This window comes from Colossoma macropomum, unplaced genomic scaffold (genome assembly GCF_904425465.1).
Source record: "Colossoma macropomum unplaced genomic scaffold, Colossoma_macropomum, whole genome shotgun sequence".
In the NCBI taxonomy this organism is placed as follows: domain Eukaryota; kingdom Metazoa; phylum Chordata; class Actinopteri; order Characiformes; family Serrasalmidae; genus Colossoma; species Colossoma macropomum.
Window position 1 is genome coordinate 14,906,351 of NW_023494809.1, and position 288,358 is coordinate 15,194,708.

The 288,358-nt window shown below is 38.1% G+C and overlaps 4 protein-coding genes across 4 annotated transcripts; 1 reads left to right on the plus strand and 3 right to left on the minus strand.

Moving 5' to 3' along the window:
* Positions 1-30,669: 30,669 nt before the first annotated feature.
* On the minus strand, positions 30,670-36,244 carry prdm14 (PR domain containing 14). Its single transcript, XM_036557923.1, has 8 exons — positions 35,689-36,244; positions 34,572-34,619; positions 34,295-34,455; positions 33,480-33,750; positions 32,793-32,995; positions 32,403-32,504; positions 31,290-31,509; positions 30,670-30,734 (listed from the first exon to the last, which is right to left on the minus strand). The coding sequence occupies exons 1-8, from the start codon at positions 36,242-36,244 to the stop codon at positions 30,670-30,672; spliced, it is 1,626 nt and encodes a 541-aa protein (XP_036413816.1).
* Positions 36,245-41,092: 4,848 nt separating this feature from the next.
* ncoa2 (nuclear receptor coactivator 2) lies at positions 41,093-150,206 on the minus strand. The gene is given in 23 exon segments (XM_036558537.1): positions 41,093-43,936; positions 47,047-47,263; positions 49,117-49,294; positions 53,836-54,322; positions 54,783-54,860; positions 56,201-56,500; positions 57,443-57,599; positions 58,777-58,912; positions 59,872-60,099; positions 60,687-60,878; positions 62,189-62,372; positions 70,215-70,445; positions 70,447-71,443; positions 73,933-74,080; positions 74,602-74,742; positions 75,153-75,254; positions 76,628-76,813; positions 77,990-78,167; positions 83,264-83,367; positions 87,095-87,267; positions 88,985-89,092; positions 118,364-118,448; positions 150,076-150,206. Coding segments are annotated over 21 exon segments (4,518 nt in total). The 5' UTR covers positions 89,074-89,092; positions 118,364-118,448; positions 150,076-150,206; the 3' UTR covers positions 41,093-43,924.
* Positions 150,207-156,020: 5,814 nt separating this feature from the next.
* On the minus strand, positions 156,021-168,864 carry tram1 (translocation associated membrane protein 1). Its single transcript, XM_036558591.1, has 11 exons — positions 168,616-168,864; positions 167,280-167,343; positions 166,397-166,518; positions 164,921-165,037; positions 164,769-164,827; positions 162,425-162,509; positions 162,072-162,142; positions 161,634-161,738; positions 158,829-158,972; positions 157,980-158,125; positions 156,021-157,089 (listed from the first exon to the last, which is right to left on the minus strand). The coding sequence occupies exons 1-11, from the start codon at positions 168,850-168,852 to the stop codon at positions 157,016-157,018; spliced, it is 1,224 nt and encodes a 407-aa protein (XP_036414484.1). The 5' UTR covers positions 168,853-168,864; the 3' UTR covers positions 156,021-157,015.
* Positions 168,865-172,527: 3,663 nt separating this feature from the next.
* Positions 172,528-181,148, plus strand: xkr9 (XK, Kell blood group complex subunit-related family, member 9). Its single transcript, XM_036558366.1, has 4 exons — positions 172,528-172,629; positions 173,994-174,378; positions 179,115-179,314; positions 180,172-181,148. The coding sequence occupies exons 2-4, from the start codon at positions 174,098-174,100 to the stop codon at positions 180,804-180,806; spliced, it is 1,116 nt and encodes a 371-aa protein (XP_036414259.1). The 5' UTR covers positions 172,528-172,629; positions 173,994-174,097; the 3' UTR covers positions 180,807-181,148.
* The last annotated feature ends 107,210 nt before the right edge of the window (positions 181,149-288,358 follow it).

The window sequence follows — 288,358 nt, forward strand, 5'->3', positions numbered from 1 at the left end:
GATGTTTCTCATGCTCATGCGTAAAGAACAGGCCTCAGTACAAAGAGGAGAATTTAAATCTGTGTCCTTCAGTGAAAATGGCTTTGAATGATCACTATCCATCAGCAGGGCCTTAACTTAACTACATCTGCAGCTGAAAGAACCACAGAACCGCAGAATCTCAGAACCCCCCAGTGCTACTCTTACTGACCAGGGAAAACATGCGAGTTTAGCACTAATGTTTATGTAAGGAGGCATGTCTGGATCTTCTGGATCTGTATGAGTGTAGCACTGCTTTGAAAAGAAAACTGTTTTTTCAAGCCAGCTTTTTCCCCCTATTATTTCTTCTTCTTTTTTGACCTACTCCTCCTCCTTGTCCTCCTCCTCATGCTTCTTCTTCTTCTCATCATCATCATCGTCTTCTGCTTCTTTTTCTTCATATTTTCCTGGTCTTTTCCATGGTTTCCTGTACTGTCTCCTCTAGACTGCAGATATGATTCTATATTAAAGTATTAATGTCTCATACATATGATTGACAGGTCAGGCTCTTGTTTAATGCTTGTTTAATTAAGAGCAGAGTTATTGATGTGTTGGGGGAGGGTTAAGTGGGTGGAAGAGCATTCCAGCATTTCAGTGCCACTCAGCATGTTTCCCTAAAGTTTACAGTAAACACAGGTCTGTGAGCCACTTCCCAACATTTAGCAGATGGAAATGAGGAACATCTCAGATCTTTATCTGACCATCCTCATCCACACACCTCCATACTGTTTAAGGAGCTGCCTAACAGTTCATATTCATGGAGAGCAATTACTCACAGAAGAATAGCATTGCGGCTGCAGAGAGCAGCTTAAAGCAGCAGGTTCAGAAAGCCAGGTTAGTCCACAGGAGCCCTGAGGGCACAGTCATCAGGATCAGCCTTTAAGCATTTATCTTCACAGCAGAGGAACTTCAGGCTGATCTGATCTGATAGTGCACTTCACCACAGGCCCTGGTGGCACTGAATATTCCTTACGGCCCTCAATGAGGGATTTCCCCCGGATCTCTCTCAGGAAACATCTCAGAGCTCCAGAGGAGTGGAGATTAGGAAAATGAAAGTTAGTGTGAGATGAACAGCACTGTTGGAAGGGCATATGCCAATTAATTAAAGTTTACTCTTAATCATTCACTCTCTTGTACCAATTTAAGACTGCTTCAGAGAACTTTCACATTATGTGGCAGTTCTGTAAACTTTAAAAGTCACACATCTAATGTCTTTTAAGAACCATCCACTGAAAGGTTCTTTAGGGAACCAAAAGCAGTTCTTCTATGACATTGCACAAGGATCCCTTTTTGGAACCTTTATTTTATAAATGATTAAAATACATAAAAAGTAATGAGCTTGAATAGGAGCTTCATTCTGATTTGATGTTTGATTTTATTTATTTATTTATTGATGCGTCTACCAAAGAATTATACATCTGCAGTGTATTATTTAATCTTCATTTTAAGTACTGTTTTATTATTTTTGTATATATTTTTTTGTTTTAACTTTTATTTTGCTTTATGTTTTGTCTTATGTGGAAGTTTTTGAGACTTCTTTTAGTATTCTCTATTATTACTTTTATTTTAGTAAAATTTTACTGTACAAATAGTGTTCCTTTAGTAAAGGCAATGGCATTGTATAGAACTGTGATAAGTCAAAGAACCATTTGAGTGCATAAATGGTTAAATGGTACCTTTTCTATGATGAAAAACATGTATATGGGTATTTACATAGACTTTTAATAACAGAAGGGTGCTGCTATTGCTAAGTCATAGAACCTTTTTGGTATTGTATAGAACCCCTTTTGTTAAGAGGGTTAAATTAGAAGAGACTGTAACAGTGAGTAGAGAATGGTGAGTTCCTGTAACCCTGCTGCGTACCTCTGCTCCATTCCCCTGCGCCCTTCCCCTGCTTGATTTTCCTGCCTTGTACCCCTGCCCCGTATCCCTGTCCAATACCCCTGCCCCATATCCCTGCCCGCTGTTCCCCTGCTTCGTACCCCTGCTCCAGGCTCTTGCCCTGTTTCCCTGTTCCGTTCCTCTTCCCTGTTCTTCTGCCCCATTTCTCTGCTCCTTTCTCTTGCCCCAGTCCGCAGCTCTGTACCCCTGCTCTGTTCTCATGCCCTGTATTGCTAATTACCCCCCATACTGTAAAGCTGATAATGAGCTAAGGCTGATGTGAATGAATTTGAATAGCACCCCCCGTGCAGTGCTTCTGATTTAACTCCACTCTTTCTTTTCAGTTTATCTCCAAGCTCTTTTTTAATGCTATACATATCTAAATATAAATATAAATATAAATCTAGACACAAATATAAACATATAATAATAAATATACATGATCATTTTTGGCTACATAAGTTTGCAATTTCTTATCATAAACACAAAGCGGTTTACATTTATTAGCTATTTTTTTTCAGCTGACTGTAATTTAGCTATAAATAACATTGATTATTCTAATTAGACTGATGAGTAAGAGATACAGGACATTAGAATTGAGAATTGGATGGGATTATCAATCTAATCCTCTAAAAACATAGAATTAACCACGCAACACTTCCCTCGCAGTGACTTTCTGAGATTTAAAAAGTTGAACTTATCTGAGATTTTAATATTCACCTTGACCAACCACAGGACCCACTAAGTAAAGTATTTGTGTCTTAGACTTAGACCTTAGACTGTTGGTTTCACACAAAATAGAATCGGGTCCCCTCATTATTGCAACCGCATTCTTGACTTAATTTTGACCTTTTGTGTAAACATAGATCATTTAGCCTTTCACCTCCAGAGCACAGCAGTCTCAGATCATTACTTAATCTCATACAAAATCCACTGTAGTTGTGACAGATGTTCATCCTCACGCTGTTGTGTAAAGCATCCTATAACTTCATCCACAGCTAGTAGCTTTGTTAAAAACCTCCCAGATCTATCAACCTCTATCTGCTGTCCAACTGAACCTACCAAATTAGATGTTCTTACTGATTGCTCAGAGGAAACTTAGATAATGTGGCTCCAATAAAAAATAAAAGAATAAAGCAGGAAAAAGCTTGCCTATGGTACTATGGTCATAGGCTAATAATAAGAATAATAAGAATATTCCTAAATTATTATTTAGCACAATTTCTAAATCAAATAAGAACCAAACGGCTACTGAACTTAACCAACCATCAGCCTACAGCAGCAATGATTTCATTCATTTTTCAATAATAAATTTGGCCAAAGCAAATGATAAATTTGAACTTAGGAAGTTTGAGGATTGTGTAAATAAAAGACTGAATGTCAAGTAACTTCCTCATACTGCGCTTGGACATTTACCTTACGTCTTAATATCTTCTCAGTTGCATCAGATACATTTGTGGAAAACGTTGACTCATCCTTCTGGGGATACTCTTGCCTGCACAGACTCAAACTATGAAATCATAGGCAGTGTTTCACCTGCCTCACAATACACTGAGCTCTTCTCATATTCATACTAACAGATCATCATTACAGGCTTCTAACAGTAGTCATTACTGTTCACATTTAACTCTCATTTTCATTTTGATACACTCCTAACAGTAGTCATTGGTTTTCACTGGTAACAGTGACTGATTCTATTTCTCATTGCTACTCTGATAGGCCTCTAACAGTAGTTATCGGTTATCATCTCTATATTCAATATTATATATTAATTACAAAATTCTATTCTCTTATCATTATTGTGGTGGTGAGCCAGCGCATATTCTGGAAGGTACAAAAATGTTCATTCAAATGTTCAAAACATTCATGGCCTTGCTTACAAGAACTATTTGACCTGGTTGGTTCAAAAAACAATTCTTGATGTATGTAGTACAAAATTATTAAAATCTGTCATTTGTATGATTTTGCAAGTGATGCATGCAGGTCTACCATAAACCATTGTTTACCATTAATATCATAGTTGTGTACATATAATTTACACTCAGTAAAGAACACTGTGGTGCAAAAATTTAATTAGGACAGCTTTTTATCTAAATATTTTTTATCTTTTTACTGTAAGTACTTCTAGGACCATATATTTTTACACTTGACTAAAAAAAATCTGACCACATTTCAACTATTACCAAAGATTTTTTATCAGACTTTACTGTGCTTTTATTTGAATAAGAAACTTGTGTACTGCCTGATGTAGAGGAACTAATATTTAAAAGCAGCTATTTTTCATCCATGTTTGGCACTTGTTTAGCTCAGAGCTTGATAACTGTAAAAGCTCAACTATGCTAATAATATGCTAAAAAATCTAAGTGCTCAGTCTATTCAATTCAGACTAATGTATTGTTTACATGACTGTGTTGCAGTTTCTCTGTTTATCCAGCTTTGTGTAAGGGATCCTGCTTGTGCTCTCAAATCTCTGACCTCTGTATGTGTTTGCCCAGGGTTTTGGTGGACATATGGAGCGGTCAGTTGGCAGCGGTGTGGGTCCGTTCTCTGCTTACAGTAAAGCGGCTGTTCTCGGTCCAGCTGCCGTCAGAGCACCTTCAGCTCTTCCATTCATCCACAGAGCTAATTACAGTTTAGCCTGCTTTTGTTTACACTTTAATCTGGGGGGTCCATTGTGGTCTGCACGTGCCTGGCACTTGTTCGGGGGCTGAAACTTCTCTTCTAAAAACCCTCAATCCCCCCCAAAAGTACCTTTATATCCTCCCCCATCCTAGCAGAAGTGTGCTGAAGCACAAAAGGCCTGAAAGGGACACAATTAGTAATGTTAGCAGCAGTGAAGGAGACCCAGAGCACAATGGGTTTCCACTTTTATATCACCCCCCAAAAATCAACAGCAGCACACGCCGACCCGACACACACTGACCTCCTTCAGGAAGGACGCATTGTGATTCGCATGATAGAGGACACACTTTCTGTCAATGTTTTAAAGAGGCTGGAGTGTTATTAGCCAGAATGTGGCTCATCAAGTGGACGTAAAAGAAGTTAAACTGTCATTCAGTTGTGGTTAAGTGTGGGCAGCCTTTCTGTCAATGATTGCGAGAGACTGAATGCAGAGGGACAGTTGGTGGACCCGGCCACCAAAGTTAAACATGAATCTAAATGGACTGTGTAAGACAAATCCATCAGAGATATTAGAACAGCAGAGGGGAAATACCGTCTCTGATCAGAATGAGTGGTTTTCTGTCACTTTGGGTGATTAGATAGTTCGGTAGTTGTCATAGTGAAGCGGCTCACTGCTGAGACTCTGACTCTAAAACTGTTCTTATGGTGCGTAAAATCAGCAGGAGTTTTAACCAGAGCTGACAAAAACCCTCCTAAAATGAACAATGTAGACAAATACGTCTCAGACATTGCTTTAACTGAGTATCAATGATCCGTAGAACAGTACAAGATGGATTTGTCTCTGAACAAAAAGTGCTTTATGCTGATCTGGGTGATTAAATTAAATGAATGTGTTTTTTTTTGTTATTTTGGTGCCCCAAACCAGAAAACTTCTGTTTTGGTGTTTTTATCCTAAAAACTTTTTCATTCATAGTACATACCGGATAACTCATAGTAGATACTGAATAATTCAATAATTATATTGAGTTATATTGAATATAGAGATAATCAATAATTCATAGTAGTTACTTAATAATTCATAGTAGACACTAAATGATTCATAGTAGATACTGAATAATTCAATAATTATATTGAGTTATATTGAATATAGAGATAATCAATAATTCATAGTAGTTACTTAATAATTCATAGTAGACACTAAATGATTCATAGTAGATACTGAATAATTCATAGTAGACACAAAGATTCAGAGTAGAAACTGAGTCATTCATGGCAGATATTTACTGCTGAACCATCCTTGTAAAAATATGCTTTAAGGTTATAAAGCTTTAAGGAATAAAGTTTATCCAGTTATATTACTGGATATGTATTGAGACATTTTAATATACAATATGAGCGCATTAGTCTACACAAATAAATGCACAAACTGGCTCACGATTACAGATCATTCAAACTAATTATGTGATGTTGTAAGGTCATGAGGTTGTAGAGCTGAAACTGAAGGTGCTGTATTTGGATGTGAGCATGTAAAAAGACTAATTAATGTGTTCTGTTATTCAATATTACAGGAACTCAATGCGTTTCAGTCTGATTTTGTGTGCTGTGGACCGAACACTATTAACAGTTCCTAATGGTATCATTCCTCTTCTGCGTGTGACAGCTGAGCTCACTGTGATATTGATGTTTTCGTCCAGTATAAAGCTGTAAAAAGCTGTATTTACTGCAGCGCCATACGCTTTTCAAACAGTGGAAGAATTCACAGAGGCCAGAATTTGTGTATTTATTAAGAGCGTGTCTGTGTGACAGAGCTTATTGATCTGATCAGAGGTCAGGAGATCAGGAGAAAAAGCCCACGTGGGGATTCTCGATGGCACTGTGATTATCTACCATTAGCTAAAATAAAACAAATCAACAAGTTTCCGTCCGCCCCATGTTTATATAACGACTCCTCCCTAACGATCGGCTGCTGAGATAAATGCTTGGTGCTTATGTGCTATTGATCAGGCAATCGGATAAAGCAACAGATCCATACAGGCCGTGTGTCAGATTTCTGTCTGCAGATTAGTTCCTCTGCTTATGCACAGAGAGAAACAGCTCAGTGTATTTACACTTTAAACCACTGACAACTGACAGCTGTTCAGACCTACATTAAAGCGATAGTCCTGTAAAAGATCAAATGTATCCAGTTTCCTCCCTTTCTGCAAAGTTAACTGATCAGCCAAGACATGTTTGCAACTTTAGTTTTAGCATTGAAGCTACAACACCCTACAGCAGTACATTTAGTTGCAGTGTAGGGCTTAGCCCACATTTGTCCATTTTTTGGACATACCAGTAACATACAGTGTCAACAAAGCACTGATTCTCTCTCTGTCTCTTTCTTTCTCTCCCTCTCTCTCTCTCTCTCGCTCTCTCCCCTGAATGACAGAGGTGCAGGACCTTGATGCTGTCCCACTGGGAGAGCAGACAGGGCTCCTGTGGGTCAGTCTGTGATTAGTGGGTGGAGTCAGTTTAGGTTTAAACCTCAGCCTTCACACTGATCAATAACTGATCAGCAGCAGCACAGGGCCACTGGATGAAGCTGTTAAGTAGCACTATTTGGCAGGAAATATCTGTCAGCCACGGGAAAGCAAAACCTTAACAAATCAGCCACAGCTTTCAGCGTTTGACATTTAGAAGTCTAGAGTTATTGTCCTTTTGTTATCCATTCAGTTTCTGTAACACAATTACTTACATAAATAAATTGTTAATTAGATAGTTACATAATCAATTACATTTGCATTTGATTGCCATTCTGTATGGACAGGTTCGAGTTTATACTGTCAAAAGATGAAAAGACAAAAATATGGGAAAACTGTAAAATATGTTGTTATATCTGCATAACAATATCTATTTTTGACCTTTGAAAGCTTATCCCCTTAAAGGGGAACTCCACCAATTTTCCAAAATTTCTGCATAATCAAATGATTGTTATTAGAGTGTTTTGGTGTGAAATGCTTTGTTCTAGAGACACTTTTTGAGTCAGAATTATTTACACTGGAGGTGATAGGAACCAGACGTTCACCTCTAAAAGCACCCTCATAGATACATGAAATGGAATACAGCGTATTCATAGTGCCAGAGACATTGTTTTACGATAGCTTTAAGAAGATTTTGGTCTAAAACATATTTTATTGATTCATCATGGAGGGATACGTTTAGGGTGCTGCGAAGAAAAATAGTCCCCAAAGCAGTTTTGTTGGGAAGCAAGCACTATGTTAATCTCATATTTGCCAGCATAATAGCAGGAAAATAGACAATGGAGATGCTTATTGTCTATGTATATCAGAATTATAGCATCTGTAATAAACCCAACTTAATATCTGCTTCTTTATGAGTGGTTTACCATTTTTATTTTACCAATCATGTCACTGATGCTTGGATAAAAATGTTCAGAAGGCACATGTAGGTTCACTGGTGGTTTTGGATGGTAAATAAAATGGTTATATTTATGCTGTAGACATCACAACCCCTGATTCTTATCACCACCACTATATTATATCACACTGAATTACTTTGTTTACATCTCAACTACTGAATTATGCAAAAACTTTTGTGAAATTCCCTTTTAACCTGCAGGATTATTAAGCTGTTATTAAATTTGATTATTGTTCTGGAACTACTCTGAATCTAATATATAAATTGTGGAATTGCTTATAGTTTCTTGGAACTTATTAAAAATAAAGACAATGATGTCATTAATTTCAACTCATAATAAAAAAATCTCTATTTACAGACATAAATGTAATATGGATTGAAAGTTTGCAATCTGCACTTTTCACACAATTTCCCTACTTGCTTTAATAAACTATGTTTTACAAATAATTCACCAAATTGTAAGAAGAGTCATTTTAATGTGTAAACTTGGTGCAGGTCACCAAGTGTTAAAAGACCTTCTTCTACACACATGGTGATCTCTGCTGATGCTAATGCTCTCTGTCAGCTTTCACCACAGTGGATGCTCCGGCTACGTAAACTACTAACTAGCACTGACCAGAGGCCTCATTTAGCTGCTTGTGTTCCATCTGGACGAAAAGCTTCAAGAGCAACAACAGGTACAATTACTGTCCTTCATTAGGCCTGTTTTTGAGGTGGGAATCATGAACAGGCGCTTTAATGGACGACACATCATCTAATAGGTCACTGGGGTATATGACGAGTGGGATGCAGACAGTTTCACACGGAGCGCTGAAGAAATCACAGAGGTTCAAATGCAACACACCTAAACAGACAAAGACTCTTCAGTAATGACCCTCTGGTCATTCAGTGGAGATAGTTTCACCTGGGGGCCTCATTAATGCAATTATTGGTCAGGAACCGGAGAGTGATACACTAATTATGACGGAAGTGTTGAGAACTTCACATGGTCAACAGTGACCAGTGTCCACAGAGCAATAAAGCCATCTGCTAAGAGCCTGACCGAATGACAACTTTGACAATATGATGCAATACATTGAGATAAAATATGACAAGATACTATATATTAATATATTTGATACAATGAAGTATTATGAACAAAATATAAATACAAATAAATGATACATTGAGATACATTATGGTATGATATGATACTATGTGATAGGATAAGATTATCTGATATAGCACAATACAATATAAAACAGCACAATATATCGATACAGGACATTACAACGAAAACTATATGATATAATACAATACTTTAACATACTATACAATATGATACAATACTATGTGGTATTATACTATATGACCTAATACAGTATGGTACTATATGCTATACAATACTATACTATACTGTACAATACAATACTGACTATGCTGTATGATATAATACACTACACGATGTAATGCAATACAATACTATTCAGTACAATAAGATATGATACAATACATCATACAATGAGATGCATCATGATATGATATACAATATGATACAACTTGATACAGTACAATACTATATGATGCGATATAATACTACATTAAATGGTAGAACATACGTTACATAATACAGCATTCAATATATGATACAGCATGACACTATATGATAAAATAAGATGCAATATGGTGTGATATGATACAATACAATATAAAATGGCACAATACAGTGATACATTATAACACAATACTATGCAATACTTCAACATACATTATTTATATGATATAATATGATACACTATGAAATGACAATACAGTATAAATTGACACAATACATGATTTGTTTACATGTTTTGAAAATTGATGGTGTTCCCCTTTTACGTACTATTAGGTCAATGGTAATAATGCAGCCAGGTATTTTACATTTTAAAGTCACGTCTTTTTTTTTACAGTCAACAATGACTGCTGGAATATTAGTGTAAGTCAGTAGGAGCCGCTGTACTGAATTACAGTGTAATGGAGTTCAGCTCCTGTTGAAAATGAAAATATAATGAAATCATTTCTCATTGGGTCCCATTACATTTCTCCACTTCTTTACTCTTTCACTGTTAGGAGAGGAATTATAGTGGTGGGAAAGCTTCCATCACGTCTGTTTTTTCCACGCGGTTGTAAATCCCACCCTGTTCAGCCCAAAATGAGGTCATCACTCTCCGCCAGTGCGGTGGAGCGTGAGAGAGAGAGAGGGTCATTATTGGTGATTTTCCTGTCGGCTGTATCTGTCATTAAATAAGGGTGCATCATCTCCTAACCACCAACAGTTAAGGCAATAGTTTGGTTTCTGAAGTTTAGCACTGGAGCTACGAGGCTAATGTAGCTATCAAGTAATGGAAGTAATGGTGAGAAATGCATACCCCACCAATTAACATGGTGATAACTGCATGTCTAATGCTGAGTTGTGCGGGAAATATCAATTTTCCTACTTGTAAATTTTCTACTTTTTCACTAAAGCAGTGGTGTACACTTACAAAAAATATATATAAAAATACAAATCTGCACTTGTCCAGCTCACATGGTCAACAAATAAATGTATATATGGACCCCTAACCCCTAAAAGATCTTCATTTCCCATGAGTTTAAAAGAACAAAAAAACTTGCTGTCACACGTTTTCATGTCACTATCGAAATATGAGATTTAATATAGCATGATACGTATGTACATATACACAGATATTTTTGGTAGGTGAGCAGTCCAGCTAACATGACTTCATCACGTCGGTGTCACTGCAGTGCTGAGTATGATCCATCATCCTAATAATACTTGATTTAAAGTGCACGCAGTAAGTGGAGCTGATAAAATGACAATGAATGTAGAAACAAGGTGGTTTTAATGTTATGGCTGAAGCATGTATAGCTATAAAACAGTTTAATATAGAATCCTTTGCTTTAAAGATTTGCTTTCCACATAATAACAAATGATAATGCTAATTCCTGCTCGTTTGCACTGTTGTGTTAGCATCAAGCTAACAGTGCCACACATTCAATTTTCCACTTTTGATTTAAAAACTTCCAACTAATGACAAAACTACAAACAACATGAACTTTTGAAGTGTGTTAGACATTCAGGGAACACATTTTTCTACTTTGTATGTTACAGTTTTACAGAAAATACTTCAATTATAGCATAACACTGAATATATCTATAGCTCGTTAGCTATCCTTTAGCCTAGCCTGCTATCTTTCATCTGTTTAGCCTGCTATTGCCTAGTTGTAAAGAAAACAAGCAGTCAGCCCCTCAGTTTTAACAAAACTGGGTTCTTACTTCATCTATTAGTACAGTTCTTCATGTGAGCACCATAACAGTAATCATAGCACAATTTTTATTGTTTTTTAGTGACTTGGTGCAGGAGTATGGAATTCAGTTGTTGTGAGTTATAGCTGCGCATGTATGGAATATTTTTACTATGTTGTTGAACGTGGCTCAGCCAATCAGATTTTCGAATTAGAACATTCCTTTGTACAATAATTCATGATAATTATTTGAAAGCATTGTTTTCTGAAAAGCTTTTTCTTGAAAGCTTTTGAATGCTAGTGTACATTAGTGATGCGCAATTTCAGTTTTCTGGAGTCAATTCCATTTAACTGTAACCAGGACAGGGCCAAATCTTATGATAAAGTGACATAATTCTTTGTAAAGAAACAAAGTTTCTAAATTGTGCATAGATACCAGAATGTACCTGCAGCACCATTTAAGGTGGAACAGAAAATTAAAATTAAATGGGGTAGAACCCACCACACAGCTGAAAGGTAGTGAGCTAAGTTCACAAGAATGGCAGAAAAGTTACACAGGTACCTACCACAGCTTGCACTGCTAAAGAAAGAATGAAAAGAAAGACAGAAGTAGAATAAGCTTCGAACAAAAAGAGGTTGCATGAAGCAAGAGGCCAAACCACAGCGAACATCGATGTGGCTTTCCAATGGTGGCAAAACATAAGGGAGCTGAAATCCTGGAAAACAATACCAGGGTTGCTGTTTTACTGTTGCATAGGTAATTATCTGGTTTGTTGTATTTATGGGGGAATTTATTCATTTGAATTGTTATTCTGGATTATGTAGCCAATGTAGCTAGCTAATTATGTAGCTACATTATGTATGATCCAACACTAATGTTAGCTAAGCTGTAGCTAGCAATCCTTATCTTGTATGTAATCTGTGTGTATATGTTCGTATTCTGTGCGCATGTATGTATTTTGGGGAGTGGCTTTTGAACAAGGACTGAAAGCAGGGGGTGGGATTTTTTCAGTTGGATTATTTCCAAAACACTAATCAGCTTCCAGACACACAGCAGACTGAGACATATAAAAACAGTTTACAGTTCCCACCATCTCCATTGCTTATAGAGCCACCAAAAAGATTTAAACTTTCCACACTCTTCTTTCTTTCTCTTTTACACTTAATAAAGTTAATTTAATCCGCTGACCGACACACTTTAATGACCCTGCAGTTGATCCATCATGCCTCTCTGAGCATGCTGAGCTCAGTCAGTGAGAGAGAGAGGAGGCTGAAAGTTCTCTATCTTCCTCCCTGCTTCTATCTTTCTATCTATCTATCACTCTCTCTCTCTCAGCTTTAATTAGCCTCTTCATGCGCTGAAGGCTGCGATGATGAAGCCTGACCGGCCGTTCCGCTCCCTACAGGCTGATGAATAGGGCTCCAGCTTATTAACTGACTAATTCTGATCAATAAAGCGCTGATGCTGAACATTAGCAAGACAAAAGAAAAAGCGCTGTGTACCACACACAGCTCAGAGTAATCACAGCTACACAATAATTAACTAAACGCACTGACTGACTGAACTGAGCGCTCGTTCATTATAGCCAGAGGATGAGAGAAAACAGAGGAATTTACAAAGTAACTGTTTTTAAACTTTATACTGAAGAGATAACTTTACTGTCTATATATATATATATATATATATATATATATATATATATACACACACATGGATGATTCTAACAAATTAGTTCAAAGTCAGAGTTAAAACACAACAGACTAAAATCCTTCTGCTTTGAGTGACACTATACCTTAATTATTTTAATTAGTTTATTTCATTAAAAAAATTCTTGAACATTTTGTCACTACCAAAAGAATCATAACACTACCAAAATGTTACCAAATGTTCCAGCAGTGACTGTTGCAGTAGTGACAATTCTAGCTAATTTTGAGCAGAACTCAAAAACAAACACAGCTTTGAAACTTTTAAAGAAATCTAAAAACGTTTTTAAACAAATACAAAAAGTATTACTCTCACAAGCTGAAATTTTGGGGTTATTTTCTGTAAGTATTAATTAAATTTGATATATATGGAATGAACATGTACAACAAGTGATTTCTTGGATAGAAGAGGTTGAGAGTGGCTAACAAATGACAGGTAGCTACATATGGGTGGGTCTTAAATATATATAAATGTAAAAGGAATAAATATCAAAGGTAATTTTATAAATATGTCGTCTATCAGAGGTTAATGAACAACTCCACGTGGTTTGAGACACAAACCTAAGCTATGCTAATTGAGATTTAAAGTACCGCTCTAATTGCTGGGGTACAAGCTTCCATCATTTATTGGCTACATTAGCCTTGTAGTTCCAGTGCTAAAACTAATAAGCAAACTTTAGACACTAAACATGGTATCTTGGCTGATCAACTACATTTAGGGTAAGTGGTGGGGAGGTTTGGTTTTTCATCGAACTACTGCTTTAAACTTTGACCTTACCCACACTCACACTTCCACTTAATGCTATAAGTGCTTTTATTTTCTGTGGGTGGGCTCATATACCTCCCTGAGTGAGACAACCATGACTGGGACCATGCAGACCCCTAGAGACCATGTGCTGCCCCCCCAAAACAAAACTGATCTACACTAAACACCAGCCCTGAGGCTCTTAGTACAGGAGTCTCAAACTAAACAGTTTCATATGGCTCATCACATATTTACAAATTATTCTTAAATACAGCCCACAAATCTCTCGTTTTTCTGCGGCTGAATATTTCCATCTGATGGGTAGATCACAAGAGGAAGCATTGAAATGCAAACTTGATGCAGAATGCTGGAAATACAGAAAACAGAAATGTTTCTGGAAGACTCTCAAAGGAGATGGAATATCTGTGATGGAAAATCACTGACAGAAGTTGATAAGCCAGAGACTCACATACCAGTTATCTGTTGAAAAAACAATTCATTTACTTTTACTGGTGAATATTTATGCTTTACAGAATTTAAAAGTCTCAATGGCTTCGTCCTCTTTGAGTGTCTACCGGAAACCTTTCCATTGTGTTGTGATTGACTGCTGCGTTTCTGAAGTTGTGTTTTCTGTATTTGCAGTTTGTTTGTAAAATGCAGCACAGGTGTGTTTACAGCTGTATTTACACTACTACCACTTATTATTATTATTATTGTTATTATTAATAGTTTAGTTTGAGGTGAAAGAAAAATTGAAAAAAACATTGTTTACAGTGTAAGAATGCTAGCTTGAAAATACTGTGTTGTTAAAATTAATTCTAGGAAAAATGACCGGACCCATTTTCCCTGCACTTTATCACCCCCCCCCCTCCCCTCCCCGACCTGTAGAAGAACACCTGGCTAGTGTCCCCCAGATAATCTGAGTTTGAGACCCCTGCTCTAAGTGAAGTTTCTGCAACCCCAGAAACCGCAATTCTGTGCTGCAGGCGAGAGAACACGTTCTTCAGCACATTAAATATGTTCCTCTGTTTATTATTGATCATACCGCAGTGCTGATATCAATCTGAGCGGATATTTAGTGTCAGGAAGTACACAGTCGGATGTGGGGGGGTTGTAGTGAGCCTCACTGGGGGCCTCTTTGGTCAGGGGGATGGAATTTGCTTTTATGTGAATAATCTGTCTATTCTGGGCTTTTATATTCAACCTGCTGTTAATGAAGAGTGTGGATGTAATGGACACCACGGGCACCTTCAGGACAGACGGTATTGACCTCTGATTCTCTCTCTCTCTCTCTCTCTCTGTGTTTGTGCTCTGCTGATGGGAAGCAGGTTTTAAGATGATGTTCTGACCCATTAGCTCAACTGCAGTGAGAGTAAAAACATTCTCCATTTCAGCTGCATTGATCCACACACACACACACACACACACACACACACACACACACACTCACACAACAGCGGTCACTCTACAGCACTGCACTGGAATCCTTTCTAAACAAACACACATTATATTAAAGGGCTTTTACATTAGATGCTAAATAACCTTTCATAGTACATAGAAATAATATATATATATATATATATATATATATATATATATATATATATATATATATATATGTATATATATATATATATAGACAAGACAGTATTAGGCCTGAATTACTGAATGACACTGTTTATTTATATGTACTATTAAAGGTTATTTAGCGTCTAATGTAAAAGCCCTTTAATATATTGTGTGTTTGTTTTTGTATATATATATATATATATATATATATATATATATATATATATATATATATCGCTGCTGTCCGTAAAGTATGTTTTTTCCTTCTCTTGTAAATATATGATATGTATATATGGTGGAGATTAAAGGGTTAAAGTCATTCAGGCAGATTTTAAGATGAGACTCATGGAGTGAGTATCACAGTTCAGAGCCGTATTCACTAAACGTCTTACAGTAGCAGCACTGATTGAGGATCAGATTCATGTCTTATTTACGATGATGTTACTGACAGGAACAGACCCCAGATCAGCACTTCTGCTCTGACGGAGAATACGGTTCTGATCTGTTTCAGGTGTGAATACGTTCTGCAGTGGAATTCATGAATGATGAGAAGGTTAGAGTGATGACTGTGATGGTGTGTCTGAGGTGTGAACTGTTCCATCATCAGCATCAACAGTTCAATATGAGCTCAGTGACAGAGGAGCTCGGTGGGCTGGGGGGGCTGAGCGGTAACGTTAGCCCTTTAGCATCTGCCATTCTCAATGTGTGGATGTAAACATGGGGGGGTGGGGGGGTTAAAACAGGCTCATGGGGGTCCGTCCCAGGGGGGCTTGACTTTAAAACACAGACACACAGTAATGGAGGTCTCCTGATGTCCACTCAGAATCTATGACAGCACAATGACAACCCAAGGTCACTCTATCTCTATCTCTCTCTCTCTCTCTTTTTCCCTTCCCCCATCTCTCTCTTTTCTTTCTCTCTTTTTCCCACTCTTTCTCTGCCTCTCTCTCTCTTTTTCTCTTTCTCTCTCTACCTCCTATCTCTATCTCAGTTCCCTCTCTGTACCTCTTCTATCTCTCTACTCTTGAAGATTCTTCTATCTTAACCTCTTCTATCCTCCCCTCTCTCTCTCCCTCTCTCTTTTCTCATCCCCCCTCTCCGTCTTACTCTATCTATCCCTCCTCTCTTTCTCTCTGACAGAGTTTAATCATTAATGATTCTTAAGTGAGAAACAGTAAGAGGACAGTTCAGGTTCCACTTTGTGAGTGTGTAAGGTCAAAGTTCACCTATTACACTGATGTTCACACATGTAACTTTATTAATAGAACCTGAAGGTTCTGATTTAGGGCCGCTGATTTTTTCACTGTATCGTGACTGCACTAGGGGGTGGGGAGGCAAGATTAGCTGGGGCTGAAATACTTGAGGCAATCCATTGCAGATATAAGCATTAGATGAACGAATAACCACCAAATATGTACAAATGACTAAATAAATTGTTATGTATAAACTGTTATGTGTTCTGAGGCCCCTTAGGTTTATGTTATCATCATTTTGTTGCTGCCATTCAAATGGGATGTTTTACTCTTCAGTGTGTGCAGCACTACTTCTGTTTCTGCAGTACCACTCGGCTTGGCTTAAAGGAAAAAGAGAAGAAATCTTGATTCAAATTCATCTTGAGGTACACAAAAAGCATAAACTGTTACATTGTAGACATAATTGAACATTGCATATTAATCATTAATAAAGCCAGTTGTGTTAATTCTCAAAACAAATACAGATAAATATGTGTTGCCGATAGGGCACATACACACAAAGGGTAACTATTGCTTAATCTCACCTTTTGGGTATTTATTAATTAATTAATTTGATTTATTCAGTGTTATTGGTAGAGCTGGGGGGCTCTTAAAATGCTGGTGTATCTGCACTGTACATGCTATCTTATGTATTTTTGTCACAATTTGAGCATTTTTTTCTCTTTAAAGTGCAAAGGCACCAAATGTTTTAGTGCTACATGTTAGTGCGGCAGTAAAGCTTTAACTGCAGTAAAGTGACGTTTTAAAAATGCAGTGAGAGAGAGAGAGACAGACCCGGAGTGACCTGCAGAATTATAGGTGTTAAAGAGTTAGATGCCAGGAAGACTGGAGGTTAAACAGAGAGAGAGAGAGAGAGAGAGAGAGAGAGAGAGAGAGAGAGAGACTGAGAGAGACTGAGAGAGAGGGGGGTTATACGGGTCTGTTAGGGTACATTAGGCTGAGAGAGGGTCATAAGGCTTCATAAATGTTTCAGTAGCAGCAGTGTGTGTGTGTGTGTGTGTGTGTGTGTGTGTGTGGTCACTGTGGGGAAACACACACACTCTCAGCTCTTACAGTGTCTCTCTCCCAGTGTGTGTGTGTGGGCTGATAATTACTGCTGTTTTTGAAAATGTTGTTGTTCAAAAAGTTCAAAGAGTTTTGAAATTGATAAAACTGATCTCTGCTAACAGACATTAATAACGCAAGCAACAACTGCATTTAAGTTACTTTCATTACAGAAAAAAAAACAGTGAATATAAACAAGAAAGGCATTACAAAGTTCACTTATTTAGTTAGACTGGACCTTCGTGTACTAACCTTGACATAGTGACAGAGTAATTCACAGTATATACCAAATAATTCATAGTAGATACTGAATAATTCATAGCAGATATTGAATAATTCATAGTAGATACTAAGCAATAGGTACTGAATGATTTATAGTAGATACTGAATAATTCATAGCAGATGCTGAATGATTCATAGCTGATATTGAATAATTCATAGTAGATACTGAATAATTTTTAGTAGTTATTAGATAATACATAGTAGAGATTGAATAATTAGACTTAGTTACTGAATATTTAGTAGATACTGAATAATTTTTAGTAGTTATTAGATAATACATAGTAGAGATTGAATAATTAGACTTAGTTACTGAATATTTAGTAGATACTGAATAATTCATAGTAGGTAGTGAATAAATTAAAGTAGTTATGTAATTATTCTTAGTAGATACTGAATAAATCATAATAGATACTGCATACTTTATAGTAGGTACTGAATAATTCACAGTAGTTACTGAATAATTCATTGTATTTACAGCACTAAAAATATATAGAAACAAATAATACAATAAAAATAATAAATCAATAATAAGCAATTTTTAAAAGATTAAGTGATTAATTCATTAAATTATTCAATAACAAATATTATATTAAATTGGATGTACACCACTGATATTAAAATACTACAGCTACTAATAACAATTATAATAGAGACAATCAAAACACTTTACTCAGTTCTGTACTGCCCCAACACACACACACACACACACACACACACACACACACACACACACACACACACACACACTTCACTCCAAATCAATCAGTGTTGAGCAGCAGGAGTTCAGCTGTAGTCAGAAGGACACGCTTCTGCTATTCATATGAACACAGAGAGAGACAGAGCATCTCCCACAGTCTCTAACTATCACTCTGTCTCTGTCATTCATTCATTCTTTCATTCATTTATTCTCTCCCTCTCTCTGTCCTGCTGCTCTGTTTAACTGTGGGGGTGAGGGGATGGGGGTAACTGTGAAACAGAAACAAAAACAATACACACACACAGAGCTGATCTCAGTGTGTGTGGTGTTTGTGCAGGCAGAGGGCCTCTGCTGCTAACCAGAATGCATAAAGTCAGTGTAATAGTTCAACTTAGTTACTGAATAATTGGTAGATACTGAATAATTCATAGTACTTAGTAGTTCTGTAATAATTAATAGCAGATACTGAATAATTCTTAGTAGACACTAAATAAATCTACTTAATTACTGAAAAATTATGCAGTGGTTAGCTCTGTCTGGTTAAAAAGTATTTTATATGGGTTGTTTTTTTTCTGATAACAGCATCATATCTGAATCAGTCCACTCACTACATGTTGATAAGCAAGTCACTTCACTCTCTTTTTAAGTCAGAGAAACGTAAAGTGAAAAGGTAACCTAGCATGCATAAATTAGCATTAGTTTATGATGGAACTATGTTGTTTGGAGGTAGAAATTGAGAAATTGGCAATATTAAAAACACATTTTTGAAACACTGTGAAATGAATTTATAAAACTACATATCACTGCTGTCAGAACCAAACCTCATATCTCCAAAAAGGTAACTTTACAGGACAAGGGAAAACGTTCTTAACTTTTAATGGAAGTAAATGGAGAATTATTTGTTTCCAAGTAATTTTGGACCATTTCTTTTTGTCCATTCATCATAAAATTTGGACACAACATAAAGGGCAACTGCCTTTTTAAATTCTGTCAAAAAATTACAAAATTACAAAAATGGAGATATGAGATTTTGTCCCAACAGCAGTGATATTTTCATTCATTATATCCATAATACAATCCCCCAAAAACAGAGTCCCTGTTGGTGTCTGATTAAGATTTACAGTAATATGTAAGGCTTTTTGTGATGCAATTTTAGGGAAAGTAAACAGAAGAGTCCAATTAAAACAAGCACTGTCAGGTTTATAAGACATTGCTTTAATACAGAATATGAATCCTGAGATAGAATGGGTTCATTATTGATGCTAACCTTTAACTGTATTAATGATGACTTTTTAACTTTTTTATGCTATAAACTTTAAACTTTTTTACCTTAACATAATCTGATACTGTTACATTGTGACATATTGAAAAATATCATGCTATTGAATTCCATCAACAATGCCCAGCTCTGCTGTAACACTCAATTCTTATCAAAATATTTAAATTATTCACATTTGCCACTTGCAGTGTTTGATTAAAGTCACTAAAATGATGGATGAATGGACCATTAACTGAAAATAATAATTGATAAAAAATTGAGCTCAGTAGAGTTACTGTACAACACATTCCAGCAGTTCAACTTAGATATCAATAAGCGTATTTTTTCACATTCATCTAACAAAGACTATTGATCAAAGCTATTACCAAATACACCTTCATCATTAGCAGTAATGTAACTAATCCATTTATACAGGAGGGCCGTTTGGCAGGACAGTAGAAGATAAGACGAATGAGTGAGGAGTCTGTGCTGTCCCAAGAGACTGACCCTCAGTAAAGCTTACTGAAGCTTCTGTAAAGCATCTGTCCATCTGTCCCGCTGCTGCTGTCATCTGGACATGCACACATGGTCAGTATGGAGGGGTTTTAGTGTGTTTGATCCTTCATTCATCCAGATAGCGGCATTCAGAACGTTATTCTGGACTTTACTGAGGATCATCTACTGTCCCTGTGGAAATCTCCACCACCACCACCATCATCTCGACTCAACCTCCGCCTGCAAGCGAGCGGCTCAGAAATCCATATGAAGGGTGTGTAAGTTTAAAGTCTCAGGGAACACGGTGTACAATATTTAAAAATGTATGATATTACAGTTGAATTTTATATTAAACATCCAGCAAAGTTTACAAGAAAAAAAAAGATATAACTGTAATAAAACGCAGCTTATAAAATACTGATGAGATCTCTGTCTGGGTGTGGCCTAATATTCTAATGAATGCACATGACTGACAGCTCTCAGTCCAACACCCCCAGCATGCTACAGCACTGAAGCAGAACTAAACACAACAGCATGAGTGAAGTGGGGAAAATGAGTGAAATGGGAGCTACATATACAGGTAATGATGTAGACCTTGCTGTGTCCACTCCCTAAAAACATTATCCAGCTTTTATATGGAGATGCTTTAAAGAAGGTTCTTGTTCACTTAACTGCTGGATCTGCATCCAGGGAATGGATGAGTTCAATACAAACAGACAGACACATGAACAGACAGACAGATGAGCTAGCTCGGTCATTCTTGCCAGTTTAGCTTTCGCCTAGTGGTTAGCCTTTTCCACTGAAGTACGGGGTAGAGGGGGGCTGATAGGCTGTACAGAAACAGATGGGCTACAGTCTGTATCTGTACACCTTCAAAGTGCACTTATAAGGTGGGTGCCTCTGATGAAATGGCCAGTGAGGGTATCTACAAGGTAGGAGTTTCCAATAAAATGGACACTCAGTGTATTTTGGTGTCCAAAGAGCTATCAAAGCTTTGTGTTCTTCACAAGATCACAGTACCAAAATTTTAGTAGTCGATGCCAATGTTGGTGAATTCTGACTGTTCTCAGTACCAACTGATCAACATCTCTCAGCCAATCACAGCAATCTCTGAATGCGAATTCCTCCATCAAGTGAAGGAGAAACTGCTCAGAACAAACCTGCAAGGATGACGGTGGAAATAAAAGCTATTAAATATTCATCTATTAACTTTTATTTTATTAATGGCAGACCTATGCAGGCTCTAAGATAAGCTACATGTATGTCTGCACTGAATGTTATATTATTATACTCTTTTACTCTTTACTTTATAAGCACAAGTGCTATGGATGCTGAGCTAAAAGTTTGAAGGACTTAGCAACAGTAACTAAGGGAGGCAGGAAATTGGCAAACGGCCAATTCAATACCACCGCAAAAGCAGAACTGCCATTAGGCATCATCCTTTATTTATAAACTAACCCACAATGACTATCCCTTCAAATGCTAAAGCAGTGGGCTTAAGGCTAGAGCACATCAAGCAAACTTTCTACAGCTTTCACCAGCATACTGATGGCAGCTCTCTTTACAACATCTAGACAAACAACTGACCCAATGATCAACTGACCAACCAACACTCAGGTTTGGGTTGGTTTGGGTTTATACAACTCAGTGACATTGTATCATATACAATGTTAATACATATTTTTATTATTAGATAAAAACTCAAACGACATACATAACTAACTTTCCGTATTGGATGGCACCATTTGCAAAATGGGATTTTGAGGTCCACTACAGTTCCTCGCTCATCTGCCTCAAATTCAAAGTCCATATGTTCTTGTTGCCTTCTGAGATCTCTACAGAAAACATTCACTGTTATACTAAGAAAAATCTTTATGCTAAACCTGCTAAGGCTGCACTGAAAGTCGCTGTGGATTAGAGTGTCTGCTAAATAAGTAAATGTAAAGCCATTCGGAGGGCAAGGGTCTCTTTAAAGCTGTGTTTATGGACCACTCAGCTAACAGCCTGAGGCCGGTCTGTGACTCAACCTGTGCTGTCTGCTGACTGCTATTAGAGAATCAATAAGGCTAATTGATCAGGCCATGGCTTAGCTATGCTGTTGCTAGTGACTGGAGGAGCAGCTGAAATAGGAACTGACAGGTGACCACTTACAGACAGGACACCTCCTCCTCCTCCAGAGTCACTGCAGTAAGCCTTTCATTTATTTACATCACTTTTCCTCACATACAAACACCTAATATGATATGTGTTGCATATTCATGTACTCTGGGGTAGACATCAATAGACGACAGATCCCTTTGGCCACAACATTTCACATTTTTGCCACTAAAACTGTAGATTCTGTGGTGAACACTTGCCATGGAGATTTTTTAGGGTATTTGTCTTCTCTTCTAAAAATCTGTTTATTTGGCAGTGATGAACCTTCGCTATTAGACTAGGCTTTGGGCCATAAAGCTCAAAACTCAAGAGGAAATAACCTACTTCAAAGATAATGCTAACTTCTGTTAGCATCCCTATGGGATTCTAGTAGTTTGTTAGCACTAAGCTAACGGCAATTTGCATGAACTTTTTGATGATTTTGACACTTCAGTTAACTTCTTATTCAAATTTTCCATTCCTCCTTGAACAATGCAGCGGTTACATACTGATGCATTTAGGGGCCAGAATGTAACAGCATTCTAACAAATGATTGGCTGCCACTCATATTCAATCAGAGATGTATCTAGAGCTTTCAGAAGTCCTAGAGTGACCTTTTTTTCCTCATAAAATTGGTCCTACCCAAAAATAGCTTACACATATCAACCTAGATATCAGGAAGAAAAGCTTTTCCTGATTGGCCAGTTTTCCACTCGGCATATCAAAGATTTTACCTCATTAATTGTTTCCATTTAAAGCTTAACAGTGATACAAGAGTAGTACTGTAACACATGCAGAGTTTAAATACAAGAATGATTCAATAAAAAAAAAGTAAAGATTAAAGAAATGCATTTTTTTAGTTCTCAGAAATCATTAGGTCTTCTCTAAAGGCATTGAAGGCACTGAGGGTTCCCCTGTGTTGTCTGTGACTGTGGTGGTCCCCCTGCTGAGCTGGCCCTCCTGGAATCTTATGATAAACATTTCTATTATTCTGCCAGCATGTTCTCAATTTTGTCCTTAAGTAACTTGGTGGCCTGAATGGTCAGTGCAGATTAATATATACACACAGTACTGTGTAAAGCACCTAAGCACATTTTTACCATTTATCTGGACATTAAGCGTTTTTGCTTGTAAATACAAACAGATATAGTAAAAAGTAATTATAACTATTTAGTTTATATTTAGTAACTATTTTGAAAAAGGCTTTTTTCCACAAACAGCTCTTTAGTTCTAATTTTGTCAGGTGCCTTTTTGCACATTTGTACAGTACTGTATATATATATATATATATATATATATATATATACTGTATACCCTGCATATATTACAAAAATCTTTTAGAGGCTATGATAATAAGCACAGTTCTTGCATCAAATAAGGCTTATACAGCAGTTATTAAGTATTACATTCTTAGGTGTAAATGTTAAGAAGAAATCTTCTCTTCAGAACAGAGTGTCTGTCTGTCTTTATTTAGAGCTGTATTTAGAGCTAATTAGTGATTTGTTATTGAAATTGTGATAAAAATCAAGACCACAATTAACATTTTATACACTCAATGCTCAGGTATTGTGTAATACATAAATACAGTTGATCTGAAAAATGTTTTATTTACTCCAATAAAGTAGCAATGTGGAGCCAGTTAATTATCTTCTACTGTTTTGATGAGAGCTTAAAAAGAGTATTATAAGTACGTTATATTGTCCTCCTATACTGAGGTGCTATCAATTATTCTTCATTAATGAGGACTGCAGGTATAGTTAATTAATCAGCATTAAATAAGGGCATAATAATGGAACATTTGCAAAATATTATGATGTATAATAGATAAATATTGTTTATTTTACTAATCAATAAATAATATTTAGTGCTTAATAAAGAAGTAATTTTTAATAAAGTAGTTAATTATAAGCTACTGTCTTGATAAGGGCTTAAGAAGAGCATTATGTTGTTGCTATACTGAAGTGGTCACTTAACCACCCAGAGGTTATTAAGGTTCTTATGACGGCCGTATTCCTCAGAGACGACACTGTTAATATCACATTAATAAAGAGATCAAACTGAATTATGGATCTTGAGGGCTGAGAGGCCGCAGTTTAATAGCTGCAGAGTTTAAGTGTGAAATCAATGCCTATAAACAAGCATAGAAAAGATCTTGAGACAGAGATACTGAAATAACCATTAAACTAGCTAATCACATGTCACATCTATACTATAAATGTGATAATAACACTCATTATAACATCTATCAGATATCCCACAGCTACAACAGATGATGTAAGCGTATCTTTGGAGTAGAATAGCACAGAAGCCAAGCAGGAGCATGTTTAATGCACACAAGCCACTTAACCTTTTACATGATAGCATGCTGACTATCCTCAGGGTAGTTGATGTAAGCTAAAAGTAGATCTGGTTTATCTAGTTAGAAAGTAAAAGTGATTCCTGATGGTTTATGAGCAAATAAGGAGGAACTGTGATCAAAATGTTTATTTTGAGTTATGGACACAGTTAACATTAGCATCAGCAGTGGTAATATAGGTGCTAGGGGTTTTAGTTTAGCTTTTGTAAATTTTCTAACTTTGTTTTCTGAAGGGTTTGCTCACTATAATCCTCAGATTTAAGTTGTTGTTGTGTAATAAAACCCTTTAAACATTTCAATTTCAATTATTCATGTGGCTTAATTTCTTATTTTAATTTAGTTTTTTTTTTAATAAATATGCTCAGAAGGTGGTTAGCTATTATTTGACAAACTGCATTAAATAAGGATATGCAGTGATGAATAACTGAAATAAGACCAAATTATTGCATTATATCCCACCACATTCCATGAGATTCTTTGATAACTTGCAAATGCTGGTTTTCGCTAGAGTTCAAAAGACTGGAATCGATGCTTTCAATAAACTAAAACCTATTTCCCAGCTAAAGAAAACAGCTCAGACAACCAGCGCAGACTGGTCTAAGCTGGTCTAAGCTAGTCTGGTGCCGGTCTAGCTAGTCACCCAGCACGGTCACACTGGTTAACAGCATCCAAAACACAACATTTGCTGTTTTTTCTGGGGACCAGTGTATTAAATTCCATTGCTGCTGACCAGCTTACCAGCATCCAAAACACAATATGTGCTGCTTTTGCTGGTGACCAGCCATGCTGGTCTGCACGTTTTATTTAGTTCCAGCACAGTTGGTTGCAGATAAATGTATAAAATATTTGTCCTAGACAACGTTGCAGGTTTTAGATAATCCGTTGGACTCTAGGAAGCTGTAAATAAAAATAAAGAAATGTTAGATGTGTCCAGAATAATGAATAGAGCTGTAAAAGATTCTAAAATGACTAAGAAAGCTGTAGAATGAAATTAATGTCTAGAGCTGATCATATTTGAACAGTGGTTATCAAATATAAAGGCAGACAACTTGAAAAAATATATAATGCAAATAGATACTTACAGGATATTATTCATCATTTAATGACATCTAGTTCATAGACTTCCTGAAATATTGAATTAAATATCTAAAAATACATTTTGATGAATAGTTTGTAGTATTAACCTTACACTGTAGAAGTTATTATTGTACCTAAAACATAAAAAATTGTCAATATAACAAATGATTCTGAACGTTTGAACACTTCTACTTTCATTTTAAGACTTCAAGGGGAATTCCATCAATTTTTCATTAAGTGGTTTGATGCAAAATGGAGACTCTGATTCTGATCTTTACAGTGGTGGTGATATGAATCAGGGCTTGTGACATCTGCAACATAAATACAGCCACTTGATTTACTATCCAAAACCACCAGTGAACCCACACTAGTCTTCTGAGTAATATATGTAATGCTGATGATGTTAAAATAATGGTAAATCTGAAAGATTAGGGCTTATTTGGGTACTATGCTGTGGTGTCTAACTAAAATTTTCTCATAAACATCAGGCAGTGAATTCATAACCATTTTATTTAATAATGTTCTGTGAGGGAGCTTTTAGACACAGACGTCTGGTTTCACCCCTACTGTGAACAATTCACACTTAGTAAGTTTCTCTAAAATGGAGCTTTTTACACCAAACCCCTCTCAGTGACTTCTCCATCTGTAACATTTAATTACGCAGAAAATTATGAAAGTTGATGGATTTCCCTTTTAAGCACTAGACCACATGAGTCGTTTACCTTAAACTAACACACTGTTTGGGTTTTATTACAATGTTTTTATTATAAATAGTAGTATTAGTAAATATCTACAGATGAAAGAGACTCTCTGAACACTTGGGACAGGTGCTCAGGCATGCTCAGATAAACAATATGAAAATTGGGGTCATCTCATGTTAAAAAAGCACAATGGTTCCAATGAAAGGAAGCTGAAGTGTTTGAGCTGAAAGGTTACGGAGTCCCACCATGGGGTCTGTCCTACATATGTATGACCAGCAGCCTGGGGGACACTTCAAAGGCTGACCACCGTGCGTCCCTCTGAGGGTTGACTTACCCGTTAATAAAGGCCTGTATCTCTCTCAGCGCTGATATGAGGGTAATTGAATCATCCTCTGGGGCTCGGCCTGTTATCCGCCTGGTTTTGTGTGGAAGCAGTGAGGATGAAATGGCCATGGGGGGCTGTGGGGGTCTCTGAGTGAGGCTGAAGGCAGGAGGCTGCTGTAGCTCCCCAATCACACCAGAAAGCCGAGAGGGGAATCAGCTCTAACAATAGGAATGTATATGAGCCCAACAACTCTAAATGAACTGAAACTGTTCACATGCAAAAAAAAGCACAGCGGGAATGAAGAAAAAAGCTGAGAATGTCACCTCACTGGATAACTGTTTTTCTAACGGTGGGGGGAATTATAGCACAGAAACAGTTAACCAAACAGCCTCCCGCATATATCAGATTGACCTCTGTGTTACTGTATTTAAACTAAATTTGCATTTACTGAAAGAAAAACAGAGATTACAAGACAGAAAATACCATAAAATAATATTTGTAAGAAATCACAGAATTCAAATGTAATTAAATGAAAGAAAGAAAGAAAGAAAGAAAGAAAGAAAGAAAGAAAGAAAGAAAGAAAGAAAAAGAACAGGAAGGAGGAGAAAAAGAAAGAGAAAGGAAGGATGAGAAGAGAAGAGGGAAAAATAAAGAAAAAAGAAGAGACAGAATGTAAAGAAGGAAGGAAATAAGAAAAAGAGACAGAAATAGGAAAGAAAAGAAGGGAAGTAGATAGAAAGGATGGAAGAAGTAGAAGAAAGAAAGGAAGAAAGGAACAGAAGAAAGAAAACGAGAAAGAAAAGAAGGACAAATAAAAAAAATAAAAGAAAGAAGGAATTCATGACGAAAAAGAGAAAATAGAAGGAACAAAAAGAAAGAAAGAAAAAGAAAAAGATAAAAAGATACAAAAGAAACACAGAAGAAAAAGAAATGAAGGAAGGAAGGAAAGAAGGAAAGAAGAAAAAGAGAAAAAGAAAGAAAGAGCTCTTTAAATAAGCTTAGCCAATCAGGTGAGTGTTTTACTTTTTTGTAACTTAGGGGGAATAAGATGAAAGTCTGGAGGTCAGACAGGCTGCACTGATTCAATACATATTAAATATATAAGTCCCGGGGAATACATTGGAATTATGTTCTCTAACTCCAGGTCCTTTGAGGGTTCTACCACAGTGACAGTCTAGAGCCCATTTTTCTGAGAAAGTGTTCACCAGGAGTTGCAACCACGCACACACACACACACACACACACACACACACACACTCTATGCCGCTCATCCTCCTTGGTCACAGGGACGGCATAAATAAAGCAAGTAAATTCAACTTTTTCAGCATGACTTGTTTTGAGAGCAGAGAAGCTGAAGGTGTTTCATATGCGGAGAGAAGCACATGATGGAAATTCATTTTTATTTATTGTGAGTTAATGTCCTGTCAGGGTTTGGCCTTTGACCTCTGATTGCAGTGCTGTTTTGTTGTGTTTAGTGGTTACTGAGTACTGAGAGGTTAAAGGGCAGCGTAAGTACACACACTGATGAAGTAACGGGTCATTTATCAGAGTGCCTCTCTCCCTCTGTCTCTCTCTCTCTTTAAAACTGTCTCTCAGTGTCTCTTGACCACAGACAGTAGGCTGGACTGAGAGGAGCAGATGTGAGGAACACTGCCTCTCTCTCTCTCTCTCTCTCTCACTCTCTCTCCTCAACCTCATTGCAGTAGTCCATTGTCATTAATTTGTTGTTGGGGGAGGCTCAGGCCCCTCCCCCTCACACCACCCACCATTACTTAGTAAAACACATACATACATAGGATGTCTGGTATATAGTATATGGCCAAAAGTATCATTCTGTCATCATCCTAATCATTGAGTGCAGGTGTTTCAGCCACACCCATTGCTAACAGGTGTTTGAAATCAAGCACATATTCATGCAGACTCCTTAGACAAACACTGACCGTAGAATGGGTCATACTAAAGAGCTCAGTGACTTTTAATTTGCCACTGTCATAGAATACTCCCTTTGCCATAAGTTAGCTTGTGAAGCCTGTGCCTTGTTAGATCTTCCCCAGCCAACTGGGGGGAGCTGTCAGTAGTCTACAGGAGTAACTTTCTACAGACAGGTGACAAAGATAAAAACCAACATGAAGTGTCTTAAGCCCTAATGGAGCTGGATTAGCTGTGGAAGTGATATGATTTGAGTGATTACTGATTTCAATCCACTGTGAATCTGCAATGTCCTTTTTTACAAGTCTGCTAAATGATCATTGCAATGCGAATTACCTTCTTTCATTCACCCTGAGATCTTCCTTAATAACAGTAGACCTGTTTGAATCAAGCTTACAGTAATGTAATACACAGCATTCCTGGCAACCTGGAGACAAAACTAACCACTAAAAAAGGCAGAATCTTAATCTGAACAATCTAAACTACTCTTGGAATAATTATAATGTAACTTTTAAATCACACATTAATTATATTACAAGGAATATAGCAGGGGAGAGACCCCAGCAGACCATACTTTTGTGTTTAATTGTAATGCATTGCTCACAGAACATTCTACAAGCACAACAAACAAACTACAGCTGCAGCAGCAAGAATATTAAAAATTTACTAAAAAACAAGATCACATTAGAGCAGTTTTAGCCTCGCTCCACCAGCTGCCTCTTTGAGTGTAACATTCTATTACTAGTTTTTAAATCTCAGCACTTCCATACATCTCTGAATGCCAACAAACTCTGTTCTAAATCGTGCCTTAGAATCATCCAATGCTGCTTCTTTATATTCCACTCATGAAACCTAAACAGAGTACCGCGTAAGTACCTTCTTAAAGTTCTTCTTACAGTTCACTGAGATTTCTGTCCTGTTGGGTGGTATTTGTTAATTTGATCCCATGTTACTAGCCCAATGCTATCCAATCCGCCATTAACTGGAGGTTTTTGTTGTCTGTTTGGATGCCTTTATTTTTATTCTTAGCGCTGATGTAAAAGTCCAGGTTATGATGTGGGGTTATTTACACAGATACTTTACACTGTAGGAATTGACCAGTCAAATCCCAGCAAATGACATTACTAGACCACAGATAAAACCAATCCAGCTCCAGTTAGGATCATAAGATGTTGGGCCACCACATGTAATTTTTGACCATTTAAATAAACTCAGGCAAACTAAATCAACACTGAATCATGCTGTGTGTTTTATTGGTTAATTAACAGAGATAAAAATCTGATTATCACGCACACATGAGCGCACGTTCACATAAATATATACATAGAAAAGTAAAAACTAAATCAGACAATTATCACAGCACTGTAATAATAATAATAATAATAATAATAATAATAAAAATAAAGGTGAAAATAATATTGCAGCTCTCAGCACAGAAACCAATAAACACACACACACACACACACACACACACACACACACACACACACTCAGCTAAATAAATAATTACAATAAGTTACAGAAAAAACAATTTTTGTGAGCAGCCAGCATAATAATTAAAGACATCTTAATATGCAAATGTGCAAGATTGTAAATATGTAAATCCAAGATTGTAAATATTGTAAATCCTCACTGTCATAACAAAATGTTGAGATTTTTTTTGTTGAGTTTTTTTTCCAAAGTAATTTGTATCCATTTCTTTTGTAAAAGACAGCTGGAGGTTTACAATGATGTGGGGAAAAAAAAAAACAGAAAAAAGTGAAGAGATACGTTTTTTGTTCCGACAGCAGTAATATGTGAATATGTGAATATTGCTGCTGTTAAACAGGCAGACAGTGAGGACAGAGACTGACCCATCATCAGTGAGATTCCACAGTCACTACACTCACTGTGTGTGTGTTATGGTCGGTGTTTGTGGGCAAGTGTGTCTTCTGTTCCTGCTGGACTCTCCCACACTGACCACTCTGTACACAGAAACATACCATAAATCAGATAAATCACAAAAAAACTGTATCGACTGTATCAGGGAGAAAAAACACAAAGCACAAAAAGATGAACAATAAACAAACAAACATACACAAACAAACAAAAAGAAACAAACAACATACACAGCAAACGTATGTATAACTACATATATATTACTATATGTATAACTACTATATATATATATATATATATATATATATATATATATATATATATATAGTTAGTAACTGTGTTTTAAACCTTATATGATGTGTATGTTGTAGTTATGCTGTCTTACTCTCATGTTTCTTCATGTGATGCTGTATCAACCATGTTATTATCCAGGTTATTAACCTATTATCAATCCTGTAAAGATCCCTGTTTTTTTATTCTGTCATTATTAATCCTGTTATTAACTTTGTTCTAAAACTGTTATGCATGTGTTGTGTAGTTATGATGTCCTACTCTTGTGATTCTTCATATGCTGCTTATTAACCCTGTTATTAACTCTATTAAGACCCTGTTATGACCTGTATGTTTTAGTTATATCTTACTCTCATGGTTCTTCATGTGCTTCTGTAGCTCTTCTGCTCCAGAACACACGCAGCCACACACTGCGCAGGACAGCAGTTTGTCTTTGGCGTGTGTGCGGCGGACATGGCTGTCATGTGCAGCATGTGAGGCAAAGGCTTTGCCGCAGTGACTGCACTTAAACGGCCGCTCGCCCGAGTGCTGCCGGATGTGAGTGCGCAGGATACTGGACGCTGTGAATGCCTAAAACAACAAAAACCATAACAACATTAGTCAATATAATTACAGATTTTTGTCTTTTTGCTGTGAAATGAGCCAATCTTGAAAAAAATAGACTTTTTTGGGACAAAAATGAGCTAAAGAGACTGTAAACTGTAAGATTAAAATCTTCACTCTTATGCAGTACTGTGCAAATGTAAGAGATCCCCTTTATTTATGTAATTGCCAGTCAAAATGGCTAATAAGTACAACTTTTCCATTTTTTAGGAGATGATTCTGAGGAGATTATATATAATGTAACCCACATGCACAAGGAAGGAGAACGTCAAAGGAAACCAAGTGAAAAAACAGGAGAACTGTGGCTTTGTTGTTGCGGCATCTGTGTAATTTTCTGTTCAAACACTAAAAAATGTACTTGTACTTAATGGCTGTTTCAAGTGTATAAAAGAAGGGTGTTCGCCGACTTTTGCACGGTAATGTAACTGTACAGAACTTACATGAGTATCATATTTTATAATTACTGAGCAATAATAATCATGTAGTTTAAAGAGGTAAGAGGTCCATTGTTTACTCTAATGCTTTTCATACTAGTTTCATATTCAGTTTAAAATGTAGAATATATATCGGTATAAATGATTGTGCTTTCTGATCGCCATCTGTAACAGGCAGGCATCACTGCTACAGCCTAAAGTGTCTGACAGTTGAGTTTGAACTCCAGAGGAAACAGCAGAAAGTCACAGATTCTCTCTTTATGAGCAGGACAAAGCTCCAGCAGCACTTTTGTTCCTCCATGGGCCATAAATTAAAGACGTAATCCCCCCCGAACAAAGGGGCCGGAGGGGCATCTGCCATTAATTAGCATGTAAGTGCAGTGTGATGAGCTTTAGAGTGTTAAGGAACCGGAGCTCCTCCCTCACCTTACTGCAGTACACACACTTATACGGCCGCTCCCCCGAGTGGACACGCATGTGTTTGTTGAGACTGGACGACTGAGAGAAACTTTTACCGCACACCGAGCACTGAGGACCAGAGAAAAAGAAAAACATATCAACATCATCAACATCATCATCATCACCATCATTATTATTATTATTCTACAGTATAATAATAAATCACTATGTACCTACATTTAAATAAATATCAATGATATGTTTTTTTTTTTGTACAAGACACAATCTGTCTTAATGAGAAGAAGCATGTCACTTAATTTTCCTTAAAAGCAGCATTAACCTCAGCACACAGATTATAGTGCGTTATAGTGTATCATTATGTATTATAATGTTGATTTCACAGAGGTCAGTGTGTACCTTGTGCGGCCGGTGTTTCTCGTGGACATGGAGGATGTGAATTCTGAGACGGTCTCTCTTTTCGAATGACCGGCTGCAGAGGTTACAGGGGAAGCTGCGGTCACCGCGGTCCACACAGCGTGTGTACTTTAGGTGTTTATCTCTGTAATACCTGTATGCAAACACCTTCCCACAGCGGTCACACCTGTAGCCCTCTGCTGAGTCTGTAATCAGTAATAAGAATGGTCAGTTTAGCTTTAGACTGGTCAGTTTAGCTTCAGCTCAGTCAGTTTAGCTGTAGACTGTTCAATTTAGTTTTAGTTTTTCTAGTTAGTTTAGCTTTAAACTGGACTGGTCAGTTTACCTTTATAATGGTCAGTTTAGCTTTAAAATAGTCATTTTACCTTTATAATGGCCAATTTGGCTTTAGTTTGGTCATTTACCCTTAAACTGGTTGGTTAGGCTTAAACTGGTCAGTTTACCTTTATAATGGTCATTTTAGCTTTAGACTGGTCAATTTACCTTCAGAAGGGTCAGTTTAGCTTTAGTTTGCTCAGTTTAGCTTTACACTGGTCAGTTTAACTTAGACTAGCTTTAGTCAATTTACTTTTGGAAAGGTCAGATTAGCTTTAGATGGGCAGTTTTACAGCACTCAATTCAGCAAAGACTGTTTAATTAATAAAAACATTATGTGTTTCACATCCTTACCCTCTGCTGGCATTATCACTTCGGTGTCCTCTCCGAACTCTTTTAGAGTCAGTGGAATGCCAAGGAACTGGATGTAAGCGTCTCCGTACCAGACGAGCAGCTCCTGTCCAGGCATCACCTCCCTGCAGGCCTCATAATAGATCTGACCTTTGACCTGCAGGGCCACCAGGTTCTGCTCCTCAGGGAACCGAGCGCACTGGACCAAACGCATCCAGTGACCACGCGCCCCACGACCGTCCACAAAGTGACTCAGCCGGCCATGCTCGAAAATCTGAACACAAACATGTTTATACATAAATCTTAATCAGTGAAAAGAGCAACTGTACAGTTTTATAATACCATCATAATAACACATATTACTTTTATAGCACCTTTTAAACATGTGTACAAAATATAAAGAATCTTTATAGACATTTTAACACATATAAAGTGACCCTATCCAGCATTATTCACAAGCACACTATCCGGCAGTTCAGGTAAGATAATTTCACTTCAGAAAATTCCGTAAAACAATTAAAAATGTCTTTATTTTCCCACTCTGGTGAACACACCACACTGCATCCTTGGGCTAGACTCTCAACTCTACATTCACCTGCATTTGTAACATGATTAAAGTGTAAGACGGCCAAATACATAGATATAAATGTATAAATAGATTGAATAATCTTACGATATACTTATAACTGTGTTGTACTGAGAAACATTGGATGTATTAAATACATTTATGATGATTTCACATGACAGGAAAAAAGATAATATTTTACAGTATGTAAATGAAGTGAGTAATAAATAAGGTAATAAAACATAGTGCATACCTCCCACATGAGCGTGTTGTCATCGTGTGTTTTGATTTCACTGGTGTTGACGAGTTTCCCTTTGAAGGGTCCGAACCGCCGACCTTTAGGAACTGAACTTTTACTCACAAACACCCCCAAACGGGATGTGCTCCCACAGCTTGACTGCTGCACCAGCAAACCTGAACACAAAGACACGCATCAGCACTCAACTCTTATTATTATTATTATTATTATTATTGTTATTATTATTATTATTATTATTATTATTATTATAAAATAATCCTAAAATACAGACCTTCAGGAAGCTCCAGACCTTCAGTATCAACATCAGCGACATCACATACTGTAATAAAGCATTTAAAAATAATGTGGGAATGAATGACACATAATAAAGCTGTAATAAGACTAAACACTCCTCGCTATCATAACTCTATTAATACTCTCTATACTTACACTAAAAAGTGAACTTTGATTCAAATGTGTATATCATTTGCATGTGAATAGAACATACTGAAGGACAGTAGTAAACTGAAGGACAGTTGTTATGTTGATGTAGTTCATTTCTGTAGACATCTAGTCAATTCAATGGACTCTTGATTCAGTATTGGTGGTATAGTATTTATTTAATAATTAGATTAAAGCAGGGCTGCCGAAAGTGGGGTCTGTGAGACAAAGTTGACCCAGAATGACATTTGATTTGACCCCCATCACCCCAAGACAACCCCTCAGTTTAGGCACCCCTAGGTTAAAGGGTTAAACTAAGCCAGTTTTGTTCTAACATTTATATCAGCATAACACTGCTACATAATATGACATGTCATAACAGAATGTTCAGTAATATAACAGTCAGGTAACCATTACCATTAATTGTAATGACATGTTTGATGTTATAACAGCTTATGTCACAAGATAAGTGTACTCGAGTTAGCCATCATAACATTAAACATCATCATATCTGCCAAAACAATTAATAGTAATGATAGCACAACACTGTTATATCACAGCATATGACTTAACATATTTGTCATGACATTTTTACAGCATAGTTTTGTTCATGTTAAGCAGGGTTCAGGTAAGGGGTTACTCATATTAGTTACATAGTAATTACTGTATAATAAGTTGTCAAAATAATAATCTATATGAGAAAGAACAAGAAGCATAATAAAATATATATAGTACTTTGAAAAAGTTTTAGGCACCTGAGAAAATATATTTAAAGCTGTGTATCTGGTCATTAAGTGTTTGATTGCTCAGAAAAAAACAGCCTAATATTAGAACAAATATAAGCAAAACAAAGCAGTTCAATCTAACTGAGTCACTCATAAGAGTGAAGTACAGACTTCTGGACCTTTAATAGGGTTTAATGTTATGTACCATAATGCATGAAGCAGGTGCTGAAGGTGCTGGGTTACCTGAGTTGGACAAAGTCAGTGTGGAGATTCTTTTATTTTGGTGCTTGGAGTAGCCATAGAGCACAGTGAACAGGTCCTCCTGGGTGAAGCTGTAGGTATGTGAAGGTTCTGGAGTATGTTTAACTGGAGAAGATGAAGTAGAGGAGGAGGAGGAAGAAGATTTCTCTGCAGATAGACTGCTGAAAGGCCAGGCGGGGTCAGGTACGCTCTGTAATGACTCGTCAGGCTGAGTCTGGACTGTCTGTCTAATGTACGGCAGGCCGGACAGACCGAAGGCTGGCTCCTGGATGGCCGGACGTGAGGAGTTCTGGTTGAAGAATGGCGATACTCCACTGAAAGGGAACGGCATCAGCGGAGGGGCATCTGAGAGCAGCCGGCCGAGCGGGTGGAGAGGGGGATGCAGGGGAGCGTGGGTGTTCTTCAGGAGGCTCATGTAGTTTGGACCGGGCAGAGGGCAGTAAGAGGAGAGTCCAGAGGCAGAGCCCGCTTTAAACATCCCGCGGTCCCTCTCCATGGGGTCAGAACTGCAAACAGACAGCAGCATACCAGCAGGCATGGAGGAGGAACCCAAGAGGAACAGAGAACTTCAACAGACTGGAGAACGCTCTGGATTCTGAGGAAAATAAAAAAGTTAAGACTTTTGTTCTATTACAGCAGCTGTGATGAAACACAAATGATCATTATACACACACATACACACACACACACACACATAAATATATATATATATATATATTTGTACACATATAATGTAAATTAAAAATATAAATATATTATATTTAATGTAAATTATAGAAACTTTATAAGCTAATTAGAAGCCACATCTGCACCTAGGACTGTAGTTTTCTCTGAGAAGATAAATGTGCTAAAAAGGGTTTTCTACTGCTACTGTAAATGGGATGTTAGAGTGAAGAACCTGTTAAAGGTGTAAAGAACCTCCACACAATTTTCCTACAGTCTAGAGCCATTTAGGAACCTTTATTTTTCTTTCTAAAATTCATTTTTTTGTCTTAAAATGAAACTATCTATCTATCTATCTATCTATCTATCTATCTTGTATAAGTGCTGTGAAATGGTAAAAAAAAAACAAAAAACACCGCTGGTCAGTTTTCCTGTTCTGTTGATGTATTAAGTGATCTACATTTATATTAAACGACAGCGCGTGACCACCTGAACAGTAAACAGTAAACAGGAGTTGATGACGTTTCTGGTTTTGCTCTCTCTCTCCGCGTGATGATTAGCTCGCGCGCCGGGCTGGTCACTCTCAGCGCTGAGACGCTCAGATCAGAGTCCAGATTAACTCGTTGTTTAACGGCCGCTTTTAAACTTCAGCTCTGCTCTTAAACACACTATACAAGTATGGCATTTACTGTATATCTGCTGTATATTGTATGCGCGCTCCTGGTAAAATGATGTGCTCTGTTGATTTTGAAGTGAAAATAAATGAACACATCCTGTATAGAGAACACACTTCTGCACATTTCATACACTATTACTGTTTATTTACTGAATTTAACACATTGGGACAACATGTTTAGTATTTCTATCAACATTTATACTGTATTTACAAAGAGAGCTTAAGTTTAAAGCGGCCGTTGAGCAGCGAGTGACCGACAGAGCGCGCGCAGAATGACGGGGTGTCACCGGTCATTAAAGGTCATTAAAGGCCATTAATCTGATCTGATCTGAGGATATCAGCGCTGAGAGTGACCAGCACGGCGCGCGAGCTCATCATCACACATAATGTAGGTTTTCTTAATCATTTCAAAATCGTGCCATAAAGTTCTGAGAGATCAAATCATCTGAAACATTTCAGTTCAGAGCGGAACCGCAGTCTCTCTCTCCGCCCGCGACTCGGAGTCGCCGTCTGTACTTCAGTGTTTATTTCTGTGAAATTGTGTAATTTTATAGTAGCGGTCTTTATGGAGATCAGAGGGTCAGCTGGTCACTCTAAAGGTCATCATTAATGAAGCAGAACACACTCTTCAGCCTTTACTGACCGCCACACTCCATAAAACACATAACACACACAGGCTCACTCACACTCTGTGTGTTTTAATTATACAAATATACTGACTGAATTAATGTTAAGTTCGTTAAGCCTCCAACACGAAATTCATCATCTGAGTTTCACATTCTGTTCACTTACAATCATAAAATTAAAAATCTGTTTGTTTTTTGTTTTTGCTTCCTATCGAATTTAACAATATTGAATAATTTATCAGTCTTTACAGTGAAAACTGAATAATCGATCAGTTCCTCTTTAAAGATCCTTAAAAAACCTATTTTACATTCAGTTATGTGCATCACATTTAATTTAATGAAACCAAAACTTTAGAATAAACATTATATATCACATATAAATACTGATGCTGTTTGTAATATATTTTTATTTTTTTTAGATTTCAGCAAGAATAAAATCTTTCATCAATTCAATCACTGTCAGTTTACCTACTTTCAATATAAACAATTTATTTTATTTTTATTATTGTACAGATGACGCACAGGTTCCAGTCAAGTCACTTAAACACAATATTTAAATCTCTATAAAACATAGAGAGGAAATGACAGCCTGTATTTACTATACAATTAACAAAGAAATTAATTTTAAAAAAGTTTCTTTGTTAATTCAGTTCAGTTCAACCTAGAAACAAAGGGTAAACAAGCGGTTTACCTGGATCAACTTAAATACTGTAAATCAAAAAATTAAATGAAAAAACATTTTACATCAATAAAAACTCCGCTGTTTAAAGTAACTCCACACTTCATTACATATCTGTATCGTTTTAAACGGCTCAAATTACATACAAATACAGAGAACCCTGTACTATATACACTCTCAGTAAAGAGGGTTCTAGGTTCTTTGGCTTCTAACGCGATCAGAAAGGTCCTTCAAAAATATTGTAGAGAGCAGAGGCACTGAACGACAGAACCATTTATACAGTCAAAAGTGTTCGCCGTTCTATACAGAACCAGTGCCTTTAGAACCCGTGAAGAACCATTTTTGGGTGTGTATGACACCGTATGACACTTTACACATCTGTAAAGGTTTTTAGCCAAAACTCCAGATGAACAGACAGTTTACCTCCATTTATAAATGACTAATTGTATTGTATTGTTATTTATGTAGAAATGATGATTAAAGTAAAATAAATGCAGCAGTTGTTATAGTACATTTATAATATATGTGTATGTAATTAAAGAACTGAATATTTTTAAATTTCAAAAGCGTGAGTGTCATTTCTCTGAGAATTTAAAGAAGAGTGTGTTTAAACTCACCGGAGAGAATCAGCAGCTCCTCACACACACAGACACACACTCAGTCACAGATCTACTGCAGCCGGAGAGCGTGTGAGAGAAGTGTGTGCTGGACTGTGATGGGGCGGGGCTAACGCAGCCTGAGCTCCTATTGGCTCATCAGCACGTGCTCCACCATCAACACCAATACCACCTTCATCATCACCACCACCATCATCACAAAGTAAACCAACATACTCCGCCAATTAACATCTAAATATAAGTGCAATCTGTAATGTAAATAAAAACACGATAGTAATTTTCATTACAGATTTCATCATATATTCATCTAAATAAAGAACCGCGATTATAATAACAGTGTAATAAATACAGCATTTACATGTATACTGTTAATATTATTACAATCACTATTATAATAAGATGGTGTGCCATTTATTACATTTTTATTTATAACTTTTTTCTAATTTTTTATTTTGTGAATATTCCTAGAATATATTTACTGATTCAGTTGCTTAAAAACGAATTGATCTGAATAATAATTTGATATATTAACTTTTAAACGGCGTTAAAATAAACCCGTTACATATTTCGTTTCGTAGAAAATAACTAACACATTTATATTAAAAAAAGTTGTTTGTTCGTTTCAGTTTCATTTCATTCGTTTAACAAAACAATAATTAAACCTAAAAACAGATTTAAACTGATTTTTCACAGAAGAAACTTCAAATCTGTGAAAAAAAATAAGAGATCACGCACTCTCAGACTCACTATCATTAAAAGCCAGTTTAAAAAATTATAAAGAATAATTTAAGACCGCCACTACAATAAGTGATTACATATAATTATCTTCATTTTCAAAATTTTGATTACGTAAAAAATTGGGAAATAAACTAAATCATAAAACAAACATAACACAAATAGCGCTACAAAACCATTTACTGACCCATTTAAAGTTCGTAAAATAAATGTTTATGAAAATAGAACACACAAAATAGAGCTAAATAAAAAAAAGATTTATAAACAGCTGGGACAATATGTTTTATAAATCATATTTTTCAAAAATGATTAATTTTAGAGCAATAACATAAACCCTAATAAAACTTCGTAAAATAATTAATATTCAGAACAAATTGTGTAAAAAGGTGCAGCTGCCCAATCTACGCCACACCTAATTATTACTATTGCTTTTATCACTGCTACTATTATTACTATTATTTTTATTTCCATTATCATTCCTGTATTATTACAATCGCTAACTTCATCATTACTATCTTTCCTGTTACTTTTATTGCTAATTAATGCTATTATTATTATTATTATTACTACAATCTGAGTGAGTGCGCTCCTCTGAACGCTGTAATCATTCTTCAGCTTTTTAGTCTCTTAATGTCTCGAGACTGTGTGTATGCGTGTCCGATGGAGTGAAAGCAGGAAATGACAATTATACACAACCGTTAATTAAATACAGAACGATACACGCACGTGTCCACGCGCACTCACATTCTCTCTCTCACACACACACACACACACACAGTGCTGCAGGTGAACAGATGATATTTAATGTGAACAACACAACTGGAAAAATAATATTAATATTAATAATAGTAATAATAATAATAATACATCTCAAAGCGCAACACTGTAAGCTTCCTCCAGAAAATTCATATAAATTACAATATTGCTTCAGTTTCATCATTATCAATTAATACAATAAACACCTGTACAGACCAGAAAGATAGAGAGAAATGAAAGAGCAATACAGAGAGAGAGAGAGAGAGAGAGAGAGAGAGAGAGAGAGAGAGAGAGAGAGAGAGAGAAAAGAAACAAATGAGATACCAAAAGAGAGATCCAGAGAGATAGAGAGAGAGAAAGGAGAGAAACAAAGATACAGAGAATAAAAAGAGAAAGAGATGAAAAGAGAGGGGGAGATCCAGAGAGAGAGAGAGAGATTCAGAGAAAGAGAGAGACAAATGAGATACAGAAAGAGAGATGATACACAGACAAATACAGAGAGAAGGAGAGAGGAGAGAAATAAAAGATACAGAGAATAAAAGAGTAAGAGATGCAAAGAGAGGGAGAGATCCAGAGAGAGGGCGAGAGAGAGAAAGAGAGAGAATGAAATAGAAAAAAGCGAAAAAGGAAAGAGTCGCGGTGATGAAACTCGTTCATTTCTGTGATTCACTTTACAAATATAATACATACACGTTTTGTAGCTCATATACAGGACATTAGAACATTAGAACAGATCTAAGGCAGTTTGCTAAAATTCAGCATTTCAGGTTCTTGCATTTTTAGCTCTACGAAATCGGCAGACTACAAAAAGACAAAAGACAATAATCCTCAGAAAAAAAAAAAACAAATCTAAATTTTAGGTAAACTCAAACCCATTCTGTTCGTAAATTGAATCAGAGCCACTGTAATTCATTATCATTATTCCTGATAAAAACTCTTAGAAACACAAAAACAAAAAAACCCACACACCTTCACTTCATGGCTTATTTATTTAAAAACTGTGACAATCTTTGGGTTTTTGCCAAGGGTCCTGATGCACACTCGCACATAAGTCTCCTGACCGGCCGTTGGACTGGACACTGCTGCAGGAGGTTTGCGGCTAAAAGAAGTGACATTTTAAAAATAAATAATCATAAAATCAATAATCTGACTGTGTAAATGCTCTGGAGGAGTCACTGCAGCTTCACAGACAGATCAGTTTCTAATCCGTTCAACCCAAACAGTGAGTGTTCAGTGAGTAAGTGGTGATAAATGAAGGGCAGAGCCAAAAATTCACCCCAATTCAATCAGAATAATGGATTATAATAATTTACACAGTTTCACAATAAACAGCTGGAGATGTTGAGTCCATTCAGATTGACTTTACAGCACAGCTAGTTTATAACACTTAATTTAAAAGCTATTTACACAAGAGCTTTATAACACATGCGGAACTGTTAATGTATCTCACAAGAAACAGTATTTATGAACAGCACAAGAGACATATGAGGTTATGGACTTAATATCATGGGATTCACACTTAAACCAAAGTGACAGATATCTCTTCCATTTATAAACTGTTGTTAATTAGACCTCTGCTCATAATACACCATTACTTATTACTAATGATGCTTCATAACAGTGTTATAAATAGTACAAATGTGCCTCTGTGTCATGTATAAGGGTCTTTATGTCGGCATCTGATGTCATCTTGCGATTACAGTCATAAGCTGCTCATAAATATTCACTTTTTTTAATGTTATTCAATGCTTATGCATGTGTTATAAAGTACCCTGTGTAAATAGCCTGCAAAGAAAGTGTTACTGAAATCACCAAGGTGATATACTTACTGGAAAACCTTCTAGAAGCCCAATGCTGCCCCCTATCAGAAAGAATAAACAGTTTTTCATTTCAGCCTGGCCTGAACAACTCAATCAATCAATACATGATCAATCGATCAATGATCTGGGTGAGAAATACAGTTTGAGAGATAAAATCTGTAGTGATGGAATTAAACCAAATAAAATCAGAAAAACAGCCGTCCAAACCTCCAAACTCCACCCATCGCTGAGGAACATACTGATTTGGACATCATGTTTTTTAATTTTTTTTTCCCCCAAAAATATAAACCACAATTAAAAAACTCTGTGTTTAATACTGGGTTTGAAATCTGGAGGGAAAAAATCTGCATCCGGAGAAAGCAAACTCTGTACAAAACTTACAAAACAAACAAAAAAGCAAAACTTTTGTCAAGTTATTAATAGTTATTGCTTGTCTTTTCTAAACACTGCGTCGGGCTCTGGATGTCACCGAAGCAGCCGGCATCAAAACACTCAGATTTATGGCTGTCGGGTTCGAGTTTTAAAGGCTGAGAAGCATTTAGCTGAACATTTACACGCTTTAGTACCGGAAAAAAAAAAAATCACTCAAAATTTTCAACAAAATTCACACCATTCTCGTTCAAGAAGCTGGAGGGGAAAATCAAAAATAAATATCATACGAAACATTGTTTTCTTTTTTTTGTTATTGGTATGTACAATCTACCTGCTAAGCACAAGAAAAAAAAAACCTAAAATAATTTCGGAATCTGAAACTACAAGACCAAAAACAAAAGAAAAGAACAAAATAAAACCCAAATCAGAGAGTGATACAGTTGAACGCAGTCACTCCACACTCATGTCACCTCAGAGTGATTACTTTCTCATCGCTAGCTCAGTAGAGACAAAAAATAAACTATACATAACAATAAAATTTTAATATAGCACACAATAAATCTCTTATCTAAATTAAGTCTAAATTTTACAAACCGTTTATCTGTCCTCAGATGCCATTTCATTTTTTTTGTTTGTTTGTTTATTCTTTATCTTTATTTTCACCCCGAAAATAAAACAAAAAGATTAAAAAAAAAAGGCAAAATGGCTAAACGTCGAGCGCCGTCTTCCTTCGCCTGTTTTGGAACGTCAGAAAGTGGACAGAGAAGAGAGGAGCGTCCAGGAACAGAGGAGGAGTCTGTGTGGCTTTTAAGTCCAGAGAGAGAGAAAGAGAGAGAGAGAGAAAGAGAGACAGAAGGAGAGAGATGGGAATACATTCATGGGATCGGATCCCGATTCCACCGTTTCAGTTCTGTGTTGGGGGAGATCTAAGTCACACTACGGTGAATGCGATACAGACTGATGGGGGAGTTCAGCGCACATCTGTGAGAGAATCAGGGGTCCGTGGCTTCGGGCAGGGAGGGGAGGGAGGTTGGGGAGCTCAAGGTCCTAAAGATCAGTGTGTGTGTACAAAGCCCCTCTCAGAGCTAAAGCACCCGCCCCCACTGTTCCTGTGTGTCCTGTGTTCTCCAGCAGGGAGCAGCAGAGCGTTTCCGGTGCCGGAGGGTCCCCTACAGGAGCATCTGAGAGGGCCAGGCAGGTTCGGGCCCCTGTGGGTCAGACCGCTGCTGGAAATCACTCGATCGCTGCAGGCCAAGTCATCTTCCACTTGTGAGTCAACAGTACTTCTGCAGACACACAGTGAGGTGCTGTTAGTCTGGTTCAAACTTAACACTTTAAGCACAGATCGCAACACCTAAATCTAATTATCCTTATCAAACTGCTAATTAACTGGCTGCCCATTATGACTTTATTAAAGAACCCATATATGACATTTTTAAATTAAGCCTGCAATTTTGTGCACATCATTTATTACTGATATAAAGACATGCAGCCAGTGCTTTACTATAGAAATCTGATGAGACTCAGGCTATCAGGTCCGCTACTGATCAAAAAGCACAGTTCATAGTCAAACAAAAGTTATGCTGCAGAAATGAACATATTTTAATTAGATATACATCTTCTCTTCAGAACAGTGGGCCAATGTATTGTTACTTAGAGCTAATTAGTGATTTATTATTGAGGTACCGATAAGAAAAAAGATAAGTACATTACAGCTGCAATGCTCAGGTAACCCTAGTTTATGTTTAAAACAGTAGCAATGAGAAGCCTGTTATTGGCTTGGTCAGTCTTAATATGGGCTTTACAAGAGCATTATAGTATTATCAATTAAATAAATCAATTAAATAACTGTTGACCATTAACAGTGATTTATAAAATGTTTTGAGAAGTTTCAGTTGCAAAAGACATTTCTGTGCCCCAACCTTTAATGAGTCACTTTTACTTGCCAGATCAGGTGAGCTATAATCTGCAAGGAACTAAAGTTCATCTGACCATCTCACAGTGACGATAAATTACATTCAGTATATTTTGAATGGCAGTATAACACTTATGTATATATTCAAGCAAGTAACCACTTCCTATTAATGAACAGATAGATTCTGTGATGCTTATTCAACAATATCTGTATTATTAAGCTTAACTACTCACTATTCAGCTCTAGAGCTCTGACTCATAGTGCCATTAAGGCCAATAAAGAGTTTAAAACGTATAGAAATACGCCATCAGAGGTAAAGTACGACTTTAAAAGCACTTTGAGTTCAATGTAAACCCACCCACAGTTAATTAAGTGGCGTAATGCCGAACTTCAGCCACCAAGAGACAATCAATCGCAACGGTAATAATTCCTTAAAACTACTCTAATGGCATGATGCTGAATTATTAAGAGCTGCTGGAGTTACTATAAACTCTGAGAGGGAATAAATCAGAGCACAGCTAACACAGCTGGAGACATCTAAACACCAAACCCACGCAATCCAGCCAGCAGCTCTGTTAAATATTCATACTGCTCAGCGAAGCTTAAAAGCTCCTGTAAAACAACAAAGCAAACATTTCAAAAGTTCACTGTGTTAGATGGACCAGAATGCAGCATTGAATAATACTTACTAATGAGATTAATCAGATTGAACTGTGTTCTGATGCCGCATTAATCAGCTACAGATCAGTAATATTTACCTTTAATTCTAAAACATATTCCAGAGTGATGATGGCTTTTATTCCCAATCTAATCTTAGGCTGATTGAATTTTTGTAGTAAAACAGAAAAAATGTGAAGAAGAAACTTTGTCTTTTATGGCACATGCTCAGATCAGATGCTTCTTCTGCCAACAATTTAGTAGTATTAATAAAATGCAATAAAATGCCGTTTAAGTCTGAGCGTTTAATGTGTAATGTGTCTTTGTTTATTAAAATACCACAATTATAATAATGCCAGTTCACATCTATAGTCTCTAGAATATGTGTGTCTGTATGTCTTGTGACATTCTAGAGCAATAAGCCACAAGAGGCTGTGTAAACACACCAGATGTCTTAAAGCTTTTATGCTGAAAATGCATTATAATATAATTGATGTGTTCGGTCATATAGCGTATTTTATAATGTTTCAAACCCTCATTTCAAAACTACTCATTTCAAAGCACTGTTACTGTGATAATATGGGTTTCTAAACATACTATGGATATCCTCATTACTTAAAGAACACTAATCCTGTTTAACTGTATTTTTATGGAATTATTCGGATGGCAAAAGTGTGACATTATTTTACTCGCTCTCTGTTCGATTACTGTGAACACTCACAGGAGACATGAACTCTCATCTCTAGCGTTGGCATTGGGACAACCAAGATGACTGTTTGTTTGTTTTCTTTTCCCACCACGGTGCGAACAACATGGTGAAATTTGTATCGTATCTGGTGTGTTTAGTTTTGATGCAAAAAAATCGTGTCAATATTTCACTTTTTCCATTCATGTCGGGCTCCGTTTGTAACAGCTTTCAGACTAAACCAAAGGCACTTTTCCAGCTCCATCACTCTGTCTGCACACACACTAATTACAGTGAATTATTAATGAGCTAGTTTTATAGAAAACTGACCAATCAAGGGCCCAGACACTTAGTAAAGGAAAACATTCAATAAATCTGAGAAGGACACCTCGGTAGAGTTTAAAAGTGCTTTGTTAGTGATGAGGTATCAGGGTGTGAGGTCACGTCTATGACTTACCCACAGGCTTTCAGTCCAAATAGAATTTTTAGCACTGTGATACTGTTTAACCTTTGACCTCTATGTTGCTTAAATATGCCCATTAGGGGCTGAGGTCAGAAGTATAGCATCTGCTTGGAGCAATCACGTTTGGGCAAAACACACAGCATTTTGGTCAAAGCGTACAACAATTTTGGTGTAAACTAAAGCTCTAATTGTTAGCACCATGCAAATTGGTGGGCATTAGCCTTGAAGCATCAGTGCTAAAACTAAAGAAGCAAATTTGAGATACCAAACATGTCCTAGCTGTTGGAGTACATTTGGTGTAAGGGGGGTAAACTAAGTTCCGAGACCAGATTTCTTTTTGCTTTAATAGGCCCACTTCGAGGAAAAGCGTATTTCTCTCACTTTTATACGGAGTTTATAAAGTATAAAGCAATATGTAAGCACTGTTAGCATTTCAAACATACCCTAGTCCATCCAGTTTAAACAGGGAAACTAAACAGCAAAAATCAGCCTGTCAAGAACCAACTTATTTACATACTGTATATTCAACTATTCAGCCTATAGCAGTTTAGCTCCACTTTCTAGGTGACTTTCTCGCTCAAAAGGAGTCTTTTTGCTTCTACATGTCTTTTCCATGTAAACCGAACAGTCGGTTTTAGCCTGGCTTATGTGTTCTGAGCGTAAGAGTGATGCTGACCTGTTCTGGCCCCATGTTGGCCATGCTGCCTGCGGGCCCTGAGCTCATCTGGCTGCTCATCTGACCCATACTGCTCATGCTGTTGGAGTTGGGGGCCATGTTGTTCATGCTGCTGGAGTTGGGAGCCATGGAGACGTTCAGGTTCATCCCGCTGCCGTTGTAGACTCCGCCGTTAGACTGCTGAGCAAACTGCGGTGGAGACTGCTGCGGGAACATGCTGAGGAGAGCAGCAGGGGAGAGAGAACAAAAATTAGCATTAAATAAAAGCATATTGTGGTGCTTTTCCTGCTAACAACACACCTGATCCAACTAATCAGATCATTAACGAGCCCTTCCTGAGTTAAGAGTGGAGTTTTTAACTTTTTGGGTCTGCAAGTCAGTGCGATATGTGCAGCACCCAGGTCCTAATCAGCACTTTTTTGGCTGATTGAGTGAGTTGAATTGGTGATCTGCCATGAGAGAGGGAGAACGAGGAAACAACCGCAAGATAGAGAGCAATATAAGAAAACAGCACTCTTAAGAGAATACACAAAGAACAGCCTCCTTTTTCAACACCAGTTAAAATTAGTTTTAGCATTAGGAGCATTTTATGTATTTTTGCTACTTGAATGTACATATATTTTAATTAATAATATATGATTAATATATATATATATATATATATATATATATATATATATATATATATATATATATATATGAGATCCCAATGAGAAAAAAAATGTGTATTGTTATGAATAAACATGGACATGTGAGAGCTCTGAAGGTGCTCTAATACCACACATAAAACAAAATAAAGCAGAAGCTTTAATTTTTTTTTTTACAATGTCAATGCGTATAAAATGATTAACCTTCCATTTTGTTCAGTTCTCATTGGTTAACGGACTTAATGCATGATGTCAGCACAGCGTTCAGCGTTTCATACGTGACAGACGGTCAATTGCACAAAAAACTGGCAGCACTGAACAGGCTGCTGCGCTGTTTAGACACGACGAGCGGTGCAAGACAGCATCTTTCTAAGCAGTGCTTTTAAAAAATAAAAACATTCTTATCTTTCGTCAGTGAGCAGCTGAGTGACTACATTTATACACAACAAAGGTTTATTAAGCTGCTGAAACAGCACTGTCTACCGAAGCACATGTTAAATTTAGTGCAACCTTTTTTTCCCTAAAAACCTGCTTTTAATCTGATTGGACGATCCTTACACAGTCTTTTCAGTGTTTGACTACTATCAGTTCTGCTGTCATTCATAAGTGGTCATTGCAGACTACGTGACCGCTTTCAACTGGATATTTTCGGTAGACTATTCTGGACAAATTTAATATAGAAAATGACTCAGTTTTTAACACTCTTTAGTCTTCAGGCCCCATATAACAGTTTCATTAAGAATGTTCCGATTCATTTCTTGCCCCCTACTTATTCCGAGTCCTTTAGTACAGAGTATCAGCTGATATAGTGTCTGAACCGCTTTTTGTGTTTTCGTAGATGATGTGGCTGCACAATTTAGGTACGATTACGGTAGCCCTTAATACCACAGAAAAATCAATTCATTTTAGTATGAGCATAATGTGACGTTCTGGACCGAAATGCTTAGTTTTAGCCTTCTTTTTTCAAAATGACAATTTTATAATGTGTTTAATATTATTATGACCAAATGTGATTGTTCGAACTGATGATTTGGCTGATAGTTATTTCAATATGTCATGACATCACTTTATTCTTCATTATGTGCACAGTGATATACACTCTGACCTAACTGTTTTATTTCATGGCAGAATACTTATTTGTGTCAATTAGTATTAATAATAACAAAATATTTTCTAAAGAATTGTGAACTTTGTGCAGACAGTGTGGGCAGCTGCTGGTCAGTGTTACCATCAGACTGATGAAACATGGAACTGCATGGTTTCATAAAAGTGGTAGTAGTATCATTTGTGTGAATGGCAAATTTCTGAATAGTTTAATTAGTGAATCTAACAGATTTTATTTAATACTTGATCCAGCCCTAGATTTTAGTAAACAAATGTAAGATAAAATAGCAGCAGCTGCTAATGTGCAGTGTCTTGGTACCTGTTGGTGTTCATATTGCCCTGTGTCCAGCCGTTCATATCTGGAGAAGACTGAAAGGTGGCGTTGCCTGGGGCCTGCTGCATCATGGGACTTTGGGCGTGGCCCATTCTGGGGGACATGAGGGGGCTCTGGGGGGTTGCAGCACCACCGAATCCTCCATCAGGCTGCTGACTCATTCCTGATACACAAACCCACAGAATAGACATTACACCTGTTCCTCACTGCACTGTCCTTGCTATTCAGTGGATTTTGAAGGGGAATTACATCAAATTTTCAAAATTCCTGCAAAACCCAGCAGTGGAGATGTAAACAAAGTCATTCAGAAGACAATCTGGGAAAAAACAAAACAAACAAACCAAAAACCTTCTTTGGGGACTATTTTTCAGCAAACGTTTTAAACCTTCTCAAAACTATCATAAAATTTTCACACATCAGGCAGTATACTCAATAACTATTTCATTTACTATGTTTCTGTGAGGGAGCTTTTAGAGATGGATGCCTGCTTCCTATCACCACCGCTGTGAACAATTCTTACTAGTTAGGTTTCTCTGAAATGGAGCATTTCACATCAAAACACTCTGTATGACACCTTAACCATTTAAAGCTGCACTATCTAATTTTTTTTTGTTAAAAATCCAAAGAAGTAGCACTACTGTGCCAGGAGAAAAAAGTCAGAAGTAAACCCATGTTACAAAAGTTCTGCCGTACCTTACATGCAGTTACACAGGTCCAAATCCCCATATCTTACATACTGCAACTTTAATTATGCAGGCATTTAAAAAAATAGGTGGAATTCCCCTTTGAAGTTATTCTTCTAGTTTTTGAAGCTCTAAGCAAACTACAGTGTGTTTGACAGACTTAATTCTAAATCTTCAACTCATCGAATGCTGGATATTGCTGCTATCAAACATTTAAAAAAATATTATTATTATTATTACTATTAATAGTATTATTATTATTGCTGTTGTTGAACTGGGCTCACTGGTCACAGTGCCACTTGACTGGTTTAGATCTCACAGACTGATCAGTGCAGAATTACTTATAAACTGACAGAACAACCACACCAAAAATAATCTAGTTCACGACATACAAACACTCACAAACACAGCGCACAATTAAAATTACAATTGTTTTAGATTACCCAATTATAATTGGACTAATTTTAGATTTAGAAATGATAAATTAGGAAGATTCCACGTCCCAACATGGAGCCGCATAATCACAGCTGAAGCACAGGAGTTATGAGGTGCTACTGAAAGAATACAGAAGAGTTAAGAAGGAGGACATGATACACGACAGAGGTTAGCATGCAGGTTAGCTTTAGCAGGGGGCGATCAGGGGGCAGGGCAGCGGGGGTGGGGGGTGGGTGGATGGGGGCTCTGTATGATTGGTTCAGCCTTTACTCAACACCATCAGCCAGTCAGCAGCTCACAAACACTGATAGAGCAACACAGAGCGGACATGAACACAGACTGAGCACACAAACTTTAAGTTTTAGTATGTTTAATTAGCCTTTTATTTTGAACTTTTTTCTAAACTGTATTGTTTACCCTTTATACTTATTTAGTCTTTTGATTCCCTCCTATGATATTCTTAACTAAATTCAGCAGTACCTAATTTGCAAATTTAAACATTTACTAGGAGAGAATCAAAAGACCAGATAAGAATGCAGGGTAACGAATAAAGCTTGCAAGAAACACAGTTATGTTCTGTTTTAATGATGTTTATCCTACATTTAACCATCTCACATGGGGACTGACTGCACTTAGAACACTGGAAATGACATTTATTATTCTTATTTAACTTTCCTTTATTTTCATTTACTACCTTGTTTTAATCTGCATGTACAGTACTTTTTGAACATCATTGAAAAAGATGCTATATAAATTGAAAGAATTGTCATTATTACTACTATCAGACTAACAGTAAACCTCCATCACTTGATCTGTAAGAGCAAAAGTGAATCTCTTGCTGCCAGCCATTTTTTTTAAACTACAGCATCTACATACAGCATCCACATATATCACATGCGTTTAATTATCTCTTAATATCTACTGTAATAATTATCAGTCAAATAACTATTATAAGTCTGCCTTCCCTTCATTTGGTTCAGGTATTTAAGGCACTGCTGCCCTCTAGTGGTCAAAAAATGCTTTAACACCTCTAGAGGAAGAACTCTACATTTAAATTGTTTATCTAAAGATGCACCAGCTATGCTAACTAAATTGATCCTTTAAACTCCCACACTTTAGCTTCTGACACTCATACACTATGTTTCTTTGTAGTTACTGAATTTTTTTTTTTTAGAAAAATTATACTTTATTATACTTATTTTATTCACACAAAATGTTTTAATTATATCTAGTCATAGTCACAAATCTGGTTTTTAAGACTAAAAAAACAATAAGGACCAGGGCCCAAAAGGTTAAATATAAAAATGGCATGCTTATAAAGGCAAAGACCATTTTAAAGATCTAAATCCATAACTGAAATTGACTTTGGATCTAACCACTTATCATAAAGCTGACTGATTCTGATACAGATTTGATTGTTTATTAACTAGATAACCACCTAAAAGTGGGCTTTTAGTTTGAACAGAAGGCAACTGAATTTAGTGCATCTCGATTTCTCTCTCAGTACCGATTACACCACGCTAATCAGCAGCGGCTATCAGTAATTAGCGGATAATTGTTTGTTCATTAGGGAGTCTGATCACACTGATGAGTCTGTAGTGCTGTAGGCAGGTGAGTGTTAGTGTGAGAGTGTTAAGAAACAGTTTAACTTTATTTTAAACAATGCGTACGTGTGCATAAATTGGCCACCCTGCATGTCCTGCAGATGGTGGTTGTACAAGTCCTCGAAATGAATTATTACACTGCTTTTACGGCGGTCCGGTGCGATAACAGAAACCTACACATTCATTTTCTTCTGTATCTCTGTATAATTTGTTAGCCCTTCTTTGCCCTGTACATCAATAAGGTCACCTTGTCCAATACCAAGTGTGGGCTAGAGGGGTATAAAGTGCCCCAGCATTGGGCTATGGAGCAGTGGGGCCGTGTTCTCTATAGTAATGGAACTCTATCCAATACCTTTGGGAAGAGCTGTGATCCAGAACAGATCATCCAACAGTAGCTGACTGCATTTATGCTCTTATGGCTGAATGCATTCAATTTCCTCACAGCAATGCTCCAGCATCTAGTGTAAAGCCTTCTCAGAAGAGTAGAAGTTGTTACTGCAGCAAAGGGGGACAAGCTTCCCTCCAACACCCCTCATTTCAAAAGAAATGCTGGTGTCCTTTCCACCAGCATTCAGCCGTAGAACTAACTACAAAACAAAACCTGCGAACAGCAGCTTCCATCTCCTTCAGCTTGTAAGCCTTATAAGCAAATTTCACACCAGAAGTGATGGTTGCAAGTTGTAAACACTCTGCGATGCCTGACATGACATGACACATGCAAGGTGAGAACTTACTGTTTGTGTTGCATTTTCCTGTAATACAAGATGAAAATGTCTTTAATTGCTTAAATAAACTTTATACTGATGACAACTAAGCACAGCGATTTAATTAGCTGTTAACTGAAAGAGAAACAATAAAAACTTGCTTCTGTGACTGGTGCTAGCTCTCTTGCATCATAAATTTATATACAGTGTGCTGGTATTTGGGGGTCCCATGTTGGCTTGCTAATCCAGTTTTGGCTGGCTGCTCACTCAGCATAGCAGCGCTGATGCAGGCTTCAATGGCAACACAATGTTTGGTATGACAAATCTTCTTGGACTGGGGGGGTCCATGTTATTTACAGGTATAAAATGTACATTTTTGGACAAAATCGAGTTCTACCTTAGACTTTTCTTACTGGATAAGCCGTAAACCCAGGTAGCTCGAATTCATAACATAACCGTACAATCTAGAACCGAGAGCCGCTTCACTCCAGTTTAAAACTGCAACCTGCCTGACGGAAATGGAGAAAATGGACCCAAAACTTATTTTTGCCTTTCACACATTGCTTTCCCCTATTCATTTATATAATAAATATAAATATAATTTCTTTGGTATTATTTTGTGTGGACCTCTGAAGTTGTGTCGTCATTCTGTAGTTGCAGTCATGCCCATATTAGGAACTGCGGGTCTAAGCTGTTTTTTCTCTATGGGCAAAAACAACGTTTACATGCCCTGCGGTAAACAAAAACATTCTGAAGCTCATACACTTTGTCGTATGTACATTTTTCCCCTCGTAATTGTAATCCTGTCAATTACAAAGTCAAAACAGGACTATTGCTACACGTAAGCTAACACTGTTGCACACTACATTATCAAATTGCCTGAATTCACGCTGACTGTAATGTGTGCTCAATTAGGAACAGAATAAGTCTGGTGTACGCTCACTTTGCTTGGAGATGTGGCTCTGAGGGACCCAGCAAAATGCCTTGAAACCTGACCACATCATTTGACGTAGTTAGCTAACAAAACATGCAGTTCTTCAGTTTTCTTTAAGTGCCAACGATTTACATGATATGCCAGAAACTGACTGTAGAGTCTGTAGCAATTTTAGCATTTTGGCTAAATGTATTCTAATATTCTACCCCTGGTAAAGAAAACTTTAAATCCTTCCGATAATAAGCAGCACACGTACGCTGTGTTTAAAATGAAGTAAATCATTAGCCTATGGTTGTGCGTGTGGATCAGCACGAACACACAGAGAAAGGTCAGGCAGTGAATACCTGGACTGGGAAACTGAAAGGCACTGTGCTGCATTTGGGGGCTCATAACAGGCCCAAACTGTCCACCCACGCTGCCCAGAATCCCCTGGTTAGCGAGAGTCATCTGGGAGCCATGCAGGGGGGCGTGGGGCACGAGTTGGGGGGCGGGCAGGTTGGGGGACGCGGGGGAGAAGGGGCTGGTGGAGGGCGGAGGAGAGGCCAGGCCGGTACCGTAGCTGGGCGTGTAGGGGAACTGTTGGCCGCTGGACTGCGGAATCCGGGGGTTACTTAGCGCCCCGGGCAGACCCCCGGCGCCAGCCGGCAGGTTGGGAGGCATGCTGAGACCGGGGGTACGCATTGCCATGCTCCGCTGCTGCTGTGGATGCTGCTGCTGCTGCGGATGCTGCTGCTGATGCTGCAGACGCTGTTGATCCAGCTGCCGCTGTCGCAGATGATTACTGAGCATCTCTCGTTGCCGCTGAGCCAACATCTGAGCGTTTATGGTCCCCTGAAAGAGGACAAGACAAACAAGTATGTAAATGTTAACAGAAATGCATATTTCACAAGAACAATAATAATAGTAATAATAGTAATAATAATAATAATAACCACAACAACAACAACAACAACAACAACAACAGCAACTGTACCAGCTAAGTTTATAAATAAAGTCATGCACTAATGTTTACTTTATTGTACTTTACTGAACTGTATTATTGTATTGTGCTATATTGTATTGTACTTGCTTAATAATTTACATTATTAAACAAGTTTAATAATGTAAATATGGTACAAACTCAAACTCTATTTTTTTATTCGTTTTTCATGATATAGGCCCTTTAACTGAAGCATGAGAGGGTTCTAGATCAGGATTTAATCTGAGATAAGTGCAAACATAGCAGAGCTAAATTATTATACTCATCCAGGGCTCCACATCTCTCTATTTACTGTTCTGCTTCAGTACGAACCTGATTTGGAGCATTAGGTCTTAGAGGTAGGTTCATGTTCGACACTGCACTCATCTGAGCTATCATCGGCTGACGATTCTGAAAAACAGAGCGAGAGAAAGAGTTAACAGACTCACTCAAAACATATTACTTGACTTATTTATCAATGTGTTGATAAAGTGGCCAACTCAGCCTAGTTTAATACACAGATTATAGTTGATTCAAATATTAATATAATAAATATATGGATAATGGAAATGAACAGAAGCATAGAAGGAAGAAACTGGCAAACAGGCAAACAACTTCTTAAAGGGAAAACCCACAAAGTTTTCAAACTTTCGGCATAATTAAAATTATTCAGATATAAACAAAGTCGTTCAGAGTAGTTTAGTTTGACACGCTCCATTCTAGAGAAACTTACCAAGTCATAATTGTTCACAGCGTTAGTGATAGGAACCAGACGTCCACCTCTAAAAGCTTCATCACAGAACGTTATTACATGAAATGTTTATGAATTCACTGCCTGATGTCTGGGACATTGTTTTACAATAGTTTTGAGGTTTTGGCCTGAAACATACACTTTTTAAAACTGGAGGGGTAAACTCAGAAAGCATGTAGATTCACTGGCCGTTTTGGATAGTAAACAAAACAGCAATATTTGTGTTGCAGACATTACCACCCTTTGTTCCTATCACCACCACTGTCAGGAAATATGAACGAACCATTTCACATTAAACCACTCTCAATGACTGTTGTTGGTGGAATTCCCCTTTATATGTTGATGCATCCTTTGGCCTTTTCTTATCTTAAACTCTCATTTTAAGCAATTTTGATTCCACAGAATGCAACTGAAGAGTGTCTGTTTTTATGCTGCTCTGCCAGAAATGGTGTTTGGTCTAAACTGAAATGATGTACTCAGTGCTATATTACTTTCATCAGAATGCTTGTCTTCTCCACTGAGAATAAAATAAGAAGTGTGGTTAACATCTGAATCATAAATCAGAGCTGGGAACAATAAAACTCAAAATAAGGTCAAGCAGCAGTTCCATAAAATGTCCAGCAGGGGGCATTAGCCCCAAAAGGGCTTGAGGTTTCCAAAGACCAGTAAAAACTGCACTAAAAGTAGAAGTACGTAACCTGAGATGAAATATAAAAGTAGTAGCTCAAAGAACGACTTAAGAACTGAGTCTTTTTAGCAATGCAGTGGAACAACTGAGAAAATTTAGCATTAAATAGCTAAGAACTTCAAGGCTGAAATCCACTACTTATTAGTATTTTCTGTTCCACCTTAAATGTGCAGCTGTTATGTACACATTTTGGATTATTTTGGCCCAAAACAAAACGCTAAAGCCCCATAGTGAGAGATGTGACCAATCACAAAGCTCTCCAGATGCTCTAACCAATGTCATGTGTGCTCCTGTTGCAGTTTGTGAGTATACCTGCTGTGCCTGTAGCCGGTGCTGTAGCTGCAGTCTGAGTGCATTTGGTTGGTTTGGCATGACCCCAGTGGGCCGTAAGCCCGGTCGGGACGGCATGCGCATCATGGGGAATCCAGGCCGCTGTCCGAGGGTTCCAGGTATGCTGTGGAATCCGGCAGGGTCCTGAAGAGGGGGGTAACCACCCTGAGCCATGTGGGGCTGCGGGGGGCCGTACTGCTGCTGGCTGAACATGGGGGGCTTCTGATCCATCAGCAGGCTCGGATCCTGACCGGGGAACTGATCAGGCTCTACAGGACCACCCTGAGAGAACATACACTACAATTAACTCATCAATTAAGTCAGTACAGCAATAGTGACTAAAACAGAGATGCAGGTCAATTAGCAGACAAATGTTTTACATTATGAACAGCCTTTTTACTCAAGGATTAAATGTTTGCCTAAGGCAACAAGTCAGGTGCTGCACTTTGGTTGTGCAGCACAGCATGTCATCTCGCCCCCATATTCAGTTGTATTTGACAATACGGTAATGTTCCAAATGATTAAGCAAGAGTTGTAGTTGCTGTGTACAGTCAAAACATGATATTGTCACTTAATTTACAGCTTTAAGTGAATTTAAAACTACCAAAATTCTCCCTATGAAGAAATACATGGAGACTAACAATGTTTAATGCAGACTGCACTGTTCTGCACTTTCAAAGCAAGCTAGCTATATAGCTGCATGGACAGACAGATAGATAAACAGAAAGACAGATATACAGACAGATATTAGCTAAAAAGATAGCTGGATAGACATTCAGACAGAAAGACAGTTAAACATATATACAGATAGGTCGACAGACAGACAGCCAAATGTCTGTCTACCTAAACTGTCTGAAAAGTCTAACAGATAGACCTAAAGCTAAATATACAGATAGACTGACAGACAAACAGACATACAGACATATAGCAAGAAAGATAAACTGATAGCTAGACGTTGAGTGAGATACGACATTAAAACAAACAGAGAGATGTATAATCTGGTTATGGGATGTGGGTTATTTTTGTAGAATAAGATGTGTTTGTATGTGTTTTGCATGTGAGGAGTGAGATGCTACAGTCAGACAGGAATGCAGTGATGGTCTGATGGTTCTGAAACAGGACAAATTCCTTGTATGTGTAACATACTTGGCAAATTAAAGTGATTCTGAAAACATGATCCCCTCAGTATCAGAGCTGAGTGGATGGAGCTGAATGACGCTGTACCTGTCCCACTAACGCAGGAATGCCTAAAGCTCGGTCAATCTCCTCAAGACCATCAAAGTCTTTCAGCGCCGTGTAGAGCTGATTGAGCAGCGTCCCTTCATCAGCCGGACCTTCAGCTGGACAAAGAATGTCCTCCTGAGGGGTACTGTACACAGGCCTAACACAAACAAAGAGGAATATGAGAAGATTAAGTATGCATTCTAAATTTGAAACTCTTAAGAATGGACATCTATTCAAAGAAAGAGTCAAAGAAAACCACAGATAAACATCAAACTCTCTACTCATTTAGATTTAATTACAGCTACAACAAATTTTCATTATGTTGGTCCATTATGACTTTGATTAATTGATTAAACCTGCAGGTATTAGTCTGGCAATAATGTCTCATTCAAATAAGTAAAAATACATAGACTGCTTTCCTTTATATAAAAAGAAGGGGATTTTATGAAAGGCACAGCAACTGAGTTTCTGCTTTTTCCGCTTCTGAAAACTATTTCTGAAAGGTGCAAAAAGGAAAAACGCAAACAAATCTTGCATGGCAGTCCAAGAGAGGCTGGTTTTCTGTATTTCACCTCTAACAATAAAGCAAAAATAAACAGCTTCTGCGTGGTCAAGCCGATGTGCACAGCCCTGGATTTAATGCATTAAAACTTTCAGCATCATATAATGAATTTGTCAGGCTTGGTATTACACAAACCTTTCACAAACTCACTGTTTCCCATCTAACCATGAGATCAAACATAATGTAGCTATGTTAGCAGAGTTAAAAAGATTAGCTTTGTCTGTTTTATGTTACTTTACACTGGCTGCCTTTTCTCAGCGTAAATTTTAAGCCTTATGTCCTTTACTATAGATCTGTGGTTCTGGGTTTTATACAGTACAAATAATAGATGTTGAATGGCACTATTGTCTCTGTGCACCGCCTTTTGACGTACCCGACAGTAGCCAGTAGACAGTAGATTCCTATACGTTTGTTTCTAGGGGTATTCAAATATTTTCCAAATATGCCAAAATCTGAAAGTACCGAAATGCCCACCCCTAGTTCTATCCTTTATTTTTCCTTTCTGAAAGCGATTCTTGCTTGCCTGCCATCACAGTACTATAATTAATTGTTGATGGCTAGAGAGCATGACTGGGACATAGTACATTGCATCTGTTAAGCCTATTTAGGTACACCACACACACATAGACAAAGCTCACAGAAAGACTGTGTTTTTAAGCACGTGTTTTGGATTTTGTCTAGCTGTAGTGTAGCGTAGACACTAAGTGTAAACGCTGGATAAATGTGTGTACAGCAGGGCAGCGGTGGCAGTGACAGTAATGAAGTTGTTTACCTGCTCTGGTTCCCAAAGGGCAGTTGCTCTATGGGCATCATGCTGTCCGGCCACGGAGCCGTCTGATTGGGCGGAGCCTGCTGCTGTTGCTGGGGAAACGGGGGGCCTGCCATGCTCATGTCCATGTCCGACTGGGCTGGAGAACAAACAGATACATGAAAACACATACAGGTATGTAAGATAGGATATACTATAAAAGAAAACACAATGAGGTTTGAAAAGTAGAAAAACCTAATATTACTGATTCATAGGAAATACAGGGACATTTGAGGAAACGCCGAGATATCAAATCTACATAACACTGAGATGGACATACACACGGAGATATTAAAGTGACAATTCAGCAAAAAAAACTGATTTATACTGGTTTCATCTCTGTGTGCCAGATAAAGACAATCAGCCAAGAGGTGTTCATTTTCTGAAGTCTGCTGGACAAAAACAGACAAAACTACATCATATAGTTGGATTCTAAATTTTGTCTGTACTTTAGTTCATATTTATAGATGAGTGTCAGAAACAGTGCCAGAAACCAGATAATTTACTCTATTAGACATTAGTGAACAGCTCCACACAATTGAGAGGAGTGTGTGATAATTTAGGCATGCAGTTAGCGCCATGCTAATAAGCTTTCACTACTTTTTGCTACATTAGCCTTGTAGCTTCAGTGCTAAAACTAAAGAAGCAAACTTCAGACACCACAGTGGTTGATTGACAACATGGAAACAGGAAAACTTGATATTTAACTAGCACTCTACATAGATACAGATGTATTTTTATTTTTTCATACAGATGTATTTTCATTGTTCCTAATAAAGTTCTCGATGAGGGTACATTTGATGCGTTTTATTTTATCAGATGGTTGAACAAATTATGAACAGTTAAACATTTAAAGGCAACTGTTGTCATCATTCTCTTATGTTAGTTTGTTTATCCAGTCTTTAACAAGGAACAAATGTTACGTAACCACAATTTTCGTACCCCTGATATACAGTCACAGACATGGTTATGTCTTTATGACTGGACTCGTGTGTGTGTGTGTGTGTGTGTGTGTGTGTGTGTGTGTGTGTGTGTGTGTGTGCGTGCGTGTCCACCTACCATTGGGCATCATCGGACCCTGCAGCATGGCTCTGGGCCCCGGCTGCCCACTGCCTCTCATGGCCATGTTGGGCCCAGTGTTCTGGCCCATGCAGCCTTGCACTGCCCCCTGCTGGAGTGGCTGAGTGGAGGGAACAGCAGGAGAAGCGGAACTGCTGACTGCTGCGGACCCCTGAGACACCCAAACATCCTGTTGAAGACCTGCTCGACCACCAGCACCGGCCATTACTGAGAGAGAGAGAGAGACAGAGAGAGAGAGCGAGAGAGAGAGAGAGATAGAGAAAGATGGGGGGAGTGAGCGAGAGAGAATGAGGCAGACAGACAGACAGAGAGAGAGAGAGAGAGAGAGAGAGAGAGAGAGAGAGAGAGAGAAAGCGAGAGAAAGCGAGAGAAAGCAAGAGAAAGAAAAGAGCAGAAATAGTAGAAAATAGTTTTCAGCAATTCCAAAAAATGAAATACAAAACTGTAAAAGGGAAAAAAGTTCAATGAACAAAGTATTTTAGAATAATGACATATCTATCTTACATTTGTGCAGTTTTAGGTACCAAAACCTCATAATTAATTTTTACATTGATTTTTCAAGCTTTCTTTATCCTTTAAACAGGTTCTTTTTTGTCATTGTGCCTTTAAGGCTGACATGTAAAATGAGCTCTGCTCTGACTGGCTGTCCTGTATTGAGCTTCCTTCAAAAAGCAGTCCTCCTGAACAGGTGGGACTAACCTGCTGAAGGCTGAACAGGCAGACATAGGTAAATACTGTATAAGGAAATTTCATTTTCCATGGTATGGGCACTTTAATTGTTAAAATTCTCTCACCTGCCATGTTGGTCTGATTTGGCATGACCCCCTGATTTCCCAGCATGCCCTGCTGCTGCTGCATCATCGAGTATGGGCTGGTGGTCCGCATCATAGGGTACTGACCTGGAGAACCTTTAGCGGGCATGTTCATTTCCAGAGAAACACTCCGCACAGGAGGGGTCCTACCGGGATGTCTTGGACCACTGAAATCTAAACACGTACAATGTAATGTCAATTTACGTCACCTGTATGACACTGTAACAGTGGAGTAAACTAACCTTAATAAAGATTTTAAAGTAGAATCAAGCTCAGAGCTCCAGACACTTTTCAGAACTGTCCTAAAAATATTGTTAGCCACCCCAGAGTCAAAGACTGACACTTAGTGGCATATGTGACAGTGATGTCTTTGGCATGACACAATTTGTAGTCCATGTTAGGGAAACACATAAAACTGTAATCTGTTTTTTTACAGTAAATAAAAAATCAGATGGAAAACTGATTTAGTGTCAAACATAACTGAACATGGAGGTAACAGGGCACATTCTGTAATGTGCAGCATCTCCAATTCATTGCTAACCAACACTTTCAATGCAAACAGAAGAGAGCGCTCTGACCACTTTCCTTTCCTATAACTAGAGGTGGGTAATCCAGCTCCAAAAAGTAAAAACCCTCCACAGGATTTTGTTCCAACTGCCTGAACACCTTTGCCGGTTTGAGCAAATTAGAGAAGTCAAGCAGTTGGAACAAAATCCTGGGGAGGGTTTTACTTTTTGGACCTGGATTACCCACCTCTACCTATAACTAACAGCTATCAGCTAGCAAGTACTCAGTAAATGGTGAATGCAATAAATGGCTGCAAATAAAAAACTAGTGCCTTTTTCTAGTGTTTCATGTAGGATTTTTCTTTGATTTTGTAAAGCAGAAAAATGTATCACATTACAAATCAATGAAAGTCTTTCAAACGTTTTTTGATTTTCTATAGCAAACTGTTTTTTGATGGTAGAAGCTAGCATGACTGCTACTGGGTGCTGACTGGCTGAGTACAGAGGTTAGTGCTCTCAGACATCATGAATGTAAATTAGACACTACTAGGAAGTCCTATAAATGAGTTCAGAAGCTTTAAAAATGTGACAGCAGTGTTAAAATATTAAAAATTCTATACTGTTTTGTGTTGAAACCAGCTCATTTGCATAAAAATAATTAACCATTAACAAACTCTGTTTGTCTCCCACCCTCTCAGCTTTGAATTAGGGGCTGTCCATCACATGTGCTCATTAGAATACTAGGCCACATCCAGACAGTTCTCAGATAGGTCTGATTAGCAGTTTTGAGCCGTATTTTTTTTGTTATATTTCTATCCTGTTTTTGTTATTTAAACTTTTCTGGACGTTTAACACTCAGTGTTAGAATCATGCAAACATTCTGAATATTTTAAACTGTGGGACTTCAGATCAGATCAAGACAACACTAGTATTCTCCGTGTCTCCTTCCTGTGGTTGAAGATTACGTGTGAGACTCACTTTGCTGTCCGATGGTCTGCATGACTCTCTGCTGTTGCTGGGCTCCGCCTTCCCCGGTGATCTGCAAGATGTCGTTGATAATGGACTGCTTGTCCACCGCAGCAGGCAGAGAGACGGGCCGGCTCTCAGAGAACAGGCCAGGCGGACCTTCCAGGTCATCCAGAATATCATCCAGCTCACTTGACTATGCACACACAAACAAACAGACCATTTTAGTACTTCTGAAAAACAGCATGTTTACCAATCAAACCACCCACTGTGCAGCTACAGCAATGCAACAGTACTGAATTCAGCCTAGTTGCAAGCAGTTTAAAGTGATAAAAAGTGCCCACCGCCTCACCAAGCAATGTCAATCATCCAAGACATATTTAGAGTCTGAAGTTTGTTTTTTACCTTTAGCGCAACAATCAGCATGGTGCTAACTGCATGCCTGAAAGATCATACATTGCTGGAAACAAAAAGGCTAAATTCTTCAATTGGCAATCTAATGAGGTCTGTTGTTCTCCATGGTATCTGGCAGGATATGTTGCTTCAATACGTATATATATCTTTCAGGGTAAAAGACTTTGAGATATGCCCAATAACTAATACATGCCCATACCATGACAGACTCTGGTTTCAGAACTTTACACTGGTAACCATTTCCTAGATTTCCTAGCTAGACTATCGCTTCAACAGACATGTCTGAGTGCTGGTTAAATGCACTAATGTAGATCACATTGACAGAACATTTTCCTTTCTATGGAATTTGCAGTCACTCGGTACAGGGGTCCAAAAAGCTCAGATTTATATCACACCATGCAGGCAGGAGAGGATACAGCTATCCTCCTGAAATGTCTCTCTTCTAAATGTAGGCCACTCTTCACGCTGAGTTAAAGGAGGCTGAATATCACTGCATTTTCTCTGGAACAGTTACCTTTCTAAAGCCCAACACACTACATTACCTTTTTCCACTTTGAAAACACACACACACACACACACACACACACACACACACACACACACACAAAGAGAGAGGTCAGAGAACAGCTTGACTTCACACATGCAGCATATATTTTTTTTTGTAATTCCTCCAAAGTATTCATATATGCGCATAACAGCTGTCAGATGGAAGAGCAAATGCGATCAGAATTCAAATGCCGGTTTTCAACTTACTTGTTTGTCAAATATCCAAATATATTCAAATTTTCTTGATTGAGATGGAAGGCAGTGTTCCCGGTACATAAATTATTGCCACTGCTGGTTCAGAATTTTATGACATGTCATGAGGTAGCAATTACAAAACTCTGCAAAGCGCTTTTAATTTAAAATGACGGTTACAGGAGGTGGATAAATGTTGTGTGAACAGTCAGAGCCGAGTTTAGCTGAAGTGCCGAACAAAACGCCAATGGAAAGCGCACCGTAAGGAGGTTGGGTTGACTTCATTTTGCAAGTTATTAAGTTTAATTTTACATTTTGTGGACTTTTGCGGACAGTGATTGTCTGAAACATGAATAAAGTGGGTCAAAAGGAGCTGTTTATCTGTTTTATTCTGTGCAAACCCGGCTACTTGCATTTTACACCAAACCATTCTGAATTACTTTGTTACATCTTAACCATTTAATTATGCAGAAAAAAAAATCAGTGGAATTCCCTTCAATGGATGGATTAGTTGTAAGATCTAACATTATAATGAAATCTCACACTAAGCTGCCCTGGCACATCCCCGACCCATCGACCTGCTGAATCCATCACTACTCAGTGTTGTGAGACCACATCATTTATGAATGAAGCCCTGCACATTTAAACAAATAAATAATCAGTGCCTACAGTAAGGGGGAGCCCTAAAAGGAACATGGATAATATCCAGGTTTTGCCACAGGAGGGCAGCACTCTTGACTTCTCTATCACACCACACAGTGAATTCACAAGGTCTCAGCAGCTCACACTCATTAACTATTAAAGCACATCACATGCACATTTCCTTGTTCTCCCTAATTCAACAGTCTGCTTCTATAATTCAATTACAGTCGGATCACACAGAGAGATATTTTACATGATCTTTATCTCAACTAATCATCTTCAAGCTCATTATGATAAATGAGCTTTAGTATTCAGTGTAAGAGTGAGATTCACTGATTCTGATTAAAATAAATGGCTTACATGAATTCATAGTGATTAACAATTATTAACTGTTGCCAAAGCAATGCAAGAAATGCTTAAAGCTGCAGTCACAGCAGATTTTTGCAGATTGCATTGCAATTTGAAATGGGTATGGCTGAGACTGGACTGGAAGATTCTTCAACGCTGGTGCAGTTAGCAAGCTAATTAACTCGCTAACCACAAACAGTTACGGCAAAACTGAACGTAATTATATCAGATAGTTATGTTCTCGCAAGGACAGAGTGTTGTAAAATGATCTGCAGTAATAAAGTGTAGTTATCTGGCATGGTTAACGACAATGGGATGAGTCCTGCGCAGGTGCAGTTAGCCATAGAGCTAAAAGCTGTTAGCAAGCTGGCTAATTTGTCTAAAACAAACCGTGAAACCATAAAAGTAAAGATGATAATACAGTCTCTTGACTAATTGCATATCATACAGTCTCTTTGTTTATAGTCAGTGGGGAAAAAATGTTTAAATGCTGCTAAAATTTGCATCTTGCGTTTTGCAGAACTGCTGGTAAAAGTCGCGAATTCACTTGTCAAAGTTCACAAGTTGAACTCACTCTAGACTTTCCTGAGCGGAACTGCTCTCCGCAGTGAAATGAAATTGAAATGAATGTCATTTCGCTTGTGAATTTAAAAAAAAAAAAGTGCCACTGTATAAATATCAGAACCGTTATCAATACCCAAATTCTCTAGTGAACAGATAATAATTATACTGAAGAAAACAACACACTAATCGTACGTGCTGCTCGCACACTCCTCACAAGCTCTTATTTCAAAACAGTTCTTAAATAGCAGCATTCTTTGATAACAGTTTTGCTTGATAAAACCAAAGTCTCAGCTACTGCAATGCCATTAATGTGTTTAGCACTGAATTATGTCACGTCTGAAGTATCATTTATGAATCACATGGCTGATGTTGGTCATATCAGTAATTCGGCAGACTATGCTGGACATTGCTCGTGGGAGAACTATGGATAAATCAACTACTACCAAATGAGCAAAAGCAGCAACAAAGTGGAGCTCCAGTTCCCCTCCAGAGTCTCCATTTGTAACAAGAATCCACAAGCTGTATGAACGAGAGTGAGAACGACTCAGATGGGGGTTCGATCCAAAAATCAACAAAAATGGAAATACAAGGTTTTGTCGCAACAGTGAAGATTATTAATACTACTAATCAGCATACTAATCTATATCAATAGTGTAGAGTATAATATCCAGTATACTGAGCCAATCAGACCATCTCAAAACCTGCTCCAAACAGAGTAAAGACCAGTGGAGGATGGGGTTTCAGCATTACACTGAGTGCAGCAGCTGGACAAATTATTTTATTTCAATTCATTTGTGGATTCAGAAAAGGCTGAATTGACAGTAAATGGTTCGGAGAAAACCAGGCAGTCAGCGGTTACGTCCTACTGAAATGACCAGTTGCTTTAAGCAGTATATAATGAAGACAGCTGGAATATTTAACATTACTGGAATATTTGTCCAGAGCAGTATATCATCCAGGCATCTTTGGCGTACTGGAAAATTCTTGTAGGTCCCACACTGCATAGTACTTCTACTTTTGGGCACAATCAGTACGTGTAGAAGGCTGTTTCAAACACTCTGGTATTGATCACTGAAAGTGGGTTTCATTAAAGATGGTAGATGTTTGTATATGTATTGAAACAGCTGCATTCTTCCTGAATGTTACCAGTATGTAAGAGTCTTGATAACACCACAGGTTCTCATTGTGAAAAGGGCTTCAGACTCACTGTGTGTGTGTGTGTGTGTGTGTGTGTGTTTGTGTGTTTGTGTGGAGGCGGAGGAACTGCTTAATGAGGTCACAAACACTCTGGTACAGTCTGTCTCTTCCACAGAAACCTGCTGCTGACTACCATCTCACTATACTACTCTCTCTCTCTCTCTCATTTATTTCTCTCCCTTTCTTTACTCTTCTAGCTCTCTCTCTATTCTCTCTATTCATCTCTCTCTTTCTTCCTCTGATCTCTCTCTCTCTCTCCCTCATCCCATTCACCCAGCACCTCTTCAACTGCCCTTCTCTCATGACTTTGCCATGCAGTTAGCACCATTCCATGTTAGCTACATTAGCCTCATAGCTCCAGTGCTAAAACTAAAGGACTTCAGACACCAAACATGTTGTGGCTGATCGACTACATGTGGATTGGGGAAGGGGGTGGAGTTATCTATGAGTAATAAAATAATCAAAATAACCTTTTTTACAGTTTCCACTGATCCATATTAACAGCACTCAAACCCTGCTCTGATTTCTTCGTCATCAATAATTCAGGTTCAGCGAGAGAGCGAGAGAGTGTGAGAGAGAAAGCGAGAGAAAGAGAGAGAAGCCAAAACTACCATTTATCAAGTTGAATGCTAACCTGTTTTTTTACTAGCTAAAGGCTAGCTACATTTCTGTTATGTGATGTTAGCTAAACACAAGCTAAACTTCCATTAGTTCCACAGCAACTAAATGCTAGCCAAAATTTGTTTACCATGCTAAAATGACATTTTTATCAAGCTAGAGGGCAGCCAAACATCTGTTTATCAAGCTTATCAATATTTGTTAATCAATCATGCTAGCCAAACCTTTATTCATACTTCTGTTTATGAAGGTAAATACTTGTTAAATATTTGTTTATGAAGCTAAATGTTAACCTAAACGCTGTTGTTTAGCTAACTACATACTAGCTAAATTTTTGTTTATAAAGCTAAATGCTAACTAAACATTTGGTTATAAAGCTAAAAATACTAGCTGAACATTTGTTTATGATGCAAATTGCTTGTCAAAGTTTTGTTTATAAAGGTAAATGCTAGCTGATCTGCTGTTGAAGCTAAATTTTTGTTTATGAAGCTAAATGCTGGCTAGTCACCAGTAGCAAGCAGCTACCTGCTCTGACAACAACAAGTCTTTTACAGAGAGATAACCGGTGTGTCTCATTTAAAGGAACTTTGCTAGGTAGATCGTGCCATTCGCAGCGTCCTTCACAGCAGCGGTCTACAGAGGAGCCTTCTCTGCTTCTACAGCACCAAATGTTTTCTCTGCTCCTAACTACAAAATCACAAATGAAGTTGAATGGTCACTGCACAGATTAGTCCATGTTAGTGACTTTCCCTGTCTGCTGCTGCTCCACAGTCAGCTGTGTAACTCAGTTCAAGTTCAGATTTAGCTTTGGCTAGTAACATTAGCCTGCTTTTGCCCGTTTTATTTTAATTACGAGCTCCATTTTGGGTTCAGATGTAGCTTTTTTGCATTTCTCACAATTCAAGGATCCTCCATGTTATTCCGAAATGGCACGGTGCTTACAAAGTATGCCAAGTAACGGACCTTCCAAGGTCGCAGGCCCACAAATGAGACACGGCGGATATCACAGAACAGCCTCCTGTTTTTGAAGGCTCAACAGTTTAGTCTGGAGGAAGTACTAGGTACACCCTGCTTTAGAATAACCATCAAGCCTTTAAGCTATAAGGCTATATACACTATATAAATTATTTTTTTTGTGTGTTAGAGGCTCTTTACAACAGCGCTGATGCTCCAAAATGTTCCACATTAATTGTTATACATATCAGTCAAACCACCCCTTACTGCTAAACTAGATGGTTCCCTGCCACACTGAGCGAAGAAACCCTCCTGACTCTCTGATGATGGTTAGGCGTTTAGCTCTGATGGAATCAAAAGCAGGACCATAAGCGGAAACAATGTATTTGACCTCTTGCACACATCTCTGCTTCGGCTCATCTACAGCACCACTACTGACCTCGACATACACCACAACACTGCCACGCAAAGCTCGCTAATCACTTTTATTGTATTTATTCTCTCCTTTTCTTTCCCACGGCTCTCTGTCTCTCTACAGGCACAGATGCATAAATAAAAAGCAGTATTTTAATTTGCTTTCATAGGCGGTGAGAAAAGACAACTGACCCTAATATTCGTTTTTACATCTAACAGCGGCTAGACCAGTTAAACAGCATGGCAGTAATGATCAGCGCGAACTGTGATTCATACTTAAAACACCTAATAAACAGCAAAAAGGTAATGACTGTGAGCCTGATTTGTCTTAACACTGGACTAAATTAAAATGTTGAGGAAAAGCACCCCAAGGTAGACTTCAGCTTAACTGCTGAATCAGGAATTGCACTGAAAAAATGACAGGTGTACACAGAGGGGCTAATAAGGGTGGTTTTTAAAGGCTGGACGAAACCAGAATATTCCACTTTTTGTAATCCAGTGCTCAACAAGTATGTGCACACAGGCAGTTTGGTGCCCACCATGTACACTTGCCAAATGTCTTGTTGCACAAGATGTCGCAGTTAATGGTCTGGTATAAATAGTGTGTGCATAACAACATTCGCTGGTGTCCCAGTCAGTACTACACTCTAACTATCTACATAAGACTTTTGCAGGATCTACCAAAAATCAGAATCAGTTACTCATATCAGATCATTCAAAAATCCTCATCTGCATCAAGGAGTAAAAGAAAGAATAATGTGTCATTCACACTTGCTGCACGGTATTTAATGTTTTGTAAACACTCGCTAGCAATGTTGCGCGGCATTGCGCGGTGTTGTGCCAAGTTCTGTGACGACGTCTAGATTATGGATGACAAAACCAAAATGTGAACAAACATTCAATTAATACTTTAAATTAAAAAAAATATATGGAAAAAAGTCTGAATAATACTTATTCTAACAAAGATGTAAATCACAAAGTGAAATAAAGTGCCAAAATATTGCATCAGCGCATGTTTGTGACTCAGCAGCATCTTCCTCCTCCTGCTGCATTTCTCCTCCTCTCCTCTAATCACTTTCTCTCTCTGGAGAGGGCCCTGTGGTGCAGTTCACTCAGGAGGCCCTTTCACAGGAACTCGCAAGGATTTTCTTGGGAACTACAGGGCAGTGAAGATGCTATGCTGACACACTAACAGTATCTACTCAGGAAACGAGACTCAGAGGGACTAACAAGTTACATACAGCCTAAATACAGAGTGGAGCAGCTACTACTACCAAACACAATTTAAAGCATAATAAAAAGAATACTAAAAACAAACATTATAAAATATATATTTTAAACATTATTAATAGTTGTTATTATTATTAATACTATTAATAATATAATAACATGTTGAACAGAGAGGAAGTGAGAGGGAGAGAGAGTAGAAAGAACAGAAGCAGAGTGAAATAGAGAATGGAAAGAGGGAAAGAGAGAGACAGAGAGGGAGAGTGTGAACAGGGAGAGAATAGAAAAAAATGAAAAAGAATAGAGAGAGGAGAGTGTGGAGAGAGAGAGAGAGAGAGAGAGAGAGAGAGAGAGAGAGAGAGAGAGAGAGAGAGAGAGAGAGAATTAGGAGAGTAGAATAAGGAACACCAACAGCTTTCAATCGAAAACAAATTCCTCTAAAATGGAACAACTCACAGAGTCACACTTTCTAAGCCACTTATCTTCCTGGGTCGCTGGGGAGCTGGAGTATGCAGCTCAGCAGCTTAAGCTAACAACAGTATGTCTATACACAAACATTTATAAAATGTAGAATTTTGGGCTAGCTGGATTAGCATTACAGAGTAATAACATTTATTTCTGTAGTGTGACAAATGCAGCAAAATGACTAAAATTCAGATATTTTAGTGCAGTAACCCAGTATCACTTAAACCTTCGGCAGTTCTTGAGGTGAATAAACATCAAATCTCTGTTTAAATATCTGCCAAACCTAAACATCTGTCCAATGCCAATTTTTTTAAAGAAATCATTCACAGATCATTACACATCCCTAGTTAAATCCCTGTATACAACACCTTCTAACTAGGTTGCTAAACAAGAAAATGACAACATTAAGTTTCTGCACTGGAAAACCCATTTCTGCAACAAACCCATCTCCACTCACCTGCTTATATCCTCCATCTGGTTTCTCCACCTGCACCATTTTAGCCCCCTCCGTCCTGGACTCGCCCGGCCCCAGCTTCACATTTTTATCCTTCAGCGTGTTATCATCTTTGTCCAGCAGGTAGCGCAGCAGGGCATTGTCCTTCTTCTTAGGACTGACTGGATCCTGTTTGGTAACATGTTCTGCCACGTTGCCTCCCCCTCCTGCGCCATCCTGGCACAGCTCCTTCCCCTGTAGCTTCGGCTGTGAGCTGGGCCAGATCCACTGGAGATGTGCTGTTCTGGAGGAGCCGGTGGAGTATCTTGTGCTTCTCCTTCAGGGAGGTGGCGTGGGTGCCTGAAGCTCCAGACTGTGCTCCTGGACCTCCAGGTGGTTCCTTGCATCCGGGTTCTTCTCTGGCGACTGGAGGTGGCGAGGCAGAATCTATGGGTTCTGTTCTAGTGGTCAGAAGCTGGAGGAGCTTAGTGTGGCCTTTACTGTCAGGTACCCTGTTCTGTGAATCCCCAGAATCAGAGTTGATTTTGTCGTCTCTTTGCTCTTCACTGCCGTCTCCCTGTACGTTCCCTCCGTGCTCTGCTTGAGCTTGCTCGCCGAACGACTCTGAGCTGCCTAGCTTGTGCAGAAGGTGAGGGTTGACCCCTCCTGGGTTAGCTGGCGAGGCCAACTTCCTGTCTGGTGAGCCGAGAGCCTGGCCCAGGCTGATGCTGTGGCATTCACTGAGTGCTTGGAGGGCATTGAGGGAGCTGCTAGTGTAACCATGGGTGCCACCCACATTGCCCACACTGCCGCCGCTGCTGCTGCTGGTGCACATGGGCACAGGCGAATGGAGGGCATTAGCGGGCGAAAACTGAGGGGGAGGCAATCGAGGAGATCCTGCCATGCCTGGACTTGCACGGTGCCTTGGAGAAAGCATACCAGGACTACCCTGAGATGGGCTGCTCATTTTCAGAGGGTACCCGCTGCCCTGAGGCGTGGAACCCTGCATGGGTGCAGTGTGGCCCATGGTGCCAGGGCAGCCGAAGCGGTAACCCTGCATAGCGTTCATGGCTGCTGGATCTTTAGGAGCTCCAGCAGAGGGGAAGGTGGAGGAGTTGCTGCTGATGGTGTTGTCCTGACCTTGCGAGGAGCCGGCTGGGTTAGGAGAGGTCATGGAGGTCACCGGATTCACAGGTTTGCCCATAGGCTGGGCAGTGCCAAGCTCAGGGTTTATGCCACACACGGTCTGCTCCCTGGGAAAAATACACAGAACCAATACAGAGATTCTTTAGGAAATTCAATGCTTCTCAAATTTGACCACAATCTGATTTGATAATTTTGGTACAATTTCAGAATCACTATGTAAAAAAAAAAATACTCTAAATATAAAAATGTATAGTGCAGTCCATTTAGGAGGCAGCTGTCTAAATAGGCAGCTTGAGAGACAAAGGCATTTTTATACGATGAGGTCTTACACCTTAACAGTTATTTTTGGTCAAAAAAAATTGTGTTTCATGAAATTTTATAATCTATTATAAATGATTACAACATTCTGAAATCAGTACAGCTGAACCACAACTGGAGTACCAGGGCATGAAGGTGAAATGATGCAGATATGACAGTATGTGATTTTTTTTTTTTATTAGTTTACCAGTTCTGCAATACTAAGCAGTCACAAAAAACTAAAATTCAACAGGAAAAAGCACTCTACAATACAGTTCATAAAAATGGGTTTAGCAAATCATCATGAACCAATAAAGCCGATGCTGTTCTTTTAATTAGCACCCAACTAATTCGTGGTGATGTTGAAGCAGAGCAAATTCTACTGAAACCACCTTATTATGGAGCTTTAATCCAGCAGTCATTAGTTAAATTAATCTCATATGGCAGAGAGGTTTCCTCCAGCATTTAGCACAGAAAAAAGATTACAGGAGAATTTCAGGAACAGATTAATGAAGTGAAATAGAGGAGGTAGAGCAGGAATAGAAAAACATATCAACTAGCAGAAAATGGCAGTAAAAGATTCACAGTGGAAAACAAAAACAAAAAACAAAAAAAAACAAATAAAAATCCTTATAATGTAGATTTGGTTCGAATAAGTAAAGAAGACAAATATGTAGTTGCGGAAATAAATTTAAATAAAGCTATTTATAAAGCATCTAAAACTGTTGAAATGAAATGTCAACACCAGAATAATTAAAATCACAGTACTAATTCTGAATTTTCACTGAGCTCAACACTGCATTTACAAGGGGGAAATTAAAATGCAAACATACAATTACATTGCCATTTTACATATTGCATTTTCATTTTAATTTTGATAATGATAGGCTTCCATACATTATGACTAATTTGATTCACAAACAAAAACAGACAGATTAGTCTGGCAATAATGTTTCATTCAGCCAATTAAAGTGCAAGAATTATTTTTCCCTTATTTACAAAAAAAGCAGCCCTAATAACCAAAGAGTATGGCAGAACAGTTCAGATCAACAGTTCCAAAAGTTCTACTCATTCTTTCTGCTAAACTAAAACAAGCTGCTGGACAGCAGACAGTAATAAACAATTCATACAGGATCATACAAGTACAGTCTTTCTAGATGCCATTAAAATGAAGTGTTTTCATTGTCTTTGATTTTTTTGTGTCGTACACAATGCTGTGCTACAGTTATTTACTCTTATATACATTAAAAAAAGTGTGTGTTTTTATAGTGTAGGGTTTCTGCTGGTGTAACTCAAACCTAGCCACGGATAGGTTTGAGTTACGATAAAGAAAGCGACTCATCTGGAATCCTCAGGATTTAATACTTATAGCTGCACATTCAGAACCTGCTGACAGAGACGGGTGCACAAATTAATACACAGAGAGGCCTTTGTTGGGAGAGTGTAGGGGTGAACCGAAGGGAAAAGTTACATGTTGGAAAATCTTTTTAAACCCTGAACGCCTCCTGAGAAACACTTTAATGTTGATCTGTACTGTGGACACTGCAGCTATTGTTTCATGCACTCTGGTCTGCTTCCTCACACTAACTCTTCATTGTAACCTGCAATCATACAAGGGAACCACCAATTTTCTCTTCTGATAATTAAATAAAACTTTTATTTAAAGGCTACGATGTATAACATTTTAACTATCGATTTATCGCAAAATCACCCAACAATTTAATTTTTTAGCCTACATAAGAACAGCCCTCCTGCCCAGGACTTTCAGACAATTTTCCTTCCTACAATGTGATTGTCCATAAGAAGATTTATTTAAATTGTTTTAGCTGATCTTATGATTAAGGTAGATTATTTAAGCCAGCTGCATTTATTTATTTATTTGTTTGTTTGTTTGTTGTTTATTGAACCCACTGCTAGACTGGCTAATAAAAAGTACTTCTCAATGCAGGCATTTGTCAACGATTTGTCTTTGTCAATTTGTCTACTTTATATTGTTTCATTCATGGGAAGCGCTACTCTTTCTGACTGACTGGTCAACTATATTTGTGGAAAAGAAAATGGGGATATTGTATTATTTAATACTTCTTCAGTCAGTACATTTACATTTACATTTACATCATTTAGCAGGCGCTCTTATCCAGAGCGACTTACAAAAAGTGCTTTGTCTATCCAGAGAAAGAATCTTCGCTAGCTACCAATAGGTTAGAGATAAAACCAGTCCTAAGCTTTAGTACGTAAGGACAGACTGGAAATGCCAAAGGCTGTGTACGCACATGCACTAAACTGAATAAAAGCGTACCTCTGGAGCATGTGCAGAGACATGTAAAGCTGCGGCTCGTTGGTGGCCGGCGATCGGACCAGTTTGCTCCGAGTGTGAGCGGAGACGATGGTTCCATCAGACAGAGAGAACCGATAAACTGGACTGAAGGCCTGACCGTGTCTCAGAACTGCACAGAACACAAAACACCGCAGTTAACACAATCTATACAAACATTTTAAATGCAAACATACATGTACTGCTCAAAAGTCTGAGGAAACTTTGCTTTCTATTGAAATTCCCTAACTAATGTTTGATTTCATTGCCATTTTTAAATTTAAATTTTTAAATAGGTTTAATTAACATAAAGTAGCTCTAACATTTTCAAAAGGTACTGGTGGGGCATTGTTACACTCTTTGTTACCCTTTATTGTAAGGGTGCAAAAAGATTCATTAATAGATTCAATGCGATACAGTGGTGCCTTGATTTGATACATTTTTCAGTACAGCAAAAATAAGAAGTGGTTGAAAATGTGCTTTATGTTAATGTTTTCATTTTCAGTTTATTAGAACATTCAAAGTAACAAAGAAAACATGACCACTTGCACCTTTTTTTTGGTATTAAAAATGCATTACTGATATTACTAGCTGTGCAGTCTCAGTGCAGTCCAGCATCTGTATGACTAACACTGTGATATTAAGTTGACTGACCTTCCTGCTGGTGCCGTTTGGCGTAGCTCACATCTCCTTCGTTCTGCAGGTGAAAGCGCTGAATACACCTTCTCACCAAGTCCTCCCAGCCTGGCTTCATTGACGCCCGCAGCTGACTGGTGTCCAGAGAGGTGATCTTCCCTACAGGCACGTGCAGAGAGAACACACTCAGGCACAGTAACGGTGGAAAATAAAACATGGCACTAATAATTTTATGAAAAGCCAGCAGTGCAGACTGGAACCTGCCTGTACAGAACATAAATCAGATGTAAATGTAATACATTATGGAATTAACCAGGTAATTAATTACTTTATTACAGGACTACCATTAAGAAACAGTACAAAACGGTTAAAACAGTACAGCAACAGAATTTGTTTATTTTAATGTGAATTTACAGAAATCATCTGAGGCTATGAGATGAATCCAGAGTGCCAAACCTGCTCTTTAAATTAAAAAATAAACAAAAAAAACCTTCCTTTTTCAACACAGAGTGGTGATGCGTGTGGCTGTGAAGTGACTCAGTTTGTGTATAGTGTGCTGTCATGGTTACCTTGGAGATCTTGCCGTGTGGTGAAGCTTTCGTGAGCGGGGAGCATCGGCCGCTCTTTCATAGGAACTCTCCGTGCTACACAGATCAGACAGGACTGCAGGTCTACAGGCAGAGTAAACAATAAACAGTAAACAGTATTGCAAAGGCCAACATCGCAATGAACAATATATCATGCAGCCCTGTAAACAATAAACAGTGATTTCTAGGAGCGACACTGTGGCATTGTTTCAGAAATCTGTGTTTCGTTTACGTAAACAAAACATTCAAACGCTGCTTTTACATGTTTGAGGTACACGGTCAATGGCAAACTGAGTAATCTGTTGATTTCAGTTGTAATGCAGTGGTGATGGTGAGGAACGTTTTGTTAAGAGTTCCCATGAACACATGCAGATGATTTATTTGGGAACTGTAGATACTAAATATCTCAGTGTTATCTTTTGCATAGTAACCATTCAAAGGGGAATTTTTCAAAATTTCTGGACAATTCAATCATTAAGGTGGAAACAAAGTTATTCAGAGCGGTTTGGTGTGAAATGGTTCATTCTAGACAAATCCACTAAGTTAGAACTGCTCACAGTGGTGGTAATATGAGCCAGATGTCCACCTCTAAAATTTTCCTCACAGGAAGTTATTATATGAAATGATTACACTGATAGCTTTGAGAAGATTTTGGTCTAAAACATGCAAGCTGCATAAACGTTTTGCCATATAAAGTTATATTACATGTCCACCATGGGTTTTAAGTTTGCTGCTTTTTTCCTGTTTTTATGAACATTTCAGCCGGCCAATTTTAATTTGTCGTCTTCATTAGAGTAAATGTTCTGCTTGTCAAGAGTGGACGGATGCTTTATAAGGAAAAGCTGCACTGCATTGCAAAACTTCACTAACCACCCAGAAAAGGGTGCCAGGTAGTAGCCCCAGACATAATTGTGCCAAGGGGTCAATAACGTGATAATCCAGGCCTGGCAATAACATGATTATAGACATCATTTTTCTTCATTCGAATTTGCTTTACAGTATTGTGAAAATAATGAACCATGAACCCAGTATGTGCAGAAAATGTGTTAAAATGTTCAAATATGTTAAAATGCAGATATTTTAGTGCAGTAACCCAGTGTTGGCTAAACATTCTGCTCTTCTAGAGATCAATAAACACACCACCAAATATCAGTCTGAAATAGGAGCCTAAACATATAAACATCAGTCCTAATGCCAATCATTTTTTAAAGCAATTATCTGCCAATACTGGTATGATTCAGATATTGTTCTGCATCTGGTCATTATTTTGGTTAAAATTAATGCAGGCTAATTTTAACCATGTCATATTATTAATTCAGCAAAGTGTTTTCAGTATACTGCAAGTGGCAACATGTAGCAATATAATCTCAGTACAGGTATTTGGTATTTTAGTATGTGAAATTTGGGCTAAATGGTGAAGGATTTGTTCTGAATGTGGAGAGATCTGTTTCTCTCACCCTCTCCCTCCTCTCTGATGGACTTTGGCTCAGAAACGGCGAAACACTGCATGGTTTCGTATTTCTGCTGCACCTCCTGTTCCTGCGCCTCCTCCTCCGGCTCACTGTGGGGGTTCACCAGCATGCGGCAGTTGAAAGTGTGGCTGTTCCTCCGCGGGTTCTCACTGGACCACGGCACACCATTCACTGCCAGAAATACAGAAACATATTTATTAATTTGTAAGGTCACAATCCAATCTGATCACAATCAGTCAGTCCGTGTCAGCTGTAATAAACCTGATCCAGTTCCTCTGTGGTATTATGCTACTGTTGCAGAGGTGACAAATGGACATTATCCATAACTTGCAGCAGTGAGGAGCGTTTTCAGAACACAACTAAGTTTTTTCCCCCACTGTGGTTAGACTAGCTGACTGTTGTTAAAACACAGGTAAACTAGCTGCACATGAAAAACATGAAGGGTTATTATATAAGCCTCTTATATATCACAGATCAATAAAAAATGAAGAGGAAGGAGTATTTCCACACATTAGGGCAATTTACAATGCTAAAACAATCATTTCGAGAGAAGGGAAAAGATGAAAAGAGAGGTATAGAGAAAAAGAGAAGACGGGAAAGAAAAGGAGACAAGAAATATTAGAAGAGGGGAAAAAGAGAAAAGAAAGAAAACAAAAGAAGAGAAGAGAAGAGGAATAGAGAAGGGAGAAAATGAGAAAAGCATAGAAGAAAGGAGAAGAGAAAAAGATGAAGATGAGATGAGAACTCGATTGTTCAAACAATATTTAAGCCTAGCGAGAAACTAGACTTAAATCTTCTGCTAATCTTCATATCTAGACCTTTTTCAATCCAGAACACTCTCAAATACTGCTGAGATCTTTTAGAAGATTTCTTACTCCTGTAGATAATTCACTGAACACAGGATGCTGCTCTGGCACCACTGTGGTTTAAGAAAATCCAGCTACCACTAAAACTTACAGAGAGAAGAGTTTAGTAAAGCGGCCCAGCGACCTACAGACTACTACTTTCAGTGTATACGTAGATGTATACTACATATTGAAATGTCTAGGAAGAGGAACAGAGCTATTATTATGAGACCTGAGGCCTCTTAGTAAGAAAGTTTTTCTTTGGAAATACGCAAGTTTAAAATAATATATATATATATATATATTATATACAAGGTGTAATACATATAATGTAATATAATATTATATGTATAATATAATATTTGACTGCGCCGATTATAGAACGTTGCTCTACACGGCAGGTGAATCACCGCCTTTAGATCAATGCATGCATCTTTATACTCCTATATGTTACTTCAAGATTATTATATAAATACTGAAAACGTCCAGCTGTGATCCTCACCCAGTGATTTGGGGAGCAGGTTTTTGATGAACTCGGCGTGGTCTCCTACATGCAGTATGCTGTAAACACTGGTGTTCATCAGCTCCTCCTGATTATAGCGCAGATACTGAGACACATTCTCAGACACAAACACAATATTACCCTCCATATTCACCACAAAGAAGAAGCCGTCCAAGGCCTGAAGGGGAGAGAGAGAGAAAGACTGTATAAGATTATATAAGAGATAAACATACTGAAATGACACGTTCTGTTTTATTGACTACAAAAACACACATCTACATATGAAATGCAAACAAACAAACAAATGCAGTAAAAAAAAAAAATAAATTAAAAAAAAACAAAAAAAAAACAACAAGAATTTCTAGTTTTCAAAAAAGTAGTTGATCTCTTGTGAGTCAGTGTGAAGATTTGGGTGGAGATTTCTCCTGGACACCTCCAGCTATCACAAGGATTTATTTATTTCTAACAGCAGCACCTGATCTAATTTAATGAAGGACTGATTAAATAAAGCAGGCATTATGTAGATAACTACAAGTTAATACTGGACTTCCTGAAGGAGATGTTTGGAAATAGTTAAACAAACACACTGACATACAGAAAATCACTACTTAGTGGATTAATGTTTCTATTTATTCTAAGATTTCTGTTTTTGGAAATTATTATTTTGCACAATCGTGCTTACTAAGGATGAACTAAATACAATTTTCTCAGGTGTCATACTTCTGCACAGCGTTTTTTATTGTCATTGGCATTGTCATTATCACACATACTCTTTAAACAAATTCCAATCCAACAAATGAGCAACAAGTGGATGATCATACACAGTGTGAATTAATCTAAACATAATTATCACAATGTACATAAACTTTGTTTATAAACAATATAAAATCTGAACATAATGACCATCCAGCTGTCTGTGAACATAACATTAGTAAAAATACACACAGACACAGTGACCTTGTTTCTGCACATAGAAGACAGAGCAAGGTGAAGGGGATGAAGGCGTGTAATATTGATGATACATTTGCTCAATGAACTAACCATCTGTGAAGGAGCTTCTTCAGTGAGCAGTCCATTTAAAACACTGGTATTAGTGTACACCTGGAGCAGCTGCTTGCCCTCATTCTCAACACAGATTATACACCACAGCTCCATCAGCATGAGTGTGTGGGTCGGTTTTATAGAGTGTGCTGATAGTTTTGTACAAGGGTAATGATATATATTTTGCGTTAAAGCCAGATAAATATTTAGTTACACATTTACACACCCAAATTCCAAAGTCGGAACAGTATGTGAAATGCAAATAAAAACATAAAGCAGTGATTAGTCAATCCATTTTGACCTGTATTTAAACAAGAAACAGTTCAAATATAAGATATTTAATGTTTATCTTATGTTTTCTGTAAATGTATGCTTACACTGAAATTGACATCTGCAACACCACCCAAAAAAGTCAGGAAAAGAGGAGTTCCTCAACGAATAACTGTAAGGATTTTAGTTGTTTCACCCTCTACAGTGCATAATATTATCAAACGATTCAGAGAATCTGGCAAAATCTGAGTGCAAAGTGCAAGAAAACTGCAACTGAATGACCTCTGATCCCTCAGAGAGAGCTGCATTAAAAAACAGCAAGTTGAGCTTGAGAATACTTTTGACAAGCCATGGTCACCAAACACCGTCACTGCATCCACAAATTCAAGTTAAGACTGTGCTCAGCACAGCGGAAGCTGTAAACAAAATGTACTAATCACTGCTTTCTGTTTTTATTTGTATTTCACATACTGTCTTAGCTTTTCTGGAACTGAAGTTTGTATAAGATGCCCCAAGTTTCCTGATGGGGCAGGGCGCATGAGTGTTAACTGAAGGAATGCGGCTTTAACTAACATATCTGTGTCAATTAGACTACTGAATACTTCTCACCATCCTGAGGACCTTCTGCAATCACCATAAAGTTCTGTAAAGTGTGTTTTAAAGCATCACTGCAGCAGGAAAAAAAAAACTCAATAGTTTAAAATCACACCCAGTTTTCACAAATGTAGTCTATCAGCCAAGATATGTTTTGTGTCTGAAATTTAGTTTTAGCACTGGAGCTACAAGGCTAATGTAGCTAACAAGTAATGGAAGATTATACCCCACCAATTAGCATGGTGCCTACTGTATGCCTAAATCATCTTACACTTCTATGACATACTGCTACATATTAACATGGATTACAGTACGTATTGCTCTGTTTAATAAATATGTACTGACTGATATTAGTTAAGGCAATTGGGGAACATTACACAAAATAGATTTTTTCTTTAAAGTTCTTTATGATTTTTCTTTGCCGGTTTTCTTTTTTAAAACCCATTCAAGGTGGAGGAGTACATGTACTGTGTTGAGAGGATATTTTTCAGATTAATCACTATTTTACCATTATCAACGTTACATATAAAAACTCAGAATAAGTGTAGGTTCACTTGTGGTTTTGAATAGTAAATAAAATGGCTATATATGTGTTGCAGATATTGTGAGCCCTGGTTCCCATCACCACCACTGTAAAGAAATCTGAGTCTCTAAAATGAACCGATTTTGCAACAAACCACTTTGAAAGACTTTCCATCTCCACCACTTGTTCAGAAATTCTGATCAAAGAAATCAAATTAAAAACAATGTGGAAGGCTGCATTTGTGTGGTTGGAGTCAAAGTTTGAGAAGGATGTGGAGTTCTAGACAATCTTTACCAATGATCTTTAGCAATGGAGGTGGGTCAGCAGGATTGAATGATAAAAGTCCTTGGTCAAGCTCACTATATTAGTAAAAAATGAGGACCCTTTCATGTTATTTTACGGGTTGACTGGAATAATGAAAAATAGAGGGCACATGAGTGAAACACAGCTGACTGTGCTTTTGGCATTGAAGCACGCTTCTTAACAGTAAATACAATGTATATAAATGTTGAAAATAAGTTAATACCTTTTCTACAGAGAACACACTAAAATAAAAACTGAAATTTAAACTTCACCATAGCTTTTGCACAGTTATTTTTTTTCTCCCAATATGTTACATTTAGCAAATAAACGGTAATTGTGCATTAAATGTGCAGAAGTGTGTTGTCTTTAAAGGATGTGTTCATTTATTTTCACTGAGAAAACAAAATTTGACCAGAGGTGTCCAAACATTGGCACACAACTGTATACAACTTTATAAGGCAAATTTTTCAACATTTTTTCAACAATCCAAGATTTTGTGCCAGTGCACATTTATATCTCTGTCGAGCCCAGCAGTAGAGCAGTAGTTGTGGACATCTGGTGAGCATATTAAGTAAACATCAGAGAGTAAATACTCCAGAATGCCAGATCCACCTTTATTAGCCAAACTTGCACAACTCTGTGAGAAAAGTGCTGATGGCCGCTGTGTGGCCGGCTTTGACCCACTTTACTCACACTGCCCACCACAGGACACTTACATAACTTCCTCTACGGAGGGAGCGTGAGCCACACACACTTTTTTAAACATGCTCCCACACACATACACATCGGGGCCAGACCGATACGTCACAGACTGACAGCAGAGAACCGTGACTTAGAGTCAGGCCTTCAGTTTGGGCCATATTTGTCAAAACTCGATCAAAACTGAGGGTAAAAAACACCTCTACGATAATGCTAATTTCGGATAGCCCCACTATGGAATTTCTAATGTGTGTTAGTGCTAAGCTAACTCTGTTGCCCTATTTTCTGGGCATTCTAGAAAAGCTTATACAATTAATTTCTTATATTAGATCTGAAGCTTGTAACAGACATTAACATAATGCTGTATTTGTCTTGTAGACATCGTAACCCCCTGGTTCCTATTACCACCACTGTAAAGAAATCTCTACACTGAACCATTTCAAATTGGTTCTAGCTGTTTCTGTCAATGCTACAGAAGCTTTAGCTTTCCCAGTTAAACAATAGTATTTTTCAGCAGGACTGTGCACTGCAGATACCTGCTTAAACATGATCGCAGAGCCTGCAAGTGTTTACGGGCCATGATGAGAGGTTTTGTGGCCGCTGGGTTTCCTTTCTGGCCTTTAGTCATGAGCTTTTTTTAATTAGCCATGAGAGAGTATGTGAAGTGTCCGTGCATTACGGAATCTCAGACAGCGAGAGAAAGCCTGCTGAGGATATTCCACTATTTTTAGCTTCAGCACAGTGACGTCAGACGTACAGCGCTATAAATATTCTCAACAAGACGGGATACAGTCTGAGTACTCTGCATTCAACAGCCTGGATAGGGAATCACATGACCATCTGATTTACTACACCTACACTCCACTTGGTCTACAGCCACACTTACACATCCTTAAAGGAGAATTCCACCAATTTTTCAAAATTTCTGAGATGTAAACAAAGCCATTCAGAGTGGTCTGAGGTCAAATGGTTCATTGTAGAGACTAATTTATTTACAATGGTGATAAAGTTTTCTTTGGGGAATCTATTGCCTTGTAAAGCCCTGCATGTATCCCTTCATATTAATGGATTTTAAGGCTAGAATCTTCTCAAAACTATCGTAAAACAATGTCTCTGATATCAGGCAGCATATTCATAACCATTTCATGTAATAACTTTCTATGAGGGAGCTTTTAAAGGTGGATGTCTGGTTCCTATCACCACCACTGTGAACAACTCTGACTTGGTAAGTTTCTCTAGAACGGAGCATTTCACACCAAACCACTCTTGACTTTGTTTAAATCTGCATTTAATTATGCAGAAAATTGTAACAATTTCTCTTGCTGCAAATATAGTTGATCGGCCAAGACATGTTTGGTCATGTTTGTCTGAAGTTCACTTCTTTAGTTTTAGCACTGGAGCTATGAGGCTAATGCAGCCAATAAGTACTGGAAGTTTATGTCTCACCAATTAGCATGGTGCTAACTTTGTCCCTAAATCATCACATACTTGCCTCAAACCATGTGGAACAGTTCAGTAATCTATATTAGAGTTGATTATGTAGTTTCTGACAGTGTATGACACACTTATCCATATGTGACAACATACATACATGACTAAAATGCTACCATTCTTTGCTAAGCTGGACTACTGTAGATGATGTTTATATATGACAGTATATCAGCAACCACATAAATCAACTCTATTAGAGATTTTTTTGAAGGTACATTCTGATCTTCAGTTATAGATGTTGGGTGTCCATAAGTAACCTGCTCTAAATGTATGTGTATGTTCATGTTTAAGGGTCAATCTAACCTAGAAAACCCACACACACACACACAGTAGACATAGGTGCAGCAACTGACCTCCAGCATCATTGGTCCGAGGGTATCTTTGTCAATAACACTTTGGCCTGTTGATGAAACATCTGCCTTCTGAACCTCCTCCTCATTGGCTGCAGCAGCTTTTTCTAGAGAGAGAGAGAGAGAGAGAGAGAGAGAGAGAGAGAGAGAGAGAGAGAGAGAGAGAGAGAGAGATTCATTTACAAGCTCCTGAACAATAAGTGAATCTGTAATCGATACGTTTGATATCTGAAGTTTGCTTCTTTAGTCTTAGCCATACAGCTCGGAATATAATGTAGCTAACAATAATGTGAATGAGCTCTGTTCTGTCTGGCGTTCCTGTAACGGCCAAATTCAAAAAAGACTGGGCTGACACACTCCTTATAACTTCAGTGTGCATGGGGGGCTAAACTGCTGTAGGCCGAAGAGGCCGGACCAGAGAAATAACACCATGCTTGTATTTAAACTCAGTATAAACTCTGTTGTAGTAACACTAGCATAGCAATACATGTAATATTTTTGTAATATTTCATTGTTATGTTTTAGATGGAAGAAGGTTAAAATCTTTCTCTGCGGCATCTATGCAGAAATAGACAAGTGAGCTTTAAGGGAGGTCATAAGCTGGCCCAATTCTACAGAGATGAATAAGTTGCACCTACTCCCTGCACACTTAACTCTGATTGGCTGCACCAGGATCTCTTGTTTTGATCACCAACAGTGGTTTCAATGAAACACGGTAAATGAGAGACACTCCATAGAGAGCCTCACATCTTTTCATTTACATGGGAGTGTGTGCATGATTGTGTGTGTGTGTGTGTGTGTGTGTGTGTGTGTGTGTATGGGTACACATTGATCAGTGCGATTGTGTTATATTTTGTGATGAATGGACCAATAGAAAAGATCCAAAGTACATGGAATAAAATCTTATACTGCATTAATATACATTAAAGTTAAAAATGTTTAAGCTGTGACTCTCTTGCAGTTGTTCACTCGTCCTCTTTACCAGCGTCGGGCTGCAGCTGTCCAGCCCCCAAAAATTGGGTCAATCCTATTGATTGGTAGAGTGTAAGAGCAAACAGAACACACTAAAGTTCAGCAGGAGATTCACAGCATTGGAACACTGACTAATTATACAGCATTTAAAATCATGGTAATCTAATGTAATATATCGTAGATATTTCTTGTGTGCATATCTGGTGATGTTGATGTATAAACATTTACAGAATGTAAAAACTGGGACTAAGCTGGATTAACTTTACAGAGAAATATAACAGTTACAAATGCAGTAGAATAAATAAAATGCAGATAATTTAGTGCAGTACATCCAATTATCTGTCTGATGCTCATATTTTTCTTCTTTGATTCTGATAAGGCATCTCTAAACAAACAAAAAAGCAAACAACCTCAGCTACAATTCCAAAATGTAATCAGCCTGTCTTTAGATACTATAACTTTTTCAGCTGCTGTATTGCAGTTTCCACCCATTTTTAGCAGACAGACAGTTTAATGTGAGATTCTGAGATTCAGTTTACTGTGAAATACATCACTAAGATCACAGATGAAAAAGTAGATCAGCTCACCACATTAATAAACGCAGTTTAATAAGCCATACGGCAATTTATGGCTTATTCGGAAAGCAGGTTTAAGAGGGAATATGTATTTCAGAGACTGTTTTTCTTTAGAAATGGAAATGAGACAGTTGTATCACTCGCAGCAGGGCAGATCTGATTTAAGATTCAGTGCTGACAGGCAGTAACAGGCTCCTCTTCATGAGAAATATTTGAACTAATTCCAGTCCTATCAAGTTTATTTTCTTATCCGCATATATATAAAATTCCTAGATGAAAAATAAAAGTTTGATCGCTTATATTTAACCAGAGGAAGTAAAGAAAAAAGAAAAGCGTACCACCTCCTACAGTCCTGGATAAAAACCAGTAGAGAGAGAATCAGAGTTGAAAGTATTTATCTGGACAGTACAACTACCAAAAAGCTTATTTTACAGCCAGAAACCAAACCACATCTCCTTTAGCAAAAATACTATGATATGGAGTACGTTCCTTATAGGAAAGTCTGCCCACTAGGCCTGTCAGGATCATGAAATTCAAGAGTCGTTTAGTAAAGAAAACGATTCCAAATATAGAACCATGAACACTCAAAGAATTCTTTGCATGAATAAAGGGCTCTTTCATCGTGTAGGGGGTTCTTCAGATTGATGGAGAGTGTGCTTAGAAGGTTATATACAGAACCTTTCAAAAAGGGTTCTATATAGCACCAAAAAGGGGTTTTCTATTGTTACGATGTCAAGCTTGTTATAACACAAGAGCCCATTTTGGTGCTATACAGAACGCTTTTCAAAAAGGTTCTATATAGAACAATCCACAGCACAATCAATCAATCTGAAGAACCATTTCACGATGCTAAAAAAACACAGCCTTGCAGAGTTGTTTGAGTGTTCATTATTATACATAGAACCATTTTCTTTATCGAAGAATCCTTGAAGAACCATCATTTTAAGTGTGTACAAGTCTAAAGCAGCTAGATTGGCTTAATAGCTGACATGCTTAGCCAGCTTTTAACTTTGCAGCTAACAAGAGAAGATGCACTGCACTGCATATACTGTGTACCGACAGTTACACAGTCAAGCAAAGTTCACATTTTTCTCGAGACTGTGAAAAACCCTAGTTCTGCAAGAATGCATGCCAAAATTACCATTAGCTATACTTGCTATTCCCACTATGCATAATGTTAAAACAAGAAGCTAGAAAAGTGATTTCTTATGTTTACATTTATTCAGCTCAAGCAGACTAATGAAAACGCATTAGGCTCATATTATGCTTGTTATAATAACATATGACTGAAATCTAATGACTGCAGAAAATACTTGCAGTCAGATTAAATAATTGGGACAGGCCTTTTGCCCACTCTTTGGCCATCTTGGCGAATGAAAAAAGTGCATCCAACAATAATGGAGCCTTCTGCATCTTTTATATGGTGATAGGAGCCCCCCCCCCTTTTTTTTTACACTCAGCATTTTGGCCTGCCATCCTGTTAATCCTGTTAATGTAGCAACAATACAAAATAAATTTAAAGTCCAAAATTCAAATGGGGCAAAAAGGACTGTGTGGACGTTCCCGAGGCGGTGGCATAGTCATGACGATGTAAACAACCCCACTACAGCAAGTGAGGCCTAAATGTACATTTTTAAAATAGTTAATTATTTCAATATGCCTTTGTCAAATACTGTAAGTAAATGTAATCAACAAAAAATACTGAGAGAGAGGGAAAGTGAGCGAGAGTCTGACAGACGGCAGCCGCTGCTGAGTGAGTTTGCATCACATTGTTCACCATTACATAACACTGAGCTCACTGAGTCACAAACAACCCCCGGAGTTTGCCTGACTCATCAGCCTGCGTCTGTACAGCAACACAAATGCACACCAGAGAGGCTGCCACCATTCACAACCATTCACAACATGCACTGCAGCTTCACTATCAGGGCAAAAAAACATATAATTAGATTTTTCTGACCAATATAGTGACATTATAGTGATTTAAACAGTGACTATATTTGACAAAACAAGGCTGTATTTTGGGCCAAAAACGACCAGAATATCAATGCAGTAAAAACCAGGGACAGGCTTTTGACAAATCAGAGACAGCCTTCTGACCAACAACAGCTGTGCTTCTGACCAATCACGGAAAGCCTACTGACCAATCAGAGGAGCTTTCTGACTGATCAAGGCTGAGATTCTGACCAATCAGGGGCAGGCTTATGAGTGATCAGACCAAACAACCTAACTAAAGTGTCCTACATGTAATACTAGTAAAAAGGAGGTAAAGGGGATAAAACCTCACCTTGCTCCTTTATCTGACGAATCTGCTTCACAGTTTCTTTCAGGATTGCACATTTATCAGGCTTAACATTGAAGTTGTCAATGTCGTTAATATTGGCGAAGATCAGCTCGGCGAGCTCCTCGATGTATTTATTTTCATGCTCCCGGTTTCGTTTCTCCGTGCTCCGCTTCGGGCTGAGGAGACAAAAACAATAAAATGAGAAAGGAGGAGATTCACAATAAAAACAGTTAACAAAAGTGTTTGGGAACAGTACTAAAGAGTTGATGTTTGCTTGTTCTTCAGGCATTTACTCTGACGGACGTGAAGGAAAGTGCAGGGTTAAACTGTGTTTGATTAAATTAAACCCTGGTCTGATCACCCTGTTAGTGCATTTTGTTACGACAAGATAGAACACCACCACTTAGCGGATGTGAGGACGGCGCTCTCGTCCCGCTTCCAAACTCTCACACAACAGTCTTACTATAGCTTGCGTTACATAAATTCATTAACATTTCGATCATACTGAGTATCTTTCCATGGTTACTCAGTTAACGCAGAGAGGAAATGGGCTGATGCAGGTAGAGGAACCTTGCTCATCCTATCCAGTGAAATCAGGGTCATTTGTGCTTTTATTCCAGCGCAAGTGTCAGGCGAGAATGCTAAAAATAGCTATTAAAGAGAACCCAACCACACACTGAGCCTTATCTAGCTCAACTACAGGTTCTGTTTGGAAGCTCCTGCCAGAGCTTCACAAACTAATACAGCTCCAGTCTGAAATCTATATCCACCTGACTGGCTGTTTCTCCATATACAGAAGAACAGCTGCACAATTTTGCAAAGTCACTGCTTTTCAAGACCTCAACAAATATGTACAGCATTGCACGAGACAAGCTCTAATATGGCACGTGTTTTACTTAAATACATTGCTAATCAAATGTTTGACATTTGTATTTGTGTGATACATAAAACTGTGCCTTTAAAAGGCCTGCAAAACTATTTATCTGTGTTTCTGCAGGTACAAAAACTTACCATTAGAATACACAAAAATAAACAAATATAGTAATCAGTAGTTAGAAGGTGTTTTTAGTACACTAAGAAGAACACAGGTTTGTTCAATACCATCAGCAGCACCTGACTTAATTTAATGAAGTATTGATTAGAAACCCAGGTATTAGACGGTAACTGTTAAACTAACACACAGAACAATCATAATGGATTACTAATGTGTTCATGGATCATTCTACCACACCGGTTCAAAGTCATTTCAGACTTTTATCTGACTTGGACTTTAGACTAAAACCCTTTTAGTTTTTGTTACTACCAAATCAATCATAACATTTTACCAAATGTTTCAGTGGGAATAAATTTTAGCTAAAACACTAACCAATACGTTACTAAGAAACACAGCTTTGAACATACAAAACCATAATATTTTAAAACATGTTTACTGACAATTGTTGTGACAATTTTTAATACAACAAACTGACTTTTAGACTTTTGGACACATTTACTAATGATTTAATAAATCATAGATCACAACGCTTACAAATATCTATGATCAGAATACTTAATATTTTTTCTAGAAAGTTTTATTATAACTTTTTTTTTTCTGTGGGACTGCAGTTTAAACTACTCTGTTGAACGGTCCTTATATTTTAACATACTGAAGAACTTTTGCTGAACTTTCTTTAGTCACTGTATTATTCCACCTGTGTTACTTCATGTTTTTGATACTACACTGTTAGTATAAAATGTGCAAAAAACATGAAATATAAAAGAAACCCGTCCTCAGTAGGTCTGTCCAAACTTTCTGCTACTGTAGACGCTGAAACTGATCATCATTAAAACAACTCAAGATGCTAGCTGATGATGATGCACTTGTCCTTATCATTTACCTAATCAGACACTTACCTGGGGCCCAGCAGATCCGAGGAGCATTCTTTGCGTTTCTGAGACTCCACCCTAGCAGGGTCTGACGAGTTCTCTCCTACACCGCTCATTTTCAACACATATCAGCAACTGCAGAGAAAATACAAACACCGATGTTAGGAAACATCTCAGATTAACGAAGATCTCCATATGACCACAGCTGTAAGAGAAGCTTGTTTTTCAGTAACAGTACATTTATTATATTTATATCTATTTTAAAAGGCATCTCACAGTGGAAACATGCATTGTGGTCTGACGGGTAAATCTTTCAGACTGTTGATGGAATTAATGGATGTTGTGTTCTCTGGGCTGAAGAAGAAAAGGACCATTCAGACTGTTACCAGCATAAAGTTAGGGTCTGTTATGGTATGAGATGTCAGCGTTTGTCACAGTAGGGGAGGCGGACTGGTGGGTAACCTGCACATCTGTGAAAGCACCACTAATGCTGCAAGATACATACACACGTTGGAGCAGCACATGCTGCCTTCTAGGCACCATCTTTTTCAGGGACGTCCATGCTTATGTCAACATGACGACAGAAAGAAATATTCTGCATGTATTACAACAGCTTGGCTGCGTAATCAGAAAGTGCGAAGACTTGTTTAACAGAAGAATGGCAAAAAATTCCACTTTCAAAATTCCTTCAACCCCCAAAATTTGTTAGGTGCTGTTAAAAGGAAAGGTAATGTAACACAGTGGTAAACATGCTCTTGTCCCAACTTTTTTTGGAAAATGTGGAAGGCATCATATTTGGAATGAGCATATCTATGCAAAAAAAATTATACTTAATTTTGTTTATATTTGGACAAGTGGGTTTTTTATGAAACTCGAGGACTCTTTTTGGAATTGTACGCACAAGAGCACAACTTGTTCTTTCTGGCTTTTCTGGAGTTGATTTGGACTCTCAACTCATCGGCTCCACTTAATTTTAACACATAGTGCTAGATCAGCTGACAAACAACTCGATTAGCTACAGCATACAAATGTGTTTGTTAGGCTACGTTCACATTACAAGCCTCATCGTTCAATTCAATCTTTTTTTTTTTTAATCCGATCTTTTTAATGTGATGGTTCACATGTGTATGAAAAAAAAGAAGAATTTCGATCTTAAAGTTCTTATTAAGGCCACAAATCAGACATGTATCTGATTTAGTAGCACATACGAAAGTGGTTCAGGTCGGATTTGAAAAGATCTAATTTGTGTTTCCACAAAGCATGCCACCTTTCTTTTTTCCCCCACTGCGCACGCATCACTGTTCAGCATTAACAAGGCAGCAGCGTGTAATCTGAAGTTAGCGGCAGTAACTGCTCCAAAAGCAATGCATCAGACCGTTTTGCTCACTTTCGTCTCGCTCTAATAACGTACAGCTGAGAGTTGCTCTGTGTGAATTATTTTTGTAACAAAGGCTTGTTCTGCTGGTTTGTTTGTTGTTCATGATGACAGTGATTCAGTTGTATGACATTATTGATTACTATGTGCACATGCGGGCTGTTTTAGGATACAGTTTCACTTTAATTGCAGATTTGAGTCACTTTCCTACACAAATGAGTTAAAAAGATTGTATCTAAGCAAAACTTTGAACTGAGCAAAGAGGCTTGAGGTCTGTAATTGCCTTACGTTTAAACTATGCATATGAAATTCAGGCTCAGGTAAGGAAATGTATGTTTGTTAACTTGGGCTAATAAGATGTGATAAATGTAAATAAGGGCAATTCATTACGTTACGGTCATATCTGTTACGTTAGGGTGCGTTGCTCCTTGTTTTTATAAAACGCAGTGCTGAGTCTGATGTTTTCATAGGTTGTGTCTGTGTTTTGAGGTTTGTCGGTTAACGATTAATCGCTGACTAATAACGATTGATTATCGGTCAAAAGAATTCTCCAAAATTTGAGTAATAACTACTTGTTTGCGATTAACCAGTCATTCACTCACAGTGCAAAGGGTAACAGGAGTGGTTTTAATATGACTGTGACAATTTGCAAATTAGTATTTTTTGTCATCACAACAGTAACTGAAATCATGTTCAGTGTTTACTTGCCAATGGAAGAGTGAAGATGAGTGTTAAAACTCTCCCACAGAGTGACTCACTGCACCGTGTAGTGTAAAACTCACATATTGTGAGTGGTCGTGCACTGAATGATTCACTGGATAGTCTCCAGTGACAGTGACTAAACCTCTAACTGAGTCATTTCAACTCCAGCAGAATGGCTCTTTACAGCCAACATTAAAGCCTGGACTAAAGGAACATCTCAGACCCTGTTTACACTTAAAAATGCAAGGCGAGTGTACTGGACACTTACATTCAGGAGCTTGTACAGAATGTAACTGCTGCTCCATTTAAGGTGGAACAAAAACAAAAAGCTGCAGAATAAGAAGTCAAATTCTGCATAAGAAATTCAGCCAATCAATCATCCAACAATTAGCACTGTTTTTGCAGAGGCTGCCGGACTAGTGTTAGAAAGCAACACTGACAGGTTTATTTATACAATGTTGAGCTTTGCCTTAACTATTTTAAGGAATAAAAATTATTTCAGAATTACGTCTATTGTTAAAGATCATTCTTCTTAAAAGGCAAAGGGACATTAAGCCACTCCACCTACAAAAATGAGCTTACTTCTAAAATATACATTTCACGTCACTAACGCTTTTACAATAATGACTACTGATTAATATTACATGCTTTGCTGTAACAACTTAACACTATTCAGTTAAAACACCTCACAAATAATAGGCTTTAATTAAAAGAGAAGAGTTCGGGGTCGTGCTCAGAGGTCACATGCTGATGGTGAAGATGTGGGTTTAAGGCTGGGAGGCAGAAACAGAGTTGAAGAACCAGAGAGGAATGAAAAAATAGAGCAAAGGAAAACACGATTCAATTATAATCTACAATAGGTCTGATCTCGAGAGAGAGAGAGAGAGAGAGAGAGAGAGAGAGAGAGAGAGAGAGAGAGAGAGAAATGAAAGTCACAGAGAAATCAAAAGCACAAGAGACAGAAAGCCAGAGAGAGAGAGGCAGAGAGAGAGAGAGGGAGATGAAAGTGAGAGAGAAAGCAAGAGAAAAAAAGGACAGAGAGAGAGAGAGAGAGAGAGAGAGAGAGAGAGAGAGATATTTGTATTGTACATCATGAAGTGTTTGTACAGACTGTTAAGTGAGCAGGTAATTTATTTGTTTATTTACTTAATTCAGGACACAGTGGGTCAAAAACTTAAAAACCAGCTAAAAAAATTAAAACTGGTTTACATAAATCATTTAAAATAATTTACTAATTACTTAAATGTTTACAGTTTGCATCTACAGAATCCAGCATCTTCGACAGAAGAGAACAGCTGATCAACCAACACAATGAATTCCATTATTCCTAGTTATTCATTGGTCTTTGTCTGTGGATCGTTAAAGTTTCTCATTTAATAAACTGAGTGTACACGTTCGCGGGGACTTTCTGCTTCTGTTGTTTTGCTGTATTAAGTGTTTTGACGTTTTCAGGTGCTGTCAAACCTGTAAAGGAGAAGCTCTTGGGCATCTTGATGCTTTACATGAACAGAGATTATAAATCCATGTCTAACGTTCCTCGTAGAAACCATGAAATAGTTCCACACGGCCAATATTTTCACTGTTGATGTGTTATGCTAACTGGTGCAAAAACAGTATTTTGAAATCACTTTCTTATTTCCATTAAAATTATTTGTAAAGTCTTAGATAATGATACTTTGTGTCATTCTGTTTAATCTTTTGGGTTTTATTGCGGCAGAAGTTTCAGCCGAGTACTGAAAGTGACCATTTTCAGTGGCCAAAATTTTGGCACATCTCTAGTTTCTCGTGAGAATGTTCAACTTTAAAGGCGCCCATATAACAGAAATCTGAGATTTCTTTGCTTTTTTTGTAAATAAGATGCAGTATGCTGTTAAAGTTTTAAAACATATCAATCCACTCAGCCTATAGCGGTTCAGCCCCACCCATTCACACTTATGTTATAAGGAGTGTTTCAGTCTGGACGCTTTTTGATTGAGACAAAATACAGGGCAGCTAATTAAAACAGAGCCGATTTACACAGAAGATAAAGAGAGGTTGGAAAATGGTCATGTAAAAATTAATTACAAGTGTTTTAGTACATAAAACCACACAAATTCTGTGAGAGGACAAATAAAAGTGCAAGAAAGATGAAGGATATGAACCTTTTAGCATTTACCATGATCTGGTGATGCTGTACTTGATACAGTAATGCCAATAAAGCTACTTTGAATATAATATTACAACTGCTCCAGCAAGCAGTGCCACCCTCCTCACTCCTCCAGGGCTAAATGAGTGATTATTAATAATTCAGGGAGAAATGCTCTTTAATAACTGAACGCTGGGTTAAAGCAGACGGTAATGGACTCGGAGCAGCAGAGACAGTCAAAAGAACTTCGCCTGCTTTATGGACGACAAATAGGTCACCAGAGAGAGAGAGAGAGACAGAGAGAGAGAGAGCACGAGAGAAAGAGAGCAAGTGAGAGAGCGCACAAGAGGGAGTGAGGAAGAGCAGGAGAGCAAAAGAGAGAGACAGTGACAGCAAGAAGGAAAAAGAGAGCAAGCGAGAGAGCACAACAGCGAGAGATAGAGAGAGAGAAGGTAAGCAAGGCGAGAGAGAGCAAGAGAGTGAGAGCACAATAGCAAGTGAGCTAGAGAGTGAGAGCAAGAGACAGCAACAGAGAGAGAGAGCAAGCAAGAGAGAGAGCGAGAGAGAGAGAGAGAGAGAGAGAGAGGGAGAGAGCGCAATAGCGAGTGAGCAAGCGAGAGAGTGAGCAAGGGTGAGTGAGAGCAAGAGAGAGTGAGAGGGAGGATACTGTATATGTATACACTTGGTCAAAAACACCTTCCAATACAGATTGGAACAAATTAATTACTTAAATATTTAACTGAGAAAAAATTAAAGATATCAGTATTTTGACCTATTTGTGGTGCATGTATGCCAACACCTTAAACCCTAAAGGCCTCATTCCTCACGCCCAGGACTACAGAATGCATTAGTTTCATATTAGAATCTGAATAATGTATAGTGGATACTAAAGTAAAGTATCTCAGACAAGAGACTGCCAATTTGTATCCATTTTATGTAGTAACTCTTTGTGAGGGAGCTTCTAGAGGTGGACATCTGGTTCCTGTCACCACCACTGTGAACAATTCTGACTCTTAAGTTTCTGTAGAACAGAGCATTTCACACCAAACCACTCTCAATGACTATTTTTATATCCATTTAATTAAGCAGAAATTTAGAAAACTGGGTGGAGTTCCCCTGCAAAGTGCTGAGTATGTGCTGTAACGTAGTGAGTGGTACAGCAGGTCTGATCTGCTCTCTGCTCTGAGCTGAGTTTTATCTGCAGTGTGAGCTAAGTAGGTGGAGACACAACACACACACACGCATTACGTAAGGCAGTGCAGCCTGGCTTTTGGCAGGGGGGTGGGGGTTGAGCTGAGCGTGTATGTGTGTCGCTATCGGATCCCCGCTGGATTGCTGTGTCCTACTTTGACCAAATGACAGAGAGGGAAACGAAAGCAGCACTGAGAGCAGAGCAGCGTCCACCGGCCCTTAACAAACACAAAGACCTGCACAAATAATTACCCAAAAAACAATCAATTACTTTCAGATACAGGAGTAATCTAAAGAGACAGTTCAGCCACAAACCAATTTATGGAAATCAACTGAAGGCTTCCCACTCTTTTTAGGAAATCATTTTCTAGAACTATTTCCCTGACTTACACACTGACCGGCCTCTTCATTAAGTACACCTCCTTGTATCTACACCCTTGTCTGTTTGATCAGCTCCACGTACCATACAGGTGCACTTCACAGTTCTACAATTACAGACAGTAGTCCATCTGTTTCTCTGCATACTCTCTTAGCCCCCTTTTGCCTTGTTCTTCAATGGTCAGAATTCCACACAGGACCACCACAGAGCAGGTATTATTAGGGTTGTGCTAGTGTGTGTTGCGCTGGTATGAGTGAGTCAGACACAGCAGTGTTGCTGGAGTTTTTAGGTACTGTGTCCACTTACTGTCCACTGTGTTAGACATATCTGCCGTGTTGGTCCACCTTGTAGATGTAAAGTCAGAGGTGATGGCTTATCTTCTATCTTCTGCTACACAGTTTGTGTTGGTCATCCCCTAGTCTTCTATCAGTGGTCACAAGATGCTGTCCAAAGGATACTGTTGGCTGGATATATTTTGGTGAACTTTTCTCAGTCCAGGAATGACACTGAGGTGTTTAAAAACTCCAGCAGCACTGCTATATCACTGCAGTGCTGAGAAAGATCCACTACCCAAATAATACCTGCTCTGTGGTGGTCCTATTGGGGTCCGGGCCATTGAAAAACAAGATAAAAGGTGGCTTAGCAAGTATGCAAATAAACAGATGGGCTGCAGTCCAGTTAAAGTAAATAATACGACCCCTTAATGATATCAGGGACGGGCATCGGTCAAATTTGATGTTCACATTTTTAAGGCTTTATTACAAAAATGTTTTAATAATACCTCCCACCCCAACCCAAAATAAACAAACACACACACACTCAGGAGACACTCAGCATTGCTATGCTGAGGCCTAGCAAGTTTATTTAAATAATACCTTTCATACACTGCAGTCATTCATAGCGCTTCACAAACAAGAAGATATGAAGAGAATACAAATTAAAATATAAAAAGATGGAGAATAAAAGAAATTCTAGCGCTCTTCTAATGCTCTGTCAATGGGTTCCATTTAAGAGCAGCACAGTAAGTAAAACCTAGACCACAAGTCCACAGTAAATGACAGAAGGCTTGAAATGTACACACAGAAAGATGTCAATCTAAAGTTATTAAAATAAACAGAGACGTTCTAATCATCTGTTGTCACCTCAGCTAATGTTACTGGCCTAGCCACATAGTAATTCATCTTGCATCTTTAGGGCCTTTTTACATGTCACATTAACAGGTATTTCGTGTCCTGATAGCATCTGGATAAGCTTTGGCTGGAGTCCATTTACACCTTTCACTAAAATGTGTCTCAGGTGCAACCAGACGAGATCCGGTTTTTACACAACAACACGTCATTTCTGTTTTACTTGCGTTAGCTTTTTTCCCCAGTTATATGAGTATGATATGAGTCGAAAAGCTCAGCTTAGACACTTTCCTTGGCCCAGAGTGAGAAAAGCCTGCTGATTTGGGGAACTCCAGCCTTGCGTGTCCTCTGTCTTCTAATTTATTGTTCTAACACAGATAGTCGTAACTATGATCAAAATTTTAGTGAGGCCCATCCTGACGAAAAGTGCCCTACATCTCATATAAACTAACAGTCGAATGTGTATTACACCATATACAATTTCTCTTTATTTTTTTCTTAACCAAGTCATTGTTCCTTTTTATCCATCCATAATTATCTTTCCATAAACAGATTTGCATTTCCATTCAAGTAACTGTGAACGGATATGAAAAATTCCGTTTACACTCCGTCTCTGATCTTCTGAATGCAGTTTGAGTGATATGATCGCAAACCGATCACAAGGTGTCCAGTGTTTACACCTAACTTTTTATGTGGTCAAGAGAAATCTGAACATGATCTGATCAGCGAAAACATGGTGTAAACAGGCCCTTATTCTGGAAAGCAGTTTTTTGGGACGAGTTAGTTATCTGATACCAAACCTGCTTTTTTTGAAAGTTTCATTCCATTAAATCTATATGAGTAGAGAGTAAAATAATGTTTAGTATGATGTTTATCGGAGCTATTCTATGTGCTAAAGCTGAGCTCTGTATTATCTGCTTTGTGGTGTAGAGCTTCTTGTCCAATGTGCAGCTTCTTGTCGTGTGCGCAGTAGCCTTTAGTCGGTTGCAGTAACCTTTGTTTCCTTCACTGTACTAGAGCCTCCGACCAAAACATAAGACACAGCTCTACACTGCCCTGGTGCAGACCAATGAAGACCATAATCAATGAAGCTGGTCTAGACAGCCTCATTGATTATAATGGAAGCATTTTGGTTTTGTCGTTGACGCTCGCTCGTGCTGCTTGTTAGGACACGCCGTAATGCAACTGCATTGTTTAAACATCAAAACTTGCAAATCTCCACCTATCAACACCTCACTCCAGCACTCTGCCTACCTTCCAGCCCAGTTAATAAGCTTTTCTTCCCTTTTCCTCTCTTTTCTTTGTTCAGTTTTTGTTCAAAATATTACAAAAATATCATGAATCAAACTGTGGGTCGTTACACTTCTATGATTTACTATTTCTTTTTAAACTTTCATGACTATTCGAATATTCAAACATTCTGACTCGCCCCTAAGTGATCTACTGACACACTCAATCACAAACCATTGCTCAGCCAATCATCACTTCAACTATGCAGCTGTACTACAATAATAGAAGTGAATGTCTCCCAGGAGTCCACATGCGATGCTGAAGCTTTTAAACTACAATACGTATGAATGGGGATTTAACAGCTAAAAATATGCTAAAATATGCTAAAATATTCAACCTTGACAGCTTAACAGCCCAACTATAAACTTTTCCAGGCCTACATTAACATTTCCAGAACATTCTCAGTTTTTTTTTTCATTTTCTGGGTGTTTTCCATGACTGGTCTATACATTTCTAGGTTTTCCAGTTTTCCCAGGACATATGGGAACCCTGAATTACACTGGCATGTTGGCCATATAGTTTTACATTTACATGAGCGGTTTATGCTCATTCTTTACTGTTTCACAATACTGAAAAGAACACCATCATTGTCCACTATTAATTTAAAGGGCATGTATTACTGAAAAAAAAATTGTAAAGAGCTGAATGTAGTATGTAAAAATTCTTGGTTTCAAAAAATATGGACATACAGTTCATATATGGAAACAAGTTCATTTTGAATTCATTGTTTGTGAGGTCACCTGCATATTCAGTCTACAGCAGATTTATCTCTGCACATTCACACTGACGTTACAAAGAGTTTGTCAATCTGGACTGATTTGTGATGGAAGCACAATACAGTAAATACAATATATATATAAAGGCACAGTAACAAAAACAGGATTAAGTGAGGCTGGAAAACGTTCATGTAAAAATGAATGGAGCATAAAATCACTAATGTTCTAAAGTGACTTTAAAGAAAAAAAATATATACAAGAAAAATGAAGGATATGGGCCCTTTAACCCTACCTTAGCTGTCTAAAAGAATGGGGTGGACGCGCAGAGTTGATTACAAGTGGCTTCACAGGGCTATTAGCTGCAATCTGATTCGCTGATGGAGCGTCAACACCGACAGAATGAGCCAAAGTGCAACAGATTCTGGACTCCAAACGCTGCAGTCAAGACTCACAGAGAGTTCAGGGGAGTAAAGTGAACACATTTTCTGAACGACACTCAACACTAAAACCCTGGAACTGGGCTGCTCCCACCCTGCGGGCATCTAAACACTTCAGATCAAGACTAAATACTAACCAGCTCCACACTGCTGCACTGCCAAAGTCATGTTTACTGTTGTAATAAAAAAAAAAAACAAAAAACAGGAGTTTTAATACTGCAGATAAGATCTAAATAACAGTGGGCGTGAGTACACTTACAGCAAACAAAGATCCTTTTTTCTCTCCTTAATGGAGCTCCATTCATTCACTTCCTTCTCTGTGGAAGGATGGCAGAGCAAAGCTAAAATATAGGAGTCCAAATCCTCCATCCAAACAGTCTCTGACAAGTTCTAACAGTTAGCAGATGTCCTGCAGGCAGCATGCTCCATTCACTTCAACAAAAATGTCCTCAGAGGTAAAGAAGCTCAGAATGGGCATACTAATGCTACTGCTACTGACATAAAAACCATTAAATAAACCAAAGACAAAAACAAAAAAAGTAGCAGCATGGCAGGATTAGAAATGGGACAATATGAAAACATCCCATAATAATATCAGTGATCAAAAACATCAGTTTATTCGTTTCTGTTGAAATAGACTGAAAATGTTCAGAAAGTACTGTTTAATTCTAAGGGATGAAGAGAGGTTGGAAAATGAAAATGTATAAAATGAATGATGACTGTTTTTGGTGCATAAAACCACATACATCTAAAAACAAAGGTTCATGACTTTTGGGCTTTAGTTTGCAAAATTGGCACCACAACAAAAACAAACAAAATTGACATGAAGCGCACCAAGGAAATGGTTCAATTTTACGAGCTTGCTGGTTGCACTAGTTGCTAGTTAAACTGCGTTGATTTCTGTATAAATCTGATTTTTGGTGAACTGCTCCTTTAAAGACCATGGTGGCTACAGAGCAACAGGCCAGAGGAAGCACTCATATGGAGCATTAATTATTTACAGAATTAGCAAGTGAGCAGCACAGCCAGGCCCAGACTGAGCACTGTTACTGCTGCGCTCTACTGTAACTCAGCCAAGCAGCACCGTGGAGGAGAAAATAACATACATGTACATCTGTCACTCCCTCAGAACATGAGCACCACATTAGGTCTCCAGCTCAAATACAGCTTTATTATACAGCTGGCTGTTAATGAGGACTGCAGGAAGAATGGACTGGAAACGTCCTCTGCAGGAAAGAAGGAGCCATCTGTAGTCACATGACTACATGACTGATAAATATAGTGCTGGGCGATTTTCACGATTAATTCGGTTCATTCGAATTAACGTTTTCACACGATGTTAGAAACGTGACAATCGAGTTTGTACATGTATACATTGCTTGTACTTTAATTAAAATACCAACAAAAGCTATTCAAATTTTCAAGACATACGAAAAACGCATATTAAATAAAAAAACTCCGCCTCTTACAGGTCTGCGCGGTAGGGGGGAAAAAAAAAAACAACAACAAAATAAACACCCCCAAGATGGAGGCCGGCAGCGCTTCGCAGGGGCGTGAGCTCGTACCAAAGAAAGGTGGAAACATCAGTTCAGTGGTGTGGAACTGGTTCGGATTTGAAAAGTCAGATGCTGAACAAATTCATGTAAAGTGTAAGTTGTGTCGAAAGACAGTTGCAACCAAATGTAGCAGTTTGACGAATCTGTTCCAGCACTTACGACACAAACACCCAGTGGAATGGGAGCAATGACTGAAAGAATGCGATGAAAATGAGCGAGTTTTCAGTGCGGCTGGGAACGTTAAGGCCTCAGTATATTTCTCGCGAAACGAAATTCTCGAAGGTTGTGTGAAGCCGAAAGCGCCTTCGCGAGCTTATAAGCTCGCATACTTTCTGTGGTTTCGTGTTGCTCCACGTGACACTATGACATTTTATGATGAATTTCATGACTGCTGGAAAACGATTCTTTCACTGTTCCAACTATGGCCACGTCTGTGTTCAGAATACTGCCACCATTTAAGGTGGAACGGGAAAACTCAAACAAGAAACTGGTGAATACAAAGCCAACTTCAGCCTCGTCCTCTTGTGAACCTGAATATAAGATAACCTGTATGTTTTGGTGCTCAGTACTAGTCAGTACTACCGAATAACAGACTTAGCATCGTACATTTAGGAGGTATTCATTGTTTATTTAACAAATGCGTGTTTCACAGTGAAATATTACTGTGTCTGCAGAAGCGTAAGCTGCTCAACGTTGTCCATCTTTGTTTATTGGCAAGCCTCTTTTTTACCGACCAATCACATGCTTTGTCGCGTATTGTCTTCGTCCGCGGAGTTCGCAAAGCTGCCATGTGCATGAGATGGCAAACGAAGCCCCCGTGCGACGGCTGGAGATGTTCGTTTTCTCTGCAGTTACGTCACATTGTTCGCTGAAGCCAGGCGAACGTCATCGCAAGAAGTCTGCTGAGGCCTTTACCTTTTAAATGGCGTCTCTCAGGGCTGAAACAGTAGACAGGCTTGTGTTCCTTTCAAGAAACCTGTAAAGAACTTTGTGGTTTGCACTTTTCTTAATGTAAGGAGGTCATGCTTGCACATTATTTAAAGTGAGAGTTGCTTGTGAGCTTTAAGGAAGCTGCTTGCTATTCTTAAAAGAATATTACTAATTAAAATGGTTCTTTTATATTTTAATTATTTTTTTGTTACAAATTTTGTTGTGCTTGCACAGTTTGAGTCCCTTGAAAGGATATTTAAAAGTAACCACTATTTGCACAATTTAATAATTACAGGTGGTGCTGTTACTACTTTTGCACTTCTGCAGTTTTTTAAATTAAAGTGCAAAAAAGAAATTGTCTTTTTTTCAATGGCATTATGCAAGAACCCAAAAAAAAAAAACTTCAACAATCAAGAATTGTTAGTAAATTTGAAAAAAAAATAAATAAATAAAACATAAAAAATCAAGATTTTACTTTTTTGCAATATCAACCAGCCCTAACACACACACAGATATTTACACCATCTTGTTTGTTGGTGTGTGTGTAATATATATCTATATATCTATATATATATATATATATATATATATATAACACATACATACATACATACATACACACACACACACACATATATATATATATATATATACACATATATATATATATATACACATATACATATACATACACACACACACACACAGAGAAAAAGCGTTTACAATTGAAATCCCACTGCAATCACACATGCAGTAACACGAGTCTCATGTTCTACTTTCAGCACCCCTAGCTCAAAGAAAAGAAAAAAAGCTCAAACTTACTGTAGTCATTAACACCAGAGAGGTGTTAGCACTAACCCTGACCTAACAATGACAGATATTCTTGAGCAACAGAGCACTGTGGCATTTTCCCATAACCACTCACCGCCACATTCCAGTTACAGCACAGGAGCCAAAAGCTGAAAGTTTATACGTCACTGAGCAGAAGGAAGAAAGCGTCTGTGTGTCAGTAAAAGTGCTGGAGGCTCTTCATTCTGTGCTCATTACACCACTATGCTACCGGGCTGCAGAAGCCAGACCCATCACATTAAATATTAGCTCTGTAAAACTAACAATGTATAATTTTGGTCAAGGCCGGGTCAGAGGGGTTCAAATCTAGGTTTCTGGTTATTTTTCAGACTTTTTTCTTTTTTTTTAAGCAACTTAGTTGACATGTCCACTCATCAGAGTCAGCAAACACTGTTCTTCTATCCTGAGGATACTACAGCGATTTCCCTTCATTTTAAACTATAAGACTGAGGCCATATATAATAAATCGGCACTCAGTTACAACAGCAACTCTTGCGAGTGCATAAAGCCATTAGCACCGCACTCAACAGGATTTTGTACTAATCCGGAGCATTATTAGAGAGCTATTTAAGAAAACACAACAAAGTTCTCAGTGATCTGGTGAAGAAAATACTCAATAATTGTGTGCATTTCCAAATACTCACAGTCTGACAAACTAAACGTTCCTAATGTAGTAGCTGGTGATATTAGCCAGACTGTAAGTACTAAAGCTGTTATGGTCCGTGTTGAAGATTAAATCCTATTTTTAAGCTGATTTTTCCAGGCTGATGATTAACAAAAATTAATTAAATTTAAAATTAACAAGATTTTATGAAGTTACTTTTTGCCACATAATCATGAACATGCAATAGCTATCCACCTTGTAAGGCTGTTCTTTCACTGCACATTCATAAACAAAAACTGACCAACAGAGGGGAGCCAACAGAGCCTACGGTTCTGGTGCTCCTTCATTTTCAGTTTTTGGTTATTTTATGCCACTGTTAATTGTCTAATTTGGCTAATTTACTTGCTTGTTTGTTTGCATAACTTATTAACTGCTATGAAACGATATTCTGCACTATTTTGCACTTGCATGAATGACTACAATTACACAGAATTGTGTGTGGAATCAAAGTTTATATTTTTCTCTGTTGAGTGTGAATATATGATCAACAACACTTGTTCTGCTACAATAAATAACAACAGCATTAGTGTTAGCCATCTAACTAGCATCTATTCATTCTGGACTCGCTCAAAAGCGCCCTCTAGTCTCAGCCCAAAAGATCTTAGCGAGTGGAAGTGCTCCTCGCTACCATGTACCCTGTTTACGTCATGCTTACTGTCTAAAAGTTGGTCCTATCATCATGAGATTGCGAGTTCTGAGCTCTAATGACGTTGCGCCGGCAGCAGTTTTAGAGCTTCATGAGTCTCAGAGGAAGCACATCTCTTTAGTCTGACCTGTGTCCACACATTCACACTTTCATTTGACTTTAACGCTCAGGTTCAGCTCTTAGAGTCCTTGTCCGGGTTTGGGTGTCGCCGTGGGAGACGGGTTGGCGGAGCAGGAGACTGACAGTCTGGGACCAATCAGGAGGCAAATACTTCACACCAAAAACATGCAGGTACAGAGCTTCAGAGTGAGAACTAAAACTCTAAACATCATAAAGCACAGAGACCAGCTGATAAGCACTGCCAATATTAGCAACCAAGTAATCTATGGATAACATTGAGTAGAGTTTTAAAAAAGGCCAAATGACAAAAACAACTAAAGTGAAACAATAAAACAGACTAAAAAGAATAATAAAATAATAATAAAAGATCCCAAACTTCTTCACTGGAAAACATAAACTAGGAAGTCTGCAAACGCTGTAAACTCTTGTTTTTTTGTGACATTACAAATACAAAACCATATATTCCAAAAGGAGTCATGGCTGCAGTATAGTTCCCAAATATCGACTGTATGAACAGTACATTGTGACACTTTTACAGTGTTTACGTATTACATAAAACAGTATTCTTTATTGCAGTATTATACTACTCAGGCGAATAGTTTTGATTGAATCCATAATTTTGTATTGTTTTTATTGTTTTCGTTCATTTTTCTTACTACAATAGCCAGAATGCATTATGAAAACACAACATACAGCCACTGGGAATCCCTGTGGTGTCACCCAAACCTGACTACAGGCCTAGTCACTGAGCTACAGGCTAATAAATGCAACCTAATACACCCAACCTTGTATTAGTGTAACTCATTAACATCATTCATTAAAGAATAAACAGTGATTCTATCTTTATTCAGCACAAATGATCACCAAAAATGAGTTCTTACCCTTTCAGAGAAAAGGAGCCAAACTGAGGTAAGATATCTAGCCAACCAGCTGTACTTTGGTCTGAGAACTATTACTAGTAAGACTAATACAGTTAAACAGCTGCAGATATTCAGCTTCCAAGCAGTAACATTGGCTATCTGCTTTACTTCTGTTATAGCCAGCTGACAAAAATAAATACATACATACCTACATCAAAACAGCTGCCCAATATCCACCCCAAAGCAGTTGGAGCTTTCCAGATACATGAAAAGAAGGTTTTAGTCAGTCTAAAACTGGACAGTCTCAATCTAAAGTCTACTGTAGCACTGCTGTAAGACAAGACCAGGTATGTTTACAACAGATGTAGAGATGGTTAAATCTTTAATTTTGGCCAGAACATCCCTTTAAAGAAATGTTCCACATAAGTACAGTCCATAGGTAACTGGGCAGTGACAGTTTTATGTGTTTTGGCTCTGTACTCCAGCACATTGGGCTTGAAATGCAAAATGTCAGAGTAAATTCAAGGATATTTACATCTACGCTGGATCTAAATGCGCATTTCCCCTTAGGTTACCCCCATAACGAAGACTGTTAGGACAAACATTTCCCAGTCATTCAGTCTCTGAGCAGAATGAGCTAGTGTAAACTGACAGCACAGAGGTGAATGTAGAAATGAGTTGTATATTCTTGCAGCGCTATCTATTTCGGTCTTGAGTTTAAATCTCTTTTTTTCCACTTTTTCTGGCAACTTTCACTTCCCTTTGCCAAAGTCAAGTGACCAGTAATTTCCTGCCAGCTTGTTTTATGCAGTTACAGAGTGCTAGGAAATTATAAGATGCATTACAGATTTATGCACAGCCCCGAGCCTCTGAAAGAGTGCACAAGTTTGAACGCTAAATGCTAGCGCACAACACAGCAATGCAGCGCAGCATGAGGTTAACCAGCAGAAAGAGAAGGAGGTTTAGAACATCTCATCGGGGTTGAGCTCCACTACCACCAGACTCTAACAGCTTCATCCCCACACTAATCTAGACCCGTGCCAACAGCAACCGTAGACTAATCTAGAATCATTACAATATTCACCACAGACTATTCTAGACCCTTTCCAACATTCACCGCAGACTAGTCTAGACCCTTTCCGGTGTCCACCGCAGACTAATCAGGACCCTTTCCAACGTCCGCTGCAGACTAGTCTAGACCCTTTCCAACATCCACCGCAGACTAGTCTAGACCCTTTCCAACGTCCACCGCAGACTAATCAAGACCCTTTCCAACATCCACTGCAGACTAGTCTAGACCCTTTCCAACATCCACTGCAGACTAGTCTAGACCCTTTTCAACATTCACCGCAGACGAGTCTAGACTCTTTACAACATTCACCACAGACTAAACCAAGACCCTATTCAACATCCACCGTAGACTAATCAAGATCCTTTCAAACATTCACCATAGATTAGACTAGACCAGGGGTGCACAACTCCAGTCCTGGAGGTCCAGTGTCCAGCACAGTTAGGTAGTTTCTTTACTTAAACACACCCACTTAACCTGGCACTTAACAGATAAATGTAATCAGGTATGTTGGAGCAGGTAAATCACCAAACTCTGCTGGACACTGGCCCTCCAGGACCGGAGTTGTGCACCCCTGGACTAGACCCTTTCCAACATCCACCATAGACTATTCAAGATTCCTTTCCAAAATCAAACCCTTCAAAACCAAATATCAACAGAAACATCAACACATCATTCTAGTTTCTGGTAGAACTCACTAAATAGTAATTCTGTAATTCTCATGGTTTCTCAATAAAGTTAGCAAAGACATGAGAGAATTTCCAAATGAAGACAAACACCTTGAGCTCAAGCAAACAAACATTCACCACCGCCTTCTAAAGGTGTCAAACATCACCCATCAACACCTTTCTAAAAGGTCTTTCTGCGCCCATTAGAGAAACTTTAAGAATGTTAAGATGTGGATTTCTTTCATTATTTACATATTTTAGTTATATATTAGGAGGACAAAGTCACTTCTCATTCCACCCTTACATCATGCCCCTGGTTACAGAAGCTGTGATAGTTGAAGTTTGTTAAGACAAATGTTCTCTCAGTGACCAAAGTGAACAGCTGCTCCTTCAGAAGAGTGGAGGAGGGTGAGAGGAGTGAGGGATGAAGGAAGAAAACAGTCGGTCATTTCTCTGGAGCTGACACAGACAAAGCTCCCACCACTGCTGCTCGAGGCAGGCCTGTAATCTTGTGGCCTGAAGGGCCTGCAGGGATTAGAGTGTGGAGACACCCTGTGCTTACAGGGCACCAGAGCACATCTCTACACTACCAGCACTGTGCAGATCAGCATGAGCAAAGTCCAAGGGTCTTTGAAGGGTTTATTTAATGACTGGCCTTGCAGAAACCCTGCAACAGTGACACCGAACAATGTCCCAGCCTGACCCCAACGGTTTGAACCCATACAGTACATGTACACATACACTATGCATGCAAGTTTGTAGGTTCCAGCATTTCATCTGAAATCAAGCATATTAATAGGGAGTTTGCCCCACCTATACTCTTCAGAAACAGCCTATACTCTTCTGAGAAGGCTTTTCATGAGATGTTAGAACATTGCTGTGCAGATTTGATTGTATTCAGCCAGAGGAGCATTAGTGACAGGGCTGGTTGTAAACATTTTGAGCAGGTAGTGCTGGTGCTATAAAAGTTGCAAGCACAAATTAAAATACAGAAATAAAATCTATATAATTCTTGTAAAAGGTATTAATGCCTATTACTGTGAAAAACTGTGATAACACAGAAGTAGCATGTATTTTTTAAGTTTAGTGTTATGTGAAATATACAGGATGTATTTTGTCCACAAGAATTCAGATGGGCATGTCTACACTGAGCATTGCAGGACACTGAGGGAAAACAAATGCGATTTTTTTTCATCATTGTTGAAGATCAATTTAATTTTGGGTTATTTGGTCAGAACCTTCACCCTTTTTTCCCCTCTTACAGCTAAAACCAAAACTGTCACTTTTGACCAATTTTTGGCCAAAATAAAAATTCATCTTCTTTGAGTGTTTCAAAAACACTGAAGTGACTTAAAGGCATTTAGTAAAGTGTCCTCAACCAAGCATTCTGCTTTCTCACTCAAAACCAGATACATGACCATTTACTGGCAACATTCAGGCTTTCCGTCCTTCGAACAGTACTTTACTGGGACGCAAGAGTTCACATTTGCCCCAATAGTGATACCACAAGGGGACGGCATTAGTACTCAAAATAGTTTTTTGTGCATCACTAAAAGAGACAGAACCCACAAATGAACCCACACCACCAGGATTTTGTGTATGGATACTGTCAGAGATGTCAAAATGAGAAAAACAATTTTATTTAGTTTATTTAAGGCTCAGTTTCAGTGAATTAAACATTAATTAACTGTTTATATATTGTACACAGCAGATATTGAAAATAGTTCACAAAATACATAACTTGTGGTACTGGATGAAACTCAAGCACTCCAGAGAACACAGCTGCACTGCTCCACAGCCCAGTGCTGGGAGGCTTTATACCCCTCTAGCCCACGCTTGGTATTGGGCATGGTGACCTTTAGGCTCATGTGCAGCTGCACCAGAGTGTCCCATTCATATCAATGCTTTTCCATGGAGATTAGAAACAATGGGTGACCATGAAGTAACCATATTCAGTCATCACAAGGACTGTCTGGATACTTTTGGACATACAGTGCATGCGTATATTCTGCACACAGTGGACTCCAGCTTTCTGCTCCTTTTCGTGACCTCAAACAGCAACATCTGAGCAACAACAAGCAACATGTGGTCGACACGTGCCTCAGACTTGGCTGATAAAATCAATGAAGAAAACCTGTTTTCCATCAGCAGCTCAATTAGTGGCTCAATTTTAGCCTCTCCTGAGCAGCAGAGCGGCCGAGGGTCAAGTGGAGCTGATCAGAAGAGAAGGAAACTGCAGATATGTTTAGTGACACCGCTGGACTTTCACACCACAGAAGGAGGTGTGCTAGCGGCGTCAGCAGCTAATTCTGAGAGACTGTATTGGCCGAGACTTCACAGAACTCACAGTAATCACTGATGATATCAGTTTTACCGTGAACAACATGATCAATTTATGTATAAAGCAAACTCTAATGTAAATTGAGTGTTTAGCAAAATATTTTTAGAGTTTAAAGTAAGAACAACTTAGTTTTTACAACTAAAGTAAAAACAGCAGAGTTTTGAGAGTGAGTCATAAGCAAAAGTACATTACAGACAGAGGAAGCAGCAGAAACGAAAGAGAAACAAAGAGAGAAAAGCGGGAGAGGTCGAGAAGGACAGAAGAGCCAAGAACAAGAAGAGGATATAAGAAAAAGAAAAATGTTTCTTTGCCTGTCGGTCTGTGAGTGTAGTTGTGCAGAGCGAATCACAGTCTAAAGGGTGATATGGGAGAGCGTTCAACACCTAATCAATGCTAATCAATAGGCCTCCACTTACAAACCTAGCGAGCAAGTTTAGAGTTAGAAAACTGAGCAATGTCTTGGGTTGTACATAAAGCATTACACACTTGCATCCATGGAACAATGATATGTCTGCTTGTTTAAACAACGTTTATTAGATGCCTTATACAGACCTTTTTTAGGTTTGTTCAACAACAAATCTAATTTATTAAAAAGCATCAAAACACTAAACTTCTATAAAATAATGCAACAATTTCTGTTCTGCTACTTCTGTTCACCTGCCATTAGGATGCCAACACTAGTGAAGGAAGCCTAGAGTGGTTTACGATATGGTCACCTGTCGCTGATTTACAGCTTTAAATCTCTTTAGACCACACAGAGCAACAAGTGGACTTTAGTAGGGAAGTTAAAGCTCCAGCACGGGTTACACAAGGCCAGGCAGTGAGAAAAATCAATAAGCTATTTTATGGTGAGCTCTTAACCTGAAGACATAGACAGATCGCCAAAAAACTGTAAAGCTCACACCAATCTAAGATATAGCTATCAGACAAGCACATTTTACAGCTCTGAGAAGTACCTCCATTACTATAACCATACAGCTACGTGTCTAGCTGCATGCATAGCTATCTAACTATTTAGCTGCTTATCTGCCTGTCTAACTATCAATCAAGCCAGCTATCTATCTATCTAGCCTGCTATCTAGCTGGCTGACCGTCTACCTGTCTAGCTAGTCAAACTGCTAGCCAGATAGCTGGCTAAATGGCTAGATGGCTAGCTAACCAGCTAGACAGGTTGACAGTCAGACAGTTAACCAGATAGCTGGCTAACCAGTTAGATGGCTAGATAAACAGCTAGACTGATATCTTGCTAACTAACAAAATCACTAGCTAAATAGCTAGATAGCCAGAGAGCTAGCCAGAGAACTATCTAACTAGACGGTTAGCTGAACAGACAACTATCTAACTATTTAGCTAGTTAGACAGCTAAACAGATGGCTGGACAGACAGAGGAACAAACATGATATGACAGTGGAGAAGAGAGTAGCATCAAACCTGCAATGTTTATGAATAGTAATAACAAGCAGTTAAAGGCACATAGATATAGACAGCACACTGGAAGTGTTGAACCAAAGATAGGGAGAGACTTAAACATAAACATACAGCTTCAAAAAAGATTATCAGATACATCCAAGACCCTATGACCAGAGGTGAGGCAGCAGAGGAGAAAGTATAGTGGCAGTAGAGTAGAGGTGTTAGAAACTAGCAGAGGGCAAAGAGGCAGTAGAGGCTGTGAAGTACAGTAGATGCAGTAGATCAGTGGCTGGAGAATAGTGTCAGTGAAGTAAAGCAGCAGACTAGTAAAGGGGTAGTAGAGCAGAGAGAGCAGAGGCAGAAGAGTATAGTTTTAGACAAAGTAGGATATGGTACATTAAAAACAGTAGAATATGGGCGGAGGAGTCAGGTAGAGGCTGCATCACTGGATTAATAGTTTTTAGAGTGCGCCACTTTGCAGATACAAGGAGAAATTGTGAGTTATTATTAGGAAAATTTATTGCGATCTTGCATTTATGCCATATCACTAAGCTCTAAGTGCAAGTATAGAATTTGTATTCTATTTTAGGCAGTAGTGTAGCAGCAGAGTACAGCAGGTGCAGCAGAGTAAAGGAGGCAGAATATAGCCGAGGCAGCAGAGAAAAGGCTGCAGAGAAGAGTCAGAAAAGCATACTACAGTAAATGTTTTTGAGTAAAGGCTGTAGAGTACAGTAGAGCAGGGGTTCCCAAACTGTGGTACCAAATGACATTGGGGGCACGGAAAAATGTTGGATATTTGATGTTTACACTTAATTTAATCTTCATTTCATTCCATCAGCTGGCTGCACAATTACACAGATACTTCCTTGATACAGACAACACAAACTCACCACAAACTCCACTCACCAACTCCTGAACAAGAAATCCTCACTGAAAGTGCTACGAGCTGATATTTGAATATTGAGCTTAATCTAAAGCCAATGACAGATTTCTGTATACCGCTGCACTGGTGTATATGCACGAATCATGAATAAGTGGGATATTTATAAAACGTAGCACACGACAAACCTGTGCTGTAACAGATATTTTGCTGTTACTTGTACAAAAGGCTGTATTGGAAGAAGGGGTTTCACTCCAGTTCCTTCTGCATGGTGTGCGTTTCCATCTGCATTGCTACTGGCATGAATGAAGTGAACATTATTTACTAACTGTTGTTAAGGCCTGCATTCTCTCCTTTCACATACATGGTTTACTTTGCAGATGTAGAAACGTATTGGCTCGTAGCTGCCATCATTAGCACTTTAGCACGTTAGCATTTTGACTGTGTTTCCTGAGTTGGTTCGAGCTGTAGGGCTGTCAAAACGTTACTGTGCTGAATGTGATTTGTGGCACGTTACTGAACATTTAGTTACTCACTGTTCGTTTTACAGCTGCAGACTCTCACACATGCATAACGTGTCCTCATATAGACCACTGTGCACTTGAACATTTTTATTCAGTGTATCTGGTGTAAAGTGTCACCACGTCATAAAAATGTTTGATCATTTAAGGGGAACTAATTTTATAAGGCTAAATGTCTAACATATGCATCATGGCAATATGTGCATGTGTCAGGAGTGAGCTGGGGTACGCAGCAGGAGGTTTAATGTCTGAAGGAGTACAGGACTGTAAAGATTGGGAACCGTTGCAGTAGAGTAAAGGCTGTAGAGTATATTAAAGGCTGCAGAATGCAGTAGAGTAAAAGCTGTAGAGTATAGTACAGTAAAGGCAGTAGAGTATTATAAAGGTTGTATAATACAATATAGTAAAGGCTGTAGATTACAGTAAGTAAGGGTTGTAGAGTATAATAAAGGTTGTATGGTATAGCAGAGTAAAGCCTGTAGAGTAAGGGTGTCCAACCTTATCCGCAAAGGTGTGTGGCTGCAGGCTTTCATTCCAACACAGCAGGAGCTCACATGATCAGCTGTTTAAAGGCTGAGACCAACTGATTAAACAAGTTGAATCAGGTGTGCTTCAGCTTGTTTGAAATGAGCAGCCACACCAGCCCTCTGCAGATAAGACTGGATACCACTGCGTATTTCACGATACATAAGTCGTCACGATATTTATTTTTCCTGATTGGAACAGTAAGTATTGTTACATTAAAAAAAATACTATCAAAAACTACAAATCCAGTGCTTCGTTTTCATCATTTCACACACTGCGCTGCACTAAACCTAATTAAAACATCAAATAAAAAAATTTAATTATGCTCTCTTTGTAATGAAACATGCAGTTGGGAAGTGTTTTTCACTACAGATGATATCGACGATAAGCTTAGAAGAGTATATTGTGACATACTGTTACTTAATTTATCACAATAACGACACACAGTTACATTGCCCAGCCCAACTTTAGAGTAAAGGCCGTAGAGCAGGTGTTCTCAGCCTTTTCAACCCCAAGGCCCACCTGTTTATAAATACTAAGCATAGCGGCCCACAGGAAAACTAAAATTAACTTTTTAAATACATTTTCCTTTTTCTTCTCTTACCGACACTGAAAACCTGAAAATCAGGGCCTGAAAAAGATCAAATCGTCCATTTTGGCTCAATCACATGTTCTAAAATTTGCAGTTATGTTAAAATATATTTGCAGAGATGTCAAAGGAGAAATAAGCAAAAAGAATAGAAATGTACAAAGTGGATGTGAACTGTGATTTGGAGCTGCAGTGCATTGCGTTTTTACTGAAAATACTCCACTGCCTTTGGTCTCGAGATTTCTCTTTCGTTTTGAGAGTATTGTGATGAATTTGAAATAAACCACAGTCCACTCACCATGCTTTTGGATTAATACAGTCACAATCAACAAAAATAGTAAACCTTACTTTATATCTGCTTCTTCGTCATTGGTTTATCAATTTAAGATCAAACACTCATGTCACTGATGCTCGGCCAAAAATACGTTCTGATCCATGAACATATATCTTCACTATTATTTTATTTTACAGCAGGTTGTGGTGCAGAAACGAGATCAAATGAGGGTCTGTAAAGAGTGAGACATTAGAACAGGCAGATTACGGTGACAGTACAGCGCTGACATGCTGCCAGAAGACGAATGCAAGGTCTGTTGATGACTTTGCTTGTTTTATCATGGACTGCTTCCCAACAGCAGCCAGGGTTCGTTTTGAAGCAGACCACAACCTGTGTTTTTTGCCTGACCACAGTTCAGCTGTCTGTTGCAGACCCTAATATGGGTGGAGTAGTCACAGATGTCAAAACGTCTGATAGATCCGCACCCAACAAAGCAGGTGTGATAGCGCCCTGAGAAACGTGTTTTTTCAATGGTTTTTTTATGACTTAAAGTGACATTACCGGCCCACCACAAATCACTGTCTCCCCAGAGTTCAGGCTCGCAGACAACTACAGGGTGCTTTGCGACCTACTGGTGGTCCGCAGACCACATGTTGACAAACCCTGCTGTAGAGTACAGTAGAGTTAAAGCAGTAGTGTATTAATAAAGGCTGCAGAATACAGTAGAGCAAAAGGGTGTAGAATGTAGTAGAGAAAGGCTGTAGAGTACAACACAGTAAAAGAAAGGCTGTAGCATATAGCAGCATAAAGGCTGTAGAGTCCGTGTGCAAACAGGCTTTATCCTCTCCCTCATCTGCTGCTAATGACGGCTGACAAACTACCCATGCAAATCTCATCTGAGCGGCTACAGCGGCACCTCCCCCACCACTCCCGCCCTGCACCCCCCACCCCCGCCCCCCCCACAAACAGCGCTCGAACATTCCTCCAGCTTCTGACGCTCCACTCAGAGAGAGCGCTCTCCTTTTGACCAAGATAATAGCCTGCTCTTCAGTCACATGACAGACACAATGGCAGAAAGGCAGAAAGAGGCAGAGCAGGTGGTGTGTACCCCCCAAAACAAAAGCACTCGGTGCTTTCTGCTGTTGTTGGCAACTGTCACAGGACACAATTACCACCAAGAAGCAAGTATGAAAATGCTCAATGTGGCTAAAGAAGAGTCTGAGAGAAGCACACAGCCTTGAGATGTAAACAAGAAACAGAGAGAAAAAAGTTCCTCTTTCTCTGAGCTGAACCTTGTCAGGAAACGACGTCAGACATCCCACAAAAACCACGTCAGCTCACACTTTCATTAATTTCTCTGCACAGCACGGGCGTCTTTTCCTGCTGCCGCCCGCAGGCTTTCTAAAACACGCTGGATTATTACCATGATAGCCAGAGAACTTCACTGATTCACACAGTGCGGCACAAAGCAGGAGAGTAGTTTACAAACACTGGTCATGTTGAAGGAGAAGCTCAGCAACAAAAAAGGTCAAAAGGACAGAGAAAAATCAGGGTTCAGCTCAGGCTACTACTGTTTATGCTATGCTTATGTATTTTAGTCCTTAACAGTTAACAGTGTGTCACACAGTGTCATAAACCACAGTCAAGTCTATTAGAGATTAGTGAACAACTCCACATGGTTTGAGGTACGAAGTTGAAGCTGGCAGGCGGGAAGGTGTTTTAAGTTGGGGGGAACTGGCATTTTAAGCTGCATATATGGGTGACATCACGCAAAATTATTTTCCATTTTTCAAATGATTTTTTTTGCTAATTTACATCAACAGAATGTGTCATAAAGTATAATAACAGAGCAAGAGACAACAATATATACATACATACTCTTTCTGGACAAACTGTGCGCAAATGAGCTCGGGACGACCTATCAGATGACTGATGTGTGGCGCAGTAAACATTTGTGTCACATGCAAGATACTCAAAACATGCAACATTATTATGTTAGATTATTTTTTTTTTCTCCAAAACTGTTTTTGGTTTTCACAAGGTTTCAAAATATGGAGCTTAACAATTTAGTTATAATTATGAGTAAAGCCTCTTAATGTGTATCTAATTAATGTGCAATTTGCAATTTATACATACTTTATATACTGAGAAATATCTTTAATTCAAGGTAAATTTTTTGTTTAAGTTTAAAAACAATATTAGACTGCTTTGGTGCTCAGAACTGGCATACACACCGTCAAGCTTGAACGCTTTTTGGTGCTATATAGAACCATTTGCAAAAAGGTTCATTTAAGCACAAAATGGTTCTATATAGAACTCACAGTTCTAAACAGAACCATTGCCTTTACTAAAGAACCCTTGAAGAACCAACTATTTAAATGTGTACAGCTCTAGCTCTTTTCACACTTTCTCTCTTTCCACATCCAACAGTTGGAGAGGGAAGCAATTTAGCTAACTTAAACAGTGCACAGCTACAGATTTTGAAAATATATGAAGAGAACATAAAAATATGTCAAACCCACTCTAAATGAAGCAGACATACGTCTTTATGTTCAAATTACGTTAAAGTTTTAGCAACTGCATAGCTCAGCACCGCCGCCCCCCATCCCACGTCCCAGGAATTTGGTTTCTTATTAGAATTTTCCAGCCCATCTTAAAAGGTACAGCAGTATGATTAACCGATGACTTTAGATCAGTTCACAATGAGGCCATGCTAAGCTATCACTTGTGTTTCATTGTCATGATAATCATTAAAATGAAAAGACTTTTCTGCCACTGCACTTTTTTATTGAGATCCCAGTATGTATATGTATATTTAACTGCTTTATTCATGCTTTTGAATACACACACTAAACATAACTAAATAAGGTACACTGCAAAAAAGGTATCTTATTGAGTAAAATTGTCTTAAATCTAGTTGATATATCTAACATCTCATTTTGAGAGTAGGTGTAGGAATATTAAGATTATTTTTCTTTATTCTGGATATTTTTTACTATATTTTTAGTCATCTCATCAAGTAAAATTATCTGTTTTAAGAAACAAGCAAAATTGTCTACCAATATAGTGATTTTACTTGAAAGTGACTTAAGAAAAAATATCTAAAAATAAGAAAAATCTTATAACAAGCTTTAAAAACATCAGCTTTAAAAATGTTAGATATATTATGTACGTTTAAGATATCTTCACTTGCCAAGATACCACTTTTTGCAGTGTAATAAAGAAAATATACTTTTGTTTTTTATAAAAATCTGCTTTCAATCTGACAAAACTGAGCAGACAATACATAAAAAGTTTACATAAAATAAACATACTAGAATGATTACAGTATGTAGAGACAGAATGAGCCATGAGATCCAGCGTCTGACAGCAAAGAACAGTTGATCATCCAACCCAAAGATGAATTCCATTTTCAGTTATGCTTTGCTCTTTGTCTGTGGTTTGTGAAGGTTTTTACCATTTCATAAACTGGGTGTACAGATGGCAGCACCGTGCTCGCAGGGACTTTCTGATTCTGCTGTTTTGCTGTATTCTGTGTAATGAGTTGTGTTTTCAGGTGCTATCAAACCTGTAGTGGAGAAGTTCTTGGGTGTCTTAATGCTGCACATGAACAGTAACTAGAATTTTTGCATTCAACATTCCTTGCAGAAACCGTGAAATAGTTCCACACGGCCAATGTTTTTTTTCACTATTGATTTGCTGGGCTGGGATATATGGCCAAAAATGTCATCACAACAAAAAAATTTACATCAGTCGATATCGATACACATCTCAATAAATGTCAAATCATTAATTCTTTCAAGTTTGAAGGCTGATTTTTGCTCCTGAGTGGTTAATTGCTGTTTTAATCCTTCATGGTCAGAACATGACAAATACTCGCCAAACAGTGGAACATTTCACAAATCTGTCATGGGACAGTGGGAGAAAGTTTCTGGTGAGCTGTTGTTACCAGTTGGAAAAGCACGGCCGCAATTTTTATAATATTCATAATTTAAGAAAGAAAACCGATTATTTTTAGCTGTCTGGTGACGAGTGCTCAGCTATCCCGTTAAAAATGCTAAACAAGTGGCCAACAACAGTGCTAAACTGTTTAGTTTCTCAACAACGTCAGCTTAATACAAACGTCAAACATTAGCTGGCTCGTAACGTCAGTGATGGATCACTCCGCGTTACTGCCATCACTCCTACCACATCCATGTCAGAGCATATCACAGTATTCAGACACCAGCTAGCGACGACTGGATTCCTCTGTTCTAGCTATCATGGTATTTGAGGGGTGAACCACAATATATCTGATGCTCACTGTGTAAAAGCATGAACTGCAGTGTGATTCTCTCAGACTAGACAAACAACACCCCCTTTTAGGTACGTTTAAACTGAAATCGGTGCTTTTTTTGTCTTGTTTGATCTACAGTAACATCAACTTGTCGTGCTGTGTGAGCGACAGAGCTCTGCTTCAAGTTAGCCAGCTGCTAAAAACAGTTAACCAGCTGCTAAAAACAGTTAGCCAGCGAAGCTAGCGTTCTCCCACCCTCCAATGCCTCACAGCTTCCTCAGTTTACTTTCAGTTTAAATCTGTGCTGTGCTCTTTCACTTTTGTTGCTTGGCAATGCACTAATACTAAATACGACTGTAACACAGCGCTTTAGTTGTGAGAAGATGTGATTTAACGGTGCTAAAGCTTGTTAGGATGTTAAGATAGCAACTCATTTCACTCCTTGAACCAAAAACAAAGATTTGTTGTAACCCTATTTCCACAGCCAAAATTTTCAGCTTTTTTTTTCTTTTGAAAAGGCCTTTTTTGACAATTTCTGGTGGAAATGTTTCAGAGCCTAAAATTTCACAAATCTTCGGCAGGAAGTCAGCGCAGCGTTTTCTATGTGAGAACATTTTTTCTGATGCAGGTGGAGTAAAGTCAAGCAGTGGCAGTGACTTTTGCAGGTACAGCAAAATAGTGGTAGCAGAGTATAGTTAGATAGATTAGATAGACAGATAGATAGATACTTTATTGATCAAGAAGGAAATTTACCAGCCAGTAGCAGTCACACAAGAATAAGGGTGATACAATATAAAAAGAAGAATATACACAAAAAACCTGTATTTACCTATATTTATATATACAAATAGAAATATACAAAAAGTATAGCAGTGGCAGTAGACTATTGCATATGCAGTAGAATAGTGGTAGCCGAATAAAGCAGTGGCAGTATACTTCTGCAGGTGCGGCTGATAGTGGCAGCAGAACAGGTAAGAGGCAGTAGATTACTGTAGGTACAGCACAACAGTGGCAGAGAAATAAACAGAGGCAAGAGATTCTTGCAGGTGCAGTAGAATAATGGCAGCAGAATAGATAGAGGCAGCAGACCACAGCAAGTGCAGTAGAATAGTGGGAGCAGAGCAGAGGCAGCAGATTATTGCAGGTGTAGTAGAATAGTGGCAGAAGAGTAGAGCAGAGGCAGTAGACTACTGCAGGTGTGGTAGAACAGTAGCAGCAGAATGAGACACTGCATAAACGCAACGGAACAAACCCTCGACAGAAACCAGGGTCAGGGCAGTGTAAATGTTCCAAAATTGTTTAGAATCAAATTACTTTACATTAACTTACACTGAAAGTAAAGAATATTTTTGTCCTCTCCTATAAAGTTACTATTTTGGAGATGCGTGCTTTTTTTTTGTTTTGTTTTTATGACAGTGACTGTATGCTTTGCGATGATTCAATCTGGTTAAAAACATCACCCATCTCTTCTGCTTTTTATTTTGTAGCAGTAACACAAAATAAAGGAACTCTCTATGATGACCAATAAACAAAAATCAAACCAGTGTTTCCATCTCTTTCCAACCAAAACCACTTAAACACAAATCACGAATTACAACCACTGAAATCGCCAATATGGGCAGGACAAGTAACAGAGTGCTTCCATCTCCCTCAAGTTCTTCACCAATCAAACAACATTCACATGTACAATCTGGTACATTTTAGGCGCTGCAGTGCGAAACTAAATGATCCAAATGAAAGATGTGTCACCAAATCCCCAAACTCTGCAGCAAACTTGAGCAAACAGACTAGGAGCCTAAGAGGAAGACAGCAACAGGGACGGAAAAACATCTCTACAATAACAAGTTGTTTAATTAACCCTCATTTAACCCTCATGTTGAGCTCACCTCTGCTTCAGTGGATATGCAGCCTCAGGCCATTCCTGTAGAAGAGCAACCAGCGAGAACCTTCAGGCATCATCAGCTTCACTGTCTGCAGAATAAACAAAGTCCAACACTGCCTGCTTTAGATCTTTAGATTGAGACTCAAACAAGACATTCATGAAATGCATGCATTTGCTCCTGGATCATTTTATTGAAGCTACATTACTCTGATAATTAATACTACAGTAAAATTATTACTACCCAAAAAAGTGAAATCATTGTTGATATGTGTACAGTGATATACACAGTCTGAAGTGATATGTTTTAAACTGTTTAAGCAAAATAATTATTTTTAACATTGGGTTGCCAGATTGGGCAGGATCCTCCTTTTTAATTCGGTATGAAAAATATTTTTCCATGATGTTTTTTTTTTTCATTATCTTCGAGTATTTCAATCAATTTTGACTAAAAAGAACAAAAAATAAATAGATGTAATGCAACATTTGCAGTCATATGCAAAGGTTTTGGCACACTGGTCATGTTTTATTGATTTTCTATGTGAAATAAGTTAGCACATCCTGTAAGGAGAACACACATCTGCACATTTTAATGTACAACTACAGTTTATATACTAAATGTAACATATTGGGAAAAACAACATTTAAAATGTGGCCTGTGAATATATATATATATATATATATATACACACACACACACACACACACACACACACACTGCCTCTACTACTACTACTACTACTACTACTACTACCACCACTACCACCAACAACAACAACAACAACAACAACAACAACAACAACAACAAGCAACAAGCAACAATACAAATTCCCCATTTAGTTACTATCATGAAACATGTCTTGAGCCTTTCTTGTTCGTATAGAATATTCAAACGTTCATAACTCTGTAGAGGATGTGGGGTAGAATATTGGAAACATGAAAAATAATCAGTTCCTTCAGGACTAGTTAAAATATGTCTTTAAAAGCCCTATATTTCATTTTCTTTTCACTAATATAAAGGAAACAAGTGTTTTTTTTGGCACAATATTACCACCCACTGCAATAAGAAAGTCCAATAGCAGTGCAAATTGGACTGTTATTTGTATGGGCCCAGAATGAGCGTCACAGCCTGAGTGTCAGCATGTAAACAGGAAAGAGCACAAAACTGAAACTAGAACCACATTCGAAAGCCATCTGTATGTTGAATGGGCACATATGGATCCAGACTGTGTTACATTATTGAAGTCCTGTGGGCTTCTGAATCTAAAGCCAGCTGTTTACAAACAGCTGTTCAACAAAGTCAGCAAAGCACAGTTCATTGAGGGCACATAAACAGTGAAATTCGAAAATCTGGAAAATTTCATTCGAGTTGCAAAATGTGGAGTGCTCTGTAACTCACTTGAAACTTAGCTGCAAGCGTCTCAACTGTGTGAAACAAATCTCTTTAAACAGCCCATCAAAACAATAACACCAAAATGCATCAGTAATTTGGCCAACTAGTGTAGCAATTAAATGTGTCACATGCAACTTTAATTTTGATAGTCAAGTTGCCCAGAAATTAAGTTGGATGCAACTCACACTGTGCATCAAAGTTTCACAGTGTAAAACCAGCCTAAAGCCCTATCAGGACATGATTAACTGTGCATGCTGTTCTGGGGTAATTTCCTCTTTTAAATGTGCTACTCTGTGATTTTATTTCCTTGTGGAACGGCCATGTCGCTCGTTTGTGAGCTGGTTGCTTGTCTGAGAAAATTACAGGCCAAATTACCTACTGTATTTCACTGAACTCTGTTCTGCTCTCATCATTTTAGTTACTTGAGGCAGCATTAGCAGGAGGTAGTCATAGAAAATAAAGACAAAACAGAAAAGCGAGATCTTGCAGGCAAGTGGCCTGTGGACAGCTACAGGTAAAAAGCATTACACATTATACTCAAAAAAATTAATACGCTTTATAGGTTTCTATGATTATTTGACCAGCCGAGTTAATGGAAGACACTGCAATAAATCTACAGCCGTGCAGATGCAACACTTATCACTGTAGAAAGTAGAAAAAAAAAAAAATTTCAGACACCCCCCTGATAAACTCATTCAGTCTGAATAGTGCTTAAGACTGACATATGAAAATGAGCTCTGTTCTGACTGGCTTCCTCAAAAAGTGTTTTTGCATAGAGAGAACCAAAGGAGAGTTGCTCCAATTCTACCCTGTAGGCCACCCCAAAAAAAAACAAAAAAAAAACACAACAACCATCAAGCTTTGAAGTGGAGCTGGAGCTGAACGGGCAAAGAGGATTCCACTACTTCACCATATAAGGATCTATAGGCTGCTCTATAGCATCACACTCTTTACTTTTCTCACGCAGACCTGTCAGCCTGAACCAGCTGGAGCTGTGTTATATCAGCAGACCACACGGAGAGACAGCTGAGTGTTCCCAGATCGGTCTGGAAATGCAGATATTCCAGCTAATCACACCTAGCCGGCTCCAAACCCAGAACTCCATTCAGTTACAATTATTTAGGAAACCATTAGTGTAGAGTCATAGGAACCAATATTATTATTGCACCATCAGGAAACAATATTATGTTCAGTGAAGGCCAAATACAAACAATAAATGCGAGTCATTTCATTTCACAGGTTCACATTAATGACAGATTTGAATCACTCACCTTCACGAACCACCAAGTTAGAAAGATCAGATCTGAGCAAAACACTAAAACTGAGCAATGAGGCTTGTAAAATAAACGTAGCTTTAGTAAGGTTTGTTAGAGCAAGTAAGAACCTTGTCATCCGAGCTCTGAAGTGCACCTAATAAGCGGGCTGAGACCCCTGTGCAGGTCTCGGGTGTGGATCATCTGAAGTATGAATACAATACAAAGGACAGAATGAACCACCTCTGAATAAGCTCTGAATCTGTTATTACAGACCAGATCATTTGGGTTTTAAAACAAGGCTGAACCTTGTTTGAAGAAGTCATTACAAAATACTTAGTATAGGCTGTGTTCACACAGCAGGTAAAAGTGGCCCAAATCTGATTCTCAACAAATTCAATTTTTTAGTTGGGCTGTTCAAAATATCTTTTAAATGTGACCTATTTGCAACATTAGTGTGAACAGATCTCTCCTAAACTGACCCACATACGCAAAACAACAATGCTTCACGTGGCGCGCTCATCCAGAAGTAAACAATCAACATGGAGTCAACAACAACCTCGTCTTGAGCTTTCAGTTCCATCTTCGCCAGCACCACAAGAAGCTAATAAGAAGTTCCGCGTTTAAGTTCGCTGTAAAAAGGGCACGTTACTTTGCCACGGCCACTTCTTTGGTTCGCATCCTTGCTTTCTTCAAACTTTTCTTTCAGACTTTCAGGTTTCTTTGACACTGCAGTCTCGTTCTCCTATGACTGCATTCTGCAATTTCTTTCAAAATCTCTGAACACAAAGGGGTTTGGATAAGTGTGATGTACGGATACATCACCCCAAATGTTTATGCCGTCTCAGCAGCCTGAAATGATGATGAATGTCGAGATGGATTGCCACAAGAGCTGCATGGATTCCGATCTGACTGTTCAGACGGAGTCACACTGCCGCATATCAGACACACATCGGATTGTATACTGATTTAACCCTGCTCTGTGTCATGCAAAACCAGGGTAACAAAGGGAATTCTCATGGCTTATTGCTCTAACACAGTGGTCACCAACCCGGTGCTGCAGATCTACCTTCCCTGCAGAGTCTGGTTCAACCAGAATCTGGCACACCTGTTCCAGCTAATTAACTTCCTCAGAAGTCCTTGGTTGGCTGGATCAAATGATTAGGGTTAGGTAAGGAGGAGGCAGCATTTTTGCAGGCTGGAACAAAACTCTGCAGGAAAGTAGATCTCCAGGAGGAGGGTTGGTGACCACTGCTTTAATATCACAAGACAGATGAAACAAGACATGAATAAAACTGACACGACCAGATAGAACACAGAACAGCATGATTTAGAAGGTTCAGTGGTTATCACAGTTAGAGTACACCATGAAGTCTGCCCAATCACTTGTAACCTTTGTTTGCATCCATTTGACATACATACATACATACATACATACATACATACACACATACATACATAATATTCTAGTTTTCTGCTTTGTTCTGGACCAAACTACAAGAATAAAGCACTCTGAGATATTACAGGGCCCATGTGCTACATTTCCAGCTTTCTTTTGTACTGGCTTAATAACTTGTGGTTAATAACTAAGGGTATAATTCATAATCCAGGCTGTATTTTTGGGGAAGGTAAGGAAGGAAACAAGCAGAATCTGACTTTTAGGCAAACTATTGCTTTTCATTGCTCAGTGGTCAATCCTGGACCTGGAGATCCACCCTGGTCCTTGGAGATTATCTGGAGCAGGTGTGGAAGACTGTGATGGAAACAGGTCTCAAGATGAAGGTGGTCACACGTTCATTTGATTAAGGGTGCTTCCACACCTATATTATTTGGTGTGGCATTTTTCTTTAGTTCAGTTTGTTTTCACAGGTGTGAACACTCCATCTGTACTCAGGTCCATACTAAACAAATAAATCATGGCCTGGGAAAAATCACGGGTCTCAGTCCACCAACAAGTGAACCCTGCTTCATTTTGCTGCTGGTGGGAACCTATTTCTGTGACTATCCACACTAAATGAGGAAATTGAACATCAGAAGGATACAGAATGCTTTCCTCTTCTCACAGCATGTCAGTGCTGTACTGTCTGCATAATCCACCCATTTTAAAGTGCGACTTCACAGACGCTCCTATTTTTCTTGCAGCACGAGCTGCGGCTAAGAACGACAGAGTGATAAAATAATAGCAAAAGCAATGCATTCGATTTGTGCACATGGATCACAGAATATACTGCATCAGTGCTCTGAAGCAGATATCAAGTATGGTTCATTATTATTGCTTTGGTTGTGTTCATATTCATATAGACATTAAGCATTTGGAGTTTTTGGCCCAAATGGTGGTGCATGTGAGAGTAACAGAGAGCTTTTATCGCTGCTAAATTTCTGACCAAGTAATTTGGTGCACTTTACCCAAAGCAGTTTGAAACTAACTGAAACAAATAAAAAAGATATAATATCACAGAAACTCTGGTTTGGACTAGGTATTAAAACAACCTTAGTCTCCAAAATGAATGCTGACCATCACTGCTGCACTTCTACTGCAAATCAAGACAGTGGCCTGAAATAGCTGACCGCTTCAGTTTTTAGCAGAAGTCAGTTTCAAATATAGTTCAGAACAGTTTCTACTTTTGAACCACAGCAGATATGACGTACAAACAGAAGCTAAAAACAGCAGCAATGCCTTTGAAAATACCAATCTGATTTGTTCATGGAGTACAATCGGGAATTACAGGAATTATACATTTACAGTGTTTTCAAATCTAAAACCAGCATAATGTTACTGGTAATATTCAGGCATTGCATCATTCAAACCAGCAGCCCTTCAAGGGTAATTTGACCCATTTTCCAAAAAACCTCCACAGCACAGTGGTTGAGATTTAAAACCAAGTCATTCAGAGTAGTCTGATGTAAAACAGTTCATTGTCAAGACTCTACAATAAGGATAGGAACCAGGGGTTGCGAGGTCTCCAACACAAATACAGCCATTTTATTTAATATCCAAAACCACCAGTGAACCTATGTGTCTTCTGAGTTGATGTAATGTTGTTGATGGTAAAATAGTGGAAAATCTGAAAAAATAAGTTTTCTTTGGGGACTGTTTTGCCTCACAACACCCTGCATGTATCCCTTTACCATGAAGGGAGTTTTAAAGATATGATTTAGACCAAAATCTTCTCAAAACCATTGCAAAACAAATGTCTTGTATTCATAATCATTTCACATAAAAACTCTCTGTGAGGGAGCCTTTACATGTGGAAGCCTTGTTCCCATCACCGCCACTGTGAACAATTCTGACTTGGTAAGTTTCAACAGAATGAGGCATTTCACACCAAACCACTCTGAATGATTGTTTGCATGTGTACATTTATAAATTTGTAAATGTATAAAAAAAAATAAATGTATAAACCCCAAACACCTCATTTCTCCTTTAAACTGTAGACATTCAAACTAGAACTGCAGGGAGAGGGGTTTCATAACGTTGGCCTGATTTTACACAGTTAATAATAAATGATAATAAAGAGACAAATGTAGTGTTACATGACATGTAAGGTGGCAAGAGATCAGTTAACCTGCTTTCCATCTTCCAAAAGAACCACAAAATCAATGTCATTAGAAAGAGAGAGCCAAAGGAAAACTGTGGAAAGAACTTGTGACGATTATTTGAAAAACAAATTTACTCCCAGCTAGTATGTGTTGTGTGTGTGTGTGTGTGTGTGTGTGTGTGTGTGTGTGTGTGTGTGTGTTGGGGGGTGAGGGGGGTTCTTTAAAATACTGAGAAGGGGGATCTCATTTCAATACATCTGCCTAAAAGAGTATTTTATGAAGATGTACTTCTCATGCAGGTAGATCGCTACCTCAGTCTTAGTGGGATGGACTCTAGCTCAAGTTCACACCAGAGTACGTGTGTCGAGCAGGGAGTGGAGTGTTGTGATTTCGCCTAAAGCAAAAAAAGCGGCTCCAAGTTGGAGTGTTGGTGTTCTCTCTCACTCTGAAAACGCTCCAACACCGCTCTATCCTGTAAGTCAGACAGGCCTCCTCCCCCCAAAACTGACTACCTCTGCGTGACATGAGTAATGCGGCAGTGTGACTACAGCTCTCACACAACGGCTGTTCATACACAGTGCTGCGCTACTGAACTGTTCAACAGACCTATACCGGAAATTCACTAATCGCAACAAAGTTCTACAGATATTACACAAAATGAGTCTCACGTCGTCCATTTTGATGTTTGAATTGAGAAGAAAGCATGTGCATTTGTTTAGCCTCAGCAGTTTTCTGGCTTGTGTGTTTGGGTCATTGTTTTAAGACTATACCTTCTGAGAGGCATTTTTTTATTTAACAGCACAACAGCAAAGAACTAACTCTGGGTGGATAAAGCAGGTAATGCGTCACTGAAAACAACAGGATTTTGTACTAATCCTAAAACTTTTTTAACATGTTAGAAAACCAGAAAGCTTTTTAAACTAACATTGTCCCAGGTCAATAACTTGGCGACCTTATGTGGTAAATTTTTGTCATACAATCTTGAATGTAGGGCTGGGCGATAAAACGATAACGATAATTATCGCAAAATAACTTTTCCTCGATAGAGCGATACGACATGTTCGATAAATGTTCGATATAATACACCACTCTCACACCTCCACGTTCAGCGAAAGCATTGGTGGCGTTTTCTACTACAAGGAAAGCGACATTACTGTGCTGTCGCCAGTAGAGGGCGCACTTCCGAGTTTTTCTACATGATTAGAGAGGGAGGGGCGACGAGTAAGATGAGTCTTTAGCAACGGCTGAAACGCAGAGTTATACATTCCCTGTTTGAGTGGAGCGACCGCCGATCTGTTCTCCTCAGACAGAGTGTGGGTGACGAGGTCAGTGGTGTAACTATACTGTGCTACAGCGAACTCACCTCTTTCTGTACATCCTAACAGCTTTAGCAGCGTTAAATCACAATCCTCACAACTCCAGCGCTGTTACAGCGCTCGGACAGTCATATTTAGTATTAGTGCGTTCCCAAGCAATGAAAGTGAAAGAAAAAAGTGGGTTCATGTAAATTACAGCCCTGATTTAAACAAAAGTAAACTGAGGAAGCTGTGAGGCATTGGAGAGCGGGAGAGCGCTAGCTTTCCAGGCTAGCTGTTTTTAGCAGCTGGCTAACTTGAAGCAGCGCACTGTCACTCACACAGCACGGAGAATTGATGATACTGTGGATCAAACAAGACACAAAAGCACCGCTTTCAGTTTAAACGTACCTAAAAGGAGGACTCCGTTTGTCTGGTGTTGATATTTTGCGGTTCACCCCTTAAACTACTACGATAGTATAGAGAAATCCAGTCGTCGCTGGCTGGTGTTTGAATACTGTGATGTCATTTGTAGCGGGGTAGCCGAGCGCTCGTCACCAGCTAAACATAATCTGTTTTCTTTCTTAAATTATGAATATTACAAAATAGCCGTGCTTTTCCAGCTGGTAAAAACAGCTCAGCACTTTCTCCCACTCTCCCATGACAGATTTGAGAAATGTTCCACTGTTTGGTGAGTGTTTGTTGTGTTCCGACCATAAAGGATAGTTTAAAACAGCAGTTAACCCCCAGGACCAAAAATTAGCCTTCAAACTTGAAAGAAATAATGATTTGACATTTATTGCAGTATGTATTGATATCGAACGATATGAATTTTGTTCATCGTGATAACATTTTTGGCCATATCGCCCAGCTCTACTTGAATGCATTTCATTTCTTTGTAGGGTTAATAAAGAAGCATTCAGGCTGTAAAGGTGTTTTCCCCCTGCATGATCAGAAACAAGAACTGACCAAAACATGAACCAAATGAAACTTGCGGTTCTAGCTCTAGCTCATTCCCCAGCTGCTAGAGAGACAGCTGCAACTGGTAAAATAACCATAATTAACGATTGAATAATCTTTGTTTTTGTTTATATTGTGCAAGTAAAAAGCATTTAGTTTGGCTAATTTTGAAGATTACCTTGTTTGCTAGTTAGCTTGCCCTATTTGCTGATATGAAATGCTATACTTTATCACTCTGCGTACGCACACAAATGTCTACGTTTCCACAGAATCAAGTGTAGAATCAAACAAAGCTTCAAAGCTTCACTGCCGAGTGTAATACTAGAAAAAACACTTGGTCTGTGGCTGCAAGCCTCACACGAGTGGATAAATCTGAGGTTTGCAAGCTCTTTGAAAGAGTATTCAAGGAGAACTCAGTGAAAAATTGGTAAAGGATGTGTCTTCCGAAGACATGAGCTACTCATCTACTATTGTCATCAGTATGAAAGCTGATTTTGCATTTGAGATCTAAACACTGAGACAGACCTTTTTTTTTGAGGCTGTGCGTGTGATGTTAATACATAAAGATGTGACATGGTCCGAAAAAACTCCCGACCTGACACCTCTGACTTTTAAATGATTATGAATGTGATAACTGAGAACTGAGTCATGTCATTCAGTAAAGTACTGTTTAACCAAAATCTAACAAATATATTATTAAAGCAGCTGATATCGCTTATTGGAATTTTTAGGCCCTTAATATCAGTATCGGCCTAAAAATGTTCATAACTTGCGTGGGTTTAACACCCACCAGAACAATTAGATATTTGGATGTTTGAGAATTTCAGGTTTTGTAAAATGTCTGTGTAAATTCATATACAACTTAACTTTTCACTGACATTTAAATGACTGTTGTCACAGTTCACATGCAGTATTTAGTGAGTGAGTTAGGCCTGTGCGATCTCATATGTTGATCATTACAGTGTTATTAGGCTTTGCAGTGCCAACATCGCAGAGGGCTGTGATATGCAAATGAGCTCCCTGACCAATCACTGCACTGATGAATCAGGATTTTCTTGTAATCAGGCCTGTCAAGTTCATGAAAGTTTAGCTGATGATTAAATGTCACGTTAATTAAATGCGATTTACAATTTAACTGTCTTTGCAATTATTAAAGTACAAGACTAAAGTGGCCAACTTGCCTGATTAACCATCTTGCTTCTTAGCAATAGTAGCCAAGACTGGTAGTACTGCTGAAATGATCAGTCTACAGTTACAGAGGACCATGTGCAGAGTAGAGCTAAGCTACATTTGTTTCAAAAACATTCTAGCACACCTGTTAAAAATATTAGAATTAGCTACATAGCTACCAAACAAACAAGTAAACATTACTGAGCGCCATCCTCTAAACATGTCACAGCACGTCCCCTGATGTGTCCTGGTGTGAATGCATTTACTGCTTTATTTTATTCACATTTATACCAATTCACGTTCTGTTTGTTGCAGCATAACATGACCGTGAAAATGAATAACTGTGGAAAATACTGCAGTCGGCTTAAATAACTGCGTTTAGGTAATTATGGAATAATTGTGACAGGCCTACTCGTAATTCAAAATTCAAAACAATTCAGAATTTAATTTACTTAAAATGTTTGTGAGGTACTATGTGCCACAATTGGTTCTAAAATCAATTAAAAAATATATAAATTTAATTTTTTTATTTTACTGTCTCTAAGATTAATATATGTAAATGAGCTCTGGGGCTAAACTGCTGTAGGCTGAATGGCTGAACGCATATAGGAGCTGGTTCTTGTGACATCACAAAAACACTAAAATCAAAAAGGACTGTTTTTGCAGCTTAGTTTCCATCTGTGGACTGAATGGACAGAGGAGTGAATGTTTTGAAACTTTGACAAATGTCACATGTGACCTTTTACTTTTCCATGACACGTTATTAATTCACTAATGTGGTTTTAACAGATAATAAGCCATACTGCAATACTGGCATTAAATTCATATCATGCAGGACAGGTGCCCTTTAACAGTCAATAACACTGACAGTTTCAGTGGAGCCATTCGCCAAAAGAAACACAACACACACAAGAAACAAGCCAGCGAAGTGAAACGCAAGTCGAAATGTCAACGCAAAACCACCTCAAATAGCTGCAGCAGGACACTCGTCCCTGAGCTATTAACGAAGAGAATTAGTTTGTCATTAAAACAGGAAAAAAAAGACTGGGGGAAAACAGAGCGGAGGAGAAGATGACAATCATTCTCAGGTTGGTAACGAATTTAATCGTGTCCTACACGTCTTCAGGGCCTGCTTGTGCACCAGGGAGTCAGATCAGGCTTATTAGACAGTAACATGAAGTACGCCTTTTTAATTACGTTCTGAAAGTAATTAGCAAAAAAAGGAGGCTTAAATCATCTCCCATTCCAGAATTAGCTCCGAAAAAAGCAGCAGTGGTAGCAGTATCTGCGATGGCCAACATGAGAGAAAAAGATCCAAACTCTCTATAATGAATAAAAAGGGCCCATACAGTTTATTCCTCTTTTATTATTCTTTTTACTTTGTAATACTTGTGCGATATCTTTATCCCTTAACTCATTAGATTTATGTTACTGTGCCTTTAAGACTGATATATGTAAATAGGCTGTGTTCTGATTAGCTGACTTGTGTTGTGCCTCATTTAGAAAGCAGTCTGGGCTAAAACACTCCTTATAACTTCAGCATGAGTGGGTGGGGCTAAGCTGCTGTACACTGAATAGTAACGAACATATGTAAATGTGTTTGTGATGTCACAAAACAACAAAGTCAAAAGAATCTATACAGAGTTATAATACTATATATGAAGTTATTATTATTATTATTATTATTGTTATTATTTTAAAATTAGTCACCAAATTGCATTGTTCTGTTCATCCATAAAATAGTGCTGAGAAATCATTGCTTTCTGCTTTCTGTTGAGAACAAGCTTCCTGTGTTTCTGTGGTGTCATTATTAGTAGTTGAACAGCATAATCTTTAAAAACCACAATAGAATCATATCATGGCTCATATGTTGTGGTATTGCATTGTGGGGCCTCACACAGTGACGCATACATATTAGTTTCCATATATGGACTGCATGTACTGGGGAGCAAACAGTGTATTTTGAAATTTTAACATGCTTCCGTTCATTAAACTTTGGTTTTACATGTTATCAGCCCTTTGAAAAGCCGCAGGAAGTCATAAGGCAGCCTGTGAAGGAAAGTAAAGGCTGAACAGCTCGAAAGACTCAGTCCTGCAATAAAAGCACTGTTCAGAATTACTCAGTGAGAACAGGCCTAAAACCGAAAGGACACTGAAAGGTCAGTGTTTATGATGACGAAGGGTTTTATGAGGTGAAGGGGGAAGAAGGTACGAAAATAAACAAGCTGCTCAATATAAATTTTGTAAGTTACATCCCAAACTGCAGGAAAACCAGAGATATTAGCACTTTGATTAAATAAACAATGAACAATTACTAATTACTAATGCTGCACGAAAGGAAAATCCATTTGTACACTATCAGAGCTGATCATTCACACACTGATAGAAACCTGTTCTGTATTTTTCTAAGATTCTAAGCTCTTTTCAAGGAAAAAATCAGGATATTCTCTCCAGCTGTCTCACCTGCTGCTTTACTTTTTCCTATTAATATATGAAAAATGAATCTTATTTTGGAGAATAATTTTTCAATCCACTGCTATAATACAGTTCCACCCCCTTTAAAGCTCTAAAAACTTCACACAGTTATACACTGAAATAAGGACAAGGCCACACAAACTCCAGCATTTCCCATCTACAAATTTTGGTCAAAAAATAAGTAACTAAGTAACTAATGTGTGTGTGTGTGTGTGTGTGTGTGTGTGTGTGTGTGTGTGTGTGTGTGTATTTATATATTTATTTTTTTATTAATATTAGTTAATGCTGTCCATGGAGAAGCCTTCGTCTAGCGCCATACAATCTGTTCTACCTAGGATTCATAACTGCAGCAGCTTCATATCTCCTGACCCCAGAGCGGCTGTGAGGCTGAGTTTGAGGTGTTTGAACAGTGAGCGAGAGGTGAGGAAGCAGCTATCAAGGTTAATAAAAAGAGAGGGGACTTTATGTACATTAAAAAAAAATAAATAAAAAAATAAATTTAAAAAACTCAAGCTAAAGTTAAACTAAATGAGACTCATCTTTGTCCACAGTAGAGATTAAACGATATTAAAATTTCATATCATGATTATCATGACCAAAATTATCACGATTATCGGTATTATCGCGATACTGTTCAAATGTGTTGAAAAGTAAAATAAATAAAAAAATAAATACTGATACACAAACTGAAACTCGTTTCACCAACTTTTATATTAACACAAATAGAATTGGCAGCAATATGCACTTTTTGTTTGCATAAACCTTAAAAAATAAGGTCAATACATTTTAGTATTACTTTTGTATAACTTACAATACTTGTAATACTCTGTAAACAAAAGAATAGCAAATGTATTATTATTACTGTTATTATTATTATTATTATTATTATTATTACTGTTATTATTCTTATTCTTATTATTACTGTTGTAATTATTTTATTATTATTATTATTATTATTATTATTATTATTATTATTATTATTATTAATTACAATAACTAGGGATTTCCCTGCATAGACAATTGAATCCCGACCAACTCTGAGGTGGATCTTAATGGAAAATGACTACTTCTAAGAAGTGCTGCACTCGGGGGATTTCTGTCTGAACTGCAACTGCAGCATTATTGTGCCGTTGTGGCGCTGTAGCCCTAATCAATACAGCGCACCAGGAAAAACTAAAAACAAAATCACAGAGGAACTGCGTGACCGTGCTGTGAGCTGCAGACAGTGTAGAACTCACACAGTGTGCCTTCACCTGTGGAGCTGCTTTTCTAAAAGCATTTTAAAACTAAAACATAGCTTAAAATTAACATGCATCTGAGCTGTGGCAGAAACACTCCTAAAGTTTAATCTCTGAAACTCTACTTTTCCTAAAAGCGGCACACAGCGTTTACTTGCGCGAGGTCCCGTCTCAAAGCACACTATCTTCCCTATGTAGTGCACTTCGTGGATCATGAAATAGCAAATCCTTCACCCAAAGAGTGCAGGAAATGTTCAACTAAGTCATCTATAATCAACATTAACAACAGGCTACAAATCCCCTATTTAAAACTCAACTGCTTGTTAAAGATGATCGTGTTTGTTTGAACAGTAGTGCTCTATGTAGGGGACACTGAGTGATTTGAGACAGTGTATTCTCTTCTCAGACAGTAAACACTGCAAGCGAGACGAGATAGGGGAGCTGCGCAGATTGAACTTCTGCAGCATCTCGTTCCAGAGCTTGTGTGACTGTTAACTCAGAGCTCATTTTGGAGACTCTGCTCCACAGAAATGTGTGTTAAAAGCTTTAGTTTCGATTCACAGTTGATTTACCAATTGTTTTTTTTTGTTTTTTTTTTACGCTAAAAGCTTCATTTTATATTATTAACGAACCATAAGCGCAAGTTAAACCACACAGACCATGACATCTCTTCTATTTCGAAGTCCCCACAGACTTCTACGTTAAAGTTAACCTTGCATTATCTAAAAAGTAGCGGGTGGTGGTCGCGACTCGTAAGGTTTGATGTGTTGCCCCCTTTCGCTGCTATGTTCTTTCGGCCTGTTCTGCAGACAGGGTGGTCATCTTCAATTAACTTTCCTTCTGCATCCTTATAAAACCCAAAATATGACCAAACATCAGACTTGGTCTTTTTAGAAGGCTGAAATATCTCAGAATCTCCGAGTTTTCACACCTCGGTAATCGACCGCGGTTTTAACGACACTTTAAAGTTCAAACGGTACTACTAACCGTCATTAACTTTACCGCGGTTTACCGTGAAACCTGTAACCGTTTCATCTCTAGTCCACAGCTTGCTGTATTTTTGCACCTGTGAAGAGATTCACCACAAAGCTGTTTCCTCTGCTCCTAGGAATAAATCGTAACTGAAGTTTACCTCCACACATCTTCACATGATCTTCCCCATCGAGTGCAAATAATCCACACTACAGGTTATACCAACTTCCTCAGGGGGGACTAGACGACATTAGGTGAAATAAAGTGTAACTTGCAGTAGTGTCTGTTAAAAATACATGAAAACAAACTTAGCGTTATGCATGACAGTTTGTTGCTTTTTCCCCCGCTGTACCGAGCAGTGCTATATGTCTCAATCGCGGTTTGTACCGAATTGCGACTTTTGTGTACCGTTATACCCCTAGAACATTAGTACTACAATCAGTACAGTACAACTGAACTACCATCAATACATTCGTACCACAATCGATACACAACAACAACAACAACAACAAACATTTACTACATCAATATTTAAAACATTTACTAAAACACTATCAATACAGTTCATTAGTACCACAATCGATACAAAAGCACCACAATCAGTGCAAATGTACCAAAATCTGTGCAGCACATTAGTACCAATCAGTGCCAAAGTTCCACAATCACTACAGTACATTAGCAGAACAATCCGTGCAAAAATATAACAGTAATTAGTACAACAATCAGTGCAAAAGTTCCACAATCATTATAGTGCATTAGTACAACAACCTGTGCAAAAGCACCAATCAGTACAGTGCGTTAGTACCAACGGTATACCAGAAATATGTTTTTCCACAGAAGAAATGTACATATTTGTACCTTTTCCTAACCTAATTTATTACATCAGAACAATAAAATAAAAATCCTAGAGGGTGTAAGGTAGGGTGTAATTAATAAGGTGTAATTAACACAACTTTTTAATTGCCTAACTAAAAGGTACTGAAGATGTACTATTCGTACTATGACAGTTTAGTACCTTTTCATTCAGTGTAAAAACGCAACACAATCTATACAATAGCAACACAATCAGTGCAATACAAAAGTACTGCAATCAGTACAAAAGTACTACAGCATAATTTACACTAAGTTTTGAAAGTTTAGCCTGTTTTTTACTATCTTTTTATAACAGCAGAAACATGTTCAAACCTTCTAAACATGCCACGAAAAGACGAAAAGCGCACTCAGGATAAATAAGAATATATGTGACATGTTCTTATTTTATATTGGGAGACAATTTTATTAATCGCCTCATATTGAGTTTGACAATCAACTGCCAATGCATGACTTACTCTTTCCCTGCATGGCGTTCATTCTCATTCAGTAAAGTTATATAAACTATCCTGTATAAACCAACACGTTTCACAGGTTTAGCAGCTTTCAGATCTTCAGATAAACTCACTTAACAGACCAGAGACAGGACACCATTAATCCCTCCATATCTCTCTCTCTCTCTCTCTCTGATTGCCACTGAAGGCTAACACCAGAGAGTTAATCACACCTCTGTGTGGCTGAAGATCAGACAGAGATTTCTTTTCTCCTTCCGTACTGCCCATAAAGAACCTGTCAGTGAAGTTCAACACCAGTTTGACCTTCTGTTTTTCACTGCTGACCTACTCACCTTTAGATTAAATTAGCAACTCCAAGCAGTACGGTCACAACTAGAGAGAAGCAGTGATATACAGGCAGTGTTTACACAACCAGACAAATTAATAAATATAAACAGATTCACTAGTTTTACTGAACTAATAACCTAATCAGGAGGCATCCAACTGATCAATTACACCTCAGTGTGGACACGTTATGTACTTACCCACCTGAGACAGTGGCATGATACCTAACAACATTGCAGCTCAACATGAACACTCAGCATAGTGTGTTTAAAATGATAGTTAGGAACGAGAGCTAATCCCAAATCCACTATACTCCAAATGTACTCAGTCAGACATGCTTGCTGTCTGAAGTGAGCTTCTTTAGTTTTAACACTGGAGCTGATGCAGCTAAGCAGTAATGCATAAGTAAAGGGCTAATCTAGAACCATAACATGGATGCATTTGTTTATCGATAATAAAAACTATTATTATTGTTGTTAATATTATTAAATGTAATAACTGAGATAAACCAGAGTATTAGCAGTAGTAACAACAACTGTAATGTCTATTAGCATAAGTGAGAGGTTTTGAAGCCGTGACTGATCTCCGTTAGCGAGTATGTGCCAGTTTACATTCTTGCATAACTCTGATCTTGTGACCGTACGTCCAAACAAGGAAACACTTTCTGCTGTATATACGCTGAAGAATAAGGGAAAAATGCAACACTTGAAGCTGCTGCAGTGCTACAAACAAACAAACAAACAAACAAACAAACATGAAGTAAGCCTAGACCCCACAAGCCTGTGAGGACCAATTAACAGAAATCAAGTAATTTAAACATACAGCACTTAAAGCAAAGCCAATTAACTACTTACTAGAACGTGTTCTGTTCAGAGAGGGACGTTGGTTCTCCAAGGTGTTAAGAAGAAGAAGAAGAAGAAGAAGAAGAAGAAGAAGAAGAAGATTCACTTTTTCACGTGTGTAACAGCTCAAAGGAATCACACAATTATTAATACAAAATGATTAATAATTACTTGATTACTAATATAATCAAGCGAAGGCCCAACAACAACCATTTGATATTACTACTAGAACTTTTATTATTACTTTTATTATTATTATTATTATTATTATTATTATACATAAAGCACTCCATACATGTAACCCCTCAATGTGCTTTACAATGAAATGCTGAGTTTAACAAATGAAGGCAAAAACGCACAAGAAATAAATGAAGTAAAATAAGAGTGTGAGATTTGTCTGTTTTTATAGATAAGGGAAGATCATACAAGAAAACTGTGCTCATCAAACTATCCCTTTATTAATACGTAATATAGACTGAACATTGGAAGATCTTTACAAAAACTCCTAAACACGGGTTTACAGTTACTCCGGACTCATTTCCTGCCTGATAAACCATGTATATCAGTATTTCGTCTCCACTCGTGCAGAAGAACTTCCACATGTCTCACTCTGCCCCCACCCCACCGTGTCCTTCCAGATGGAAGCCCAAGCCGACACTCTGGATCAGTGCCATGTCGGCCAAGCTAACTGAAGGAGCTTTGTGTTCTTCAGCCTCTTCGGTATTGCAGTATTTTTAGTATTTATGTCTAATATAGGGAGGAAATTCTGGCCTGGCATCCTGCTGGACAGGTCTTTGGGGACTGGACGAAAGGAAAAGGTTCCCCCCAGTTCCTCTCGGAAGCATTTTCCATGGTAGAGAACGGGCCTAGCACGTGGGCCACTGCCTGCAAATCCTGCATTACCTGATTAGGAGCACTGCTTATTCTCCAGTGGGCCACATAATTGGACGAGACAGCGAGAAGAGAAGGGTTTGAGGAGCCTCCGTAAGCATAGGGGCCTTACGTTAGCAAAAGACTTTGTCAGCGCCCTGCCAGCGGACATCATGGCCATGAAATTACATTACAGCATCCAGCTGTCAAACACCATGATTATCCAAAATTAGAGCTCTGGCCACTGCAGCTTATGCTTTTCAAAACAAACTGAACCGTTGTAACTATCTGAAGACCGTTTACTGTAAGATGACTCCAGAAATAAAAATAAATGTCACACAACATCAGGTGGGAAGGACTAAACTTACAGAGCCAGCGCTGACAGTTAGCAATAAAACAGATTTTCAGCTCAAAATTAGGATGAAACTTTACCATTTAAACAATTTCTTCAATAAAGATTTTAAAAGAACTCTACGAACTAGAGGCAGTAGTCAAGAAGATACAAAATAAACAGTACATTTAATAAACTAATTCACAGGAAGATATTATTAACTGAAAAAGTCTTGGTTTAACAGAATCCGACAGTACTTCTAACTGAGCATGTCATTATCCATCACATTATCATCAGTAGTTATATTTTCTTGATGAAAAGGTTAGGATTTTTGATTATATTGCTTCTTCAAAATGAACTGAAAATCTTAAAATAATCTAATACTATATAATACTACCTTTCCTCTCATTCTGAAAGGTGCAAACACATGCGCTTGCTCCTGCTGGTGTGGGCTCAAGACAGTTTCTTCTTTTTAAAAGACACACAGTAATCCATGTCCACATGCTTCACATAAAAGTGTGCTCTTTCATAACAGTGAAGTGGCTTATGAGATCAACTGTAGACGCCTGTTGGAACCCATGAAGTTTCATATTTTAATAATTTTATGACTCATCAGAAGCATCAAGACTTTTAAGCTACGCAGAAAATCAGAATTTTCTTCAGCTGTTACGTCGTGAGGGAAACCCTCAGCAGAAAAAGTCGAGAACTTACCATACCTACTGGCTTCTTAATGCTATGTAGTAATCCACTGTTTTAAGAAGTAAATGTACATATTATTTAACATTATTTAACAAGCTGTTTCAAAATTAAATTGGAGATCAATTCTTATGGCTGATTCCAGTTTCTTTGCAGCCAAACTGTGACATTTTTTTATTTTTTTTTTTTTATGAGACACACCGTGAACCAGCAGTTCTCAAACAAGTCCTTAGGAACCTCCAGAGGGTCCAAATATTTGCTCCAACCTACTATGCAACACATAGGGATATGGCAAAAATATGGACTGTTGGTGGGTCCCTGAGGACTGGTCTGAGAACCACTGATACAAACAATATTATTTACCCATTAACTGGGCAAACTGGCATTTAAAATTGTTCAATTTCTATTTAAATAACATGAATCTAATAAAAGAGCTCCACCATTTTAAACATAAATCTGCCAATTTCGATCATAGTCAGTTCCAATAGTGCATCCCTAGAAATCAGCCCTCTCTAGTTCTCTGACAGTTTTCCTTCACCTTTGAAGCACCGTCAATCATCACCAATATGCGATTACATCACCCCATCATCCAGGTCCACCACCAGTTGCAGGTTTCATTAAAGAGAGAGCATAATTAGTCCTGTTTAACTGAATAAATGCAGCACAGCGTGCTGTATATAAATCATTACAAAGTTTCTGATAGTATTGTTTTTTTGTTTGTTTTTTTTTTTTTAAATGCAGCACCGCTTCTTTTTTTGCCTGTTCCAGATTAAATACTGTGGTGCGTACTGTGAAAAAGTATCACGCTTGTATATATACTGCATTTTCTCTACTCTAATATTGCATATTTCTTTGCTGAGCATAACATAAAATGTGCTATAACTTATGTACAGGCCACATTTTATGTTTTTTTGTTAAATTCAACAGTTTACCAGTCATTGTGTGTTAAATTGTGTTTCCTCTGCAGAGGATTAACTCATGTTCACTTAGGAAATCTACAAAACATGGAATTTAACCAGGGGCACCCAAATTTTTGCATACCGCTGTATATCCCACAGCTGCACTGCTGATGTTCCCAGACGTTTTTGCAATAGTCATGTTTAAATCCTGAGAAATTCCACACTTTGATGCTCCTCAAGGGCTTGCTCGTGTTTGCTAAATTTGGAAATATATCACTTAAGTGTGCACTTAAGCAAGACCCACAAATCACAAGTGTGGACTTCAGGACAGAGCCTATCTTAATGCCTCTCTCCCACTTCCCTCTCTTTGCCTGGTGACTGCTGGTTCCTGTGGCTCTTTAACACAGCGCTCGTTCTGCATGCTGAAAACCAGCATTAACCCCCCGTCCGCCAACATGCACTGGGCAGAGGAGCAATCAGCCGTGCAGCCCAGTTTACAGTACAGGCTGGATGACAGAGCGGCAGTCTACAGGAACCACTTTGCTGACGAACGTCATCCAGAGAACCAGGTCTTAGCAGAAAAACTTCACGGAAAAACAAGAATTTAAGCTTTTAAAGGGGAATTCCACCAACTTTTCAAAATTGCTGCATAATTATAAGGTTAAGATCCAAACAAAGTTATTCAGGGTGTTACGGTGACTGATATGTGAGACAATAATTTGCGATAGTTTTGAGAATTTCAGTATTTTTAAATCCATTTATGGAAGAGGGGTACATGCAGTCCAAGTACAGTTTTTGCAGATTTATCACTATTTTACCATCAACAACACTATATACAAAAACTCAGAAGACACCTGTAGGTTCACTGGTGGTTTTGGACAGTAAATAAATACATCACAACCCCTGGTTTCTATCACCACCACTGTGAAGAAAACTGAGTCTCTACTACAGATGGACCAATCAGTGTTTTTGGGATCGCCTTTTATCACGACCGGCCAATAGCCGATACTGATTGAGGGCAGGGCTGGACAGTTAAGGCCTTTTCACACCAAGTACGATTTTTTTGAATGAAAAAAACGAATGTAATTTTAACGAGTGGGAGCTTCACACCAAGTCCAAAGCGTTTTTCTGTCTAAACAATCTGAAAACATTCTTCTTTTAAGCTTCTTTTACTGCAACTAAGTGGTGCATACACTGGGTACATCCCATTCTACAGAAAAAGACAACAACATGGGGAATCCCACTGCCTCTTACAAGAGCTAGCTGAAGCTGCATGATGAGCGATTCTGCAGGTATTTCCATATGTCAGCAGGGGAATTCAAGGTTCCGCTTGTTGCTCCTCTCGTTTAAAAAGAGCGAATGGACGAGTTACATACAGTTGCTGTAACATACTCACCGTCATTCCTTACTAACTCCTAACTCTCGTCCGCCATATATTGTTTTTAACCTCCACATTTTTTAGTCGGCGTTTGTTTGTCGTGTAATCTTTTGTGTTCTGCCACCATCCTGACTCACATTTGTTTGGGCTGCAGTCATAACAACGGAGCCTGAATGATCAGCCTGAATTTTCCAGGCACTACACAGACATATTTTAGCAAGTTGTTGTGTTCTAAAATGTGTCACGACACAATTCATAGTGTAATGTGTGGAGCTGCATTTTGAGTGTTACAGCAAGAGACGCAACAGCGACAGCCAAGCCTGACCAAGCTGTGTAGTTCGGATAGCGCGCCTTCTCCCAGTCAACTGTATACGAGCAGCACTATTTATATAATTTATAGTACACTATCACAATAACAATAAACAATGTTATCTTGTCCAGCCCCAGCTAAGCACACTATGTATAAACAATAAATAACAAAATATTAATAAATTAATTAACAAAATGTATAGCCTCTAATGTCAGTATTGATAACAGATGCAAAGTACTGTTCAGATCCTAGATATATGAACAGACAGATGGAGCATCTACCATCCTAGAATCCACCAACAGGAAGTAGATCCAATTTGGAAGGGAACATTCATACTGAACCAAATCAATCAATGAAGAAAGCTACCAAAATCAGTCGGTCATGCTAACGTAAAGTCATTTATTAGAAAAGTAAACAGAAACAGTACAAAACTAGAACATTTGGGTGCTGTGCTACGTCACACTGCTCCAACTGCCCAAAAATCTATACTTAATTATAACTTTCAGATGAAATACAGAATTATCACATATAGTAAACACAAAAAGAGCCACAAGTAACGCTTCATGCATGAGGAACTAAGGAACTGAGGAACATCAAACACAGGCTGTAAATCTGACTCACCACTACAACCAGGGATTCCGAAAGTGAAAGTTGCTGGGAGTCTTGGTGGTCTTTTTATGCAGATATATAAGCGTATATAGGCACTTGCCCACAGTTTGACCTTGTACTACCACGTGGCCTCACGTTCCACCTCCTTTATGAAGTGAAAGAGAAGAAATGTCGGGTCTAATGGCAGCTCAACCTCCAGTTCACCTCGGCTTCACCTGCCCTGCACTCGGCGTTCCGTATAACACGGAATTTCCTTCAGTTCCTCAGCCCCCAATCTGCCCACCACCCAGACAGAGAGGTTTCCTGAACTGGTGCCAATACTCACTCAATGCCAAAGAGATCACACGCTTGGTCGGCTGCCAAAAACAGACTCTGATTCGAGCAGAAAATCCACCACTGCAGTGAGGAACACCATCAGACACCAGTGCTGCAGACTCACAGCTCAGAGCAGCGCGTCCACGCTCAGCACACTGGACCCCATCACCACTGAGACTAAAATCACAAAGAACTGACCACTATAAAGGAAAAATCTCATTCATATAACTACCTCATTATTTTAAATACAGCCAATCAGCCAAGACATGTTTGTTAATCATAAAAGTGGGCAAAAGCCCCCAAAGAAGTGTAGAGTTATTCAGTAATCTCTAATAGACTTTATTATGTAGTTTCTGAGATTGTATGAAATACTGTTAACTGGAAATGTCAACTAAAATAGGGACAGGCAATATGACTACATTTATCGTTATTGAGACAAAATACATTACTACGCTTTTTTGAGTATATGATGAATATGGTCAGTACTTGAACATTAATCATTATACACAAAGAATAATTACTTCTGTTTAATTAAATTCAGTGCAGTGCAAAGTGTGAAACACTGCGATTTAGACATGCAATGAGCGCAGTGCTAGTTGGTGGGGTATAAGCTTCCACTGCTTGTTAGCTACATTAGCCTCATAGTTTCAGTGTTTAAACACATTAGGAAGAACAGAAATTTGTTTTCAACTCAATCGCCATCTGCAGCACCTTTACCCTCAAATCTATTTATATTAAAATTTTTATTAAAACCTAAAAGAGCAGAGTGAGAGCTGTCCATGAAACATGTTTACCCATATAGCGAGGTGTCTGCACAGTAGGTATGTGTATATAGTGAGAGATATTATACATTATATATAAAGAGAGGTTCATTCCACCAAGGTGGAGGCATGTGGAATAAACCTCTCTCTCACTCTCTTTCTCAGCTCATATGTCTCCACCACTCAGCACACTTGTCAGCACACTGCTACTGTCACCACTCACTGCCTAACCAGGTGCTCTACAGCAGGAACTCTAGGTTGATAAATTAAATTATTATACATAAAATATCAAATCACTAAAATTTTAGCTTTACAGCCCCTACAATGAACCATTTCACATCAAACCACTCTGAATGACTTTGGTTACAGCTCAACCATTGATTTATGCAGAAAGTTTGAAAAACAGGTGGAATTTCCCTTTAACCTTAATGCGCATGTAATGTAATGAGGTTTTATTTCTAAATTATTTCTGTTGGTCCATCCATCATGGAATGTCCAGATAGTGTAAAGGACATCAGGAGATTTCAATGGTATAAAAATAATGTAAAAACAGTAATAATGTAATAACAACTGTATATAAACAGAAAACAAAGCTGTACAGCTGATTAGTCTCCCAGTCTCAACAGAGTCTGATCTTTTATCAAAATCACTGCTCATGGTCAAAATTAGACAGCCTATCAGAGTAAAGTGAACAGGGGCAAGGCTTTATGCTACGGACATACCCACTCTCAAATGACTGGGTTTTTTCCTGAAGTGCTTATAAACTGAAGAGGTCGTGGAGAACTTTTATTTATCTCAGCCAAACCATCTGTATCTGATAAAATATCAGAAATGGACCTCAAACATCAAATTAAATCACATCAAGCCTGAAAATGTATCCTTTAATATATATTCACACGTATATTGCATATATGATTCATCATGAAATCAGGAAACAGAGCCGCTGAGGGACCTATTCACCATTTATAAAACACCCACACATCCACACCCAGAATCAGAGAACTGGGCTAGGGAGGGATGTGATTACTTTGGTTCAATATTCAAACTGATTATAGTTTTAGTTTACTTATCTGTGTCCAAGCATATTCATCATACACTTCTCAATGAAACAAAATAGAACTATAAATAGAACTATTAAATTATGTATTCGACTGTAACTGTAATATCAAATGCTTTTAAATGTTTTTAGAAATGAGTGGTAAATATTATTTTTGAACTGTCATTTAACATTTGCACACAACAGAGAAAGATAAAAACTGAGATAAAAACTAAAATTCTTCCAATTCTTTTGTTTCTTTTCAAAACTACTGAAAAATGGGGAAAGTGAAAAGGGGAAATTCCAATTACTTTTTTAAAAAAAATTCTACATAAGGAACTGTATTCAGATCCATTTCATGTGGTAACTTTCTCTGAGGGAGGTTTTAGAGGTGGACATCTGGTTCCTATCACCACCACTGTGAACAATGCTGATTCAGTAAGTTTCTATAAAACAGAGCATTTCACACCAAACCACAATGAATGAATGCATTGACATCAACCTCTTAATTATGCCAAAAGTTTTAAAATGTGGTGGTATTTCCCTTAGGAAGGGCAGCCCATCTGTTACAGAAGTAATGTACAGTGGTACCTCCTTATCTACTACAGTCAAGAGTAATTATTCTTGTGGATTCACTTTAATGCCAAACTTATAGATTAAAAATTTCTAAGAAAAGCTTTTTTGATTAGAAACCAGTTCACTAAAAGGGGAATTCCACCGAGCTTTCAAAATTGCAAAAGTGTAAATTCCATTCCGTAATTTTAAATCCATTTAGTGGAGGGGTACACGCAGGGTGCTGTGAGGCAAAATAGGTCGTAAAGAAAGCTCCCCTCCCAGATTTTACACTATTTTCCCCATCATGAACATTAAATATAAAACTCAGCAGACACATGTAGGTTCACTGGAGGTTTGGGATAACAAATAAAATGGTTCCGTTTGTGTTATAGACATCACGACCCCTGGTTCCTATCACCACTTTTTTAAAATGGACTTCCCCTTTAAGAGTGTTAGTTTGCAGAATCAGCCCAAAATAATTGGAATTGATTACTTGTTTAGTTGATCAGGTTTTAAGCCCTAAATCATTCGGCAGTCGTTAATCATGACAACCCCCTAAAGAGGCACCGAATGATTGGACTTTGGAAAAGTACATTGCAGTAGAGCAGCAGCAGCAGCAATGTGATTTATGTAGAGCTGGTTTACTCTTTGCCCTTTGCACCCGCCATAATCTGAGACATTAACAAAATTCTCAGCACACACAAACAGCAACAGGCATTTACAGAGAGAGAGAGAGAGAGAGAGAGAGAGAGAGAGAGAGAGAGAGAGAGAGAGAGAGAGAGAGAGAGAGAAAATTACATTCATTTCAGCTCAGAGCTAATCAAGGCGGACAAGAAGGTCATCATTTTCCTGCTTTCTTCTAATTAGGCCAATTCAGAATAATGTGGTTATGGCAATCCTCAGACTGAATGAAGAACATTACGGCTGGAAAGTTACTGGATTCCACAGAGACTTCATAAACCAGCTCTACAAATCTGGATCCTGAATCCAGTTTCTGGCCCAGGATTTTATAAACGTTACTAGTTAACTGAACTGCTGCATCATAACCTGCTTTTAGACGCTCAACCTAAAGGGGGGGATTCCACCAATTTTACCACATTTTCAGAATAATTAAATGGTTAAACATTGTTATCTTGTCCAATGGTAAATTAAATGGACTTCATTCAAAGTGCTTTAGTGTGAAATGCTCTGTTCTTAAACCTAAAGTCAGAATTGTTCACAGCAGGGGTGACAGGAACCAGATGTCCACCTCTAAAAGCTCCCTTAGAGAAAGTTATTACATGGCATGGTTATGAATATGTTGCTTGATGACTGAGAACTTGTTTTACAATAGTTTCAAGAAAGTCCTGGCATTTTTACTATCCATTCATGGTGGAGGTGACAGACAGGCTGTTGTGAGGCAAAACAGTCCCCTAAGAAAACTTATGTTTTCATATTTATCACCATTTTACCATCATTAAAGAGCAATGTGTAAATGACTTCTAAAAACTTTGCCCATCTTTTGTCTTTCACTGGCCCCATGATGATGCACAGTGAAAACACAGAGAATGGTAAGACTCTGGGAAGCCTTTAAATAGACTTTAAATACACATATACAGACTCTCTGTTTATAAAAAGTTCTCCAAAGCAGTAACTTTCTCAACTTACTAGGAGTGATTTTGTATTGAGTGAGTATTTCTATTGGCCTCTTTAAATTTTTACAATGCAATGGACACCTTCTGTGTTCAAATTACGTAGAAAATTAACTCCACAAATTTGGGGATATGTTTTATTTCTAAACAGTAATACTGTAAATTGGATTCTGAAAATTTCAAATATGTATTATCATGCTATCACTGCAGATTCCTCGAGAACAACAATTTTAATTTCTGTTTTTTAACAGTCAATTCAATTTATTAATTTTAACAGCCCAAATTGGCAGACTAATAATACCCCATTAAACACACCTTAAACTCATGCATTTTGTGCTTTCTTTTTCCTAAATGTCAAATCATGATTACCTAACACTGATTAGTTTTCTGATCCAAAGGCCAGAAAAGTAAAATCAAATTGGCTTCCTTTCAGAACTGTAACTGAGCATGCGTGTGAAGAAGTAATGTTGAGACTTCAGCATAAGCTGTTCTACTGGTTTTAAACAGCGAGGCCAAAGTTTAAATGGCTAACACCAACCACTGTGACGAAACGGCTCAATCAATGAAGAGAGGCAAAGGTCAGCAGCTCCAGGATGAAGTCATGGCTGCATGGTGGTGTTTGCACGTGAACTAGCACTTCCCTTCCTGCCCTCCACACAGCCTCCCGGAAGGTCATGTGACCAGGGAATCCACTGGAGAAATGGCCATATTTAGTTGTTCAATGCATGAATGAGCCTAAGCCACAGTGACAAGCCTGTAAAGCTGCACAATATATTGTTTAATAGTTATTGTGATATTAACCTACAGCATCTGAAGCAGCACAATAAATAGTTTTATTAATGGCTACCACATAATTAGCCTACAGCCTATAGCCTACACCACATAATACATTATTTATTAATTACTTTCATGATATTAGCCTACAGCCTCTAAGGTTGCAGAATATATCACTTATTAAATCACATCACAATATTAGCCTACAGCTCCTAAGGTTGCAAAACATTTGGTTTATTAATAATTATCATGATATAGCCTTTAGCCTCTATGGCTGCACAATGTATTGTTTATAATTGTTACTGTGATATTAACCTTCAGCCTCTAGAGCTGCACAATGTATAATTTATTAATCATTATCACAATATTAGCTATCATTCTCTAGGTTTTTGCAGAATATATAGCTTTTTAATAGTTATTATAATTACAGCATATAAGGTTGTACAATATATTGTTTAATTGTTATTGCAGAATTAGCCTACAGCTTCTAAGGTTGCAGAATATATAGGTTACTAATGGCTATGATGATATTTGCCTACAATCTCTAAGGTTGCACAATATATCACTTATTAATTGCCATCACAGTATTAGCCTATAGCCTCTTTGGCTGCACTATACATTGTTAATAAACACACATTGTTTATTAACTGTTATTATTATACTGCCCTTCAGCCTCTGAGACTACACAATATATTGCTTATGAATCGTTATTATGACAGTCTTCAGCCTCTAGGGCTGTACAACATATTGTTTATTAATTGTCATTGTGATATTTGCCTTTAGCCTTCAGGCCTGCACAATATATTGTTTATTAACCATTTTTGTGACATTAACCTTCAGCAGCATAATATGATATATTGCTGCTATCAGAAGAAAATCTCCATTTTTAACGTTTTTCAGTTTTTGACATAATTTGAAAATGCCTGTTACCCTTTACACAGTGTGTAAATTTCATGATTAATGGACTAAAAGAAATGACTTGGAAAAAAAGTCTGGTTTCATTGACTTACATTAAAAGGAAAGTAGGTTTTTTCCTTCTCCTGTAAAGTTACCATTTTGGAGATACAAGGTTCTCTTCCAACAACAGCGATATGCTCCTAATTGTGCATTTATCAAATATTTCACAATGGCTTTGAATGTAGCTTAGCCAATCAGATTTCAGGATTTTATCAATGATATTTTCATGGGTAACGTCATGGTTAATGATGATTTTTCGACCAACGTCAGTCGGTTATTGGTCAAAAGAATTTGCCACAATTCACATCCCTAAAGCCAATCATTACTGATCAACCAAAATATTGCAAAGCAAGTCAAAACTGAAATGTGCAGCAATTTAACAGGGCTGTGCGATACAGCTTAAAAAAAAAAAAATTACGATACTTCAAGACATTTTCATGATACACAATATGCATCAAGCTGATAAGCTAGTAAATAACAGCAGTGCCACATATGAAAAAATAACTCAAAAACTAAGAATACAATTATTTTTATTCAGCACGCAGCAGTAGATCCAATTAAACAATAGGATTAATTATGCACTCTTTATAATGAAGCATGTAATTGGGCAGTGTTCTTTAAGCACTGATATCCACAATACTCAGAAAAGCTTACTGTGACAATGTATCGTGATATTGATTTACACTGTCATACTGCTATGCAGATCAAAGCTAATTAGTGCCAATTAAAAGGAAAAAAGAGGTCTGTGGTGATGCTCTCCAATCACACACTGAGGAAAATGCTTTGATGTTGGTCTGAAAAAACAAAAAACACTAAATCTGGTATAAAACATCACCACAAATCACTGTGCACGTCCGCAGTACTGGAATAAATGACACGATTCCTTAAAATAGATGAGAGACCACTTTAGACCAAAAGAAACCAAGCACTACAAAAGGCCCGCGCCTGCCTTACAACTAAAATCAGCTGACCTCGGTCAGCAGAATCCTCTATTTTCCAACAACCAGCAACCTGCTCTGTTTACCAGCCTAACCAACATGACTAAGCATTCAAACAGCACAACTGACCGACACAGAGAAACAAAACAGTCCTGTTGTTTCTCATTTTCAAACTAACTCCAGAGAAAAATAGACAAAACAGTCAGGCCTGGGTTTGAATATGAATAAAAAAGAAAAAAAAACATGCAATAACAACAGCAATTAAAATTATAAGAAATTATACGAAGAATTTCAGATTTCTTTTCTGTGAGAACTTTGCATGTGATGGCCTCAATTCAAAACGTTCTGGCAAATCAGCAGTTTTGTTGTTCCAATGTTTGTATCCACTTCTAACAGAAATGCAACCATCAGATCTGCTCCTAAATTGAAGTTAAATGGAAATTCCACCCATTTCTTCAAAATTACTGCATAATTCAGTGGTCGAGATGTAAACAAACTCATGCTGAGTGGTGAAGTGGTTCACTGTAGAGACTCTGATTTCTTTACAGTGGTGTTGATAGGAACCAGGGGTCACCTTGTGTACAACACAGATATAGCTATTTTATTTTCTAACCAAAACCACCAGCAAACCTACATATATCTACATATATATGAGTTTTCATAAGTAATACTGATGATGGTAAAACGGTGATAAATCTAAACAAAATACATTCTCTTTACTTTACAATATCTCACACATTAGGAAGAATATATAACCATTTCATAATAATATAACTTACACACAAATAACTTTCTGTGAGGGAGCTTTTAGAGGTTCCTATCATCATCACTATGAACAATTCTGGCTTGGTAAAAATGGCACATTTCACAACAAACCACTCTGAAAGACTATACATCTTATTCCTACAAGCATATAGAAATTTTGAAAATCTGGTGGAATTGCCCTTCAAGTCAACAGCCTAACTCTAGCTGAAATGTCATCCAAACAAAAGCCACCACAAACCGAACTGATGCAAATCTAAGCTGAAGCTAAAGCTGTCCAGCATCCAAGCAGGAAAATTCTTAGAAAGAAGCCCTGACTCGCACTGCTGCCTGCAAAATAAAACAGACTTGAAAAATAAATAAAAACCATAAAATCTCCTGGGCAGACTGCATCAGCAGAACAGCAGGCACCACACTGTGCATCTCAGAGGCTGCTAGCATGTAGCGTTTTATAATAATGTGGGAAGAACACAGTTGTATAGTATTACAAGGTAGCACATCACCTCCAAATGCCTTATTTTGCTCCTTAAATCAAAAAATAAAAAAAAGAGACATTGCTTTACGTTCTCATGATCTAGAATCAAGATCTCACTGAGACTTCCTTTAAAGGGCAAACATGTTACATTTCATGTGTTATTTTTTTTCCTGACGTCCACTTTTCTGACATTTGTGTGGTTTTATATACCAAAATACTCATAATTCATTTTTACATAACCATTTGTCAATCTCTCTCTACCACTTAGAATGAAAAAGACTGTTTTTGTTAGTGTCTTAATTGTGACTGATTCTGCAGATTAACGGTTTCTGATTTGCTCTCCGCAGTTTTGTCTCATTCAGAAAGCAGTGCAAGATGAAACACTCCTTACAACTTAGCTATACGTCTGTAGGCTGAATAGGTGGATATACACAGCTATTTTAAATTGGACTGTTTTTGCAGCAGCTAATGTCCATATATGGGATGTTTTAAAACTTTACCAATGGCTACAAACCACATCAAACTCTTATTACCAAAAAGAAGAAAAATCAGTTTTCTATGATGTGCCCTTTAAATCACACTGAAGAAATCAGCATTCAGAAAAAAAAAGAATGTGAAGCCAAGTTATGACAGAAAGTTAAAGTCTGCTGAATTTTCCACGCTGTAGGATGAAAGAAATGTCAAATATTCTTGTTCACTGTAAGTGCTGAGGCTTCTTCTCATGATCCAAAGGTTAAAATCTCACTGGCTTCTCCTTTACACCAACACTAGCAAACCAATGGAGAACAAGCCAAGCAACCAAAACTAACAAGACTTTACATGGAAACTCCCGAACCAAAATAAATTCTAGCTTAAAGGTTAAGGAACCCAGTGCTGGAGAACTTCAAGACCACATCGACCAGCAAACCTGTCCATCCAAATCAAACTGTGTCCTGTCAGTCTGAAGGTCCTGAAGGCCTGAAGTCTTCATTAGAGTGAATGAAGCATTTAGAAGCATCCCTACAAAACTTTTCTAAAGCAGACCTTCCTGGATTAAACCAGCTCCAGTGATCATCTACAGAGAGTACTGTACTCCTAAAAGCTTCTACGTCTTCACGTTGCGCTTTCACCGGACTGCGATGTAACGCCGACGGACCGCCGACCGCTAGCCGAGCTTAGCTAGCTCAACTTTCAGCGCAAAAAGCAACTCCTCTAAGCGGCTGAATGTGCACCTTCCACAATTGGATTAGCCGTCACACCAGCGATGAAGTACAAACATAAACACAGAGATAAAGTCTTGTTTGGAAAAGGCTCCTAAAAGCAAAAGAAAAGCAGAAAAACTCATCCAACTCAGCACCGCCGCTTCAGCTAATGCACAAGCGGGACACGATCCCTTCGTGTTGAAGCTGAAAGTTAGCTTCTTCTTCGAATTCTCCGTTCCACCTTAAACGGTGCAGCAGCTACATTCTGGCGCCTGGAACGCCAGAATGTAGCTGCTGCACCATTTAAGGTGGAACGGAAAATGCGAATAGGAAGCCAACTTCAGCCTCGTCGTGTTTTGAGGGGGGAGGGAGGGACAAATAAAGAAATAAACAAAATAGCCTCGCAAAGCGCCTTAAACCACACATGAGGGAGAGACTGTGTAATATTACTTACAGCGCGGGGATTGGAGGGGTTTGTCCGCGGTTAGATGATGTGTTTTGGATCCGGCTCTGACCTTCGCGCTGGGAAATCAGCAGTGGAACTTAGCGCTGCCGCCATGTTGCCTTTGGCTGCTACTGATCTATTGCGTGTTGTTGATCTGCTCGTTCAGGCCACGCCCACTAAGCGAGAATTGGCTATTCACAAATAGTCACGACGTTCTGGAACACCAAAGCCTCGCCCCTCCTGAGCTGGGGTTGGCCAGCAGTTCTTTTATTTTTTCCATTTATTTTTATTTATCTTTATTTTATTTTTATTATGTTTTTTCCCGCCCCTATATGGCGTGAAAGTCCTGCCCTCCTGCGCTGGGATTGGGTAATAGTTCGATTTATTTTATTTCCATTTATTCTAGTGATTTTTGTCGTTTTTGTTTTTCCCACCTCCATATTGCGTCAAGTCCCACCCTCTTGCACTGGGATTGGCTAATAGTTCTTTTTATTGTATTTTATTTTATTTCAATTTATTTTAATACATTTTTATTTTATTTTTTGTTTATTTGCTGATTTCTAGATATTGGAACGCCCTACTCTTTTGGCACTGAGGTTAACTCATAGTTTTAATTTAATTACATTTATTTTTGTTTCAGTTTTATTTCTTTTCCCACCGCCATATTGCGCCATATTGAGTCAATAGCCTATCCCAGCGCAAGAGGGGCGGGGCTTGTCTGAATAAGGGTGGGAAAAGAAAAACAAACATATAAAACTTAAAAAAAATTGTTACAAGTTTTTATTGTACACAGCAGAATAAAGGTAAGGAATAAAATGACTAGACTGAAAACAAAACAAGTCTTTTTTGTGGACTAGTTGGAAGGTATTTGTGTCTGTGTTTAGTAAATAGTAAAATTAAAATGATTAAAGGGGAATTCCCCTGATTTTTCTACATTTCTGCGTTAGTAAATGGTTAAGATGTAAACAAAGTGATTCAGAGAGGTTTGTTCTGAAATGTTCCGTTCTACAGAAACGTACCAAGTCAGAACTGTTCACAGTGGTGGTGAAAGGAACTAGAAGTCCACATCTAAAAACTATAGCTCACAAAGTTAGTTCCCAAATAAGTCTTATTTTTTTCAGATTCATCACTTTTTTACCATCATCAACATTACACATAAAACCCAGAAAACAAGGTCACTGGTGGATTTGGATAGTAAACAAAATGGCTGTATTTATGTTGTAGACATCACAATCCCTGGTTCCTGTCACCACCACTGTAAAGATGTTCTACAATGACAGAAAAGTCTTTACAATTAACCATTTCACATCAAACCACTCTGAATGACTTTGTTTATATCGTGACCACTAAATTATTCAGACATTTTGAAAAATCTGTGGAGTTTCCCTTTAAAGTCTACAACACAAGTAAGAAGGAAGTGAAAGAAGGGATTATTACCACAGATAGTAATGGTCTATGCATATAGTTTTAAAACTGTATAGTATAATACTGTAAACATTCTGTATATCACCAAAAATATTGTGTTTTAAGTGATTATTCATACCTTTATTCTCACTGGTTCTATCAAATGCACAGTAGGTTTTTACCAACATCAATAATCAAAGCATTTGAACATTTTATACTGGCTTACCTACTGGAACGAATAGAAAGGCAAAATGTTTAAAAAAAGAAGGAATTATCATAAGTTGGATAACATTCACTCTGGATGGCTGTAACTGTATGCAATCACACATCTGGATGCGATTTTAGATTTCTCTTTTTTCTCTTGGAGGAATTGGGACCAGAAATAGGCCTTTCGTTTTTCCAAACCCCAAACCAAGTCCTTAAAGGGCCCATATCCTATGCTTTTCTTGCATTTTATTTTTTCCTCTGATGTCCACTTATAGCATTTATGTGGTTTTATGTATCAAAAACAGCTATAATTGAGCTTGTTTACTGTGCCTTTAAAACTGATATATATGTAAGATCTGTTCTGATTGGCTACTCTGTATTGTGTATATTCCTCATTTAAAAAGCAGAAGGAGTGATGAAACTCTCCTTATGCCATCAGTGTCAGTGAGTGTGGTTAAACTGCTGTAGATGAAATAGGTGGATATATGTAAATGTGTTTTTGTGACATCGCAGAAACAGTGAATTCAATTGGGTTGTTTTTGCAGTTTAGTTTCTATATATTTAATCTATGGACAGGGTGGTGAATGGTATGCTTTGAAACTTGTCGTTTATATACAACATTAAACCTTCTGTCTTCCATTATATGGGTCCTTTAAGCACATTACCTTTGAATTAAAATGATTTTTACCCTAATCAGCTAGTGTCTTGTAAACACTCTCTAGAACTATTATGACTGGCTCATTCAATAAACATGTTATCTTTAATACTTGTTTGCATGACATTTGAATATCAGGACATGCTAAGGTCTGTGACAAATGGTCCTAAATGTTCTGTGTGTTCATAAATGATGCTCAGATGAGCCTCTAATGCAATAATTAACAATTTTTTTCTGTTTATCTCATACAGTACAGTATTCAGCATGCGAACTGCATGCTTAGATCAAACTGAACTTGGCACGTCATCTATTTTCCACATTTTTGGCCGTGGAAGCTGCTGGGTTGTCATGGCAGTGTGTTTCCGGCTGTTCTCCTCCTGCATGATGATGAAGAGTTTGGTCATATCTGAGCAGAAACAGTTTTAGTGGCCAATACACAGTCAAATACAAACTCACTCTCCACTGTGTTTCACAGAATAAGTGGGTTTTATGATGTTTTCCATCCTTTTAAACTACACAGCAAAATCTTTAGTGCTCATCTGGACTTAATTGAATTTTTTGGGTTTTAATGTGTTAAAGGGCCCATGTCATGAAAACGTTCCCCTGGCCTTTAATGAGTATGAAGTTTTAAAATGTACTGTTCATTCCCTGGCTCATACATGGCAACTAAGCTGCAAAAACATCTTCTTGTAAATCTACTGAATTTATGTCACAAAAACCATTTTACATATATCCACTTATTCTGCCTACAGCAGCTTAGCCCCATCCTCTCACACTGAAGTTATAAGAAGCGTTTCACCCCCTCGCCCCTACCACTTAGCCCTTAGCCCTCTGTTTTGCGCGTTCACGTCTAGGGTTAGGGTGTCCTAATTTTTGTCGAGATAGAAGGGTAACTTAGGGGGAAGTGTTACGGCTACATGGCCCCTCCAATCGGAGTGTCATGAGAAAAAAAAAGAAAACCCGGCAAGATGGCTGTGCGAGCGACCAAAGAAACCCACAAATGTAAGTATTTTGTCTATTTTATTACGACAATCATTGTATTATCTTAGTTTAATGTCGTTTCAATGTATTACGGTCGTTTTCTTCATAACAAGCATAAAAATTCGCTAATAGCATGCTAATGCCTCAGTAGCTAGCTAGCTAACTTCCTCGTTCCACCTTAAATAGTCCAGCAGTATTGACGCCTGAAGCGCCAGAATGTAACTTTTGCTCCATTTAAGGTGGAACGGGAAAATTCGCACAAGAAGCTGGTGAATAGCTGACTTCAGCTTCGTATCACCAATGAATTAGCGGAGGGCGATAGTAAATAATCCACTCTTTGAAAGCATATGATGCCCTAAATATAACTAAAGCCCAGCAGCGAGGTTGCTGAACTTTTCCCTTCTCTGCGATCACTAAGGACGGGCTGGGTTACTTACAGAGCACCGCTAGTAGCCTGTTAATCAAGCAATGTTTTTTTTGGAGGGTTTTTTTTTGAGGGTTGTCCCATTTCGTAGGGCAAGATTTCAAGCACTACCCTCTGTAAGTCAGTTCCAAGGGGTTAGGGTGACACTCGAAAACAAGGGGTAAGGGTAAAAAGAGGAAATGGGATTGGGCCTAAGTGTTTTTAAATGAGGCCCAATACAGGACAGCCAATGAGAACAGAGCTCATTAACATATATCAATGTAACAACAACAGCCTGGTTAACTGTATGGAATAAGGAGAGATTTGACTGGAATGGATTTTTAAAAATGTATTTGATGTAAAATCTGCTTTTACTCTGTTTTTATTCTTATTTATTTTGAATGTTACTCTTTAATACCATGTGAATAACGTTGAACTGCTCTCTTGTATGAAACTGTTATTGTTGTTATTTTGTATATTTTAATGATCCTTTTATTACTTTTAATGACTCACCCAAAGCATGCCAAATGTTTTACTTGCAGGGTTGTTTCCCATTTCCCATTTTGGTCCTCATTCTATCATGAAAACAGGTGTTTAATATGTCATTTGAATATGTATGAAATGAGAGGTTTATATCAGCTAGAGGTTGTCACATCAGCTGCAAAAGTTCTGGTGTACAAAGTCAGTAGAACAAAGAAGCTTCAGCACAATCGTCCAAAGACTATAAAACCCTGTAAAACCTCAGTTTGTTCCTCATATTAGTCAAAATAAAGGTGATATCAGGTCAGTAACGTAACAGCTGAATCTCATGTTTCTCCACAAAGAGAACTTCACAGATTAAACCTTGAGTTTAAGACAAAATAAAACTTTATCTAAAGCTTCTGATAAGACCAGTAGTGACCTGTGGCCCAGTTGTCAAAAGAGCTGAATTTGAACAGTATAGAGAATTATATGGAATAGGCGTAAAACAGATACAATATCGGTTGGTATGCGACACACTGTTCAGTGCTTCTATTGAATATCCCAGGAAACACGTCCATGTTGGACCTTAGTGGGGCCATTATGGGCTGCTTGTAATTGGGCCCCTAGTCGGTGATGGCCAAATATTTAGCCCACAGTGGCCCCTTTTCTGGACCCACATAAACATGTCTGCTGGAATATTAGATAAACAAATCATTTATACACAACAAATATATTGTTAACCTATTTCTAGACTCCTTAACAGCAGAAAAAATGGGATAAATCATAGTATTGATCCCTTGGTAGAAAATTGCAGCTAGCAGTGCCCCCACATGGCCTCAATAATTACTGCATAGATGACCATCTCAGAAAATTAACTCTGTTGATGGTAATGAGATCATTCACCTTTTCACCATATGACTACAGAGTTTACTCAGTATAACAATGATCAGAAGCTAAGTAAAGTATTCAAAATACTCTTTACAGGAGTACAAAAATAGTATAAAGGAGTTTCCCCAAATTTCTGCATAATTGAATGGTTAAGATATAAACAGTCATTGAGTGGTTTGGTGTGAAATGGTCCATTCTAGAGAAGCTTACCGAGAGAGAATTGTTCACAGTGGTGGTGACAGGAAGCAGACGTGCAGCGTCCACCGTGGGTCACCATCAAAGCAATCACCACTACAGCTTTCGATGATCTTAAAAATCGCCATGGTTATACCTCCAGCAGGGTGGACTACTGTACTGGTCTCTTAGCTGGACTTCCCAAAAAGACCATTAAATAGCTGCAGCTTATTCAGAATGCTGCTGTATAAGATTTCACCAGGACTAAGAAAACAGAGCACATTACTCCAGTTCTAAAATCTTTACAGCGGCTTGACATTAGTTGCAGAAGTGCTGCTACTAGTCTATAAATCACTGAATGAATTAGGCTCAGAATGAATCTCTGACGTGTTTAAAGAATACAAAACAAGTAGATCTCCATGGATACAGGACAGATAGTGGAGCCTAGAGCCCAAACTAAACATGGTGAAGTGGCATTTAGCTGTTATGCTGCATGCAACTGGAACAAACTGCCAGAAGACCTTAGATGTGCTCCAAATGAAGCAATTTTTAAATCCAAGTTAAAATATTTTTCTTCTTATGTGCCCTTATGTGTTTTTTCAGATTTACCATTATTTAACTGACAACATTTCATATAAATAGTTTCTCTACAAATCAATCCACAGAAAGACTGGCATCTCCACCACTAAATAATGTCTGAAACCTGGGTGGAATTGCCCTTTACTGCAACGATTCGAATGTTATGAAGGGAATATATTTAAGTGAAGACAAGAAAACAGGTTCAGATTTGTATTTCATTCACCGTTTATTGTTTTTCTTAGAACAAAATAAATTCTTAAGAAAATTATGAGCTAGCTGTACCAAATACAAGCAGAATGTATTTGCCCACGTGGGAGGCAAAAGGCAAATTATTTTCTCTAAATTTATAACATGAATTCCTATGTATGGACAAAAGTGTTTTGGCAGTAGACTAGCAGAGCACTGCAGTGCAAAATTATAACCGAGTAAAAATAACAATAATGATAAATGTTTTCTAGTGGGCTACTTTAACACAGCACTTTACTACAATAATTACACAAATTTAGGCAAAAGGACTTTCGCTGGTGCTCCAAACGTAGAACATACACATATACGAACACGCACTCACACCTTGAAATCCTGATAGAGCACCTGAATCTTTTCCATGTTCCTATTTTATACCTGCTTAAAACACAGAAATATCAACGTTTTGGTATAGTTAGGCACTTTTAGGCAGTTTTTATTTGCCTTTCGTATTGGCACAGCTGAACCATGGTTTGAAATGCATGTTGGGACTTGTAGGATGAAGCTTCAAGCATACAAAAGCACGCAGCGCTTGGACCCCTTTTGGTCTGGGAGGAAATACGAAGCCCATTCCAAAACAAAATAAAAGACCACATGACCTCTTCTCTGACCACTTCTTGCAGCTGTAGATATGAAATGAGGTTTGTGTGATCTAGTAAGCTGAGCTAAGGGCAGTAACTGCCCCATAACATACATCTTTCACTTAGGCAAGAAGGGCACAAGGTCTGTCCCAGACTTATGGAGCCTGTGCAATGCACGTTTTCCACTTTTTCCTGCTGTGTCGCGTCATGAAGTGATCATCGATTAGACCAGGAGTTGAATCAGGGTCGGCTAGAGCAGGAAAAGTCAAACCTGCAGTGCAGGGGCTCTCCTGGACCAGCACTGAGGAGCGCTGCGCTGGGGAATGATCTGGAAATGGGCTGGAGAAGCGGGAATGGACAGTAGAGGGTCATTTATGATGATTTTTCCTTCTTCACTCGCGGAGAATCTGCTCCGTTAGTGCTGACAGATCCGTTCACACCATTGGCTGCAAAGACAGAGCAATTATTAATGAACTTACTTTCATTTAAAACTACTCTAATTTACATTAATGCTCTAAATGGCATTTGCGCTGAAGAGCTTATAAGTTCTACAGGTCGTGATTTGTGGAGATCAGAACAGAAAAATCACATAAAGCCTGAAAATATTTGTCTGAAAATGTCTGTCTTCTTCTTTTGCTTTATTTTCAGTTTTTTTTACTTTGTGATTTTATATTCCCCCTTCCTTGCTTTTCTTTTCTTCTTTCTCTCCTTTACTCTTTCCTTTTTCCCCTCATGTTCTTTTTGCTTTCTTTCTCCATTACTAACATTTTTCCTTCCTTCTCTTCTTTATTTTTCACCCTTGCTTCCTTTATTCTTTATTTCTTCTCTCATTCAGTTATTCCTTTCTTCCATCTGTTCTGTTTTTCTTTTTCCTTCAGTCCAATTCCCTTATTTAAACTTTTCCTTTCTTTCCTTCGCTCACTTTCTGCCTTCATGATCTTTTTCTTTCCTCCTCCATTTCTAAATTCTCCCCCCCCTCCATTCTTCATTTTTCTTCCCTCCTTTCTATTTTTTGTAATTAAAGTTTGAATTCTGCTACTAATTATTCTATGATATTTTCTTGCCTTCAGTGCACTTCAGGACATGCAAAGCTAGTTTGTATTTGAAACACACCCCCGTTCTGCGGTTTTGAAGTGATAAAATAAGTTAAACAAACAAACAAAAGCAAATATGACTAATGATTATGCTAGTAAGTGTGGTGTGTATTATGGTAAGTTTCTAGAGTGAGTTATTAAAGCACTTTAAATGTTATTAGTTTTCAGACTCGTCCTAATTTTACACTGCATACAGGCTTTTACTAAATGTGAATGTAAACAGATTGAACTTGCTCTCTGACCTTTCCTGGACTTGCCCTTGGCAGAGGATGATTTCTTCTTTAAGGCCGTGGTCTGAGCGTGCTCTCTCCACCGCCGCAGCTGGAAGTTGATGAATTTCCACATCATGAAGGCCTGAGAGGTGCAGATAGCAGCCAGCACCGTCACCCTGAGCAACAAACATCACAACATACAGAACAGGAAATAAAGCAAAACAACCATCACTTCTCTGTCCTCTCTAACTTTAGCCTGTAAACTGTAATGATCGTTACACTTAAAATAAGCCTCAGCAATGCAGTGATATGATTTTGCAGGTAAAATTTAAACTGTTTGAAATTTCAAATTTGTCACATTTAAAGAGCCCACACCCTACATTTTTCTTGCATTTAATTTTTCCCATGGGCTTCACTTAAAGTTTGCATGGTTTTATGCACCAGAAACAGGCATAACTCAATTTTATACAATCATTTTCAATTCTTTATACACCTTAATATATAGTATACTTAGTATATGTTTCTACTTGGATTTTAAGACTGATATATGTAAATGAGCTCTGTTCTGACTGTCTGTGCCTCAATCAAAAAACAGTCCAGACTTCAGCATGACTGGGTGGGGCTAAACTGCTGCAGGCTAAACAATGGATATATGAAATATCTTGTTTTTGTGACATCACAAAAACAGATTCAAAACAGGCTGATTTTTAAACTTTTACGTATATGGACGGCATGTACTGGGGAGTGTACAGTACATTTCAAAACTAAAACTGTACATATTTCATCAAACTTATTTTCTTTAAAAAGCGAGAAAAATTCAGGTTTTCATTGATTCTACTTTGTGCGCAGCTATTTCTTGAATGGTTCATGCTGTTCTACCTGATGAAGAGCACGTTAAAGTTCCCCTCGCTGAGGCTGAGCCCTTGCTGTTCAGCTCCAGCCAGGCCAAAGCCCACAGTCAGCACGGACAGAGAGAGAGTCAGCAAACGGGCCAGCACGAAGAGTACAGCCCAAACACTGAACCTGCAAAAACACACGATAAACAAAAGGTTTCAAAATGGGCATTTATTGTTAATTTTCAGAAGTTTGTAAATAACCATGCCATGTTTGTCAGTTTGCAGTAATATACTATATTAAAAATAGGGAACCAAACCTGAAGGAATCACTGACAAAAGCCCTAACTTAGGAATAACTGGGATTTTGGGTGACATGGGCCCCAGAAAAATTTGATTGGTCCGCATAGGTCCCCCTAACTTTTTAGAAATGAGGACAAAGTGTTTGTTTTATTAGAATCAGGGATGCATAAAAATTTCAGCTACTAAAACATTTCAGCCAAAGTTAGTTTACAAAACAACCCACACACACAACAACTTTGTCTTCAAATTTTTGGTCAAAATATATTATTATTATTATTATTATTATTATTAATAATAATAATAATAATAATAATAATTAAATAGGTCTACAACAAAGCATCAAAATCAAACTCTTAACAAATAATTTTAATGGTAATGGTAATGAAAATGAGGCACAGTGATTAAAATGCTATGTTTCTTTGGTCTCCTGCACCAGTCAGCACAGACCTGTTCAATCAGTTCGTGATCAGCAGATCTACAGTGAAAAGATTGGGCGTGTAGTTTTATTTGAAGCAGTTAATAGCTAGTAAGTTATCCTCACGTATTTGCTGACTTGTTTCCTGCAGGTCTGTATTGGTTGTAAATGAACAATAACCTGCTCCTACACATTATGCAAAAACAATGGCCTGTAAGTAGTACACGGGCCCAAAAAGGGTTCTTTGTGATATGCCATTTAAAATAAATAAAATAAAATGTACATATTTTTTATTTACATATTTTATTGTTCACTTTACGTAGTTTGGACGGAGAGCTTTTTGGCGGACCACTTTTATAAACGAGATGTTTCAAATATCTCTCTTAAGAGAGGAACCAAAAGTGCTTCTTCTAATGCAGGGGCTGTTGACATTTTCCACCTCAGGGTCCACCTGTTTATAAATGGAAAGCATAGAGGCCTACAGTAAATTAACTTTTTGAAAAATGTGTGTGTGTGTTTTTTTTTTTAAAAAAGCCAACACTGAAAACCAGAGAACTAGGGCCTAAAAAGTCCAGTGTCCATTTCAGTTCAGTCACAGAAACCCTAAAATAAAACCTTAAAATCTGTAATAATTAGACTGGTGTTGATCAAAAATTTGAGCTGACAATAACTGTTAAATATCTAATAGCAATTACTGATTTAATTGTTTTTTTGTTTTTTTTTTCAACTAATAAAGTAGAAGTAAAGAAGCTAAAATGGCTTATTAGCAATCCTGCTTTCTGGCTCTTTACTTTGCAGGTAAGAAGAGATAATACACTGCACTGTTTTGTACCTAAGTTTCTAGAGTTACACAGTCAACCAAACCTTACGCTGACCTCGAGACTGTGAAAATGTGAGGGAAAAACACCTGCTCTGCAAGCATACATGCTAAAATTAGTGTTAGCTATATTAGCTAGCAAACAAACAAATAAACAACAAAAACTATTTTTCCACAAATGTCTTAAAGCACATTTAGAACTAGAAGAGTTAGAAGAAACATCTGATTTCATTTATTTGGCTCAAGTCAACTAATGAAAACGCATCCAGCTCACATTATACTTATACTACAATTTGTCAAATCTAATAACTGTGGAAAACAGTTGCATCAGACTAAATAATTGTGATTCTCAAAAAACTGATCAAGCGATTTTGTAATAATTGTAAAAGGCTCGGTAATCACATTAAAGAGAGGGCACATTAGGACTGTAATGTTGTGGAAACAACTATTTGCAGTCCAGCCCATCCCTCTTGATCTCTGCTGCTTTATGACTGATTTATCAATTTGAATTTAAGGTCTTGACCTAAAAATACACTGTGATCCATGTGCCAAAATCAAATGCATATCTTCACTGTTATTTTATTGCTCTTCTGTTGTTTACATGGATGATAAGAGTGTCTCTCAAACGTCAGATTATGCAGACAGTTTAAAACACTGACATGCTGCTAGAAGAAGAGAAAAGCTGATGTTGGTGCAGAAAATCGTACAAATGTGCTTGTACCTGCGTCAAACTGGAGTAGGGTTCATTGGGAAAAAGAGCGAGACCCACAATTTCGACAGAGAATGGTTCAGTTGGTGCGGACCCCAGGGCGGGAAGAGTATTCACACAACCATTCAAAGCGGGCCAAACTAAAGAAGTTCAATAGGTTCACACCCAACAAGGTAGATGTGAAAGCGCCCATAGAACCTTTTTCGTCTCCGCCTTCATTAACTTCTGCAATGCTTTTACTTATACATCTCCATTAATATTTATATTGTTTTTCCATGTTAAGACTTAAATTGCAGGTAACAGCCCACTAGGAACTACTGCCTCGAGTACAAGCCTGCAGACCACTAGAGGGTGCGTCCTTGCCCACTTGTGGTCTGCAGCCCAGACCTTGAGAAATCCTGTCTGTGGCATCATATAAAGTACCGTTTGGGCAATGTTAAAAAATAACAGTGTAGGTGGTTCTCGGCCACATCGAGCAACGAAACCCATCTGACCCTCTGATGATAGACGTCTGGCTTATGAGAATAATGTATATTGAACTGCAATTAGTTTACTGCGTTAAGCTATTCAAAGCACCCAATGTGGATGCTGTAGTTCAGTAACTTACCCCGCCTGTCTCTCCTCATTGCTGAAGTAAATGATCCTTGACACGTGGAAGAGAAGCTCCACAAAGTAATGCAGCACCAGCAGCACCAGACCCAGACGGTTCAGACTGAAAAGACAGTCAACATGTAAACAGGCTATACGACAGATTCTGGCACTGACAGAAGACACTGATGCTTATTAAAGTTGCAATGTTTTGAAACGTTAATGATGCTTACTTCACACATAACTCATTTCAAAAAAGCATTTCCATGATCTGGGCCCTTCGAAGACTTTTACACAGAACTTTACATAAGGATCAACCATTTTGTGGTTCTATGTAACTTTGAATAAGAGTAAATTTATTAAGGAAAGAACAACTACTCTCCAGTTATATTTTGTGTCATAATAATAACAGAATTATTATTTATGGTGCAGAAACCAAGAAATCAGTTTTGCGTACTTGAGGATGTAAGCCCCTGCAATGTGGACGAGGTACAAACTGATATAAACCAGCTGACGGGGAATGTCCTCCTGGAAAACAAAACCAAAAACAATTTGCACATTCTGCATTGAAGTATCCGCTTAAATATAACATATATACACACAAAGCTCTACAGCCTTACTGTTACTGTACAAGAGACTAAAAGTATTTTTAACTATTTTATCGTCACTGTGCAGTATTTCCTTAAACTACAACCTCAGTAAACACTGAAATCTCTGGAGAGACAAACCTCTCCCCTGACAAAGACAGGAAGTGATGTTTCACATTCAAAACAAGGCCTTCTGGAAATGCCATGCTGAGTTCACACTCACTTTCTTGATCTTCTGGAAGTAGAGTTCAGGAAGAGCGTGGAGCCAGTAGCCGAGCTGACAGATGTAGTAAAACTTCATTTGGAACCTGCATGGTCCAATCAGAAAATTGGCAACAGGTCAGACATCAACATTAAAGCGATACTTTGACAAAATAACAAATGTACACCAAATAGAGTCAATCAGCCAAGACATGTATGGTGTCTAAAGTTCCCTTATTGAGATATAGCACTGGATTCGAAATCGAAGGGGGGAAAACTGTATATACCTACATTTTCATAAGTTTACAAAAAATTCTGACTACAGTATTTGTTTATTTATGCAATTTAAAAGCCTCAAATCCAGTATTTTACTTGCATTTTATTAGTCTTTTTTACTCCTAATGTCCAGTGTTTTTGTTGGGTTATATACCAAAACAGTCAACATTTTTACATGACTACTTTTAAACCTCTTTTCAAACATTATCACTTTCTGAGACTATACTGACCATAATACATTAGCATAACTAAAATTAGTAGCAGTCATCTTGAAGCCTGAATATTGTCCATACTTTTGTAGTCAGCACAATGCCAACTGGTGTACATAAGGTTCCATTACTTGTTAAGGCCACTGCGTACCGGACTCAGTAGTAAGAAGATCACACACAAAAAAAGGCACTTGCACATGTCCTCCCTCTCAGCCTACAGGCGTTTAGCCCAGTCTATCCATGTTGAAGCTATAAGGAGTGTTTCAGGCACGACTGATTGTTTTGGCCTGACTATATAATACACGGCAGAGCTCACATATATCAGTCTTAGAGGCAGAGTAACAAAAACAGCCTATTTAATTTTAAAGAATTTAAAGAGGTTTTAAGATAGTTATGTAAAAAAGAATTATAACTGTTTTGGTACATAAACCAACAAAAACATTTACTTTATGGGGGAAAAAAAAAGTTAAAAAAGAATGTAGAATTTGGGCCCTTTAAAACTATATCTCAGCAGTTAGTGTATATTTGCCGGTATAAAGACTAAAGAACGTTAGAATAAACACAAAAACCATAAGAACAGTCGCCAGTAGTCAAAACATGTTTTCAGGAAGGTTAGGAACATGCAGGTTTGTACACTGAACAAAAATATACATTTTTTACTGAAAATATTTCACAGATCTTACAGTAAAATCTTTTCAGTAAAAAAAAAAAAAGTTTTGTGTATATTTTTATTTACTGCACATTGAATGCGTTGTGGTGAAAGTGGTGATAAATATCAGGTTTAAGTACATTCCGCTAACTTTAACTGAATAGAACTCTCAACACTGTACTTTATAAACGCTTTAGAAATGCGTTGTTTTGGAGATAAAAGAAATTTCATTCTGAATCAAACTCTACAAGAAAAATGAGTTCTTTGAGTGGTTCCACAGAAGAACCACTTCTGGTTCCCTTGAGAAAGAAAGAAAAAAACTTGAAAAACAGATGCGTACATGAAGGTTTAAAGGGCCTTCACGTAAGTAAAAATTCTTGACCAATTTAATGGTTCTCAGCATTTTTACATGGAGGTTCTTTACATTTTAAACTTCTTCACACCCTCACATTCATGTTTCATTTATAAAAATGGTTCCCTGAGCAATGATTCACTGAATGGTTTTTAGGGAAACCAAAAGGGGTTCTTCTAGGGCACCACACAAAGAACCCTTTATGTCACCTTTATTTTTAACCATGCCCACATACAGTGCAGTACATGCAGCAAACCACAGGAAATTAACTGTGATTATGAGAGAGACAGAGTTTATTTATACTTATTTGTTTACAACTTGTACTCTGTATTGTCTTTTTCATAAGCTCCAGTTTCACCAAGATAAATGTGTTGTACATGCTGCTGATGTTGGATAGTTTAATAAGTGAAGCTGAATTAACTTGAACACTGAGTGAAGCGGGGAATCAAGTTTACACATTATAAATGTGATTAATGACTCAGAATGAATCAGAGGAACAGACAGTGATGAGTGATAGAAACACTGCCGAAAGAATCTCTTAATCTTCTCATCCTACATCCAGCAAATCATTCATCTTCACCCCCACCTTCATCGCACCACGTTAATCAATTATTTTTTAACAAACTCTTTGAAGTAAAGTATTTTGTATTTTTTAATGCATTATAAAAAGGTATAACTTCATTTAAACTAAAAAATCAAGTTCAATCGAGTAATGTAACTTACATTTTTAATGTTCTTAAACAGAACATTAAAAACCTCACAACTAAAAAACATTTAATTTATTTCACTTGAATAATCTGATAAATGGATGAGGTAAGCAGGAAATAAAGTCATTGGTTGCCTGATGCTTTGACACATCACCACGGTGAGAGCTACTTACGGCATTAGCGTGTGAGGGTAGCCTTCCCACAGACTGACAGGGTTGGACAGGATATTTTCCTGCAGTCAAACAGAGTAAAATTAATGGCGCATCAACGACAGCAACACTAACCTCTATAATAAAACCGATCTGTTTGATGAGAAATATCTTACGGAGAACAGAATGCTGGCACCCCATGCGCACGAGAACAGGTAGAAGGCACTCAGCTGGCCAGACTCATTAAACTTGCTGTGTTTGGTCTTGGAGAAATGCATCTTCCTGTTGATTTTCTGCATGGAAATGAAATAAACATGTAAGTAAGGACATAATTCACCACTATTAGAGCTTTATTCAAGCTTCAGTGGAACTGGAGCAGCACCACTGAGCAACATAGACCGATAAAGCCACACCAACATCAACTTTTCACCTACGATTTGACAGAATGCTCAACTAAGAGTGAACGATGCACATAAAAACAAAACATTACAATGTTTAAATGCATTTTTCATTCAGCTCGTGAGGTCTGTGAGCAACACTCTTAAAAGCACCAAAAATGGGTTCTTTGCCGTAGAAGAACCACCTAAAAACCTTTCAAAAGTTGGTTCTCTAGAGAGCTTTTTAATGAGAGATGTGAGTATGAAGAAATATGTACATAATGTAAAGATTACTGGAATAACTCAAATTGATACAGAACCTTTACATTATGTGGATGTCCTTCAAACCTTTAAAAGTCACTTCACACTCACAAGTCTCTTTTTCAAACAGGGTTCCTAAGGGAACCAAAAGTGGTTCGTCTATGGAATTGTTCAAAGAGCAAATTACAGCTGTTCTTTTTCAGTGAAATGGAACAGACAGAAAAACAGCAAAACAGTAGTGCTACTTTTAACTATTTAAAATAATAAGAAGTAAACTGTACACATTTATCAAAAAATGAATGAAAAAATAAGATGATGCCATCATGGGCCAATATTCAATCAGCTACAGTGTTACTATGCAGTTACTCTACACTGGCTGGTTGTTTACAGGCTCTCTATAATTAGCCCAAAATAGGGGTCAGGCCACGTGGCAAAAAAATCTCATCACAATTTCACGATACACAATACAGAGCACAATATTTACATTTTCCTGAGATTTCATAAGTTGTAAAAGACAAAACAGCATTTCACTCACTGCGCTACACTAAATCCAATTAAACAGGACTAATCTCTTAATAATAAAATGTGTGTTTAAGTACTAACCATGTCTATGATACATCCAGAAATACGATTTTCTGTTAAGTATTTTATCATAATAATAATAATAATAATAATAATAATAATAATTATTATAATAATAACAACAACAACAACAACAACAACAACAACAACAACAACAATAATACTAATAAAGTATCATCCTGTCAGGCACCCCCTCCACACCAGTGTGATGCTATTAAAGGCTACGGTGTCAGAATGTCCTACGATGTTTTAGGTACAGCAGCGTCAAGACAGGATTGATTTCATAGGACACATTAGCATATTAGCAAGTTGGCCCTCAATGCCCCATGTTCACAGCTAAATTTAATTAGAAACAAATTTTAAAAATTATAAAACTTGAAAAAAGCAAAAATACAGAAAAGCTGAAAAAAAAATCTGTCATCAAACACTTACATCAAGAACATACTCCTGGATTATGGCATGCATGATTATGGCCACGAGCATGTAGAAGAAGATGGTAGCCATGTCCTTCAGACCATGGTGGAAGTAATTTATAGCTGTTTCCTCTGAGCCTTCTGACAATCAGATAAACACAAACATCAGTGATGATGCCCAGACTCAACTCACACAAAATAAGCTGTAATATTCTAACAGAAAAAACAGTGAAATCACAGTGAAAGTCCCCTGGCTGTGCACTAGCTGTGTAAAGTGTGTATGCATGTACTATAAGTGGTTCTGATAATAATAATAATAATAATAATAATAATAATGATAATAATAATAAAGCACTTTTCATACATGTAGCAGCTCAAAGTGTTTCACCATGAAACAGTAAGTTAACAAAAGCACAAACACACAAGATGAAAATAGTAATAACATTAAAATGACAAAGAAGATAAAGTAAAGACACAACTGGCAAACATTATAAATTTCAATAAAAGCTAAACTAAAAAGATATGTTTACAGATTCCTCTTAAAAGTGTATAACAAATGTTATAGCCTAACTGTGAAAGGAAAGAAGTTATGAATAATGGTTCACTTAATAAGACAAACAATTTCTTAATGACCTTGAAATGATTTCAGCAACTTAGTTCTATACAGGCTTATCATGCTGACCAATCAGTCTGGGGTGCTGCAAAATCACAAATTTCCATTAAAATCCAGACATGACCTATTTTAATAGGTCATAGGACATATATGAATCTTAAAGGAATGGATTGTAAAAAATCTAATTTACAAAATATCCCCACTTATGACAGATGAAGGTCATGAGCTGAGACGTCTAGCTACAAACATAACAATGATAAACACTGGAAGTCAATAGGTTCTCACTTACCATTTGCTGTTACTGTGACATTGTATTGGACAGTTATAAACAAAACTGCAATTTTTGACGTGATCTGTAAAAACAAAAAAGGAGCACAGATTTGCTAAATTTGCTAGTCAAAATAATCCAAGACTACATTTTTTGCAAAAATCAAAAAGCCTCTGCTCACCTCCCCAACTTTAATTACTTGTACCTACACATTTTTGCTAACACACTTAACATACATTTACATGTATAGACAGTGCTACAGAATAAAGTTTATTTATTTTTACTGTAAATTGTGTAATTTCTTTTCAATATGAATTATTACTACTAGAGAGCATTTACATCAATACTATAACTCTAATAATAAACTAAGAATTTTGATTTACTGTTGTTATGGAGTACTTAGATTTCAAACTTTAAAGGGTAATGATGAGGATTATAATTATTTTTATATTATTAATCATTTATTATTACGCGACAACGTCCGTCACGTCAGCGTTCAAAAACTACAAGTCCCATGATGCACTCGGTCTGCTTAGGCTGGCGCTGCTTTTCGGAAAGAAAGCAGCTAAACTTGATTGTGGAATAAAACCGATGGCTGGAGGAGACAAAGCCACTAAAATTAACCACATTTCAGTAAATAAATGGGTTGAAATACTGAGTATATGATTAAATCGCTCTCCCGTGCCTGTGTACGTGAGAGAGTGTGTTCTGGGCTCTGAGCGCCCACTGACTGCCACGTAACACTAAAGCTGCACATACAGACTCAGCAGAATTTACCCTATAATAATCCAAATATTAGTAATAAGTCTTATTATTTGGCCAAAATGAGACGTCGAACCAGACTTAAACATCAATAAAATGCATTTAAACAGCTGTTTTATTTGCTGTAAGTTATTGGCTAGCTTGTAGCACCGCAGCTTTCAACACTGTCACATTTAACCACAGAAAAGGGAAGCAGGGCAGTTAGTTTAGATTTCAGAGAGATAAAAATAATTCAATACGTAGAAAGAATATAAAACGGCAACTAAAACCAAAGCTCAGCCAAAAAAAACGAAGCTGAAGTTGTCTTCTTTTTCGAATTTTCCGTTCCACCTTAAATGGCGCAGCAGCAGTTACATTCTGGCTCCTGAACCGGTAGAATGTAACTGCTGTGCCATTTAAGGTGGAACGGAAACTTCCAACAAGAAGCCAGTTTCAGCTTCGTCCATAAGGAAGGAAATAATAAGCGGGTGTATGAGTGAGAATGGATACTAAACTGTTCTACTTGAGCCCAAAAGAACTACAGAGACAGGCTCAGTTACCCTTTCGTAAACCTCTATGGTTGTGAAATGGTGCAAGATAAAGACTAAAATCCCACCTCAAACATGAGCCCCAGCAGGAACAGCATGGCCACACAGGAGACTATATCTGCGTGGTTCTGGATGATGAACTCGTGGCTCAGAACCGGAGGGTTTTTGTTAGTTTTCTTTCTGATGCCCATCCTGCTGGATTTCTGCTGGAAAAAGTCAAACTTTCGGAGTCGGAGCTGTTGAAGTGAAAGCGCACTGGCTGCTCTCTGCTCAACTCGCACTGCTTTCTCCGCCTTTAGCTCCATTCACTGGAGAACTGTGACGGTACACCAACGCTGTGGCGCACCCTGCTGGACTGGAGGCTCTTGGTGGCTCTTTCAAGGGCCAACGTTGTGGGAAAACTGACTTTCCCCCGTTTTTTTTAATAAAATAGTATGATGTAGTATATAAACATTGTTAAAGTTTCAAAACGTACAACAGTCTATAAAAGAAAACTAAGCTGCAGTTTTGAATTCATTGTTTTGTGATGTCATGTAAAAAAAAAATACATTTACGTATATCTGCCTGTTCGGCCTACAGCAGTTTAGCCCACCCTGTTCACACTGAGGCTATAAGGAGTGTTTCAGTTCAGACTGCTTTTTGAACTAGGCACAAAACTGGTCAGCCAACCAAAACATAGCTCATTTACATGTATTAGCTTTAAAGGCACAGTTCTGTAGGTTTTGTATATGTACAGTCATATGTATGCCAAAGTTTGGCCACCTCTTGTTGATTTTCTAAGTGAACTAATAATGAGGCTTTTATTTATTATTAAAGGTATTTATTTAAAGTTTCATACACGGAATATAAAGATGCAGCACTGGATGATTCTAAGGCACAATTTGGAACAGAGTTTGTCAGAAATTCAGAGATGTACAAAAGTGCTGAGATTTCAAAATAAATTGTAATAAATGTTATAGTCAAACAGAGAGCTGGAGGAGGGAAGCTAAAACTGCTCTAATATGATCTTGTTTTGTAGTACAAATTAATAGTCAGTTGTAGTTTGTTTGTTGTGCCTGTAGGAAGTCTTGCGAGCAATGCATTATAACAGTTGAGGCAAGAAAACACAAAAACATGGATTACTTTCTTGGCATCTTGTAACCAGAGGTAGGGTTTCACCCCTGCTATACTATAGGTCCAAAGGTTTGCGCATATCCCCTCTTATTAGTGAATTCAGCTGCGTTTAGCTGCATTCACTACTGATGCAGTAGTGCAGATAAACACACAGCCTTTATAATTGACATAGAAAAGCCCTGTTCTGGAGCAGCCCATATGAGCCTAAGATCAGCATGCCCAATGCCAAGCATTGGTTAGAGCCCTCCGGCCTTGGGCTGTGGAGCAGTGTTCTCTGGAGTGATGGAGTTCCATCCAATACCTTAGGGATGAGTTGTGATTCAGAACTAATCATTTAACATCAGTACCTGACCTCATTTATGCTCTTATGTCTGAATGCAATCAATCCTCACAGTAAAGTTCTAACATCTAGTGTAAAGCCTTCCCAGAAGAGGCTGTTTGTTTTAGTACTCTTGATTTTGGAAGAAACATTTTCACCAACTTTTGAGCATATTGAGCACACACACACACACACACACACACACACACACACACACACACACACACTTCCTAAGCTGCTTATCCTCCTGGGTCACATGGGTGCTGGAGCAAGCGCTCACTGGGTGACATGGAATAGGGAACATGGGCAGGGAACATCTTGGACAGGTCACCAGTCCATCATAGGGCAAACACACAGACATACACATTCACATACTTACACTTGGACTGCATGACTGACTGCATGTCTGTGGACTCTGAGAGGAAACCGGAGCACCCAGGGGGTTCTTTCCATGCAGCCATGGGGAGAACATGCAAGCTCCACTCAGAGAGGACACGGGTCACTCAGATGGCTGGGGAATCGAACCCAGGCCCCAGGCAGCGAGGCAACAGTGCTACTGCAAGGCAACAGTGCTACCAGCAACTGACTCCATGCTTTTGATAATCAAACCCAGACATCAATAGTGAGTTAACACATCCTCTACATACAACACACTTATGAACTTTTAAATGAATTATTACTGTTTATTTGCTGAGTTTGAAATATAGGAGGGAAAAAAATTAATAAAATGTTGCCTGTGCAAAAGTTATGACACATTTTATGTTTTATGTTTTGTTTTTTTTCTCCAAATATGTTAAACTCAGCAAACAAACAGTAATTGTATACTAAAAATAAGTATCTTTGTAGAGGATGTGTTAACTTCTCTTAGAAAATCAACAAAATGTCATTTGGGGGTGTTCAAATTTTCACATACAACTGATCTGATTCTGATATAGTGGCCAATGAGTATGAATATTTTATGTGATGTCCACCCTGTACTTGCGTCCTTCATGTCTTATTGCTTCTGTAAGTGTATGACCTCCTGAGTGTTTTCCTGCAGTATACCCTCACTCTGTATCTCTGCTCTCATTCTTGGTTAAGCTAAAAGATTTGATGTTCGTATTTTGTAATGGAGCACATTTTAGGACTGAGTCAATGTTGATAGTGAAGCAGGGGGTGCAGTCTGTAAGTCAGTCAGTCAGTAAATATGTCAGTCAGTGCTGTAATGCTGTACGTGTCTCTACTTATCTCTGCTTCTGAACGGCTTTCGGAGGAACAGCTGTGATAAGGAAGTCCTGAGTTTGCTGAAAACACTCAGTGAACTTTACGCACGCATTTAATTAGGTGTGCTCCCTCAGACAGGTCAAACTGCATTCACTCTGTAGAGCTTTTCCAGTGTAACTAAAGCAAACGCATATAAATGACCACTTACAGTACAGAGACACACAATTAGTGGATTTACAACATCGGATCAGGAATTCAAAACATGATCAGTATTTCTTCTGCAGAATTACTGCAAAAACTTCTTAGTTTAAAGCTGAGCTGTTAAGAGGAACCAGAGGCCTCTAGTATTCCATTCTAAATGGACTTCCATTTCTTTGGGGACTGTTTTGCCTCACAACACCCTGCATGTACCCTTCCACGATGAATGGATTTTAAAAGTATGTTTTAGACTGAAACCTTCTCAAAACAATTGTAAAACAATGTCTCAGACAACATGCATGTAATAACTATCTGTGAGGGAGCTTTTAGAGGTGGATGTCTGGTTCCTATCACCACCACTGTGAACAATTCTGACTTTATTGGCATTTCACACCAAACCACTCTGAATGATGTAGTTTTTATCTTGATTATGCAGACATTGTAGAAAATTGGCAAAATTCCCCTTTAAGATAAATTCTCAACATTTGCGTACAACTGATGAATGAACTTTTAATGAATCATTGCTTAAACATGAATCATTCAATCAAAAATGATCATTTTAAGATCAAATTGTGCACACAGTGTTTTATAAGGACTCAAAAGGAAAAACTCGGCAAGATTAAAACCTGCCCTGCATATTTTAGTGTTTTTATTTTTGTGTTCTTAGTCCACATATGGAAACTAAGCAGCAAAAACAGCCTGTTTTGAATTCGCAATAAACAACTCATATACTATTCAGCCTACAGCAGTCTAGCCCCACCCACCGAGGGAGTGTTCTCTGCCTTTGCTGCATTAATGAAAGAGTGCACTTGACTCACAAAATAAACCTTCACATGGTCAGTGTCACAGATTTGCTTAAATTTGAATAGTCATTGAAAAATTATGCAGAAACTTTAGTATTTCTTCATTTTTCTTCTCATAACTTTTTTGATTTTTTCAAACTTCTAAAACTTTCTGTTGTTTGTTTCCAGGTTTACATAAAAAATTCCCAAATTTTCAGCCTTTTGGAGCCTTATATGCTGTGTGCTGTATGAGTAGGCAGTTGGGGACTTTACAGGCTTTCCTGTGTAGATGTGAACATAGTGGAACTTTATGCCCACGTGTCAGTGCGTGTCTATTATGTCACACTGAGGCTATGGCTTTGTGACAGGAAGGGAGTGGTTTTCTTAGCTGAGTTAAGAAATCACATTCACAAACTGAAACTGAATGATAGCCACCTTTGATTGGAGCGACTGACAGAAGAGCCTTGGTGAGTACGTTTACATTCTTTATTAAAAACAATACACATTTTGCATTTAAAGCACACAATATCGGCATCAATTAAAGTTTATTGCCTGAGTTTTGTATTCAGACTCTTTATTAACACAATACTCTCTAGAAGTTAAATAAATGGATCTGTCTATTTCTATATCTGTAAATTGATATGTCTATAGATCCTTTAAAACATAGATTCTTCAGTGGTTCTTGCCTGGGACATTCAGTTCCATCAAATATCTTAAAGTTGTATAGTACATTTATTGTATGTTGATGTTTCTGGCTCTTGTACATCTCATTTACAAACGTTTTTCAAAGAAAACTTCTTTAGGGAGCCAAAAGTGGCTCTTCTATGGCATTCTATGGAAGGTGCCAAAAAACGTTTTTTAGCACCATCATTTTTAAGCATATACGTGAAATATATAGTGTCAAATAGCTTACTTAAATAAAAGTATGGAAAGTATTGACAGTAGTGACTGAGTATTGACTTGTGTGCCACATTGCAGTACTGAAAAAATACTGTGCAACTCTAATATATATTAACAGTTATATATTGCCTTCATTATTTTTTCACAAGCACTCATTTTGCATGGGACATAGTCTGAAATACGATACTGTATTAGTTGCACAGGGAAAAAATCATGTCTTAGCAAGTGAAAACATCCTTATTATAGTCAATACATTTAATATTTATTGTTATGAGACTTTTGTAAGAATACTGTGAGATTATTTGGCCTATTTTTAGTCATTATTTACTTGTTTTAATTAATGTTATCTACAGCAAGTGTCTTACACTATTGGCAGAACATTTTATTCATTTAGAGAAATAATGTAGATAATAGAAATAATGCTTGAAACAAGTAATTTGATCTGCCAATGGAATAAGACACTTTTATAATATAAAATCACTTAAAACAAGTAAAAATGTTTAGAAATAAGTTAAACAGTCTTGCAATATTCTTACCAAAATCGCATAGTGAGAAATGTTAGATACATTGATTACATTTAGGATGTTTTCACTTGCTAAGATATCAATTTTTGCAGTGTATGAAGTCAAACAGTAAGACTGCAGCTTCACTTCTGGTACTCACCAGATCTATCTGGCATTATTTACCTATTCTATACAGCCTTGTACAGCACATTCAGTACACTGAACTGTGTAACAAATCACTTTTTAATCACTGATCAGTAGCTACTGCTGGAGGGTTAAAGTCCACAACACTAACAGACACAGTCATAGATACTCATACAACACATGTATACGCAATGATGAACCACTTTTTTTTGCAGTCCACTAATTTTGTTTAAACTGTCTTAAATGAATGGCATGCTAATGTTTATGCAAATATTTATGCACAGATCATGGATTTGTGGACAACAAGATGAAAATGGACCACAAAACTGGATGTATCACAAAGACAAAGGAAAATAAAAAGGACTGTCTCTCATACTGAGTCTGAGTCATGGATAGCAATGGAGGATTTACCAAATTCCGGTGGATCTGCACTGTGATTGGACTGATATTCTCTGTGGCGGATATTGGATCAGATTTATTAGTGAGCCTGCAGTATTTTAAAGAAGGAAAATGCATCTGGTTTGCACTGACTCTTTCATTTATCATCATCGCATCTCTGTGCACACACGTTTTCAGCTACGTGTGGTTTAAGGATGATAGGGAAAATGAAGAGCTGCCTAAGGCTTGTCTGGTTGCGGTGCATCTGCTACAGCTGGGCTTCTTTACACGGTAATGTTCACTACATACTGATAATATATCAGATACAGGAGGATTTTTTCATTTTCTGCATACTTAAATTGAGAAAACTTCAACAATGTCATTCAGAGTGGTGTGATATTCTAGGGAAACTCACAAAGTCAGAACTGTTCACAGTGTTGGTGATAGGAGCCAGACATCCACTTCAAAAGGCACCCTTACAACTTGACATTTTGATGGAGGGGTACTATCAGGATGTTGTGATTTTACCATCATCAACACCACAATAAAAACTCAAAAGACATGTGTAGGTTCACTGGTGGTTTTGGGTAGTAAATAAAATGGCTATATTTGTGTTGTAGACATCACAACCCCTGGTTCCTATCACCACCACTGTAAAGAAATCTGAGTCTCTACAATGAACGATTTTACGTCAAACAACTCTGAATTACTTTTATATCCCAACCGCTATTGTTAACAGCATATGTTGAAACGCTTCAGGTGGTTTAAACACCTAAAAGGTTTGAGTGCTGATGAATGCAGTTATTGGGAAGCCAGCAAAAAAACATGATTATTTATAATAAATTAAAATTAAAATTAAGATTCTAAAAAGCTAGGTGTCCCCAGACTTTTGCCAGGCAGTCTACGTGCAGGTTTTTTAGAGACAGGAATGGTATGTGAATTATTTTCAAGTTCGCGCCCTGAACTGTCACACTGATTATCATCACGTTCACAAACCAGACACCAAAAAGGAGCATCCTAAATATTTACATACTGCAAAAAATACCATAATACAATATTAATAGGAACATGTTCAAATGCTAAGGCTAAAGCTGCAGGTTAGTAACAGTAATACCATGTGAAGCATATATACTGTGTAGTAGTGTAGTGCGTTCAAGAAATGTCATGTTAATCCCACGTTATGGGTTCTGCACAAGGTTATTTTGCTAAGGACTCTTATTGTGAAGGGCAGGGCTAGCCCTCTGTCTGTGTTTAAGTGTTGAGCTGAGCACTGACAGAGAGCAGATGTGAGCTGAGTGTAGAGCTTAAGCTTAGAGTAAACTGTTAGCGAACTCTATTTGTGTACAGCATAGCTGTGGCTGACTACAGCTCATTAATAAAGCACAACGACTTGTGCAAAAGCTGTGCAAAAATGCTGGCAGCCTTGTGGATGCAGTGCCTGCGGTAGGAGGTGTCGATGGTGGACAAAGATCTTCTCAGCTGTCCTCATAATCCGCTGTAGGGTTCTGTGGTCTGAGACGTTGCAGTTCCCATACCACACAGTGAGACAGCTGGTTAGGATGTAGTGGGAATGGAAGAGGATAGGTTTGCTCTCCTTCTTTGCAGGAATTGAAGCTGCTGCTTTTGACTCTCTCCGCAGTTGATGTGCAATGGAGAGTGATCATCAAGTCCTCCTGAAGTCAACAATCATCTCTTTTGTCTTATCAACATTAAGAGGTAGATTGTTGTATATGCACCAGTCTGCAAACCGCTCCACTTCCTCCCTGTACGCTAACTTGTTATTGTTGCTGATAAGACTCATCACTGTAATATCATCAGCAAACTTGAGGATGTGACTTAAGCTCAGCATTGTCAATAGCAGAGGACTGAGCACAAGGAGCGCCTGTGTTCAGTGTGGTGGTGCTGGAGGTGTTCTTGCTGATCCTGACAGACTGAGGTCTCACAGTCAGGATGTCCAGGATCCATTTGCGAAGAAAGCTATGGTCATTAGGTACATTAGGAATTTTCTTTCAAGTATTTCATATCTAAATACATTTTATGTGTATTTTTTTTTCTATATGAGGTGCCGCTGACTATGAGAGAGGAGGTAGCTAGCATTAACCTGTCTAGCAGGCTACAGATCCAAACACCACAGAAACTTATGTTACTTCAACACCAGGTGGTCCACTTCTCTCTCTCAGATTTGTGTTATTATCATCAAAGGCCAGCGCCTTTTATTGACCAATCAAACCTGTTCTGTGGTAAGCAGAGTATAAAGTATGCTATTGCTAACCAGCTCACCTCTCTTAGCTGGCAACAGTTTTTTTTAGTGCATCGCTTTCATTTATTTGGCGACCCTATAAGTGAACTGAACTTATTTGTTTTCTGTTCTGAAATAATGCAGGATGAGGTGGCACAAAGCCAATGTAAATGCACAACCAATCACCAAAGAGCTAAGTCATCTCACCAAATAGGTCTGCAGCTCTGAGCACAGTCAGCGGACTGTTTTGAAGAAAGTGTGCTGTAAGTGTTCAGCCCTATAGTGCAAAAGAGGCCTATATGTCCAAAAGTCACCAGCGTTTCTTCTGAAATCAAAGATATTAATATTGAGTTTATCCCACTTTGCTGCAGTAACAGCCTCTACTCTTCTAGGAAGGCTTCACACTAAATTGTGGAACACTGCTGTGAGGATTTGATTGCATTCATCCACAAGAGCTTTAGCAAGATCAGGTACTGATAATGGACCAGCTCTGGATCACACCAGCTCATCCCAAAAGTATTGGGTGGAGCTCCATCACTCCAGAGAACACAGTGCCACTGCTCAACAGCCCAGTGCTGGAGGGCTTTATATCCTTCTAGCCCACGCTTGGCATTGAGCATGGTGACCTTAGGCTCACATGCAGCTGCTCCAGATTGTCCCATTCTATTGGTCAGTGCTTTTCTATGGAGATTATTCAAGCTGTGCCAAAAGTAGCTGAAATTTTTGGAAAAACAGTGTCAAAATGAGCAGGAAAGTTTCAAGAGCACATTCAAGAAATCACAGAAAGACTTTACAACACAAAGTGTCATGGTCTTCAAAGGGCCCAAATCATTGCTTACGTTTTGATAGATAGATTTGATGTAAACACTGTTAACGTTTCAAAACATTCTTTTGGCTCCCCAGTCCATACAGTCCATATATAAAAACTAAGCTGCTAAAACAGCCCATTTTTGATTGTTTTTGTGATGTCATGAAAACCAACACATGTACATATGTCTATTTTTTCAGTCTACAGCAGTATAGGCCTGCTCATTTACAATGAAGTTATAGTCATATAATAACCTAATAATAATATCTTTATTTATAGAGCACTTTTATACGAGTGGCAGCACAAAGTGCTTTACAGACAGGTGATGAAACTGAGCTTGGCTGTCTAACAAAAGATGGAATTGAGCTCCACAGGTCATAAGGTGTGTTTCAGCCTGAACAGTTTTTTGAATGAGGAAAAATACAGGGCAGCCAATCAGAACAGAGCTCATTTACATATATCACTCTTAAAGGCAGAGTCTGGGGGTTTAAACAGAGATTGAAAATGGTCATGTACAAAATGAATTGTGACTGATTTTGGTACACTAAACCACACAAGCATTATAAGTGGTATTTAGAGGGAAACATAAAGTACAATATAACAATACAATATAAAAAAGAGGATATGGGCCTTTTATTGGTCTTATAGTTTGATGTCACGTAGACAGAAGCTGTGATTCATGAGTAAAAGCAGGTGATGTATACAGCATGACACACTGAGACACACTGATAGGCTAAGAGTCAAATTAAATGACTATAAACTTCCTAACAGTTTAATTCTTTTAAAGCTTGTGGTACTCTTAAAAATATAACAATAAAAGTGCAATATGGGTTACATGTCATAAAAGAATCACTTTTGTTTGCCTAAAGAACCTTTCAATAGCTGATTCCTTGAAGAACTATTTCTGTAAACGAGATTTGTGAGTGTGAAGAACCTATAAAGGTGCCAAATGGGTTCTTTGGAATGATGCCATAGAAAAATCACTAAAGGGATAGCTCCTTAAAAAAAACATTTCTGTAAATGAGTGAGGTGAACTTTTTAAAGGTTAAAGAACCTCCACATACAGGTTCTATACCAATTAAAGGTTTTAAAAATTAAAATGCCAAAAGTGTTCTTTGGAGCAATGCCATAGAAATACTACTTTTGGTTCCCTAAAGAACCTTTAAATGGATAGTTTCTTAAAGAAGCATGTAAGTAGATGATATGCATCAGTGTGCAGAACCTCTATAAAGGCTAAAGAACCTGCACAGAATGTAAAGATTTTTTTTAAAGTAAAAGTGCCAAAGTATTCTTTGGAGTGATGCCATAAAAGAACCACTTTTGTTTCCCTAACAAACCTTTAAATAGATGGTTTCTTAAAGAACCAGTTCTGTGAATGACTATGAAGAACCTTTTAAAGGGATTTTAAAAATAAAGGTGCCCAAAAGGTTCTTTGGAGCAATACCAGAGAAGAACCACTTTCAGTTCCCTGGGGAACCTTTAAATAGATGGTTCCTTAAAAAACAATTTCTGTAAATAAGATGTGTGAGTGTGCAGAACCTCTATAAAGGTTAAAGAACCTGCACATACTGTAAAGGTTCTATACCAATTAAAGATTTTAAAAATGAAGGAGCCAAAAGTGCTCTTTGGAGCGATGCCATGGAAGTACCACTTTTGGTTCCCTAAAAAACTTTTCAATTAAAGATTTCTTAAAGAACCACTTTTTGTAAATGAGACAAACCCTTAAAATTTGCATAGAACCTTTAAATGATGTGACCTTTAAAAGATTCTTCACACTTTTCAAGCATAGTTCTTTAGGGAACTTAGAATTCTTTCTTTTTAAAAGTGTATATTAATGCCACTTTTTATTATCCAAAAGCATATCAGATCATATATATATATATATATATATATATATATATATATATATAGAGAGAGAGAGAGAGAGAGAGAGAGAGAGAGAGAACTGATGTCTCTCATTCTCCTGATTTTTTTCTTCAGGTACTTCAAGCTGCTGAAGGCCAGCTTTAAGTCTGTTTGGGTTCAGGACTTTGAGCCAAACTCAAAGACTCTGCATCTTTTTGGTCTGGCAGCAGATCTGAGCATGTTACGCCTGTTTGAGACGTTTCTGGAGAGTGTTCCTCAGCTTATCCTGCAGCTCTACATTGTCCTGAAGCACCAACACGCATCTGTCATACAGTGTGAGTCTCGGTATACTCCTCATGTTCATATACAGGAATGTTCAGCAGCTTTAGCAGGTCAACATGTCTAGAGGATGATTAAAAGGAAATTCCACCAAATTTTCAACATTCAACAATTCTGTATAATGCAGTTGTTGAGATGTAAACAATCATTTCCTTTTCAGTAATTTCTGTACAGTGGTGGTGATAGGAACCAGGGTTTGAGGTGTCTACAGCAATAATACAACCATTTTGTTTACTATCCAAAACCACCAGTAAACCTACACACTTGCTTTTTATACGGAATGTTGATGATGGTAAAATAGCACTAATAGCTATGCTAGGCTACATTTGTTTACATTAGGCTGTGTTTATAGATTATATCATGTCCGTCACAAACCACATAAATAAGTCAATTTGAGATGTATTATGATTTGGGCCGCTGTTTGCACCGTGCTAATTGGTGTATGTAATTCAGATAGTAAGAGTATGGTGGCCCAATGACCATAAACATCGTCTTAGCTGCACGCCGAATTTCACCATCAAAACAATGTTGGTCTATGTTTGACTGTCTGGCTGTTGACTGTTGACACGTCTTGGTTGATCCACTACATTTGGGGTAACCAGAGGGAAAATGGATTCATTGAATTTTCAGTTTAAAGGCCGTTGAACACGACACAAATAAATGACACAATAATTTTAAATAATTCTTTAATAATAATTATTATTTTGGGGAATTTCGCCATGTGGTTTGTGCCACAAAAACAAACTGGAAGAATGTCTATCAAAAAGATCATGAAATGGGCAATCTGTGATACTGTGCTGAATTCTTTACATTCTGTAAAAGCTTAAGACTCATTAGCTCTTTTCTTTCTTAGATATTAGCATGGTCGTCTCCTTCCTCAACATTGCATGGACCACAGTGGATTACTGGCGCTGTTTACGCAGATCTCTGCCCAACACCATGGAGATGCCCAGTGGGTTCCCCACAGCCGTTTACTTGCTCTATAAAGTTTTAACCATATCAGCCCGTATACTAAGCCTGACTCTGCTCATCATGCTGCACATTTACAGTATCCTTGCAATGGTCTTGATCTGGCTGGTGGGCACTGTGTGGGCTCACATGATAAAGACTGATTTCTGCACTTCGCTGTGTCTGGAGTATTTCTACAGAGGAATTGTTGGGTTTATCCTCATTTTCACCTTTTTTAATTTACAAGGGAAAAAGTCTATACTACCAATGACTGTTTATTATATATTCAGCACACTCCTGAACCTCTCAGCTCCCATCCTTCTGTTTCTGTTCAAGCCAATGACTTTGGGGTCGGAGTTTTTTTTACCTGTCATGGCGTTCATTATGGTGGCTAACACAATGGGGCTGGTGTTTCTGGTTCTGTACTACACCGCCTTACACCCAAGAATCAACAGAATTCCGGATGAGGTGGATGCACCTGGATTCAGCCCGCGTGAAACATGCACAGTAACTCGTATGAACCGATTTTTAAACGTCTAACTCCTTCTAAGCTTATTAATTTAAAAAATGGGCAAAAATAATGTGCAATATGCAGTTTTTCAACATTTTTGATCAACATTTTTTTCTTGTTTCTTATTATTTTCTGAAGATTTGTATTTTGTACAAATCAGTTTGGTACATATTTATGTACCAAAACAATCATATTTATTTTTGAAATATATGAGCCTTGTCCCTTAGAATTAAACAGGCTGTTGTTGTTACTGTGCCTTTGTAAATGAGCTCTGTTCTGATTGGCTGTGCCTCATTCAAAAAGCAGTCCCTGCTGAAACACTCCTTATAACTTCAGAGGGAGTGGGCAGAGCCAAACAGCTGCAGAATGAATGTATGTAAATGTGTTGGTTTTAGAGACATCACAAAAGCACTGAATTAAAAATGATCTAGCTAAATTTTGCAGCTTAGTTAGGAGTGATTGGTACAGTTTAACAATATTTACGCACTACATCACAAAAGTACATTTTATTCTAAGAAATGTGAGGAAATGTTTCTGGATGGTATGACTACTTTAACAGACACGCAGAAATGTTTTGTATCCATAAACACATACTTCTGTTGTTTGTCATGCTGATACTGTTACAGTACATTAAATGTGCATTATTCAGGATTTTTAAAGCTTAAAGAATTAACTTCATAACTTAGAAGTCAGTTACAAACACTGTAGCATTAAAACAAACTAAAATTAAATCACTACCCTGTGTTATTGTTTATAAAGTGATTTTTTTATTTGTCTCAGCCTGGTTTGTGAACAATATGAAAGTTAATTTCATATTACTAAGTGTAACTGAGGATGTTACAAAATGACAAACCACTGCCTTGAATTTACCTGATTAAAATGTGTACATAATTTCCACATTAATAAAATATGTTATTTAACATAATTACTGCCAAAAATAAGGGAACTGAAATATAGTAAATGTGCAAAAATTTGCAGCAAGTTTGATGCATCACTGTTTCTTGTGTACATTTGACAAAATTTAGGATGTATTATACAGTTGTATGGAAAGGTTTAAACAGTCCCTGTTCACACCGCATGTTTTGTTGATTTTCCAAGTGAAGATATGTTAATAAATAGAGAACACACTTATATATGTAATTTTTTGCAAATTTTAGTGCACAAATATAAAACATAAATATAAAATTTGCCATAACTTTTGCACAGGCCACATTTTATCTTGTACTTTTCTCAATATGTTAAATTCAGCAAGTAAACAGAAAATATGCATTAAAATGCAAGTGTGCAAGTGTGCTCTAACACAACATGGAACTTCACCAGCGGTGCCTAAATTTTGCATACAACTGTATTTGCTGCTGAGATTTTCTACACAGGCCGCACTTCAGGAAAAACTTTGTCTGGACAGGCTTGACTTTGGGCTTAAATTATCTGGATAAATTGAGAAATCCTGATTTGTGAACTCACATTTACAAAAACTAACAGTGACTGGAGGAACCACTGGGTGGCGCTGTTGTTCAACCTGGAATTACGTTTACTGGGATCCATTTTTTTCTGAAGGTTGTTGATGTAGTTGTTTTTTAGTGGACAGGTTTTAACCCATTCAGAGAGACATTTAATGATTTGGACCATACATTGTTTATCTTATAACTTGTCTCTTTGTGTAATGAAAAATGAATCTCTGAAGGAACAGTGCTGCGCAACAGTCATGACAATTGTTTGAAACTATGAATCTGGGCAGTAAGTGTGTTTTTGACACTAAACACAACTTTAAAATAAATACATGTAAACATAAATACAGTAAAATGTAAAAAGAAAGTGTTGAAGTAATGCAAGCTATGAGAAAATTAAAACAGCTCCTGAAAATCATGACTGTGCTAAGAAAATCTGAATGTTCAAATGGAGGAGGAAAAATCTCTCTCTCTCTCTCTCTCTCTCTCTCTCTCTCTCTCTCTCTCTCTACATATACACACACATAAATATATATATATATATATATATATATATATATATATATATATATATATATATAATCACAATATATTAAAGGTATATTAAAGGTTCTAGAGTCTTTTTACTTGAAAAATAACAAAAAAAAACATTTACACACTATGCAATTTTGCACAGTTTATATATATATATATATATATATATATATATATATATATACACGCACACACCGTGGGAGCCAAAACTCTAGTGAAAATGCTTCTATTTTGCACCCCTTTAATAGAAAGATTTTCATCCAATTCTAGTATCAGCATAACAATATGATTGAGAAGTAAAGCCTTTGCAATTTTAATATGCTTTTCAGAATTTCTTAGTATTTGGTTTCCTTCTTTTGCCTTAATGACAGCATGTACTTGAGCTGGCATGGACGCAATAAGTTTGTGCAAAAGCCTCTGTTCAGTAGATCGAGTATTCATCTAGAAATATTGCAGATATTTCTTCTTTATTTTAATTTCTGTTTCATTAAAAAAATCCCAGATTTTTAATGTGGTATATAATCACATTGTTATTTGTTTAAATAATCCTTAATTCACATATGAATTAAATGTTGAGATGTACTTTTATCTCTCATATTAGAACCGTAAAACATAATCTAATAAAGTGAGCATTTTATTCTCTTTATTATTCTTTTTGGGAGATCTTTCTAAAGGTCCTGTGTTCAGGTCAGAGTGATGGCCTTTGGCTCTCCACTGTGTTATGATTTCATGACCGCAGTGCCTGTTCACCAGGGAGGACTAACACTATACATCTTCATTAAGGAGAAAATAAAAGACTCCATTCTCTTCATGATGAACACTCAGTGATTTCACTGCACTAATGCAGTATTAAAAGGGTTTTTATTGGCAGGAGAGGATGTGTGTTTGCAGGCTGTCTGTTTTATGGGCTTCAAATGCTTTTGTATCTTTTTTTTTCATTCAGACACGCAAACCAGAACGAATCACTCTGGATTCATCAGCACTGCGAAGTACACTTACTCCTCCTGTGTGCTGTGTTTTCTACTTCAAACACCAACCTTTCATTTTAAAACTGGTTTTCAACTGTCCTCTTTGCCTCACCCTTTTGATCAATTGCCAGTGCCATCTTAAAGACTGATTCTAATTTTACTATGACAACATAATGAACTATTTCCGCAAAACTTTGATTTGTTGTAGTGACATAATGACTTGTTTTTGACATAGTATGTTGAAATTTATTGAAACAATAAGTCATATAATAAGTGATTTCTTAGAAATAATTTAGATAAAATGAGTCATTATTGTGAGATACTAAGTGAAATTATTTTAGGATACCAAGTCACATAAAAAATAATTATTTATTTTTTATTTTATTATTATATAAACCACTAATCATTATTTCAAGATATTAAGTCAAATCAGAGAAGGAAAAAAACATTTTTCCTCTTCTGCTGTCAGAAATGGGCTTCTATACAATTCCTATGTCAAACAAAAAAAATATGACAGACAAAGCAGTTTGTAAGTCAGAACTTTAAATTGCTGTAAAATACTTCATAGTTGAAAACTGTATCATTCAATTCACAACATTCAAACTTGCATCAATGTATTCCTTTTTTATTTTACCTTTAACCAGGGTAATCACATTGAGATTAAAAATCTCTTTTACAAGGGAGCCCTGGCAAATAAGGCAGCACAGAAAACAATCAACAAAGAAACAACACGACCACAACTGACCAAATCAAATGACAGTCAAAAACAAATTAAAAACAAGAACAAACAGAATGATACAATTCTTTAACAATTATCTTAAATTCACTTAAGGAAATAAACTGCTCCAATTTCAAATGTTTCTGCAGATCATTCCACGCAGATGGAGTGCTGTAACTAAAAGCTGCCTTGCCATATTCAGACCGTACTATCAGAACGTCCAGCTGAATGTAACTCTAGAACATAAATTGTATTGAGACTTATTTGTTGATATGACAGCAGACAAATATGAAGGAAGCTGACCAATAATTGCTTTATAGACAAAAAATATCTAATGAATTTGTCTTTGCACTGAAAGTGAAGGCCAATTAACCATTTCATAAAGTTCACAGTCGTGAGTTGAATATCTAGTGCCTGTTATAAATCCAGAGTCCAGTGAGTGCAATGTTATCTTTAAAATATACCTACAAAAAAATATCACCATAATCTAAAATAGGCAAAAAAGGTAACTTCAACTAGTTTTTTTCATGCCTGTTGAGTAAAGCAAAAACTGTTCCTAACATGCAATTTAAATTTATGTACACTACACACAAATTTCTCAAAACCTGGTTTGCATGATAAAACCAGCTAAGCTAGCTAATTCCCTGCATGCTATCACATAGAACATCGAATACTTTTGGCTTCTATTCAAGTACATCAGTGAGTAATTTACTTTTTCCTCAGTTCCATTTTAGCCATTAACATTCTTCTGAATTTTTAATTCTCTTTTTTTGGGTTTAATTTTATTTTGTTGTGGTGGTCCAGCTCCTGAAGTGCTTTACTGTTGACCACACCTCTCACTTTGGAGCTTTAGCATTTTATTTTAGACCAAAAAGAAACAAAAAGAGAAGACGTCGCACTAACTTTAGCTTTTATGAAGATTCCTATTCAAATTTTTCATTATACCTTAAATGCTGCAGCTGTCTCAGGCACCAGTATGTAGGAGCTGCACCATTTAGTGGAACAGGAAATTTGAATAAAAGGCCAATTTCAGCTTTGCAGTTTCTGTGCCGATAGATTCTGGATTTTATAAGAAGGTCCACTGCAGTTCTATAAGTCACTCAATACTTATGAGGAAGTTTTTGGAACATTTGGAACATCGTTTAATGCTACTTTCTACATCTTGAGTCATTGCTTCACTGCTGTACCTCTGCTTGCTGCACTGAAAATGTCCAATACTAATCCCAAAAAACGGAGAAGCAGAGCTGGAGGATGATTCAGTGCCAGTGTGTCAGTGACCAGCAACTCCAGATTTTGTTTTGTCGGCAATGAAGAACCATGACAGTTCCCCCAAAACCCACACAGCCCCCTTCAACACCCCTCAAGGCCTTATCTCGGCCTCTTCCATCAGCGTTTCCTGTAAAAGCCGGTCAGCAGTGGGGCATAAGAGCGAAAAGTCTTGCCACAATTTGTCCAGACACAATAAACATGGCAAGCAGAGACGCACACGTGGCTGTTTTCAATTAGAGCTTCAAAGTCCATATAAAGCCTGATTAATGTGGGTTTGTAAGGCAGCGTGTCTTTAATTATTATGGCCTGACTGGAGCACAGATACATTAGCAGCGAGAGTAATCTGTAAACGTCTAAACCAGTTTGGCTCTGACGGCCCTGGGCTTTGCCTCATAGCTGGAGAATTCTGCAGGATGGGGAGGGTGAGGAAAACCTTCGGTGGGAAAAGGACCCTTTAATCATGAAACAAATGCTAAAATATGAACGCCAGCACTGACTGATTGGAAAACGGGGAAATTTTAATCAAATCAGTTTCTGATCGTGGACTGGCACAGGGTTCCTCCTGGACTTCTCCAAATAAATTCCACATGCAGTGGGTGATGCGTAATTGTATATTGTTGTTTTTTCATGTGTGCAGCTGGTACACTTTAATCTGAAGAGTTATAAAACAGGAGTGCAGGAGATAAAGAATAAAGTGAATAAATGCAACAGCAGAATGTGGGGATGCAGAATGCAGGACAGATTGGACGTTTTAATAGGAAGGCCGAGAGGGGAGTCCAGGTTAGTCCTGAAAAAAACAAGGTGAAAAGTGCTGGATTAAAATGTGTTTTCCACATCAATAAAATTTAAATATATTACATCAACACAGTTACTGTCTTTCAGTTGACTTAGTACAGCAACTGTGTCGACATACTTGTAATGTGAATGTGGGAGCGGAAGAGACATGATAGAAATTTTGGGGTGGCATCTGGGGTGGCCAATCAGATTTCAGGGGAGGCACTTGCCACTTTGGCTACCCCTCTGAAACCGTGCATGTGAGACACTAAATGCACTCAGTTAACCAGTGTATACTGTCTAGAAGTACAAACGCACAACTGAATTATGAAGCTCAGCTTTTGGAAAAAAGACTGTAACTGTGGACTGATTGTAGATGATGCCTGTGGCTATACAACAGTCAAATCAAAAATATGTCCATATTTCTGGGTTGGTTTATTTTACCAGTGCTTTATTTCTGGAATGATTAAGCTGTAACTACTGCGTTCATTAATGATTTCATGACCGTAGCTTTGGTCTGAAGGCCAATTTAAACTATTAATGTATTATTACAGGCTTGTTTTGTTTCCAGATCAGTGCCTAATGAATCTTAAATGTGAACAATGTGCATTTCAGCATACTCGTTTACAATAAAGATGATGAAAAATGAGTGAAGAAACAGATTAAAGAGTGATGCCGAGGTCAAAACCTGCTGTGGCACCAGAGAACAGTGTAAAAGTGCAGAAGGGCCGAACAGCCTCAAAACACCCATTACTATTAAAGTGTACATATTTATCGTAAAAGATGAACAACATTTATGTAATTTAGTAAAGTGGGGGCTCTGTATGAGACAGCAGAAAGTTACATTAATGCCTTAAACGGCAATTCCACAATTTTCTAAAAAAATCTACATAATTCACCATGCTAAGCACATGAGTGTTGAAACATGGCAAATTCTTGTGTAATGTATATTTTGTATTTTCTGCAAGGTATACATATTTAATTTTGTGATGTTGTACCTATGATCATTGTTGCTGTCCATGTCTCTTGGGTTTTTTTTGGCTGTCTGTTGCCCCCCATCCCCTTGTTGTTTTTTGTTTTGTGAAATAAAAATTCTGAATCACAAAACAAAAAGAAATCTGCATAGTTCTCAATGACTGGGAAGTAAAGAAAGTTACTCAGAGTGGTTTGGTGTGAAATGGTTCATTGTAGAGACTCAGTTTTCTTTAGTGGTGGTGATACGAACCAGGGGTCACGATGTCTACAACACAAATATAGCCATTTTATTTAATATCCAAACCACCAGTGAACCTACACGTCTTCTCCATTTTTTAAGCTGTAGCTTGCTAGGCTTAGCTAATGTAAGTGCATGGTACCTCCCACCGCAGTACAGGCTCGGTTCTAGCCAACCGATGTTTAAAAACACCCATTCAGAGAATAAAGACTCATATCTGAGAGCGCAGATTTTATAAGACTGGTGCTGAAGTGACAGAAAGATAAAAAATAGAGTTGTTCTGTGGTGCTTTGAGTTGTACCCTGCCAGGTGACACTAACGGTAATGTAGCTAGCTAGTTATCCGGCCACAGGTGAAACCCACCGCAGTACAGGCTGTTTCAGTAACAGATGCTCAAATAACACCCATTTAGAGGGTAAAGAAGATGAGAGCACACTGAGAGACCAGAGCTGGAGTGACAGACAGAATCAAATGTACTTTGTGGTGGATGGTGTGTGTGTGTGACTATTAGCCTGTTAGCTATTAGCCACTCATTTGTGTAGTTTTCTTGTATATTTCCTGGTTCTGATTGAGTGGTACAACAGATGGAAAAAGAAACCCTAACTGGTCTCGCAAGTCTGGACCACCACAGAACAGTCCAGCATGGCCCATTGGCTTGATAGTGGAAAAGCACCAATCAGCGAATAGCTACGTTATTACATAATCTCATCGAATGATTCTGTGGCCTCAAGTACGGTTAGCTAACTGTGCTGAAAAAAAAACAGGCTGAGCCCCGGTTTGTAAGTGTTCTGTGTTAAATCGTGTCTGTGTGGAAAAGCCACTAGAACCGTTACCCCCTGTGCTCAGAATCGTTCAGCCCTGCAGTGGAAAAGAGGCCAGAGATTCACTAAAGACACTTTTATTTGAAATTTCAGGAACTCTCTCAACAAACATACTCTCTCAGCTTATCTAAGAACATCAGACTGCTGGATTTAATCAGAGATTTGAATCATGAAGGAGGCTGATTAGGTCCTGCTGCATGAGCCAAACCTTCTGTCAGACCTGCAGATCAATATCATGTAAAAACTCAACAGCAGCTTCTTAACAATGTTAGAATATCTTAATTCATGTGATGCAAAGATTTTGCACTAAACACTTCTTGGGAACTGTCGAAGCCTTGTAACTTCATGCAGGTTGATAACCATTCACAGAGCACCAGGTAGGTGTTTCCAACAAAGTGGCCAGTGGGTGGAAACACAAAAACAGCAGCACTGCAACCAGTGGGGCCAGTGCTACTGCTATTGGTCTCTGCAGATCAGACCACAAAAGATTTTAAGCTGTGAAATGCTCATGAGCTCATGAATGGCTTGTAGACCAACAGTAAGACCAATCAGAAGCAACTAAACACCCATGTTTGTAACATCACAACCTCAACTATGCACTATGTTTAGTGATCAAGCCTCATGTGAGAAAAGGCAGATGTTCTTTATTCTTGGTTACAATAACAGAACACATTTTGCAGAATATAATTGCAATTTAAATCAATGTCACAATATTGGCCGCAAAATTGCAATAAGACATTCTTCCTACATTGTTCAATACTATAGTGCAGAATATTGCACAATCATTGAGAATTAATACATTTATTTGTGTACTGCCATTATTTCAGCACTGATAAAAACTCCATATTAATACCATGGTTTTAATGGGATGCCCAACAAGCTCAAACAGGTGTGCAGATCAAGATACAGCCCTGAGGGATGGGGGGGCTCCAAAGATGAAGACATGGGCCTTATGAGATATCAGTCTGTCCTCGATTACAATGCAAGGAGAGAGAAACGGCTGAGTTTGGGTCAGTAACTCAGCAGATACTATGAGAAGTACATTGTAACAGATACTTTCACCTACTGCACCACATAACACCTCCAAAACACAAATTCCACAGCAATCAGTGTGAACATCAGTGCTGATGGATATGAACTGCAGTTTCACAAAACCTGAAAGACTAGCAAAGCTAGCAAATAGTACTTGTCTTAAAGCTAATAATCTAATAAGCTAATAAGCTAATAATAGAACTTCATCCATCCATCATCAAAACCACTTATCCTTCTGGGTCGCGGTGGGTTGCTGGAGCCTATCCCAGCTGTCATTGGGCGGAAGGCAGGATACACCCTGGACAGGTCGCCAGTCCATCGCAGGGCAGACAGACAGACATAAACATTCACACCTAGGGGCAATTTAGCACGTCCAACTGGCCTGACTGCGTGTCTTTGGACTGTGGGAGGAAACCGGAGTACCCGGAGGAAACCCACGCAGACACAGGGAGAACATGCAAACTCCATACAGAAACGACCCTGGTCACCCGGCTTCAGTGAAACAGAAATAAATTATTTTGTGCAGACACAGAGATTTATATTAAGAAATATTTTTTTTAAATGAGGCACCCTGAACAAGTATTTAATATTCAACAATATTTTTCTAAGTCTAACTGATCACTGGAGATGTCATATTATCTCAGAATCACCCAGTTTTAAAAATAATAGTTTACTAATGAAGCTGGCTTTTATTCTGATGCATTATCATGCTTTGTTAATAGGGGCTTTTATTTTTGCACACTACAGTGTTTTACAGAGAAATTCATGGCACACTCCATGTTTGCAAAGAAACACTCCTTTTTATGTCAGTCAACATACAAATTTGCCCATGTGCTCATTCATTGTTATTATCTATGTGAATCGTTCAGTTCCATTCATAACAATACAAAGTTAGAATGTGTATTCATAATTTGGTCAGCTTATCTGTCCACAGCAGTCTATTTTTTGACATTTTTTGACGTATAAAATCCTCTAAATACATAGGAATTAATATAAAAAGACAGTACAAAAACACCCTGCCTATGATTTACACTAGTTAATCAATTGATCAACCTAGTGCAATTACAATTGGTTTACAATAAAGATGATGAAAAATGAGTGAAAAAACAGACCAAAGAGTGACGCAGAAGTCAAAACCTGCTGTGGCACCAGAGAAAAGTGTAAAAGTGCAGAAGAGCCAAACAGCTTTAAACCACCTATTAATATTAAAGTGTGCATGATTATCATAAAGATGAGCAACATTTATATAATTCAGTAAAGTGGGAGATCTGTATGAGGCAGCAGAAAGTTACATTATTCATTTTAATATTGTACACTGTTAGAAATAAAGGTGCTGTGCAGGTACATTTTACGTTCATCAAGGTACAAACAATGTAAATGTGCCCTCAAAGGTACAACAGTGGTTTTAAGGTCCAACTGTGCACCTTCAATAAGTTTTTCCCAGTGGAAAAGTACACGTTTGTATCTTTTCATAACTTAATATTTTAAAACAGAACAATAAAATAAAAAGTTTGGAGAGTAAACGGGTTATGTGGAGTCAATACAACATAGAAAATATAGTTTAAATGGATGGTACATGGTACAATTATGTTCCCTGACTAAATGTACTGAGATGTACCCTTGAGGGTACCACACCAGTGACAAGAGGGGTACCGCCCCAGTGACAGTTTCATACTTTTCTTCTGAGAGTCTAAAGTTTTTTAACTTTGATATTCATTACTGCAAGGTGTCCATATATCTGTTTCTCATTACAAATGTTTATTTTTTAAGCTTTTTTTTATATTTTGAAACTCTAAATTGAATGAAAACAACAAAATGTGTCACAAGTAAAAAGAAAAACCTCATTGGCTTTGAATGTGTTGTGGTTATATGCAAACAATAAATAGTGTATGTTGTGAAAGATATTTTGTGAAAGATATTTAAGAATTTAGTCCAACAATAGAGTACAGCTAATAAAAAGACAAATTGGGCAAACAATTATTTACAAATTTAACTTCAGCTCTTACTGTGTTGCAGTAATGAGAATCCAGTCACTTAAAACACTAAAACACAGTACAAAAACACTCATCCTGTATTTTACACTAGTTATTCAATCAAATAAACCTGGTGCAATATTTACATCAATTCATAGTGATCTTATGGTGGTGGGATGCCCTAAAGGGGATTTCCACCAGTTTTTTTAAATTTCTGCATAATTCAGTGATTGAGAAGTAAACAAAGATATTCAGAGTGGTTTGGTGTGAAATGGTTCATTGTAGAGACTCAGATTACTTTACAGTGGTGGTGACAGGAACCAGGGGTCACAATGTCTACAACACAATTATAGCCATTTTATTTACTATTCAAAAAAAAAACACTGAACTTACTAGTGTCTTCTGAGTTTTTATATGTAATCTTGGCTAAATAGTGGAAAATCTGAAAATATGTTTTCTTTGGAAACTGTTTTGACTTAGAGCACACTGTGTGTATTCCTCCACCATGAATTGAGTTTAAAAATAAGTTTTAAGCCAAAATCTTCTCAAAATGATCATAAAACAATGTCTCAGACATCAGGCAGTGTATTCATAACCATTTCATGTAATAATGTTCTGAAAGGGAGCTTTTAGAGGTGGACATCTGGTTCCTGTCACCACCACTGTGAATAAATCTGAATCAATAAGTTTCTCTAGAACTGAGCATTTCACACCAAACCACTCTGAATTACTTTATTTTCATCTTAACCTCTTAATTACATGTAAACTTTGAAAAAAGGGTGGGGTTCTCCTTTAATTTGAAAAATGTTACTAAAAATAGATTAAAACATTCAGGTTTATTTTCAATCATTCAATCAGGTGTCACTGCTTGTACATCCAAAAAAGAAAACATTAAGTTTTATTCATATTACTTTTTTTCAGGTTGGGTCCCAGTATTTGTCATGTTTTGTGAGAACTAATGGACTTACTTTAAATGTCTAATACACAGCTACAAATACTTTGAACTCTCTCAAACATACTTTCTCAGCTTATCTAAGAACATCAGACTTTTGGATTCAATCAGAGATTTGAATCGTGAAGGAGGCTGATTAGTTTCTGCTGCATGAGTCAAACCTTCTGCCAGACCTGCAGATCAATATCATTTAAAAACTCAACAGCAGCATCTTAACAATTTTAGAATTTCTTAATTCATGTCATGCAAAGATTTTGCATAAACATTTCTTGAGAACTGTCGAAGCCTTGTGATTTCATGCAGGTTGATAACTGTTTACAGATCACCAGATAGGTGTTTCCAGGGAATGGAAGCACAAAGTAGGTGTTTCCATTAAAGTGGCCAGTGAATGGAAGCACAGGGTAAGTGTTTCTAATAAAGTGGCCAGTGAGTGGAAGCACAAGGTGAGTGTTTCTAATAAAGTGGCCAGTGGGTGGAAACACAAAAACAACAGCATTGCAACCAGTGGGGCCAAGGCCACTGCTGCTGGTCTCCGCAGATCAGATCCAAAGATGCGGACATGGGCCTGACAACGATCTGTCCTTGACTACAACTTAAGCAGAGAGAAATGAGAGTTTGGGTCGTTAACTTAGCACTTACTATGAGATGTTCATTGTAACAGATACTTTCACCTGCTGCACCACATAACACCTCCAAACACGGATATAAATTCCACAGCTATCAGTGTGAACATCAGTGCTGATGGATGTGAACTGCAGTTTCACTAAACCTGAAAGACTAGCAAAGCTAGCAAATAGTACTTGGCTTAGAGCTAATAGCCTAGAATAACCTAGACTTATATTAACACAGGATTTTAAAAGGAAGCACCTTGGGCAAATATTTTTATATTCAACCATATTTTTCTAATTTATTTTAAGGCTACAAAGTCTAATTGATCACTGAAGACATCTTACTATCTCACAATCACCCAGTTTCAGCAACGCTAAAAGACCTGCCACCCATAGTGGAAAGCCTAAATCTAAGAACAATTAGAAGGCCAGAGTCAGAGGACCTTAGCTTACCTGATGGAGCATGAGAATGAGTAGGTGCAAGACCATGCAAGGCTTTAAAGGTTAACAGCAGGATTTTGTAGCGGATGTGTTCTGTGACTGGTAGCCAGTTTAACTGACGAAGGATTAAGGTAATATGGGTTTCTTAATGGATACTAAGACTTTGGATGCAGAATTTTGGATGTACTGAAGAAAACAAATAGTTTTAGATGGTAAACCATAAACCAGAGAACTGCAGTAGTCTAACCTGGATGTAATGAAAGCATGCACCAGGATTTCAGCATCGAAGTTAAGCGTAGGACAAAGTCTAGCAATATTGCAAAGTTGGGAGAATGCAGACTTAGTCAGAGATTTAATATGTGGAACAAAAGTGAGATGCGGGTCAAATAGGACACAAAGGTTTTGCGCAAGAATGCAGTCTAAATAGGCAGAGATGTCTGACTTGCTTACATCAAAAATTCTGTTTTTTTTAGGGTTTAGCTTAAGAAAATTGGAGCTCAACAAATGCGTTAACTCCTGAATATATGACAACAGCGTGAATGGTGGGAATGATTCCATGGGTTTGAGGCAAAAATAGATCTGTGTGTCATCAGCATAGCAACGGAGGTTGAGGCAATGGGAACGAACAATGTTTCCAAGGGACCGTATATAGATAATAAATAACAGGGGACCAAGAACAGAGCCTTGGGAAACTCCCTGAGTAACTGGAGCAGCAATTGATTTCTGCCTACCAATAATAACAAAATGAGACCTATCTGTTAAATAGGATGCAAAGCAAGATAACACAGTGCCAGAGAGGCCAATACTAGAAAGTTGTGAAATGAGTAAATTAGGATAAACTGTATCAAAGACTACAGTAAGATCAAGCAGAAGTAAGACAGATGCACAGCCTAAATCAGATAATAGGAGTAGACCATTAAGGACATGGATGAGAGCTGTTCAGTACTATGATGAGAGCAAAATGACTTTTGCTCTCAATCGATCTTGGAAATCAAATGACATTGATTACATCTTAGCCATTTAATTACGTAGAATTTTTGAAAAAAATGAATACTCATTGGGTTTCATTCCGGCGGCACGGTGGCGCAGTGGGTAGCGCTGTCGCCTCACAGCAAGAATGGCCTGGGTTTGATTCCCGGCCGGGCGACCGGGGTCATTTCTGTGTGGAGTTTGCCTGTTCTCCCCGTGTCTGCGTGGGTTTCCTCCCACAGTCCAAAAACATGCAGTCAGGCCAATTAGATGTGCTAAATTGCCCCTAGGTGTGAATGTTTATGTCTGTCTGTCTGTCTGCCCTGCGATGGACTGGTGACCTGTCCAGGGTGTATCCTGCCTTCCGCCCAATGACAGCTGGGATAGGCTCCAGCACCCCACCGCGACCCAGAAGGATAAGCAGTTTAGATGATGTGTGTGTGTGTGTGTGTGGGTTTCATTCAATCATCACCTGTTTTTAGAATAATTTTTGTATGGAGAAAAAGAAAACAGAATATAAGACACTGCCATCTGGTGGTGATCATGAAAAACTGCAAAAAAGTCAGACTGAATGGCGTAACTAACTCCTTAGCCTGCTAGCTTGTGGATACAGCTTGGATCAGTATACACCACACTGAACCACAAATAAAATAAAGAATATAACAAAATACAGTTTAACTTGCCTGCAGTGACAACCACAAAATACAGTTTTATTCATAATTTTGTCAGCTGTCTAAATTAAACAAGAGTACATTAGCACAGCTTCATGTGTAACCGAGCAGCGCATTCTGATCACCCCAACTTCAATATGCCTCTGACTACTATTATTTTTGAATATAGAAGCTAAAAGGGACTATTGCTGCACTTTACAGTGTTATTTAGATTTTCTTGGGTCACAGTCAGGAGCAGTGCTAACACAACCACCAAAATGCCTTCAGTGTTCCTTTATTAAGGCTGCATTATGCTGACCGGACAGTAGGTGGTGCCAAACCTATTTAACAGGAATTTCATAAAATATAACTACTAAATACAATTATTTAAGTGGCCTTCAATAGTCTCTCATGCCGGTCCTTGAGAGTTACCTTCCTGCAGAGCCTAGTTCCAACCACAATTTGCCACATTCCAGCTAATCAACCTCTTCCCGAGTCTGTAATTGGCTGGATCTGATGTTTTAGAGTTAAGTAAGGGGTGGGGCAGCTTATTGGATACGGGTTGGAACTAAACTCTGCAGGAGGATAGCTCTCCAGAACCAGTTTTGGAGACCACCGTTCTACATCTATCCATCTATCCATCCACCCATCCATCCATCCATCTATCTAAACACCATAACCCAGTCTCAAAGAGAATTTAATAGATATTACACCAAAGCTAGAGTGATTTATTTGGATTTCATATGAATGAAGTCAGAAGGAAAGCTTTGATTGTTAAACTACTCCAATCAAACAGAGAGTTTCTCATGAGTTGGCTCATGTGAATTCTTCTCAGACTGTCTTGCTATAAAGTTTGTGGCTTTACAGTATGCTACTTCTTTTTTCATTCATTTCATTTTCATTCAACTTATTTCTAGCCCTATGTTGAAAAACACAGTTTATGATCGGATGTTTTGCATGTCAGTCAAAAAGTCACTTTCTTTTTAAGGTGGTACTATGCAAGATTTGGTTGTTAAAACTGAAAGAATTTGCATTACCTAGTCAAGAGGGAAAAAAATCTGCAAGAATTGTATTCTTGCGCTGCTGTGAGTCTCTTTGTAAAGTCTGAAATATTCACTCAAAAGGTAAACCTGTCAGGTCAGATTTGGTGGGAGTTTTTCAGGCCATGTTAGGCGTCTTTACATATTGACGTCACATGCACAGACTGAAAAAGAAGGTCCAGCTCGGGCTGGTTACCTGAGAAACTGGTAGGGGCATTGCTGATAGTGCTAAAAGTTAGGAAAGGAAGGAGAGAGATGTCGCTAAAGACATCCAAACGGCAAACCCAGTTGTCCTCTGCTGCATCACCCATGGTCAAAACAAATAAATGAAGAACAGAAGAAAGCCAGGGTTTTCTAACAATTTATTATACCCATCGAGCGGTCCTACCGAGCCTGCACATATCATTAGCACAGTGTAATAACTCAGTATTTTAAACATTTTATTGTGTTTTTAATGTTAATTTAGTACAGACCCAGCTTAATATTACTACGTACCCCCTGATAAGGTCATTTAGGCAATCAAAATATCCTAATTACTCTTTTAATGCTGGTAACATCTTTTGAAAAGGACATTTGCCAGCTTCTTGTTAGAATTTTCCCATTCCATGTTAAATGGTGCAGCAGTTACACTCTTTGTCGCCAGCTTCATTTTAAGAAGCTGGCAAATTAGATGCAGACTTTAGTTTTGCATTCTACAAATATATATATATATATATATATATATATATATATATAACCCCATCTACAAAAAAGTTGTGCAAAATGTAAGTAAAAACAAAAAAAAATAATTCAATGATGTGCATATCATGTAAACCGTATATTTCATGGATGGCAGCATATGTTGCCAAAACATATATATATCATTCAGCATTAATGGTGCCTTCACAGATGTGCACATCACCCATGCCATGTGCACTAATGCACCCCTATACCATCATGAATACTGGCTTTTAAACTGTGCACTGATAAAAAGCTGAGTGGTCTTTAGCCCGGGGGACATAATGTTCATGATCTCCAAAAAGAATTTCAAATGTTGATTTGTCAAACCACAGGACACTTTTCTACTTCCCCTCTGTCCATTTTAAATGAGCTCGGATCCAGAGAAGGCGGCAGCGTTTCTGGATCCTTTTTATATATAATTTCTTCTTTGCATTTTAGAGTTTTAACTTGCATTTGTGGATGCAGTGATGAACTGTGTTCACAGACAATGGTTTTCAGAAGTGTTCCTGAGCCCATGAAGTGATTTCCACTACAGAACCATGCCTGTATTTAATGCAGTGCTGCCTGAGGGCCCAAAGATCATGGCCAGGGATGTGAGGGATGTTCAGTGATGGAACCCACCAGACTCTGACAATAAATTCTTGCTGGTGAGAATATTCTCACTTTTACAATTTTAAAACCTATTTTAGTATTAACTGCACAAATAGTCAAAGTTGTAGATTCAAAATTCATGAGTTTATTGTCATATGCATGGAGATATACATAAATATATACATAAAGTTATTTGTGCATGCATAATTACTATTACAGAATAAAAATTCAAATGACAGTTACAGAAGAAGGTGGGTGCCATCATACAAGTAATACAGCACTGTTCATCGGACATATACCAGATCAAAATAACTTAAGCAAAAATCCATGATTATTTTCATCACTAAACGTGGAATAAAACTTCTGGTGTCTTTTTTACATTTTTCTTAACTTGATTTTCGCTGCTGTGACTGCTCTGTGCTTTCCTGTCTCTTCCTATCTGTAAACTCTAATGTGTTTTGTTGTGTGGTCTCTTCTTCCTCGACTCCTTCCAGCTCCGTCTCACCCACAGACAGAAAACAGAAGCCATGTTTTTGTTGGGCTCGCTGCTCTAGCCCAGTCAGAGGAAGATGGATGATCGGAGTAAACGTGTTTATTTGTGCAGGGCTACAGTCCAGTATAAAGCTTTCTGCCATAAAACAGCCATACAATCAGCAGCCATACACGATTAGGAATTATGAATGAGGGGAGAGAGAGAGAGAGAGAGAGAGAGAGAGAGAGAGAGAGAGAGAGACAGAGAAAGAGAGAGAGAGACAGGAAAAGACAGAGACAGAGACAGGAGGAAAGAGAAAAAGAGAGGCAGCAAGAAAAAAGGAGGGGAGATAAGATTGAGAAAAGAGAGAAAGAAAAGAGTATGAGAGGAAGAAAAACAAGAGAGGGAGAGTGAAAGGAGAGATAGGGAGAAAAGAGAGAAAGAACAGAGAGAGAAGAAAAGGAAACAGCTTTGATTAACCTGGATTTTCAGGTGGTTTTGGTGTTTACACTCTGACATCATCGCCCCGTTTCCTAACAGCTGCGGCTGTGGAAGCCATCAGAGTGTTTTGTTTTGAATTTACAGTACAGCTCTGAGATTAATCACTGCTTTACGGCCATGATGAATGCTAACTATCATAGCTGGGCCTTTTACTGGGCGTAATGATGTTAAATTGAGAAATCCGGACGCATATATCTCTCTCTATGTAAAGACAGTCAGAGGTCTGCAGGAGAAGAGTGTAGATGTAGCGTTCTGCTAAAATAGAGCTGAGGGTGAAACATATGTTGCTCCATCTCCAACTTTTGGCCATTTCTTTCAAGTCATTCCTCTGGTTTTCCCTGTTACCTCAGATGTAGTCTATCAATTAAGACATGTTTGGTGTTGTAAGTTTGCTTCTTTAGTTTTAAGACTAGAGCTACAAGGCTAGCTAATGTAGCTAAAATGGACAAAAGTACAGACAGGCTTCTGTTTTTAGCTATGCTAATGTACTTTAGCTTATGTTTATAGATAACAGTGTGTCAGAAACCACATAATCAAGACTAGTAGAGATTACCTGGCAACTCCATTGGAAAGTAGTAATTAATGAGGCAGTGCAATTGTGGGGTTACAAGCTCCCCTTACTTGTTAGCTACATTAGCATTATAGCTAGCAGGAGCAGTGCTGTTTATGAACATTTAGGGGTGCTATGCAACTTGTACATCCCAACCCGCCCTTATCATATTTTTTAATGGAAGAAAAGAATTATCCTTAGCCCAGATAAGAACATAGCATCCACTCTGCTGTCTATATTTGGATTCCATTGATGTCAACACTGAATGTTAAATAAATGACAGTACAAAACTTTTGAAAACATGATTACGGCCTTACAAAGTGCAAAAAACATTTCACTCTATGCCGTTCTATGCCTACATCAGGTCTCGGCAACCCAAATGGTAAGAAGAGCCATTTTGTCAAGTTTCAACGAAAATCTAACCATTTCATGTCCCTTTTATTAAACATTTGACCATCTTGGCTGTAAATATGTCTCAGTATGTGCTAATATACTAGTATAGGCTGAAAAATATAATATAAACAAAAACACAAACTTACTTTGCTCTACTTTAAGCTTAAGCTCAGCTATAGCTGCTTTTCCCGCATCTCCGGCAGGAAACCTTTCCGCAAAAGTACAATAGTTTCTTGTAAAATGTCTCTTAACATTAGCCTTTTTATGAAGCTGACGTCAGCTTCTCATTTGCCAGTTTTTTGTTCAAATTTTTCCATTCCACCTTAAATGGTGCCTGAGGTGCCAGAATGTAGCTAACTATGTAGCTAACTGTTGCACAGTTTAAGGTGGAATGGCAAATTAAGAAGCTGACTTCAGCTTCATGACTTTTAGTGTTTGACAGTTTCTTGTTGCAGATTAAACGTATCAGGAAACCAACTGGAGTGCTTATGAATGCATGAGTGCTTTGCCTTTTTGTTAGCTACTAGCTAGGTGTGATTGTTATCTGTGTTGCTATGGTGACCAGCAGTCTGCATGACGATCTTTAGGTTTAAAGGGTGCATAAGCAGTTATACGTTTACTCCAATGTTCAAGGCCATTTAAAACTGTTCTAAGTTAAAACTGTGTTCGATGATCAGCAGAGCCTTTTTTTACTGCAAAGCAAGATTATTTCACTTCTACCGAAAAGTCTAATTCTGCTGTGGAGCTGCAACAGGGCAGCAAATAAGTTGCATGCATCACCAGAGCCACATGTTGCCGACCCCTGGCCTACATACTCGCGGATCCCCCTCGTGGCTTGGGGATGCTAAGCGACTGCTTACACCGCTGAGTATGTGTCTAACTGTCTAGAATGAATGTAAACATTGAGTTATGACGAAGTTGAGTGTGTGAGACGGCTCTTTGATGCTGGCTCGTGTGAAATTTGTTCTACATTAAACCAGCACTAATCTGATTACGGACTATGATCTGTCCAGCCTACTGTAAAAACTGTAGAAACTGTAGAAACGCGCCGGCAGTTTTAAACTCGATCCTGCAGCCGAAACCCAAGAGACGCAGTAAAACATTAAAGCTGCTTTGATCTGATATTAGCCCATCTGCGCAGGCGAGAGAGACGCAGAGAATGGCTTTAGATGGCAGAGCTGTTCCTCGTCTCACACTGTGAATGACACAAGTGACCAAACTGTGACTTTTTTTTATCAGAGCAATAAAACAGGAGCCCAACATTCACAGAATCAAAAGCTAACCTTTTAATCTAGACTTAAAGGCATCAGTAGAGGGTGCAGACCTAATGTCCAGAAGTAGCTGCATGTTTAATCAATCATATGGAGTTATTAAGTAATCTCTAATAAATATGAATATGTGGTTTCTGACACTGTATGACACACTGTTATCTATAAACATAAAGTACATTAGCATCCTTAGGCCTTATGAAAGCCGAATTTTGGGTGTACTTTTGTCCTTTGGTTTGTCCATTGTCATATGTTTTGGGGTAAGGGGATTTAGTGTATGATTTTTTGTCTTTGTAGTGAGTCAATATTTATGGAAGTGTTTTTATTGTGTTTAAATGACATTTTTTTGTTTCAGGTGCACAAGCTTGTTTTATATGAAGAAAGCTGCAGCTGTGCTGTCCGTTTTATCTTGGCCCGGCCATCTTTGTGGAAAGGTGTTTTTCTCACCTCTTCCCTTTCAGGCCTCATTGCTCACTAGCAGTGTAACACAGACACAACATTTCACATACAGAGAGACAAAAGTGTTCTAGTTTTTTTTTTAGTTAATTTCGCAACAGAGTTAAAAGCATCTGAGTATTTACTATACAATATGTCTTAATGAACTGATTGATAAGCCTAGAGGTTAAAGGGCTAACCTTCAGAAATCTAGAGTGATTATAGTCATTTTGCTTTGCATTCGAAGTACATTATGTAGTTATTTATATGTAGTTGTATAATTATATAATTACATACATAGTTATAGAACAAAGTACAATTACATTCCGTTTACATTCTTCATCCATCAGTTACTGCATCTGAGTGCTTGGTGTGTTTTTTTCAGCCTGTATGAGTGCACTATGTGATTTTTCTCTCTGAGGTGCTCAGATTACTGTTAAAGCTTTCATGCCTCGATATGAGATGTATTACACTGTCTGACAGGCGGTACGTTTCTGAAGGCTGGGCACTGGCCTCTCTGGGACTTCTGCAAGGCAATGCCCTTCTCAAATATAATGCAACAAAGATGTAGAGCCTTCAAAACTCTCCTACACCAACACACAGCTTTAAAGGAATAGTTCAGTGACAAATCAAGTGTACCTAGTCCCCCCCCCCTTATCTTCAGTGTAGTTAATTAGCCGACATGTGTTTGGTGTAAAAGAAATGTATTTCTTTTGTCACCATTTCTAGCAGCAGTGTTTCTTCTGAAACTCAAATGTATTACTAGGGAATTTGTCCACCTTTGCTGCAGTAACAGCCTCTAGTCTTCTTCTGAGAGGGCTTCACACTAGATGTTGTAATATGTTGTAATATTGCTCTGCGAATTCAGCCACAAGAGCATTAGTGAGGGCTTTATACCCCTCTAGCCCACGCTTGGCATTGGGCATGATGAGCTTAGGCTCATGTTCGGCTGCTCCAGAGCGTCCCATTCTATTGGACAGTGCTTTTTTATGGAGATTGTACAAGCTGTGCCCTCAATCTGTGCAGCTTAAAGTAGCTGAATTCACTGTCTGGATACTTTTACACATACAGTGTACATCGCATAGCTAAAAGCAGTAGACTTGAAGCCTGAATCTGGTCTTTAATTTTGTCCTTTCTGTTCCTTTATCTAGAATTTTGGAATAGAAACCCTGTGGCATTTTGCCATAGTGAGACCGACATAGCCATGACATCATCAGGACCTCAGAAACCCACACAGCTCCTAATTAGCGTGTGATTCGTTGTGGGCGAGCTGAATAATAACATGTTTTTTCTCCAGCAGCAGCAGAACAGGACACCAACCATGGCCAAAATAAATAACATGGAGAGAGAGAGAGAGAGAGAGAGAGAGAGAGAAACAGAGAGAGAAAGAACATGACCAAACTGATCAAACGAGTGCAGCACTGCAGACTGAATGGAAATAAAGATTTTTCATCTGCAGAGATAGATGGATGATGGATGGCCGATAGATAGATAGATAGATAGATAGATAGATAGATAGATAGATAGATAGATAGATAGATAGATAGATAGATAGATAGACAGACAGACAGACTGACAGAGAGACAGACAGATAGACAGATGCACAGCCAGATATGCAACATCACCCTGGGGGTCTGCTGCAATGGAGACCCTGTTCCCCAAAAGTACACCCGTACCCCAGAGCCAAAGAACCTGAACTTGTTGCAGCTTATAGGGTCATTATGACCTCCTACCTAAACTGGTAATAAGATTGGTGAAGTGAAACATGAACAGATGGGTTTTGTTTACAAAAAAACTGTTATTAACAAAAACAACACAAATAAGAACAAGAGGAGCGACAAACAGTGGGAAAAAGTTGATGAAGAGGAAAAAAAAGGGTGTTATGGCATAAAGCAGAGTTACACCCCATTATCTGTGATAAAATCACTGTCATGCATGGCCCCTCATGGCTTACCACTTTTATAAAACTTCAACAACGTAAAACATCACAGAACACACAAATATCAATAAACAATTTAAATAATTATTAACAATTATTAATATTTATAATAATTACTAATAATAAAATAAACAACTAATTTGCCAAGGAATGTAATTTGTTTAGAGTTAGTGTTATCAAGCAACCATGGACTGCTGAATGAGGACAGGAACATTTGGTTGTATTTTTCTGAATTTTTTTTTTTTTACTTTTTTGTCATATAATAATAAATATATCATAATATATCACTGTTTAATGCAGAAACCTTCCACTCATTAGTAGTTGCTAACTTATTACTATCGCAACAACAATGTGCCTCAGTGCTTTTTTGTGTATCGTTTTAGCATCAAGCTAAGTGTGTCACACAACAATTTTTCCCACACTGGGTTTAATAACTATAAACCTAGATCTACCAAAAACACAGAATTTGAAATGTGTAAGACGTAATCTTTTTTATTTAGCAGTTTTACAGTGAATCATTCTGTAAATACTTAAATTCAAAGCCCGACAATCAATATTAATTGAGGAGTGGTTTAGCCTGTTAGCCTGCTATCTTGTGCTCTAGTTGTTAATAGAACAAGCAGTCAGCTCCTCAGGTTAACCAGTTCACTTGGTGGTTTATGTGAGCCGATTAACAGTGAACAGTGAAGGGTTTATAGTTTCTCAGCGCAGTAATACAGAATTCAGTAGTTGTGAGGCGTCATAGAGGAGCGTTTATCTAGTGACTTTGAACGTGACTCAGCCAATCAGGTTTCAGGACTGGAACTATCCGTTTTATACTGTAAATAACAGTTTGTCTCCTCAGACCTGCACATATTCACATATTCATCTTCTTTAGCTCATTTCACACTGCATATTTTATACCTAGTCTATTCTATTGCTTCTATTTTGAATTGACGTATATCTCAGTAAATGTCTTATTTTTTGGAATATTCCTCAAATCTGTAACAAACTTGGCGAAATGAAGTGATTGTGATTGTGTGTAATTGCAGTGTTTCGCCTGCAGGAGGCAGTGTTTATCCGCTCTGAGTTTAACTCACAGCGCTGTCGCTCTGACTGCTCCAGTTACACTGAACAGAATCTTTAAAATTCTCTTTTAAAATGCTGGATCGACACAGCGTAATAACGGAGGACACAACAATGAACAAATGTAGAGATTTAGGGACTATATACGATATTCCTTTCAGTAGATGACTGACTTAACACTGGTGATATCTCAGATAAATAAAACCTGAGGAACGTTATATTATTTTTAAATTGATGTGTAAGTGCTAATGTTTTAGATGACACAAAAATATTGTCTATTTTTTCATATTTGTATTACATTTCGGATTATTAGTGGTAATAATTAGTCATTTACAATCATTGGGCTTTAGTTTTTTAAATTGGGGTTGGTTTTTGAGATTCTGTGCATTTGTGAGATTTGAGCTTAATGATCTAAATAAACAAATATGTTGTTAATAATAATAATAATAATAATAATAATAATAATAATAATAATAAATTCAGTGTGCTTTCATTTATACTATTTGTTGCAAACAAGTAAATGAGCTCAGATTAATTTATATATATATATATATATAAGGAATGTAATCTATGGAGATTATTTTATATGCATTATGATATTATATTATTCTATTTTTCCTAAAAGGAAAATTAAAGAATGTGGATTTGAGCTGACTATCAAATATTGAAATTTAGAACTGAGCTTTAATCAGCTCTATTTATATCTGTATAAATAAATAGAAACAAAACTGAGCTGATATTCTTAAAATTATTTTATTTATTGGATCTACAATAATGATAATAATAATACTAAACAGTATTAGCAGTAATCTTTAATTTAGATAACAAAACTGAAATTCCCTCAAATCATAAATACATTTTTAAACAATCCTTTATTATTATGGGTTTGTGTTATAACAAAAGTTATTGTAATAAGGCTGCTTTATATGACAATGAGGATTTATTATGATATGGATTTATATCAAAATAAGGGATCATATTATACTATGAGAAATTGTAGCATTCAGTGTGTGTACCCGGGTGACCTGTAGTGACCCCGAGACCCCTGTGAAGACACAGAGACAAAGAAAAAAAAGAATGACTGAAGAAAACAAAGAAAGAAAGGAATGACAAAAGAGGAAGAGCTAAAAAGGATGAAAGAAAAGGTAAGAAAAAGAAGGAAGGAAAAGGCAAAGAACAGAAGAAAGAAAAAGGAAAGAAGCAAGAAAAAGAAAGAAAGATAGGAAGAAAGGAAGGAAGGGAGAAGGGAAAGAAGAGAAGGAAAGAACTAAGGTAGAAGCAGAAAGAAATAAATAAAAGGAAGAAAGAAAAAGAAAAGCTGGAAAGAAGGAAATGAGAAAAAGAGACAAAGAAAAAAGGAAGGATGGAGGAAAAGAAGAAAGAAAAGAAATACAGAAGAAAAAGGAATAAAAGAAAGAAGAATGTCTAGGGAAAAACAGACAAGAAGCGATCAACCTATAGTGCAACATTTAGAAAATTTCAGATGAGTTGAAATTTAATAAATATATTATACTTTTTTTTCACAACTTTTAACTAAAACATTTTAAAAAGTACAAAAGTTATTAAAAATTACTAATTGCAAAATTCTCACTGAAATTGTCTATGAAACACTGTTTGAATGGAATCTGTATGTTAAGCAGTTTGTATTAAATGTGTTAGAAAAAGAAAAAGAATAATAGGGATAAAAATACAGTCTCACTTTGCAAGCACTGTAATAAAAATTGAAAAATGAAATTATTAATAGTATTTAATGTTGATCAAATTGATTGAAGTCTGTTTCTTCTCACTAGTCTGTTTCTGATGGCTTTCTCAGCAGGTGTGAGTGCACGCCGTTTGGGTAAGCTTTATCTTCACACCTGGAGAGTGACTTGGGGGTGGACAGGTGAGTGATCTGTCCCATCACACTTATACACTAAAACACTGCTGTTTATGGGAGATGTTTAATGTCAGGTGACTGAAAACCAGTTGAGCACAGCACTGCAGAAAACACTAGCTAGTTATTTAAGTTAGTTTATTTAGCCCAACGTAAAGGGGAATTCCACCAATTTTTCAAAATACCTGCGTTATGTAGTGGTTAAGATGTAAACAAAGTCATTCAGAGTGGTTTGGTGTGAAATGCCTCGTTCTAGAGAAACTTACAGAGTCAGAATTGTTCACAGTGGTGGTGATAGGAACCAGACTTCCACCTCTAAAAGCTCCCGCACAGAGAGTTATTACATGAAATGGTTATGAATACATTGCCTGACTTCTGAGATAGTTTTGATCAGAACAGAGCTCATTTACATATATCATATCTAAAATCACAGCTATAAAAACAGAGTGGATGGAAAATCATGTAAAATGAATTATTACTGTTTTTGGTACATAAAGCCACACTAATGTTTTAAGTGAACCTTAAGTGAAAAATACAATATAAAATGCGGGATATAGGATCTTTAATGGGGTTAAACAGAGCCATTTACTTCTGAGAAAGATGACGTCTGCATCAAAACTCTACAAAAGAAAGTCAGTAAAACATGTTAAGATACAGATATAACTACCATTTTTGGATCGTATGATCTTTAAAGGCTCTGTTATTGATATTTTTATAAGATTGTGCTACCACATTGGTATCTTGCTTACAGCAGATGTAAACATGTGAGATAAAACAGCGACTCACATTCGCTGATAATCCAGACAATCAATTGTTTTCTTGTATATAGCTTGTCTTTCTCTGAAGTGTTGGATGATCCAGCCCAACAGAGCTTTTGACACAATTGTGACTGAGATTGGGATTAAACTGTGTTTATTTCTTAAGAAGAAGCTCAGTAAGAGTTTTAAGTGTTTTTAAGGGGTTAAAATGGCCAGCGGGCCCAAACTTTTTTTTACACACTTACGTAAGCTAAGAATAGCCCAGCCAGTTTGCACTGAAATAGATACTGAATATAAGCCTTAGTATGTAATAAACCTGGGGTTTTAAGGCGTTAACTTTTGCAGACCCCTCTTCATTTATTTCAGTCAAAACACCCATTAAACACAATTTATTCATTTTTCAGCATCAGGAATAAAAGCAGTAAACATATTTATCAGACAACTGCACAGAAGCCTCAACAACTAAACATACTATCAGATTTTAATCATTTAGCGTGTCCACTGTTTGCCTTTCTAACTGGAAACTCACGTTCAGTTGACGAAAGACGTCTTCCACATCTCCCAAGTTCAGTCTTAGAAGTTGGTTTAACTTTGTGCTTCTCATGATTCAACTAATCCCAGACACATTCAGTGATGTTGAGGTCTGGACTCGGGTGGTCAGTCCATTGTACTGAGAACACCAGCAGCTTCTTTGTTTGATGTGTCTGTTTCATTTTCTCAGTCAGGGCTTGACAGCTACACATCCTTTCGGACTCACAGTGTTGAGTTGTCTTCTCACAGTGGTAGGATGGACAGAAATACCTGTGGATTTTTTCAGATCTGAATCAAGAGTGGAGCTTGATTTTCTCCTCTCTCTCAAAGATGAGATCTTTAAGCGCTGTTTATCTGATGGGGACAGATTTAGTGGTCTACCAGGTCTTGCAGGTGGTTGTTGGGAATCCTATTTTCTCTGTAGCTGTTTTTTCACTTATTTTCCTTTGATTTTCTCCTGCCTTATGTAATGGATTATCTTATATCTAATCTGCTCAGAAACATCTCCTGAGAAATTAATAACTTGTACTTTTGACTGTAGTTGAAATAAATGAAGGATGGTCTCTGACTTGTGCACAGTACTGCATGTAAGTGTAAGTGTGTGTAAGTAGGTATGTATTTTGTCTCTTCTGAAGTTTCATAAGTATTTTTCCACACACTCCTTCACTCCTCTAGTTCTATAAACTTCACCATAACACTGACCAAACATCGCTTTAAGTGTTATGTTACTTCCAATTCCTTTTCTGCCGTCATCAACAACAAAAAACGTGATGCAGACCCCCACAATTTGCCTGCGAAGCAAAACGAAGCATACTGTGGCTAAATGACCCCTTATGTTTTAGAGTAAGCATGGAGGGAAGAAAAATACACAGAGAGAAAGTCTTACAAAAACATGTTTCACAAAAAATGAAATTGCATTAAATGACACTTTGGCCTAAACTGCTGGTAATAGTGTAATTACCCTCTGAGAGAAAGTGGATGTTGATGAGGGTCTGAAAGGGACGGCACGATTATTGGTTTTAAGATTACATTGGAAACAGTGATGGTATTTTCAGTATATTTTATAAATAGCATCAAAAACCTTGATAATTTTAGTTTAATATCATAAATGGACATCTTTACACCGCAAAGTTCTTCTGCTCTTTATGGGGGTTTATTGTATTTTCCTTTTCTGAAAGGACTAAAAAATAGCTCTACATAACATTGCTGGGTAGACTAGCTGAGTTATAGGTAACTACATTGCTTTATCTCATTAAAATTCCAGGCTTATTGCACAGTAAAGCTTATTATTTAGTAATTAAATGCAACTACAATGCAAAATACAAAGGGTTATTCTTATATTATAGAAGTGTGTAATAGATGTTTGGACCCATTGACAGGTTGTGGCCATTTAAAGGTTACATTATTTTTTAGTATTACCCATAATCCTGTGCAGCAACTGTGTTTATGAAAAAGTCATTTCACAGCTTGCTGAATTTGCTTAGTTTTGACAAAAACGTTACCCTGGTGGATGAGGCTTCAGCGTCATATGGTGTAACTCACTGCACTTCTCCAGTGATTTCAGTGTGCGCTAGTGCTTATTCAGATATTTCCAGCATTTTTTGACAACATTGAAAATCATGATCATTTTGACATGGAAGTTTTCATAATGTGTTCATATTGTGTAAATGAGTCCATTAGTTTTAGGGTCATATGGTGTGACTGCACTTCTCCAAGGATTTCAGTGGGTATTAGTGCTTATTAAAACATTTCCAGTATTTCTTGACGGTGTTGAAAATCATGATAATGTTCATATGGAAATGTTCATATCATCCCAACCCTTATTGCGTAAAGGGGTCACTTTAGATGAGTGTTTATTAAAATATTTCAGTATTTTTAACGTCATAGTATTGAATCCTTAGATGCAAAAATGTGGTCCTAGTAGAGATGTAGTTTCAAGGTCAAGCGTAGAGACTCATTCCGCTTCTTCCGTGATTTCACTGTGTATTAATGCTTATTTAATCATTTTAAGTATATTTTAATTACAGTGAAAATCGTGGTGATTCTGGTATGAATATATTCATATTCTCCCATCCCTAATGTATGAATGGGGCCCTTTGGCTTTAGGGTCATGCAGTGCGACTCGCTGCACTTCTGCATGTGAGTCGCACCAACTGGACCCAGACGGAAGCTATTGAGGTGGAAAATACAGGCGAGGTCCTGACAAGATAAAGATATCAGGAGCAGACAAGGGCAAAGTAACATATCGATGCAGCGGGCCTCAGCAGGCCGACACCAGATACCTGCTATTTAAAAACAGTGGTTTCGCTTGCTCATGGATTTGCCTCTCTCTCTCTCTCTCTCTCTCTCTCTCTCTCTTTCGGCCTGTTCCGTTGTGCCATATTAAAGCACTTCTGGAACTTCATGTATCCCCATTGTGAAAAGCAGTGACCTCTCTTTTCCAGTGTGTCAAAGGGGCAAACACAGTCACCCCTATAACCATTTATGTAGTCTCCTTCAGCGCTCCTTCCAGGCTTTGTGAAGAAAAAATGTCCTATCCAGCTAATGGAATTCCAGGCTGCACCAGATTGTGAGCGTACAAAAGAATATTTGTTTGTTCGATTCGCTTTCGAGCGTCGGGGTTCAGCGGAGCATGAGCTAGCGAAGCCCCAGATAACTCTCGCTGGCCGAATGCCACGTTTCCTTTGTGGTGATAGCAAAGGGGAATTCAGTCGCCGTCTCAGCGCCTGTTCAATCTGACAGTGAGGCCTATGGAACAGCTGAAGAGTTCAGCTATGAAGGGACGCTAATATATGGTATTAAATACCATTCATTTATTCCCTAAGCTAAGTTAACTCTGGACAAAGCACTAGCAAAGTTTAAAGCACTAATTTGAAAAATCAAATTTACAGTTCTGCTAACAGAAATATATCACGTCAATGTTCAGTGTCTGAAGTTGCTTCTTTTGTTTTTGCACTGAAGCTACAAGGCTAATCTAGCTAGCAGCAATTCTAAGCTAAAAGCCACTGTGTTAGCATGGTGCTAACTGCATGTCTAAATCATCAGTAAATATCCAGTAGGTAGCAACAATGCATTAATAGTCAGACTGAAGCCCAGGTGCAGTGCACTGTGTGTTGCTCTAGAAGCCGCGATTGTAGTCCGCTCATTCTACTAGTTTTAAAGTTAAGGCTGCATTGATTTGGAATTATCCTTTTATTAATCACCAGCACAGTTTTAGTTTTAGTTAGTTGTTTGAGAACCTAGTTATAGCAATCTCTGTCTCAGGTATACCAACCTCCAGGGTTCGAATTGAGGGGAGTCTCCAATAAAGGAAGAGGGCCCCCCTATAAGAGAGACCTGAGGGTCCTGAGTTATGGTGACACTTTATTTTATGTGGTCCTTTTTTGGATGATACAAACAATGTTTCAAAAATTGTTTTGGGTTGAGGTTATGGTTAGGGTTAGGATTAGGGCCAGGTTTAGGATTAGGTTTTGGGTTTGGGTTAAGGTTAGATTTGGATTAGGGCCAGGGTTAGGCTTAGGTTTTGGGTTGAGGTTAAGTTTAGGGATAGGACTAAGGCCAGGGTTAGGGTCAGGATTTAGGTAAGGTTGGGTAAAGTTAGGTTTTGGTTAATGGAAGTAACATATTAACAATACATCTACTTAATGTAAGTAATGCATCAACAGAACATCTACAAGATATTTACTTCAGTGTATTCAGATGCTGCACTACGGCTACTTCACCGATATATTTTTGATATATTTGTGTGACAGATAATCTGTTAAGAGTTTATTAATCATCTACATCAGTAAAGTGTTACCTGAGTTAAATTTTCTGACAGAAAGAATGTGAGGTGACCTTCTTCTTTACTACATTTGACTGTGTCCAAAATACAGTTTAACATGGTCAGCCTCAATTTACAACATATTCATACAATCTAGTGCACTGAGCCACATCACTCCAGTATAAAACTCAAGATTAAAGCTTGAACATGACTCAAACTGCTGAGAAACTTTAGATACTTCTGACTTCGGCAACATCCATGAACACAGAGAAACAAATGCTGTTGGCAGCCAACAGAAATGAAATTGTTAATAAAGAGTTCTCATTTTAGGTTGTTTAAGAAATTAAGTGGGTAACATTCACACAAGCTTCTCATGTGTTTTTGTGCAACAACCAACGTACAGCCGGAATTTTGTGCATCTGTCCAAAATTTGGTTTAGGACCCACTAAACTTGCCTGCTGATGACTGAATAATTAGCAATCAAGCCTACATGTCATGTCTTTATATCAGATTCTAAGTGTAAAAATAATTTCTATTAATAAAGATATGAAGTTTAGCCCTGTAACTACAGGGGTAACCCTCACAAATATATTTTGTGAAAATAGTATTAGTCAATACACAGGTTACAGTCAGACTCATCAGGAGACCCTGCAAGACCTCTGCCACAATCTTGGCAACCTCTTAAAAAAAACAAAGCTTCTGAATTCTAAATATAGATTTGTATGCCAACGTAACAAACAAACACTCAAGTATTCAAATAATTCGGGTCAGTCCTACTGCTTTTAGAATTTTATAGATAACAGTCTGGCAGTAACCTCGCAAACTAGGCACTGAATGCTCCTCATCTGTCACTCATAGCTCAGGCCCCGCCCCTGGCTGTCTGTGACTGGCTCCCCTGTCACAGCGTCCAGTTCCTGATGGATGGCCGAGGTCAGCAGTTCAGCTGTGGGTTCAAACCCGTGGCCTGCAGCCTCTGGCTCTGCACTGCCAGATCAAAACAACAGCTAGAAACCCAAGCATGGCTCTCAGCTGAGAAAACTCATAACTCTCCCCTCGCCGGCCCTCAGCGTTAACACTTTCATTCCTCACCCGGCCCTCAAATAGCCCTGGCTCACTGGCCCACATAAATCAACAAAAGGTTAGCAGGAGGCACGGGGCGACACCTTCGCTTCATATAGAAACTCCATTATTAGAGGCGTCACTGTCTCCACCGCTAAATAATGACATTGTACCACACTCCCATTGGCTGATTTTGTGTTGGTCAAGAGCTTCGGATGTCTTAATGTAACTGGACAGTCTGAATGTCTCCTAGAAGATATAAAAGTGGTCTGTATGTGGATTTATACCTAAATTCCTTACTCTCATAACTACAGAACTTACAGAACTTATACATTAGTTCCAGTAGTTACAGTAGAATAATTTATAGTAGACAGAATAATTTAAACTAGATACTGAATAACTAATGGTAGATACTGAATAAATCATAGCAGATTTGGAATAAGTTCCATTGGATATTGAATAATTAAAAATAATTACTGAATAATTCATAATAGTTACTGACAAATGTATAGCAGATACTGAATAATTCATCAAAGATACAGAATAATTCATAGTTGATATGGAACAATCCTTAGTAAGTACTAAATAATTTGTAGTAATTACCAAATAATTTGCAATAGATAACTAATAATTCATAGTAAATACTGAATAATTCATAGTAGTCAGTAAATAATTTGAAGTAGATACTGAATAGTTTATAGAAGATATTGAATAATTCATAGTAGTTACTAAATATTTTACAGTTGTCACATTGAACAATTTATAGTAGCTACTGAATAATTTATAAGGGTTACTAAATAATTTATAGTACTATATAGTTTTCATAATAATTCACATTATTAGAATTAAGATTAGTAACTGGATAATAAGGCTGCAGTTTAAGGGGTCAAGGAAACAGCAAGCGAGAATGAGTGAAACAGACAGAGAGATGGAGAGATGGATGAAGGTGATACAGAAAAGATTAAATGAGAGCTGAGAATAAAGAAAAGAAAAGTCACAGAAAAAAAAGTAAAAGTAAGTAAAAGTGTGAGACCATGAAGAGCGTTTGATGTTGTGTGAGAGTGAGGAGACGGACTGAGGAGTGGCAGCAATCAGGAAAGAGCTGAACGGTCCTCTGAGCTGGACACACATTATAAGAGCTGTTTTTTGCCTTGGGAAGTGAAGAAAAAAAAAGGAAAGAAAAACCCATCATCTCCCCTCCGACAGATGGAGACAGGATGACCTGGGCCCGCAACAATGTTGCCAAAATTGTGCCTGGATCGTCTACCAATTAAAATATCAAAAGAGATCACTGTAGCTTACTGACAGCTGTTTCAATTGTTTGCACCTGCTTCTTTAGCGTTACACATGCGTCTGGAGCGGATTATTCGCACTCGTGCTGGCCACGTTTCACCTTTCTACAAGTGATTTACCGATTTACCCTGGTGGACCATCCCCTCCACTCTTGCACACTGATTTTCTCTCAGACCCCTAAAATTAGCTGTCATTAGCTACCTCTCACTAACTCTTTAGACATCTATATCTATTGTCTATTGTGCTGTACATTTTACTTACTTTATATGATAATTTAAGAATTTGATTTTAATTCTTAGTTCAAATCAGCACTTTTGTTTCATTTCAACAGAAGATAAAGGAGAATTCCACCAATTTTTTGAAATTCCCCCACAGTCCAGTGGTTGAGATTTAAACAAAGTCATTCAGAGTGGTTTGGTGTGAAATAGTTCATTGTCAAATGTCAGATTTCTTTACAGTGGTGGTGATAGTAACCAGGAGTCATGATGTCAACAACACAAATGTAGCCATTTTATTAACTATCTAAAACCTTTAGTGAACCTACACGTCTTCTGTCCTCTCCCCTTTGCCCTGAAGAAGGTCAGGACAGAAAATCCAGGGTTAGATGGAACAAAGCTTAAACTTAGCTGGATAAGAAAGAAACCCTTCTTGGTCACCAAACTGTTGACTGTGTCACTTTTGACACACTGAGTGTTGTTATGCTCAGAAATTGCTGGTTGTTTCATTCTGCTAAACCGCCTGTAGTCCTCTGTAGACCTTCTGTAACATCATAGGCTACTTCCGGTTAGTGGGAAGGGGACAAAGGTCCAGCGAAGTGGTGCTGAGAGTGAAGAGGGCTGGGCTATAGGTAAAGAGTAAAAGCGAAGGAAAAGGTGCTCGAATCCCAGGGGTGTTTTTTTACATTTGTGATTGACTTTTCAGCACACTTGCAGAGGATCTTGATAAGCCTGTGAAAGCTGAACTCTCAGACAGGGCCGAGCAGATAAAGGGGCTTTTGTCCCCCCCCACCACCACTCCCGCCCCCCCCGGCCGCCGGTGCCCAATCCCTCTGGAAACCCGTCTGGTTCCTGGATGGATGGAGAAGAAACAAAGTCGCCCTAATAGAGCAATCCAAAGCCCAGCACAACAAACCTGTTATTCTCTCCTGTGTTTTTTTCTTCCTTTTTTTTCCGCATAGTGCTAAAGAAGTCAAGCCAGGTTTTAGTGGTCACACAATTATTCAGCAAAAAACTTACAATGTGGTCATCCAGCGTTCACCGGAGGAAGACAACAAGGACTTTTTTCACACTTCCGTACTCAATGCAGTGGAACACGTCATAGTCGAGAGAACATTTTGGCAGTGACGACGCTTATGAATGAGAATGTAGAGGACTCATTTATCTTTACTAGGGGCTAACTAACATGAACGTATTGTGTCCGATACTGATACCGAATCTAAAGGGCTAAAACTTCCAATAATCGATAATATTAGCTAATATCATTTTATATTTAGATTTTAGATTTGAATGCTGTACCCCGATAGCTTTAGCTAAACTGACTGATTTAACTGTCACACAAATAAACAGCAGAAACTGACAGTGTTCAAAAATGTAGTAGTGTGCAAAAGTTTAAATATCCCTGGCTAAATGATGTTTTTGTGATTTTCATCCAGGGTGCCCAAACTTTTGCATACAACTGCCGTGGGGGCAGAGCTACCCAGAATTCTTTTTGTGGTTTTGTTTTCTGTATATCACTTCTTATTTTTCATCAGTTTTTCATAGAAAAAGGTGGTTGAGGTTATAGGACGTTGTTCTGATGCTAAAGGGCAGGTTTGTATTTGGCATGTTGTTGTTGTTTGAACTGTGGTGTTCTGATTCTCCAGTTCAGTCATTAATCAGAATGTTTGTAAACATGAACGTTGGCTATACTTCTGGTTAGAAAACGCATCAGGTCAGCCAGAGATGGTATAAAGGAAGAAACAGGTCACCATTTGAAATATGAATGGGAAAGCTCATAACACTCAACATGGTGTCTGTTTATGAGGAAAGTCCTGCCCTTCAATGAAATAAGCCAATCAGCTTGCTGTTTAAGCTGTGAGCAGGAAAAGCCCCCCTTCACTGTGGAGATGTGCACAAGCACAGTAGCTAGAACAAACTGAAAAATCGCTGTGTGTTATTTGAGCCAAGCGCAGCAAATTATTCATGCTGTTTTTGTCCGATTTTATCAGTGATATCAAATATGTATTTGAAACGTTAATATGTGTTACCAAGATAGCTGTCAAGTGAACAGACCTATAATGGCATTGGAATTACCTAAGAGCAGCTAGCCCTGACTCTGACACATTTTAGAGTAAAAAAAGTTCCCCTCGTCCCCATCTGTGTCCAGGAAACAGGATCAGAGAACAAGGTAACGCATATAGTCAAGAACATACTGGTTCAGGTTTAAGTTCTTCCTGTTTTTCAGCTTTCAAAAGCTGGTAGAACTGCTAAAGGTAATATGAAACCCTACATAAGAGCAATTAGCATTATCATAGCAGATTAAATAAAGGTTGAACTGCAGTGAAAATTAATGGTTGGTGCATGTCTGTGATTAAGCAACAAAAATTTTACTCCACAGAGTCCAGTTAATGGTGAAATTATTGGAGTGGAAATATTTAAATAAAGATTTAAATAAAATTTAATGTCACCAGAACAGCTTTAGTAGTACACACCTTTGGCAGTATCAACCACGATGACATTAGGAGCATATAGTATGACCTCTAGAAATTTTAGAAAGAAATTTTTTTTCCATTCATATTTTATTTTTTTAAGCAGATCAGAGTATCTAGGAACTTTCAAGCTACAGTTAGGACAATAATAAATTCCAATCAACTGGAACCGTGACAAACTTGCCAGGACGAGGACCCAAGTTTATTTTGCCCACAGTATGGAAGATGGTAAGAGAGGCAAAAAAAATCCCCAAGGAAACACTGTTGGAAAGTTACAGAAAAAAGTAGCATCTTGGGGTCAGCAAGTCTCCAGTGCCAAAAGATTAATTGGAAGGCATGGCAGGAAAAAGCCTTTCCTGCCAACTGACCACAAACATAAGTACCTGGACTTTGCTAAACGCTACTGGGACTTTGATTCAAACTGTGTTCTATGATTAGATGACCTGAAAATTGAGCTTTTTGGCAACAAACACTCAAGGTAGGTTTGGTGTAAAAAGAAGGATGACTACACTGAAAAGAACATGCAGCCCACTGTTAAGTATGGTGGAGGGTCTGTGATGTTGTGGGGCTGTTTTTCCTCCAAAAGCCCTGGGAACCTTTGTTAGAGTACATTGCATCATGGACTCCATGAAATACCAAGTCATTTTAAATCAAAATCTGTCTGCCTCTGCCAAGAAACTAAAAATGGGTTGTCATTGGATCTTCCAGCAGGACAATGATCCAAAACATCTGTCCAGATCAACACAAAAATGGTTTACTGAACACAAAATCAAGCGTCTGCCATGGCCATCTCAGTCCCCTGAACTAAAGCCCATAGAAAAATTGGGCAGTGAACTAAAGAGGAGAGTGCACAAGAGAGGACTTAGAACCCTGGATGATCTGGAGAGGTTCTGCAAAGTATTTATAAAATGTTATAGGAAAAGACTAAGTGCTGTTTTAATAGCAAAGGGAGGTTGTACAAAGTATTAAATACAATAGTGCCAATAATTGTGGCACATGTGGTTTTGTCCGTTGGGCCCTAATTATTATGCCCTCATTAAGGTATTTACCTGTTTTTTCCGTGAAAGACGTTGTTCATTGGTGAAGCACTTTTCATTTTAAAACTTCCAAAAACAATTAACTGTTTTAAATGTATAAAGTTGGGATCAGACTCCAATGAAAATAGTATTATATCTTTATGGCAGAAAAGTTCTGCTCATCATGCTTCACGTTCACGAGCACTCAAAAAACGCACTTCTTCTTCCTGACTGCTTTGAAAACAGTTTTCAATACAACTGTTAATCATTACTCCACATAATATTCTAATAACCCTCATACAGCTTTCTTTAGAACGTCACTTGGACAGTTTAGACTTTCTCATTGAGGGCCTTTGGAACTGTTTACCACCTCATTTAAGAAACTATCAATTTTATCAGCTTCAAAAAACAGGTTAAAACTCATCCACTCTCACTCTATGTGCTTGTGTTTTTATTTTGTTTATTTGTCTTTCCCCACTCACACTCTCTTTTTTGCTGTTTTTTTTTTATTTACTGTACCTTCTTGTGCAAATGATAAATTTAAAAAGTAGATAAAATAAAAAGACACCATTAAAACTTAACTGAGAGCTAGACTGTTCAGTAGGACAGTTCTGCTCTCTTTTTGAATTTAAAAAATAATCCGCTTTAAGATACATATTAATTCACTGGCGTATGTACCATCCTCTACATTATTATCACCGAGGTTTGAGAAAAGACCTTGACAATAGGTAACAAGTACCTGTTGTTTGGGGAGTAGTTTACTTCAGTGTAAAAATGTGATGTTCAAGTGATGTGATGTGATGTTCAACATTGCTAATGTTCACATGGGCTGAGTAAAAAGGATTAAACTTTCGCGCAGTGTAATGCAGTGTAATGCAGTACATTTTTTCTCTTTGCAAAACTTGTCGCAGGCAGATTTTTCATGGTTCAGACATGGATTTGTGTTAAACACTCCACCATCTAAACGCGGCCTAAGGTGGGATATCTCACTGGGGGATATCAAGATATCAGTCTGATTGTTTACTTAGGGGTTCTTAGTTGTAACAGCGAGTTAAACTAACTCCACCGTGTGGAGGCTGTACTTTAGCTCTTACTGTGAGTTGTTTATCTGCTTCTATATATTACTTCTATACTGTGCTATATTGCAGCCACCAAGAGGGAGATTGAAATAATAACTACATAATACATACATGTCATATTTTACCCCATGTCAGTTTGTGCCCTGCTCTCCCCTACCTTAATAAGGGTCCTCCACATTCTCATTCGTAAACACCAGAGCTGTAATGTTTTCCTTACTATGACAACTTCCGCTGCAGTGAATTGGTTTCTGCTGGGAGGCTGAGCTGGAAGCGTATGGGGAATTCCAGCTCGGTAAGTGCTCTTAGGTTTCCTCTGAGAGTGTCAGAAGCGCACTAATGAAGAGAAAGCGAGATTGTCTGGGCAGCGTATGTGTTTTTGGACAGGTGGTGAGCATCCCGGCCCCCTTTTGTCCGGAGGCATCTGTCCACAGGGGGACATCAGCTCCAGCTGGCCGGAGGAGCACCTGGATGTGAGACACTGACTGGAGATCAGTCTTCATCTCTCTGTCTCTCTCTCTCTCTCGGCAGCTGCAGATGGAGAAGCAGCATCTGGCCTCCTCCTGTGTGTATGTATCAACATAGGCGTAGATTTTAGGAGAGGGTGATATGTCCTCTTCTTTAAATTTGACCTTTTAAAATTTGACCTTGCGAAAGACAAATTTTCAAAAATGTATTTAATATGGAATTTCATACTTTCAATATGTACACTGTAAATGTACTTTCACATATACTAAATGTATTATTTTGGAACTTACAACAACTTAAGTGCTTCTGAGTTCTTTTTCCAAAGAGTTCTGTAAGCTGTACCTAAGTAGATTTAAGTATATAATGTACAGACATGACTGTCATTGCAATCCACTGTTATTAGAATATATTATAAATATATTATGGAATGCACTGACACACTTTAGTGGTACTTATTGCACTGCAACTAAAATGCACTTTTAATATCACTAAAACACACATATATGTATTTCAGTGCACTTTTATGATACATAATTAAATATTTACTTAAATATTTTGTCATCACCAAACACAAATTATATACACTCAAATTAAATAATGTTGTAATACATCTTCTATGTCTTTGTTGCAACTTATGTTGCAACAAAGTTAACTTAAGCAAATTCTACTACAGCGAATGTAAACTCTAGGGTGTAGTGATACCCACATTTGATTGTTGGTTAGTTATCTAAAATGTACTTTAAAAGTCACTGCTTTAAAATATACTGCTAAATAATACACCTGAATTAATGATAATTAAATATACTTTTGTTTAGGCATGCTTCAGTATGTTAAAAAAAATGCAGTGCGTATTACAGAACAGGCCTATAAGCTCTATAGAGCAAAATCTAACATTATTTAACAGTTAGCTCCATTAGCTGTCCATACAGTCTGGTGCGCACTACCTGTGTTGATATATCTGATAACAGCACATTTTTTCATCACACCTGTATCCTTCCACTCATCACCACTTTATAAGCAACAACAGTGGATGATTTTTCTCTAGGCTGCTGAAACTGCTTTTTTGGCAGACAAAATTTTTCCATATTAAAAACACCTATTTGATGTGCTATGGTTACATCTCAGTGTTTGACCTACAAGGCAGGTGTACCTCCTAAACTTACAGCTCAGTGCATTCTCACTTGGTGAAGAGTTTTACTACTGTATTACTTCTACTTTACTAACATTACTAAGAAACTCGATTATCTTATTGTGCCACAAACATCACTGAGAAGTTGGCTACACAATGATAGCTGAAGATAGAAAAGATTGTGTCGGAGACAAATGCCTCTGATCTAATCATAAACTGTTAGCTCATTAGCTCATGCACAGATTTAACACAGTGGCTAAAAGATTTCCCTTTTGCTTTTGGATGACAAAATGGCAGATTGCTTATTAATGAAATCATAAGTCTGCCTTTCTGTCTGCTTCCTTTGTGCTATTAAATTTGCTGGGTAACTAACTGACAAAGTGAGCAATTCTCAATACTAAAATGATCTCCATTCAGAATGTAAACATCTAAAGAAGTTAATCACATCTTTTTTTTGTTCCATGTGAGCTAGCTAAATTCCTTTCACAGGAAAACGTCTTCCTCTCCAGCCTAAACATGGCATATTTAGCCGCACCGCTACTCAGGCGAGCATCTCAGGCGACCTTTTTATTCAAGTTCAATCTTATGTACACTGTGCATGTACAAATTTCTGTGCATATGAGTTTAAGTGTAATGCATCAACTGTCTACTATTTTCATTGCAGGAACTGTCCACTGAGACTGAATCACAGCCTTGTTGACATTCACCATAACACACTTACTCTATTCCTTAGCTTCTTACTGCACGCCCCCTAGAGGCCATTCTGCTGGCAGAATGGAAATCGGCTCTGGTGTTTTTAACCACTATAGTCAAATTAAATATATTTTCCTGTAACTTCATTATCAGATTAACTAGGGCACTGTTGTGTCTCTGCATGTGAAATGTTATGAATGTTATGAGCTGCTAGTGAGCAATTAGGGGTAAAACAATTTACACTTCTCCACTGAGAATGCCATGCTGAGATAAAACAGACGCCACAAACTTCTTCATCTCAAACAATCCTGTATATCTGACATAATGAACAAACAGCACTTACACATCAGCAGTGAATCATTACTATTAGAGCAAGGCCTTCAACTTGGACTATAAATGTAGAAACTCAGTCAAAAGATGATGAAAATACCCCCTTGACGCTCATGCTAACTTCTGTTGTTAAGCGCTAAGCTAACAGCAATTTGTACAAAGACCTGAGCCTGAAGGTAGATTCTTATTCAAATTTCTCATTCCTCCTTAAATGCTGCGCCAGAATGTAACTGCTGTACCATTTTAAGGTGGAACAGAAAATTTGAAATTGGCAGTTCCAAAAGACATTACATATTTCACTTAAAGCTTGTGACAGACACATTAACATAGAGTTTACCTTGTAGCAGTTTCACAGTGAGTCTTACAGTCGAGAGCTCTGTTTAGGGTGACGCTCGTATTCAGTCAGTGACAGTATCAAGGACTTCCAGAGGGCTTAGAGTGATATTTTGTTTTATAAAATTGGTTCCACCCATTGGAAATCAACACATGACTGGTTGATTCCTCTGTCACTTTGTAATTATGTTGTTTGTTAGTTTAACACATTAGGTCTTCTCTTCAGCTCTACCAATAGGAGAGTTTACTTAGATATATCTACGTAGATACGACAGAGAAAAACGATTGCTAATTGGCCAATTTCACACTGGGGTTTCAAGAGTTTAACCATTTTGTTTCCATCCTAAACTTAACAATGAAACAAAAGTAGTTCTGTAATACATGTAGTGTTTGAATACAAGCATGATTCTATTGAATTAATATTAGTTGAAAATTAAAGACATGCATTTTTTAGTTCCCAGATAACATTAGGCCTTCTCTAAAGGCCCAGAAGGCCCTGAGGGTTAAACACAATAAAAACATTTGCTCGCTCACCTATGAAGATGAAAATCCAGTTCCGTTTTGTAAATCGTACATCAAAATGTATTCCATCAATGTCAATGATGAACAAAACCGCATAGTTGCAAAGATGAAGGAATTTTCTAAAGAAGCATTTTATGTCCACTGTGAAAAAGGGTTAACCATGACATTACAGTGCATGTCTGTGTGGGAGAGTTTCTCTGTCCAAGCTTTTTCTGTCCTGAATGAGGGCCAGGAGTCAGAGGGTTAGCTTCCTGAGACTGAGAACTTCCTGTGGGCAGCTAATACCTGTGTACACCCCAGAGAGAGGGGGGTTGTTGGCAGTGCCAGTGTGAGCGCTGGCAGAATGCAGGCTGTGTGTGTTTCTGTATTTTTACCCAGGTTCCCCCTGGACCGTGTGGATCAGATGTTTTTTTTTGACCATTGTCAGCGAGCCTGATGTGAAACTCTATCTACGCCTCTGATGGTCCAGGCAGTGCAGGTATTTCCCTCGTGGCCCAGATTAACAGTGGCCTGTGTAAACACTGATGCTAATCTGGGGAAAGATTCTTTTTGGATATGTGTGAAAGTTCACACAACAGAGAAACGTATCAGAATTGTCTTGGTTTTGATGAGTCACTCAGGAACTTCTTGGGGAAAGTAAGAGTGGGACAAGTATTATTAGTATATCAAAGGGCCCATAACATGGAAAACCAAATTTCTCTCACAGTCAGTTGTACTGTACTGCAAAACATACCACAACACCACAAAACACAACAGTTAAGCTACACCTATTCAGCCTGCAGCATTTAGCCCCACCCATTCAACCTACAGCATTTAGCCCTACCCATTTAGCCTACAGCATTTAGCCCCACCCATTCAACCTACAGCAGTTTAGTCCCATCCATTCAGCCTACAGCATTTAGCCCCACCCATTCAACGTACAGCAGTTTAGTCCCATCCATTCAGCCTACAGCATTTAGCCCCACCCATTCAACCTACAGCATTTGGCCCTACCCATTTAGCTTACAGCATTTAGCCCCACCTATTCAGCCTACAGAAGTTTAGCCCTGCCCATTCAGCCTACAGCATTTAGCCACACCCTTTTAACCTACAGCATTTGGACCTGGTCATTCAGTCTACAGCATTTAGCCACACCCATTCAACCAACAGCAGTTTAGCCCTGCCCATTCAGCCTACAGCAGTTTAGCCCCACCTATTCAACCTACAGAAGCTTAGCCCTACCTATTCAGCCTACAGCAGTTTAGCCCCACCTATTCAGCCTACAGCAGTTTAGCCCCACCTATTCAACCTACAGAAGCTTAGCCCTACCTATTCAGCCTACAGCAGTTTAGCCCCACCTATTCAGCCTACAGCATTTTAGCCCTAGCCCATTCAACCTACAGCAATTTAGCCCCACACATTCAGCCTACAGCAGTTTAGCCCTACCCATTCAACCTATAGCATTTAGCCACACCCATTCAACCTACAGCATTTGGCACTAGCCATTCAGTCTACAGCATTTAGCCCCACCCATTCAGCCTAGAGCAGCTTAGCCCCACCCATTTATGCTGAAGTTACAAAAAAGACAAAAAATTAAAGAAAATATGTAGGATATGGGCCTTTACACTTGTTTATAAGTATATCAGAGCAATTAGATTCTGAGGGTACTAACTCATTTAAAAGTTTAAAAGTATACCCTAATTAGATGTTTATATTGAAAATGTACCAAAAAATTGTACCAAAATACAAATTTAGCAATAAGCAATTGATTTATCTGAAAGCATATAATGTGACTATTTTCTGTCTTTTGTCCAGTTAGGCTTACTCAGCACAATAGCAGACAATAAGCAATGACAGCTATGACACTCGTGGTCTGGACAGGACCGTCATCTTACGACTGTTTCCATTGTTCTATATGTCATGTGAGGGTAGACGGTGCTTTTTACATATTAATGTTATTAATGACATCGTGGCCTCCTCAGTAGCCTTCTTCTGTATAATTGATCATGCAGTGACACATGAAGTGGTTCAGGTTCGGTGCAGGATGCCTCAGCTAAAAGCTGCTAACCAAATGGAGTGCTAGTTTCTTGAACCAGCTGAACTGGCCTGTAGAATATTCAATTAATTGAATGAGCTTATGCCACTGACCGTAAACCGTGTCTTGGGGTTTTACTCGACTCTGTTGCCTGGAACAGTCTGGAAAGTCCAGATAAACATGCTGTATGAAACGTATTACTGCCTGTACGCTAAAGTCACTGTAAACATTAGTATCAGTGGAAAGGCTGGGCAGAGACATAACAAATTCAGGATAATAACTGGGGAAATGGAGAAACAAACAACTTTAAAAATGCAGCCCTCACTATGATGACAAGCGATCTGCTAAATGAGAGGCGTAATAAGCGGCATGGCTGTGTTTATAGAAGAGCAGCTCATGCATGTGAAGAGAGCGGGATGTCTTTTTTTTGTGGAATAAAGTCATTAAGGAACGCCTGAGAAACAAAATTCCTCTAACTTTTCCACACTACGCTCGCTCATCAGCGGGCAACTTGACATCATGACCCGCTCCAGCGTTTAATTTATTGATCTTCATTTTATTTGAATGCGAGAGAAGCTGTGCGCTCCTTTAAATTAATCCTGGTTAATTTCCATCCCACCCAGTATGAATGAGGGCTCTGTTGGCCTGGGCCGCACTCGGCCACCCAGTTTTATGAGAATCTGCAGTGAATTAGAAAATCTGTCAGTGCGGCCAGGCCGGTGCGCGCGGATATGCCCTGTCATTCCACCTGTAAAAGAAAATGCTCTTTGTCTATTATCTCCCAGGCTTACCTGACATGAGTTAACCCGCAGGTCAATAACATCTGTGGAGCGTTGCAGGAGTCGCTGGGCTGGAGAGGAAGGAGCTGAGAGGAAGCTTTGTTAGTGACTGGGCCCTGCTCAACGCACTACTAACTCTGAGAAACGGCCTAAACATTTAAATAAATTGAAATAAAGCAATAATAAACAACTAACAATTGGTGCTGGACATAGTGCTAATCCAACTTCTTGTGTTTGCAACGTTTAAACTTTAGAAGTCAAGTCGTTATTGTGGTTTTGCCATACTATTTAATTGCACTTACATAATTAATTGTATTTACATTCGTTTTTTATTCTGTATCAGCAGGCTCCGTTTGTTATATGTCAAAAATGGACAAAAACATGGCAAAAATGTAAAGGATCATGATGAGAAATCCTCTCTTTCACTCAGAAACACTAATGTGGTATGGACTGAATATTTTCAATCTGCAATCTCCACTCAATTTCTCAGAAATAATTAATTTAGAATTATATAATGGTCAGTGATAACTGCCACCTTTAAGGGTTTATTCAGCTAGAAACCATGCAGTCATACCATAACTGAATCAATGGTTTATCTTTGCCTTAAATTGAACCCTAAGAAGACGCCGGCGACCCTGCAAAGCATATTTTACTAAACAAATTTTACTGTTCCTTATAGTGAGATTTTACTGTTTCTTATAGAGAGATTTTATGCAATGCATAAAACTCAACTTTCAACATTCTATGCAAAACAAGGCCTCATAGGCTCATTACAATTACATACATTTTCACTGGTTTGTGGTTTGTTCGGCATTTACTTGCACGAGCTAATGAAATCTTGCGTTTCACTTTATCAATGTTATCACTTTTTATCCAGTAGCCAATGGCAATGACAAAGCAGGATATCGCTGTTGAATCCTGCAGAATATCCTGCCGCAGACTGCAGAGGAAAGAACAAGCTTCTAGTGCTCTCTATAGGCTCCTATAAAAATATCTATGACCATGCAAGTACATTTCCCATTTGTTTTCAGAGCTTCATAAGGCCTTTTGGCACTTATATATGTTGTGTTTACAGGTTTTGCTCTTTAATGCGCTCATATATAAAGAAATATATTTAAATATAAGTTTCTGTTTTCCAGTTTTTTTATTTATATCATTACAAATGTGTTATACTGCATCCTAGAGGTGTGTAAATGATCCCTACATCTTGTTTAGGCTCTGCAATTTCTACAGTTGTGCAACACTTACACACTGCAGTAAGAAATTGATCTATGTAGTTTGAATATGAAGTAACAAAATACGCCCAAGAATGACTTGAAGTTAATCAGTAAGGCCAAAAAACACATTTTACACACAGTGTCAGGTAATAAACGTACATCTATGTGACTACCTAACAAGGCACATATTGATCTTGTTAATTATACAATGAATGCTGTTGTTCCGGATAAAGTTAGCTAAGTTAGTTGTTGGCTGATATATATATTTAGTTTGGTTTTTGTAACATTGCAAAACCAATGGCTTCGAGCTGTTTTTGCAGCCTATATCCATATATAGACTGTATAAACTGGGGATTGAAAGGTACATTTTAAAACAGTGTTTACATACTAGATCACACTGCTTAATTCCAAAAAGTGACTCAGTTTTTCATGCAGTGGGCCCTTTAAGAATGTTTTTCCTTCTGTAATGTTACAGTTTTGGAGATGTGAGATTTGGTTACACTGAAGTGACAATAAAAAACTTTGCACACATTCATCCTTATGCTCTGATAGAGCTGCTTTGGGATAACTGCTGGCGAAACTGCCAAAATCTGTGCTTATCCTACACTTCATAAGCTCGCCTGTTAGCATGAGACACTGTAACTTACCAAGCAGGCCTGTTCACCAGTTACTTATTGTAATATCTCACTAATTAATTTTTTGTATACTGCTACTTTAATTTAGCTCTGCTCAGCATAAGTCAGCACAATGCTTCCGTCTCCGATCGCACTCATCAATAGAGGAATGCCAGCGAGAGGTCATGGGAACATTTGCTGTCGTCCAGCTGTCCAGTGCTGTGATTATGAGCTGGTAATTAAACCGCTGGCACAGTCCTAACACTTCTCTCTCACTAGCAACTGCTGGCAACTTCCACAGCAAATAATTCATACTAATGCAATTTAAAGCTTATTTGTCAAAATTCCCCATAATTCAGTGAGATGTACAAAGCCATTTAGAATGGTTTGATATGAAATGATTCATTGCATCGACTCAGATTTCTTTACAGTGGTGGTGATAGGAACCAAGGGTCACGATGTCTACAACACAAATCTAGCCATTTAATTTACTATCCAAAACCACCAGTGAGCCTAACAAGTCTTCTGAGGTTTTATATGTGATGTTTATGATGGTAAAATAGTAATAAATCTAAAAAAAAAAAATATTCTTTAGGGACTATTTTGCCTCAAAATGCCCTGCATGTAACCCTCCACCAAGAATGGAGTTTAAAAGTGTATACATTTTAGGATTTTAGGACCAAAGCCTTCCTAAAACTCATAATACAATGTCTCAGACATCAGGCAGCATATTCATAACCACTTCATGCAATAATTCATTCTTATTGAAAAATCTGTGGAATTTCTCTTTAAGATCCAAAATCAGTGTGACAACTACAACATCACAGTTTCTGGAGTATTTTTGGTTAAAATGAGAGGTGCAGTAATTAATTTTGCATGTTCTGTGGAAAGTTAAGCCAATTCTGAAATGTTCTGTTTTTAGCTTGTTAGCTATATAGTTTTGTTGCACAAAAATATTTAACCACTTATTCAGCTGTGACACTTATACAGTGGCCACTGTTACTAAAAATAATGTACTTAACATGAGCTCCCACAAAAGTTTAAGACAGGAGTGTCCAAAAACAGTACAAAGACACAAGATGTAATGTTTTATGTTATTGTTTATGTTATAAATGTTTTGTAAATGTACGCTTATTCTGAAATTGATGTCTGTAACACGTTCTAAAAAAGTCAGACTGGGCAATATAAGACTAGGAACATTGTGAAATGTTTGAAAAACACCTTAAACAGGGTATGCAATAATGCCTGGATATAAAAGAAGCATACAGGAAAGTCCTAGTCCTGAGCAAGGATGGGCCACCATTTGCAGTGCATAATATCATCAAAAGATTCAGAGAATCCAGAGAAATCTCTGTGCATAAAAGAAAAGGCCCAAAACAACCACTGAATGCCCATGACCTTTGACCTCTCAGGCGGCACTGCATTAAAACTAGCATGTTTCTGTGATGGACATCACCGCATAGCCTAAGGAATACTCTGAAAAACCATTGTTCGTTGCTGCATCTACAAAAACTGAGATGTTAAGACTGTATTATGCATTTATCAGCAACGTCCAGAAATGCTGCTGACTTCTCCAGGCTTGAGCTCATCTGAAATGGACTGATGTACAGTAGACACATTGTGTTCTCTGGACCAAAGAAGAAAAGGGCCATTCAGATTGTTACCAGCATAAAGTTCAAAAAACCAGCATCTGTCTTGGCATAGGGGTGTGTTAATGGGTGACTTGCACATATGTGTACAGTAAGCACCATTAATGCTGAACACATTTTAGAGCAACATACACTATTGTTTGGATGCTGTCTATTTCAGGGACGTCCGTTCTTATTTCTATACTAACACCAAACATCACATTCTGCACGTGTTACAACAGCATGGCTGAGTAAGGTTCTAGACTAGCCTGCCTGCAGTCCAAAACTGTCTCCCTTTGAAAACATGCGTCTCATTAAGCTCACAATATGACAACAAAGTACGGTTGCACAGCCGAAGACTTGTAGAACAGAAAACTGGATTAATTGGTGTCTTCAGTCAGGGTTATTAAGTGTTGTTAAAAGAAAAAGTGATGTAACACGGTGGTAAACATTCTCCTCTCATCTTTTTTGGAACATGTTGTAGGCAGCAAATTTGGAATGAGGGTGTATTTATAAACTACAATGAAGTTCATATGGTAAAATATAAAACATAGTGTTTTTGTGCGGTTTGTATTTGTAGTTTGTACGAGATATAGTTTGTATGATTATATTAGTAATGACACGCATATGAAAAGCAGAAAAGGGATATTTTGGCACTTCCATTTCCATTTGTAACATCATCGCTCTCATTCCATTTCTTCATTTCGTCCGTCAGAAATAAACAAGCGGAGGTCTAAGCAGTGCACGCTGTGTGTTTTTTTTCCTCCTGAGGCTTTTTGTTTGGTTAATGCTCGGCTTTAGCGCCATTGATTTGAATAGTAATAGACATGCATGTAAATAGACTCTCATGTGCACACAGAAAACAGACAGTCTGCCTCGCAGGTGCTCTATTCATGCATAGGAAAAATACAGGAATGTTTGTGCATGTGTTAAAGAGAAAGAGAGAGAAAGAAAAAGAGAGACATAGAGAATGAGAGAGAGCGAGACAGAGAAAATTGCCAGTGAAAAGGCATGGAGTGTTTATTTTTAATTCCCTGTAATCAATAAAACTCCACTTTGGGCTCTTTATTTCCTCTCCTGTTCCATTTCAGAGGACGTATCCAGTGGAACAGGCTGTGGAGGTGAAAGGATTTGCCTAATTTAAGTGGATATTTACAAGTCATTCATGCGTTTTTCAACAACGTCACCCACCCGAGACAGACAGCTTTGCATTCATTCGGCTGTACGCAATGCGGCCAGAAATTAAACAACTTTACTGTAATTATCCCATGTTGCTCTGATCTTCTGCAGACAAATGCTTCGTATCAGAGCGCTGAAGGAAAACGTCATTTTTGTTTAACCCAGACTCGAACACGCGGTGCTAATCACGCTCTGTGGTGCAGACCCTTTGGCCTGTTCTAGAAAGTTATGTTCTCAGTGCGTCGGTTTACTGCAGAGAGAGTGCAGCCTGCCAAAACCATCACCTGTTCACCAACCAGAATAGGACTCAACTTCACATTCAATTTTAGCAGCTTGGGACAAGTGTGTTTCTGAGATGTTGGGGGGGGGGGTGGCAGACATTCAGTAACAACTCTTGCTGAGTGACAGTCACAAGCTTTCCCATAATTCTTTGCTTCTTCAGGCCCTGCTGGGACATACTTGCTGAAGGAGCACTGTGTTTATATTTAGATCACCATCATAGACTTCCATTAAACATCACTGCCATAGATTACCATTGTAGATCTCCATTATAAATCACCATTATACATCACTGTAATAGATTACCATTACAACCTTCATTCCAGACCTCCATTCCAGATCTCCTTTATAGAACACAACTATAAACCTCCATTGTAGATCACGTTATAGGTTCACAGTATATATCATCAATATAGATCAGGATCTTTAAAATATAGCACACTATAGACCTCCATTATGGATCAACCTTATAGATCACCATTAGATGTGCTTTGTAGATTATCATTTTAAACCCCTATTACAGATCATCATTTTAAATTTTCATTATAGATTTCTATTATAGATCAACATTACAGAGCATCATTATAGAACACCATTAAAGATGAGCTTTATAGCTCACCACTATGGAACACCATTTTAACTTAGCACTATAGACCACCATTATAAAGCACAACTATAGACCTATATTATAGATCACCACAGCAGATCAGTGCGGTAGATCACCATTATGAATTTCCTTTATAAATTGCTATAATAGACCTCCATCATAGAACACCAATATAGATCATTGTTGTAGATCACCATAACATTTCACCATTATGGATCTAAGATGTACATCAATATCATAGTTCATCAATATAGATCTCCTGTATAAAGCACCATAATACAGCAGTTGGGTTAATTAAACTAGTTTATGTGATATAATAAGCAATTCACTCCTGCTGTTTTTCAGTGTCATTGTCCAATTACTTATGCAATGCAATCTACATGATAACTCAGACTTGCATACCGATGACTGATGACCTGAGACCTGACTTGGACTGGAGACAAGCTAAGTGGACTACAACACTGCACGAATGTGTACATTACATCAACTTTCCACTAAGGTATTGTTTCAAACCTGTCAAGATCGTCTGAGCCAACTGGATGGGACAGAATTAAGAGAGAGAGAGAGAGAGAGAGAGAGAGACTGCAAATGTGGATCAGAGAAATCATATTTAACAAATATTAAATTAAGTGAAAAACTGTATGTAGTTAAAAATTTAAAGAAGCATGTAGGGCAGTTTTTTCCCTGCATTTTTTCGAACATCCACTAGTGGGCCCAAGGTAATTTGGGTTTGAGGCCCCTACTCAATTGGACCCAAACAATGCCCCCAAAGCATAACAAAGCTACACGACCCCCTCACTGTAGGAGTCAGTCATTCAGGCCCTGTACAATTCTCTGTGTGTACACTGCACATGCACTCTCCCACAAGCAGAGAAAATAGTGAAGGATGACTCCTCTGATAAGATCACTGTTTTCGACATCTCTGTAAACCAGTGCTGATGGTTTTTACATCACTGACCTTTTAGATGGTCACTGGTCTTTGTAATGAGCGGTTTATGCACAGCAGTTCTACCATAATATCCCATTAATTTGCCACCTGTCTATATACTAACACTGCTCTCAGACTTTCAGGCTCTCAAGAGAAATATTAGACAGTCTTTTGTCTCCATTGTTGTTATATTTAGAAACAACACCTAAATACATTGTAAAAGACTATACATACTCCCTCTGTATGGGTATATTTAAAGGACAATCCCTCTAACTCCTCTGAACAATGGCTTCCTGCCCCGCCCAGAGCAGCCGAGAGCCGCAGGTATGTCCTAATGGATTCCTTATAAAATTCCTCATTGTGCTGAAAGGTCATGGCCTCTGCACACAGCATTTGTGTACCAGGTGCATTCGCAGCCTGCAGCTTTTCTGACACTGATAGCAGAGATGTTGCTCCTCAGGTGGCTCTCCAGTGTCACCTTTGCTTTTGTTCCATCGCGGGGTCTCCACCTTTTCCCCTGCAGGCCGTTTCACAGAGTTTCACACCCACCTGCTGTCCCAAAAGTGAGACAATGCAGCCCAAATCCACCCCACAGCAGTTTTGTCTCAGCACCTATATAACAGTTCCAGCCAAAAGTTTGTAAACACTTACTTATGAAACAGTTTCCTTAATTTGACCATTCTCTGCATTTTAGGATAACAGTGAAACATAAATGACTAAGTTAGCATATTATCTAGCGTTTTATCTTCTTATTCGAAGTTTTCTTTCCAGCTTAAATGGTGCAGCAATTACTTTCTGGTACCTACATTTTGCATGAAAAGCTGCTAAATAGAAGGCAAACTTTGATAAAAAACTTTTGTTGTGGAAGTAAATTCATACATGCAAATGTCTTAAAAGGGATACATTTTTCATGTATTTTTCCTCCCTGAGGTCCGCTTATATCATATGTGTTGTTTTATATACCAAAATCAGTCATAATTAATTTTCTAACCTATCTTTATCCCTTTATGAACAGACTGTGCCTTTAAGAACACCATATGTAAATGAGCTCTATTCTGATTTGCTGTGCCTCATTCAAACAGTTTGTCCATATACAATATCAAACAATATATAAAAAAGCTTTTAAAAAGTTGTTTTTCCATGAATAGGCCCTTTAGGATTATGAAAAATGCACATTTAATTAGATGATTCTGTAACATTTGACTGCTAAAGCTGAAATATGGTACATATTTCTGATCACATGTGGGTTTAGTGTGGCCCGAAGGATGGCTGGAGAAGAAAAAATGAAGGGAGAGTATTGTGTGTCATGGCATTTGCGTGACAACATTAAGAAAACAGGGCATTTCGGGGTTATGTTTCCAAAGGACTTGTAGTGAAGGATAATTATAGACAGATCATGCATGTAGATTGTAGTGGCAAGCTAAATATCGCACGTCATTAGAACTGAGCTGCATGAGCCGGACAACATCATGGAAATATGTCATCTCTAGGACTTATTATCATTATTATCATTATCATTTTGTTTTTTTGAGCATGCGAGCAAAGAATAGGGGAGATTGACAGACAAAGAATGGCTTCATTATTGTCTTTATTATTCATTGTCTTTTATCCGAAATAGACAAACATGCATAAGCCTGGCATTTGTTCTGAAATCTAGGGTATTAATGGACTCTTGTTATTTGTTCCCCTGGAGGCCACATGTAACATTTGTGTGGTTTTAGGTACCCAAAACAGTCATAATTCTTTTCTATATTATTTTATAACCTTTAGAACTAAATAAGCTGTTTTTGTTACTATACCTTTAAGGATACATGTAGATGAAACAATCCTTATAACCTCAGCGTGAATGAGTGGGGCTAAGCTGCTGTAGACTGAATAGGGAGATATGTAAAGCATTTGGCTTTTATGACATGACAGAAACAATGAATATATATTAAAAACAGGCTGTTTTTGCAGCTAGTATAGTTTATCTATATAGACTGAGGAGTAAAAGGTACATATACATATTACATCAAACTCTTTTACTTAAAACAATATGAGGAAAATGTAAACAATATGGGCCCTTTAATAAGGAGTTTGCTCCCTTTTTCTGCCACTTCTACTCTTCTGGGAAGGCGCTGCATTAAATGTTGGAACTTTGCTGTGAGGATTTGATTGCTTTCAGCCACAAGAGTATTAGTGAGGTCAGGTACTGATGTTGAATGACTTTGAATGTCTGGATACTTGTGGACACAGAGGGTATCATATGTTTCAAATGAAAAGAGATTACATTAATGTCATCAGTTGTATTGTTTATATTTTATATTAAGCATTCGTTGTCCGGTCTAATCAGTGATGTACAAATAATGATTGCTGCTTGTGTACTGCAACTAAAACAGCTTATAGATAACAAAGCTCAGTCTCATACTGAATATCAGCTTTACCCAGCACAAGTGGTTTAAATTTTGTCTCCATGGTACGAGCGCCCGAGTTTTAGTCTTTAAGCACAGAGACATTACAGAAAGGAAGTCTCTAAAGATCAGAGCTAATAAGCTTGAGCCAGTTGCTCTGCTGAAAAAAACAATCAGAACAGAACAGACCAGTATGCATTCTACACTGGACTAAGCAGGTTTATGCTGGTTTGCTGGTCTAGTGCTGGTCAGGTGCTGGTTTAGCTGGTCAACCACCATGGTAATGTAACATATGTTGGTTTTCCTGGTGACCAGGCATGCTGATCTATGCTCTTCTTTCTAGCAGGCAAATATTTGTGAATGTGTTTGGTTTTTGTGACATCACAAAAGCAGGGTGCATAGCCAGAATTCTCTTTTAGAGGTTGTGGTTACATGTTGGGAGGTTGGGAAGCATTATGTCCCAGAAACATCCCTACAGTGAGGTTGACAACAACTAACTAGGTACCAAAAAGAAATAAGAAATTTTGACTTCATTAACTTGATTGCTGACCTCTTATTCCATTGCCTTGATGCTAAAACAGCAGCTAAAGGCTAATTAACTAGAGCTGTGTCCGAACCTGTGCCCTGTTCACTGCATAGTGCACTATTTTTGGGATCCAGTCAGTCAAATAATCCCTCAACACAATAGGTAGTGTACAACCAATATACCCTAGCAGATAGGGAACATCCCATAATGCACTGCAGCGTTTGGTTTGAAGATTCATGCGCAACTTCTCTGAATAAGATTACTGAGCCTAGCTACAAAGGCACTGTCTCCACAGACTTCTCTTCAGACCCATTACAAATGTAAGTAAGCTCGTCTTGTGCGTACAGTGAAATTCAGTGGTTATACTGTGATGGCATGATGTTTATAGTGTTATAAGAAGCAAACCCGTATGAGGTTGTATCCAAAATCGTTTACTACCATCGCAAATTCTGTTCCTATAATAGTGTTCTATATAGTGATCCAGATGTTCTAATACAGGATATAGTGATTAGGGGACCATTTCAGACACAGCATTGGAGAAGTCTGATATGGTGTGCATTTTTATGTCTGCATATATACTTACATTCGTATCTATGTGCATTATATATGTTAAACATAGTTAGTGTTATCAAAGCTTTTAATTGCCTGTTTCTCTCATTAAAACTGTACTGGTCTGGTTGCACTGTTTGACTTACCGGCTGTGCCGGCTGACTTTTCAGACTAATGTCAAATTAAACAGGCATCTACAGAGACACGCATAGAAACTTTTGTTTGAGTATATACTCAAATTTCATATTATTTTTTCAAATATATAAATAATATTATAATAATTACCCATTTTCATGGTTTTCCTGAGGTCATGAAGCCTGATATGGTAATGAACCATTCTAACCACGACTCAAAAATTACATCTTTTCCAAAACTTGTGACAGGGCTACTGACTTTGACATTGCACCATGACAATCAATTGGTGTCTTCTTTATGATGCAATACTCTGGCCTTTTTTCAAAAAAGCGTGTCAAAATAAAAGTCATCTCTGTAGGTGAGTGCACACATCAATATTTATAAGGTGTTTAAAGTTGGGGGTGCTGAAATCTTAAGCAGCATATACGTGACGTAAAGGACGTAATTCAATTTTTCCATTTGAATTAATCGAATAGAATGTGTCATAGCATGTTTTAATGTGGCAAGAGGCTACAATATACAGTATGCATGCAATATGATTTCATACTATGACACATCAAAATGCTCATGCATGTCCTCTATCTTCATTATTATGAACAAATTTTATGCAAATGGACTGAGGGACTAATCAGATTGCTGATACGCAATTGTGTCCCAGCCACAGTTACATGGTCAGATTTAACAGTGGAACACACTGAGTGGGAATGGTTGACAAAGGCATCATTATTACGTTAGATGACGTCTGAAAGTTTAAAAACTATATTAGGCTGCTTTGGAGCAGTTGGGGAGGAAAGCGATTCGGCTCACTTTAATGAAAATACATTGTTAACGTCAACAGTACATGACTACTGTACACTTTGAAAATTATTATGAAGTTCTGATCTCTCTATTCTTCTTCTTCTTCTTCTTCTTCTTCTTATTATTATTATTATTATTATTATCATTATTATTATTATTATTATTATTATTATTATTATTATCATTAGTGGCTGCACCTCAGCACCCTTACTTCCAGAGTCCCTGCCATACACAGTTTATGTAATCAATCTTTCATTAAATTACCTCAGGTGCTGATGGCTGGAGTGCAGCTAGAAGTCAGGAACCAAACAATCTAACCAACTTATTTTTATGCTCACATTTATGTTTATTTATATTTATTCTAATGTTATATAGTGTTTTCTCTGGCAAAAAGCACATTTACTGTAAGTGAGTGATGATTTAGGCATGCTGTCAGCACCATGTTGACTGCACAATACTAAATAACTTCTATTACTTATTAGCTACATTAGCCTCATATCTCATAAAGAATCAAACTTAACACACCAAATGTCTTGGCCGACCAGTTACATTTGGGGTAAACAGCCACTTTAAACTAGTTCATGATAAGACTATTTTTGCTCTCTGCACGCAGAATAGGCAAAATAAGGCTGAATAAATAAGAACACATTGTGCAAACAAGGGCGTATCCTTTCATCCCCCTGCACAGATTTTCTCGACAGAGTGATCTGATTTGTGTTTTTGTAAATCAGTTTCATCCACAGAAAAAAGAGATGGTCCCAGAGCATGACCGTGACAATAGCCAAAGAAAACAGAAGCAAACTGTTGATTTAAGGCATTTAAATACTGAACAGGCTGAAAAACAAACTCTCAAAGTGCTCTGCTGCATGATTAGAGAAGGACACATGGTGGACAATCCATACATATTCCTTGTAACTTCACCCCACACCTGACAGTTACTCTCATCAATCATGTCACAACTCAGCAAATCAGTAGAAAGATCTGCTCAAAGTCAGCTCCATGGTTACCGGAGCCTTTGTAAAGATGGGTCGAAAATAAAATGTGTTTGCTCTTCATTTGCTCAATCTCACACTAAAAATCTTAAAATTTAAATGTTCATTGAAGTAAATAGAATCTAAGAAAGCAAAAAGCCCTTATCAGCAAACAAATTTGCATGTCACAATTATTGCCACCCCTAGAAATTCTCAAGAACAAAACGTAACGTACAGCATGTTCACAATTATATTGCCTTTTTTTTAGTGTTTAGGAACATGAGGAAGATCAAAAATGAAACAAGTGTGTTGATCTTCACAAATCAGGCAGTGGCTACAAACAACTGCACAGGGAATAATTAAGATGTTTAAAACGACCAGAGCTGTACTGAACCTGCCTGGAAGAAGATGTTCATTTTACCCACTTCCACAGTGAGGAGGATGATTAGAGAGGTAAAAACTCAGAGGATCATAGTTGGAGATTAGCAGAAGATGATAGCATTTTGAGGTCACCAAATCTCCGAAAAATGTAGCCACCACCTACATGCTGACAAACTACTTACAGTTTGCCAGAAGAAAGCATTTTCTTTCATCTAACCACAAAACGCCTGGAGTTCACTAGACACTACTGGAACGTTTGACTAGAACCAGGTTCTGAGGTCAGGTGACACTTTTTTGGTGACAAACTGATCAAAAACAATCTTATCAAGGTGGGTGTGGTGTAAAAAGGACACTTCTACAGAAAGAAACCTCATCCTCACTGTTAAGTACGGTGGAGAATCTGTGATGTTTTGGGGTTGTAAGGCCTGGGAACCTGGGATGCTGTCTTTACATAAGAAGTCTTACTCACGTATATATATTAGACATGTACAAACTCAATTCCAAAGAATTTGAGACAGCAGGTGAAATGCAAATACAAACAGTACAAAGATGAGATACGTAATGTTTCACTTAATCAGCTTCAGTGTATTTTTTAAACATGTGCTAATTCTAAAATTAATGCCTGTAACACTTTCAAAAAACATGTTGCAGATCGGGCAATTTAGGACCATACATGTGATAAAGGGTTCAAGAAACATCTTAAAGTGATGCAATCATGTTCGGGTATAAAAGAAGCATCCAGGAAAGGCCAAGGCCTTTATGAGCAAGGATGAGTCACTGCATGCTACTTTGGCAAAAATGCACAAGCAAAAAATCCAAGCATTTAAAAATAATGTTGCTCTGCGAGCGATTGCAGGGATTTTAGGTGTTTCACACTCTACAGTGCATAGTAACGTCAAAAGATTAAGGAAATCTGTGAGAAATCTCTGTGTGTAAAGGGCAAAAATCATCACTGAGTGCCTGTGATCACCGACTCCTCAGATGGCACTGCATTAAGAACTGGTATGTTTCTGTGATGAATATCACCACATGAGCTCGGAAAGACTTTGACAAACTGTTGTCAGTAAACACTGTCAGTCACTGTATCCACAAACTCAAGTTAAGACTGTACTATTCACAGTGGAAGCCACATGTCAACAATGTCCAGAAACAGTGCTGGGCTCGAGCTCATCTGAAATGGACTGATGAAACAGTGGTGGTCTGATGAGTCAGCCTTTCAGATTGTTTATGGAAATAATGGACGTCATGTTCTCCAGGTCAAAGAACAAAGACCATTCAGATTGTTACCAGCATAAAGCCAGCATCTGTCATGGCACAGGCTGTTAAGTGGGTAACGTGTGCATCTGAGAAAGTACCATAAATGCTGAACACATTTTGGAGCAACATATGCTGCCTTCTAGATGGCGTCTTTTTCTGGGACAGTCATGCTCATTTCAACACGACAACGCCAAGCCACATTCTGCATGTGTTACAACAGCATGGCTGTGTAATCACAGAGTGCGGGTGCTAGACTAGCCTTCCTGTCTTCTATTGAAAAGATGTGGCGCATTATGAAGCCCCATATGGTTGTGAGTGACAAAAAAACGTTCAAAACTGGATCAGTTTGTATTTTCCGTCCCCAAACATTTATTATGTGTTGTTAAAAGGAATGTAGATGTAGAAGATGTAACCCAGTGGTGAACATGTTCCCATCCCAACTCTTTTGGAACATCTTGCTGGCATTGATTTTGGAATGAACATATGATCGGCAAAAAAAAAACGTTCTTAAGGTAAACCATCAACTACTGTGTTTTGTACCATTTTCAATTGCCTTTACAGTTGCACAGCTGAAGACTTGTAGAACTGAAGAACAGAAAAATTTCAAAACTGGATACGTTTGGGTCTTCAGTCCTCAATTATTAGGTGTTGTTAAAACGAAAGGTGATGCAACACAGTAGTAATGCCTCTGTCACAACTTTTTTAGAACTTGTTGCAGGCATAAAATTTGGATTAAGCATATATTTACAACAAACAATGGGCTTCATTCACCAATACCCTCCTAAGCTTGTTTATAAATGTGCTCTTGAGAAAGGTCCTAAGAAAAAGTCTGTCCAATTCATGATGTGTTCTTAAGCAGCAGAATTGTTCTCACCTTTGTTCTCTTGAGTGTGTGTTGATTCTGTTCTTATCTAAGAACAAATCCCAAATAAGAAAACACTGGTGAATGTCAGAATCTTTGTGAAAACTGCATAAGTAGGTTTTAAGAAAAGCTTTCTTCTTAGGAATGGTTGGTGAATGAGGCCTAATGAAGTTCATCAGCTAAAACAGAAAATATTGTCTTTTTGTACAATTTTCAGTTTTATTTAGGTCAAATAAAATTTAATAATCACTGTTATCTGTTTTTATTAGCATTTTTGTACTGTCTCAACTCTTGGTTTTCAAACGGTTAGTTTTATAAAAAAAAAAAAGAAGCAACTTCAAGATCTTGTTCCATGTCCTCAGCAATTGGAAGATGCCACATTTGGAGGAAAGGGTGCCATAATATTTCTGTAATGTACTGCATTGCACAGGCTAATAAGGCGTTAAGATTTCCATACATTTTGTCTCATATTGTTTTATTATGGCTCATATAGTTCACCTACACTCTCAGAAAAAAAGGTACGAAACTGTCACTGGGTCAGTACCCCTCATGTCACTGGGGTGGTACCCTCAAGGGTACATCTCAGTACCTTTAGTCAGGGAACATAATTGTACCATAATCCATTGAAATTACATTTTCTGAGTTGTATTGACTCCACGCACCCCGTCTAGTCTTCAGCCTTTTTATTTTATTGCTCTGGTTTAAAACATGAGGTTATGTACTTTTCACTGGAAAAATGTATTTATTGCCCTTGGCAAAATCATACACCCACCACCCATTCTCAAGCACATTATTTTGTAGGCAAGCATAAAAAGGGGAAATAGAATAAATAAATACAAAATGAAGTAAATAAAAATGAAGTATTTGTGTTTAAGTGTATCATGTTGTTTGGAAGTAAAGTCATGATGTCTTCATTTTTTCATGCATAATAAAAAAAATACACACTCACGAGGCTGGTAAGTGGGTGTTTATACCGCTGACAGCCAGAAACGACTCTGACAACAGGGCAAACTATAGGCTAGTTATGTACCTAGGCTAAAAGTGACACAGTGCTGACACTGCAGTTTAGTCTAGGCTTAACCCAAACAGGTCCAAACCATTGAAAAAATGTTAAGTGAGTGTAAGGAATAAGAAAAAGCAAAAACAAGGAGAATGCCCCAACCTTAAAGACAGAAATTACATACAAACATTAATAGCTACAGAATGCAACTAAAAACAAACGCAAAACATATTATGATGAAAACATCATGCTGTACACTTAAAAACAAATAAATGTATGAACTTAATTTACACATTTCCATTTAGTCAAATATAGAGTTAACATATACTGTAAACATTACAGCAATGGTGGCGTTAATGAACAAGAATGTAGACATTCATTTTACCTCCTCATTAAGGTGTTTACCTCCGGAAAAGCAGGTTTCATTTTCAGAGAGGAGCTGTTATGTTTCATTACAGTCTGAGAAAAGTAATTAGCAACTTGTAATAGAGTTATCTATGCTAACATATAGCATTGTGTCCAGTCTGCTTTAGTAGGAGTTAGCTTTGGGAGTGTAGTGAAAACTTTTTACTTTCTTTTTAACTTTTTTGTTTCTCTTCTGCACTTCTTCTGAAGAATATATATATATATATATATATATATATATATATATATATATATATATTAAATGTAACATCCACACATATCATTTGCATTTTTATGGAGACCGTAGGAGGCTGCCTCCCATTACCTAGTGCAAGGACCACCCCTGTCTATAATGACTTATGTTGCATTGAATTTGGAAGTGTGAAAAGGGCCCATTGCTGTAAATATTGAGAAATGATCAGTTTGTAAGTGCAGTGACCCTCGATGGGTCATTAGTTTGGGTGTATTTTGGGGGTCCGTGCTTCAGGAGCTGGTCAGGAGCTGGTAGAGTCAGCCTGTGGAGGCTGCAGTTCAGGCATTAATTGATGCAGACGTGTAAATGCAGCTACAGATGGAAACACTTAGAACATTAGAGACCTCCTGGCTGCTGAATAAGAGGGAGAGAGAGAGAGAGAGAGAGAGAGAGAGAGAGAGAGAGAGAGATGGAGTCTGTCTTTTATCAGTCTGTATTTAAAAGGACAGCAGGCTGGCCTCTGACGGCTCATTTGTGTTGGTCACATTAATCTGTGAGTGCGCGGCAGCAGCAGCAGCAGCAGCAGGTGGGTATTCTGCTCGATTTAATCAACAACACTGAACACCTGGAGCTCTTCTGCTTCTGTCGGTCCAGCCATCACCCTCTTCTCTCACTCTCTTTCCTTCTGCTATTCTTTGGATATCCCCACATATAATGCAAATCTTCTGTGTTATTTGACTTAAATAGGAATTCCACTGATTTTCTGTATAATTAAATAGCTAAGATGTAAACAAAGATATATTCAGAGCGGTTTGGTGTGAAATGCTCCACTCTAGAGAGGCTTAGTGAGTCAGAATTGTTCACAGTGGCAATGATAGGAACCAGACGTCCACCTCTTAAAGCTCCTTCACATAAAGTTATTACATGAAATGTTTATGAATACACTGCCTGATGTCTGTGCCATCATTTCACAGTAGTTTTGAAAAGATTTTGCCCTTACAATTCACTCATGGTGGAGGGGTAGATACAGGGCATTGTGGGTCAAAATAGTTCCCAAAAAAAACTTTTTTTTTCAGATTTATCATTATTTTACCATTATTGACATAGTAGTAGTAGTAGCAGTAGTAAGTAGTATTGATATTATCAGTACTAATATCAAGAAGCTGGTTGATGATTGTAAACTGCACCTGGGATTTTGAGAGAGTGTTGGGGATCTTACCTTACTTGAAACCTCTGGTTCAAAAATGGAATTTCAAATATTTACTGGTGTTACTGTTTCATTTTCTTCCAAATTATTGGTTATTAATCAGATTTTAACATTTAAAGTACATCTGAGTGCTCATTTTGCATGGGCCAGTGATAAAGGTGGGTGAGCTTGGGTGAGCTGGGAAATAATACCATTGTGTGAATTATATTTTAGATTCATATCTTCACTAGTCTCTGATAAACAGCGGCATATAGAAGTGGGATTGACCTAATGTTTGCTTTAAAACAAGTGCTACAGAAAAATAACATTTGAACTATTGATGACATAAGAAAATAGAGCAATGCATTTTTACTGTGTTACGGCTTTTTGAAATTGTTCTGCATTCTTGTCTGACAAAATCTGTTTGTCTTCATGTTTAGGTTCAGTGTAAAATATGAGAGTCTGAGCGCTAAGCAGACTAAAACTACAATACAACATTTTCTTCAGTCCAGACCGGCTACACCAAACTACACCTATAAATGCACCCTAAATCTAGAGTAGCCCCCTGAAACCCTTCAGCTCTGACTCAGTTCTGGTCTCCAGTTTCAGTGTCCAGACTCTTATAGTAAACTTTTGTCTGTACACTTTTTGGCCAGACCAGTTACTGATTTTTGGTGAGCCATAGTATACATTCCACAATAACAAATCAGAAAGACAAACCCGGTCATGACACCAAGAGTAGCAACTGTGCTCATCATTAATCAGCGCTGGTCATATACACAATCAGAATCAGCATATCTGAGCAGACTGTAGTGAACTGGGACAAAATGAAAGGTAAGAATGAATTTCCTCTGTTAAAAATGACCTAAAAATGTGGAAGAGCTGTTATTGTTTTGAAAGTGTCAGTAATTCATCTCTTGGGGAGTTTCTCTGAAGCTGCTGTATGATATGGGATTAGTTACTGTGTGTGTATACTCCTCTGTAATCACTACTCAAAAGGTTAAACTCGCTGATCTCAGGCCAGTCTGTGAGGATTTTTCAGAAAGCAGACTTAATGCTTTAAAATCCTGCCAACTCACAGTTCACATAGAGTAAGGATTATTTAGGGTTAAATTTTGTGCATGTTTTAGGGGATCGTTTGGGGATGAGTCTGAGGATGATTTCAACTATAAGTTTTTCAAAAAGTTTGGACATGATTGAGGATGAATTTGATGATCATTTGGGAATGAAGTTGCAGATGAGTTTGGGATTAGTTTGAGGATGGGATTGAGGATTGTTTGGGTATGATTTGGGAAAGAGTTTGAGGATGAATTTAGGATAAACTTCAAGATGGGGTTGAGGATTACTTGCATATGATTTGGGGATGAGTTTGGGGATTATTTGGGTATGATTTGGAGATGGGTTTGAGGAATGTTTGGGGCTGATTTGGGAATGAGTGTGGCGATAATTTGGAGATGAGTTTGAAGACTATTCAGGAAGGAATTGGGAATAAGTTTGAGGTTGGGTGTGGGAGTGATTTAGAAATTAATTTGGGGATGAGTTTGGGGACTATTTGGAAAGGAATTGGGGATAAGTTTGAGGTTGGGTGTGGGGGTGATTTAGAAGTTTATTTGGGTATGAGTTTGTGAGGTATTTGAGGATGGATGATTTGGGGAGTATATGAGGTTTATTTTGGGATGATTTGGCAATTAGTTTGGGAATTATTTGTCGATGGATGAATTGGGGATGGATTTTTGAATTATTCGTGGATGAGTTGGTGGATGATTTGGCAATTAGTTTGAATGATTTGCGGAAGTTTGGCGATTATTTCTTTCTTTCTTTTCCTACTTATTTTGGCAATCATGTAACTTGTAACATTCATTCCAATAACAGCCAATTGAACTGCATAAACTGCACTGCAGACTGGTGGTGTTGATGTTTGGCTTGAGGCTGGAGTATGGAGTTTTTTCTGCCGAGCACAGTGCTCTAACCTGCAGCAGCAGTTTCTGTGAGTTTTTCTCTCCAGAGGATCCGGCTGGCCCGGCTGTCATCCTTCTAATGATTTCTTTATTTTGCAGGAAAAGCTTCCCGCTAGGGGAAAGTGGCGCTTCCGGCCAGTTTTGGGGGGAAACTGTTCCGGCTCCAGCTCCGCCCTCAGGGACCCGCGGCTGGGCTTTCATCCAGCCCGGCCTGTGCCTGGCCTGCGCCCACCTCGCGCCCCTCAGCCATCAATATCACCCCTCATACCACCCCTGAGACCACACTTTACTCACCCTGAAAAAAAAACAAGCCATATTTTCCTTCCACTCATAAATGAAACAGGGAGCGTTTGTTATTTTCAGCTACATTCGCATAAGATATGAGGTCTTGCAAAGCTATTTATCTGGAAATTGTACGCACATATCTTTGCAAATTCACCCTTTAAGCTCCAACAGTCAGAATGTGAATCTACACTTCAATTTCTCCCTCTTATACAGAATTTACACATAGTTTTACAATCGATACTATGAAATTCACTGTACATACAGAACAATTAGTATTTTTTTCATAGTGCATACTGAAAATTCATAGTAGATACTGAATAGCAGTTAATTAATAATTCAAAGTATTTTCTAAATACTTTCTAAATATATTATTACTGAATAACTCATAGTGGATATTGAATAATTTATGGTAGTTACTGGATAAAAGCCTTAAAATTAATATCTGAATAATACTCCTGAATTTTAAGGGGTTAGTGAAATGTACACACTACCCAACAAAAGTTCAGGGACATACAGCTTTTTGAAGTATTTTAAGAAATAAGAAATTTGCCTCTTTGTCAGTTTTGTAATTAAATGCCTGTGAATATATTAAACAGAAAGCTGTTTAGATCTTGCCTATTTTTTCCCCGTATTCTGATATCAGGTCTCATCAGTGCTCAAACTTTTTTAGATGTTTAAACCACCTTTGGATCAAAAGAGTTTCAGTGTGTGTTTTTAACAACTTGCAAAAAGAAAACTGAAAAATTATTACTTAGACTAAACTGCTTTTCATGCCAAGGAAGATATTTGATGAACATGAAGCTGAAGTTGAAGATATATATACACAACACATCAGTACAGAGTTGATTTATGACTAAACATGCACAGAGATTGTTTCTTATTGAATTGAAAAGTGAGAGCAAAAATGGGGTGTTCCCAAACTTTTGATGGACAGTGCAGGATAGAATACCTGCAGTTTATCAGTATCTTCAGCTGAAGATGATCTAATTGTGTGTAATTCTGTGAGGCTGAGTATAGCGCACTCCAGCGTGGTTGAATATTAGATTTAGTCCCCCTTTAGCCGGAGGGCGCGTGTGAACAGTCTCAGCTGGCGTGTGGCGTGCGTGAGTGATTGTGACCGTCCCAAACTGTGCTGTGTTAATATCCCCATGCTGAGGGAACTGCTCTGAAGTGTAGCACGGATCCAGAACAGCAACAAGGCCGCGCACAAAAGCAAAACATTTTTTTTCCTCCCGAGCCGAGGCTAATCAAAAGCAGCTTCCAATCACGGAGCTCAAGTTGAGCGCAACTTACAGTGATCCTCTTTTGTTTCTCTCTGAGTGCAGCTGATTGTTCCATAAAAGACAGATGGAAATTATGAGCACAAACATGTAAATATCACAGGAGTCCCCGCTGTATATTAACAGATGAGTCCTGTGCTTCAGAGGGCATTTAACCATCACACAGCGGGCTTTGGGTGAGATTATTTGAGGCCCATCAGCATAGAAAAAACAAACTCTCTCAGAAGCATGAATAAGCTCGTAGGCAACAAATATGCATGCAGCAATAATGTATTATATCATAAACTGTAAAATAATGTCTTGCGTCATACTTCGTATAATATACCTATCGTATATTGTGCAATGGAGTATTGTGTCAGGTATCATGTATTTACATGCAATAATGTATAGAGCCATACATTGTGTAGTAATGTAGTGTATCGTATATTGTGTTGTATATCAGATATGTATATACAATAATGTATTATATTATATATAAATGCATATATACACTATGTAATATAACATCTGTTGTATTGCATATATATCATATGTATAACATCTATTTGCAGTATTGTGTCACATATAATTCATTCGTATACAGTAATGCATTGTATCATTTAGATTATGCATTTTTTGTGAAATAATGATTTGTGATACAGATGCATTTATATACAATATGAAGTATCATCTTATATAGATCATATATTTTTGTTCAGTAATGCATTATGGAATATAGATCATGTATTTATGTGCAATATTAACATGTGCATCATTGCTGGAGTAAACAAAATTTAGTGAACATAAGTTGAAGAAATAGGTTTTTTGATGAAGGTACGGAAGCAGCTGTATTTTGACGCAGACTCGGGCCCCCGGTCTCTCCGGGTGCTGCTCTCTGTCTAAACAATAGGCCCTCTCCTGTCAGGCTGGTGGTATTTGTGATTGGCTTAGGAGCCAGGGCTTTGATTGTGTGCAGTTAGCAGAGGGGGTCCTGTCATAACGAAGCGCAAGCTCTGGCTAAAATCAGCCGCTCTCCGCTGCTCCGGCCTGACACTGCCCACTCCCTCTTCAACCATTTCCCTCTGTCTGATTACTGCAGTGTGACATAAACCATCGTTGTAATCATCGGGAGTAAATCTCAACAAACCTCATTTAGACAATTCAGAGCTCAGCTCATACACAGTCACTGCAGCATAGCTCTGACACTAACATGATCCATTAAAAAGAAAAAAAGAGAGAGAAAGAAAAACGTTCCTGATGGTTTTGCTTGGGAAACTTATTTGCCTACTGAGTCATGTTCTTTACAGGCAACACAGAAATAAGAGTGATCATATATAAAGATTTCTAAAACTGTTATCATTGTTGTTGCTGCTGTTTCTACCTATTAGAGAAATTTTTAAAAAGTGTATTGCATGATGACTTATTTTTCTTGTTGCTGATACAAGCACAGAATTTTGAAATGAAACTCTTCATTCAAGAAAGCTGTTTTAAACTAATCTTGCCAGGTCAGTAACTTCACAACTTGGTGTGATTAATTTTTGTCATGTAATTTTGCATATATACCAGCCACACATTTCATTTCACTGCAGTGTTTAATAGAGAAGCATTCAGGCTGTAAAAGTGTTTTCCCACTGCACGTTCATGAACAAGACCTAACGCTAACATGAACTTACGGTTCTAGTCCTATCTCATTCCCCACCTGCTTGAGAAAAAGCTGGAACTGGTATAATAACCGCAAATAATGATTTAATAGTCTTTTTTGCTGTTGTTTATTTTATGTAAGTGAAAAGTGTCTAGTTTGGCTAATTATGTAAGTTACCTTGCTTGCTAGTTAGCTTACCTTATTTACTGATCTGAAACACTATACACTGCATCATTCTGCACTCTAACACAAATTTACACAGAATCAAGTATAGAATCAAACAAAGCTTCAATTTCTCTCTGCTGAGTGTGAAATGTTAGCAAAAATAATAGTTCTGTGGCTGCTAGCATAAATGCTAATACCGTAATAAAACATACTGTCTTAGTTTACATTCTTAAATGTAAATAGTGCCTAGCAACTCCATCTAAAAGAATAAGTATTCAGTAATTGTCATTGGCTTCAGCTGCAAGTGTTGGCAAAAACAGAGGATCCCACGCTGGGATTAATACTGCTTATAGCAGTTCTACCTGCTTTTGAACACTAAAAACAAGAAAAATATAAGTAAAATCAATCACACACATTGGTACATTTGACATTACAACCCCAAACATTACAAGATTCTGCCCTTATTGGCAAAATGTTATGCTTGAATTTATTGTAAATTGTTCTGTAAATAGAGTTGCTTCCTTGCTGACTGGACCCAAGTTATCCACCTGGAAGTACAGCTAATCCTTATGTTTGCAAACAGGCTCCATTACTTGTTAGCTACATTAGCCTCGTAGCTCCAGTGCTAAAAGTAAAGAAACAAGCTTCAGCCTCTAAACATGTCTTGGCTGATTGATTACAATCAGGGGGGTGGAAAGTGGGTAAACCTGTGCTTAAGTATTGCATTAATGTGCTTGTTTGGTGTGGCTAGTGGTGGTGTGCATAGATGGAAAGCACTGTATTTAAGTGTTAGTTTTTGAAAGTTTCTAGGACTGAGAAAGATTCAGTGTGACTTGTATTGTTTTAAAAATGCTCCTGTTCACCTGTAGTCTCCTGCCTTAAAGCATTTACTTTTTACTTTAATATACTTGCCCTGCTGCAAAAACAGAACAGACCAGCATGAACTGCCCTATGCTGGTTTATGCTTGTCTGGTGCTGGTTTAGCTGGTTACCCCAGCATTGTCATGCTGGTTCACCAGAATACCAGCATTAAAACACAACATATGCTGGTTTTGGTGGTGATCAGCTCATCAGCTTCCTTTGCTGCTGACCAATATTCCAGCATCCAAAACACAACATTTGCTGACCAGCAAATGCTGGTCTATGCTGGTTTTTCTAGTAGGGCATGTTTAAATGTAAAAAGTGAGTTTTGTAGTATATTTTTGGCTCAATACATCCACTTTTAAAGCAAGGTATATTTTTTTTTACATACATCCACTTTTAATTGAGATTTTAACACAGTACTCATACCTTCGCTTGTAGAAATTCTGTGTACTTTTTCCACCGTGATGGAATTTAATTTTGTATTGGCAGGTGTCTGATGGCTGAGATTTAATCTGGGCTTTAGTGTTATTGTTGCGGGATTCCCCTCAGTCCCTCGCCTCCGCATCCTCTGTCACCGTCTGTCATGCCAGGGCTGGGGCAGTACCAGCTGGAGTTGGGGGGGCTTATACACCCCCTACAGCCTCATATAGAGCCCATATGAGCCCATATCGTTAGTGTCTGTGTTTTTCCTGCATATTTGTCACTCATAGGGGAATAGAGCTCATTGAAACTGGGCACCAGCCAAAAGCTGTAGTGAGGTTTATATACTGCTGTGTAAGAGAGTGTGCGTGTGTGTGTGTGTTGGACATTTGGGACGTGTGTGTGAACAGAGAAAGCTCACACATGGTGAATATTCACACTGCGGTGGTTATTTAGAGCCAAAAGTGAGCTTGAGAAGAGTTTTTATTTGCTGGGTCAAACAGAGTATCTTTGAGACTTTCAAATCTCTCTGTGGCACTGTGAGTATGAAATGAATTTAGGTATGAGTTTAGAGTCTCTACTTAATAATGAGTTTCTAGTTTAAAACGCTAAGATGGCTAATTCCCAAGAAGGACTGTGCTGCTGTAGCCAGTGGTCAGATTGTGAAAAAAAATTAAGAGGGATAAATACCTCCAAAATGGCAACTTTACAGAAGAAGGCAAAAATGTTCTTCACTATCAATATATACTATTCTAAAAAGATTTTATTCCAAGCTATTTTGTAGACTTTCTGTTGTTCCATTTATGGTGAAATTTTCACATAACGTAAAGTGAAGCTGGTGTGCTCAAATAATGTAGAAAAACGAACATCAAAAAAATTGAATTTTTTTTTTTTGGCCAGCAGCGATATGTATAATAGACCTCTTAATTGATGTCACATAACATTATTAAACAAAAGGGGATTGAAAAGGGGAAGGTAGTTTTAAAAGGGGGCAATTTTTTAATGGCGAATCTATCCTAGTGTGTCTAGTGTGTCTGTTTACACACATACAAAGTAAATACAACCCCATTTCCAAAAAAGTCGCTGTAAATAAAAACAAAATGCAATGATGTGCAAATCATTTAAACCCTATATTTAATTGAAATAGTGCAAAGACAACATATTAAAGGTGGAAACTGAGAAATTGTATTGTTTTTGTAAAAAGATATACCCATTTTGAGTTTGATGCCAACAACATGTTCCAAAAAAGTTGAGACAGGTTCAACAAAAGGCTGGTAAAGTTGTGTAATGCTAAAAAACCAGGTGGTTAATTGGCAACAGGTCAGTAACATGATTGGGTATAAAAAAGAGCATCCCAGAGAGGCTGAGTCTTTCAGAAGAAATAGTGCAACAATTCAAGGCAAAACAGCAAAGAACTTTTGCTTTTCATCATCTATGGTACATTGATATGGTAACATTAAAAGATTCAGAGAATCTGGAGAAATCCCAGTATGCAAGGGACAAGGCCAAAAAACAGGATTTGCTGGCTGTGATCTTTGGGCCCTCACTGCATTAAAAACAAATATGATTCTGTAGAGGAAATCACTGCATGGGCTCAGAAACACTTCTGAAACACACTGTCTGTGAAAACAGTTAATCACTGCATCCACAAATGCAAGTTAAAACTCTAAAATGCAAAGAAGAAACCAAATATAAACAGGATCCAGAAATGCTGCCACCTTCTCTGGGCCTGAGCTCATTTAAAATGGACTGAGGGGGAGTGGAAAAGTGTCCTGTGGTCTGACGAATCAAGATTTGAAATGAAAGATTTGAAGCTAAAGACCACTCAGCTTGTTATCAGTGCAGAGTTCAAAAGCCAGTATTCATGAAGGTATAATGGTGCATTAGTGTGCATGGCATGGGTAATGTGCACATCTGTGAAGGCAACATTAATGCTGAATGATATATACATGTTTTGGCAACATATGCTGCCCTCCAGACAATGTCTTTTTCAGGGAAGGACTTGCTCATTTCAGCAAGGCAGTGTCAAACCACTTTCTGCATATATTACAACAGTATTGCTCCATGTTAAAAGACTCTGGGTGCTAAACTGACCTGCCTGCAGTCTAGACCTGTCACCTCTGAAAACACATTATGAAATAAAAAATACAAAAAGGGAGACCCTGAACTGTTGATCAGCTGAAATCCTATATCAAACAAAAATGAGAAAACATTTCACTTTCAAAACTACAGCAATTGGTCCTCCTCAGTTCCCAAATGCTTACAGAGTGTTGTTAAAAGAAGAGGTGATGAAACACAGGGGTAAACATGCCCCCAACTTTTTTGGAATGTGTTGTTTGCATCAAATTCAAAATGGGCATTTATTTTTCAAAACAACAAGTTTTTGATATAGTGTCTTAGTGTCTTAGTATTTTCCTTTAAAATATGGTTAACATGTTTTGCATATCATTCCATTCTATTTTTATTTACATTCTGCACAGCATCCCAACTTTTTTGGAAATGGGGTTGTATTTTGAAACTAGAAAATGCATGTGATAGCCCAGCTTAAACATTTCCCCAGCACTGTTATCCTGTTGCCAGTTTGTTGCTAGGATGTCCCAGGTGGTTGCTATGGTATTGCTAGTTGATTACGATATGATATTTTAGGTGGTAGACCATTGCTAAGCAATTCCTATGTTATCCAAGGGGCTTGATAGGTTGTTGCTAACAGGTTGTTATAGTACATCTGATGGTTGCTAGAGCATTGCTTGGTGATTGATATGGTATACCAGGTGGTTGCTAGGATGTAATCAAGTGATTTTTATCTTGTGGTTGTTGGGGTGTTGCTGACAGGTTGCTATGGTATCTCTGGTGGTTGCTTAGTTATGCTGATGATTATAATGTTGCTAGTTGGTTGGTAGGGTGTTTCAGGTGGTATCTCTGGTGGTTGCTAAGGCGTTGCTAGTTGGTAATTGTAGTATCTCAGGTTATACCAGGGGCTTAATAGGTTGTTGCTAACAGGTTGCTATGGTATGTGTGGTGGTTGCTAGAGCATTGCTAGGTGATTGTTGTGGTATTCTAGGTGATTGTTAGGGTGTTGCTAAGTCATTCCTATGTTATGGTTGCTGGGGTGTTGCTGACTGGTTGAGGTGGCATCTCTGGTGGTTTCTAGTGCATTGCTAAGCAATTGCTATGTTATCACAGGGGCTTGATGGGTTGTTGTTACCCCGTTTCTATGGTACATTTGGTGGTTGCTAGTGCATTGCTAGGTGATTGCTATGGTGCTCCAGATAGTTGGTAGGGTGTTGCTAAGCAATTCTAACATCATGTTTGCAGGGATGTGACTGACTGGTTGCTATAGCATCCCAGATGGTTGTGAGGGTATTGCTAATTGGTTGTTATGGTATCCCACATGGTAGGGTGTTGCTAGTTATGTGCTACAGTTTCTCCTTAGATTAAATAGATAACTCTATAATAGAGTTACTCTAAATGTAGGTATTGTGATTTAAACTAAGTTCTACAGTGATTTATTTTTTAGTTTACTTAGTTATGTTGATGAAATATATTTTACTGATATATAATAAAAGAAACTCTAATGGACAGTTTTTTTGTATAAAAAGAGAAATATGAGACAAGAATGCTAATGACATTAATGCAGCAAAGATGATAAAAACAGTTACAAGTATACAGAAATGTGTTAAAATAAATGAATATTAATATAAATAATATTATTAGTGTGCTTTATTGTAGAGAAATCTCTCTCCAGTCTGCAGCCCGTTGAGGTGATATTCCCAACACATGTTAAACGTACATCATCACCTCGACGGCCACTTGTATAATGTGCAACACGCTGTGAATGAGTCAATATTATGAAGCATGTTGGCAGCGCGGCTATCTGATCGCTTGTTTAGTGACCGTTATGCAGGCCAGCTGTGACGGTCCAACACAATGGGAAACCTCTGAGATTCCTCAGGCAATTTCTGACCACTAGACTGTCAGCGGACAGAGCCGCTAAGTATGAATTGCAAGAAGTAGGAGTTTTCAAAGAGCGGTTCTGATGTACCAGATCTGACGCAGTCTGTAATTACAGGCTGGATTTAAACTTCACTCATGTTTTCACATTCCTTCACATTTTATATGGAGCAAATCAGCAGTGATGAGTATTTATTTATGTGCAAAACCACTGTAGCCATGACTCAAGCAAAAATGCCTTCCACAAATCTGTAACTGGCAGCAGAAAGTATACACACAGCGCGCACGTATGTGCATGCACACACACACACACACACACTTTGATAAAAACAATACATTTAAATGCAGGGATGCAGCAGTTTCAGGATATTTTAACTGCAACCTATTAATATTGTATTTATTTATTTTTAAAATCTGCAGTAGCTGTGAACCCTGAGAGAGAGAGAGAGAGATAAAGAAAGAGAGAGACTGAGAAAGGAAAAGAAAAAAGAAAGCAAAGAGAGGGAGGAGAAGGGGAGTGGAGAGACCAAATGAGAGAGGAAGAAGAAAGAGAGAAAGAAAGGGAAAGTGAAGAGAGAGAAGAAAAAGTGGGAAAGTTAGGAAACAGAGAAAAGAGAGTAAGAAAGAGGGGGGGGGGGTAGGAAAGGAAAAGTGTAGAGAAAGACAAAGGAGAAAGGGGGGAAAGGCAGGAAAAGGGAAAAAAGATAGGAGAAAGAAGGAGAAAGGGAAGGTGAAGAGAAAGAAGGAAAGGAGAAAGAAAGGGATAGAAAGGAGAGAGAGAGGAAGAAAGGAGAAAAAAGAATAAAGAGAGAGAGAGAAGTTAGAGAGAGGAAGGAGAGGAAAGGAGGAAGGAGAGAAAAGAAATAGAAGAGAAAAACAGCAAGAAAGAGAAAAGAACAAAGAGAGAGAGAGAGAGAGAGAGAGAGAGAGAGAGAGAGAGAGAGAGAGAGAGAGAAAGAATGGGTGACGAATGAATGAGGGATTCATCCATGTCTGCTTGTCTTTTGTTGAACCGCATTGTTTACTGTGGCCTCGTTACTGAAGCTGTGATGTAGACAGAGAGAGAGTGAGAGAGAGAGAAAGAAAGAAAGAGAGAGATTTTCCATCACTTTAATTACTCTTATATTCATATATGCACCAGCCATACTGGTACTGTTTACTCTATTGCCAAGTTTCAATGATGTGGGTCTTATTTTCAGAGATTCCAGACTCGACTCAGACTTGCACTCCAGACATTTGAGTCTCAATTTAGTCTTACACCACACCAGACTCGATTCAGACTCTCACCTCAGAGACTCAAGACTTGACTCAGACTCACATCTTAGAGACTCGTCTCAGACTCGCACCCCAGAGACTCAAGGCTCATCTCGGATACACAGTTGAGAAACTCAAGACTCAGACTCGTACCTCAGTGATTCAAAACCCAACTCAGACTCAAACCTCAGAGAGTTGAATCAGACTCGCACCTCAGAGACTCGAGACTTGACTCAGACTTGCACCCCAAAGACTCAAGACTCAACTCGCATCTCAGAGACTCAACTCAAACTACACCCTAGAGATTTGAGACTTGACTCAGACTAGTACCTCAGAGACTTGACCCAACTCATTGATTCAGACTCAATACCTTAGAGACACAACTCAGAGACTCATGATTTAAGTTGGACTCACACCCGAGACACCTGAGAATTAACTCAAACTCACACCTCTCAATTTGTACCTCAGATTCTTGATTCAGACTTGTACCTCAGAGACTTGACGCAACTCACACCCCAGAGACTTGAGACTTCACTCGGACTCATACCTCAGAGACTAAAGACTCAATTTGCACCTCAGATACTCAACTCACACCGCAGAAGCTCAAAACTTGATTCACACCCCAGAAACTTGAGACCTGACTTGGACTTGCACCTCAGAGAGTCAAGACTCAACTCATACCCCAGAGACTTGAGACTTGACTCGGACTTATATCGTAGAGAGCCAAGGCTCAACTTGCACCATAGAGACTTGACTTGGACTTAAGCAGGCTGTATTTGTTACCGGGCCTCTAAGACTGATCTGTGTAAATGAGCACTGTTCTGATTGCCTGTCCTGTATTGTGCCTTGTTTAAAAAGCATTCCAGGCTGAAATAATCCTCTGAAGCCTCTGTAGGCTGAATAGGTGGATGTATGTAAATATGTTTGAAATTTTAACAATTTACTTACTTCATCAAACTATTATTGTAATAAATGAAAATCATATGTGTTCTGTGATATTTCAAAACAAAATTAATTCAAAGAGGATGGAAAGAGGAATGGCAGTTTAACAAGGGGATTTTCGGTCATACAATGGACAAATGGGACGCCATCCCCTTGCATCCCCTTTCAAATCAAGATCTGTATATAACAATGTGAGCATTTGCAGATACGCTGCAGAGGACTATCAGAAATAAATCAGGAATTCCTCATGCCGAGATTAATGTCACTTGTTGATGCCATCTACAGACTGCTCTGCATTCCTGCTCTGCAATCCGATCCCACAAAGGATTTGTAAAGATTAAGAGCAGAGAGCTTTAATTGACATAACTGTGCTCCACCCACAAATACGTTCTTTCATAGCAACTTTTGTTAGGTTGGACAAGCTTTGCAGAGCACTGACAAAGCTCAGAGATTAAGGAGGCAGTGCCAGAAGAAACTCCCTAAGCAAGAAGAAGAACCACTGAGTCAAACCACCAACCCCTAAGAAGAACCAAAACTCAAAAGGGAGAACCACTGAGGGGAACGAAGACTCAAAAACTCCCTATGAGCATTAGGGGGAACCACTGAAAGGAACGAAGACTCAAAAGGAAAAACTCCTTGTGAGAAAGACCACTGGGAAGATCCACTGAGAGGACTCATTAATCACAGTGAAGAACCAAGGCTCAATAGGAGAAACTCCCTAAGAACGTGAGAAAGAACCACTGAGAGGAACCACTGAGAAGAGCCAAAACCTTCTTAAGAGCATGAGGGAGAGCCAAGACTTAAAAGGAAACTCAGTAAAAGTATGAGGACGACCCAAGACTAAATCTGGGCCGCAATTAATTTTTATAAAAATCATTTAAAAGAAAAGTTATTTTGAAATTACAGTAGGAGACAGGACAGCGTCGAATACTCAGCCCAAAGGAGATTTCCGCTGAGCGGGATGTTAGAATAAGTTCATTAACCATCAGCTGTGTGATTTATTGACTCCTGAAAGCTGGTATTTAAAACCAGCTCACGTGTGGTTTCCCAAAATCTCTCTGAATGGGTCCTGCTCGTCCCTCAGCGTAAAAACCACATTACAGCAGGCCTCTGTTATTCCTCCTTCTGCACTGCTAGACTCATCAGTTATCTTCTCTGGTCTCCACCATGTCTGCTCTACCTTTCTCCACTGTTTGTTTTAACAAAAACCCCACTCATGGCTTTCGGATCCAGAAAGGCCGTGACTTACAGCGAGGTAAAAATATCCCTTTCATCTTCAAATAAATCTGACAAGAAAAAATGCTATATGAACTGCCACCTTACGCTCCTCTGTGCAGCCGGCCAAGAGCAGAATGGCAATAACATTTAATCCAATTGACTTTCTCATCGCAAAACCTTCTTAGCAGATGTACGATGTAATATGAGAGAGAAGCTATTTTCTTTTCATTACTTATTCCTCTCAGGGAACCGAGTGACTTCTGTCCAACAACTTTTGCTCAGGCCAAGATTCTTTTCAATTAAGGATCCATCCGAGCAGCTGGAAGTGGCATTAGAGTTCATGGAGAATGGACATACCCTCAGACAATACAGCATTGTGTGTTCAGAGACGTAGAACCAGTCAAAAGTTTGGACACACCTACACTCTTAAAAATGAAGGTCCATTAATTATTCTTGGCTTTGAAGTATTATGTATGTATGTATTAATTGGTATAGAACCTATACATGATGTGGAGATTCTTCAATCTCGTTTACAAAAATGGTTCTTTAAAAAACAGTCCATTGAAACCTTCTTTAAGGAACCAAGTGGTTCTTCTGTGGTGTCACTCCAAAAGAACCCTTTTTGACATATTGGAATTTTCAAAATTTGGAAGGTTCCAAAGTTTGGAAACATTTGTCAGTATTATAAGTTAAACATGAAACTGTATTTTATATAAAAAATACTGTAATTATTAATTGACAGTTATACCTCGATACATTATCTACTATAAGTTTTGATCACTTTTCAAGTACAAGTGAATCTGGATGTTAATACTAGACCTTCTTTGTTGATGTTCTACAGCTTTCTCAGTCATTTTAGAATATTCTACAACTCTGTTCATTATTCTGAGCATATCTAACATTGCTTTTTTTGCATTTCTATTTACGGCTTCATTCTGATTATCTGGAAGCTGTGCAGTTGTAGACTAGTAGTATCATATTACAATCATTTCATACATATATCTTCCCAAATTGTCCTTTATATTTTTGAAAACAGACCAACCTTTTTAATGGTGGTGTATCTTAACAAATATCTACAGTGTGTACAATAATATTGTGCATCTGGGGCAACACCAGCAGTCAAAAGTAGAAGGGTTTACATTATAATAGTAGCAGTAAAAAACATAAAACCTATAAAGTATGATAGTCAAAACACATATGGAACTATACAGAGAACAAAATAGATTTAACCCCTTAAAGTCCAAGGCTTATTACATTCTAAGGCTTATTATTCAGTAACTACAGAGACTTTAAGGCAAACCAGTTGAGCTATTCCTAGGTTATAGAAGTTTAGGCTAGCTATTGGTCCCTGGCCTAACAACAACAAATCCAAACTATCTCTATGGTAGATTCTTTAGTACCACCAATCCACACCTTTACCTTTTTATGCAGTTTTGGCAGTTCTTCTTTCAAGTAACTTCAAGAGGAGCTACCTGAGATGCTACCCCTGAAAGACTGAAGAGCTTACACATATGATCACACCACATTGTCTTTGCTATCTATAGTTGACAGCAAGCAAGCGCTCAAATGTAATATTTACCTAAGCAACTGAACTTAGTGGGGTAACATAGCAAACTTGGCTAGATAATGTAGCCCACCATTTTTATTGTTTGTAATTTTTTTTCTTCACCCCATAGATGAATTTCCTCTCATTCATTTTTATTGAGGTGGAACATGAGTGTCAAAAATAAAACAAACGTGGCACTGTTGTTGATTGCAATTCAAGCATTTAAGTACAAGCCTTTTAATCAAAATGTCTTTTTGACTTCAGGGCTTCAGGGCCTTCTAGGTCTTCAGAGAAGGTGTACTGATTTCAGAGAACTAAAAATTATGTTTATTGTATTTAAAATTGCAAGTATTATAGTAATATTCTTCATTGTCAAGTTTTACTTGAAATCTAGGTATGACCAAGAGAGCTCTTCCATTGGTCAGGACTTCCAAAAAACATCACTCTAGTCCTGCTGGGAGATATGTCACTGTCTGTGAACACGAACCATAGTCTAGTTTCAGTCAGTTGTTGGAAATGAAAGAAAGAGTCACTGTAAAACTGACACATATAAGCTCAAATATATCGCTGCTGGCAGAAGAAAACCTCATATCTCAATTTTTGTGTTTTTTCAGTTATTTACATCATTTGAAAATGGCTGTTGCTCTTTACGTTGTATGTAAATTTCATGATAAATGGACTGACAGAAAAAGCCCAAAATGACTTGGGAAAATGTCTGGTTCCATTGACTTACATTAAAAGTAAAGTAGGTTTTTTCCTTCCCCTGTAAAATGACCATTTTGGAGATACAAAGTTTTCTTCCGACAGCAGCGATATGTTAGTGCCTGTTACAAGCTTCAAATAAATGGAATGACATGTATGAAATGGATTTTACAAGCTTCAAATGTTTGTTTTTAATTTAGAATGACCAAAATTTGTTTATGTAAACCAGTGTTAGCTTAGTGCTCACGCTAGAATTCACATAGGGTGGTTAGTAGAAATTAGCATTATTGTAAAGACTAAAAACTAAAGGCCCAGCTCTAATAGTAATGGCACACCACTGCTATTAATGCAAGATATTTCACAGAGATGAAGGCCTGATGTCTTCCTCTGAGCTGTGGAGGGACAGATCAATTAAAAGGATTCGGGGTGGTTTTGTAAAATGGATGTCCTCCAAGAAAGCCAGGCAGAGTGTGTGTTCAAAGCGTGAATAATTTATCCCGAAACTCTATCACAGAGTTGTATCGGTTTCCATCATAAAGCTTGGCGACGGGGGGTGGGGCGGTGGGGTGGGTTACAGAAGGCGGGGAATACATCAACATCTGTGTGACAAGCCTCCGGTGAAAAGGAGAAGGCTTTTTAGGTAGTGGTGGCACAGCGAGGATGAAAAAAAGAGGTCCTAATAAATTCATTCAGCGTCAGGCCTGAGAGAAGCTGAGGAATGACAGCATATGGCCGGTCACCTCTGAACAGCCAACAGACGGCACGCACATACACACATGTTTGTGTCTTCATGGGGGATTTTCATTTAAAGAACGTTTGCTGACACTGTATGACACACTGTTATCTGTAAAAAATGGATGAAAACGTTCAGTTTTTATCTATGCTAGCACACCTAGCCCATGTTTATAGATAGCATATGTAATACAGTGTTAGAAACCATATAATATGTCTATTAGAGATTACGGGACAACTCCACGCAGTTTTTGTGAGTCTGTGAGGATTTAGGCATCAAGTTAGCACGAAGCTAATTGATATATACGGATCATTTTACTGAATTACTTCAAAGACACATTTTGGACTTTTAACTAACCTGGATTTTTGCTTTGATTGATCCTAACTTTACCAAACGTTTTGTTAGTGACTGTTTGGGTGCTGAAAATTTCATCTAATTTTGAGCAGAACCGAAAAACGCTAGCCAGTATATGACTAACAAACACAGCTTTCAATAGTTGTACACACATAAAATCATAATCTTTTTTACATCATAAAAAAAGTTACTTAATTGCAGAAAATATGTTTTGTAAGTGACAATTATTAATGTTACATACTGATTTTCAGACAGGGATGCAGTCTCACTTCCTGCTCTAAAATGCAGGGGTGTGGCTAAAATAAAGTTCCATCTATGGACTAACATTCTTGTGTGTTTTGGTAATTTCATGAAAACTTGGGAGAGCATTTTTGAATAAAGTTTTTCTTATACAAATTCTAAAAATTGTGTATGTTTTTTTTTCTAAGTTAAAGCCTTAGTCTTTAGATCATAATAGAACATAATCCTAACAAATATCAGACTACTTTTTTTAAGTGTTGCTGTAGGACTGCACTTTGAACTAATGTGGTAGAATGGTCCTTCAATGAGTTTCAAATACTGCATTAGCTTTAGCAAATCCCATGGGGAGGTGGCAGAAATTGTAAGCGTTATTGTAAAGGTGTTTTTCCCTCATTTTTCACATTTATGGGCCAAACTAGGCTGAGCTCTAATGTTGTGTTTACATGTTTGTGGCAGACGGTTGACAGTAAAGTGGACGTTCATTGGTGGAGTGATGTGAAATTTACATGGGTGAAAACCTATATCATCCACGTGAAAAAGAATATCACCCATATCACCCATTTTTCGCCCCTCTAAACCTAAGAACTGGTTGTGCCACCCTTAGCGGTAACAATGCAATCAAATATTTGCATAAATTGCAATTAGTCTTACATCGCTGTGGAGGAATTTTGCAGAATTGTTTCAATGCTGCTACACTGGAGGGTTTTAGGTAACACTTTCTATGAATGTCACCTATGTAAACATCTATAGACACATTCATAACATGTTATAATGCATTCATAAGACATTATAAACATAGCTATAAATATTTATAAAAATGCACTACATGTTATAGCCATGTTTATTATGCATTATGAATTGTTAACATAATATATTATAAGTATTGATCATAACAAATTATAAGAGCTCATAAGTTGTATTTGTCCGCTCTAAGTAAAGTGAAGCGTACTGTACTAAAGCCTCCTCCAGTGTTAAGAGTGAGGCTTCAAGTTGAAGTATTTACTGAAGGATTTACTGAAACACTAAAACACAATAAAGCACATTACAGGCTTCAAATGTCAGAGTTTAAACTAGTGCTGCCATCAGTGTTTTACCCAATGTGGGAAAGTCAATGTACACCACCGTTAGCTTGGTATTTGTCTTTACGCTCTCCAAGCTGGGAATGACTTCTTTGGAACTGACATTATTACATGTTATTAACACTATTTATAATGCCTTAATATTCTACTATTCATATTATTCATAATGTATAATAAACCTGGCTATAAAGTGTAATTGTGTAATTCTTTTTTATAAATATTTATAACCATGTTTATAATGCCTTATGAATACATTATAACATGTTATAAATGTGTTTATAGATGCTTACAAAGGCGACATTCGTAGAAAGTGTTACCGGGTTTTCAAGCATGAACTGCCCATTTAAGAGGTCATGCCACAGCATCTCAATGGGATTTAAGTCACACTTTGACTCAGCCTCTCCAAAAACTTAATTTTGTGTCTTTTGAACCATTCAGATGTGGACTTGGGTGCTTTGGATCATTGTCCTGATGCAAAACTCAACTGCGCTTGAGATTTAGGTCACAAACTGATGGGTGGACATTCAGGATTTTCTTATAGAGAGCAGAATACATGGTTCCATGCCAAATGTGAGACGAGCCTTTGGGATCTTTTTGGTCAGCAGGGCTTTGCACCTTGCCATTTTTACCCAGCATCTTTCTTATTGTGGAATTGTGCAGTACTTTAGCTGTTTCTCTGGGTTCTTTTATGACCTCCTGGATGAATCGTTGATGCACTCTTGGTGGAATTTTGGTAGGCTGGCCACTCCTGGGAAGGTTGACTACTGTAACAAGTTTTCTCCATTTGTGGATAATGTCTTATACTGTGGTTTGCTGGAGTCCCAGAGCCTTAGCAATGTCTTTGTAACCCTTTCCAGACTGGTAGATACATCTGTATTTGAAGCTCTTTAGAACCTGTCATCATTGAGCTGCTTTTTGAGACCTTCTAGCCTGCTTCACATTGCCAGACATGTTCTATTTAAGAGAAGTAATTTTATTCAACAGGCAGTAATTTTTCCTTGGGTGTGGCTAATGAAATTGAACCCAACGGTCAATTTAATTTGGTTAACTGGTTGATTTAGTAAGTGAGGGGGCAATTACTTTTTCACATATGTGCCAGGTAGGTTTGAATAACTGTGTTCCTTCAATAAATTAAATCATCATTTAAAAACAGCTTTTTGTGTTTACCTGGGTTTTCTTTGTCTAATATTAAAAGTATTTTGATGACCTGACACATTCCAGTGTGTCAAATATGCAAATATAGAAGAAATTGGGAGGGGGCAAATAGTTTTTCTCAGCACTGTACACGCAGCATAGTAGTCACAGTTCGTCACTATACATCAGTGTATCACACAGTGTCGGAGACTACATACGCAAGTGTATTAGAGGTTACTTTTAAGGGTCCATATCATGCAAAACCAAAGGTTTGTAACTGGGTAAGTTAGATTTCCTATCACTTTAATCGTAAATTTCTATAAGTAGGGAAAGTGCAGAATTATGGCATCTGCTAGTTGCATTAGAAACATTTTGATTTGCCATTCATTTTGCCATAGTAAAATGTTTTAGTAATGGATTATGAATAATTCTTTGATTGGTTTTTAGCCACATTTTGGGCGCAAACAGCAGGGGGCACTCTTCCCCATAGCCAAGTATTGCCTAGCTATTGACAATATTTGACTATATTTCTCTCAGCAACCATAGCCGCATTTTTTTCAGCAACCATGGCTGAGAAAAATACAACTTTGGTCTGTTTTACTATTTCCAATAAAATGTCTCTGCAGCTTCAGAATGGTCACAATTTTTGTTTTCCGCCCTTTGTAGAGACATTTTGTTCAATATCATGAGAAATTACAACACATGCACAGATGCAGTATCAATGACTGTGCTGTCTAGGCCTCCAGTCTAGACCTCTCGTTCAGCCAGCGGAACAGAAAGAAGAGAAGAAAGTGGATTTAGAGTTCAATTCTGTCCCTCTGGCTCGGTCTCACAGCATTACATCGCTTCCAGCACCATTTTAAAACATCATTCTGGATTTGGGAGTGAATCCACTGTGAAGCAGTGCCTGAGCCCATAATGGCCTTTACAGGCTTTGATTGCTTATCAAAGTAACGGTATAAAAACAGTGCAATACAATGCAGGAGCGCTGTCCAAGATGCATTGAGGCCTTTCTTCTTTTTTTAATGGAAATCTGAGCACACAGTGAAAGGGCAGTGCACTGCAGCAGACAGAAAACACATGCAATGTATAGAATGACCACTGACTGTGAAGGTACAACAAATACAAACACAAACACACTTCTTTTCCAGCAGTTTCTGAGCAGCTTTGCTGAGAATCATCGCTGACATGGATATGGAAAGAGTGTAGAACAGTATCAAACTTCATTTTCATGGTAGTGTTGTTGGTGAACATAGGCATCATCTTAAGCAATTAACTGAATCACTTAAAGGGGAATTACACCCACTTGTCAAAACTGCTGCATAACTCAACGATTAACGTGTGAACGGTCATCCAGAGTGGTGTGAAAACTCTGTTCGAGAGAAACTTACAGGCTCAGAATTGTTCACAATGGTGGTGATAGGAACCAGATGTCCACCTCTAAAATCTCCCTCACAGAAAGTTATTACATGAAATACTTATTAATACGCTGCCTGATGCCTGTTACACTGTCAACATAGTTGTGAGAAGATTTTGGTTTAAAACCTGCAGGGTGTTGTTAGATTTTCACATCATCAACATTACATATAAAACTCAAAAAACACTGGTGGTTCACTGGTGGTTGTGGATAGTAGATAAAATGCCTACATTTGTGCAGTAGACACCCTTGGATTCCTATTACCACCACTATAAAGGCTGAGCCTCAAAAAAAAAAACATTGAAAATTTGGTGGAATTCCCCTTCAACATTATTTTTGTCAAACATGAGTTATGAAAGCATTCTATTCTTTTTGTGCACATATCCTACACCTGTATGCCATTATAAACTCACTCTGCAGGTTCATGTAGGTATGGTTCTATATGTTTCCAGACTATGTAAGATAATGGAGGGTATCTGTTTGGCCTACATATGTGTGTATATATATATATATATATGTGTGTGTGTGTGTGTGTGTGTGTGTGTGTGTGTGTGTTTTGCATGCCAGAGTGGGCCTTTTCCCTGCAGACACTCTGCTGATGGGGGTGGGCCAGCGTTTCTAACGTGAAGACTTCCATCTGTTGGTGGCTAATTGTGTCTGAGTCGTGAGTTCAGTTTGCAGCCCAAAATCACAGCACCATCATTTCCATCTGTTGGGAACTTCGCTTCTGTGCACTCTCTTGCTCTCACTCTCTCTCCTCCCCCCTTCTAACTTTTGAACTCGCTGCCAAAGAGCAGTGCTCCCAGCGGAAGGTGCGATTTTTTTTATCCTGAAAGTCTCATTTCGGCTCCGAAATTAAAAATACCAGCTTGCTGGAGCGATTCTGTCCGAGCCGGAGGAAGCCGAGTGTAATTTTGCTGTCTCCTGGTGCAGTCCACACAGTCGGGGTTTAGATTCCTCTAATGAACACAGCTCAGTGTATCTGTCCATTAAGCAGGACTGCAAGACTAGAATAAGTCTTTATGGAGATTTTCATTGCTTTTAATAGGAATTCGTCTTTTTATTTATGTTACGTATGTTGTAAATGACAGCTTATGCACTGCATCTGATGCTAAAACTATATTTCACATGAGTTATGCAAGCAGCAGCTACTTAAATGTTCACCGTTCATCTTAAATATTGACATTTTTAACTCCCTCCTTAGTTTATATAAATATCACACATGATATAATGCCCACGTAATTCAGATGTAAAGGCCAGCTAGCATGCTAACATTGCACTAAAGAAGACAAAGATTATATCCACATTTATGCATTTAACAGATGCTCTTATCCAGGGTGACTTACAATTTATGTCGAAATACCTAGCCAGTATTGGTATAATGTAGTGATCTTAGAACACCTAGAAACTGAAAATCTGACATGCAAATACTATTTTTCTTGTCAGAAAGATGCTAATCTGCTAAAATTCATTCTCATGAAATTAAGGAAGCGCTAACAAAGATACTATTTTTGTTGTTAAGAAGAGATTGGGGCATTTCTCTACAAAGACAGACCAGATTATCAGGCAACTATGCAGTGAGTGAGAAACATCCATACTTTTACTCCTCTATCTATTACCACTATCCATTACTGTATGTGTTTCTGCTCTCCCCCATGAGTGTAGCTCACCTGTAAAGTGACTGAGGTTTGCCCTCACCTTTACCTGCATTAGAGGTGCAGGAAGTATGCAAAGACTGTAGCCTCGGGCTCCAAACACAGTCTGAAACACACAGAGCTTCTTTCAGAAGCTGCCACCCTCACTCAGCAGTGAGTTAAAGATGTGACAAGGATCTGATAACTAACATAGCATTGCTAAGTAAAATAGTGCTGGTAGCAAATATAGTTCTGATAGCTGATTCAGCTCACATAACCAAGTTAGCACTTATTATAAATGATTATAAGTGATTAAAAGTGATTATAAATATAGTGCTACTAGCTTATATGGCACTGATAGCTATAGCACTGAGAATGAATATAGCCCTGGTAGCTACTACAATGTTGATAACTTGTATAGTGCTGGTTAATATAGGCCTAGTGCTGATAGCTAATATAGCACTAACATAGCACTGACAACTAGCATAGCACTGATGGCTAAAATAGCACTGAAAACAAATATAGCGCTGACCGGATAGTGCTGGTAATTAATATAGTGCTGACAGTATGGCATTGATGGCTGATATAATGCTAAAAAAACTAACATAACTAACAAAAATAACAACATTGAAAATGAATATAGTGCTGATAATATAGCACTGACAGCTATTATAGTGCTGATAATAGAGCACTGATAGCTATTACAGTGGTAATAACATAGCACTGATAGCTAATATAGTGCTGGTTGTATAGCACTGATAGCTAATATAGTGCTGATAATATGGCACTGATAGCTAATGTAGTGCTGATAATATGGCACTGATAGCTAACATAGCACTGATAATATAGCACTGATAGCTAATATAGTACTGTTTATATAGCACTGATTGCTAATATAGTGCTGATAATATAGCACTGATAGCTAATATAGTACTGCTTATATAGCACTGATTGCTAATATACTGCTGATAATATAGCACTGATTGCTAATATAGTGCTGATAAAATGGCACTGATAGCTAGTTCTCATAACAAGCATAGCACTGATAACTAATATATGGCACTGTAAGTTAACATAGTGTTGATAACATTCATTATTAATATCGTGCTGATAGCTAATATAAGGCTGTAACTGAAAATATAGCACTGATAGCTAAAAAAGTGCTGATAGCTAATATAGCATTGGCTCTGTGTGCTTTGCCTGCAGTCATAAGCTCATTGTTCTCAGACTCTTTTGAAGCCTGGGAAGAATATCAAAGTCTTATGGGCTGACAAAGCTTTGAACACTTAGGTACTGGCCTCAAGACAAAAGAAAGAGAGAGAGAGAGAGAGAGAGAGAGAGAGAGAGAGAGAGAGAGAGAGAGAGAGAGAAGAGAGAGAGAGAGAGAGAGAGAGAGAGAGAGAGAGAGTCTTTTTTCCCCTGCGTCACGCTGGCCCACAGCATTTCTCCAGTTTCAGGCCTGGTCTTGTTTGTCTGGGGGTTATGTGAACGCTGTGCTCTCAGCAATGAGATGCAGGCGCTGCAGCCACAGGTAAATCTGTCCTGCAACATGACAGCTTGACAAGTGAGCTTCCATTTACACACCGTCAGGAAGTGAAGGGACTAGAGTAGTTTGCAGGTTCTGGCACATTAGAGTTGGACGCTCTTACTGTATAGTACCGCCACTGTGTCTCACACTAATGTACAATTTTTCTTGTATATACAAGCATGCACACAGATATGCACACAGGCTTCTATCTTTATAGGGATTTCCTCTTTACCATGAGTTACTATAGGCAAATATTACTATAGTTCCATTAAGATAAATATCTGCACGTCTGCTCAGAAATGCAAAGATCAGCAAGCACTAAACATAAACACTACATTCTAGAATGGCACAAATAGGGAGAACATGGTGAAATGGCATCTATGAACATTCTAAAGCTGTGTGAATGGGCAAAAACATTCTAGAACAGCATGAAAGGGGAAAACGTTCTGTAACAGTTTTTTATGAGGTGGAGATTCTAGAACAGCATGAATGGAGAGAATATTCTAGAACATCATGAATAACGTAAACCATTCTAGAACAGGGTTAATAAGTGAGAACATTCCAGAGTAGTGTCAAGGTGAGGGTATCTGGGGCATAGGGGGATTTCTACAGTCGCATACAACCACACAGGTATGGCACACCAACCCAACATTAACATTATATTAACAACAAGAAAATATTTAATAAAGCTGCAGTTTTGCTGCAGAGAGTAGCCAGATGTCCCCATAATGACGAAATGTTCATATTCTCATCATCCTGGGGGATTTAGGTCCTCAGAAAGAGATAAATACAGACACAAGGAGGAATGTTTGTGTAGGAAGTGTCCCGGTGCGTATGTCTCTCGCTCTGTAACAGTGGGGATGCCAAAAACTCCCAATCATCCCATTTCCACACGGAATGAGTCTGTCAAGCTGCTGTCCTCCATCTGACAGGCTGAGAGAGAGAGAGAGAGAGAGAGAGAGAGAGAGAGAGAGAGAGAGAGAGAGTCTGAGCAGTCCCTCATGTTGAAGCCAGCGCAGGAAATGAAGAAATAAGATCACATCAAAATATGCACGGTCCATCTCCTCACCCCTCCACTACACAACCCTTATAGAAACACAGAAAACTGTTCATACATACACTCTTTAAGAATGAACAGACCAAAATAACTGGATGATATTTATTGGTAACACTGTATTTAGATGCTCGTCTTTTCTTTAATTTACATTCAACTAGTACGTCTAAACTTTTCTTTGACTAAAGCACAGCTGGTCAAAGTTGGCCCAAGAGAATGATTGATATGAATCACCAGAAACTTGCCTAATAAAAGAACATATTTTACACTACATATAACTTATTCAATCCTTAGTTTCTTTTAAAATATATATTTAAGTATTGTTTTGCCTTTTGTTTGGCCCACCACAAACACTTTGGCACACTTTTGCCCCCTGTGGCCCCCTTTGGCCCCCTGTGAAAAAAGTTTGGGCAACTAACCTTAAACATAAGACTTGCTCTGTGAAACTGGCACAAGTTTATTTGCTTAATACAAAATTTCTACAATATAAAGTGTCCTGAATTTCATATGAAACTTATTTGAAACTTTCGTAACAGCTGCAAACATCTCAACTTTGCACAAGTTTTATGAAGCAGGCCATAAAAATGCAGAAAACAATCTGATGATGTCAAATCATATATTTCCACCAACATTTCCCCTTGCTGATTTTGACTGATGCATCATGGATAAGAAAATAACATAGATGGTGGCCTCTTGGAATAATGATATTTATTTTCTGGTAACCAGTTAGCTTTATTTGCTAAGTAGCTATTAACTTTATTCCAGCGCTCCATGACTTATGGACAGAACTTTAGGCAAAGTGTAAAGAAACAATATGTTATATGCTAATAACACATTAACATGATAGAAATGTGGGAATACATAAAAATATCATTCATTAGGATGCTTGAATGCTTTTGTGCCGAAGTTTGTATATAACCTGCAAATGAAAACCTGAATCTGTGTGAGAAAAACACTTTCGTCAGAGAATTTCTATTTACAGCCTACAACAATTAATCATGCTAATGAAGTGATTTCATTTTTCAAATTGTCAGATATAAAACAAAGCAATGCCATTTCATTACAACGTTTAACAGGTACATATTTCAACAATACTTTGCTGTACTTTCATTCCACTGTAGCGGCAACCAGAGACATTTAAAGGAACAAAATGATAACTTAAAAAGTGAGCAGATGTTCCTTTATTTAGCTAAAACAGTAATGAACCACACTTTCATTCCCCAATCAGATATTTCGACCATAAACTCAAAATACAGCAGACATTTACAAAATAAGGTGGATAACCAGCATTAGTACTTTGTTGTAACCACCAGCTCAAAGTTCAGCTCATCCACAAATGTGTCACGTGCATCCAAAATGGCTGTCCAAGCTGGGGCTAGCTAATATAAGGCAGTGGGGCAAGAACAAACACATCAAAGCTTAACTGAATTTGATATGGTAACCTAACAAACACCTTTCCATACAGTGTCCTTTAGAGCCTCAATGCAGAAACTTGGCATTAGCTAGAAAACAGCTGCTAGGTTAGCCTACTCAAGCATAGTAGCGCTGTTTGAATTCATGAAATGAAGATGACAGAAACACCAACAGCCATGATCTAGTCCAACAAATCAATTTTTTAGATTCATTGAATGATTTTATTCTCTCATCTTTTAATGAATTTGTTGAGTTTTGGTACAAAAGTAAACACCTGTAAAATGGCTGTTATTTTCATAGCATATATTGGCTCATACAGAAATATAACGTATTGGGTTTTATACTGTCTTCTGAGAATTTATCCCAGATTTAGGTGGTTTATTTACAGAGTATTTGGGGAAAATGTTGTTCACAGTGTGTGGACAAACGTTGGGGTGAGGGTCCCTAAGAAGGCATAGTATGCCGATCTGTCCAGACACCACTACACCACTGACCAGAACTAAACTCTGATATGTATTGTAGTAATACTCTTATTTTGTTGTTAAGTTAAAAACAAAATGGGTAAATTCTTGAAACTCCTAACTGGAATTATCCAATCAGGAATCTCTGTGATAATTGGGTAGATACAGCTAAGCCAGCTCTCCCCATTGGTTAGGACTTCAGCAGCTGAATTGAACATGGAACTTTCACATTAGGTTAACTACCAACACAATTAGGAATTGACAGTCACTTCTGGAGGTTCTAGATACATCACTCACTGAATACGAGCCGTAATCTAAGCAGTTTTTAGTTAGCTGTAAGGAATGGAAAACAGCGGCGGCAGCTCTATGCTAAAACTCTTTACTGAAAGAGTCACTGCAAAACTGATTTACATTAGCTGAAATATATGTTATTGTCATTTACAAACTTCAAATGTTCATGTTTAATCTGGAACATCTAAAAACAATTAGCTATGCATTAATATACTACAAGAATCCTTTAAGAATCCCTCAAAAGTGGAATAGTTCCTTGTAAAATGTCTCTCAACATTCAATTTTTTATGAGGCTGAAGTCAACTTCTCATTCACCATTTTCTTGTACGAATTTTCCCATTCCACCTTAAAGGATGCAGAAGGCACAATTTAAGGCGGAACGGGAAAATTCAAACAAAAAGCTGGCGAACGAGAATCTGGCTTCAGATTTGTGACTTTTTAGTGCTTGGCAGTTTTTCATTGCAGATAATAAAAGCAAATAAGTCCATCATCTCCAAATTATTGATATTCGTCTTAAATCTTTCCCTTTGCCTTTTTGTTAGCTAACGTTACTTGCTAGGCGAGATTGTTGTCTGCATTGCTATGTGACCAGCAGTCTGCTCACCAACCTTCAGAGTTAAAGGTTGGTGAATTCAGTTATAGGCTACATTAACTCCAACGTTTAAGACCATTTATTGTTAAAACTGTTAGAACGATCAGCAGAGCTTTATTTTACTACAAAGAAGGATTGTTTTATTTTTACCTAAACATCTAATTTTGCTGTGAAGCCGCAACAAGGCAGTAAAAGGGCTGCATGTTGCCGACCCCTGCTATATACCTTTAAAAAAGTGGTTCTTCAAGGGTTATTTAGTTTATGTAGAACCATGACAACTCAACTCAAACATTTTAATGCTTTGCATGGATAAATTTTGTCTCTAATGGAGACAAAAAAATCTTGTCTATAGTGGAGGACTTGTATATGATTCTTCTAAAAGCCTTTTAACATATAAGAATGGTCGATAAAGCACCAAAATGGTTCTATGCCTAGTAGTGGAACCATTTTTCGGTACTTCATAGATCCTTTTTGTGCTAGGAAAGTAATCAAGTAATCAATGTTCACCAAATATTATCTGTAGACAACGTATAGAAGACAATCAAAATAGTGTGTGATTGATACAATTATTTTAGAAAAGCTATATGTCAGAAAAGCTGAGATATTAGGCCTGGCACATTGTGTTTACAGATTGGATATAATCTGTATTTTTTAAAGCGAACATACAGCAAACTGTGAAACGATGAACTCATTGGATAAGCAGAATACGAGCTCATGTGGAAAGCATCCGGCGCTGTATGTTTACTGTGAGAAAGGAGGGCGAGAGCGTGGAGAAAGTTGTTTAAAGAGAGTTGTTTAGCTACAGCAGGGGTTCCCTCTGTAATATTGGAGATTGATTATGCTTGGCACGGCTCCATCGCTCCTTTCAGCAAGCCAAACATTATCAGTGCATCTGTAAACTACCCTTTATTTGAAAATTTCCAAGGGGAATTCCACTCAAAGCCATTTTTTCCCTGTTTTTTTCCATGCAATTGTGTTCTCATCATATGCAGAATGATCTTCAATCTTCCCTCGTTGTTCAGGTCTCCTCTGTGTTTGTAACAGGTTTGAATAATGTCGCTATAAATCTTGTGCCGGTTCCAAACACCAGGCACTGGAGAGCATAAACGTAGGCCTCCCCGTGTGCAGCCTCTGTGTATGGAGGCGGTAATTACGCCACGTTCGGCTCCCCCGCTGTTTTAAAAGTCCAATAACAAACATGGTGTTTTACACGCTGGCACCGAATCAAACACGCCTGCATTAGAAACACTCTCCAAAACCGCATGCGCACTAATTATATCAGAATGTGCAGCTCTGCCGTGACCTGGAAACGACGCATTTTTACCTTGTAATCCAAGTTACGGCTCCTGACTCATAATGGAGGGGTTTCTAACTTTTCAATCAGTTTCTCGAGCAGTGAACGGCCTCTCTCCTCTTTTTTCTCCTCCTTTTTTCTCCTTTCCAAAGAGGCTGAAATCTCATAAAAGCGAGAGAGCCTTGCACGGCCTGGTGATGTAATGCACTCTCGGCATCGGAGAGAAGAACAGAGCGGTGATTTAGTGAACGCAGAGAGAAGACATGACAGAGACTAATTGCACTCATTTATCACGTTTGCGCGAGAGCGTTCGGACGCTAAACTAATTGAAATCCTCTTACCTGTCAAACGGCCAGAGGAGGAGTGGGTGGAGAGAGAGAGAGAGAGAGAGAGAGAGAGAGAGAGAGAGAGAGAGAGAGAGAGAGAGAAGTAAAGAGAAGAAAAGAAAGAGAGAAAGCAAGAGGGAGAGAAAAGAAGAGAAAGAGAAAAATAAGAGAAAGGCACAAAGAAGACGAATGAGAAAAAGAGAATTAAAAAAGAAAGAAAAAAGCAAGAGAGACAAAAAGAGAAATAAAAAGAAGAGAGAAAGCAAGGCAGAGAGAGAAAGAAAGAGAGGGAGAGATGGAGACAAAGAGAAGGAGAAACAAGAAAGAGAGAAAAAGAAACTGAAAGAAATAGAAAAGACAGAGAACGAGAAGAGAGAAAAGCAAGAGAGGGTGGGGGGTAGAGTAAGAGAAGACTGAGAAAAGAGAAATAAAGAAAAGCAAAGCAAAGAAAAGAAAGAGAGAGAGTAGAGATGAGAGAAGACTGTTGAAAAGAGATAGAAATAAAGAGAAGAAAAGAAAAGAGAGAATGGGAGTAGAGAAGAAACAGAGAGAAAGCAGGAGGGAGAGAAAAGAAGAGAAAGAGAAGAAAGAGAAAAATAAAAGTAAGAGAAAGACACAAAGAGAAGAAAACTGAGAAAAGAGAATTAGAAAGAAAGTTGAGAAAAAGCAAGAGAGAGAAAAGAGAGAAATAAAAAGAAGAGAGAAAGCAAGGCAGAGGGAGAAAGACAGGGAGCGAGAGATGGAGACGGAGAGAAGGAGAAGAAAGAGAGAGAGAGGAAAAAGAAACTGAAAGAAATAGAAGAGAGAACGAGAAGAGAAAAACAAGAGAGAGTAAAAGAGTGAGAGACAGAGAGAGTAAGTGAGAGAGTGAGAGAAAGTAAAAATGAGAGTGAGAGAGTGAGAAAGACAGAGAGATGAAAAAGAGTGAGTAAAAACGAGAGTAAATGAGTGAGAGTGAGACAGAGCAAGAATGAGTTAGAGTGAAAGAGAGAGGTCGAGTTAATGAGTGAGAGTGAGAGTGAGAGAGTAAGTGAGAGAAGTGATTAAGAGAGAGGAAGAAAGAGATAGACAGAGAGAAAGAGAGAGAGGGAGAGAGGAAATGAAGCTTTAACTCTAAATAAACCGTGTCTTTGTCTAGACAGACCCGTGTGTGAACGGTAATGCTCTCTAAAAAACGCTGAAAATGTGTTAATGTCATGTAAAGTGTGAGTGAGGAGCCAAACGCGGCGCAAATGTGGCTCATGAAGAAAGGCTCTTTTCCGGCATAAAGTACCAAATCAAATTATTCAGGCCTGAACAGCTGCGGCGGTCAGAGGAGGAGAGAGTTAGCTGTAATATCCCTGTGTGACAGGAGCCATTAAAAAGCCTTTAACTGAGAACAGAGACATCAACACGTACACGGGCAGCGCAGCACAGTGTCCAGACCTTCTTCTGCTGTGTTATACACTGTAACACAGCATTACACCATAACCTTAACTACAGCTGATACAGCTTCATCTAAACTCAGACAGCCTAATTCTCAAATTAGAGCTGTAACGATATGGATGTTTACAGGTTTAATACGATTTTACATTCTAAGGTATAGATGTTTTTATGTCTTAAAATGTCTTCGTTTTGCAGGGTTCTTTAGTAAAGGCAGTGGTTATGTGTAGAACAGTGACAACTCAAAGAACCATTTGGATGCATTAAAAAAGGGTCATAGAACCTTTTTTGGTTCTACATTGAACATTTTTAGCTAAAAAAGTGTCCTCCACAGAATATACCATAAATTATACATGGCAAGGTTAGTGTAACACGCTGTTACAACTTAGACCCCCAAAGTAAACAATCAGACAACTCCATATCCCCCCATATACATTCAAAACATTTGGCTTTTGGGAAGATTTTATGCACAGATTCCTCATAAATGTACTATAGATTTTCATATAAATTAAATATGTGTAAATTTTGTGCTGATATTGGCTGATCTACTTTGTGGTCACCGTTTGAGCCTCTTTTCAGTAATCATATGTATTTTTATACAGATATTTTTCTGGTTTTAGGTTGGAAAGCTTGTCTATTTAAACACCAGGCTTGCGATGTAATGGAAAACAAGTATTCAGAATTTGTATTCAGGATACATGAAATATATAGCTGTGTTCAGTCCAAGGCACATTTTGTAAAGGCAGCATTCAGAATAGTTTTAGGAATACATGTTAGGAATACATTTAGAATACTTACTGACTAAATAAACATACAATCTTCAAAAGAAACACCATAAATGCTTGTTTATTGAGTTCTTGCTAAAGCCTGAGTAGACTGATAAATCAAATTGATGAGTCTGTTATTTATTTCAGCATTACTGAGCTCCTTTTTGGGATGATTGAACAAATAATCTCCTCAGCAGTGGATGTTTTTGCTGGTGATTAGCATCAGTGTTGTACTGGACTCCTGCTCAAAGGATTTATTTCTTTTATTTCAAAACAGAAGATTGTGGTAGAAAGTAGCTTATCATTGTAAAAATATACAAATTTCTCTTTTTAACCCCAGAAATGACACAAAAGTTTTAACAAAAGCAGAGTTAAAGTGTACAAATTCCATATCGAGTTTTACACTCAACATTAACTACTTTTTCAATTCTTCCATGTTCTGTGGTTTGATGGGCTCTGTAGAGAGTGAGGAGGGAATCTGTACAGTTTTACATTTATATTCACTGTTTAAATCACTTTTTCAATAATGAAATTGTTCCACCTTTATTGTAGACATTATCACAGCACCAGGTTGTAATGTTTACAACCGCTGATCTACATCCGAACCATCCTGCTGCTGAACCACCTCCTGACCCGCCGGCCCCTGTAACACTACCCCTGCTTTGTTTTCTGAATGAAAGGAAGGGTCTTTTCCCCCCAAAGAGAAAAGGAAAGTGCGAAGGAAGCAGGAATAAGGCAAAACATTTTAATCCCACTCCTCCCTCCATCATCCATCAAAACCTGCCTTTAGTTCTCTGCCTAATGCTGTAATTACACTGAACAGGGAGGAGAGGGAGAGGGAGAGAGAGAGAGAGAGAGAGAGAGAGAGAGAGAGAGAGAGAGAGAGAGAGAGAGAGAGAGAGAGAGAAAGAAAGAAAGAAAGAGTTAGGAGTGAAAGAGGTAGAGAGAAATAGAGAACAGAAAAGAGAGAAAGTTAGACAGAAATAAGAGATAAAAGAAACAGAAAAAATAAAGAGAGAAAGAAGGAAAGATGGAGAGGATGAAAGAGTAAAAGAAAGAAAAAAGAAAGAAAGAAAGAAAGAGTATAGACTGAGAGAGGCAGAGAAAAACAGAGAGAGAGAAGAGAGAAAGGTAGACAGGGAAAGAGAAATAAAGAATGAAAGAGAGGAAAATAAAGAAAGGAAGTGAGATAGAAAAGGAGAAAAAGGAAGAAAGAAAGAAAGAAGAAAGAAAGAAAGAAAGAAAGAAAGAAAAGGAAAGAAGGAAAGAGAGAAGAGATTAAAAAAGAGAAAGGAGAGAGAAACATGAAGAGAGGAATGTATACAGAGAAAAAAGGAAATATAGAAAAATGAAAGAGAGGAAGAAAGACTGAGAGAAAGAAAAAGAAAGAATGTAAAAAGAAAGAGGAAGGGGGATGAAAGAAAGAAAGAAAGAAAGAAAGAAAGAAAGAAAGAAAGAAGGAACAGACAAACGAAAAGAAGAAAAAAAGGAGAGAGGGAGAAAGGAAGAGAGACAGAGGTAGAGAGAAATATATAGAGAGAAAAAATAGAGAAAGGTAGACAGAAAGAAAGAAATAAAGAAGGAAAGAGATACAAAGAGTGACAAAGAGAAGGAAAGAGAGAGAGAGAGCAGATTGTCATGAGGATTTAATTTTCCTCTGGTAAAAAAAAACAAAAAGCTAAAAAAAAACTTTAAAAAGTGTCACACTAGATTTGTTTGTTTCTGTTTTTTCCTCTGTTTTTCTCTGTACTGGTCAGTCTTTCAGTGGATCTACAGGAGGACAAATTCAGAAGTGATTTTTTTTTTCTGTGAGAAAAGAAAGCCTCCAGCCTTTAGAGAAGAGATCGAGTTACAAGATTACAGACAATGAGAGAGAGAGAGAGAGAGAGGATGGGACCAGACTGTTGTTGTCATGGCGCCGGGACACTCTCTGCACTCTGATAGTCTGCATTAGTGTGTATGTGTATAAATGTTGCTGTGCTGCACCAAACACAGCCTTCAGTTTAAAGCATCTGCCCAACAAGAATTCAACAGGTTTTCAATTTCTCTCCAAGTTCAGGGAAATTTATGACCATAATTATACAACACTGCATTCTTACAGCACAATCTGATTGGGCGAGAAATGTTCCACACATACTTTTTTTCTACAAGAACTGTCATTCTGCTGAGTTCTGGTTGCTAAGTAAAAACTGCTTTTGCGTTGCAGTTAACTGTCACTAGGTTTCTACTTACTACATACAAAAACAGAAAATGAACACATTAGTCAACTTCTAGAAGATAAGCTGCAGCAGGTTTGGTCATATTCTGAAGAAGAGAGTGAACGCACGACTACTTCTAATTCCAAAATGGTCATTGTTCCTGTCATTGTGAGCTTTTCAGTTGACAGCTGTGGCGCAACAACTAAACAAACTGGAATTAGCCAGAAACACAAAGAATACAATTCAGCAAACAAGATGGGCTGTGAAATGGTTTTGAAAAGAGTGTAAAAGTTAACTTGAACTTGGCTCTTACTGGAACTCTCTCTGTGACACTTCAGTCTGAGGTACAGCTGCACTTTGTATTGTATCTGCTTGGTTTGTGAAGGACTTTAGAAGCTAAATGGCCCACCTTTCTAAGTTAATTTGCTAAAATGATTCAAATGAACCCCCCACCCCCCCACACACACACAAATTACTTGCTTAGAGCAGCATTAAAGGGGTAATTCCATGATTGGGGTGCCATCTAGCCTTGTAACTCTACGACTCATGAAAAACAATGTTTTAAGCTTGAGATGTTAATTGTATGCAAAAAATAATACGATTTTTGAAGCATTTAATAAGTATATTTCAAGGTAGAGCTGGAACAGGTGTTATTTATTGTGAAACATTGACTTAGGATGTTGTGAAAGACACTTTACACACATATTTTCCTGATAAAAGCTGCAGTTTTTTTTCTGAGGAAAGTATTTCTATAAAATTCAAAATATCATGTTTTCTTCATCTTGGGGAGGATTTGGTCCACACAAAGAGATAAACGCCCCCTCTCTACCTTCCTCTCACCTTTCTCACTGAGGTGAACAGGCTTCAGGCTACGAGACTGAACATTTTTGGCTTGATGTGAGTGTAATTTAAGGTGTGAGTGTAATTCAAGGTGCAGGTATGAGAGAATTTCTCTGTAAAGGCTGAATACCTGTCGCTTGGCGAACGCTGGCTGCTTCCTGAGCACTGCTGTCACTGGGCCTGTGTGTTCTGTGTAGAGGCCTGTGGGGACGGACCGAGTCCAGATGCTATCACTGCTTTAATCCTATTGAGTTACAACAATTTTTTAATTTAGTACTCATGGAAATCAGCACGCAATCACAATGAGCCTTTTATCATCCCTTTTTTAATCTCTCTCTCATTGTCAGTGCAATCTTCAGGCTGAGAATCCAATTCATTGTGCTCTAATTGACATGCATTGCTGCTTGTGAGCTTCAGATTTGTAAAACAAAACACTTTTATTAGAAAAAGTAAACAAGTCTGATCTTTTTGGTTGCTGAGAAAGCCACTTTGAGAAATCTTCTGTTGATTCCACAATTGTAGATGTGCTCACAAAAGTACCATTTGTGTCTGACTGTTACATTTACAGATAGGTAAATAAATGTAATATTTCAGATAAATAACTTCAAAAATTAATAAAACCTGTCAAATCTACAGCATTTATCTATCAGCCCATGATAACTTCACTTTACCTTGCAACAAGCATTACAATATTTTAAAAATAATTTTTAATTTAATAGCTTATATTTGAAAACATCGATTATAGGTTATGAAAAATGTACATTTTAGTCACTCAAAGTTCATCCAACCCTGTTACCTGAACACGTTCACTAAACAGTTGCATTCATTCAAAACGTTTGGCTGAAAAAAGTCTGGTGAAATGTTTATGTCCATGAATTACCTAAGAAAAATGAATAATAATCTTTCACCTCATAAAACTGTAACACAAAACCACTAGGAATTTCCTCTTTGAATCTGTGTATGTTTTGTGGCTTCCTAGTAGGGACAGATCATGGTCTTGTGAGGCCCCTGGGCCCCCTGTACGTTAACAATATCACTAAATAAATAAATAAATAAATACCTGAAAAGTGATATTCAACACTTCATTGAATATGTTTGTGTTAATATGCAGCATTAATTTCAGCAGCGTAAAATTTCTTTTATTTTTTTAGGTCAAGCTGAGTCTCAATGCAGAAACAAAAGTAGTGCTGCAGACACCAAAGGGTAAAACATCCTATTTGAATGGCAGCAACAAAATCAATGATAACATAAAACCTGAAGGGCCTCAGAACATATAACATTTTATTAATAACAATTTATTTAGTCAATTGTACATATTCATTGGCATTTCATTCATCTAGTGTTTTTTCTCCCAAGCATTTGTCAGTAGTACAACCCTGCTTCCACGGTAAGCCTTGCAGGGCCAGGCATGATCTCACTTTGAGAATCCATGGCTGGGGAACACTTGTTAAAGTGCTAGACTGCATTTCTAACAAAGGTACATCCCTAGTCCCTCTAGACTAAAAGATCCCTGAGAGAGACAGAGTGAACCAAGAGCTAAAAATGTTGCAGCAGCAAGAAATGCAGCAGAACTCAATGCAATCTGACATTCATGTGGTGTTTCTGATAAAATGGCCAACAAGCGTAGCTACAACGTAGGTGTTTCTGATAAAATGGCCAACAAGCGTAGATACAATGTAGATGTTTCTTAGAAATTGGCCAACAAGTGTAACTACAATGTAGGTGTTTCTGATAAAATGACCAATAGGTGTAGGTACAGTGTAGGTATTTCTGATAAAATGACCAAAAAGTGTAGATACAATATAGATTTTTCTGATAAAATGGCCAACATGCATAGCTATAAGGTAATCTAATAAAGTGTCCACCAAATGTAGCTACAACCCTGCAGAAAAATAGCCCAGACCGTGCATTCCATGCTAGTCCTGCTGGTTGAACAGCACCAAAAACACAACATGAGCTATTTTCTTTTTTTTTCAGCAGAAAAAATAGGTGTTTCTGATGAAATGGCCAACAAATGTAGCAACAATGTAGACATTTCCAATAAAATGGCTAACAAATGTAGCTATGAGGTAGGTGTTTCTTATAAAATGGTTGAAAAATTGTAATGAAAATGTTCCAATAAAACGTAGGTATGAGGTAGATGTTTCTTATAAAATGGCCAACATTTTATCAGAAACACCTACATTTTTTTACATATTTTCAGTCATCGTTATGCAACTTTCATGTGGTAATTCAAACTACCAATTACAAAAGACTGTGTGAATGCACCATAAAGAAAGCAGAAACTATGAATGCAGGAAACAGCTCAGTGATTTAGCAGAAACACTATGCAAAAGGGCTAAACTGAAAACAACAGGGCTGAACACACTAAATATAAATCACACACAGGTGAAGCTACTGATTACTGGGAGGAGATTACAAACAAGGCACAGGTGTAGACAGTAATGACAAGGTAGCACATGGCTGCACTGAGGAAAAGCATACTACTGTAATTACACAGCACTTTGGAGATTGTTCCCTGCACTTACTCAAGTAATATCTAGAACCTGTTTGGCATTTCATTCTAATTTAGAGTAACTGTCTTCAAACTTACCATCATGTGGTAATTATGATATCGTATTTTGGAATTCGTGCCCCACATTTACCTGGTTAATATCTAGAAATAAGCAAAAGTAAGTGTTACCTTAAAAACAGTAGTAACATAGACAGCAACAATAAAGAAAACACCAACTGTCCTTCATCAAAATCCTGAACTGTGGTAAGTGTGGCTCTTTGGTGTGATTAATATTGATTTTATAACTGTACTCAACCTTCAAGGTAAAGGTTCTCTGTCTAATCCCAAAGAGGCTGTATTCATTTCCATAGTGAACTCTGGAGATGAACTGTGATGCTTTAAGGTGATGACTTGGTCAGTGGATAAATAGCTAGCATGAATTATTGAGTAAGGTCTAATGGATGGCCATCTCTTTACCCTGAGATATTATACTCCTCATCCTAAACTCATTACTAACTAACATACGCACTTCAAAGATCCCAGTGACCCAAGAATAGCGAAGGTAAATGTAGGCTTACTTCAGCTGCAGCCCCTCTTCTTAATTAAACAGGCACTGTGCTGATGTTGACTTGCCAGCAGCATCTATAACGAAGTACATTCTCTGTATAACACAATTATGGTGGACATGCAAAATACGTAATTCAGCTGTTATTTGTTTTAACGCTTATTCTTATGGATGCATAAAATTAAACTTACTGTATTTTTACTGAAGGTGTAATATGTCATCACTGTCCAAAAGAAATCAAGTATCTCCAAAATCATTACTTTACATGACAATGAAATCATGTAACATCTAAATCTTTGAACTTGAAATTTATTGGGAAAATTCCCAATACAAAGTACCCTCTAAATGATGGTTTTATATATATTTACCTTATTACTATCTCAATTAATGCCTTGGGTTTAAAGAGATCATAACATAATCCTTGTAAATATATTTATAGTCCGAATACCTTTTTAACGTTTTTTTTTACTGTGGGACCACAGTTTGAACTAATGTGGTAGAATGGTCCATATATGATACATGAACACTCACTGGTATACACACTGTTGCTCTCACTGGACATCTGTGATTGGATTTGAAACTATGTTCAGTCTGTGGAAATCAGAATATAAAAAAAAAAGATCATGAATTGCAATTAATGACTGTAATCAATCTGCCAGCTCTAATGAAACCTCTGATCATTTAAATTAGAAAACAGCTGAAATGAATAAATAAGTCATTGTCATGCAATAAGCTGAGTGTGCAGTAAGTTATAGCGTGTCTAAGTGATGATTGTAATGAATTATGGAGCGCGCTGGCGCTCTGGGTGCGCTTGGTCTCCATGCTACCATTAAATATGCATGGCTGCCTGGTCCTGTACCATGGTACCCTGCAACCTTTGACCCCCGGTGACTCTTGCCAGCTTGCTGTGGGCGACTGAGATACTGTACACAGTATACTGCAGGGGAGAGAGAGAGAGAGAGAGAGAGAGAGAGAGAGAGAGAGAAATAGTGAGAGAAGAAGCAAGAGAGAAAAACAAAAGAAAGAGAAAAAGAGAAAGAAGAAAGATAGAAGAAGAAGCAAGAGGAAAAAAAACTAAAAAAGAAAAAGAGAAAGAAGAAGAAAGAGAAAACGGGAAAGCAGAGAGAGGAAAAGAGACAGAGAGAAGAAGAAGAAAGGGAGAAGACAGAGTGAATCTGCAAGAGAGGAAGAAAGAGTGACAGAAAGAAAGAGAAAAGGAAGTGAGATCGTGAGAGAAAGCGAAAGAGAGAGAATAGGAGAAATGAGAAAGAGAAGTAGAGAGGGAAAGAATGAGAGACAAAAGGTACAGAGAAGAAGAAAGAAAGAAAAGAAGAAAGAGGAAGGAAAGAGAGAGAGAAATAAGAGAAAGAGAGAGAAGGGAAGAGGGAAAGAGTGAGTGTGTGCGAGAGAGAGATAGGGATGAAGAGGGCACAGAAAAGAGAGGAGGAGAGGGAGTGAGAGAGAGAGAGAGAGAGAGAAGAGAGAGAGAGAGAGAGAGAGAGAGAGGAAAAGGGGGGCGAGGGTTTCCTGCTTCTTTCCCAGCTCCTGTCCAGCACAGGTACACAAAGCCTCCCTTCACGCAGAGTCCACATGAAACGTAGCCGCTGATGGCTAACAGATCAGTCCCCCAAGACCCCCCCCAACAACACTGCGTTTGTTTACACTCCGCCCGAGCCTTTTTAGCGTTCTTTTCAGCCGCGGCCCTGAGCTTGGCAGCCGTCCACGCTGCTGTCGGCCGTATTCCCACACCAGAAATGTCACTTACCACCTCGCTTTCCTTCATCCGCCAGTTTAAAGCCTTTGTAATCCCTCGGCCGGGGGAAGTCACCTAGGAGCTCGAATAGTTTTTGCCTGTTGCTTTGCTTTCTTTTTTTCCCCCTCAGCGCCAGCAAAAGAGACGATTTCCATCCGACTGGAACAGAACATTAACATTCCAGCTACAGAGAGAGAGTGAGAGAGAGAGAGAGAGAGAGAGAGAGAGAGAGAGAGAGAGAGGGAATTCTTATGAAAATAAACTGGCAAGTCTGCAGACTCTGACAGCATGGCTGATTGTGAGATAATAACGCAAGGATGTGCCGAATGGGGGACAGGTGGGTTAAACCCGCTCTGATGGCATGGGAAACACATCATCATCCTGCTGAAACACATACACTTCAGACGTAGCCGGAGTAAGTAAGAGGAATCTGTCATCCGGCCTTCAGTAGAACCTTCAGAATGACTCCATCCTACTCCGACGTGTCCGTCAACACGAGCGGGCTGAGGAGTCTGCCAGGCCTGTTTCATTAGAAAACTCATAAATAACTCTTTGCTAAGCTAATGATGTGCAACAAAACCTTAAAGGAAGCAGTTTCTCTCCTTACCCTAAATGTAGTTGACCAGCCAAGACGTGTTTGCTGCCTGAAGTTTGCTTCTTCAGGTTAACACTGGAGCTACAAGGCTAATGTAGTCTCTAAGCAGGGGAACATACCTCTATTCCCAGGGTCCTATGTTCTCTCAGCTCTTGAAATGATACCTCATACATCAATAGGATGCATGAACAAAGCTACAAAAGGTTTACTGAGGTCATGGTTAGAATCTTGTGTGACACAGGGGACAACGAGGAACTTTTCAATAGGAACGCACTTAGATTAGCCTTGCTGAGCTAATTAGCTAGCTAAGTAAACATTATAATGCAAATAAATTTTGGAGAAGTCAGAGTCTAGAATGCACTGCCCTTCTGTTTTTCGTGGTCTCTAAAAAGCACGCTATCAAGGAAAAATAATGAATTTACATTAGCAGGAATGTTCTGCACTTGAAGAACTTAACATGATTGAGGAAACTTGAAGCTAAAACATGGCAACATGGAATATGGAGTTGTGTCCCGGAAAATTTCAAAGAGAGAACATAGGACTGAGTTAATGTAGGGAAACTTAATTAGCTTTGTGTAATTAGCATGTCTAAATCATCACACACTTGCCTCACACTGTGCCGACTTGTTAAGTTGTTTTAAATTGCCTTGCTAATGTTGTTTCTGACTCTGTAAGACACATTGTTATCCAGTAATGAGCCATTGGTTTCTAGAAGTATGTTAGCGCTAAGCTAATGTTGGTGCACATCATTTTCTGTCCATTCTAGATTAAGCAAGAAAATTTGAAGCTTGTAACAGATGATTATCGTATATTTTAGCTTGCATGTCTCAGTTTTACAGTGAATTTTTCAGTAAAGAGTTCTAGCATAGAGCTGCCATCACTGTTTTCCATTTCTAACAACTGACTGAAACCTGCTTGGACTATGGCTCATATTCACAGTCAGTGATGTATCTAGAACCTCTAGAATGACCAGAGTGATATTTTCTGGGTTCACTCATTGCAAATCAAAGTTTGATTGGTCAATTGCTCTGACATGTTGCTAGTTAATCTAATGTCTAAGGACTTCAGTCCAGCTCCTGAAATCCCAACCAATGGGAGAGCTCACTTGACTGTATCTACCTAGATACTACAGACAAAACAATCCTGATTGAATCATTTCCACTGGACATTTCAAGATTTAAACCCAACCAAAACTTAATAATGAAATGAGTGTCACTACAGTACTTTAGACTACAATAGTTTAGACACAATAGGCACACATATTTTTCCAAAAATATTTTTTTAGTTTCCAGAAATCATTAGGCCTTCTCTGTTGACCACTGGTTCCCCACTTTTTGAAGCCTAAATTTTCAATTTATGCAGATATATAATTGTGCAAAACTAAAGATGCACACTTCAAACACCAAACGTGTCTCGGCTGATCGGCTAAATTTGGGTAAGGAGGGAAACCTGTGGGAATTTTTCACCAATGTATCACTTTAATATGGGCCCCAAAAAGGCAGACAAGCTTGATAAAAGAATGAGGTGATAAGAGAAATCAGATTCTATAAAACAGTCCGAGATCCACTTCACAGATTCTGGAATTGCTCATAAAGAACGTTAGAGAGGGAAGAATAGCGAAAGAGAGAGAGAGGGAAGAAAAGGTCTCTTGACATATTGAGGGGAAAAACAAGCCAAGGTGGGACACAAGCACTGTTTTATTAACCGGATGACATAAAGTTTATTAAACTCGTGGAGAGGCCGGAGCTGGGGCCAGCTGAGAAGGGGTCTGGAGCGGGTCCGAGTCATAACGGGAGAAAGCCGGACCAATTAACGGCAGGCAGGGAGGTCCGGGTGGTCCGGGCGGGTAAATTAACTCCCGCGGGAGCAGGAGCTCACGACTTGGAGCGGGAAAACAGCCGGAGTCAGGGACTGGGCCGTGCCGAAATGAGCCCGGGGCCGACCGTATAACTCACCACCACTCACTGCTCACTCTTACTGACTGTGCAGTTTGACCGCAAGCACAGGTGGAGGTTTTTTTGCAGGGGAAAAATGGTGGAAAGTCGATCCTCCCTCTCACACGTCTCCCAGCTTAATGACGGGCCGTGTTTTCTCGGGCCCACTCCAGCTCCTGTTGTAAAATAAAGGCCGGCCCATGATAGGCTTGGTTCAGTGTTTACTTAGCAGAAGGGTTTGGAAGTAACTCCCAGCAAAGAGCCACTTGGGCTCTTTCTGTCCTCTTAGGATTGTTTAATCGAGGAGTTAGCGTTTGGCCCAATAAATCAACTCCGACATCTGATTCAAGCGATTCAAAGACGAGCGCTCGCTTCCCCGCAGACTTGCCGAGACGGTTTAGTGCTGGCGTCGTAAATTGTGAAGATCTGTCCGGCATAATGTGATGGATTAATGGAGCAAAGTCAAGGTCTTCATTGCTTGTAAATAAAGCCGAGTGTGACTGCAGCCATTTGTTTCTCCCCCATGGCCTCTTTCGGTGTCAATGTTAAACCCTGCTGACCTCTACATGACAATGTCCTCCCTACAGCTCCATTAACACACACATCAGACCCCCCCACCATTCCCACTTGATGGAACACTTAGCCAAAACATGACATACTGTTATTTACAAGACAAAAGTACAAACGAAAGCCCTCAAGATGTTTGCCACTGTTTCAGCTATACAAGTTTATCCATGTTCAAAGATAACAGTGTCATACAGTGTTTATTAGAGATTATTAGAGATTACTGAACCACTCCACATGGTTTGAGGCAACTGTGCAATGGCATGCAGTTTGCTCAATGCTAAGCTTGGCAAATTACACATATGTTTAAAACATACGGCAAAATCAGTAGGGAACCCTAAGGGCTTTCTAGGCCTTCGAAGGAGGCATTGTGATTTCTGGGAACTGAAAATAACAACATTTGTAATCTGTTTTAGTTCATTTTTATTTAAAATAATCATCATCACGCTTGTTGTATTTACACTCTGCATGCATTGCAGTAATAAAAAAAGTTAAAATGGTCAAACAGATTTGGGTCCCATTTTAAAGTAATACATTTGTAATACAACCCACAATTGTTTGCTGCCTTACTCATGATGTAGTCAATCAGCTGAGGCATGTTTGGTGTCTGGAGTTTTCTATTTAGGTTTGGTACCCTGTTGTCTATAAAAACAGACAAAATTTAGGCTTCAAGAAAGTGGGAACAACTGAGGAACTCTCTGGACTTTATAGGTCTTCAGAGAAGGTCTAATGATTTCTGGAAAGTAAAAAATACATCTGTTACATTTGCATTTCATTTTTATTTAATAGAATCATCATGCTTGTTGTAGTTCAACTCTGCAAGTATTGTAATAATACTTTTATTTCACTGTTCAGTGTTGAAAAATGATCTAATCAGGATTGTTTTCTCTGTGGTATCTGAGTAGATACAAGCGAGTTCTCCCATTGGTTAGGAGGCCCTGCACATTAGATTAACTACCAAAATTATTAAGAAGTGACAGCGGAATCAACTCACACTTTGATTTACAATGGGTTCAACCAAAAACACAACTGTAGTCCTTCTGGAAGTTGTAGATACATCACTAACTGTGAATTTGAGCCGAAGTCCAACAGGTTTCTGTCAGTTGTTAGAAATGGTAAACAGCGCTGATGACTCTATGTCAGGAGTCTTTACTGAAAGACTCACTGTAAAACTGATACATTCAAGCTCAACTATATGTTAATGTCTGTTACAAGCTTCAAATAGATTAAAATTTTGTATTTAATATAAAGCAGACCAAAAACATTCAACGAGTTTTTAACATTTTTAGTCCGAACTGAAGACCTAGCTGTAATACTCATGGCTCACCACTAGGTGAAATAACTGATTCTGATACAAATAAGCTACCAAAGGTATAGAGAACATAGCAGAACATTAGTGTCCCACTTTTTCTGATGGTTGGAATGGCTCCTTAAACAGGGCACTAAATATTCCTGTCCAAAACCCTCCACGAGAAGAGGCAACAATAACTTCAAATATATTTTTCTTTCCCCCGAAAGCCAAACACCATCATTATAGCCGACGGCAGTAAAACGACAGGCCCAGCTGACTGATGTAATCTCTTAATGTTACTGTTGGAGAAGAGTGTGGAGAGTTTACCACTTTCACTCTCTCATTTTCTCATTTTCTCTCTGTATACCCCAGTAGAGAGAATGAAGCACATTAGCTACTGCATGTGGGGGAAGCAGGTCCTATTAATAGTCACTCAGGCTGTAAAGTAACTCAGGCAGGTTGGGATTTTTTACGTTTGATATGTGTGTAATATAATATTAGTTCAACGGGGATGCACTGTGAGGGGCTCCATCTGCACCAATCTGCATGAAATCGCTGTCTGGGCCCAAGCCCTAAATCACACCTCCACTGTTTGTCATGCTTTGGTCCTTTATGGGTGCTGGGGGCAGGAGATACCAGCTGGGGCAGGGCTAGTGGACGGCCAGATAATGGACTTTTATTCCAGTGTTTTACAAGTGTGTAATCTAAACGGAGGATGTTGAATGTCAGAGAGGATGTTCAGTGTTGAAAGAAGGCAATTTTTTTCTGCCCAGTATGAGGGTAAATTATAAGCAAAGAAAGCAGAAAACATGTTCAAACTTCAAAACTTCTTCCAGGTGCAATAACACCTTTAGAGGACAGCGGTGAGTAATGTTTGTTTATTTGAGCTCGAGCAGTTTCTGTTTTGAGTTGGAAATCTTTGCTAACACTTGCATTTGAAGCAAATGTCATTGAGTTTTCTGACAATACAACTCTTTAGTGCTCCAGGTGAGGATAAAGTCACCACTGAATGCAGCAGTGTGAGCTACAGTGCAGGAGTGCCAGTAGTAATTGTGGGGCCTTCTGCATGGGCCTCCTCTCATTTCCCTCAGCAGAGCATAAGGACCTGTGGAAAACATGACCAGATATCAATGTACTACATACAACAGGCTGAAATTTTGAAATGCTTCTCAAAAGTATTGCACTAAGGAATGATGGAAATGTTTTTCGTTTTAATTTGAGCTTCACAAAGGCTGGAAGATAGACGTCTACTTCACCTTCACTTTTAAATTAAACCTTTACATTTTAGTGATCAAGAGAACATAATATCTTCTCCCAGAAACAGAGAGTAGGCTGTACAGTATAGCATAAGCTTCCCTTATATTAACAGCTCCTGTATTTCGTTACTGTCCAAAAAACATTTTTTCTTTATTGATATTTTTCTATTTGACAACAGAGGCCACCCTGTTAATGTGTGAAAGTTTCATGATGAATGGACCAACAGAAATTCCAAAATTGCTTTGAATAAGATGTCTTTACAGAAACTTACATTAAAAGTAAAGAATGTTTTCCCTCTCCTGTAAAGTTGTCAAGGAATCTGGAGAAATTTCATTGCATAAAAGGGCAAGAGCGCAAGCCTAAGCTGAATAACTGTGCTCTCCAATCTCTCAGATGGAACTGCATCAAGAACCGCCATTCATCTAAAAGTGATATACCCACGTGGGTTCAGGATTACTTTGGCAAACCTTTGTCAAGCACTACATCACGTAGTTACATCCACAAATGCCAGCAAAAACTTACTGTGCCAAAAGGAAGCCTTATGTTAACCATGTCCAGAAGCGTCGTCGACTACTCTGGGCTCAGCATCTGGGATGGTCATCTCGGAAATGTGTACTGTGGTCAGACAAATCCGTATTTAAGGTCATTTTTGGAAGAAATAATCACCTTGTGCTCCAGACCGAAGATGAAAAGGACCATCCAGACTGTTACAAGCAAAGTCCAAAGGTCAGGGTCTGTCATGGTACGGGGCTGTGTCAGTGCCCTTGGCAAAGGTGACTTACACTACTGCGATGGCACCATTAATGCCAAAGAATACACAGAGATTTTGGAGCAACATGTGCTGTCTTCAGGACAATATCTTATCCAGGGACGCCCATACATATTTCTACAAGACAACGCAAAACCACTTCTGCACAAATTACAAAGGCATCACTGCAGAAGGAAAGGTTGAGGGTGCTGGACAGGCCTGCCTGCAGTCCCGATCTGTCTCCAACAGAGATAAAAATGTGACAATGAAGACTGTTGCACACCTTAAAACTTGTTTGGAGGAACAATGGGCCAATATTACATGTATAGTCCTTCATCACTTGGTGTTTTCAGTACCTAAAAAGCGTTGTGAAAAGGAATAGAAACATTACAAAGTGCTAAAGGCCTTGCTGTCCCAAACTTTTTTGAAATATGTTGCAAGAATCAAGTTTGAAAACTACATATTTTGTAAAAAATCTATAAATTAATCAGTTAAAACATTAAATAATGTATTGTTTTCAGTAAGGTCAAAAATAATTTACATATCACTGATTTTACACACACGTCATCTAAACTGCTTATCCTTCTGGGTTGCGATGGGGTGCTGGAGCCTATCCCAGCTGTCA

What these genes read in the sequence shown, in the direction of transcription:
- prdm14 (XM_036557923.1), bottom strand. Translation starts at nt 36,244, where the DNA reads ATGCCTGCTGGTATGCTGCTGTCTGTTTGCAGTTCTGACCCCATGGAG. An exon ending in AGGTCTGGAGCTTCCTGAAG is followed by an intron (nt 34,456 to 34,571) that starts GTCTGTATTTTA and finishes CTTTGTGTTCAG; the next exon opens with GTTTGCTGGTGCAGCAGTCA. An exon ending in GCACATGAAGAACCATGAGA is followed by an intron (nt 30,735 to 31,289) that starts GTAAGATATAAC and finishes TTCTGTGTACAG; the next exon opens with AGTGGTCAGTGTGGGAGAGT.
- tram1 (XM_036558591.1), bottom strand. Translation starts at nt 168,852, where the DNA reads ATGGAGCTAAAGGCGGAGAAAGCAGTGCGAGTTGAGCAGAGAGCAGCC. An exon ending in TCCAGGAGTATGTTCTTGAT is followed by an intron (nt 165,038 to 166,396) that starts GTAAGTGTTTGA and finishes ATTTCCATGCAG; the next exon opens with AAAATCAACAGGAAGATGCA. An exon ending in ACTTCCAGAAGATCAAGAAA is followed by an intron (nt 162,143 to 162,424) that starts GTGAGTGTGAAC and finishes TTTGTTTTCCAG; the next exon opens with GAGGACATTCCCCGTCAGCT.
- xkr9 (XM_036558366.1), top strand. Translation starts at nt 174,098, where the DNA reads ATGGATAGCAATGGAGGATTTACCAAATTCCGGTGGATCTGCACTGTG. An exon ending in CAGCTGGGCTTCTTTACACG is followed by an intron (nt 174,379 to 179,114) that starts GTAATGTTCACT and finishes TTTTTTCTTCAG; the next exon opens with GTACTTCAAGCTGCTGAAGG. An exon ending in ACACGCATCTGTCATACAGT is followed by an intron (nt 179,315 to 180,171) that starts GTGAGTCTCGGT and finishes TTTCTTTCTTAG; the next exon opens with ATATTAGCATGGTCGTCTCC.